The sequence below is a fragment of the Equus caballus genome, chromosome 4, assembly GCF_041296265.1.
Source record: "Equus caballus isolate H_3958 breed thoroughbred chromosome 4, TB-T2T, whole genome shotgun sequence".
In the NCBI taxonomy this organism is placed as follows: Eukaryota; Metazoa; Chordata; class Mammalia; order Perissodactyla; family Equidae; genus Equus; species Equus caballus.
In genome coordinates this window covers 14,435,088-14,699,729 of record NC_091687.1, presented here as the reverse complement: position 1 = coordinate 14,699,729, position 264,642 = coordinate 14,435,088, and the positions used below count along the sequence as shown (strand labels likewise).

Below are 264,642 nucleotides of genomic sequence, written 5' to 3'. Positions count from 1 at the left end.
GATTTCAGCTATTATTTCTTCAAATAAGTTCTCTGACCCTTTCTCTCTCTCTTCTCCTTTTGGGACACCTATAATGTGAATGTTAGTGCACTCGATGTTGTTCCAGAGGTCTCTTAGGCTGTTCTCATTCTTTTTAATTCCTTTATCTTTTTTCTGTTCAGCTTGCATGATTTCCTCTACTCTTTCATCCAGATCACTGATCCATTCTTCTGCATCATCTACTCTGCTGTTGATTTTCTTTAGTGAATTTTTCATTTCCATTATAATATTCCAATTGGTTCTTTTTTATATTTTCTAATTCTTCAGTGAAGTTTTCACTGTGTTCTTCTATTTGTCTCCCCAATTCAGTGAGCATCCTTATGACCATTAGTTTGTAGTCTTTAATAGGTGGATTGTTTCTATCTGTTTCATTTAGTTCTTTTTCTGAGGGTTTGTCCTGTTCTTCTATTTGGAACATATTCCTTTGTCTCCTCATTTTGCCTACTTCTCTGTGTTTATTTCTATGTATTAGGTAGATGAGCTATGTTTCCCGATCTTGGAAATGTGACCTTATGCAGGAGATATCTTATGGGGACCAGCAACATGCTCCCCTCTTGTCACCCATGCCAAATGCCACAGTAGTGTCCCCTGTGTGGGCTGCATGTGACCTTCTGTTGTGGCAGGGCTGCTATTGCTGTGGGTATATGGATAGGCTGGGATGGCCCCTGGGCTGGCTGGTTGTGAGACCTGGCTACATGCAGCTGCTACAGGCATGTTATTGGGTGGTGCAAGCCCCTGGCATGGCTTGTGTGAGGTCTAGTAGCACTCAGTTTCTGTGTTTTTGCTGGTAAGCAAGTCAGGCCCCCAGTGTGGCTGGCTGGTAGGCCCAGGGGCACGCAACTGCTGCTGGCCCCTGCTGTGGCTGGCTGCACAGCCCTGCAGTGCTCAGCTGCCTTGGATGCATTGGTGGATGTGGCATGCTTCTGGTGAGGCTAGCTGTGCAGCACATGCTTGTTGCCAGCTCACTTTTGGGCAGAGCAGGCCTCTGGCTCAAACTGGCTACCTGGCGCATCCTATGGTACACAGCTGCCTTAAGTGCACTGACCGGAAGGGCAGGCCCTAGGCACAGCAATGGGCAACCATATTAGGCGTTCGTAGGTGGGCAGATCCCCTGTGTGGCTGTTTGTGAGGTTCAGCAGTGCAAGGCTGTTGTAGGCTTGCTCATGGGCAGGGCTAGTCCCTGGAGCGGGCTGCCTGCTACCTGCCTGCACTCAACTGCCTTGCGTGCTCTAGTGGGCAGGGTAGAGCCCTGTGCTAACAGGCTAGAGAGAGATTCCAATGGCACCTGCCACTGTCTGTGTCAGCACAGCTGAACTAGGTCATAATAATGGCTGCCACCAGTGTCTCAGTCCCTGATGGTGGGCTCAGCTGCCTCCTGCCTCTCTGGGATGCTCTCTGAGCTTAGTAACTGAGTTTCTTTCACCAATGGACTATGCACCTCTCTCTCTGGTGTTTTTGTGCTGGTTTCTGGATCGAGTGAGTCTGTGTGTGGGCCCTTTAACAGCAGGTTTTCCTTTCCCTGAAGTCCTGTAGTTTTCCTAGGTGTACTCCCCATTGGGTTTCAAAGCCAGGTATCTGGGGATCTCATCTCTCTTATGCTGGTAGTTGTATGTTTGTTGTGTCTGTGGGAGGAGGCGAGTTCAAGATCTGTATACACCGCCATCTTCCAAACTCTCTCCTAACGCTGTTTCTGAAGCAAGAAATTTCAAATATTTTTGCCTTCTTTTGTTCAGTGATTCTTTAAATTATTCATTTAACAAATATTTACTGAACATATTGCAGTGCCAAGCACTATGGCAGCTAATGGGCAAGGTGGATGATATACCGTTAACCAGGGCCTGGCATAATTGAACTAGGAAGAAACTATAAACTTTGTCTCTATGAATGGGGAAATTTTTTAAAAGTTGCCATGAACAAAGAAAATATGATCAGGTCAAATCTTCACATTTTCAACATGTCAGGCTAAGCACATGAGCATTATTAAGCAGTCATGTAAGTCAGTTTAATATCAAATAACCTCACTTTACCTGGGACTTAACCACAACTCTGTTCTTGGTTCAAACTTGAAATACTGGATTGCTTCTTGGTGGAAACAGAGGAAAGAAAGAGATGCTCATGCCCCCGTTAAGGACAGAGTGAGGCTGAATCTGCTTGAGCGGGAAGGGAAGGGAAGAAGAGTCCAGCTGAGGCAAGTACCAAATGGAAATCTGGGTTGAACAGAGAGACAGAGTCTGAGTTTCTAGATTAAAAAGTCTAACGGAGAGCAACACGAATATAAGGGATGCCACTCTGCTCATTTCAAACTATTCTAATGGCTCTGAGTAACATGTATGTTATAACGGTTTATGTATGTATGAATGTGTGTATAAAACATTCATCATAAATTCAGTGCCCCAAAGTAGTTAATTAATCTATTTATTCAATCATTAACTACCCATTGAGTATCTACTATTTCTAAATATGATGGATTGGCAAAGAGTGGCCTTGACCTGAAGCCTAGCTGGGGAGATGAGGCATGCATCTAAAAATACTAACTATAAGGGCCAGCCCGGTGGCTCAGCAGTTAAGTTCACACCTTCCGCTTCAGCAGCCCGGGGTTCACGGGTTCAGAACCCAGGTGCGGACATGGCACTGCTTGTCAAGCCATGCTGTGGTAGGCGTCCCACATATAAAGTGGAGGAAGATGGGCATGGATGTTAGCTCAGAGCCAGTCTTCCTTAGCAAAAAAAGAGGAGGATTGGCAGGAGATGTTAGCTCAGGGCTAATCTTCCTCAAAAAAAAAAAAAAAAAAAACTAACTATACATGGCAGGAAGAGCTAGATGCCCTAAAGAGAGACAGATGGCTAGATGAAGAAAACAGTGTAACCCCACATATGCACACTTGCTCTTCTCCAATCCCTCAATGTGCTTTATATTCTTCACATTTCTTTTCATTCCCCATGAAAATATAAGCAGCAAGAGATCAAGGACTTTGTCTTGTTGCCGTTATAACTCTACAACCTAGAGTAGTGCCTGGCTCACAGAAGGCTTAATAATTACCTCTTCAATGAGTTATTGACGCCACAATAAAATTGTCACTTAAAAATAACTGATGAGAGTACAGAAATAAGCGCTTACACCTATAGTCAACTGATTGTCAACAAGAGCATCAAGACCATAAAATGGAAAAATAATAGTCTTTTCAACAATGATGCTGGGACAACTGGATATCTACATGCAAAAAAATGAAGCTGGGCCCCTTCCTGACACCATACATGAAAACCAGCTCAAAATGGATCATAAACCTAAACGTAAGGGCTGAAATTATAAAACTCTTAAAAGAAAATGGGAGTAACCTTCACAGGCTTGGATCAGGCAATGGTTTCTTAGATACAATCAAAGACACAAGTGACAAAAGAAAAAATTGATAGGTTGAATTTCATGAAAATTAAAAATACTTGTACTAAAAAAGATACCATATAGAAAGTGAAAACCACCAATAAAATGGGAAAAGAAATATGCAAATCATATTTGGCAGTGGAATTGTATCTAGAATATATAAGGAACTCTTATAACTGAATAAGAAGAAGACAAGTAACCTGGGCCGGCCCGTGGCAGAGCGGGTAAATTCATGCGTTCCAGCTTCAGTGGCCTGGGGTTTGCCAATTTGGATCCTGGGCATGGACCTACGCACGGCTTATCCAGCCATGCTGTGCCAGGCATCTCACATATAAAGTAGAGGAAGACGGGCACAGATGTTAGCTCTGGGCCAATCTTCCTCAGCAAAAAGAGAATTGGCAGTGGATGTTAGCTTAGGACTAATCTTCCTCAAAATAAATAAGTAAATAAAATAAAAAGACAAATAACCCAATTTAAAAATAGGCAAAGAACTTGAACAGACATTTCTCCAAAGAAGATGGATAAATGGCCAATAAACACATGAAAATATGCTCAACATCATTAACCATAAGGTAAAGTAAAACCAAAACTACAATGACATAGCACTTCATGTCCACAAGGATGCCTATACTCAAAAGACAGATCAGGGAGTGACCTCAGCATCATGGCAGCATATCCTGTTTCTCTTTTCTCTCCCCCCTTTTTTTAAACAACTAATTAGACATCCACAACCACATAAAAGTGCCTCTGCACCCTACACCAAGGGACCTGGGAGGACGGTTGCCCACCTGTGCATCGGAAAACAACCAAGACCTAGGAAATAGCAGTGGATCCAAGGGAAATGGCAAACCTGCCCTACCCCCTCTACCACGATCAGACAAAAACCCTGGAGATTGCCAACCCAGACAGATACCCGTGAGTGAGAGAGAATTTGTAGCAATCCAGCCTTCCTGAGGGGAGATTCCATCACACCACTGAGCAGGATGGAGACAAGTTTAGATGCAGCGGAGAGGGGAGAAATTTGTCAGAGCCGCCTGCGCCACAGCCAGGGGCTGAGATGTTTGCCGGCAGCAGCAAGGGTCTCTCCCGCAGTAGAGGGGGAGGGCAGCAACCTCTTCCACAGTGGAAATGGAAAGCGAAAGCAGCGAGGAACTACCCAGCTACCCTAGTTGTGTGGGTTGTGGCTGGAGTAACCTGGTTTTCTCCAGTGCCACCCAAATTTCTGAGGACAACATCCCTAACTAGGGGGAGGAGGAAGAAAGAGAAGGAAGCAGATAAAATTTAAAACGGAATTAAAGAAATATGGTTCCTGCTGTCTTGTTCAGGACTTCAGCAGCAAGTCTGCCCACAAGCCTCTGGGAGCACCCAATTTGAGGATCTCCCCACCAGTGCACAGGCACCCACAAAGCTCCAGGGGCTAAACCCACACCTCGGCCGGCTCTGTTTCTGGCTCCTTGCGTGAGCGCCCGCGTACATCCACAAGAGCAAGCTTTGGCGGAAAGGCAGCACACTCAGGAAACAGGCCGTCATGGTTGGTGGGCAAGGGAGAAACCACGAACGTGAGCTATAGCGCCACCTTCTGGAATACAAAAGAAAGGTTTCTAATAGCCAGATTGGTAAAGTGCAGGAACATAAAAGCTCAGTTAAGGCGTCTACCTCAAACGAGAAAGCAGAAGCGCATAGTTACACACAATATAAGAAATCAAGGAAAGATGATATCACAAAAAGAAAATGATAATTCTCCAGCAACTGAACTCAAAGGCATAAATCATTGTGATCTGACAAAGAATTCAAAATAGCTGTTATGAAGAAATTCAACAAGCTACAAGAGAATTCAGAAAGACAATTTAATGAAATCAGTAATATAATTAATAAACAGAAGAGTTCTTTGCCAAGGAGATTGAAATTACTTTTAAAAACCCAGAAATTCTGGAGCTGAAGGACTCAATGAATGAGACGAAGAATGCAATAGAAAGCATCTGTAGCAGAGCAGAGCAGATGGAAGAAAGAATAAATGACTTGAAGGCTAGGACTATAGGAATAATACAGTTAGAAGAGGAGAGGGAACTAAGATTTTAAAATAGTGAGGAAAGAGAGCTATTAGATTCAAAGAGAAAGGCAAATATTTGAATAATTAGGTTCCAGAAGGAGAAGATCTGTTTTGTGTCTTATTATATGGTCTATTCTGGAGACTGTTCCATGTGCACTTGAGAAAAATGTGTATTCTTCTGTTGGATGGAATGTCTTATAAATGTCTGTTAGGTTCATTTGGTCTAATGTGTGGTTCAAATGCACATTTTCAAGTCTGATTTTCTGTCTGGATGATATATCCATTGCTGAACGTGGGGCATTGAAGTACCCTACTATTATTGTATTGTTGTCTACTTCTCCCTTCAGACCTGTTAGTATTTGCTTAAAATATTTAGTTGTTCCAATCTTGGGTGTGTATGTATTTATGACTGTTCTATCTTCTTGATAAATTGACCACTTTATCATTATATAATGACTTACTTTGTCCTTTGTTACTGTTTGTTGGCTTAAAGTTTATTTTGTCTGATGTAAGTATGGCTACCCAGCTTTCTTTTGGTTTTTACTTGCATGGAATAACTTTTTCCATCCCTTTAGTCTGAGCCTATGTTGTCTTGAAGGTGAAGTGAATCTCTTGTAGGGAGTATATAGGTGGGTCTTACTTTTTTATCCATCCAGTCACTCTCTGCCTTTTGATTGGGGAAATCAATCCATTTACATTTTGAATATTATTGATATGTGAGGACACATCTATTAAATCCTTTTACTGAAAAAACACTGTTCTCAAAGAAGTGAGCAAGTAGCATCCTTATATATATCATTTTATCATATGTATAAAAACACTTCCCTACATGCATTTCAACGCAAGCAAGTAGCATCCTTACATTGCTTTTAACTTGTTCATGAACACTTTCTTACATGCAGTACAGAATGCTATCGCATCTATTCACTGAAAAAACATGGTTCTCAAATAGGTTTGCAAGTAGCATAGCTACAAACATCACCCTTACACGTTTATAATCAGTTCCCTACATGCATTATAGAATGTGTGTCACATGCATTCAGTGAAGGAACATTGTCCTCCAGGAAGTGAGCAAGTAGCATTCTATACTTTTTTTTAACACAAGATTTTATTAACTATTTTCTACATGCATTGCAAAATCCATATTATTCATTTACTGGAAAACTGTTCTCAAAGAAACAAGCAAGCATAATTCTGGCAAAGATCTTTTTTACATGAGTTTATAAACACTACTCTACATTTATACACAATGTCTTTCACATTTGTTCCAAAAACAACACTGTTCTCAGAAAGGTGAACAAGTAATATTCTCAGCAATATCTTCTTTACAATAGTTTATGAACACTTCTCAGTACGCGTTACAAAATATTTATCACTTCCCTTTACTGAAAGACACTCTTCTCAAAGAGAGCAATTCACATTCTTACAAACTCCATTTATAACAAGATTTTATACGCTTTCCTCTACACTCTTTAGAAGATGTCTGTTACATCCATTCACTGAAAAAACACTGTCCTTAAAGAAAGGAGCAAGTAGCAGTCTTACAGAAATTGTTTTTACATATGTTTATAAATATTTCTCTATGTGCAAGACAGAATACCTATTACCTCCATTCACTAAAGATCGTTATTCTCAAAGAGGTTTGTAAGTAGCATTCTTAGAAATGTCTTGTTTTATGAGTTGTTTATTTTCTACGTGCATTACAGAATCTGTATCACCCATTGAAAGAAAAACATTGTTCTCAAAGAAGCAAGTGGCATTTTTTAAAACATTGTTTTTAGTCATGTTTATAAACAGTTTCCTACTTGCAGGACAGAAAGTCGACCACACCCACTTGCTGAAATGATACTGTTCTCAAAGAGGGGTGCAGGTAATATTCTTACAAGCATCTCCTTAATGCATGATTATAAACACTTCTCGATGTGCATTACAGAATGTCTGTCCCATCTATTCACTGAAAGACACTGTTTTCAAAGAAGTGAGCAGGCAGCATTCTTTTTAAATGGAAATATAATTGACATATAACATTATATTTAGTTTCAAGTGTACAACGTTATGATTTAATATTTATATATATTATGGAATGATCACCATAATAAGTCTATTAACATCCATACCATGCATAGTTACAATTTTTTTTCTTGTAATGAGAACTTTTAAGATCTACTTTCTTACCAACTTTCAAATATCCACTATGGTATTATTAACTATAGTCACTACGCTGTAGTTTACATCCCCAAGACTTATTTATTTTATAACTGGAAGTTTTACCTCTTGGCTTCCTTCGCTTGTTTCATCCACCTCCCACACCCCTGCCGGCAAACACCAATGTGTTCCCTGTATCTGAGTTCGGGGTTTTTGTTTTCCGATTCCACGTATAAGTGAGATCATATGGTAATTGTTTTCCTCTGTCTGACTTATTTCACTTAGCGTAATGCCCTCAAGGTCCATCCATGTTGTCATAAATGGCAAGATTTCTTTCTTTTTTCATGGCTGAATAATATTTCATTGTGTATATGTACCACAATTCTTTATCCATTCATCTGTTGATGGACACTTAGGCTGCTTCCATAGCTTGGCTATTGTTAATAATGCTGCAATAAACATAGGAGTGCATATATCTCTTCAATACACTGTTTTCATTTTCTTAGGTATGTACCCAAAAGTGGAATTACTGGAGCATATGACAGGTCCATTTTTAATTTTTTGAGGATCCTCCATATTGTTTTCCATAGAGGCTAAACCAATTTACATGGACATTTTAACAATATTAGTTCTTCTAATCCAGGAACACGAGATGTCATTCCACATGGTGTGTCTTATTTGATTTCTTTTAAGAAAGTTTTATTTCCTCTGTGGATCTTTCACTTCTTTTGTTAAATTTATTCCTAGGCATTTTATCGCTTTGGGTGCTATTGTGAATGGGATAGTTTTCTTTATTCCTTTTTCGGTTGTTTCATTATTAGTGTATAGAAATGCAACTGATTTCTGTGTGGATTTTATATCCTCAACTTTACTGAATTTTTTTATTAGTTCCAACGGTTTTTTGTTTGAGTCTTGGGATATTTCATATACAAAATTATATCATCTGCAATAATGACAATTTTACTTCTTCTTTTCTGATTTGGATGCTTTTATTTCTTTGTCTTGCTTAATTGCTCTAGCTAGGAATTTGAGCACATATTGTATGAGTGGTGAGAGTCAACATCTGGTCTGGGTTCTGATCTTAGAGTGAAAGCTTTCAAGTTTTCACTGTTGAGTATAATGTTAGCTGTGGATTTGTCATATGTGGCCTTTATGATGTTGAGGTATATTCCTTATGTACTCAATCTATTGAGGGTTATTATCATAAAAGTAGTTTCTACTTTTTCGAATGCTTTTTCTGCATCTGCTGAGTTGATCATTTTTTAAAATCTTTCATTCTATTAATTTGATGTATTACATTTATTGATTCACATATATTGAGCCATCCTTGAACCCCAGGGGTAAATCCTACTTCGTCAGGTTTATAATCCTGTAATGTGCTCTTGAATTCAACTTGCTAATATTTTGTTGAGAATTTTTGCATCTTTATTCATTGGGGATATTGGTCTAAAGTTTTCTTGTAGTGTCTTTATCTGGTTCCATGTCAGGGTAATGCTGGCCTTGTAAAGTGAGTTTGGAAGTATGCCCTCTTCTTCAATTTTTAGAAGAGCTTGAGAAGGACTGACATAATTCTTATTTATTTATTTTTAAGATTTTATTTTTCCTTTTTCTCCCAAAGCCCCCTAGTACATAGTTGTGTATTTTCAGTTGTGGGTCCTTTTAGTTGTGGCATGTGGGACGCCGCCGCAGCATGGCCTGATGAGTGGTGCCATGTCCGCGCCCAGGATTTGAACCGGCAAAACTCTGGGCCGCCAAAGCAGAGCGCAAGAACTTAACCACTTGGCATGAGGCCAGCACCCCCCGCTTTTTTTTTAAGATTTTATTTTTGACATAATTCTTTAAATGTTTGCTAGAATTCACTGGCAAAGCCGTCTGGTCCTGGGGTTTTCTGTGTTGGGAGGTTTTCGATTACTGATTCAATCTCATTTCTCATTATTGGTCTGTTCAGAGTTTCTATTTCTCCTGGGTCAGTGTTGGTAGGTTGTGCATTTCTAGAAATTTACCCATTTTTCTAGATTATCTATTTGTTGGCATGTAATTGTTCATAGTAGTCTCTTATGATACTATGTGTTTCTGTAGTATCAGTCATAATGTCTCTTCTTACATTAATAAAATTGAGTCTTTTCTCTTTTTTTCTTAATCTCACTAGAAGTTTGTCAATTGTGTTTATCTTTTCAAAACTCAGCTCTTAGGTTTTTTGATCTTTTCTATTGTTTTTCTGATCTCTATTTCATTTATTTCTACTCTGATCTTTATTATTTCCTTCCTTCTGCCAACTTCTGCCTCAGTTTGTTCTTTTTTTAGTTTTTTGAAGTGTAAAGTTAGGGTGTTTATTTGAGATCTTTCTAATTTCCTAATATATGCACTTATCACAATAAACTCTCTTCTAAGAACTGCTTTCGCAGCATCCCATAGGTTTTGTTATTTTGTATTTCAATTTTCATTTGTTTTGAGATATTTTTTATATCCCTTTTGACTTCTTCCTTGACCCATTGATAATTCAGAAGTGCATTCATTTAATTTCAACATTTTTGTAGATTTTCCATCTTTCTTCATATTCCATATTGGTGCGATTTCAATCTTATTAAATTTGCTAAGATTTGTTTTGTGTCCTATCTTATGATCTACCTTGGAGAATGTTCTGTGTACACCTGAAAAGAATGCATAGTCTGCTGTTGTTGGATGGAATGTTCTATGTATGTCTGTTAACTTCCTTTGGTCTAAAGTATGGTTCACTTCCAATGTTTCCTTGTTGATTTTCTGACTAGTTGATATATCCATTGTTGAAAGTGGGGTATTGAAGTCCCCAACTCTTAATGTATTATTGTCTACTTCTCTCTTCTATTTGTTAGTATTTGCTTAATATATTTAGGTGCTGTGATGTTGGGTGCATATATATTTACGATTATTATATCTTATTAATATACTGAGCACTTTATCATTATGTAATGACCTTCCTTGTCTCTTGTTACCATTTTTGGCTTAAAGTATATTTTGTCTAAGTATAACTAATCTTGTTGGTTTTTTTTTGGTTTCCCCTTGCATGGAATGTCTTCTTCCATGCCTTCATTTTGGCCCTATATGTGTCTTTAAGTGAGTATTTTGCTGGCAGCATATATTTGGGTTTTGCTTTTTATCCATCTAGCCACTTTTTGCCTTTTGATTGGTGAATTCAATCCCTTCATATTTAGAGTGATTGTTGATATGTAGGAACTTACTGCCATCTTATTGATTACTTTCTGGTTGTTCTGTATTTCCATTTTCTCTTCTTCCCTCTGTCTCTGTCTACCATTGTAAATTGGTGGTTCTCTATGGTAGTATGCTGTTTTCCCTTTTTTATGTTTCATGGATCTACTCTAGATTTTTGTTTTGTAGTTTTAATGAAGCTGACATAAAACATCTCATAGATAAAACAGTCCATTTTATGCTGATAGCAACTTATCTTCATTCCCCATAAAGTCTACACAGTATTACTCCTCCCCTTTTATATTTTTGATGTCACATTCTACCTCTTTTTCTGCTGTGTATTTGTTAACAAATTATATTAGCTGTAGTTATTTTGGATACACTTTTCCTTTAACCTTTATGCTATAGTTAACTGGTTAATGAACCATTCCATTATAGAATGGAATTTTATAAATCTAACTAGACATTTTTCACTGTTACCAGTGTGTTGTATAGTTTAGTATGTTTTCATGCTGCTGATTAGCATCATTTCTTTACAGGCTGAAGAACTCCTTTCAGCATTTCTTGCATCACAGGTGTAGTGGTTAGAAAATCCCTCAGATTTTGTTTGGGAAAATCCTTTTTCTTTCTTATCTCAAGGATGGCTTTGCCAGATAGAGTGTTCTCGGCTGGCAATTTTTATCTTCAGCCCTTTGAATACATCATTCTACTCTCTCCTGGCCCGTGCTTCTGCTGAGAAATCTGCTGATAACCTACTGGGGGTTCCTTGGTAGGTTACATTCTTTTTCTCCCTGACTGGCTTTAGTATTTTTTCTTTATCTTTCATTTTTGACAGTTTCATTATTATGTATTTTGGGGAAGGTCTCTTGGCATTGAGATAATGGGGTGATCTGTTAGCCTCTTGAACTTGATGTCCAGTCTTTCCACAGGCTTGGGAAGTTTTAAGCTATTATATCTTCAACTAAACTTTCTTGCTGCACCCTTCTCTCTCTCCTCCTTCTGGATCCCCAATTATTCAAATATTTGCCCTTTTGACCAAGTCCCATAGATTAGGTAGGTTTTCTTCCCTCAATTTTATTCTTTCTCTTCGTTCTGTTGCAACTCTTTATTTCAGAATTTCTGTCTTCTAAGTTGCTCATTCTGTCTTCCATCTGCTCTACTCTACTACAGATGCTCTCTATTGTATTCTTCATCTCATTCAATAAATTCTTCAGCTCCCGCATTTCTGTTTTTTTATGGTTTCAATCTCTTTTATAAATTACTCATTTTGTTCATGTATCCTTTTCCTAATCTCATTGAGCTGTTTCTAGTTTTTCTCATAGCTTGTTGAGTTTCTTCAATATAACTATTTTGAATTCCTTATCAGCTAGACTGAGAATTCTGGGACGTTGGGCTCAGTTGTTGGAGAATTATTGATATCTTTTGGTGATTGTGTATTTCCTTGATTTTTAATGTTGTTTTTCTGTGTTGCTGCTTTAGCATTTGAAGTGTCTTTACTGGTTGTCTTTGATGAGATACTGTTCATTGGTGCTGCTTCTCTGGGGATCCTATGTTTATTATGGATGGAGCTGCTCCACTCTTCCTGTTCCCTCTTGCGGAAGAGTTATTAACGTTTGTGTTTTCTCTTGTTCTTATAACTCACCAGGCTGGCTGCAGGAAATCTCCCTTTCGTTTTCCAGAAGGTGGCACTGCAGCCCCAGTTTGTTGGTTCGCCCTTACCAAGGGAACCTGGTCCATTTTCTGGGAACACTCGGACTAGCTGTCTTTACTGCCACACTTGGGAGTGCACACAACGAGCCGGCTGCAGAGCGGGCGCAGGTGTGGGTTTAGCACTCAGGGTTTCGTGGGTGCCACTGGGCCCTGTGGGAAGATAGATCCTCGAGTGGGATACTACCAAAGGCTCTGGGCAGACTTCCTGCTGAAGTCTTGAAGCAGACAGCAGGAACTGTGTTCCTTTACAGCCCACTGATATTATCAAATACTTCCTTCCCTTCCTTCTCCTTTCCCCCAGTTGTCGAGGTCCCTCCTCAGAAATCTGGGTGCTGCTGGAGAAAAACAGGTTTCTCTAGCCACGACCTGCACAACAGGGGTAGCAGGGCGGTGCCTCATCCCTTTTGTTTTCCACCTCCTCTGCAGGAGAGGAAACCACCGCGGCTGCTACACAGATGGGCCCTGTGCAGGGCTGCCTGGGAAGGGGGCGGCTTTGTTGAGTTCCTCCTTCTCCTCTGCATCCGAACTCTGAAGGCATGCTGGAATTGCCCCACTGGCAGGCTGCACTTCTACAAATTCTCACTTGCCCTTGGCTATCTGTCCAGGTTTGCAATCTCCAGGGTTTATTTCCCACCCTGGTGAATGGGGATGGAGCAGGTTTGCCCACTCCCTAGGCGCTGCATTCCTCACTGAGGTCGTGTTTATTTTCAGATGCAGAGGCGGGAAAGTGTCCTCCTGGGTCCTCTGTCATAAGGTTGTTAAGGCACTTACATACATGCATTGGAGCATGGCTATAATTCCCATTCTCTGATGTAACACTGTTCTTAAGGCAGCAAGCAAGTAGTGTTCTTAGAAACATTTTTATTACAAGTGTTCTTAAAGCCTTCTGTACATGCAGTGTAAAATGGGTATAAATTCCATTCACTGAAATTACTTTTCTCAAAGTAGGCAGCATGTAGCATTCTTAGACACATCATCATTACAAGTGGTCTTAAACACTTCTCCATATGCTTTGCAGAATGGTTAGGACTTATATTCATTGCTATAACGCTGGTCTCATGATAGCAGCTAGAAGCATCCTTAGAAATAACTTATTACATGTTCTTTTTAAAAATTGTGATATATTTGACACACAACATTGTGTGTGTTTAAAGTATACAACATACTGATCAGATGCATTTATATTGCAATACGATTGCCATCGTAGCACTTGCTAACACCCTTTTTGCCTGACATAATTATCATTTCCTCAGTGTTGGGAACAATTAAGATCTAGTCTCTTAACAACTTTAATGTTTATAATATAGTTTTGTTGCTTATAATCACTGTTTATTAGTTCTCCAGGATATACTTGTCTACTAATAGCAAGTAAGAACCCTTATACACCTCTCTCATTCCTCCACCCCGCTCCCCAGCTCCTGGTAACCACTATTTTACTCTTTGTGTTTTTTTAGATTCTACATATACGAGATATACAGTATTTGCCTTTCTCTGTCTGACTTACCTTATTTTACTTAACAAAACAATCTAAATAATGAAAAGGCAACTTATGGAATGGGAGAAAATATTTGCAAACCAGGTATTGATTAGGGTCTAATATCCAAACTACATAAAGAACTCACACAACTCTATAACAACAAAAAATTACCCACACACACCCCCCAAATTGGCAGGATAACTAAACAGACATTTTCCCAAAGAAGACATACAGATGACTACAGGTACATGAAAAGATGCTCAATATCACTAATGATTAGGGAAATGCAAATCAAAACCACAATGAGATTCATCCTCACACCTATTAGAATGGCTGTCATCAAGAAGACAAGAGATAACAAGTGCTGGCAAAGATGTGGAGATAAAGGAACCTTTGTACACTGCTGGTAGGAATGTAAATCGCTGCAGCCACCAAGGAAAACCGTATGGAGGTTTCTCAAAAAAATTAAAAATAAAACTATCATATGACCCCACAGTTCCACTTTGCATATATATACAAAGGAACTGAAAACAGGAGTTTGAAAAGATACATGAACTCCCATGTTTATTGCAGCATTATTCATAATAGCCAAGATATGGAAACAACCCAAGTGCCTATCAACAGCTGAACAGATAAAGAAGTTGTGGGGGGTGTGTGTATAAAATGGAATATTATTCAGCCATGAGAAAGGACAGAAGGACATCCTGGCCATTTGCAATAACATGGATGGACCTTGAGTACATTATGCTAAGTGAGATGTCAGGCATAGAAAGACAAATATTGTATGATATCACTTATATGTGGAATCTCAAAAAGCCAAACTCAAAAACAAAGAATAGAATGGTGCTTACCAGAGGCTGGGGGTGTGGGAATTGGGGACATGTTGTTTATGGGTACAAAGTTGGAACTAGTAGACAAATAAGTCCTGGAGAGTGAATGCACAGTATTATGATTATAGTCATTAATAGAGTATTATAAACTTCAAAATTGCCAAGAGGCTAGATTTTAATTTTTCCATCACAAAAAAAGAAATTATAATTATGTAACATGAAGCATATTTAGCTAATGCTACAGTGGTAATCATATTGCAATATATAAATGTGTCAAATCAATATGTTGCACACCTTAAACTTACACAGTGTTATACGTCAAATATATTTTAATAAAAAAAGAACATATAGACCAAGTGGGTCTAATACACATTTAGAGACCATTCCATCAACAGTGGCAGTATACACATTCTTCTTAAGTGCACAGGGAAGATTTTCTAAAATAAATTGTATGTTGAATCACAAAACAAGTCTCAATAAATTCAAGAAGATAGAAGTTATATTAAGCATCTTTTCTGATGGCAAAGGTATAAAACTAGACATCAACATCAAGAGGAAAGCTGAAATATTCACAAACTTGTACAAATGAAACAATACACTCCTGAACAATCAATGGGCCAAGGAACTAGACGCCTCAAGGAACTAGTAAAAGAACAACAAATGAAGCCCAAAGTTAGCATGGGAAGGAAATAATAAAGATTAGAGCAGAAATAAATGAAATAGAGGAAAGGAAAAAAATGCAAAAGATTAACAAGACTAAGAGCTGGTTCTTTGAAAAGATAAACAAAATTGGCACACCTTTAACTAGACTAACCAAGAAAAAAAGGGAGAAGTCTCAAATAAATAAAAATTCAAATGAAAGAGGAGACATTACCACAGAATCAGATACCACAGAAATGCAAAGAATCATAAAGGAAAAACCTCCCAACACAGAAAAGCCCAGGGCCAGCCAGCTTCCTTGGTGAACTCTATCACACACTTAAGAATTAATGCCGATCCTTCTCAAATTCTTTCAAAAAATTGAAGAAGACGGAATACTATCAAACTCATTTTATGAGACCAGTATCACCTTGATATGAAAGCCAGACAAGGACACTACAAGAAAAGAAAATTACCAACCAATATCCTTGTTGACTATAGATGCAAAAATTCTCAGCAAAATATTAGCAAACTGTATTCAACAGCACATTAAAAGGATCATAAATCACGATCAAGTGGGATCATCCTTGGGATGCAAGAATGGTTCAACATAGGCAAATCAATAAATATAATCCATCACATTAATAGAATAAAGATAAAAATCATATGTTCATCACAATAGATGAAAAGATTTGACAAAATTTACCATCCTTTCATGATAAAAATTCTCAACACCTTGGGTATAGGAGAAGCATACTTCAATACAACAAAAGTCATATATGACAGACCCATAGCTAACATTATACTCAATGTGAATGGTTGAAAGCTTCCCCTCTAAGATCAGGAACAAGACAAGGATGCCCACTATCACCAGTACTATTCAACATAGTACTGGAAATCCTAGCCAGAGCAATCAGACAAGAAAAAGAAATAAGAAGTGTCCAAATTGGAAAGAGGTAAAATTGTCTCTGTTTGCAGATTATATGATCTTATAGATACAAAACCCTAAAAATTTCACAAAAAACTGTTAGAACTAATAAACCAATTCAGTAAAGCTGCAGGATACAAAATCCACATGCAAACATCACTTGCAGTTTTATACACTAACAACAAACTATCTGAAAAAGAAATAACGAAAACAGTTTTATGTACAGTGGCATCAAAAATAATGAAATACTTGGGAATATATTTAACCAAGAAGGTGAAACATTTGTACACTGAAACTACAAAATATTCATGAAACAAATTGAAGAAGACACAAATAAGTGAAATGATAGTCTGTGCTCATGGATTGGTACTATTGTTAAAATGCCCATACTACCAAAAGTCATCTACAGATTTAGTACAATCTCTACAATTACAATGGCATCTCTCACAGAAATAGAACAAACAATCCTAAAATGTTTATGGAACCACAAAAGACCTCAAATAGCCAAAGCAATCTTGAGAAAGAAGAACAAAGCTGGAGGCATCATGCTCCCTGATTTAAAGTTATATTACAAAGTTATAGTAACTAAAGCATTATGGTACTGGCATAAAAACAGACACACAGACTAATGGAACAGAAAAGAGAGCCCAGAAATAAACCCACACATATACAGTCGACTGATATTTGACAGGGGAGCCAAGAACACACAATAGGGAAAGATTGTCTCTTCAATCAATCGTGTTGGGAAAAGTGGATATTCACATGCAAAAGAATGAAACTAGACCCTATCTTACACCACTCACAAAATTAATTTGAAACAGATTAAAGACTTAAATGTAAGATGTAGAATCATAAAACTCCTGGAAAAAAATATAAGGAAAAAACTTCTTGACGTTGGTGTAGTCAATGATTTTTTGGATAAGACTCGAAAAGCACAGGCAACTAAAGTTAAAATAAATACGTGTGGGGCCAGCCACGTGGCCAACTGATTAAGTTTGTGTGCTCCACTTAGGTGTCCTAAGGTTTCACTGATTTGGATCCTGGGCGCGGACATGGCACCGCTCATCAAGCCATGCTGAGGCAGTGTTGCACACAGCACAACCAGAAGAATCTATAACTAGAATATAGAACTATGTACTGAGGGGCTTTGGGGAGAAGAAGAGGAAGAAGAAGAAAAAAAGAAGATTGGCAACAGATGTTAGCTCAGGTGCCAATCTTTAAAAAAATAAATAAATATGTGGGACTATATTGAATTAAAAAGCTTCTGCACAGCAAAAGAAACAATCAACAAATTGAAAAGGCAATATTTGCAAAGCAGACATGTGATACAGGGTTAATATCCAAAATATATAAGGAACTCATACAACTCAATAGCATAAAAGCAAATAACTAAATTTAGAAATGAGAAAATCTTCCAAATTCATTTTATGAGGCTACCCTTACCCTGATGCAAACACCAGAAAGGACACAACAGGAAAGAAAACAACAGGCCAATATCTGTGATGAATATAGATGCAAAAATTATCAATAAAATACTACCAAACCAAACTCAGCAGCACATTAAAAGGATCATTCACCAGGATCAAGTGGGATTTATCCCTGAGATGCAAGGAGGGTTCAACATACTCAAATCAATAAATGAGATACAACATATTAACAGAATGAAAGAAAAAAATAATATGATCTCAATAGACACAAAAAAGCATTTGACAAAGTTCAATATGCATTCATGATAAAAACTCTTAACAAATTAGGTATAGAAGGAATGTATCTCAACATAATAAAGACCAGGGGCTGGCCTGGTGGCGCAGTGGTTAAGTTCGTGCACTCTGCTTTGGCGGTCTGGGGTTTGCCAGTTTGGATCCTGGGCGTGGACCTACCCACCACTTATCAAGCCATGCTGTGGCAGGTGTCCCACATATAAAGTAGAGGAAGATGGGCACAGATGTTAGCTCAGGGCCAATCTTCCTCAGCAAAAAGAGGAGGATTGGCAGCAGATGTTAGCTCAGGGCTAATCTTCCTCAAAAAAAACAAAAACAAAAACAAAAAAACCCTAAACAACAACAAAAACATAATAAAGTCCATTTATGGCAAGCCTACAGCTAACATTATGCTAATGGTGAAAAGTTGAAAGCTTTTCCTCTAAGATCCTGAACAAGACAAGAGTGGCCACTCTCACCACTCCTACACATCATATTACTGGAAGTCCTAGCCAGAGTAATCAGGCAAGAAAAAGAAATAAAGGCATCAAAAATGGAAAGGAGGAAGCCAAACTGTCTCTGTGCAGATGACATGATTTTATATATAGAAAATTCTAAAGACTCCACCAAAAAAAGCTAGATCTAATCGACAAATTCAGTAAAGCTGTAGGACACAAAACTGCCATACAAAAATCACTAGCATCCCTATACACTAACAACAAAGTATCTAAAAAAAATAACGAAAATGACTCCATTTACAATAGTATCAAAAACAACAAAATACTTAGGAACAAATTTAACCAAGGAGGTTAAATATCTCTACACTGAAAACTACAAACCGTTGACGAAAGAAATCAAAGAGTGACAAATAAATGGAAAAGTATCCCACGTTCACAGATCGGAAGAAATACTATCATTAAAAAGTCCATACTAACCAAGCCATCTATAGATTCCAGGCAATCTCTAACAAGATTCCAATGGAATTTTTTACAGAAGTAGAAAAAACAATCCTAAAATTTTTATGGAACCACAAAAGACCCTAAATAGCCAAAGCAATCCTGAGAATGAAGAACAACGTAGGAAGCATCACACTTCCTGATTTCGAGCTACAATAATCAAAACACAACGGTACTGGCATAAAAACAGACACACAGACCAATGGAACAAATGGAGAACAGAGATATAAATCTATGCATATATGATCAACTAATATTTGACAATGGAGGCGAGAATACTCAATGGAGAAAAGACAGTCTTTTCTATAAATAGTGCCGGAAAAATTGGATATTTACATGTAAAAGAAAGAAACTAGACCCCTATCTTACACCATTCAAAAAAATTAACTCAAAATGGATTAAAGACTTAAATGTAAGACTTGAAACCATAAAAATCCTAGAAGAAAACATAAGAAAAAAGCTCCTTGACATGGGTTTTGGCAACAACTTTTTGGATAAGACACCTAAGGCACAAGCAACAAAATAAAAAATAAACACATCAACAAAACCAAACAAAACACTGCATCAAACTAAAAACCTTCTGCACAACAAAAGAATGATCAACGAAATGAAAAGACAACATATGGAATGAAAGAAAATATTTGCAAATCATATATCTGATAAGGGATTAATGTCCAAAATATACAAAGAGTTCATACAAGTCTATAGCAACAGAACATATAGCCAACTTAAAAGTGGGCAAAAGACCTGAAGAGATATTTTTCCAAAGATATACAAAAGGCCAACACATACATGAAAATGTGCTCAACATAACTAATCATTAGGAAATGCAAATTAAAATCACAAAGAGATATCACTTTATACCTGTTTAAATGGCTATTATCAAAAAGACAAGAGACAACAAATGTGGCAAGGATGTGGAGAAAACAGAATGCTTGTGCACTGTTGGTGGGAATGTAACTTGGTGCAGCGACTAAAAACAGCATGGAGCTTCCTCAAAAAATTAAAAATAGAACTATCATATGAGCCAGCACTCCACTTCTGGGTACATATCTGAAGGAAATGAAAGCACCATGTGAAAGAGATATCTGCAACCCCCTGATCATTGCAGCCTTGTTCACAGTAGCCAAGACATGGGAACAACTTAAGCATTCATCAACAGATGAACGGATAAAGGAAATGTGGTGTATATACATATACAACGGAATACTATTTAGCCATAAAAAGAAGGAAATCTTTCACTTGCAACAACATGGATGGACCTTGAGGGCATTATGCTAAGAGAAATAAGTCAGAGGTAGACAAATACTGCATGATTTCACTTATATGTGGAAGCTAAAAAAAAAACACAACAAAAAAAAAACAACTCATAGGAAAAGAGGTCAGATTTTTAGTTACCAGAGGCAGGGGGTCGGGTGGAGAATTGGATAAAGGTGACCCGAAGGTACAAACTTTCACTTATAAGTAAGTACTAGGGATGTAATGTACAACGATGACTATAGTTAACACTTCTGTATGATATATTTAAAAGTTGCTAAGAGAGTAGATCCTAAAAGTTCTCATCACAAGGAAAAAACCATTTTTTTCCTTTTTCTTTGTCACTATAAGAGATGATGGATATTAACTAAATTTATTGTGGCAATCATTTCATAATGTATGTAAGTCAAGTCATTATGGACACCTTAAACTTATATAGTGCTGTATGTCAATTATATCTCAATAAAACCGAAATAAAAAAATATAAAAATAAAAATGGGAAAAGGACCTTAACAGACATTTTTCCAAGAAGACATACAAATGGCCAATAGGTATATGAAAATGCACTCAACATCATTAATCATCAGGAAAATGCAAATCAAAACCACAATGTGATATCACCTCACACTTGTTAGGATGGCTATTGTCAAAAGGACATGAGATAGCAAATATTAAAGAGGAAGTAGAGAGTAGGGAACTCTGTGCACTGTTAATGGAAATGTAAATTGGTGCAGCCATTATGGAAAACAGTAAGGAGGTTCCTCAAAAAGTTAAAAGTAGAACTAACCATATGATTTAGCAATCCCATTCTGGGTATATATCCAAAGGAAACTAAATCAGCATCTCAAAGAAATGTCTGCACTCTCATGATCATTGCAGCATCATGCACAATGGCCAAGATACGGGAACAACCTAAATGTCCATCGACAGATCAATGGATAAAGAAAATGTGGTATTTATAGATACATATATCTATCCATCGATATTGATAGAGTAGACAGATATACACACACATTGGAATGTTAAAGGGTGCATATTTTCCATTATATGATGAATACTTCTGGAGACCTGATGTACAGCATGGTGACTACAGTTAATATATTGTATACTTGAAATTTGCTAAGAGAGTAGATCTCAAATGTTGGTAACAATGCAAGGTGATGGATATGTTAATTAGCTTGAGTGTGGTAATCATTTTACAATGTATACATGTATCAAACATCATGTTACACACCTAAAATATATACAATTTTTATTTATCATTCATACCTCATAATGTTGGGGAAAAAAGAATTTTTTAAAAAAGGAATTGCTTTCCTATGTACTTGCAATTAACAAGTGGAATGTGAAATTTTACACACGATACCATTTACATTAACGCCCCCCAAAATGAAATACTTAGTTATAGAACTAACAAAATATGTATAAAACCCAAATAAGGAATATAAAAAAATTCTGATGAATGAAATCAAAGAAGAACTAAATACATGGAGGGATATTCTATGTTCGTGGATAGGACGATTCAATAAGGTCAAGACGTTAGTTCTTTCCAGCTTGATCTATAGATTCAGCACAATCTCAATCAAAATCCCAGCAAGTTATTTTGTGGGTATTGACAAACCGATTCTAAAGTTTACATGGAGAGGTAAAAGACTCTGAATGGCCAGCACAATATTGAAGAAAAACAAAGTTGGAGGACTGACTTTACCTGACTTCAAGACTTACTATAAATGTACAGTAATCAAGACAGTGTGGTACTGGCAAAAGAACAGACAACTAGATCAATGGAATGGAACATGAAGCCCAGAAATAGATTCACACAGAGTTAGTCAACTGATCTTTGACAAATGAGCAAAGGCAATACAAGGAGCAAAGATAATCTTTTCCACAAATGGTGCTGGAACTGCTGGACATCCGCACACACAAAAAATCTAGATCCAAACCTTATACTTCACAAAAATGAACCCCAAATGGACCACAGACCTAGGTATAAAATGCAAAACTATAAAACTCATAGAACATAACTTGGGAGAAAACCTAGATGACCCTGGGTATATGATAATGACATTTTAGATACAATACCAATGGCACGAGCCATGAGAGAAATAATGGATAACCTGGACTTCATTCAAATTAAAAATTTCTGCTCTGGGAAAGGCAATGTCAAGAGAATGAGAAAACAAGCCACAGACTAGGAGAAAATATTTGTAAAGAACACATCAGATAAAGGACTGTTATCCAAAGTATACAAAGAATTCAAACTCAACAATAGCAGATAACTCAGTTTAAAAATGGGTCCAAGACCTTAACAGATACCTCACCAAAGAAGATATACAGGTGGCAAATATGCATAGGAAAAGATGCTCCACTTCATATGTTACCAGAGAAATGCAAATTAAAACAACAATGAGATAACTATTAGAATACCCAAAATCCGGAACATTGACAACACCAAATGCTGGCAAGGACGTGGAACACCAGGAACTCTCATTCACTGCTAGTAGGAATATGAAACTGTATGGCCACTTTGGAAGGTAGTTCGGCAGTTTCTTACAAAGCTAACCACACTCTTACCAGAGGATCCAGCAATCAAGCTTCTTGGTATCTACCCAAAGGAGTTGAAACCTTCCGTCCACACAGAAACCTGCACACACACAGCAGCTTTACTCATAATTGCCAAAACTTGGAAACAACCAAGACGCCCTTCAGTAGGTGAATGGACAAATAAACTATGGTCCATCCAGACAATGGCATATTATTCAGTGCTAATAAGAAAAGAGCTCTCAAACCGTAAAAAGACATGGAGGAAACTTAATTGCATGTTACTACGTGAAAGAAGCAATCTGAAAAGGCTACATACTGTATGATTCCAACATGGACATGAACCTAAAACTGCTCTAAAAAAATTACGTCTATTAAAAAAAAAGTATACTGCCAAAAAATATAAGAAAAAAATTTATAGAAATATCTCAGAAAGTTACTTAATAAAAACAGTATGTTATTTTTCTAGATTTTCTGATAGTGTGAAAATTTTCAAAAATCATAAATTGGGTTTTTTTTAATCATTTTTAATAGATATTCACTTTTATACCTAATTTTTCAAGCATAAGTTTGTATTCCTTTCCTTAAAGAGCCAACTTCCACAAAATAAATAAGCTTTAGGTTCCCCAAAATCCATCCCTTGGGCTTCAAATTTATTTTTTGTTTGAGGAACATCAACCCTGAGCTAACATCTGCAGCCAATCCTCCTCTTTTTGCTGAGGAAGACTGGCCCTGAGCTAACATCCACGTCCATCTTCCTCTACTTTATTTGTGGGATGCCTGCCACAGCATGGCTTGCCAAGCGGTGCCATGTCCGCAGCCAGGATCTGAACCAGTGAACCCTGGGCTGCCAAAGTGGAACGTGTGCACTTAACCGCTGCACCACCAGGCTGGCCCTTGGGCTTCAAATTTAACCACCCTTTAGAAATACAACCTTTCCTCAGTTTGTCCCCTGACACTCCTATAAAAACCTTCTGGCAATATCAACCAACAGGCATTGCAAACATACTCTCTTATATTACTTTCATTTACAGTCTACGTTGCTTTCCACTCTAGCTAGCCTGCATGCCCCATTACGGCACTCGTTTATTCAGTCACTTATGGAGTGAAGAAACATGCCTTGGGTCTGTGATCTTACACTCCTTCATCGTCCCAGATAGCCTCAGATTTCCAGAGTCCAAGGTCGCTGGTTGCCTAGGAGATGCCTGCTATTTGATAATAATGGTGACCATACGCAACCTGGGCTTGAAAGAAAGGTCCCCCCAAAATCACTTCTGATGTCTCAAACTCTTCTCTAGGGCCTCAGCTCAGAACTGAGTGACCATCTCTGTCTTCCCGCACCTGCTGGAAGGTTCTAAAGATTAGTGAAATTGGTCTATAAAATGTGTTGAAATCAAGAAACTGTTGCTAAGGAACTGTGAGTCAGAGCGAAAAATTGTTTCTTCATTTGGAATCTTCTACTACTCGAAATAAACTGTTCTTTCAACACGGAAGAACCCAAAGTACTGTTTTTTTTCCCTCTATTTTCTGAGTCTTGGGAGGCCAGTAAAGGCCGCTACAAGCTCTCAGCTCCAGGCACGCTCAGGGTGAGCTGGAGCCCCGTATGACACAGCATGAACCCGAGGAGGCCTCGGGCCGCAGCTGTGCCTCAGTGGGCAGTGGGACAATCAAATGACAGCCTAACCCAGTCAGAGAGGGAGCAGGGTGCTTCACGCAAGCAGCCCCGTAATGACTAACAAAGGAGCTCAGAATCCTCTCCAGCTGGAAGCGCTTGCCATTCTGGGACACGAAGCCACCACACAGGATTCTGAAATAGGAGAGCCAGCCCCTGTCAAAAAGAACCCCCAAACAATTTCTAAGACAGTGTAGATAGTATGCTACCATTTATATGTATTTTTTTAAAAAAAAGAGACAGAAGGACAATATATGCCAGAATTCACCGTCGCTTGAATGTGGCGGGACACATAAGAAATTAATCTAAACATTATGCTCCTTGAAAGATGCCAGACACAAAAGGCCACATATCGTATGATTTCATTCATATGCAATGTCAAGAGTAGGCAAATTCATGGAGAAAAAGAGAGTAGCGGTTGCCAGGGGTCAGGGAGGGGAGAAATGGGGAGTGACTGCTTAATAGGCATGGAGTTTCTTTTTGGGGCGATGAAGATGTTTTGGAACTGGATAATGGTGACAGTTGCACAAACTGCAAATATACTTAATGCCACTGAACTCTACATCTTAAAGTGGTTCAAATGGTCAGAAGAAAGAAAGAGAAAGAAACTAATTTAAACATCAGTTTCTTGCAAGACATGCAGGAAAAAATGGGTGGATGGGGACAGGGAAGGAAGCGAGATTTTTGTACTTTTGGTTTCTGAACTTAAACAAACAAAAACAACCCATCCTTCTTAGCCTGCGTGAATGTCACATTTAGGAGGCGGTTTCAATGTTTTGATGTAATATTTAAACAGGAGTATAGCTTTTTTTGTAACCCCAGAAAAACGATTCATGTTCTGGAAGCCTGGAGAAGCAGCATAGTCTGCAGACAAGAAGTAACAGAAAAATGATGCCTGTGCAGGTGAATTAATTAGCATAAAATTGCCCTGTGCCGAGGCAGGGGAAGACCCCAGTGAGCCAAGTGGAACTGCCCTGCCACGCTACTTCCCCAGCCCTCCCTCGGAACACAAAAGCAGGGAGTGGGGACACCACTGTCTTTGTGCCAACGCAGATTTCATCATTGGAACTCTGTGGCTTTCTCTTTTTTCAACTGTCAGACTGAAAGGAGGCCAACCTCTCTTGCCTCCTCCTTCCTCGGGGATCAGCTCCTTACCAAGCAGCCTCGCCTCCCTCCACTCCTGCCTCCTTGCCAAGTGTTTCATTAGTTGCTTGTGATTAATTCCAGCTTGTTCTACATCGGTTTTTAATGCATATGCAAGGTAGCGAGCCCAGGATGTCTGCTCTTGAGTTGCTTACACCCCTGCCCACTTCCTCCAACCCTGGGCCCAGGCTCCATGTGGAGGCACGTCCACAGGTGGGGGCCACCACGTGCATGCAGCCAGTGGTGGCCGCCTTCCCTGTCCTTTGCTCACCCTGGGCTTTGAGGAGTCTGTCCATTCAACTTGGTTCTCTCCGGTCTTTCCTTTGAAGCCAAAGGCTCCTGCGTAGAACATTTTCTCTCCTCCTTTTTCTCAAGGATGAGGTTTCCCGCTCCCTAATCCAGACAGACATTTCAGCTGGCAGTTCTAGTCTCCCCTGGATATCAGATAAAAAGACTCAAGCTCCCTGCTGTGAACAGGAGGCCAGGTCCCTGGAGAGCCTAGAAGCCTGTAACATCATCCCTTACTCTGTGAGCTGCTGAGAGCTAGCTCTCTGCCCCATGGCAGCATAGACACTGATTTAAAAAAGTGACAGCAGTAGTCAGGGAGCAGCAAACCGCAGGTGGTGGGGGTGGGTAGCCCTGGTTTGGGTCTTCAGGAAAGCCTCCAGTGCCCCCAGCCAGAAAGAACGTGTCTTGGCTCCAACTCTTGTCTTTGGCTGCAGTTCCCATACAGAGAACAGCTGGGCACTGCCATGAGAGCATCTCCATGCGTGTGAAGAAGTCTGCCATAGGTCGGCGGGGGGGGAGGTGGCTGCCCCCTGCCTGGGCTCCTGTGACTTTGGTACAAGGCTTGGGCAGTGAACGGCCTCTTTCAGACATGCTTCCTTTTCTGTGGCTGCATCCTCATTTGCGGTGACTCTGCATTCTCGCCTCAACTTCTCTCCTACCTCACTCCTAGTCCAAGCTTTCTGGATCCCACAGTGAAAAAGAAAAAATCTTTACTTCCTGGGCCCAAGCTGCAGCCTCTTGACATCTGATCAACACTGTTTCTCCTTAAAGCTGAATAAACTCTCATTCTTTCAGTGGCCCCTATATGGCCCCATGGAAACTCCCCAAGTAGCGTTTCCATAAAGGTCAGTTCCCTTGACCAAGAATCATCAAGGAAGAGTTGTCTGAAGTCTCTTCCACAGAGAGGAGGAAACCCCATTTTATGGTCTGGTGTCTTGGTCCTGTGTCTCTGCAATAACCCAGCTGTGGGTAAAGGCTGCTTTCTCTCAAAGGCATAGCCCTCTTTCAGTCACCTGCCTGGGGAGAAAGACATGGGCCCGGACCTCCTTTTCTCCAGGGCCCATCATCCTGAGAAGCAGCTCTACTCATGATACCCTCTCGCTCAAAATCCTCCTGAAAGGACTCTACAGATTATCTGGTCCTACCCCTTCTTTTAAGAGGAAACAGAACCCCAGAGACATCAGATGATTTTAGCGAGGTCACAGTCCAGTTTAGCAGTGTTAGTGGGGCTGCAGCCAGTCTCCTGAGGTCCCACCTCTGTGTCCCTGGAGTCCTCCAGCTCTAGCCCCTTCCTGCCTCTCAGCTACATCTCCTACCTGGCTCCTCTGTGCTGTCAAATTGCATCATTCTCTTCTTTTCTGAAAATATTCCTGTTTTCCTACTTCTTCCCTGTTTGGCTCGACCCAGATGCCACTTCCTCCCAGAAGTCTCATGCAGAAGTGCCCCCTCCCCCTCTGGGGTCCCCTGGCTTCAGGCTGTGCCTCTCCGAGGACACCACACGCTCCAGCTGGTGTGAGCCATTCCTCAGTAAGCTGTCAGCATCCTGAGGCAGGGGCCGCGTCACACTCCCTTCAGCCTCCCTGGAGCCCAGCACAGCCAGCACGCACACATCGTAGGTCTTCATCCAATGTTAGTTGAACACAAAAGAATGAATAAATGACGCATACCAAAACCAGAAACAGTTAACAATGAAACTTGGAAAGCGTGTTCCAAGCACCCCTTGCAGTTTCCAGACTTTACATTTTGGTGTTTACGACATGACAGTGTCTATACCTTTTACCTTGACGTGAGTTGGGGCATGAATACTGAAAGGAAAACCGCAGCCAGAGAGGTCTGAGCTCAGCTCTGGGCTCCTCTCCCTGGAACAGGGGCTGGCCATCATCTTCTGTAAAGGGCCAGACGGTAAATATTTTAGACTTGGGCCTACAGTCTTGGTCACAACAACTCCACAATGCTGTTAAAGCATGAAAGCGGTTGTACACAACACGTAAATGAATGAGCGTGCCTGTGTTCCGATAAAACTTTACACAAACAGGCAGTGGCCACCAGTTCTGGCCTGCAGGCTATACTCTGCCATCTCCTGACTTATGTGAGAGAAACTGGCCACGTGGCTTAAATTCCGAGTCTCAGTTTCAACCATTTGTTTAAAAAGATGAATGAAAAGTGCTTATTGCATATGGCCTTATATGGGCGTTATTAAGGGTAAATGGAATAGAGTATGTAAAACTCTTAGCACCAGGCCTGGAGCAGACTGTTTGCTGAATAAGTGGTAATTAGCATAATTTTTTAGTCAGCAAAAAAGACTTTCCAACGTTCGTTAGTAGCTCATTCACATTTCACAATTTCAAAGAAATGGCTAGGTTTAGGAAAGCCAACTGGAATTCACCAAAAGGCATTTCACGTGCCCGTAGATCCAGGGGCAGTGTTGGCCTCAGACACGGCTGGACACAGGGGTCTTGCACTTTTGTTCCTTCCGCCTGGAATGCCCGCCCCATCTCCCGCCTGCCTGCATCTGCTGAAAGTCTTTCTCAACCTTCAGGTTTCAGCACGTTCTTTGGCGACTTCTTGCCCGGAGAAAACTCTCGTTGGCAGAAGCCTTTCAAATCCTCTTTGTAGCTTTTTCCTAGTTGAGCTTTAACATTTATTATTTAAATAACATTTTTCTTCCTTACTAGTCCATGAGCTCCATGAGATTTTGCTATGCACATGAATCACCCTGAGATCTTATTAAAATGTAGATTCATACTCTGCAGGTCTGAGGTGGGCCTGAGAATTTGCGTTTCCAATGTGCTCCCAGGCCAGCCAATGCGCAGGCTGCTGGTAGCACACCACCCACGTTGACTATTGAGGGCCTAGCTCTCTCGGACTTATTCTCTTCTCCTTTCCCATTTAGGCTCCCTTCACAGAGAGGTTTGCCTATTTATGTCTTTCCCCTCAATCTCCCAACCCAGGTCTCCGAGGCTTTCCCTGACCTCACAACTCTTCTCTCATCCCCTCCATCTCCATCACCACTGCTTATCAAAGAATTTTCCAAAAATAGGCTCTCTCCTGAGGAACTCTAGCGTCACTGACTAAAATATTCACCCTTTTTTTTCCACTTGATTTTTCAGGCAAAGGACCACAAGGAGATAACATACGGTTGAAATTCAAGGGGCCAGCAAGGAAGATTCCTTTTTCTCCTTCCCAATTTTAGGGACCAATTAAGCTCGACGTAGGGGAGAGATGAAGCATTTCACAAAGACTCAGTTCTATGATGATAAAGCTGATTGGGAACGTGGCTGGCATCTACAGCCAGGTAGCTGTGCTAATCCGCCCTCTGATGGAGTAACGTAAGTCTTCAAAGCTGCAGGCGACTCCATCATCGCAGAGGAAGAGGCTGCCCCAGTCACCCACCACGTGGACAAGCAGAGAACTCAGGGGAATCGAGAGGGTGGCTGGCTCGCATGCTTTATCACTTTCTCAGCTTCACCTGTTGGGCAGGTTACTCCTGCCAAAGGAGGAGTGGGTGAGGGCAGAGAGGGGTCCCTGGAGACAGTCAAGGGCACTGCAGAGTAAGTTACTTTCCTCCGAGAGGACCCCTTAACACTTACAGGTGTGAGTACAGTAAAAGGGATAGAAGACTTTTCCCTTCAAGTTGGACAGAGAGCCTAATTTGTTCTCAAATCTCAGACCTCAAGTCCCCCTTTTCTCACTAGACTTTCCAAGGAGTCAAGACAGCCTAAAGGCAAGGGAGAAAAGGGAGGTCACTATTTTGGGTACTATGAACAAACGGCTGAGGGATACTTGTGGCTCCTCTACTCTGTGATACTCTGGAAGAGAAGCTGTGTGTGGGGGGGAGGTCTTCAGGGGAAAGCGTATTTGGGAACGCTGCAGTGGGTGTAGCCAGGATGGCTGCAGAGCCCCCAAGGAAGACGAGGGCAGTGTAAACAGAACTGTAAGAAGACCGCTGCTCCATCACCATCTCTCCAGGTTCGGTTCTGTCCCATCTCCTCGTCGTCCTCCTCTGCAATTCCTACCAACTAGTAAAATTAATGGATGTCTCCATTTTGAGTCTCTTGACGACAGATGAAACAAGCTTGAGATGAATAGTTATCAATACCAGTCAGTAATCACACAGCCCATGACAAAGACGCTCTCCTTGACCAAACTTTAGTCAGGCTCCTCTGAGCCCTCTTCTCCACTAGGCCTCGACCTTTGGACTTCCATGTCCGTCTTGCATCGCCCAATTTCAACAAAAATCCTACTCAGTTTAATAAGAATCCCTACCCTCAATATCTGATCAAATTCCTCATCTCTCACCCTTGGTATCTGACCTCCCTGGCCTCCCTTCAGCAAGAACCTGTCAAGTTGGTTCAGCTAGAATTATGCTTCCTCTGAGTAACCTTCCATTCACTGACCCCCACCCTGCCCCTTGGGTATAACCCTCCCTTGCCCTCGCTGTATTCGGGATGGAGCTCAGTTCTATACGGGGGTCTCTGCCTCTATTGCAATAGTCCTGGATAAAATCTGCTTATACCACTTTACAGTCCTGCTCTGGTTTTCTTTGACACCCACCCCCACTTCCAATATCAAACAGGAGCCAGTGTTTTTGAAACAGCAGAGTCCTCAAGCCCAAACGGGAGAGGCTAGTGCACAGCATTTTAAACATCAGATATTTCATATTTACCTCATGCTGGACGCTGCACAGCACACAAAATATGTACAACACTTCCTGGCCAAGGGACATTTGATGTGGATAATGAAAGAGAACCAACTGACCAATATTTTTTACAAATTATTTTATACGGCAAATAAAAGAATAACCTAGAGAATTTTTTCTTTAGATTTAAGTTAGTATCTTTGCCTGCTTTACCTTGAGGCGCTATGGTGATAAAATAATAGAAACAGAGTTTGCCTCCACCAGTGACCTCACAGCTTTTGAACTGGTTAAACCTCACAATGGCAAGTGGGGAGCAGGCAAAAACCAAGAGGGAGACACTTACAGAAGCAAGAAATCTAACACAAACTTGAAGAAAATGCAACAGGACACAGAGCAGCTTCCTGGACTCAGCTCTGCCACAGGGTCAGCAGAGTCTGACTCAACATGAGCGACAAGTCCAGACAGCCCACGGGCTGCAAGAGCGAACACACTTGTTGGTCTCAATGGGGGCCTCCTCCTCCTCGGTCTCAAGTCTCCCCTCCTCCTGGCAGCCTTCTGAGTGCTTCCCCTAAACTGGAAACCTCACCACGCCACTCCCATCAGATAACAGCCTTCAGCCTCTACCCTGCCTAGTAACAGTGTCCCAGCTCCTTCACCTGGCTTACAGGGCCCCCCACGGCCAGAAGGTCTCTCCGGGACTCCCTCCCCAGCCCCGAGGTCCCAGCAACACTGTTCCCAGGGCACATAGCAAGCTGCTTATCACTTCCTTCTCCTTGCTCACGCCAGTCCTCTGCCGGGAGAGCCGTCCTCGGACCCTTGCACAGCTAACCTACTCATCATCAAGGGCTGGCTGAGAGTTTTCCCTGAACCCTTCTCCAGATGGCCAGGGGTGTATCGCTTTTATTGGACCAACGACTACATTACAATGCCCGGTTTGTGTGACTGGTTCCCTTTGGACGCTGAGTCACTGAGGCAGTGGCTATGTCTTATTCATTTCTAGAATCCCCAGGACCTAGCACAGTCACCCAGCCAAAGTTTGTGGGGGAAAATAAAATTCCTTAAAGAGGGTTCAAGGCCCTATTGTGTACTGGTTCAATGCAGGAGTGGGGTTTAAAGGCTGGTTCTGCCATTGAGTATCCGAGTGGCCTCAAAGAGAATTTCCCAAAACACTAACGAAAACAAGCCTGGTAACACCCACCTGACCGGGCTGCCGGGCAGAGTAAATGAAACCAGGCAGGCAAAGCATTTAGCGAGGCTCAGCCACGGCGAGCTCCCGCCTCATTCCCACCGCACGTGCCCTGTCCCCAAACATCAGTCCCAACACGGGGGGTGACAATAAGCAAATCCTGTTTACCCAGGACATGTTTAATTGTAAGAAGAGAGAGAACGGTCAACTCTCCATAAAAATCAGACTCCGGTCGGTCTCGCTAGCGCCTGCTGCCACCCACTTTTACTCCTTTGAGTAGCAGTGTTTCTGGATTTCCTCCGCCAGCCACAGGCAGTGCAGGATGCGCTTCTTTTCAGCAGCCAGTTCCTTTTCTGAGAACTGGCCCAAGAGTTTCTGGACAAATATATTTTGATCTTTCAGGAAAATATTCTTATTGACGCCTACATTTGGCATATTCTCCAGGGACCCAGATTTGAAGTGGAAGCTTAAATGTCTGTTCCGTTTGAGACCAGGTGCCTTCTCTTCAATCCACGTGAGCGGACTGCGGAGACAAAGAAGCAGATGTTAGAGATGACAAATGGACGCTGCTGGCACCTGAGCAACCGCTAACAAGTCCTCTGGCACCCACAGTCCGCAGCTGCTGCTTTAGGCGGTGACGCAGGCGGCATTCCGACCTCCAGCAGCCTCACAAGGGCCGCGGATGACTGTTTCCAACTTCACTGCCAGATGGTCCTTTATATAAATTTACCATCAGGCCGGGGAATTCATCCAATGATTTTGTGTGGACACCAGTCTGTTGCTCAGGAGCTCTTACCCTGAGTCTCGTGGTCCCTGTTAGGGGATCCAGACAGGGGCTACAGGCAATCCATGAACCACTGGAGATGGGCCAAACTGTTGTCTCCACGGATATGTGCATTTGTGTGGGAAAGAGTTCTTTCATTACATTCTCAAACAAGTCTACGAGCCCAAGCACACGCCGGAAAATACCAGATTCTCGCTGCAGATTAACAAAGCCTCTGTGTCCACGCCACATCTGTGCCCCAGGCTGATGCCAGCACTCGAAGAAACCTAAAACCCAAACAGAGTGGACTCCACCCCTCTGAAGTCTCTCCTTTCTCTGGCTTTATCTTTTCTGTCCTGACAGTAGCTAAGAGCTGTTATCTGCCCAACGAAAAACGGAGAAACGTCCTAAGTAGACACTGACCTACAGTAAGAAGCTTCATTGAATAATATTCCAGGAAAAACAGAAAATCAGCTTTTAAAAATATATTCTAAAAACAATACAGCATTGATTTAAGGACTTTTTACATAAAAAGAAAATCCATAATTCTTTCAACTAAATAAAAGTATCTTTAGTTTGAGGCAATCATTTCAAATATTTGTCTATATGCATGTAACATGGAAATCATCAAGTATAAATAATTTTTGATTATGCTTCTTTTACTTATTTTAAAATATTCTTATGATCCTAGAAATACTGCTATGATGATTATTTTTGGCTGCATAGCATGCACAATTGATTACATAACTTATTTAATATTTTATTGTTGCCAAACATTTAACCTCTTTCCAATCTTAAATTAATCTGGATACCCTGCATTCAACATCTTCACACAGATACACATATACAGTGTTCCCTCCTCCTTTTCCTTAGAACGGAGTCCCAGGAACGCGATGACTAGGTGTTGGTCTCTGGCTGCTTCTCGCTGCTTTCTCCTCCCCTTTCTTTCTCAGGGATGCGTCAGGGTCAAGGGCGAGGGAATTGTGTTGGGCTGTCGCGCTAAGCGATGGAGTTTTCAGTGTAAACAGGGAAAGTGCTAGATCCTGACCAGCATGGGGGTCTCTGCCTTCTCCTCTCTCCCGCCACCACCGCTCAGACTTCCCCTCCTCTCCCACTGGGCCGCAGAAGGGAGGCCTGGCAGGGCCGGGTTAGACCAGCGTTGCTAAGGATGAAAGGAAAGTACCTTTGATTGTTTGTTTCTTCTCCGCCTCTAGAGTGATGGGCCAGGATAAGGCTTAAGACGTAGGTGTGGGGTTACAGGGAAAAGGGCCAAGCAGGTCACTAGATTGTACGGGGCTGTAAGGCCAACCTGGCTTACCAAGAGCTACTCTATAGAGTGTGGAGTGAGTGGTTAAGAGGAAAAGATCTGAAGGACATCAACGAGGAGCCACGCCAACACCCACACGTGCAGGAGACATCAGGAGAGAGTTGAAACAATAACGTCCTCGTTTTGTGGTCACTGACAAGTCACGCTGTTTCCTAATCCTGTACTGAAGTGAGGCCACAGGCTGCAGGCACTTCACTGCCACCTGGGTGGAGCAGAGAGGAGGACAGGACCTGGTCCCCTTGTGCCCTGGGCCTGGACGGCACTCAGCTCCAGACACCCCAACCAAAAGCACCAGCTTGAATTCACAGACAGCTCCTCTGCTGCTCCTCTCTGTGAGAACCTTCACTTGCAAATACCTGCATTCACTAACCCGGGCACTGACTACCTGCAAAACGCTTCTTACTTCTCAGCTTCTACAGGAAGATGTTCAAACACATGCACATCCTCAGCGTCCGCAGGTGTCTGCAAGCACCGCGGAGGTGGCGCCTCCTGGTGGCGCTCCTCCCCCAGCCCTGAAGGACGGGCAGGCAGCAGCTGCATGGCGTTGGCACCACTCCCACAAACTGGCTTCAACAGGAGAGTTGAAGCGTGCACCTCTTCTCTGTACTGGCTATCCACAAAAGATCTGGGTTGAAAAAGCATTCTAATGCTTATTTTTACAAAGTTTGAAAACTGCTGGTAAAATGAAAAGAACACGGGCTTGGGAATAAGTTGCACTAAGGCTGCCCAGCTGACTCTGGGATCTGAGGCTAATGATAACTGCTTCACCGAGAGGACAAGGCCTGGTGGGGTTTCCATGATACCCCTTTCTCGTGCCCTTCCTGTGCACTCCTGGGGAGAAGGCGTGACAACCTGAGAACCGGAGACAGGCTGCCTAAGTGTGATTCTCACACCATCACTTACAGCTCTGTGTTCTTGGCAAGTTTCTCAACCTCTCTGAGCCTCAGTTTCCTAGGTGATAAGAATAACACCCATTTCAGAGCTGGCATAAAGATTATATGAGAAAATCCCTGTAAAAGGGCTCAGCCCAGGCCCAGCACGTAGTGAGCACCCAATAAACAGTAGCTGGTACTCACACTTGTACAACAGGGATCAAGTAATGAGCCCCGTCCTGCTCGTCCTTTTATTGTGACCTTTCAAGATCACGCCTCCCCACCTCCCCAGCCCCTGCTGTGGTTCCACTCCATCCCACAGCGTGGTCTGAAGGTAGCTAGAACTTAACACACTGTGTTTGGGAACAACTGGCAGTGGCTTCTAATGTGTCATGACAAGCCCTGCAAAGACATTGACCCACCCCTGAAACAAACTGTGGCTGCAGACTGCGATGAGCTAGGGACAGAGGGAAAAGAGGCCCACAGAGCCCAAAGCATCTTCCCCAGGGGAGTCAGAAGCCAGGGCTGCGTCCACAGGAGGAGATGGCCTTTCTCTGTCACACAGCGCACTGGACCCCGGGCACGGAACCCGGGCAGCGACCAGTCTGCTTTGAAGATCTGCAGTCAAGCAAGTTTTCTATTCTGGAAGTCACTAAAATGACTTGTGTGTGAATCAATGCTAGCTTATAAATCAAAAATTCATACTCAGGTCAGGCAAAGAATCTAGGAAGCAGCAGTTAAATTAGTAAACTAGTAAAACTAGGTGTTCAGTCTAGCAACTAAAATATTTGGTTATGATTTAAATTTTAAAAAATAAATGATTGCTACAGGGGCTGGCCCCATGGCCGAGTAGTTAAAAGTTTTGTGCACTCCACTTTGGCAGCCTGGGGTTCGCCAGTTTCGGATCCCGGGTGTGGACCGACTCCACTCAACAGCCATACTGTGGAGGCATCCCACGTACAAAGTAGGGGAAGACTGGCTACAAAGTGGGGAAAGAAGACTGGCACAGATGTTAGCTCACGGCTAATCTTCCTCAAGCAAAAAAAAAAGAAAAAAGAGGAAGATTGCAACGGATGTTAACTCAGGGCCAATCTTCCTCACACAAATAAATAAATAAATAAATAGATAAATGACTATTACAAACTCTATCAAAAAGCTGGTCTAACTTCTTCTAAAAGATTAATTCCCATGGCTAGTTTTTTGTTTGTCAGCTTGTTTTCTTTTGTGGTGAGGAAGATTGGCCCTGAGCTAACCATCTGTGCCAATCTTCCTCTATTTTGTATAGGGGATGCTGCCAGAGCATGGCCTGATGAGCAGTGTGTAGGTCATGCCTGGGATCTGAACCCATGAACCCTAGGCCGCCGAAGTAGAGTGCATGAACTTAACCACTGCCACCAGGCTGGCCTGTTTGCTTGTTTTTTTGAGGTATGTTGACATGCAACATGTTAGTTTCAGGCCATGGCTAGATTTTTTTGTTTGTTTGTTGTTTTTTTTTTTTTTTGCTGAGGAAGATTAGCTGTGAGCTAACATCTGTGCCAATCTTCCTCCACTTTATATGAGGGTGGCTGCCACAGCATGGCTGAAGAGTGGTGTATGTCCACACCTGGGATCCAAACCCGTGAACCCAGGCAGCCAAAGTGGAGCGCGCCGAACTTAACCACTACAGCACAGGGCTGGATCCACCCATGGCTCGTTTTAAAAGCTCATGGTACAGACTTTACAAACATCCCAGAATGTGATGACAAAGATTAATATTAATGCTCCTTATTTATTGCTTTAATACCAGATAAAAATAAATTTGAGATATTCCAAACATTCTGATCCATCTAAGGAAACTTCTCATGTCCTTCATTCTAACACGGAGTCTGAGGGTTCGAGGGAATGCAAAAGGTTAGGATGTTTCCTCCGCTTCAGTTTCCCAAGCAGTAAAAATAAGTCATGATAATAAGAACACGGCTTTACCTTTGGTGGTGGTGGTGTGAGGTTACAAAGCAGTCTGTGAAGTGGAAAGTACTAGATGAACTTAAGAAGTTGTTATAATTGGGATTTGCCATCTGTCCCAGCCCCTCACCCAGAGCGTGCCTCCCCCTGCAGTGACGGGTCAGCCTCTGCTTCCCTCAAGTCTCGTTTCCTGTCTGACTCCTCCTCAGACGTCAAGCCTTCCCCTCTGAGAAGTGGGATCTGACCCCTCCAGCCCCGTTCCCTGTGCTCCTGAGCACCCTGAGCTGCCTTCAGCTCTGAACACAGGGGACCGCACCTGTCATGGCTGCAATTCTAACACCCCACAGCCGGCGTCACAGTCAGCGGCCCCACGCCATCTCTCCACATGCAGCACTTCCCAGCTCTGCACGCTTTCCCTGCACCTGTGACCTCTGCCCCCGCCCCTCGGCAAAGGGGAACCTCCTGGAAAGGGACACAGATCAGCTTCATTCGGGAACTCAAATACTTCTCTCTTTGTAACTACCCGATGGTCTGTTTCTTTTACTACCAAGACACCCACCTATCTGGAAACAGATATAGAAACACTCTAAAACTCTGGCTGTTTGAAACATTTTACACAGTGCAAATGCTTTTCAAGGAAAATTATGAATATGCTTTTGTTTAAAAAGACTTGGCGTGAGAAATAAAGAATCAGAACATTTCGGGAATAGAACGACAGCATGACGTGATGGTACAGCTGACTAAGTTGTGGTCACACTGAGGAACAAAGGTCTGGACGTGTGATAAGCAGGCACGGTAAAATGCTGATGGCAGGATCCGGGTGGGAGTTGTACGGATGTTCAGTAAAATTCTTTCAGCGTCACCCTCTGAAACTTTCCTAAGAAAACGTTGGAAAGAATGCAGGGCACAGAGGTAACTGGATTTCTGCCTCTGCATCTGCTACTGCTCACTTGTGTGGCGTAGGCAACCTGCTCAAACTCTACCAGCCTCTGCTTACTGCAAAGGGGATCCTGTTGGTCTTGTTTACCTTCCAGGGCTGCAGTGAGGATGAAATGAGGGAAGAGAAGCGCAACCCCAGCATCTGCTCCGTCTGCAGAAGCAGACAGCCCTTCTGGAGTGGGGGCGGGGTGGAGGCCTGCTGGGCTACCTCCAGATTCACCCTCGGGAACACACGAGGACGTCCTTAAGCTCCCTCCTCCTCACGGGGTCTCGTGACCTACCGTTTGTTCTCCGTCTCCAAGCACACAGTCATTTTCATATACTGATCTTCCTTTCGCTGTTCCAAAGTGGCGGACACGAGAGAAAGCTCCCCAAAGAGGGAGACCAGCCAGGTGAGGCGAGAAATGCCACTGAACGCGGGGAAGCCAAACCGCTCTTGTTCCAGCGGGCCAGCTGCGGGGAAGCACAAACACGTGGGGACCGGGACCGGGAAGCGAGGGCCTGCCAGCTGGAGAGCAGGCGGGCCGTGGGGGCAGGTACGACAGAGGGTGAACAGACGTGGCGAGGTGATCGGGACAAGGCAACCCTGCCTGAGGGTGTGGGTGTGCAAGATCACCAACAGTACTGATGAGACTCAGGTGCCTGACTGCAACCATCGTACAAGCACCTCCTTTTTTTCTTGCTTTTAGTAAAAAAAACATTTTATTGGAAACAGCAGTCCGTCTAGCACACAGGATAATAAAGATGTTTCAGGCTTCTTACATATATGTGTGTGTGTATGTATGTAAACATACGTATACTTATACACACATATATACATACATATCTATCCTCTTCTGTTAGTGATTTAAAAAGTCTTCTAAAAAAAAAAAGAAGAATCAGGTATTTTAGCCCCTCAAACCTATATTTCCATACACACCATGTAACTGTCTGTGTAACACATATATACATACATATCTATCCTCTTCTGTTAGTGATTTAAAAAGTCTTCTAAAAAAAAAGAAGAATCAGGTATTTTAGCCCCTCAAACCTATATTTCCATACACACCATGTAACTGTCTGTGTAATGGCAACAGGGTGAAAGCATCATGATAGCCATAAAGCAAGCAGTAATACTTATAAACTACGTCAATATCAAGAAACTGATACAGTGTTAAGTGTTTTCTTAAGTCTTCATAATCTCGTGTACAAAAGTACATTCAGAACGATCCCTGTGGGAGAAATCCATCTGGCCAAGATACTGCTGCCCACTGTCCCCAGGACAAATTTTAAGCATAACCTAAATTTATAAGACTTCATATCTATTACGTTGCTCTATAAGCCAAAGATTTCTTGTAACTTTGATATTAGCTTAAAGCAATTCATGATTATGAATATGTTCTAAAAAAGGTTAAGTTATAAATAAAAGCAAACAAAAATTATGTTTCGTAGACAACATGGTTTGAAATCACTGAGACCTAAGCGTCAAACTTAAAAAAGAAAGGCACCTCCCTCTGGGCTGGTGAGTGCCTGCTCTTGATCTTTGGAGAGGACCGAGAGGCAATCGAAAGTCTGAGCCATGAAGTCAGAGGCCTGAGCGCCAATCTGGCTCAGCCAGTCAACTGTTTAGTCAACTTTGTGAGCGCTCCCCTCTCCGAGCTGCATTTTTTTCACCTGTATAATGGGGGTAATAAATACCCACTTTATAGGATTATCATACGAATTAACACAAACTAATGCATGTCACATACTTAGCATAGTTCCTTGTACAGATCAATGGTTATTATTATTTGTCCCACAACTCTCATTACATCACCATTTTAAAGGATGAAGATGGATTTTGCAATGAGGTTCCATTGCATTTTCTGGAAACTCATGAAGAGATGAATAGTTTTACCATTTAACTATTCCAGACCATGTCAGGCTTTTCTTTCTGTAAGAAAAGCCCTCAGAAGGGTGGCCCAGACACCCTTGGGTGTAACCAAATAAGGAGTCCATCCAAAGGTGATTTAAAAAGCATGAGGCTCCAGGACGCTCCTGTCCTATTGCTAATGTAGCCCCCTAAAGAATGACAAACCCAAAGTAAATAAGCAAATATATGGCAGACCAAATATTTTGGCCGCAGCCAAGGTCCTTGTAACCTGCTGGAGGAAGAAGGGGCTATGCATATTTTATTTGCTCCACAAAGAGAAGTGTAAAAATGTTCTCTTGTCCAAGAATGCGTCTCTGAGTCCTTTTTTAAAAAAGAGGTTTCATTTTCAACCTCCTGTGGAAAAATAATCTCCAATTTGTTAAGATTTCATGAGGGGAAATTCTACCTAACAAACTGACCCAGAAGCGTAAATATGCTTGAGACTGTAACATATGTTTTACCCAAGCCCCACCAAGCAATTCCATCTCATTTGAGGAAAGAAGCAAAGTAGATATTTTTGTTTGTGGAAGCATGGGGAGATTAAATTAAATTGGTCCTCAGTCAGAGAGTCTTTAGGAAAAATGAATCCAAGCGCACATCTAGAGAGCTAGGCAAGCAGCCCAGTAGCCACTGGCCTCACCAGTTACGCACGACCTGGGATCCCACCTAAAACTGACCTGTGAAGAGAAGAGAGCCTTTCAGCAGGTCTTTCCCCACCACTTCCTTCTTCAGGAATGCAAACTCCTCCATCAAGAGTTCAACATGCTCCTCGTGCAAGACTCTCCCTGTCAGGACACAAATGGAGGAAAAAAGGCGGTCATCACCCACTGTGTGTGCTTGTGCATCCCAGAGCCTAGGTCTGTCTTCCTCCAGCGCAGAAGGACACACAGACCTCAGAACTGCCCCGAGCACCGCTACACCTGCACACTCAGGTAAAGGCGGCACCAGCTCTACGCTTACAACAGAAAAGAAAATCTGAGAAAGCAACATGGTGTCCACCCGCCCCAGAGCAAGATGAGACCAGGGACGCGTCTGAGAGTCAGCCGAGTGTTAGCTTCTGTTTGGGACAGAAGGGGCGGCGTGGCAGAGAAACCTCAGAAACACGGAGAAGCAAAGGGATTGGGACTGAAGAAAAGAGAAGAGATTGTTGGGGCTAAAGGAGATGAGCTAAAATTAGACTCTTTATTTCATAGAGTGGGAAGCATCAGATGACTTTTTAAAATTATCAGGCTGGAGGGAGGATAAAACCTTAACATTCATAACTAAAATTTTGGATTCTAAAAGAAAGCTGTTAAAAACTGTTGCTCTGCTGGCTTTTTTACATCTAGGCCAGGAGTTTCATAAAATACAGAACTATTTTTTTTCTCCTCAATAGCTCTTCATTTTCAACCCTTCTCACGTGCCTATTTTTTCCATATATTTTATCCCATATTACCAACCTCTCTAGGTTGACAGAACAAAAAAAAAAAACCTAAGGAAAATTTAAAGAATAATAAAGCCCTTTTATTCAAGTACGTTTTATTTTCCCCTTTTATTATTTATTTATTTAGAAACTTTGTATCTTTCAACTGCATCTAAATAAGCTCTAAGGCTTATTTACTACTCTTTGCAAGTTTGTGCCCTTAAACGCCACCACTCTCATTCTCACCACCCTGCCATCCCCTGGTAACCACCATTTTACTCTGTTCTTTACAGATTTATTTTAGATTCCACATAAAAGTGACATCATACGGTACTTGTTTTTCTCTGTCTGACTTATCTCCTTATCTCATCTAGCGTAATGTGCTCAAAGTGCATCCGTGTTGTTGTAAACGGGAGGATATCCTCCTTGCTCAAGGCTGAATAACGTCCCACTGTGTACACATATCACATCTTTTTCATCCATTCATTTGTTGCTGGGCAATTGAATCGTTTCCACATCTTCGCTACTGTGAATAATGCTGCAATGAACACGGGAGTGCAGATATCTTGTCAAAACCCTGTTTCCACTTCCTTTGGGTTTATACCTGGAAGTGCAAGTGCTGGATCATATGGCAGTTCTACCCCTAATTTTTTGAGGACCCTCCATAGTGTTTCCCATAGTGGTTGGACCAATTTACATTCCCACCAACAATGTATAAGGGTTCCCTTTTTACCACTCCTCGCCAGCACCTGCTGTCTCCTGTCTTCTTGATGACAGCCATCCTAAAGGTGTGAGGTGATATCTCATTGTGGTTGGTTTTGATTTGAATTTCCCTGATGATTAGTGAGGCTGAGCATCTTTTCATGTGTCTGTTGGCCATTTTGATGTCCTCTTTGGAAAAATGTCTATTTAAGAACCATTTTGTGATTAAGTGTAAAGTGTGGTTATGATCTACAGTTTCACTGAAACACAGAGAGAAATCTGGGCAAGTGGGAGATTCTCCTGGGACATTGGCCGTTGCTTAACTCAGCTTCACAGAAAACACTGCAGAATGTGCTGGGCTGGTTTCTGCACCTCAGGAGTGGGCAGCCATGCTGCCTGTCTCCAGACGGTTAAGTGTGTGGGAGAGTGAGATCCCTTCCATCCTCTCCCTAGACCATGAAGAAGGCAAAGAAAGCTTCTTACGAAAAGTTGAACCTTATTTCCTGTGGGTGGCTTTGCCCACATCTGCAGGCCTATAAAGGGACGCTGGGCATCTGGGAAGTTGGACCATGTTTTAGAGGATGCTGTGTTTTCTCTAGCACGATGTCCATATCCATGGTCATCAAAGAAACTGTATCTTTGCTTGTTTTTCTATCATTCACTCAATGCTCTACTGTGATAAACATGTGTGGCAACCACAGTGTATACGCACACACACACACAGAAATTCATATACATATATTCCTAGATCTCTTCCTTGAAAGAACTTAGAAGCAGAGATACTTCAAAAGCAATGAGTACACCTGGTGCTCTTAACATCAATATACCATTTACTGCACTGTTGGTGGGAATGTAAATTGGTGCAGCCACTATGGAAAACAGTATGGAGGTTCCTCAAAAAATTAAAAGTAGAACTACCATATGATCCAGAAATTCTACTTCTGAGTATTTATCTGAAGAAAACGAAAACACTAACTCAAAATTTCATCTGCACCCCCATGTTTATTGCAGCATTATTTACAACAGCCAAGACATGGAAACAACCTAAGTGTCCACCAATGGATGAATGGATAAAGATGTGGTATATATACACAATGGAATATTATTCAGCCATAAAAAAGAGGATAATCTTGCCATTTGTGACATTATGGGGACCTTGAGGGCATTATGCTAAGTGAAATCAGACAGACAGAGAAAGAGAAATATTGTATGGTCTCACTTATATATGGAACCTTACAAAAACACCTCATAGATACAGAGAACAGATTGATGGCTGTCATAGGTGGGGTAGGGAGTGGGCAAAATAGGTGACGGTGGTCAAAAGGTACAAACTTCCAGTCATAAAATAAATAAGTCCTGGGGACGTAACGCACAGCAGGGTGACTATGGTTAGTACTGTATCATATATTTGAAAGTTGCTAAGACAGTAGACCTTAAAAGTTCTTATCACAAGAAAAACATTTATAACTGTGTTATAACCACACACATAGTTAACTAATGGTGATGTGTGTTAACTAAACTTATTGTGGTGATCATTTTGCAATATATACAAATATTGAATCACTATGTCGTATACCTGAAACTAATATAATGTTGTATATCAACTATATCTCAATAAAAACAATTTTTTAAAATACCATTCATCACTAAAAGAACTAGGGCTCCTTAAAGAAATGGCTAATTGCAGGGCTGAGGCAGAGAAAGCAAACAATGAACACAAATGATTTTATTCCAGAAAGCAAGGAATCGTCCAAAGAATAACGGAAATATAAGAAAATGACATGAGAGCCAGCATGAAGAGATCCCACTGACCGAATATGAAAACAACTTGAACATCAAAATTAGTAGTAAAAATAGATTATAATCCATTGAATTAAAAAAAAAGCCACGAATCCATACTGCTATAAATTAGTAAATGAATAATCAGAAAGTCTGATAAATAGCGGATATTCACCAAGTTTCAAACTATTTCGCCAAAAATAATCACTAATTACAAAAGGGAAAAAGTAACTTTCAGTGGAGAAATCTGGCAGACACCACCTTGACCAAATGATATTAGTAATGGATGAACTGAATTGGATGCCGCTTATTTCATTTAGAAGAACACAGCATCAGTTCTATGACATTCCTATGAAAGAGGCATGCCCTGAATCTAACCATGAAGAAACATCAGGCAAACCTAAATTTAGGAACACTACAGGCCAGGAAAATAAGTGGCCTGTAATCTTCCTAAGGACCAAGGAATGAATGAGGAACTGTTCAGAGTAGAGACTAAAAGTGACATGCCAACTGAAGACAATATGTGATTCTAAACTAAATCATTTTGCTATAAAGAATGTTATTAGGGGGGCCGGCCCAGTGGCACAGCAGTTAAGTTTGCACGTTCTGCTTCTCGGAGGCCCGGGGTGCGCTGGTTTGGATCCCGGGTGCGGACATGGCACCGCTTGGCAAGCCATGCTGTGGTAGGCGCCCCACATATAAAGTAGAGGAAGATGGGCATGGATGTTAGCTCAGGGCCAGCCTTCCTCAGCAAAAAGAGGAGGATTGGCATTAGTTAGCTCAGGGCTAATCTTTCTCAAAAAAAAAAGAAAAGAAAGAATGTTATTAGGAAAAGTGGGAAATCTGAATGCAGTCTGAGGATTAGATTGTAGTATGTATCAATGTTAATTTCCTCATATTTATTTCACTTTTTAAAATTGAGGAATAATTAACAAATATAATTGTACATATTTAAGTGTACAATGTGTTAATTTGATATACACATACATTGTGGAATAATTACCAAGAACAAGATACTTAAAACATCCATCACCTCAGACAGTTAACTCTGTGTATATGTGATGAGAATGCTTAGGATCTACTCTCAGGAACTTTCAAGTATACAATGCCACATCATTAACTATTATCACCATGCTGTACATCAGAGCCTCCCAACTTATTCTCCTCAGAACTGAAAATTTGTACCCTTAGAACACTGCCCTATTTCCTCTTTCCCTCAACTCCAGGCAACCACCATTCTAATCTCTGTTTCTATGAAATTGGCTGTTTATTTTAATTTTTTTAGATTCCACATATAAGTGAAACCACACAGTATTTCTCTCTGTCTGGCTTATTTCACATAGCATAATGTGCTCCAGGTCCACTATGTAGTTGCAAAAGGCAGGATTTCCCTCTTTTTTATGGCTGAATAACATTCCATTGTGTGCAGGCATGTATGTGTGTGTGTACATGCATACCACATTCTCTTTCTCCTTTCACCTGATGAAGGACACTTAGGTTGGTTCCATGTCTTGGCTATTGTGAATAATGCTATAAGAAACATGAGTGTGCAGAGATTTCTTTGCTATATTGATTTCAATTTCTTCGGATACACACCCAGGAGTGGGATTGCTGGATCACATGGTAGTGCTATTTTTAACTTTCTGAAGACCCACCATCCTGTTTTCCACTTTGGCTGTACCAATTTACATTCCCTTCTCCCCATGCTTCCCTTCTCCCCACACCCTCACCAACACTTGTTATTTTTTGATAACAGCCATCCTAAGAGGTGTGAGGTGATATCTCACTGCGGTTTTGATCTGCATTTCCCTGATGACTAGCAATGTTGAGCACCTTTTCATACACCTGTTGACATACCTGTTGTATGTCTTCTTTGAGAATATGTCTATTCAGGTCATCTGCTCATTTTATAATTGGATTATTTGCTTTTTTGCTATTAGTTGCATGAGTTTTTTATATTTTGGATATTAACCCCTTATCAGACAGATAGTTTGCAAATATTTTTTCCGACACTGCAGGTTGCCATTTCAATTTATTGTTTCCTTTGCTGTGCAGAATCTCTTTAGTTTGATGTACATCTATCTGTTTATTTTTAGCTTTCGCTGTCCACGCACTTGGTGTCTTACCCAGGAAAACAATGTTTCCTTCAAGGAATTTTACAGTTTCAGGTCATTCTTCTTTTATTGCTTCATTTGTCTTTGATACATTTCAAGATAACGTTTGTGAGCAGTGTAAGACAGGGCTCAGTTTCATTCTTTTGCATGTAGATGTTCAGTTTTCCCAACACTACTGATTGGAGAAACTATCCTTCTCCCATTGTGTGTTTTCGGTGCCCTTGTCAAAAATTAGTTGACCATATACACCTGGGTTTACATCTGGGCTCTCTATTCTGTTCCACTGATCTATATGCCTGTTTTTATGGCAGTACCACACTGTTTGATTCCTATAGCTTTGTACTATAGGTTGTAATCAGGAAGTGTGATGTCTCCAATTTGTTCTTCATTCTCAGGACTGCTTTTGCTATTTGGGGTCTTACGGGTTTCATACCAAATTTCAGGATAGTTTTTTCTCTTTCTGTGAAAAACACCATTGCAATTTTGATAGACATTGCACTGAATCTCTAGATTGCTTTGGATAGTACGGACATTTTAACAATCCTTCCAATCCAAGATCATGGCATATCTTTCCGTTTATTTGTGTCTTTAATCCCTTTTATGAATGTCTTATAGTTTTCAGTGTACATCTTTCACCTCCTTGGTTAAATTTATTACTAAGTATTTTATTGTTTTTGATGGTACTGTAAATGGGATTGCTTTCTAAATTTCTCTCTCAGAGAGTTGTTAGTGTATAGAAACACAACTGATTTCTGAACGTTGATTTTGTATTCTACAACTTTACTGAACCCATTTATTAGCGCTAACAGTCCTCGGTGGAGTATTTAGTGTTCTCTACATAAAATCAAGTCATCTGCAAACAAAGACAATTTTAATTCTTCCTTCTTGATTTGGATGCCTGTTATTTCTTCTTCTTGCCTAATTACTCTGCCTTCAACTTCTAGTACTGTTAAACAGAACGTAGAGAGAGTGGACATCCTTGTCTTGTTCCTGATCTTAGAGGAAAGGCTTTTAATTTTTCACCAACAAACATGTTGTTAGCTATGGGTTTCTCACTATCACCTTTACTATATTGAGGAACATTCCTTCTATACCTAGTTTGTTGAGAGTTTTTTTTTTTAAGATTTTATTTTTTCCTTTTTCTCCCCAAAGCCCCCCAGTACATAGTTGTATATTCTTCGTTGTGGGTCCTTCTAGTTGTGGCATATGGGACGCTGCCTCAGCATGGTTTGATGAGCAGTGCCATGTCCGCGCCCAGGATTCGAACCAACGAAACACTGGGCCGCCTGCAGCGGAGCGCGCGAACTTAACCACTCGGCCACAGGGCCAGCCCCTGTTGAGAGTTTTTATCATGAAAGGATACTGAATTTTGTCAAATGCAGTTTCTGCATCTATTGAGAAGATCATATAATACCCTTCATTCCATTAATGCGGTGTATCAGATTTATTGATTTACGTATGTTGAACCATCCTTGCATCCCAGCAATGAATCCCACTAGATCAGGGTGTATGATCCTTTTAATGTGCTCTTGAATTCAGTGCTAGTATTTGGATGAAGATTTTTGCATCTATGTTCATCATGGATAGCGGCCTGTAATTTTCTTTTCTTTTAGTGTCTTTGTCTACTTTATTAGAGTAATGCTAGCCTCGTAAAATGAGTTAAGCAGCATTCCTCCCTCTCCAATTTTTTGGAAGAGTTTGAGAAGGACTGGTATTAATTCTTCTTTAAATGTTTTGTAGAATTCACCTATGAAGCCATCTTGTCTTAAGCTTTTTAGATGTTGGCAGGTTTTTGATTACTTATCCAATCTTCTTGCTCATTATTGGTCTGTTCAGTTTTTCTATACTTCATGATTCAGTCTTGGTAAGTTGTATGTTCCTAGGAATTCATCCATTTCCTTCTAAGTTACTTAATTTGTTGATGTATAATTGTTCATAGTGGTCTTTTATGATCTTTTGTATTTCTGTGCTATCAGTTACAATGTCTCCTCCCTCATTTATAATTTTATTAATTTGAATTGTCTTTTTTGGGGGGGTAAGTCTAGCAAAAGGTTTGTTAATTTTGTTTAATTTCTTAAAAAATCAACTCTTAGTTTCATTGATCTTTTCTATTGTCTTTATTAGTCTCTATTTCATTTATTTCTGCTCTCATCTTTATTGTTTCCCTCCTTCCTGCTAAGTTTGTTCTTCCTTTTCCACTTCCTTGAGATGTAAAGTTAAGTTGTTTATTTGAGATCTTTATTTTTTCTTAATGTAGGTGTTTATCACTATAAACTCTTCTCTTAGAAATGGTTTTGTTGAATCTGATGAGTTTTGGTATTTGTATTTCCATTTTCATTCATCAAGATTTTTTTTTATTTCTTCTTTGTCCCATTGGTTTTTCAGAAGCATGTTGTTTAATCCATGTATTTGTAACTTTTCCAGCTTTCCTCCTTGTTACTGACTTCTACCTTTATACCATGTGGTCAGAAAAGATACCTGATAAGATTTCAATCTCATTACATTTGTTAAGACTTGTTTTGTGACCAAACATATAATCTATCCCGAAGAATGTTCCATGTGCACTTGAGGAGAATGTGTATTCCGTTGTTGGCTGAAATGCTCTGTAAATGTCTGTTAGGTCCATTTGGTCTAAAGTGTAGCTCAAATCCATTATTTCCATGTTGTCTGGATGATCTATCCATTGTTGAAAGTGGGTATTAAAGTCTTCTACCATTATTGCATTGCTGTCTATTTTTGCCTTCAGATTTGTAAATAATTGTTTAATATAGCTAGGTGCTCTAATATTGAGTGCACATATATTTACAATTGTTATATCCTCTTCATGAACTGATCCATTTATCATTACATAATGACCTTCTTTCCCTCTTGCTACAGCTTTTGAGTTAAAGTCTATTTTGTCTGATGTAAGTATATGCTCTAGTTTGGTTTCCATGTGCATAAAATATTTTTACATTTATTCACTTTTGACTTACGAATGTTCTTAAAGCGTAAGTGAGTCTCTTGCAGGCAGCATATCGTTGGGTCTTCTTTTTTTATCTATTGAGTCACTCTGTTTTTAATTGGGGAATTTAGGCCATTTACATTTGGAGTAATTACTGACAGGTAAGCCATTTTGTTAATTGCTTTCCGACTATTTTATAGCTCCTTTCTTCATTTTTTCATCTCCTGCTGTCTTTCTTTGTGAATTAATGACTTCTTGTAGTGGTATGCTTTGATTCTTTTCTCTTTATCATTTGTGTATAGATTATAGGTTTTTCTTTGTTATGATGATGAGGTTTTCATAATACATATTATAGTTATAACAGTCTATTTTAAGCTGATAACTTAATTTCAATTGCATAACAAAATTATACACATTTATTCCCCCCCCCACACAAATTATGCTGTTGCTATCTCAATTTACATTTTTTATCTTGTGAATGCATTAATAAAATATTGTAGCTGTAGTTATTTTAACACTTTTGTCTTTTAACCTATACGCTAGAGTTCAGAATGATTTACACACCACTATTGCAGCATTATTTTGAATTTGACTATATACTTATCTTTACCAGTGAATTTTATACTTTTATATATTTTCTTGCTACTACTTAGCACTCTTTCATTTCAGCGTGGAACTTCCTTCAGCATTTCTTCTAATGCTGATGATAAATTCCTTCAGTTTTTATTTGTCTGGGAAAGTCTTTATCTCTCCTTCATTTCTTATTTTTCCTTTTTTTTGAGGAAGATTAGCACTCAGCTAACATCTGCCCATCCTTCTCCTTTTGCTGAGGAAGACTGGCCCTGAGCTAACATCTTCCTCTACTTTATTTGTGGGATGCCTGCCACCGCATGGCCTGACAAGCAGTGTGTAGGTCTGCACCCAGGATCTGAACCGGTGAACCCTGGGCTGCCAAAGCAGAATGTGCGAACTTAACCGCTGTGCCACTGGGCCAGCCCCTCTCCTTCATTTCTGAGGACAATTTTCCTGGGTAAAGTGTTCTTGCTTGACAGTTCTTTTCTTTAAGCACTTTGAACATATCATCCCACTCTCTCCTGGCCTACAGTTTTCTGCTGATAGCCTTGTCAGGACTCCATTGCATGTGATGAGTCTTTTTTTCTCTTGCTGCTTTCAAAATTCAATTTGATTTTGAAGAGCTTGCCTATAATGTGTCTTGGTGAAGATCTCTTTGTGCTAAATCTTTTTAGGGATCCTTGAGTTTCATGTTCCTGGATGACCATCTCTCTCCTCAGATACAGGAAGTTTCAGCAATTATTTCTTTAAATAAGTTTTCTTTCTCTTTCATTCTCCCTTCTCTTTCTGGGACTCCCATAATGTGAATATTGCTTCAACTGATGCTGTGCCATGATTCATCTATGCTTTCTTCACTTTTACATTCTAATTTCTTTTTTCCTCTTGACTCAATAATATCAACAGATCTGTCTTCAAGCTCACAGATTCTTTCGTCTGCCTGATTGAGCCTGCTGTTGAAGCTCTCTATTGAATTTTTCATTTCATTCAATGTGTTCTTCAGCTCCAGAATTTGTTTCTTTTCTATGATTTCTATCTTCTCGTTTCCATCATGTACTGTTTTCCTGATTTCATTGTCTATCTGTATTCTCTTGAACCATGCTGAGTTTCCTTAAAATAATTTTGAATTCTTTTCCAGGTAACTTGTAGATCTCCACTTCTTTGGGGTGAGTTACTGGAAAACTGTTGTGTTCCTTTGATGGTGGTGTCTTCCTTTGGTTTTTCATGTTTCTCATGGCTTGGCATTGATATCTGTGCATCTGAGGGAGCAGCCACTTCTCCAGCCATTTTGGACTGGCTTCAGTGGGAAAGATTTTCACCTGATGATTGCTGCAAGGGCGCTGGCTGGGTGGGATGCAGTGCTTGGTTCCTGTAGGGTACAGTGGCATAGTCTCTGTGTAGATCTGTTAGCTGAGGTCAACATCAGTGTATACTGTGCGGGTCTTCTGTGGCCAAGGCTGTGGAGATGCTGGAGGCAGTTGCAGCCAGGGCTATTCCGGTCCTCAGAGGTGAAAGCTGCTGGGTCCTCCTGTTCTCCTTTGTGGCCCACTGGAGGAAGTTCCAGCCAAGGGGATCCCTCTTGGCACCTGGTCTGGCCAGCAGGCACTCAGAGCCATAGTGGAGCTAGAACCCTGGAATCAGGTGTATGCAGAACTATCACAGTACCTGGGTCTTGAGGCCTAATTTTAGTGCATTTGCAGCAGTGGTGCTGAGGTCTAAAGTGTGGACATGTGCAGATCCTCATGGACCCAGGGTGTGGGTCTCTGGACTTGCTGCAGTGACTCCAGTAGAGGAGGGGTGCAACAGTAGCACAGGCCCTGGGATGACAGACTGCAGTGGTGGCTTCGGCCCAGGAGGGCAGGGTGCTGTAGAAGCACAACCCCGGGTGGTGGGTCTAAGTCCTGACTCTGGTCCCAGGGGGCAGTCATGGAACAGCAGCAACATGTCTCCAGCAGTGGCTTGTTAAAGCCACATATGGGGACCCAGGGTGCAGGCTCAGAGTAGTAGCAGTGTGGCCCCAGCAACGGTCAGCCAGAGTTGTGGCCTGGGACCCAAGAGGTGGGGCTCAGAGCAGTGGCAGCCTGGCCCCGGCAATGCAGGTCAAAGCATGACCTGAGACACAGGGGTGCAGGTCTCAGAGCAGCTCCATTCTCATATATGACAAGCTGCTGTGCTGTCCCAATCCTAGAAAACAGTGCACAGTGACTGGGGCCCTGGGGCAGGTCTCACTGTAGCAACAGCTCCAGCTCCAGGGAGGAGATGCAAGCAGTGGGGACTCCAGGCAGCTCCACGCTTGGATCAACACTGGCAAAGACTGTGGGAGTCCTCAGAGCTGCTTTTGTAGAAGAAACAAGACTTACTTCTTAGAAATTCTTGTGTCATAGGATTCTAGCTTTATAACTAGTTTGACCATTGATACAGGTGCTAGAAAAAGTTGCCCATTTATTGAAATTTGTCAAGCTCGGCAAGTTATCCCATCTGACTGGTGGAGTGACAGATGGGACTTGAGAAACACGCATTCTGAGAAGAATTCTGAGAAGCAGAGGGAGAGGAGGTCACGCACCATCCTGAGCCACTAACAGTGATTCATTTTATGTGCGTCCATGAAAAGAAAAATAGGACTTCCCATTCCATTTGTGATATTTAAAATGCAAAAAGTACCCTTAACTAGGCAGTAGTCAACTATACGATACCCAATACTGAGCCTGTTTTCTGTGGCAACCTGGGTAAACATGCCAGTGTCACACATTCTTAGAAAATTCTTTCTTACATGAATTTGAGATTTCCATCTCTGTAATTCTGCCCTCTACGGACTGAAGCAATGCAACATAAATCTATTTTCTCTTTCTGTGGAGAGCTTTTATACATCTTAAGATTTTTCTTCTTTACATTAAATATTTAAACTTCTCTAGGTATTTATCCAAATTATGTGTAACTTTTTAAAATTTGTTTTTATTTTGGGGGATTATACTGTGTGGATAATTTGGTAACTTAATAATTCTTAATATATTGTTTTATATCATATTACTAAAGCAAGTTATGCTTATTACAGAAAACATGAAAAATATGAAGAAAACAGAATCACCCAAAATGCCACTACCAAGAAATAACCACTATTAAACAAACTGTCTATACATCTATATTTGTCTTAAAATAATACTATAGTTTTATAACCTGCATTTTCTATTTAGCCATGTATAATGTACCTTTTCTTATGACAATAAGAATCTTCATGATTTTTAGAGCCTGCATTCTATCAGATGAATTATAAATATTAACCATTCTCTTACTATTGAATACCAAATGTGTTTGCTATTTTTTGCTCTTATAATGTTGGCGTGAACACTCGTATACAAAGTTTTTTACATATTTCTGTAAAATAAGGTTTACAAAGGATTTGAATCTTTTAATTTGATACATATTTTGACTTGCCAGATTGCTAAGTTAATAGTGTTGCATCTGGAGCCTTATAATTATCATGCATCAGCATTCCACATGAGGTCAAATCCTATTTCTTCAACTTTGACTGCCTCACTCTTCTAAGTGTATTTAGAGTTTTTCTTTGTATTTCTTTTAAATTTTATTTTATGGAAGTCATAATAGTTTATAACATTGTGAAATTTCAGTTGTACATTATTATTTATCAGTCACCATACAAATGTACCCTTTACCCCTCATGCCCACCCTCCAACCCCCTTCCTCTCTGGTAATCACTAAACTGTTCTCTTTGTCCATGTGTTAGTTTACCTTCCACATGTGAGTGAAATCATACGGTGTTGTCTTTCTCTGTCTGACTTATTTCACTTAACATAATACCCTCAAAGTCCATCCATGTGGTTGCGAATGGGACAATTTTGTCTCTTTTTTATGACTGAGTAGTATTCCATTGTATATATATACCACATCTTCTTCATCCATTCATCGGTCAATGGGCACTTGAGTTGTTTCCACATCTTGGCTATTGTGAATAATGCTGCAATGAACATAGGGGTGTGTAAATCTCTTTAAATTGTTGATTTCAAGTTCTTAGGATACTGAGTAGTGTGATAGCTGGGTTGTATATTTCTATTTTTAATTTTCTGAAGAAATCTCCATACTGTTTTCCATAGTGGGTGCACCAATTTGCATTCCCACCAGCAGTGTATGAAGGTTCTCTTTTCTCCACATCATCTCCAACATTTGTTATTATTTGTCTTGGTGATTACAGCCATTCTAACTGGCGTAAGGTGATATGTTAGCGTAGTTTTGATTTGCATTTCCCTGATGATTAGTGATGTTGAATATCTTTTCATGTGCCTATTGCCCATCTGTGTATCTTCTTTGGAAAAAGGTCTGTTCATAACCTCTGCCCTGTTTTGTTTTGCTTTTTTTAGGAATATTCGCCCTGAGCTAACATCTACTTTCAATCTTTCTCCTTTTTGTTTTTTTGTTTTTCCCTCCCCAAAGCCCCAGCACATAGCTGCACATCCTAGTCATAAGTCCTTCTATGTGGGATGCTGCCAGAGCATGGCTTGACAAGTGGTGTGCAGGTCTGCGCCCAGGATCTGAACTAGCAAACCCTGGGCCGCTGAAGCAGAGCGTGTGAACTTAACCACTGTGCCACTGAGTCTGCCCTCCTCTGCCCATTTTTTGATCGGGTTGTTCGCCTTTTTGTTGTTCAGTTGTGTGAGTTCTTTATATATTTTGGAGATTAATCCCTTGTCAGATATATGATTTGCAAATATTTTCTCCCCGTTGGTGGGCTTTTTGTTTTGTTCCTGGTTTCTTTTGCCTTGCAGAAGCTCTTTAGTTTGATGAAGTCCCACTTCTTTATTTTTTCTTTTGTTTCCCTTGCCTGAGTAGTATCAGAAAAGATCCTTCTCAGACAGATGTCAAAGAGTATACTGCCTATATTTTCTTCCAGGAGTTTTATGGTTTCAGGTCTAACCTTCGTGTCTTTGATCCAGTTTGGTTAATTTTTGTGTATGGCTTAAGATAATGGTCTACTTTCATTCTTCTGCATGTGGCTGTCCAGTTTTCCCACCACAATTTATTAAAGAGACTTTCCTTTCTCCATGTATGTTCTTAGCTCCTTTGTTGAAGATTAGCTGTACGTTGATGTGTTTTATTTTTGGGCTTTTGATTCTGTTCCATTGATCTGTGTGTCTGTTTTTGTACTGGTACCATGCTATTTTGATTACCATAGCTGTGCAGTACAGTTTGAAGTCAGGGATTGTGATGCCTCCAGCTTTGTTCTTTTTTCTCAGGATTGCTTTAGCTATTTCGGGTCTTTTTTTGTCCCATATCAATTTTAGGATTCTTTGTTCTATTTCAATGAAGAATGTCTTTGGGATTCTGATTCGGATTGCACGGAATCTGTAGATTGCTTTAGATAGTATGGACATTTTAACTATGTTTATTCTTCTAATCCATGCACATGGAATATCTTTTCATTTCTTTATGTCATCATTTATTTCTTTCAATAATGTTTTACAGTTGTCATTCTATAGGTCTTTCACCTCCTTGTTTAAACTTATTCCTAGATGTTTTATTCTTTTTGTTGCAATCATAAATCAGATTGTATTCTTGAATTCTCTTTCTATAAGTATGTTATTAAAATGCCACTGATTTTTCTAAGTTGATTTGGTACCCTGCAACTTTGCTATAATTGTTGATTATTTCTAACAGTTTTCTGATACATTCTTTAAGTTTTCCTATATATAAAATCATGTCATCTGCAAACAGGGAGAGTTTCACTTCTTCATTGCCTATTTGGATTCCTTTTACTTCTTTTCTTTTCTTCTTCTTTTTTTTTTAAAGATTGGCACCTGTGCTAACATCTGTTGCCAATCTTTTTTTTTCCTTCTTCTTCTTCTTCCTAAAGCCCCCTGGTACATAGGTGTATATTCTAGTTGTGAGTGCCTCTGGTTGTGCTATATGGGACACTGCCTCAGCATGGCCTGATGAGTGGTGCCATGTCCACGCCCAGGATCCAAACCAGTGAAACCTCGGCCTGTCGAAGCAGAACGCGTGAACTTAACGACTTGGCCATGGGGCCAGTCCCTCCTTTTATTTCTTTTTCTTGCCTAATTGCTCTGGCCAAAACACCCAGTACTATGTTGAATAAGCGGCAAGAGTGGGCATCTTTGTCTTGTTCCTGTTCTCAGAAGGAAGGCTTTCAGTTTTTCCTTATTGAGTGTGATGTTGGCTGTGGGTTTTTCATATATGGCCTTTATTATGTTGAGGTATTTTCTTTCTATACCCATTTTACTGAGAGTTTTTATCATAAATGGATGTTGGATCTTGTCAAATGCTTTCTCTGAGTCTATTATGATGATCACGTGGTTTTTATTCCTCATTTTGTTAATGTGGTGTATCACAGTGATTTGCAGAGGATGAACCATCTCTGTGTCCCTGGTATAAATACTACTTGATCACGGTGTATGATCTTTGTAATGTGTTACTGTATTCGGTTTGCCAATATTTTGCTGAAGATTTTTGCATTTATGTTCATCAACAATACTGACCTGTAATTTTCCTTCCTTGTGTTGTCCTTGTGTGGCTTTGGGATCAGGGTGATGTTGGCCTTGTAAAATGTGTTAGGAAATGTTCTGTCTTCTTCACCTTTTTGGAATGGCTTGAGGACTTTTGAGAAGGATAGGTATTAAACCTCTGAATGTTTGGTAGAATTCTCCAGAGAAGCCATCTGGGCCTGCATTTTCATTTGGGGGGAAGGATTTTGATTACTATTTCAATCTCTTTACTTGCGATTCGTCTATTCACATTCTGCATTTCTTCTTCATTCAGTTTTGGGAGGTTTGTATGAGTCTAAGAATTTATGCATTTCTTCTAGATTGTCCAATTTGTTGGCATGTAGTTTTTCATAGTATTCTCTTATCTTTTGTATTTCTGTGGTATCTGTTGTAATTTCTCCTCTTTCATTTCTAATTTTATTTATATGAGTCTTCTTTCTCTTTTTCTTAGTGAGTCTGGCTAAGGGTTTGTCAGTTTTGTTTATCTTCTCAAAGAACCAGCTCTCTGTTTCACTGATCATTTCTACTGTTTTTTGTTTTCAATTTCATTTATTTCTGCTCTAGGTTTTATAAATTTAGTTTAAAAAAATTGTAGTAAAAAACACAATATAAAATTTACCATATTAACCATTTTTAAGTACACAGTCCACTAGTGTTAACGATATTCATGCTATTGTGCAAAAGATCTCTAAAACTTTTTCATCTTGCAAAACCAAACTTTACACTCGCTGAATAAGAACGCATATCACCCTCCACTTCTCTCGTTTCTTTCTAGTTAATCTAGGTAAGAGTTTGTCAATTTTGTTCATCTTTTCAAAAAGCAACTGTTAGTTTCTTTGATTTTTTTCTATTGTTTTTCTATTCTCTACTTCCTTTATTTCTATTCTAATTTCTATTATTTCCTTTTTCTTTTGATTTCTAAACTTTTGATTTAGTTTGGTCTTCTTCTAGTTCCTTGAGGTGAAAAGTTAGGTTGTTGACTTGAGATCTTTTTCCTTATTTTAAGCTAAGTGTTTACCACCATAAACTTCCTTCTTAGTACTGCTTTCCCTACATCCCATAAAGTTTGGTCTGTTCTATTTTCGTTTTCTCAATTGATTTTCTAATTTCTCTAGTAAGTTTTTCCTTCATCCACTGGCTATTTAAGAGTGTGTTGTTTAATTTTCACACATTTGTGGATTTTTCAGTTTTCCTTCTGCTGTTGAGTTCTAGTTTCATTCCATTGTGTTCTGAAAAGATAATTAGTATGATTTCAATCTTCTTAAATTTAAGACTTATTGCGGCCTCCATGTGGTCTATCCTGGAGAATGATCCATGTGTGCTTGGGAAGAATGTATATTCTGCTATTATTAGATGGAGTGGTCTGTTTATGTCTGTTAGGTTTAACTGGTCTACAGTGTTGTTCAATCTTCTGTTTCCCACATTGATCTTCTGTCTGGTTTACCTCTCCATTACTGAAAGTGGAGCACTGAAGTCTACTGCTATTGTGTCCCTTCCATCTGTCAATGTTTGCTTCATATATTTGGCAGCTCTGACGTTAGGTGAATTGACCGTTTTATCATTATACAATGTCCTTCTTCATCTCTTATGACTTTTTTTTTTTGATGAGGAAGATTCATCCTGAGCTAACATCTGTTGCCAATCTTCGTTTTTCTTCCTTGAGGAAGATTAGCCCTGAGCTAACATCTGTGCCAATCTTCCTCTATTTTGTATGTGGGTCACCACCATACCATAGATGATGAGTGATGCAGGTCTACGCCTGGGATCCGAACCCCTGAACTCTGGGCTGCTGAAGAAGAGCACATGAACTTAACCACTATGCCACGGGGCCGGACCCTCTTACAACGCATTTTGACTTAAAGCCTATTTTGTTTGACACAAGTATAGCCTTTGCTCTTTTGGTTACCATTTGCATGGAATGTATTTTTTCCATCCTTGACTCTTAGTGTGTCTCTAGATCAAAGTCTGTTGTAGACAGCAAATACTTGGACCTTGTTTTTTTAATCCATTGAGCCAGTCTATGTCTTCTGATTAGGCAGTTTAATCACTTACATTTGAAGTAATTACTGGTAGGAAAGACTTACTAATGCCATTTTGTTAAGTGTTATCTGTATATTCTTGCCGCTATTTTGTCCCTTGTTGCCTCTCTTACTGCCTTCTTTTGTGTTTTGCTGATTTTTTTGTGGTGGCATGCTTTGACTCCTTTCTCATTTTCTTTTGTGTGTCTTCTATAGGTATTTTTATGTGGTTACTATGGGGATAATAGAAAACATCTTAAAGTTATAATAATCTAATTTAAACTGATAACAACTTAAATTCAATTGCACACAAAAATTCTATTCCTTTACACATTTCCAACCTCCCACTTTATGTTACTCATGTCACAAATTACATCTTTTTATATCCATTAACATAGATTTAGTCATTTTTTATGCTTTGTCTTTTCAATTCTACACAGAATTAAAAATTATTTATACACCAACAAAATACTACAAGATTCCATATTTGTCTAGAACTTTTTATTTTCATATGCTTTTTTGTTGTTGTTTAGCACCCTTTTGTTTCAATTTGAAGGACTTCCCTTAGCATTTCTTACAGGGTAGGTCCAGTGGTGATTAACTCCCTCAGCTTTTACTTATCTAGGAAAGTCTTAATTTCACCTTCATTTCTGAGGGACAGTTTTGCTGGATACAGAATTCTTGGTTGTCATTTTTCTCTCAACACTTTGAATACATCATCTCTACTCCTCCTGGCCTGCAAAGCGTCTGCTGAGAACTCTGTAATAAACTTACAGAAGCTCCTCTGTATATGATGAGTCACTTTTCTCTTGCTTTTTCCAAGATTCTGCCTTTATCTGTGACTTCTGACAGTGTGATTATAATGTGTCTTGGGGCGTATGGGTCCTTGGATTTATTCTAATTGGGTTTATTAAGCATCTTGAATTTATATTCCATTTCCTTTCTCAAATTTGGGATGTTTTCAGCCACTATTTCTTCAAATAAGCTCTCTGCTCCTTTCTCTCTCTCTCTTGTCCTTCTGGGAACTCACATAATGCATATATTGATCTGCCTGATGGTGTCACCTAAGTCCCTTAAGCTTTCTTCACTTTTTGCCACTTTTTTTTTGTTCGACTAAAATTTCAAATGACCCATCTTCAAGTTTGCCGATTCTTTCCTCTGCTTTATCAAGTTTGTTGTTGAACCCTTCTTGCGATTTTTTCAACTCAGTTATTTTATTCTTTATCTCCAGAATTTGTTTGGTTCTTTTTTATAGTCTACATCTCTTTGTTGTACATTTTTGTTTTGTTCACACATTGTTTTCCTGATTTTGTTTACTTGTCTGTGTTTTTTAGCTGACTAAGCATCTTTTAGAGTTATTTTGAATTCTTTGTCAGGTAATTCATAGATCTACATTTATTTAGGGCTGGTTTCTGGAGATTTATGTTGTTCCTTAGAGTGGGCTATGTTTCCTTGTTTCTTTGTATTCCTTGTGATCATTTGTTGAGATGTGAATATCTGAAAAAACAGTCACCCTTCCCAATCTTTACAGTCTGGCTTTGTACAGGGGATGACCTTCACCAATCAGCCAGCTAGAAATTCTGGGGGCCTCCCAGACATTTTCAGGGCAGGCGGGTGTAATTTCCAAGTTAAAGAGGTTTGCCCCTATTCTCAAGAGCCTGTAACCTCTTGCTCCCCCTGGTGTCTGCCTCCGGTACAGCAGTGTGCCTCTGGTGCTATAACAAGCCACAGCGCTCTCGGTGTTCTTAGTGGTCCCCCACCTGGCATCCAAAGTATGCTACCATTTCCAGCAGCGCTGAGTTAGGAGAGACAGAAAACAGTCCCTCAAGCAGCGCGTGAAAAACCAGAATGTCGGACACACATTCTACTCTTCCCTTTCCCCCAAAGGCAGAAGCTAAGAGTTGGGAGTTTTCTCCCGACCACTATGCTGTGCCCGGGAAGGGCTATGGTGAGCAAATGCAATGAACCTTCTCACCTGCTTCAATGCAGCTCTTCTTGGTTCTGTGCAAGCCTGGGGTACGGCAACCACTTACTGGTATCTGGAGTTCTCAGAAAGGCAATTTGGTCCATATATTGTTGATAAGTTAGTGTCTCCACTGAGGAATGAGGTCCTGGGGCTTCCTATTCTACCATCTTGCTGACATTACTCCCAAATTGTCCATAACTTTTGCCATCCAAAAATGACATAACATTTAGGTATGCCGAGTTGAATAAGATTATTACTTCCCAGGCTACAATGTAAATGTTATAGTTACCTTTTTAATTCACCTTCACCAGGTAAATTCACATTGCTAGTTGTGAACATCTGGCAATGTGGGTTCTTCTAGGGCAAGGGTCATCCTCTTGTTATCCCTATCATCAAGCCCAGTATCTCCCACATAATGATAACTATCATGTAGAAGCTGCTTAATGAACGTTCTAGTATGAGTTCTGAATACTTGCCCAGAAAACAAAGGTCACTTTCATCGTTAAGGACTGTTTTCTTTTTTAAAGCCATTCATGATCTGTACATATCCACTTAGATTCTGCCTGCTTAAGTGGCTAATACCAAGGCTCCAATATAACACTGATTCTTAGTATTTTTTTCCTCATTTAAAAAAAAATTAACTTAGGTACATATTTTATTCAGATTTCCTTAGTTTTTACCTAATGTGCTTCTTCTGTTTTAGGATACTACATTACATTTAGTCATTATGCCTCTATAAGCTCTTCTTGGGTTGGAAAATTTCTCAAACTTTCCTTATTTTTTTAATGACCTTCACAGTCTTGAAGAGCAGTGGTCAGCTATTTTGTAGAACGTTCCTCAACTAAGATTTTTCTGATGTTCTCCTCATAATTAGACTGGGGTTATGTTTTGGGGAGGAAAACTACACAGCTAACGGGCCATTCGCATCACACCATATCAAGGGTACATGCTATTAACATGACTTACCGCTGTTGATGTCGACCTTGATCACCTGGTTGAGGCAATGTTTGTCTGGTTTCTCCAGCGTAAAGTTATACTCTTTTTCCCTACTTTCCATGTATACTCTTTGCAAGGAAGTCACTATGTGCAGGACACTATCCTTCTGAAAAAACTTAGCCTGTTATTTTGTAGAGCATTCCACGTTTTGGTCTGTTCAATTTTTAAAAGTGTCATCTAATTTGTTCCTTATCCCTGTATTTCCTGTAAATCTCAATTATACGGTTGATGATGTGTACATCACACCAGATGGCTTGTGATGTCAGATTGACCCATATTAGCAATCATTTGGTTAGGAAGGTAACAGCAGAGCTCTTCACTGTAAAAGGACATTTTTTCTTTGCAATTAGCAAGAAATGTATCGGGCATACTTTGGCATCTTGGTCTTCGTCCATGGACATCGATGCCATGAGAAATGATATACAAAGGGGCTGGCTCCAAAGCTCCTGAATCCTCTGGTTCCCATCAGTACTCATTCACCCAGCTGTGCGTTCAACAAACATCTACCGTAGGCCTACTAAGTTCTAGGCAGTATTTAGCTGCTGGGGCTACAGAGGGGAAAGCTGGGCTCTGTCCTCCAGGCGCACAGCCCAGTGCTACAGAAAGGTGATCAAGATAAATGTGATCAGTCTACACTGGTGAGAAGCACACGGTGCTTTCTTTGGTGATTGCCACTATAATTGTTCACCACACTTTGCTCACATACTCAAGATTTTCATTAGTTAGTGTTGAAACAAAGAGAGTTTATGATTTAAACTTCAGTTAACTAGGTCCTTTAATCTGCAAACATTCTAGTTAGTTCTAGTTGCCTCTATACAAAGACTTGTCTAGTTATTATAAAAACATAAAAATCTAAAAATCTCCGGAGGGCAGCATGGCTTAGAGGAACGAATGTAGACTTCAGAGCCCAAAAGGATTGAAGCCAAAGCTCCATCTTTCATTTTGTAGTCGTGTTACTGGCTTTGTGATCTGGCACAAATTATTTAACTTCTCTGAGCCATGGATTCCTATACACAAGCTAGAGGAAGTAGCTACCTCCAAGAGTTTTTAGGACAATTAAGCAAAATAAGATATGAAGTGCTTAGAAGAGCTCCCAAGTTCCTAGAATATAGTAAATATTTAATAAATGGTATTCCTCTTGAGAAATAGCAAAAACTATAAAGTATGCATATAAGACAATCAAGTACTCTGATTTGCGCATTTTTCCTTTAGCAGTATAAATATCACAGGAATAAAGCCAAAATAATATCATGACAGTAGCACAGGTGGAAGCTGATTCCTATTTTTCGTTAGAGTAAAAGAAGCTGGTGAGTCTCAAACCAAAGTTTGCAGATTCCCACCATCCCCCCACCCTGCAGGCCCTCCATACGCCCCCCTTATTTGTGCCTACAGTATGGGGCGTGGTCAGGGGGGTTGGGAGTCCATAGAACAATAATATATGATATGGGGTAAAGTTTTAAAGGCATAAAGATGATAGCATAGAAATCTTAGAGGCAGGAACTCTTAGCAATAGGGTCTGTGCTCCAGACAGAACATACGTCACCTTTCTGCTCAGCCAGATCCCACAGGTCCCGAGCTGCTGCCCAAGACAGTGTCATGGGGTATTCCACAAGGACATGCTTGCCAGCATTAAGAAACTGCCTTTGGAAAAAAGAGGGAGAGAGAGAGAAAATCACTTCAAATAAGCTTCACTAAAATGCCCTGCATGACAGAGAACAGAATGTTACACATGCACAAAGTCTCTGTGTGTCCACGTGCCATGAAGGATGCGGGAGACAGTCAGGGCCAGAGGATAAGGAGGACGAACTGTACCTCACGTTAGTTTCTACTATGCTGCACGAGAGTGTCTTCCTAGTTACGGGCTAATTTGAACATTCATCCATTCATCCAGTTACAGATTCAACTAGGTACTACTTACCAGTTATTTCGGAGAAGAAATAGAGACATGTTAACAGGTAAAGAGCCTGTTACCAACAACAGCTATGAACAAAGACTACAAATCCCAGGGCAGGTAGCTCTGCCTGAGGCAGCCCAAAGGGGTTTCACTAATGACATCTGAACTGGGCCTTGAAGGACAAAAGCCCTCTTCCAGGTGTAACAGGACAAGGGTATTTCCCTTTGAGCAGCATGGGCAGGGGCTGGGGCGTTTGACAGGGCTCTGGCCATTGGGATAATGGTGTGAATTTCAGCACGGCTGGGGCATGGGCTACAGGAGGAAGAGGGAAACAAAGTCCTAAAAGGAGCTGGGAGTCTGACAGTGAAGGGGCTAGAAGGCTGGGCTCAGAACATGGAATTTGATTCTCTAGATATTTTAGGGTACAAGCATGGGAATTACACGATCCCTTTCTTAAGGAAATACACTCTGGTGCCAAAGAAGGTTAAGGGGAGCCAAGGAAAGGTGTGTCTTTCCACACTAGAACTGGAGTGATGAAGAGGGAGCAGCTTACTCCTGGGGGACAGCAGGGTGGCAGCAGCTGTGGCTGAATGTCGGAACCTAGAGGGGAAGCTGAGACTCAGGGAGGCGGCCGGCACTGCCGAGGGAGCTGCCAGGTCCCGGGTGGGGCTCCTCCTTCCCAGGCTCAGTCCCACCAAAAGCTCGAAGGGCTCTCAGCTTCGCATTCAAAGGTGGGGCAGCGGGACACGCCGCTTCCCTTCTTGCTCTATAAACAATGTCATCTCCCCTCTTTGATGCCACCACTACTTCCTTACACTTTTATCCCATGGCAAAAACGCTTTATACTAAAGGAGCTCTCAGAGATAGCAAATGATGTGGAAAGGGTAAACGATCAAATACTGGAAGCTGATCCACACTTAGAAAGGACCATGACAGTTTGCTGAGGCACAGAAAAGACGCGGGCTCCGTATCCTGAGTTATAGGATGAGAAAAACGCAAGCACTGTTCAAACTACTCTCAAGAAATTCTTTACAAAGAAATAAGACACTTTAATTCTTAATGTTTCTAATGTTTTAAATTACAGTGTACTACGTAAATATTAGTTTTACTACATTTTTCATTTCCTTACACATTTATAACCAATATTGAGAATTTTTATTGTTTTGACGACAATTTTTAAAGATCATGGATCCACAGTAATCCTTCCGTTGATTACTAAGACCCCTTTGCAAGATTTCGGCTTGCCCAGTCATTCTCACAGCCCTGCACGACTGCGCAAGGCAACGATAGCCTGCGTTCAACACTCACCTGATGTAGTCCTCATGGCTGGAATTCTCACTGCAGATATAAGCAACCTCGACCTCTTGGCTGGAGAGAGCATCTTCCAAAGAAATCTGGGGCACTCCTTCAACACTCCCGAGTTCTCGTCTGTTTGAGAGTAACAGGGAAACGGAACTCAAAAGTAGGCAGAATATCGAATAAATGAGAGCCATCTCTCTCCCCTCCTCCCAACAACGTCCTGATGATCAGCTTTTGGAAATCAAGAAACGAATTTCCTCCCTCCCACTTCCAGGGCACTTTCCACCATGGAGGGAGAAAAACAGCCCCAGGGGTGAAGTCAGGGCACCAGGCATTGAGTGCCGACACTACAACTAACAGCCTGTGTGACGTGGGAGTCTCTGAATTACTTCACTTCTAAAGTAAAAAGAACTGGTCTCCTTTTATCTCATGAGAAGTGATCTCTGTGGTCACTGCCAGCTCCGAGCACTTGGCCAAACACTGTGTGTCTCAAACCGAATCCAAATCCGATACACTAACCCCTTTAAAGTGCAAACGGCTGAGTGCATTCAAGCTTCTTCACATACATCACGGCTTCCTGATGGTCAAGTACAAGGCAAGTGTCATTGCCTCCTTGATAGCTGAGCTCACAAAGCCCAGAGAGGCAGTGGCTGCCACGGCTGACCAGCAGCAGAAGCAGGACAGGAACCCTAAGCCTTCTGGCCCTTTGCAGGAAGGAGCTTCTGCTCTAGAAGAGCCGAGCACCCGGCTATCTGCACAGGCCCCAGGGCGGGGGCTGGCGCAGTCCTCCAACGGCAGCCCCCACAGAGGAAACGGGCAGAGCAGGAGGCCTTGGCCGGCTCAGAGCTCCACCCAAGCTGCAGCAGGCAGAGGGCAGTTAGGAAAGTTCAGCTGCCAAAGGGTATTATGGGAGGTTTCCTCCTACGGGTGCCACCCAATCCATACGGCTTAATTTGGCCAATACTTATTGTTTGCCTGCTGTGTGTTGGGCACTGCAGGGAAGACGTAGAGAATGAATTAAAAGTCCTCAGCTTCCAGTGAGCTCACAGGCTGGTAGCGGGAGGAAGACACACATACAGATACACAGCAACACAAGACTAACATGAGAAATGTGCCGGGGGTACAGGGAGGAGGCTGAGAGAAGGCAAGGAAAGCCTAGTTTAGAGTTTCAGAAAAGGCCTCCTGGGGAGGTGACGGACTCAGCAGGTCGGCCATGAAGAACAGGGTATTTGAGAAGGGGAACAGTGCGACAATGGCAGGGTGCCGCAGAGCAGCAGGTATGAGCTGGCCATCTTCGCACACGACCTGGGTAGTTCAGGAGCTCCCGCTGCATCCGTCACGGCAGCCAGCTGGCAGAGGACTGGGGATTACGGGAAAAGGAGAGGCCCTGCTTCAGCCTTGAGCCAGTGCTGTGCTCGATCCAGCTTCAGGTGGGGGCACACTGGGAGCCACAATGCTGGCTAACAACAACGTCGATCTCCCATTTGTGCGCAGCTCCCTTCAAGTCTTACTGGGAGAGGAAGACAGACCAAGGACAGATTCCTGGCACTTCTGGGTCTCCCTAGCGCCCAGAAGTCCACTTTAAATCCTTAAAGGAAGGGCCAGGTTTTGAGACAGGTAAACTGCAAGAAAGTAGGTCCCATAAACTAAAATATGAAAAATCTCCAGCACAGACCATCACGATGGTTACTTCTGCCTTGCGTAAGTATTTATCTGATTTCTCCAAAGCACTAGAAAGTAGAGACACGCCCAACTTGCGCACCGCACATCTCAGCCCGCAAAGTGCCTACATCTAGTTCACCGCTCATATCGATGAACGAGGTTGCACAGCGGGACTTTGGTGAGTAGTGTGTGCAAGTGGAGCAAGGAGCTGAGTGTGGGGCAGGGAAGAAGAAACACGGGTGTAAGTTCAGTTTTGGTTGAGTTATGGGAGATAAACAAATCCCTAAAGAAAAGCGGGGCTCAAAATGATCAAAGGGAAAGGAACACATGGTGTTTAAAAGATGGGCTTTGAATCAAACAGACCTGTGTCCAAATCCAGTTCTTACACTTCCTAGCTGTGTGACCTCAGGCAAATTACCTAACTCCTCTGTGGCTCAGCTTCTTTATCTGTAAAGTGGGCTTGGTGATCAAATCTACATCAAATAGTGGGTAAGCCTGGTAAAGCCCAGGGCCACTGCATGGATGGCTGTTATGATGACTAATGTACACCTTAAGCCTTCTTTCAGGCCACCCCATCACATGTTCGCTGTGCCCCTTCTGTAACTGTCAGACCCCTCTGGGCTGACTCGTTGAACATCCCAGCTGCAGGGCCAGCACTCTTCAGCTCCCAGCCCCATTCACACCGGAGATCTTGTGAGGCTGACCCCCAACACAGTTCTCTGAGTGACCCTGGGGCCGGCTCTCTCTCTCCTGGGTCTGGAGAATCTCCATGTCCCGAGGCCTAGTCCATCTCTCTGAGCTTCCCACGAATTACAAAGCACAAAGCAAATGCGAGCCACCTGGACACGAAGCCAATCAGGTTCAGGAACGCCGATGAAGGATGTGGATTCCGCAGGTCCCTTATCCGCACGGAGCCGGCTCTGCCAACGCCAACCACCACGACGCCAAACTTCCTCTCGGGCTGAAACACAAGGGACCAACGTGGAGTTTGCAAACGGTCCAGGCATCTGGCAGGGAACAGCAAAACAAAGACGCGTGGGCAGAACCAGTCTGGGTCCGACCAGCAAGGAAGGGAGCCAACCCAGAACCCACCAGAAGCCACGGCACGTAAGGGTTAAGAAAGTCCCTGAAACGCGGCTCTGAGAGAAGTCACCTCCACCCAAGACATATTTCTACGGGTGCTCTGGCCAGTGTCATCCACGGAGAAGGCTCCCACATGTGGCTCTCCATTTCTACTGCCACCTCTCCAAGGGTGGGAGATTTTCCTCTTTAAGCCATTCCTAGCCCACGTTCTGGTCCCTCTGTCCTCCCTGGATCCCTCCTCCAGGGGACACGCGACTCTCATACAGCTGCGAGTCTTCAGAGGCCTCAGCTGCTCAGTGAGCTGCTGGCGGAAGGGCAAATAGGCAAACCACGATCTGTCACCTACTCAGACTCCTCACTATGGCTTTCTGGGTTCCAACCAACTTCCCTCCCACTCTGCCATGGTAGCTTGCGTATCATTTAGGTATCCTGCTGGCGGCTGTATGCAAATCGTATTAGAGTGAAAAATCAAGTCGACTTTTGAAAGTTACCCAGCAACTCAATAGAATACAAACTGATACAATTATCTCTACACATCCCTTAACGGAGATCCTGGATGTGTCTGAGCACAGACTCGCCCCCTTCCTTCACCTCTACTGTCTGGTTGTCGCCATTTCCTGCTGATTCTGCCCCTCTCCCTGTGTCTCCCGCTCTCGTCTTGGCCCAGGCCTTCCTTGCCTCCTTACTGACAATGTAATAAATAACCAACTAGTCTCACTGCTTCTAATCTCACCCTTCCCACGGCCATCCACAGGCCTCCCAGAGCAGGCGCTTATGATGAAACTAAGTCCCTCCCCTGATAAGGCCCGTCATTTCCCCAACTGCTATGCACTGAGTGTTTGTGTCCCCCCAAAATTCACATTGAATGAAGATTGTAACCCTTTCCTGCAATATGATGGGATTAGGAGGTGGGGCCTTTGGGAGGTAATTAGGGTTAGGTGAAGTCACGAGGTAGGCGCACTCATGAGTGGCGTCAGTGTCCTTACGAGTCACGAGTCACGAGAGCTTGCTTCCTCTCTCTGGCCTCCGCCCACATGAGGACACACTGAGAAGTCGGCTGTCTGCAACCCAGAAGAGGGCTCTCACCAGACCCTGGCCATGCTGGCAGCCCGATCTCAGACTGCCGGACTCCAGAGCTGTGAGAAATCAATTTCTGAGGCTTATAAGCCACCTGGTCTGCAGTACTTTATTACAGCAGCCCAAACTGACTGAGATTCCAACCAAAGAGCGAAAAACAGCCAAGAGCAAGTTCTTTACCAAACATAGGGGACCTTCCACAGCTTGGCTCCTGCCTGCTTCTCCAGCATCACTGAGGGGTTGCCTGGAAGCCAAGAAGTCTGGAAAGCGTCTGCAGCCTGCAGCTTGGGAGGGAGTGTTCACAGGAGCTTGACAGCCTGCTAAGCCACACAGCAGCCTTGACGGACACATGAGACTGCAACTGTGCCCTGTGAACAACAGTCTCTTTCTTCAGTCTCCCAGGACTCCCAAGACTGCCTCTAACCGGCTGACTTCACACGGAGAGAGCTCTGGACAGTGTAGTTTCAGGCTGCTTTCTTTGAGTCAGGGGGGAGCATGAGAAGGAGCGGCCACAACGCCCAACTGACAACAGGCAATTGAGCCCAGTTAGTACCTTTTCAGTTACAAGTCTAGTTTTTTATTTTTATTTTTTGACAGTCTCACGTACCAAAAAGCAGTAAGGTAATCATTAGAGAAATCTGTACAGCCCAACACACACCCCGATCAAATATTTGTTTCTTCTTTAACTGAGAAAAGGAGACGAGCAATCTCACTAGGTTAAATATTTACTGCATTTCTAAGATTAACTATTGAACAGTCATATTCCAGATAACAACCAGGAACATAAGTTTCTAGCTTCAAAAGAGCCGCTAGATTAAGAAACAGCTCCATTATCTGTAATAAGCCAAATTGCTTTTTTCATTTTAGTGATGATACAAACTTGCAAACAAAACCCGGCTTGCCCAGCGTCAGACTGAATGACGAAATGTTTTACAGTTTGGTTTGGACAACATTTTCTTGCACAACTGAGACAGAGGGACAAAATAGGCGTGAAAATATTGATATTTTAAGAGTTGAGTTCCTCCTTGGGAAAGAACTTTATTTTTGAGGAAAATGAATTGCTAGGCCATTTTTCCTGAGTGTCTGCATTTTACATGAGACCTCTTCAGCATTTTCTGACAGGAAACTGCAAATCAAAGAGATGAGGGCTTCTGGTTTCTCATTCCACACGTAAGGAGCCATCCTAACAACAAGAGACAAGCTAAACAGACTGAAAAATCAACAACTCTTCCAGGATCCATAATAGAGGGGAGGACATGGGGCAAAGTGCTGCCCCAAGACTGGACAGACAGACAGGCAAATGCAGAGAACAACTTTCTGGAGCAGAGACTCAGGAGCAAAAAGCGCCTCAAGGACCAGCGCTGCGGGGGAGAGCCTGGACTGTACCTGACAAACTGCTGGACGCTCAGTGAGGACAACTCTGAGAGTTAAACACGCCAGGGACCCAGCCTTGGGGAGGGGGCCCCACAATTTGGTGAGATTTACCTCCAGGAGCTTGACCAGTTCCGCTAGCAAATATTGCAGAAATTTCCCCTCTTGCTTCCAGCAGGGAACGAGATAAAGAACCCTTTTGAAATATGCCAGAAATGTTCTTGACAAGGCCTGCCCTCAAGGGAAACTAGTTAACCAGAGCCTAACCTGCTGGGGTATTATCAGAGCCTAACTGACCTCAGGGAAGGGAAACACCCACCTCCAGGCCCCTCAGGCCATCCTGTCCCACCTAAGCAGGGAGGAAAAAAACAAGAAACAGTGTGAAGTTCATAATTCAGAGGCACAGGCTTAACAAGAGACTGAGACCTAATCCCTGGACTACAGAACGCCTCCCCTCCCCCACACCTCACCACCACGTCACTAAAGGCCTATTTACAGCTATTTCTCTCACACAGTACCTCATATCTGGCTATCAAGGAAAAATGACAACACATACCAAAAGGCAAAAATCACAATTCGAAGAGACAGAGGAAGCATCAGAACCAGACACGGCAGGGATGTTGGAATTATGAGACTGGGAATTTAAAACAACTATGATTAACACGCTAAGGTCTAATGGATAAAGCAGACAGAATGCAAGAACAGATGGGCAATGTAAGCTGAGGGATGAAATCCTGAGAAACAACCAAAAAGAAGTGCTAGAGATCAGAAACATGGAACAGAAATGAAGCAAACCTCTCATGGGCTTATTAGTGACTGGACACAGCTGAGGAAAGAGACTCAGAGCTTGACAATATCTCAGTGGTAACCTTCAAACTGAAAAGCAAAGAGAACAAAGACTGAAAAAAACAAAACAGAATATCCAAGGACTGTGGGACAACTACAAAAAGTATAATGTATGTAATGGGAAAGCCAGAAGGAGAAGAGAGAGAGAAAGGATCAGAAGAAATATTTGAAACAATAACTACTGAGAATTTCCCCAAATTAATGTCAGACACCAAACCACAGGTCCAGGAAGTTCAGGGAACACCAAGCAGAATAAACGTCCCCAAACAACGATGCTCAGGCCCATGATTTTCAAATTACAGAAAATTAAAGATAAAAGGGAACATCCAGAAGGAAGTCAGAGGAAAAAACACCCATACAGAGGAACCAAAATAAGAATTATATCTTACTTCTCCTCAGAAACCATGCAAGCAAGAAGAGAAATGTGAAACGAGTTGACAACAGTGCCTCCATTTTGCACCCTGGACTCCATCTTGTTAAAAATATGAAACTGTGCTGACCTTGCTGACTTGCCAAAAGGGAGCTATTTGCTGAGAAAGGACTTTCCAAAGGGCTGTGCAAAAATATACTTTTTGTGGAAGCAACAGGATGTCCTTGGGTAACCAATGAACTGTAACAAATTGATCCTTCCTAACAAACAACTGGGGTAACAGTTCTGGGCTCTCCTTTTTGCTATGAGCACTCCTGACCTTCAGCCCTCAGAGGTACACTTCTCTGGCTGCTGCTGAAGCCTGTCTTCCCCGAATTGCAATTCCAAGACCCCCAAATAAAGACTCTCCTTTAGTTTTGCAGTCGCCTCTTTTTTCTAAGTTGACAGAGAGAAGTGAAATATTTGAGTGTTGAGGGAAAAAACCCGCCAACCTAAAATTCTGTATCCTGGGGCCGGCCCCGTGGCCGAGTGGTTAAGTTTGTGCGCTCCGCTGCGGCAGCCCAGGGTTCGGATCCTGGGCGCGGACATGGCACCGCTCGTCAGGTCACGTTGAGGCGGCGTCCTACATACCACAACTAGAAGGACCCACAACTAAGATATACAACTATGTACGGGGGTGTTTGGGGAGATAAAGCAGGAAAAAAAAAAAGATTGGCAACAGTTGTTAGCTCAGGTGCCAATCTTTAAGAAAAATAAATAAATAAATAAAATAAAATTCTGTATCCTGTGAAATCATCCTTCAAAAGTGAAGGAGAAATAAAAAGTTCTCAGACAAAAACTTGAGGGAATCTGTTCCCAGTAGACCTGCCTTGCAAGAAATGTTAAAATAATTTCTACAGGGAGTGGGAAAATAATATAAGTTGGAAAATCACATCTATATAAAGAAAGGAAGAGCATCAAGGAAGGATGAAGTGAGGATAACACAAAAACTTTATTTTTCTTATACTTAGTTGATCTAACACAACAATTTGTTGGAAATCAAACAGCAACAAAGTAATCAATTACGTATGCTTATGTATATGTCTTACAAATGTATTTAGATACCTCCAGATGCTTATAAGTGGAATAAATGGAGCAATGACACAAAGGACAAGAGGAAGGAACTGGATCCTTCTGTTATTTCATGAGACCCACACGACCTGTGGAGCAGCATCGTGTTATTTGAAAGTGGACTTGGATTAGCTGTAAATGTATATTGCAAACTCTAGGGCAACCACTAAAAAAATTAAAAAAAAAAAAAAACCAATATGCTAAGAAAAGAGAGAAAATGGAATCAAAATGCTCAATTAAAACCACAAAAGGGAGAAAAAGAGTGGAAGACAAAAACAGGAACAAAGAACAAGGGCAACAAATAGAAAATAGTAACACACATTACTCCAACTACATCAATAATCACTTTGAACATTAATGGTCTAAATGCATCAATTAAAAGGTAGAGATTGTCAGAGTGGATCAAAAAACAAGACCCAACCATATGTCGTTTACAAAAAACCCACTTTAAATATAAAGACACACATAGACTAAAAGTAAATGGATGGAGATAAGTGTACCATGCTACAACTAACCAAAAGAAAGCAGGAGTAGCTATATTAATTTCAGGAAGGGCGTTACATAACAATAATGGGGTCCAAGAAGACATCATAATCCTTAACATGTATACCTAACAACCAAACTACATGAGGGAAAAACCCAGCAGAACTGCAAAGAGAAAGAGATGGATCCATTATCATAGTTAGAGACTTCAACACCCCTCTATCAGAAATGGACAGATGCAGCAGGCAGAAAATCAGTGAGGACACAGTTGACCTCAACACCACCATCAATTAACTGGATATAATTGACATGTCTAGACGACTTCATCCAACAACAGCATTCTTCTCAAGCTCACATGGAACACTCACAGCACATTCTGAGCCCTAAAATATACCTTAACAAATTTAAAAGAACAGAAATCAGACAGCGTCTGCTGAGGCCATAATGGAATTAAACTAGAAATCAATAACAGAAAGATAACCAGAAAATCCCAAAATATAAGGGGACTAAGTAAATCAAAGAGATGGCTAAACTGCTCTGTAGTGGTGGCTAAAACTTTGGGGTGGGAACCAGCCAACAGCAGGGGAAAGGGGAAGAAAGATGAATAGACAGGGGAAAATGCGTGCAGATTATGAAGAGGCTGAAGTACGTGGAGAAAGGAGCCAGTGAGACATGCCCAGTGGAGGGCGGACAATGGAATTCCAGAAACGAGAGTGACTAAAATTCCATTTTCAGTTGCTTGCTGTGCTCTGCCGTCTTGAACTTTTGGTAAAATGCCACTATACATACAGCCCTGCAGAGATATAAAAGGACAGGAGCAGTTACAAGATAGCAAAAAAGGGACACATACAAGGAATAGCAAAGTGACTCAAAAACTAATTCAGGACCAAATCTTAGTCACAGAGGAAGCTTGTTCCCCCTCTTGGACTCAGAGAAGCTGGTGTCTGGAGCTCCAGATCTGAAAATGACATTCAGAGAAAGTTAGGATTAAGAGAAGATGCTCTGCCAATTTAGAAAAAAATTGTTCTCAGATGAAGAGGGTAGAAAATAATGTCAAATCGCTGCAGAAGAACAAGGTGTGAGGCATGAGTGCAGGTGCTAGACTACCACTCTGGGAAGGGAAAAGGAGATTCCAAACAGTCAGGAAGAACAATCTAATGTTTTTCACCCATTGTTTACAAGGATCAAAAAGTTGACAACACATTGTTTGGCACGGGCAAACAGGCAACCTTTCGAGAGCAACTTGGAAATGTTTATCCAACAATACTCTTTGCTCCAGTAAATCCATTTCTAAGAAGGTAGCCTATGGAGCTACACAGGTGATATGACTTAGGTTTATTGCAGCCTTGCTTGTAATAGCAAAAGATTGAAAGTAACATATATGTTGTCAATAGCAGGCTGGTTATATAAGTTATGGTATACCCCTAAAATGGAATGTTATGCAGCTACAAAAAAGAACAAGGAAGTTCTTTATGTATTGAAAGGGACTGATCTCCAAGATACATTGTTGGGTGAGAAAAGTAAAATACAGAGCAGTGTAAGTTGTATGCTATAGTTTGTGTCAAAAAAGGAGGGGGCAGCTAAAAGAAAAAAATATTTGTCATAGACGTTTAGAAATCTCTCTGAACGGATAGCCAAGAAACCAGTAACACTGGTTGCCAGGGAGCATGAAAAACAGAATAGCTGGGAGGGAAGAGGACTTCTCAGGGTAAATCTTTTTCTCCCCCTAAATCCTTTCAAATTTTGAATCATGTGGATATATTCGTTATCCAAAATACAAACACTTAACATAGATACCAATGTCTGAGGGCCCCTCAGAGCAGACGAGAACTCTGCAGCATGGAGAGCCTTACCCTTACTCCCATCTGCCCTCCTGGAGCTCCCTCTACAGGGTCTGGCATTCTTGGCTGCCCCACCTCCTGGCCCTTTGCCCCTGACCATGCCCTGTCCAAAGCCCCCCAAATCCTCAACTCCTCACACCGCAGGCAACAACTGCTGCCTCCACTCACCCTTTCTGGCCGAAGCGCAATCTGGTTCTCACCACTGCGCCTCTCTGCTTTACCTCAGGCCACCTAGGACCTTCTCGTTGCCATATTCAAGGGCTTTTCCTCAGCTGCATTCTCCTGGACCTCAGGCATATCTGAAACTTAACTGGACCCTCTTTAAATTCACTCCTGCCTTGTCTTCCCCCACCTCATGCTGAGGTTTTCTTTTCACATTTCACCACTTTTCTTCTTCATCCTGCCCCCTCGACGTGCATACGTCCCAATGCTCAATGCTTGTCCCTCTGTTCTTCTCTCTTCCCCATATTCCCTCATTCCTAAGATTTCCATGACCACCTTTATGCTGAAGACTCAGCATCTGGAGCTGTGAGCCATCCTGTCCTCCACGCTCCAGTCCCCAGAAGAAATGTGAGCTGGGCATTTTCGCCTGGGCTGTCTCCCCTGACCTGGACCATTACGCTCTGTGCCAGACTCCAACCGTCCATCCCACCTGACTGGCTGTGGTCTGGACTTCTGGGCAAAGGCCAGTGACTCCACGAGTTCTAACAGGCACCCCGCTTGAAATGCATTCAGCAAACATCCTCTGAGATCAAAGGGCTGGTTGCGGCTCATGATCTTTCTCCACCTTTCCCCTCCAGCCAGCCTGAGTCACAGTACGCTTTCCTTGAAAAACTTCTGTCATGTGACTTCCTTCTTCTACATTTTCAGTGACCCACCCCCGCTCTGGACTGCATTACAAGATTATTAAACAGTCTCTGGATCATCCTATCATTTAGTCAACTGACATTTAGTGAGGACAAACTATGTATGTGGCATCATGACAGACACCGTGGGGACACTAAGATGAATGTGGCTCACAGACGGCTACACTCGAAGTCAGAGAATGGAAGGTGACAAAAAAAGAGATAAATAAAGGGCAATGGGAATTCACAGAGGGAGGTATCACTTCCAGAGAGAAAGCTCTGAGAAGCCTTCCATGTAGCAGAAATGACATCTGAACCAGATGGACAGGATTAGCTGACTACAGGAAAGAAGAAAAGCATTCATGGGCCAGAAACAGCAGGGCTTGAATCTGGGTTCTGCCTTTAATACCCTGTGGCTTAGAGCAATTTGCTTAACCCTCCTTTTCCTCATCTACAAAGCAGAGGTAATAAGAGCATCTTCCTCACAGGCATTTTGTTAGCATCAAACGGATGTGCATCACGGGAGCTATGCAGCAGATTAACTATATGTTATATCTTGAAAACACAGTGCTGAGTGGACAGAATAAGAAAGAGAACAAGCCATAAACTGTAACAAAATACAATTATTTGAATTAAATGTACATCACACAATGGTTCCCAGGAGTTAGGGGTGGGAGAGGCTGTGACAACAAAAGGGCAACAGAAGGAAATGTTTGGGAGTGAGGGTCTGAATCCTGACTGTGGTGATGGTTCCCTCAATCGATGCCTTAATTCACAGGACTGTACACCCCCCAAAAAATCAATTTTATAGTATGTAAATGTAAAAGGCATTTGTACAAAAAGAATACCATATTTTCATGAATACACGCAAACAGAAAGGTAAACATTTGGTACATGAGAACCGCTGTCTTTGGAAGGGTGAGAATGCGGATGGAGACAAAAAGGAATAAGAAGATACATACAAGAGAGGGGCCTGGCACAGACCAACCAAGACAACGTGCCATGAACTGGGGCTGAGGAGTACCCTCTGTGCCTGAGGTCTCCTCCTCTGTCCCCAAAAAGGGAAAGACAATGACCGAGGGGAGGGTAAGTAAAGCGAAGGAGAGTAAGTGCAGAATTAGGAAAGAGAGGAAGAGATGAGGAGGTGGAGAGTAAAGTAAGAGACAGATTGCAAAGTTACTATGGTCTCACTTATCAGTAAGTTCTATAAGCATAAATACCATGTCTATGTTTTTTAGCATTAGAGCTGTAAGGCCAGGTCTGGAGTCTGGCACAATGTGCTGCTGCATAAATTCTGGTGACTGATTAAGTCAAAGAAGTAACATGGAGTGTGGAAAAGGAATGAGAGGACGTCAGGCTTCTGAGCCAGGAGAACAGATGGCAGGGGTACCATTAGGGGGCCCACGAGGAGAAGCATATTTGAAGTGGGTAAAAGACAGCAAGTCTGGCTTGGGTTACAATGAGCTGGCGTGCCTGTGGAACCTCTAAATGAAGATGAGCAGTCCAGGCTTCTGGATGTACGGGTTCGAGTTGAGGAGAAAGACCTGGTTGAACAGAACCATTTGGGACACTCCTAAGCATGTAACTGATAAATAAAAGCCGTGGGATCAGAGGAGGTCCCCAGGACAGTAAGTAGGGCAAGAAGTGTCCTGGAAAACACAAACTTTTAAGGAGCAAGGAGAAGAGGAGCCTAAGAAAGAGTCTGTGAAGTCACTAGAGAGACAGGGAGAAACCCAGGGGTGTGACGGGGACACTTTAAGAACATGGTCAATAATGGCAAATGCTTCAAGGAAAATGTTTCCACCAAATCTGGCAATATGGAGGCCACTGGTGACCTTCACCTGAGAAGTTTTTAGTGGAACAGTGAAAACCAAGTCAGCCAGCAATGGGATTAGATATAAAAGGGGAGTAAGAAGGTGGTCACAGACAACAAATGATGGGTGGTGAAGGCAGAAGAGAAGGGGGACAGTCGGAGGGGGACCCTGGGCCTGGCAATGTTTTTCAAAGGTTGAAAGGAAAAAGCGATCAACAAAGGAAAGATCAAAATTATAGGACATAAGGAGAACTTAGATGGATGGAACTGTTACTGGGCCAGGTTGTATAAGCTTAATATCAATGCAAAGGTTCTACTCTTTCTTCAGACCTTCCAAAGCTATGGAAATTAGAGTGAGTCATGGCCTTCAGATCAGAGGCACCAGAAAGTGGGTAACAGAAGTCAGACCTACCATTGACTATTCACCATTCTGCAGCTTTTGAGTTTTGTACTGTGTGTATTTACATTAAGAAAATAAATTATCAAAAAATTATTATTTAAGGTGAATTTCAGTATAATGGCAGGGAAAGAAGCCAGACTGCAGCAGGTTGAGAATGATTCAGAGAGATGAGAAAATGGAGAAATTACTTGCAGACATCTTTTTCAAGAAGGATCCCTCTATGGGGCCGGCCCAGTGGCGTGGTGTTTCTGTTTGTATGCTCGGCTTTGGCAGCCCGGGGCCCGCTGGTTCAGATCCTGGGTGCAGACCTACATGCCACTCATCAAGCCATGCCGTGGCACAGTCCCACATAAAACAGAGGAAGACTGGCAACAGATGTTAGCCCAGGGCCAATCTCCCTCACCAAAAACAAACAAACAGAAGCATCCCTCTGAAGGAGATGAGAAAAATAGGATTATAATAGTTTGACAAGATATCATGTGCTGTTCTGAAGAAAGTCAAAACTAAAGCATTTTGAATATTAATGAGAAGGAGCGAGTAGAAGTGAGGTTAACAATGCAGCTGGTAAAGGGTAACGAGGGAGGCAGCACAAGGTCTGAAGAGGCAGGAGAGTTCGCAATTCAGAGTATGGAGAGGGTACATTTTCACCAGAAATGCCTTGCACTGGATGTGACGGATCCTTTCCCCACGTGCATCCCCCTTTCTTCCTATATCCAGCCCAGGAGTAGAGGAGGAAGCTCTCCAGGCTGGGCCTCAACAGTCTAAGCCAATTGGCAAAATCCTGACTCCTCTGACACAGTAATTGGTCCAGGAATGGGCATGTGACCTGATGCTGGCTGATAAGACCTAAGGACACATGCAGTGGGGCTTCAAGAAGAGGTTCTCACTCTTCTGGGAGGACAGCAGGAAGCCAGCCATCTCTTTGTCCTGCTCAAAATGAATGAGGACGCATGTGGCCCCAAGTGCTGCTGGCAGCCGTCCTGTCACCACAGGCGAACTACCTCCAGGATGAAGCCAACACTTGGATGAAGAGCAGAGATGAAGAGATCCTGGATTCTTGATGAGATCTCTGAGCCACTGGGTCAACCAGCCCTGAAGCCTGCCCTCCGTTTGGACTTCTAGGATAAAAATTACATTAAGCTGGGTTGTCCTATACTCGTACCCTGTAGCTCTCTCACTATGAAACATCCCTTCCACTGTGACAAGAGGAATAGACAAACAGGGAAGCAGGAATTGAGAGAATCATGCCTGATGGTTCCAGTTTTTCTCTGTAAAGTAAAAGGTGATCTAGATGCTAAGAGTGAGGAGGAAGCTGGGAGGAGTGATGACGACTGGAGCTGGCTGTTCAGGGGAATGCGAAAGAGAGCTGCCCGGGGCTACGTGGAGGGTGTGGCAGGCAGTGCTGAGCGCCCACAGGAGGGTTTTGAGACATTTCCCCGCTGCGAACAGCAGGAAGCTGTGCCACTCACCCAAGACCACCATCCTGTGGGGACAGCTTCTGGGTTCGCCCTAGTGGATCAACAGGACAAGAGGAAAAGGAGTTGAGGCGTCAGCACAATAGCAGGTAAGGAGGTCGACTCCAGGGTCTAGGCCTGACTTGGAAGGGAGTGAGAGGAGGAAGGGGCTGTCAGTCAGGAAAAAACAAAAGGACAGACAGACCAGATAACTCATCGGATCAAAGAACAGGTACAGAGGAAGTGAGAGCACCAAGGAGATAATGCCGACAAAGGTCCTAGTGAGCAGCATTAATTGTCCTGAGAACAACACAGAGCAGTGCTCTGGGCCCAGCACCGCCCTCGCCTTGCTGCCTGCTCCACCCCTAGCCCTTGAGTGTTGTTCCAAGATTAACTGGAGTAGATAAATCCTCATCTCACTGAAGCTGGACAGACACAGATAAGAACTCAGGCCTAACTTTCCGACATCACCCAAGCCACATGCACATGGCAGCTTGGAGGGGAAATGCTTTCCAGGTCATGCCGATGTTTCTGAAAGCTCTGTAGGGAAAGAAGACACTCTGTGAAGGAGAAATGAGGGACAGTGCAAGACAAGCATTCTTTAAACTGGTCCTTTTAAAGAACTCACCTCTGCATTCATCTTGGTCTCTTCCTCCAGCGGCTGTGAAGACAAAAGCAGAGGTTCAGGACTCTGGTGGCACCCGCCCCAAAATCCATGCAGACACTCCCCTTTGCCACCCCACTTCCTCCCCAACCACTTTGTCCCATTGGCCCCATCTTCCCCAAATGCCTCCACCACATTGTGCTGTCCAGTAAGGGTACACAGGCCAGTGTCTGATTCTGAGGGTGGTGGTGGCTGATTCCCCTGGGATGACAGGCCAGTACTGTTTTTCTAAAGAAGGACATTTCTAACCCCCAAGGTCCATCTCTTTTACAGGGAGAGTAGTTGTAAACACGATGCCTCCATGTACTTAAAAGAATGATGCACTTCCCAAAGTGGGTGCTCAGAGAGGACAGCTCATATCTGCCTTTCTTTTACGGGGACAAGAAAGGCAGTAAAAATATGCACGTCTTTTTTTTCCTCCTAGCTGAGTTTCCAAAGGACTTCAATGTATGACGTTAAAAGAACAGTTCAACAGGCGAGTCTGAACCATTAGCATTGAGGAGGAGGAAGGAGGGAGCAAACAGGCGAGCATGAGTCAGAAGGAATGAGAAAAGAGAAGGGGAAGATAAGGGGAAGCAGGAGAGAGAAGGAAAAGAAATAAGGAACTAGTGCGGACTAACAGTGGTTCCCAAGCTTAACGAACTCCTAGTAGTGCTTTCTGAAAAAGCGTACTTCTGGGTTCCACCCTAGAGATTCTGATTCAGGAAGTCTACAGGGGAGGCGAGGCTAAGAATCTGCATTTTCAACAGGCATCCAGGAGATGGTGTACAGTCAGTCAGAGAGCCACACTTGGAGAAACACTAGCATTGAGAGTAGAACACAGAGGCCCATAAGGATAAACTTTCTCATTCATTTTTCAGAGCTGTTAGAATTGCCACTTGATTTTAACAAAGACCTGAGCAGGCAATGGCAGGGTGAGTGGGTAACCAGAGGTGATGGAGAAAGGACTAAAGATGCCTCCCCAGTTCTTCCACCTGAGTGGGATGTCCAGGAAGCCAACGCAAGTGACCGCCCCAAGTTCCAGGAGAGGAAGGAGGGCCCTCCAAGGCCTCGGGGAAGGAAAGGCTCTGGCAGCCCCTGTCCTTGGACCCAACCCTGCATTTGATCTTATTCTCTTTCAAAATATAGGAAGGATTAAGCATAGTGATGATAACCATGAGTGATAAAACTGAAATAATAACACCCGTTAAAAAAAAATCTGGACTCCTGGCAGTCCTACGAACACCTGGGATGATCATCTGGTCTGCGTGTCGAAAATACTGTTCTCAGTAACTGCCCTCCCTTCTCTCTTCCTCTCCTCCTTCTTGCTTTCAGAGTGGGTCTCGTGAGCCACCCTCCCAGCATACATGCTGTCTTTCCTTTTGCAATCTGGAGTCTTTTCATGTTTACTGGAAAATCTGAAAAAGGGAACTTGCTAGAAGACAAATCGTAAAAAGCAGAGAGTGACAAAATGGGTAAGCATTCTTCGCAGATTCTGAGAAGCTGATACCAGCTCAGCACAAGGTTGACATAAGGGAAGTCATATTGTAGAAAAGAAACCATATTATAACTTTGAATGACCTCTGATTAACTAACCCAGACATGCTCTGTAGATTTTAGGGACACTCCCAGCTGCTATAAGTTTCTAACTCTGCTGTTTTGAGTTCCTTAGGAATGTGATTGATGCGGGGTCGGTGAACCGAGGAGTCAAAGAAAGATTTTCTTGGACTCTCAAGGTCTGGCAGTAGTGCTCTTTTATTTAGAGAATAGTGTGGAATAGCATGGGGACAGGACCCATGGGCAGTCAGAGCTGTTGCGTGGGGACAGGACCCATGGGCAATAAGAGCTGCTGCTGCTGCTGCTGCTGCTGCAGCAAACATGGGCTGAGGGTAGGGCTAAATTTAAGGCACAGGTATGTGAGTTCTCTCTTTACAAGACAAAGGAAAGAATATGCAAAAAGAGTTGTTAAAATGGTATCAGTGCCAGTGGGGTCTGGTTATTGGGTGGTCCTATAACTTTTAGATAAGAATCAGACTGGATTAAGTAAATGGCAGAAGCCACTACCTTAAATATTATTTTCAGCTAAAGACAAAGGAGGATGTTGGTGGTGGGGGGAGTCATCTACATGAGGTTACCAGACAAACATAATAAACAAGACTTAAGTCCTTGCTGTCCCCATTAAGTTTCTAGAGATAAGGTCATCCCCCCTTCCTCCTGGTGCAGAGAGGGAGACACCCCCCACAGATGGAGATTTCCTTCACAAACGCAAATGTCTCTCATCAAAGGGCAAGCAAATTCTACTCCTCAGAGCCTCCTTCTCATCTGCAGTTTTTAACAGTAGCCAGCCTAAAATAATCTTCATCATGATGACGCCCAGGCAGAGAGTCGGTGCTGAGGGCCATCATCAATGACAAGTGAAAGATCAGGGTATAGGATGTTGTTCTGGTCTCTGATGCAAATCCAGTAAAACAAAGGACTATCAGGAACTGAGACCAGATGTCTGTCCCACCTGGAGATCAGATGGAGGCCCCACTGGGATTGGTCTCTTTTTTGGGGACTGTTAAAATTGGGTCATCTATACTTCCTACTCTTCTGGTTGGACACTTGATTACAAAATGTGCCTTTAATGTTGTTTGAAAACTGTTGAGCAAGGTACAAAATTCTAATAATGCAAAATGGCAACCTGAAGCTGGGAACAAGAGAATATTTCCAAACGAGTGCTAAACAGTTTCATTCCTCTAACCGGGATCTAAGCCCCAATTCAACAGGAAGTAGCTACATTAGTTGTCACCCCGAATCCCTCAAGACTGAGGAATGACCAAAGAATAGGAGGAATTGAAACCGGCAGAGAGTTAGCCATTGATTATTAAGTAGCTAGTAACTAAAGGTTTTTTTCCTTTTTGCAATTACTGATTATAGCTTTTAGCTGTTTGACCCACCCATTGTTAACTGTGCTGTTTAGGCAAGATGCTATCTGACTCCCACTAGGTTCTCATAGATAATGTCTCCCTGGAGCCTGGGTCACCATGGTAATGGGTGTGTGAGCTGTTTTTCAGGAATTAGAACTCCTTGTCCACTTCAGGCTGGTTGAGACCACCAACTCATCAACTGGGCCCATGCAGATGTCCGACAGGCAACATTTTGCCATCAAGAGGCTAAAAACTCCATCCTCAGATCATGCTCCACCATTTTGTGAACACGCGTCCTGTGAAGAGGCATGAAGTCTGACTACACTTGTGCAGATTATCAATTACCTCACCTCTCCTCACCTCCAATCATCTGCCTCCACTTTTCAGACCACCTTGCTTCCTACCCCATAAATATCTCTGAGTCCCTATTTCAGGGAAGCAGATTTAAGACTCATTCTCTTGCTTCCTCACCTGGCTGCCTAATGATTAAACTCTCTCTCTGCTGCAATCTTGTTGTCTTGGTGTTTGGCTTTCTGGGTGATGGGTAAAAACGAACCCGGTGCAGTAACAGAGTTAGTAGGAGTGTGATGTCTTCTTATGCATAAAATATCTCAGAAGGATATGCAAAACCAGGGGGAAAAGTCAGAAGTAAGCCAAGGAAGAGGACTGGGCAACAGTCTGGACTGCAGGGGCTCTCCAGAGAAGGAGCCCTTCCCTACATAGATGCCCTCCCCAGCACTCTACTGTGTTTTACTTATATTTCTAATAACTTTAGTTTAAGTTTCCCATGGAGTTCACATGTGAATGGGGAAGTCAGATAACAAAATGCACAAATACAAGGAGGATGATAACAGTTTTGAGCCCACTTGTGTCAGCTACTTTATATGCACGAACCCTAATGCCTGAAACCTTGGCAAAAAAGCTAATATTCAGTCCATTTTACAGACGAGGTACCTGAAGTTCAGGGTGGTTAAAGCACTTGGTCTCTTAGTCAAGGCCTTGTGGGATGGCACTGTAATTTTCAGAGTTTCTGTTTCTAGAGCCAAACCCAGAATACCCCAGAGACCAGCTCCTGCCTTACACTCACCCAGAGGGCTTGTACGATAAATAGGAGACCTGGTGTTTGGTCCTGCTTTAGACCTGGACTAGCCAAGTGACCATGGTGAAAAAGGTTCCTCATCTGTAGGCTGAACAGTCAGACGTCATCTCTAAAGTTCTGTTCCAGCTCTAAAATGCCCCGATTCCCAGAAAAGGAAATACAGGTGACTCTTAAAAGAAGTAGAACAATGTTCAACCTCAGTCATGATCACAGAATGCAAATTGCGATTTCACCCAGATGCTCTATCAGACTGACAGAGATCCAAATGTTTGCCACAGTGTGTTGGTCAAAGCATGGGGAAGAACACTCTGACAATATTGCAGAACTACAGATAGGTAGTATCTCTATGGAGGGCAGTTTAGAAACATCTATTAAAATTCCAAGGGCCAGCCCCAGGGGCCTAGTGGTTAAGTTCAGCGCACTCTGCTTCGGCAGCCTGGATTTGGTTCCCAGGCGTGGACCTACATCACTCGTCTGTTAGTGGCCATGCTGTGGTGGCAATTCACACATAAAAGGAGGAAGATGAGCAGCAGATGTTAGCTCAGGGTCACTCTTCCTCAGCAAAAAACAAAAAACAAAAAAATGAAATTACAAAATGTACACGACCTCTGACCTAGCAATTCCACTGCTTCCTATTTCTGTCTCCAGCCCCTAAACCACATTCAGGACAAACTGTTAAATTGCCCTGAGTCCTCTTGTAGGAATGTTACTAGCACTTATCCTCCCTTTCTAATGAGCACTTCCAGGAAAGCTTTCCTATAAAAATAGTCTATAAAACATTATTTACAAATTTTGCTGCTTTCCCACAGAATCTGGGGAAAGCAAAATAAAAGAAAATTAAAAAAACAATCTGGAGAGATGTATGTGCACGAGAAAGAATGCCACCTAGAAATCCTACTGCATCAGGCATCAGCGATCTACTTCCTAGGATAAACTGCATTGTCATTTATAAAGCACGTTCAACTGGGGTATCCTGGCCAGAGCCTCTCCACGCTCTTTCCCCATCAGTTTTCAACTCTCTTATAATAAAATGGCACTGTCGGGAGAGGCAGCAACTCCAGGCCAGGTGAGATCTGGGTCCACCTTTCAACACCGTCCCTGCCCCCAGCACACATCTTTCCCATCTTCCCCACTATACTGTCAAGACCAGTTAAAGTTTCAACAGAACCCAGGGAGAGCTTTCTTCTTTATTTTAATATAGTCTAAAAGATCTAAGACCTAATCCTATAACAAGAAGATTTAGGTTGGTCTGTTTTATTTAAAAGGTTTAATATTTAAACGGTCAAACACTAAAAGGCTTTAAGTTGCTGACTTTTAGTGATACACTTAGAAAGATTTATAGACTTCTTTTTTAGATTTTTGACTTTTTTTTCTTTATTTGCATTTTCATTTTTTAATCAATCTAAACTGTATTTTGGTAATATGGCATAAGACCCTGACTGTACTTCTCCCCAAATAGTTGAGTTGTTCCCACATCTTTCATTGAATATTTCATCCTTTCCCTCAATGACTCATACTTAACTTCTTATGAATATGGTTATTCTTTTTTTCACTATCTCTGCTGTGTCATCGACCTCTACGCTCATGCCCATGATACACCGTTCACACGATTACGGCCTTACAATACAGTCATGTGTTGCTTAATGAGGGGGATGTGTTCTGAGAAATGCATCATGAGGTGATTTTGTCATTGGGCGACCATGATAGGGTGTCCTTGCACAAACCTAGAAGGTACAGGCCACTACACACCTAGGCCCCATGGAACCACTGTCAGCTGCGTGCTCCGTCAATTGACTGGGACATCGTTATGTGGTGCATGACTATACGTTTTGGCATCTGGTAGTTCAAGTTTTCTCATGAACGTGTTCAGGATTCTTACCTACTCTTGCTTGTTCAGATCTCCAGATTAATTTTAGAACATCTCTGTCAAGTTAAAAAAAAATTCCACTGGGACTGTGCCTATGATTGCATCGAATTTATAAATTAAATTAGGGTTAATGAATAAGCCTTCCCATCCAGAAATATATGGTGTGACTCTCTAGGAGCAGACACTTAAAAAGACACGACAAGAAGAAGAAGACTCTTGAGTTAGTTCCTGAGTTATTGCAAAATGACAAATAACGGCTCAGGCTGTTAAAGAAAAAAGTCATTGCTTTTGCATAAATAAGCTGCTTACAGCGATTTAAAGTAGGCTTCTCCTTCCCCCATACCTACCGCAGCAGCTCTACTACACACTGCTGGAGTCTGAGCTTTGACCCCAAAACATGATGCACGCAGGTGCACACAGACATGTTCTCTCTCTGGGGGATAAAGAGCCCGCCTGTGACTCAAGAGGCTGGAATTCTAGAATCCTAAACACGACACTCACAAGCTGTGTGACCAAGCCTGGGGCATGTGGTCTCCCAGTGCCTTGGTTTCTGCAGCTTGGTAAGTGGGGGAGCGGGGGGCAGTGCAGATGAACCTAGATAAAGTTAGATGACCCCGACACTCTCAGTGCTGACACACTATAATTCTAACCCACTTTACTTCTATTTTTTTATTCTCCTTTGGTTTAGCTTCCTTGGTGTGTGGATCGGTTTACTGGAGGTCATCAGCTTCTCTTCTAGTTATCTCAGAGGCAGACACAGGTAAACTAGGACAAGACTCAGGTCATCAGAGCTGGTGAAGCTGCTACCACTGAGGCCCCAGGCACAAAAGTGCCAACTAGGTGAGGCTCTCCTTGGCACTCTCCCGAACATAAGCCTCTGTCTTCCCCACCCTGCCTTTCTAGCCCCTCCCACCTGCTCCAGTCCCTCCTACTCCTCCTCATGCCACTTCTAAACCTTCTTCCTTTTATTGAAATTGATCTGGATATAACAGGAGAGAAATGAGATAGTAGGAGTCAAATTACTCTTACTAAAGAATACACGTCTAGTATATTTAAACTTGTGAGTTTAAATGTTTTTCACCAGGTTTAAAAAGAGCAGCTTAGTAACAAAATAATTGCAGAACAACGTGCAACTCAATTTCAAAGCTGGGTTGAGATCAGGAGACATTCTGGGGCCCTGCACATATTGTTAGGCATTGATCCCTCAGAAGGTCCAGGTCATAACCTTGGTCCCCTATTGCTGAAAGACTGGTTCTTTCTGGCCAAGTGCCATAAGAAACTATGAACCGCGAGAACAGCTGAGCACAGCACAACTGACAAGACGGGGGCGGCAGGGCAAAGGAACACAAATCTTCCACAGAAGCAAAACATATGTAGGTTTAACTCTTCTTTTTAACATTTTAAAAGTCAAAAGCTCAATAATGCTTTTAAAGATATTTAGAGAGAAACACGTTTTCTTTCCTTAGCAGACCAATCAGGACTTTTACAGGCAAGATTTCACAACCTGTTGTGACCTTAATATCATTTACATAAATCACCTTATTCTCTACACTGAGCACATCATATTCTTTCTCTGTTTGAGTTTCCTATGCAGTTTTTTTCCAGCTTTATTGAGATGTAACTGACATATAACATTGTATAAATTTAAGATATAAAGTGATGATTTGATACAGGTATATATTTCCTATGCAGTCTTTTTGAGAGGCTGCAAATCCTCAGATTTCAGATGGGAAACTTTAAGGCCCTTTTAAACTCTGAGGTTCTATGATGTAGTTTCTGTAAGGATAAAGGAAAAAAGGGAAACAAAGTACAAGAAAAATTATCCTGTACAAGTGCAAGGTATGTATAAAATATCCAACTATTTATTCAAACACCAGCACACATATGTCTTAGTACACCAAACAGCACAATTGAGTTGAAATACGGAGGATTAAAAAATTTAAAGAGGGCCAGCCCCGATGGCCTAGTGGTTAAGTTCAGCATGCTCTGCTTCAGTGGCCCGGGTTTGGTTCCTGGGCACAGACCTACACCACTTGTCAGTGGCCATGCTGTGGCAGCAGCTCACATATGAAATACAGGAAGACTGGCAACAGATTTTTAGCTGAGGGCAAATCTTCCTCAGCAAAAAAACCCACACAAAACACAAACTTAAAGAAATCTTGCAGTAAAGTTGATCAAGATGGCAACACAAGAGGCCCCTGTGCTCCCTTCCTCCCAAAGCTGCATAGAAGGCACAGTTACACACAGAGAAATTCCCTCTGAAAAAGATCCAAAAACTAGCTCCCTTGCGAATGAGAAAAACTCACACCAAAACAGGTGGGAAAGGTTGAGACACACTCTTGCCATAAACCAAACCCCTGGTGTAACGCCGTACAATCAGGAAGGAACCTCCAACTCCCAGCTTCTCCCTGAGATGTAAAGGGTCTGGACCTCAAATCTAACACCACAACTTTTAAGACTCAAACCCTAGAGATGGGCCCCCAAAACACCTAGCTCTGAAAGCCAGTGGGGCTTGCATCCATAAAACCACAAGAGCACAGCAAACAAAAAAGGAGTTCCCAACAGGTGCATGAGCACTTGCCACAGCTATCATGGCAGGACTCAGCACAGAAGAAGCAGGAAAAATGCCCATTTGCCAGTCTTTCCCTTAAAGGGGTTTATCTGCATTGTTTACAAGCTGCTGCTTGAGAGTCAGGCTCTAACGTAAGCACAGGTCTAGGGCCTGCCTGGAATGCTCCTCAGAGACGGAGGAAGCCAGTGTACACCTACCCGACCTTCCTCCTCCAGCCCACACCAATAACAAAACCAAGTTGCCTGTATCTCCCTGGAAGGGTCTCGCACACATGTCCGGTGCCCCAGTTTTTGTGGCAAATGCCTGAGAGATGGGCTCCCAGATCGCAAGACTCTGTTAGCAATGAGGCTTACATTCACGAATCCCACAGGACTGTAGCAACTAATGAAACAGTTCTTATCTGGCACAGGAGCACCGTTCCCAACCCAGCTCTGCGACTATACACCTGGGCCTAGCACAGAGGGAGCAGGCAAAAACACCTCCCTGCCAGTTTCTCCCTGGAAGGGGCTTAACCACATACTTTTCCAGATGCTGCCTGAGGGTCCACCTTCTAATAAGCCTGCATCTCAGTGCTGACTGCAATCCTCCCCTTCGGGACACTGAGGGGTCCTGGCACACTCTCAACTACTGGGAGCCACTATGGAAAAACGGTAACTTCAACAGCTGCAAAGGTATGAGAGACAACCAGGAGCTCAGGCCAGGCTGGTTGATGAGGTCCATCTCCTACATGAGACCACTCTCTAAAGACTGAAAGATGTGGCGGTTTTATCTAATTCACAGAAACCAACATAGACAGTCAAAGAAAACGAAAAAATAGAGAAATATGTTCCAAACAAAAGAACAAGATAAATCTCCAGAAACAGATCTTAATGAAACAGTGATAAGTCATTTACCCAACAGAGTTCAAAATAATGAACATAAGGATGTTCACTAAGGTCAGGAGAGCAATGCACGAACAAAGTGAGAATTTCAACAAAGAGATAGGAAATATAAAACAGTACTAAACGAAAATCACAGAGATGAAAAATACTATAATCAAACTAAAAAATTCAATACCAGGATTCAACAGCAGACTAGATAAACAAAAGAAAGGATCAGCAGACTGGAAGACAGGGCAGTGGAATTAATAAAATCAGAGAAACAAAAAGAAAAAAAGTATGAAAAGAGTGAAGATAATTTAAGGGATTTATGGGACACCAACAAGCAGATCAAATCCACATTATAGGGGTCCAAGGAGGAGAGAGAAAAATGGGGAGAAATCTTATTCAAAGAAATAATGGCTGAAAAAACTTCCATTACCTGGAGGAAGAAACAGACATTCAGATCCAGGAAGCCCAAAAAGGACCAAAGAAGACAAATCCAAAGAGACCCATGACAGGACACGTTATAATTATATTGTCAAAAGTTAAAGACAAGGAAAGAATCTTAAAAGCAGTGAGCTAAAAACTTGTTAAATACAAGGGAATCCCCCATAAGACTATCAGCATATTTGTCAGCAGAACTTTGCAGGCCAGAAAGGAATGGGATGATATATTTAAAGTGCTGAAAGAAAAAAACTATCAACCAAGAATACTCTACCTGGCAAAGCTGTCATTCAGAATTGAAGGAGAGATAAAGAGTTTTCCAGACAACAAAAGCTGAAGGAGTTCATCACCATATATCAGCCTTAGAAGAAATGTTAAAGGGAGTTCTTCAAGCTGGAACAAAAGGATGCTAATTAGTAACAGTCACACATGAAAACCTCACTGGTAAAGGTAAGTATACAGCTAAGTTCAGAATACTCCAATGTTATAATGGTTATAGGTAAATCACTTATAAATAGTATGAACGTTAAAAGACGAACTATTAAAAATAGCTATAACCACAACAATTTGTTAACAGATACGCAAAGTAAAAAGATGTAAATTGTGACATCAAAACATAAAATGTGGGAGAGAGAGTATATAACAGTAGAGCTTTAGTATGCATTTGAAGGTAAGTTGTTAGCTTAAAGTAGACTCTTATTAATATGTTTTATGCAAGCCTCATAGCAACCAGAAAGCAAAAGCCTATAGTAGACACATGAAGGAGAAAGAAAAAGAATAAAGCGTACCACTATAGAAAATCATCTAATCACAAAGGAAGATGGCAAGAGAGGAAAAAAGGAACAAAGGAATTACAAAACAACCAGAAAACAATGAACAAAATGGCAACAGTAAGTCCCTTACTATCGATAATTACTTTAAATGTAAATTGACCACATACAATCAAAACACACAGAGTAGCTGAGAGATTAAAACTAAAACAGAACAAGACTCAACTACATGCTTCCTACAGAGACTCACTTAAGCTTAAAGGACCCACACAGACTGAAAGTGAAGGGATGGAAAAAGATATGCCACACAAATTGAACCGAAAAAGCCAGGGGTAGCTATACACATCACACAAAACTGATTTTACCAAAGACTATAAAAACAGACAAAGAAGGTCATTATATAAATGATAAAGGGATCAATTAATCAAGAGGATATAATATTTGTAAATATTTATGCACCCAACATGGGAGCACCTAAATACAGAGAGGAAATATTAACAGATCTGAAGAGACAGCAACACAATAATATCATGGGACTTCAATATCCCACTTTCAATGGATATATCATCTAGACAGAAAATCAATAAAGAAACATTGGACTTAAACTATACATTAGAACAGATGGACCAAACAGACATAGAACTTTCCATCCAAAAGCAACAGAATACATATTCTTCTCAGGCGCACATGGAACATTTCCAGGATAGCTCATACATTAGGCCACAAAATAAGTCTTAAAAATGTAAGAACACTGAAATTATAACAAGCATCTTTTCCAACCATCATGGTATGAAATTATAAATCAATCACAAAAAAATCTGGAAAACTCACAAATATGTGAACATGCTGCTGAACAACCAATGGGTCAAAGAAGAAATCAAAAGAGAAATAAAAAAAATATCTTGAGAGAAAGAAAATGGAAACACAATAGACAAAAACAGGGGATGTAACAAAAGCAGTTCTGAGAAGTTTATAGCAATAAATGCCTAAATTACTAAAAAAGAAAAATCTCAAATAACAACCTAACTTTATACCTTAAGGAACTAGCACAGAGTTAGTAGAAAGAAGAAAATAACAAAGATGAGGGCAGAAATAAATGAAACAGAGATGAAAAAGCTAATAGAAAAGATCAATGAAACTAAGAGCTAATTTTTTGAAAGACAAATAAAACGTAACACTTTTAAAAGTTTTGACAAAACTTAAGCTAGACCACCAAGAAAAAAAGAGAGAGAACTCAACTAAATAAAATCAGAAATTAAAGAGGAGACATTACAACTGATACCACAGAAATACAAAGGATCATAAGAGACTACTATGAACACATATTCATCAACAAATTGGACAACCTAGAAGAAATGGATAAACATACAACTTACCAAGACTGAGTCATGAAGACATAGAAAATCTGAACAGATCAATTACTAGTAAGGAGACTGAATCAGTAATCAAAAACCTCCCATCAAAGAAAAGTCCAGGATCAGATGGCTTCAATGGTGAATTCCACAAAACATTTAAACAAGAATTAATGCCGATCCCTCCCAACCTCTTCCAAAAAACTGAAGAGCAGGAAAAACTTCCAATCTCATATTACAAGGCCAGCATGACCCTGATACCAAAGCCAGACAAGTACACTACAGAAAAGTAACTACAGGCCAATATCCCTGATGAACACAGGTGCAAAAATCCTCAACAAAGTATTAGCAAACCAAATTCAACAACACATTAAAAAGATCATATACCATGATCACACGGGATTTATTCCAGAGATCCAAGGATGGTTCAATGCTGCAAATCACTAAATGTGATACACCACATTAACGAAATGAAGTATAAAAATCACACGATCATCTCTACAGATGGAGAAAAAGCATTTGACAAAATTTAACATCGTTTCATGACAAAAACTCAACTAACTGGGGATAGAGGGAACAAACCTCATCAAAATAAAGGCCATATACACAAGGCCCCAAACTAAGATCATACTCAATGGTGAAAAGCTGGAAGCATTTCCTCTAAAATTAGGAACAAGACAAGAATGGCCACTCTCGCCACTTTCAGTCATCATAGTATTGGAAGTCCTGGCCAGAACAATTAGGCAAGAAAAAGAAATAAAAGACATCCAAATTGGAAAGGAAGAATCAAAATTGTCTTTATTTGCAGATGACATGGTATTATATACAGGAAACCCCAAAGACTCCACCAAATAACTGTTAGAACTAATCAATGAATTCAGTAAAGTTGAAGGATAAAAATTAATATATAAAAATCAGTTGCATTTCTATACAACAACAATGAAATAACAGAAAGGAAAATTAAGAAAACAATCCCATGCACAATAGCATCAAAGAGAAATAAATACTTAGGAATAAATTTAACCTAGGAAGTGAAGGACCTGTACACTGAAAACTATGACACTGATGAAAGAAATTGAAGACAAAAATAAATGGAAAGATACTCTGTGCTCATGGACTGGAAGAATTTATATTATTAAAATGTCCATATTACCCAAAGCAATTTACATATCCAACGCAATCCCTATCAAAATTCCAGTGGTATTCTTCACAGAAACAGAAAAAACAACCCTAAAATTTGTATGGAATCACAAAAGACCTGAATAACCAAAGCAAGAAGGACAAAGCCGGACGCATCACACTTTCTGATTTCAAACTGTATTACAAAGCTATAGTAATCAAAACAGTATGGTACTGGCATAAAAACAGACACACTGATATGAGACAGCACAGAGATCCCAGAAATAAGCCCACGCATATATGGTCAAATAATTTTTGACAAAAGAGCCAAGAATACACAATGCAGAGGGGGCAGTCTCCTCAATAAATGGTGTTTGGAAAACTGGAGAGCCACATGCAAAAGAAACTGGACCAGTGTCTTACATCAGACACAAAAATCAACCGAAAATGCATTAAAGACTTGAATGTAAGATCTGAAATCATAAATCTACTAGGTGAATATGAAAAGGGTAAGCTCCTAGATATTGGTCTTGGCAATGATTTTTTTGGATTTGACACCAAAAGCAAAGGCAACAAAAGCAAAAATAAACAAGTGGGAGTACATCCTTCTGCACAGCAAAGGAAGCCATCAACAAAACGAAAAGGCAACCTAGGGAATGGGAGAAAATATTTGCAAACCACATATCTGGTAAGGGGTTAATACCCAAAATACATAAGGAACGCATACAACTCAACAGCAAAAAACCCAAATGTTCCCATTTAAAAATAGGCAGAGAAATTGAACAGACATTTTTCCAAAAAAGACATACAAATGGCCAAAAAGTACAGGAAAAGATGCTCAACATCAATAATCACCAGGGAAATGGCAAACAAAACGATAATGAGAAATCATCTCACACGTTAGGATGGCTATTATAAAAAAGACAAGAGAGAACAAGTGCTGGTGAGGATTGGAGAAAAGGAACCCTTCTGCACTGTTGATGGGAATGTAAACTGGTACAGCCACTGTGAAAAACAACATGGAGTTTCCTTACAAAATTAAAAACAGAACTACCGTATGACCTAGCAATCCCACTTCTGGGTATTTATCCAAAGGAAACAAAATAATTATCTCAGAGAGATATGTATGTACTCCCATGTTCACTGCAGCGCTGTTTACAAAAGCCAAGACAGGGAAAAAAGCAAAGTGTTGGTCAATGAATGAAAGGATAAGGAAAAAAAAAAATATATATATATATATATATACACACACACACACAATGAAAGTTTATTCAGCCTTAAAAAAGGAGAACCGGTTATTTGTGACAACATGGATGAACCCAGATGGCATTATGCTAAGTGAAATAAGCCAGACAGAGAAAGACGACTACTGTGTGGTATACTTACATGTGGAATCTAAAACGGGGAAAAAAAAAGTCATATTCACAAAAACAGAGGGTAGAAAAGTGATTCCCAGGAGGTGGGGTGTGGAGAAAACAGGAAGAGGTTGGTAAAAGGGTACAAACTTTCAGGTGTAAGATGAAAGGACGAATAAGGTCTGAGGACCTACTGTATTACATGGTGACCACAATTAACGACACTGTATTGTGTAATTGAAAGTTACTAAGAGAGTAAAACTTAAACATTTTGACACACATATATAAAAGGTAAATGTACGTGAGGAGATGGATGTGTTCACTTACTCAGTGGGGAGAATTCTTTCATGATGCATCTGTATATCACATCATCACATCGTACACTTTAAGTATCTTAGAATTTTTTGGTCAATTATGCCTCAATAAAGCTGAAAAAAAAATCCTGCAGTAGCTAAAACAGTACAACTTGACATTACTGCATGAAACAGAGCCAGAGGTCAAAAGCAGCAATGGCCTACATGTATGTGTGCTTTATTTTTCAAAAACATTTTTTGTCTATCTTCTTTTACTCCCACAGTATCCCTTAAGAAGTGGAGCCCCCAAACCCTCATTCTGCAGAGGCAGGAAGACAGCAGATCACCTGTTGAAGGTGGTTCTCCATCCGACCCCCTCCCACCCCCCCAGAAGGCTGGCTGACCTCCCCAGGCTGCATCACCAGGGCTCCTTCACCCTGCAGCTTCCACTTGGCTTTGGCCAGAGGAGGGGATCAGCGGTTAGAGGAGGGGAAAGAGAGAGGCCAGTGTGCTTATTCCCCACCTGCCCGTCTTGCTGGACTGCTGCTCTGGCAGTGGCTGCATTCTGCCACGGCCACAGCAGCCCTGGAGAGCGGCCCCTCCTCCACGATTCCAACCACTCACCTCCCCCGAGCTCTGGTACCACAGTCCCTTCCTGCCCCATCAGACCAGGGTGGGGATGGCCCTCTACCAAGGCTCTTCTCTGGGTGCTTCATCATCCCTTTTTGGTTCCCCGAATCCTACCAACTCTTCTCTAAAGAATCCCCTCAAAAATTCCTTTCATTTTTGTGATTTTTCCTGTTGCGATCCCAAATGATAAATCTGTCTGCCAAAATCTCACAGTAAATTAACGATACAGCCAGGACTAAGCTTCCTTAGCTTAGCTTAGCTTAGCTTAGTTTATGCCTCTCTTTCCATCTCAGTCTCTCCCACAGGCAAACTGGAATATGAACCTCTCCAAGCAAGATGGCAATAATTTAGTGATTTCCATTACCTCACTGGCTCTCAACCAACATTTCTGATTGACATGATGGGGAGAAGGGGGAGAATGCCAGGAATCCTGCTAAACATCCTATAGTGTACAGGACAGGCCCCCACAACAAAGAGTTCTTCAGCCCCAAATATCAATAGTGTCAAGGCTGAGAAACTCTGGATTACTCATCATGCAGAATGAACCACAGCTGTGACCTTCCTCCCTTTTTTCTCCTCTCTGAAATGCTCTCTCAGATACCTGTAATCATTGCCCCAAAGCCAGGCCACTGGCAGAAGCATGGGGAAGATTTAGGGAGAGGGGGACCTTCTCAGATGGGGTCAGGTGCTGGCCTGAGAGGTCCAAGGGTAAAGGTAACAGCAACCCTCCCCCTCAAGACTGGATTTCCCTTCCACGGAGGGCACTGGATACTTCGGGGCCTATCAGGGAAAATAAAATGGCAACATGGGACAAAAGTCTGGAAATAAACACATCAAAATATTAACAGTAATTACATCTTTGAGTGGTGGAATTTTTAGTGATTTAGTTTCTTTTTGCTTATCTATATATTTTAAATTTTGCTATAAAGGTTAGTTAACATTTGTATAAATATTCAAAACTCTTTAAAAAGTTATAAATTATGCCATATTTACCGACTCCATCTCTCCCAGCCCCAATTCCTCAACTGAATAGCCTTCCCACGGCACTATGTCAGGGTGCTCTAATAATGAAACCCACAGAAAACTGTCCTTATAGCTGATTATCAGGAAAGGCTCCGCTTCCTCCAAGGCCGTTAATATCTGACGGATGAATGAATGAAGTCGCTAGTATACTTTACTTTCAAATAAGAACGATGTAACTGACCAAGTTGACCTTCCTAGAGACAAATTTGAGACTCAACTACAAAAACAATTGATCTGCACTGTCCTATAAGGTAGTCATTAGACACACGTGGTTATTTAACTAAGTTAATTAAATACAGAATATTTCCATTATCACCGAAAGTTCTTTTTCCTCTTGGGATTTTTCTCTGTTCTTAACGTTGTCTCTGCTCCCAATATCTGGTTATATTTTTTTATATCCATTTGTTACTGTTGTATGTGATTTTGCTGTAAACTATCTTAATTCCTTTGTGAAACAATCAGGGTATCTGTACCTTGAAATATCCGTGTATATATGACTCTGTTGCTGGGAGCTCAGCGTTAGTTTTCTTTTTTTTTTTGGAATGCACTTAACTCATGTAACCCAATATGTAATATTTTTAGTTTCCAAGGAGGAAAGTGCGGCCGGGAGAGGCGAAGGGACGTGCGCCCGACGCGCCCCGGGGCGCAGCGGCCCAGCCCCGCACGCCCGGCTGCCCGGGCCTAGCTGTCTCCCCGCGCCGGAGATGCCGCGACAGGACCATCGCGCAGCCCCGGCCGCCCGGACGACGCCTGCACCTACGCAGCATCAGCCGACTTCTGTCGACAAAAAAAACCGAAACCAGAAGCATTTTTTAAATGAAATACAGATTTAACTTTTTAAATAGTCTGTCTTGGTTTATCTGAGAAGCTCCTCCCGGGGCAGCACGGCGCGATCCCCGACCGCCGCCTCCCCGCCGGGCCCACGCGGGGCGAGGCGGGCGGAGAGGCTGCGCGGGTGCTCGGCGCCGCGGGCCTGGGCCCCAGGGCGGCCGCCCGCCTCCCGCTGGCATCGGCTTTCCAGCGCCCGCCCCGGAGTTTTATAGCAGCAGCCCGCGACCCCACGCCCCTGCGCGCACCTTACCTGCTGCTGGGCACAAAGCTCGAGCTCGGGGCGCAGCCTCTGGGCTCCCCGCGGCCCGCCCTGCGAACGGGGGCGGGAGCCCGGCGCGGATTGGCCGCCCGGCCGGAGGATGCGGGGACGCGCGGGGGAGGCGGGGGCGGGAGGAGAGCGCTGCCGGGCTGTGAGAACCCGGGGCCGGGTCTCATGCCCCTTCCTGGGAGGGCCCAGAGCTAGCGCTGTGCCCGGGTACGGGACCGCGGAACTGGCTGTGAGCGTGCCCGGGCTCTTGGCTGCAGCCCTGCTCCTGCCCTGTTCCCTGCGCTCCGCTTGGCAGCGCGAGTGGGCAGTGGGCGCCTGCCGACGGGAGGGGTCCCTGGGCCAGTGGAGGCGGCCTGGCTGTGCCGGTGTGTTCTGCCCACACGTGGTGGGGGGCATCGCAGCCATCTCCTACGCCCTACTCCCACCACGTGGAACCTGCTAGGTCCTTTTTGAATCAGAGTGAGTAGACAGCCAAGCTTTTTTTTTTTCTTTTTGGCAGTAAAATACACATAACATAAAATTTACCGTCTTAACCATGTTTAAGTGTACAGTTCAGTGGTATCAAATACATTCACGTTGTTGTGCAACCATTGCCACCATCCATCCTCCTAACTCTTGCCATCTTGTAAAACAAACCCTATACCCATTAAACAATAATTTCCCATTATCTCTTGCCCCCAGCCGCTGGCAACCACCATTATTCTTTCTGTCTCTATGATTTGACTACTCTTAAGTACCTCATAAAAGTGGAATCTTACAATATTTGTCTTTTTTGTAACTGGCTTATTTCATTTAGCATAATGTCCTCGAGGTTCATCCATGTAACGTATTACAGAATTTCCTTCTTTTTAAAGACGGAACAATATTCCATTATACATATATACCGCATTTTGCTTACCCATTCATGCGTTGCTGGACACTTGAGTGGCTTCCATGGTTTAGCTATTGTGAATAACGCTACTACAAACACGGGTGTACAAATACCTCTTTGAGACTCTGCTTTCGATTCTTTTGGGTATGTACCCAGAAGTGGAATTGCTGGATAATTTGGTGGTTATATTTTTAATTATTTGAGGAGCCACTACGCTATTTTCCGTAGTGATTATACCACTTTACATTCCCACAAGGGTTCCAGTTTCGCCACATCCTTGCTAACACTTTTCTGTTTTCTTGATAATAGCCATCCCAATGAGTGTGAGGTGGTATCTCACTGTAGTTTTGATTTGCATTTGCCTAATAATTGGTGCTTGTTGGCCATTCGTATCTCTTCTTTGGAGAAATATCTATTCAAGCCCTTTGTCTATTTTTTAATCAGGCTGTTTGGTGTTTTGTTATTGAGTTTTAGGAGTTCTCTATAGATTCTGGATATCAATATTTTATCAGATATATGATTTACAAATATTTTCTCCTATGCCACGGGTTGCCTTTTTATTCTCTTGATAGTGTCTTTGATGCACAAATTTTAAAATTTTCACGAAGTCCAATTTGTCTATTTTTACTTTTGTTACCTATGCCTGTGGTGTCATCTCCAAAAAATTATTGCCAAATCCAATGTCATGAAGGTTTTTTCCTATGTTTTCTTCTAGGAGTTTTATTGTTCTAGGTCTTACCTTTAGGTCCTTGATCCATTTTGAGTTAATTTTTGTCTATGGTGTTAGGTAAGGATCCAACTTCACTCTTTTGCACGTGGAGATCCAGTTTTCCCAGCACCATCTGTTGAATAGACTGTCTTTCCCCATTGAATGGTCTTGGCACCCTTGTCAAAAATCATTTGACCATATATGCAAGGATTTATTTCTGGGCTCTCTATTCTATTCCACTGGTTGTTATGTCTGTCTTTATGCCAGTACCATCCTGTTTTGATTACTTTAACTTTTTGATAAGTCTTGAGAAAGTGTGAGTCCTCCATTTTTGTTCTTTTTCAAGATTGTTTTGGCATTTTGGGGTCGCTTGAGATTCCATATAAATTTTAGAATATATATTTTTTTAATTTCTGGGGAAGAAAAACACCATTGGGATTTTTGTAGGGTTTGCATTGAATCTGTAGATTACTTTGGGAGGTATTGAAATTTTAACAATATTCAGTCCTCCAGTCCATGAACATGAGATGTGTTTTCATTTATTTATGTCTTTAATTTCTTTCAGCAATATTTTTTAGTTTGGTTATACAAGTCTTTCACCTCCTTGGTTAAGTTAATTCCTAAGTATTTTATTCTTCTTGATGCTGTTATGAGTGGAATTGTTTTTGTAATTTCCTTTTCGGGTTGTTCATTGTTGGTGTATGGAAATGCGACTGATTTTTGTGTGTTGACTTTGTATCCTGCTACTTTGCTGAATTCATTTATTGGTTCTAATAGTTTCTGTGGAATCTCTAGGGTTTTCTACATATTAGATCACATCACCTGTGATCCGAACTGACGAACCCCGGGCTGCTGAAGCGGAACATGCGCACTTTACCTCTGTGCCACTGGGCCGCCCCGCCTTCTTCTTAACATTAAAGGAAAAGCCTTCGGTTTTTCACCATTGTGTATGATGTTCACTGTGAGTTTTTCATATATGGCTTTTATTATGATGAGGTAGTTTCCTTCTATTCCTACTTTGTTGAGTGTTTTTATCATGAAAGAGTGCTGAACTTTGCCAAGTGCTTTTCCTGCATCACTTGAGGTGATCATGTATTTTTTTGTCCTTCATTCTGTTGATGTGGCACATTACATTGATCAGTTTTCATATGTTGATTCATCCCACTTGGTCATGGTGTATAATCCTTTTAATATGCTGCTGAATTCTGTTTCCCAGTATTTTGGTGAGTGTTTTTGCATCAATCTTCATAAGGAATATTGATCTGTAGTTTTTTTATAATGTCTTTGTCTGACTTTGGTATCAAGGTAATACTGGCCTCATAGAAAGACTTAGGAAGTGTTCCCTCCTCTTTAATTATTTTGGAAAATTTGAGAAGGATTGGTATTAGTTCTTCTTTAAATGTTTGGTAGAATTCGCCAGCGCAGCTATCCAGTCCAGGGTTTTTCTTTGTGGGGAGATTTTTGATTACTGATTCAATCTCCTTACTAGTTATAGGTCTATTCAGATTTTCTATATTTTCATGATTTAGTCTTGGTAGGTTTTGTGTTTCTAGGAATTTGTCCATTTCATCTAGGTTATCTGATTTCTTGGCAAACAGTTTTTCACAGTACTTTCTGTTAATCCTTTTAGAAATAAAATCAGTAGTAACATCCCTACTATCTTTTCTGATTTTAGTAATTTGTCTTCTCTCTTTTTTTCATTGTCCATTTAGCTAAAGGTTTGTCAGTTTTGCTGATTTTTTCAAAGAACCAACTTTTGGTGTCATTGACTTTTCCTATTGTTTTTCTATTCTCTATTTTGTTTATCTCTGTTCTAATCTTTATTTCATTTCTCTTCTAGCTTTGAGTTTAGTTTGTTCTTTTGTTTCCAGTTCTTAGGTTGTAAAGTTAGGTTGTTGATTTAAGACCTTTCTTGTTTTCTAACGTAAGCATTTATAGCTATAAATTTCCCCCTTAGCACCACTTTTGCTGCATCCCATAAGTTATGAAATGTTGGCTTTTTGCTTTCATTCATCTCTAAGTATTTTCTAATTCCCTTTGTATTTCCTTCTTTGATCCAATGGGTGTTTAAACGTGCATTGCTTAATTTCTACAATTTTGTGAATTTTCCTGTTTTCTTTTCGTTGTTGATTTCTAATTTCATCCCATTGTGGTCAGGGAAGATACTTTGTATGATATATCTATTATTTTAATCTATAATAATAGATTAAATAGATTTAATAATAATCTATAATTGAGACTTAATCTGTGGCCTAACATATAGTCTATCCTAAAAAATGTCCAATTGAGGAGAATGTGTACTCTGCTGTTGCTGAGTAGAGCGTTCTGTGTATGTATATTAGATCTAGTTGGTTTATTGTGTTGTGTAAGTCCGCTGTTTCCTTACTTATATTCTGCCTGGTTGTTCAACCCATTACTGTAAGTGGGATATTGAAGTCTTCAATTATTACAGTAGAACTATTTCTCCCTTCGATTCTGTCAGTTTTTGCTTCATATATTTTAATGGTCTGTCACTTGATGCATAAGTGTTTATAATTATTATATCTTCTTGCTGTGTTGAACCTTTTATTAATATATAATGTCCTTCTTTGTCTCTTATAAACTCTTTTCATTTAAAGTCTATTTTCTTTGATATTGTTATAATCACCACTGCTCTCTTTTGGTTACTGTTTTCATGGAATATCTTTTTCTATCCTTTCAGTTTCAACCTGTTTGTGTCTTTGGATCTCAGATAAGTCTGTTGTAGATAGCATGTAGTTGGATCATGTGTTTTTATCCATTCTGTCAATTTCTGTCTTTTGATTGGAAAGTTTAATCCATTTACATTTAAAGTAATTACTGATAAAGAGGGACTTACTTCCGTCATTGTGCTGTTTGTTTTCTATATGCCTTACAGCTTTCTTTGTCCCTCATTTCTTGCATTACTGTCTTTTTTCTTTAGTTGACTTTTTGTAGTGAAATGTTTAAATTCCTTTCTCATTTCCTTTGTGTATATTCTATAGCTATTTTCTTTGTGGTTACCATGGAGATTACATTTAACATCCTATAATTATAACACTCTAATTTGAATTTACACCAGCTTAACTTCAATAAGATACAAAAACTATGCTCCTTGACAGACCTTTCCTCACCTCTTTCATTTGTCGATGTTACAAAATTCTATCTTTCTACACCATGTGCTCCAAAACACAAACTAATAATCTTTTTAAATTATGTAGAAAATAAGATTTGGAGTTACAAACCAAAAGTTACAGTAATAGCAGCTTTTACACTAATAATAATTTTTTCCTAAAATATGTTAGTCTCTTAAATCATGTAGAAAACAAAAAGTGCAATTACAAACCATTGTTATAACAACTTTTATAATTTCCTATATTTACCTTTATTGAGATTTTTTTTTTTAAAGATTGGCACCTGAGCTAACATGTTGCCAATCTCCTCTTTTTTTTTTAAGACTTTATTTTTTTCCTTTTTCTCCCCAAAGCCCCCTGGTACATAGTTGTATATTCTTAGTTGTGGGTCCTTCTAGTTGTGGCATGTGGGATGCCGCCTCAGCGTGGCTTGATGAGCGGTGCCATGTCCGTGCCCAGGATTCCAACTGATGAAACACTGGGCCGCCTGCAGCGGAGCACACAAAATTAACCACTTGGCCACGGGGCTGGCCCCTATTGAGATCTTTATATGCAGGGTCACTTTCTAATTTTCCTCATATATGCAGTTGTTTTTATGTTCTAGTCTTTAGTCTGGCTCCTAAAAGGGGAAAAAGCAAAAAACAAAAGAGGGGGAAGGGCATTGGCCCTCTAAATCCCCTGGAAGTCACTTGAGTTAAGGAGGAGGGGGTTGCAACAATGAGAGGTGCAATGACAATGGCTGCCCAATTCTTTGTCTGCACCTCTGTGATCATAAGCAGCAATCAGTGATCAGTGCACAGATCCCTGAGGAGAGGCTCCTGCAAGGAACACATGTGCAGCTGCCTGCTGTGAGCTGGGGATGGGGGATGGGAAGTTGCTACTGTCCTAAGAGCTGAAATTGACTGAAATTAATGGCAATTTACCAATCAAGTCTTCTTCCTGGAAGTTGCAAGCTTTCAACAGACTCCAGAATTCCAAAATAGTTACTTCAGACAGATTCTGCCAGTGCAATGGTTGTCCAGGTGGGGAGACAGATTTCTGGTGCTTCCTACTCCACCATCTTTCCAGAATCAGGGCTCTGACCTGTAAGGTTGACTGGCATTTCCCTCAACAGAGTTCTCACCCTTTATCCTATGACCTGACAAGCCTGCTTAACGAAGGGAGATTGTTGGGTGTGGAGAGAGAAAGCAAGTCCTTTTTTTTTTTTTTTTTGCTGAAAAAGATTTTCCCTGAGCTAACACCTGTTGTCAATCTTCCTCTCTCTTTTTTTTTCCCTCCCCAAAGCCCCAGTAATTGGATATTCTAGTTGTAAGTCCTTCTGGTTCTTCTGTGTGAACTACAGCCACAGCATGGTTACCGACAGATGAGTGGTGTGGTTCCACACCTGGGAACTGAACCCAGGCCACCAAAGTGCAGTACGCTGAACTTTGATCACTAGACAATCAGGGCTGGCTCAAAAGCAAGTCTTTTTATCTTGGCTTTAAATTTTAATCCCCAGCCCATACCTGTCTCCTGAATTCCATACTCCTTTATTCAGCTGTCTGCTTAATATCTCCTCTTGGATATCTGCAATACATGTCAGTATTCACAGGTTCACATCTATGCCCCTGATCTTTTCCCCAAAACTTATAATTCTCATACCATTGGCAACTCCATCCTTCCAGTTGTTTATGCCAAAAACCTTGGTGTTATCCTTGACTCATTTTTCTCTCACATCCCACATCCATGAGTCAGGAAATTCTGTTGGCTGGACCTTCCTAGAATTTCTAGAGTCTGATTACTTCTTACCCATACCTCCATCATCTCTCGCCTGAGTCACTGAAGCAGTCTCCTCCCTGGTCTTCCTGCTGTTTATCCCCATGCAGTAGCCAGAGTGACTTCGAAAAAATTGAAAGATCGTGTGCCTGCTCTGCTCAAACCTTCCTATAGTTTCCATTTAATTCAGAGTAAAATTCAAAGCCCTTACAAGGCCCTTCATGATCTGCTCTTCCAATACTCCCGCAACCTCATCTATTACTATTCTCCCCTTGGCTCACTCTGGTCCCGTCACTCTGGCCTTCTTGCTATTCCTCAAACAATGCAGGAAGTCTTCTCCTGTAGGGCCTTTGCACTGGCTGGTCCCTCTCTGGAATGCATGTCTAATTTCCACTCTTCCTGATCTTTGCTCAAATTCCACGTCAATGAGAACTACCCTGACCACTCCATTCAAAATTACCACCTGCCCTGCTCCTGACTTCCTTAGTTTGCTCTATTTCTTTCCATAGCACTTGTCACCTTCTAATACACTCTATTATTTATTTATTTATTATGCTTGTTGTTGATAATCTGTCTCTTCCATCCACCTGCCCCTACCCCTCCCTACTCCTGCCTCTTGGGCCATGAGATCGCCTTTCTTGAAAAAATAACTGCCGCAAAAGGGATGTCATATTTTCACTGGCAAGGCCTCAACCACAATTCAAACCCTTGGGTCTAAATGTGAGATCACTTCAAACAAACCACATGGAGAAGAGGTAATTCCCCGAAATGAAATGCTGGATTCTTTTACTAGGAGAAGAGATGCTGGCTAGGCAAGACCCACAGATGTTCACTTGCTGAATCAGACTAGCATACCCAGAGGAACTTTGGGAAAGCCTGTGAGCGGGGCCACACATGTCCTTGAGTGTAGAGTGTAAGGATGGAGCTGCCAACACTCTAACTTTCTTGTAATGATGTGTTATGAATGTGTTAGTTTATATATCTTAATCCTTGTGAAGACTGATTTTATGCTCAGTTTCCACTCCTTTTTTGTGTAAGATCTTCCCGTTGTACAAAGTAGTAACTCTCTCTAAACCAAAGGACTTTGTGGTAGGTTGAGGGGCAGTCACAGGCTGCCTTAGGCCACAAGTAACAGAAAACCCCCACTCAAACAGCATTAAACAATAAGGAAGTATGCTAGGCTCCAGCTCCATGTCTCTGTCATTCTCTTTGCTCTTTTTTTTTAGATCTCCAAGGATATAAGAAGGCATCACAGTAGAGACAGGATTTGGTGACGAAATCTTTGATGAATTCTTGCTGTGCTGTGAGTTCTTCTCCTCCCCATCGGAGTGAAGCTCCAGCCTATTTCCCTCATGTCATGCCTACAGGCTTCCAGAAGACTAGTTGAGGAACTTGGTAAGAGTCAGTACACTTGGGAGACTCTCTGGGCTGTCATCTGCCTCCCACCTGGGAGAGACAGGCTGCAGACAGCTAGGGTGGCAGAGCCAGCAGCGTGCTGCTGTGCTGGAGGCGGTCAGCACACAATGAAGGAGGAGTCACAGGACGCATTTGTGTTTCCAATGGATCAGGTGATGCATTTGTGTTTCCAATGGATCAGGTGTAGGCCATGCAGGAGAGAGAGTCCCCTTGGGTCCAGTCCATAAAGCTGCCTGGGAGGGCAGAGGAATCCCCTCAGCAAGAAGCTGGAGGTTAATGTCAGATTTGCAGGGGCTGCGGAAGGGGTCACAGTACGTCTGCTCAGGGCAGGAGAATTGCTGGAGAGAGGTCCTCAGTGATGGTCATCTCCAAAGAGTTTATGAAAATCCCAGTCAAAAATTAAGATAATGTATGTACATGTCGAAATGTTATAATAGGAACTGTTCAATTAGGCTCCATTTACTACCCCTTGCCAGATGGAACCCTTTCAGGATCACCCTCTTTCCCAGAATCAGCAAGTTGCCTATAAATTCATTTTGCTCCATTGCAGATAGTTTGCAAGTGAGAGGTATTTTTTTATTTGCATTTTATTCCATCCTAATGTCAAAATCTGTATGATTTTAAAACTCAGAGATGCTGAAGCCTACTTCTGGTCCCTTACTGGAAATGCAGAATCACTGAGCTGATTGGAGCTGTTAAAGATTTGGGAAACCTCTATTTAAACCACTGAGTTTTCTATTTCCCTATGCCTTTCCCAATACAAAGGTTCCTATAGCCTTAGCCTCACCTGTGATAAGTTCATTTTAGAGCCGATCAAAGCATGTTCAGTTACCTCATTTGTATAAAACTGGTATAATAATACCTATGACACACAAATATTGTGAAATTAAATGATATATTGTATGTAAAGTGTCTAGCAGTATTACATAGTTTTCTGTTGAAAGTGGGAGAAAACTCCATCTACCATGGCTTAAAACAAAAAGGGCATGTATTGGCTTGTGACAATAACAAAATTCTAAAGGTAGTATTTTAGCATTGGTTCCAGGAACAGCTGGACTCACATCTGCAAATTAAGTTCCAGAACCTGGTTTCTCTGTCTACCTCTGTCAGCTAGTCCTTGTTGGCTCAGTCCCTGGACAGAATCTCTCTGATGGCCACAAGAGGCATTTTTTCATATCCTCTCAAGTTCAAGACCAGTGGTAAACAGTATCTTGCTTTACTCTCAGAGCCCCATAAAGTCCTTGATTCTAAGTAGATTACACACCCTTCTCCGGGTCCGTCACAAACGCAGAGGATTGCCGTGATTTGATCTGGGAGGACTAGGACCTATGCTCCAGACAAAGCATGTGGACTGAGTAGGAGGAGGCAGTTGTCTTGAGAGATACTGGAACAGTATCAAGAGGAGGAGGAGTGGATCGGGGGTAGGTAGAAACACTAAATGTTCATGCACCAGCTCTGAGGACAACGCCTGCTAAGCAATCAGTATTAGCTACCTCCTTTCAGTGTCTTGTACCTCCAACCCCTAACTCGGACTTCCTTTTGGCTCTAGTGAGAGTGCTGACTTCATTAGGGCAGATGCTCCTGGCATCCGCCAGCTCTACTCTTCCCTCTACTTTTAAATTCTTGGCTATGAACCCAACCAATCTGCCAGACCCGTGTGTGGCAAATCTCTGCTGGCCCAGTTCTTCTGCTCTCCAACTACCTGGCAATATGCTTAGTCATTAAGATCGTCATCAGTTTGTCACTCTCAGCCAGTTCACTCCTCCTTCAAGTTTCAAGGTTGCCCCCTCAATTCTGGGACCTCAGGACGTGGTAAAGTATTAACCTCTTCGTGATTTTCATGACTTTGTACATTTAGGCTTGTCCTTACTCGTTGTCTTTCCAAATTCAAATCTTAATTGTGATTTAAGCCATGTATGGAAATGTATCCATCTCCTATCACTTGCATTGGAAAACTGGACTTTACTACTTTTTTTCTTTTTTCTTTTATTTTTGGTGAGGAAGATTGGCCCTGAGCTAACATCTGTGCCAGTCTTCCTCTATTTTGTATGTGGGACGCCGCCACAGCATGGCCTGATGAGCAGCGTGTAAGTCTGTGCCTGGGATCCAAACCTGCAAACCCTGGGCTGTGGAAGCAGAATGTGTGAACTTAACCACTATAGTGGGCTGGCCCCTGCATCTCATTTTCTTGTTGTGAAAAAACTGGTTCCCCACAACACCAACGTACTTACTTATTTGATTTTATTCTAAAACACACACATAGACATTAAATATTATATATATAAATTATTGTAATAGCTTCAAAATAGCAATATTAGTACAAATACAAAGCTACTGAATCCAGTGTAGGACTTCTTTGCAGGTAATTTTTGTCTTCAGATGTACAGTCAAAATATAGTGCTTTAAAGTCATGATAATTTTTCTCAAAGTGGTTATACCACTAATTTTGTACAGTTAGGTTCATTTGTTGAATTTTTGCTTTGAATGAGTTTTCTTTTTAAAATTTAATTTTGATTTTTCATTATGTATAATATATGCTTGTTTCCAAAATAAAAACTATAAAATCTGGTATACTACAACTAGAAGGACCCACAACTGAAAAAAATATATATACAACTATATACTGGGGGAATTTGGGGAGAAAAAGCAGAAAGAAAAAAAAAGAAGAAAATTGGCAACAGTTGTTAGCTCAGGTGCCAATCTTTACAATAAACAAATAAATAAATAAACAAATAAAATCTGGTGTATTCAGATGCCTAGCTTTCATCCTTGTTTCCTTTCCTCTGTTCCTTCCCGACTTGCTTTAAAATGATTAGATTTTATCTATCTTTTCCCAAAATACATATTCATCTCTCTCTCCCCCTCCCCCATTTCCTATACAAAATTGACACTACATCCTGGAGATCACCCCATGGCCCAATGAAGAGATCTTCATTATTTCTTTTTACAGCTGCACAGAACTCCATTGAATAGATGTATCATAATTTATTTGACTAGTCTCCAGTTAATAAGATATTTGAGTAAGACCCAGTCTTCCACTAATACAAATAGTGCTAAAATAAGTAGCTTTGTGCATATTTCATTTCATATTTTTAAATTTTTTAATGGCAGTGTCATCTTCTGTCAAGGATATGCTAGGTCAACAATTATTTTTTTACTGTTGGATATTTTGACAATTTTCTAGTTCTTATTATAAAGAATGCGACAGTCAACATCTCTATGCATAATTTTATCTCACTCTCTCTGATTATTTCTCTTTTAATCTATAGATTATATAAACCATTTTATTATCATGATGAACATCGAAAATATTATGCTAAGTGAAAGAAGCCAGTCACAAAGATCACATGTTGTATGATTCTGGTATGAAATGGCTGGAATAGACACATCTACAGAGACAGAAAGTAGATTATTGGTTGCCTAGGGCTGGGAGAGTGGCTGGGGATATTGGGAAGTCACAGCCGAGGAGTGTGGGGTTTCTTTTCGGGGTGATGAAAATGTTGTAAAATTGATTGTGGTCATGGTTGAACAATTCTGTGGATATACTAAAAGCCATTGAATTGTACATCTAAGTGGGTGAATTATAGTTAATTACATTTCAATAAAGCTGTTAAAAATAGGATTTTATTAATTATGCCTGCTGCTTTTCTATTCTCTACCTCATTCATTTCTGCTTTTATCTTCATTATTTCCTTCTTTTGCTTTCTTTTGGTTTGCTTTATTGTTTTCTTTTTTTAAGGAAGATTAGCCCTAAGCTAACATCTACTGCCAATCCTCCTCTTTTTGCTGAGGAAGATTGGCTCTGGGCTAACATCTGCGCCCATCTTCCTCTATTTTATACATGGGACGCATACCACAGCATGGCTTGATTAGTGGTGCATAGGTCTGGGCCTGAGATCCCAACCGGCAAACCCCAGGGTGCCAAAGTGGAGTGCGTGAACTTAACCTCTGTGCCACTGGGCCGGCCCCCGCTTTATTGTTTTTTTTCTTATTTTTTATCTGGGAATTTAATTCATTTATTTTAATTTTGATTAATAATAGTGTTTAGTGCAATGAATTTTCTTCTGATCCCTGCTTTACATGCATCCGTAGATTTCAGTATGCAGTGATTTCATTGCCATTTAAAAAAAATTCTATAAATTCAGTTTGTATTTCCTTTCAAAAGTGTTTCATAGGAAGTTTAAAATATGAATCTAAAGTGCCCGGTTAGGCAGCACATATACTAAAATATGAATCTAGAATTGTAGGTTGACGGTTTCTTCCCTTTCACCACATTAGAGATGTTTCATTTTCTTCTGGCCTCCATTGTTTATGAAGAGAAACCTGCCCTCCTTCTTACACTTGTGTCCTTTTCTTCATCTCTCCGCTTTTAAGATTTTTTCTCTTTGGGTTTTTAGCCCTTCTATTATAACGTGCCTAAGTGTGGTTTTCGGAAGGTTCTGGGGGATTGCTGAGCTTCCTGTATCTGTACGTTACTGCTTTTGCTATTGTTTTTAATCAGATTCGGAAGGTTTTGGCTAATATTTCATTTTTTGGCTAATTTTGGAATATGAGATGTTTCTATCTATTTGTGGGCATGTCTTTTTAGTGTGCCTTCATTGTCTAGAGGGACGTTATTCTGCTCCTTACTCTCTTCTTCTCATAGTAACTTTGGGTGAGATTCAATTGTGCAATATATTTGCTTGCTCATGTTTCAGTGAGGCATTTCCCTACTAGTGGAGGAGATAAGGTACGCACTGTCCTCACTCCTCAGTTCTAGAGCTCCCTCTCCTGGTGTTTTCATAAAGTACTCCTCCTCCCGCTGTGATCGTACCTTGTTTCCTCACTGTTCCTGACCTGCTCAATTGGCTCTGCTCAATTCTCCTTCCAGCAGTTTCTCCTTATTGTGGGCTTTGTCCTCTAAGAAACCTTTGGTCCCCTAGAACTGAGAGTTCACAGGCTCAGACCACTCCAGCCCTCCTGCTCTTACTTGCGACTTGGAGTCTGCAAAGCTCCACTCAGTTTTGGCTGTTCTCAGATGGGCCTTGTGAGCATTTCCGAGAATACCTACGGTAATGGGGGCTCTTGAGCTCCCACGGCTATCAGAAGACCCTCTGTCTCTTCTCTGCTCCCTCCTGCACAGCTGCTGACACGAGTGAGCTTTGTTACTGTTGACGTTTGATGCCTACCCACTCAAAATTGAGACTTTGCGGGAATACCCTGTCAACCTACTTTGTTGTTGATGTTGTCTGTAGGTTTTTGACTTTCCTACCCTATTTCCTGTTTGTTTTTATGGGAGGCTTTAGAGAGATTAAAAAAATATGGTACCGCTATCATTTTCCCAGAAGATATAAAGAGAAAAAACATATTATGAAAGTTTTTTAGAGTTGTCTTCATACTTGAAATATGGTTAAGAGAGAGGTTTAGAGCATCAACTTTACTCACTCTTGAATTGAAACCCCAGTTCTGCTGTTTATGATGTGACCTTGTGCAGCTGATTTATCCTTAGTCTGCTTTGTTCTCTGTAGGGATGATGTCCAAAATTCTTAATAACTGATATAGTCCAGGTGCTGACTGAGCACAACAAATGCTATGAACAATCAAAACAGATGGCTTTGAATAACTGGTTCAGCTGGACCACTGTGAATTGGCTGAAGATCAACACTGCTCATCCCTAAAACGGACTTATAAATAAATATGGCTTGAAGTTTTGTGAGGAATAAATGCACTAAATATGTGTAAAAGGTATTTGTCACAGAGCTTATGACATAGTAAGCACTTAATAAACACCATTTATTACTATTTATCAAAAGTTGAGAAGCACCAATATACTCTGTAAACTTTTTCTGGATGCTCTCTTGTCTCTCTTCGTCCTATCGGCTGTTGTCAATGAGCACTGCATTCTCTGAGATCTTGTAACACTGTGTTTAGATCACCAATACAGCATTTTATCACATTTTATGGTGTTTAGTGGTAGAGGATGGAGCGATGTTTTGAAATATCATGACAGCTTCTGTTGCTGGATCATAGGGATGGATGTTTGGTGGGTCTCAGAGATGGAACCTGGTTGTGCCTAAGGTGGTGGTTGTGGGGTTGCAGCCGCAGGGTCTTATGGCATCACCTATTTATCAACTAGTACAGAAGTATTTTGATATCTGGCAACCAATAGGGCTGCACTGGTGTGCTCTTGCTGAATTTAAGCTCTTAGCATAGGTTGCATCTTGCTTGCTTGGATAAGACTCCTTTGTGGCTAGGAACTTAGTCTGACCTGGATATGCAATCAATATTGATTTGTAATAAGGTTAAAAATATGCACACACATAAAAGCAGCAGTTAAAAGGGGCAGCAGTGGTGCAGGGGCAGATAACAATCTTAGAGAAGGAAGGAATACAGTATTTTCAGAAAAAGTTTCCACAATAAGGGGCCAGCCCCATGCCTGAGTGGTTAAGTTCGCGTGCTCCACTTTGGCAGCCCAGGGGTTTGCTGGTTTGGATCCTGGGTGCAGACCTAGCACTGCTCATCAAGCCATGTTGAGGTGGCGTCCCACATAGTACAACCAGAAGTTTCTACAACTAGAATATACAACTATGTACTGGGGGGGCTTTGGGGTGAGAGAGGAGAAGAAGGGGGAAGAGCAGGGGAAATGAGGGGAGGGGGAGCAGGAGGAGTAGAAGAAGAAGAAAAGATTGGCAATAGATGTTAGTTCAGGTGCCAATCTTTACGGAAAAAAAAGAAAAAGAAAAAGTTTCCACAATAAATACCAGAGATGAGGAAGAATACCTGTGCCTTAGCAGTGGAAGAAAGGATCAACAAAGATACACTGAAAGTAAGTTTTTAAAGCAAAGACAAAAACCACTCCCACCTGATGGTCACAGTTGCTTTGTAAAGTGTTTGACAAAATCATCTTCCAGAGTAAGAGGGAAGAAGAATTGGACAATAGAAATTTAAAGACAGTTGGTTTGTAATTAACTTGGTATAAATTGTCTTGGAAAATCTGACTACTAAATGAAAAGATTCATGAGAAATTTTAAAAGTCCAAGCTGAAGATGATACTAAGTTTCTCACAAAATAACACTGGGTATGATTAAAGCTATATATTTAAGGGAAAAGACAGCATGCTTGCCACAAAATTATAGAGATGGAGAAGAGATTAGTGGTCGACAGGGGTTACAGAGAGGGTAGGGGGCAGGAAAGACAGGAATGACCCTGGCTGTGAAAGGGGAGCACCAGGGATCCTCGTGATGCAATTGTCCTGTATCCTGACTGGGGTGGTGGTTACATGAATCTAACCATGTGATGAAATTGGACAGAACTTCATACATGCACACGAACACACACACACAAATGAGTGCATGGAAAACTGGTGAAATCTGCATAAGCTTGGTGGATTATGCCAAGGTAAATTTCCTACTTTGATATTGTAGTATAGTTACAAAAAATGTTACCATTGGAGAAAACTGGGTGAAGGGATGCAGGACCTCCCTTTTTCAAACTTTCTGTGAATTTATAATTATTTCAAAATGAAAGTTTTAAAAAGACAGCATACTTGCAAATCCATGTAAAGTTTATATAATTTTAGAAATTAGCTGCTCCTTTTTTTTTTTTTTAGATTGGCACCTGAAATAACAACTATTGCCAATCTTTTTTTTCTTTCTGTTTTTCTTCCCCAATCCCTCCAGTACACAGTTGCACATATTTTAGTTGTGCATCCTTCTAGTTGTGGCATGTGAGATGCTGCCTCTGCATGGCCTGATGAGTGGTGCCATGTCCGTGCCCAGGATATCAACCAGCGAAACCCTGAACCGCCAAAGCGGAGCTCATGAAATTAACCACTCGGCCACGGGCCGGCCCCTGCTCCTTTTCTTAACTCTGCTTTGCCTCACAGTATTTCTTCAGGTGGAAATGTCCTCTCTTCTTTTGTCTAAATCCTGTCTTTTTAGCACATCTTCCAGGAAGCTTTACCTAATTTACTTTTTCCTTGTTCTTTTGTTGAGCAACTTGATAAATCTTATATATAACCTGACTCTCTCCAAATTTGTTTCTCTTCCCCTCCTAAGTGGACGGTGGTTGTTGGGTCACACAACCTGGAATGATGAAATCATTACTCCACCTGCCAGCAGCTCCCTTCAGCAACGGCCTCAGTTGGAGAGCGTGGTCTCACCCAGGGTCATGTTCTTTTGCTGGAGTGGCCCACATCCCATGACTGACCTCTGGCCTCATCTCAGGATATCTTGGAAAGTTCATCCCATCTTCAGAATTTTTAATGTTTGTACGATCTGTAGTAATGACTCTTCTTTCATTGCTGATATTGTTAATTCATGTTTTCTTTATTTCTTGATCAGTCTAGCTAGCAATTTATGGATTTTGTTGATATGTCAAAGATCTAGTCTTTGGTTTTGTAAATTTACTGTCTTTTATTTCATTGACTTCTGCTGTTATCTTTATTATATCCTTCCTTCTACTTTCCTTGCCTTTACTTGCTCTACTGTTTCTAGCTTCTTGAGGTGGAAATTTAGATCATGATTTACAACTTTCTTCTTTTTTAAAACAAGTATTTAAAGCTCTAAATTACCCCTTAAATACAACCAAATATTTAGAGGTTTTCCAGATATTTTTCTGTTATTTATTTATTTTTATTGAGGAAAATTAGCCCTGAGCTAACATCTGCTGCCAATCCTCCTCTTTTTGCTGAGGAAGACTGGTCCTGAGCCAACATCCATGCCCACCTTCCTCTACTTTATATGTGGGATGCTTACCACAGCACGGCCTGCCAAGTGTTGCCACGTCTGCACCCGGGCTCCGAGCTGGCGGACCCCAGGCCACTGAAGCAGAACATGCGCACTCAACCAATGTGCCACCAGGCCAGCCCCTGTTATTTATTTCTAATTTAATTCCATTATTGTTAGAAAACATAATGCATGATATCAATCTTTTTTTTAAAGATTGGCACCTGAGCTAACAACTGTTGCCAATCTTCTTTTTTTTTTCTGCTTTTTCCTCTCAAAATACCCCCAGTACATAGCTGTATATTTTAGTTGTGGGTCCTTCTAGTTGTGCCATGTGGCACGCTGCCTCAACATGGCCTGATGAGCGGTGCCATGTCCGTGCCCAGGATCCGAACCGGCGAAACCCTGGGCTGCTGAAGCAGTGTGAGAACTTAGCCACTTGGCCACGGGGCTGGCCCTCTGATTTCAGTCTTTTAAAAGATTGAGACTTGTTTCCTACCCTGACGTATGGTCTATCTTGGTGAACAAATCATGTACATTTAAAAAGAATGTGTATTTTACAGGAGTTGAATGCAGTATTCTGTAAAATACCAATTAGGTCAAGGTGCTTGATAATGTTATTCAGATCTTTTATGACTTTACTAAATTTTTATGTAGAGCTTCTACTAATTGCCAAGAGGGGAGTGTTGAAAGATCCAATTATAATTGTGAATCTGTCTATTTCTCTTTTCAGATCTGCCAGTCTTGCCTGTGGTGGGCAGCACCTGATGTCTCTGCAGTTTTGCAGCCTTAGAGAGTTCAAAAGACCTGCTCCATATGTGTGCGTTTCAGGTGTCAGCCAGAAATATGGCAGTTTATACACAGAATTTGGTCTTCTTCCTCTCTAACTTCTCTCCTTTTGGGGATTTCCTTTCTTGGATTTTCTCCCACTTTCCAGCTATTCTAGTTGTCCCAAACTCTGTCTTCTGCTTTTTCAACCCAGTAAGTCTCAGGGCAACAACAGGGGCCCGCCCTCAAGCAAAACGCCATAAAAGTGGGAAACTCACTGAATCCCATTTCTTTCTCACGAGCACTAACACCTCTCTAGTAAATGGCTTCTTTTGGTGTTCTCCCGTCTCTTCAGATATTTTTTCTATTTGGTCCAGAGTTTGCAGTTTTTCCCTGTAGGAGGGTTGGTCCAAAAGGAAATACCTGGTTATTGCTGGAAGCAGAACCCCTTATTTAACCCCTTATTGGTGTCCCCCCACCTCTTTTTGATTGATCAGTTTAGCTAGAGATTTACCAATTTTATTAATCTTTTAAAAGAACAGCTTTTCTATTCATTTGATTTCCAAAATTATCTTTCTTTCCTTTTCTACTACTTTTGTTTTTCCCAATAATTTCTTAAAGTGGAAACTTAAATAATTTAGACTTTTCTTCCTTTCTAATATGAACACGTAAGGCTATAATTTTTCCCTCTAAGCACTGCTTTAACTGCATTCCACACCTTTCAATATGTGTTTTTATTTTTATTTAGTTCAAAATATTTTCAATTTCCCTTGCAATTTCTTCTTTGACCTGTGGGTTATTTAGAAATGTGTTATTTAATTTCAAAATATTTAGAATTTTCCCAGATAGCTTTCTGTTACTTATTTCTAATTTAATTATATTGTGATAAGATAACATATTGTGTATGATTTCAACCTATTTAAATGTATTGAGATTCCTTTTGTGAACCAGCATAAAGCTGAATATTCTGTACACTTAAAAAAGGTACATTTTGCTTTTTACAGTGTGTTCTGTAAATATCGATAGGTCAAGTTGGTTGATAATGTTGTTCCAATCTTCTAACCACTTACTGATGTTTTTGTCTAGTTGTTCTAACAACTGCTGAGATGAATGTTAAAATCACCCACTACAATTGCTGAATTTTCTAATTCTCCTTTCAGTTTTTGTTTCATGTATATTGAACCTCTGCTATAAGTTGCATACAAATTTAGGATGGTTATATCTTCTTGATGACCTAACCTCTTTATCATTATAACTGTCCCTATTTTTTACAACCAGCATATTTGAACAGATACAATTCCCTATAACAAAACTATAGTAGATCCATGAAATTTCCTATGACAAACATAGAGCAAGCATAGACTTTGGATTAAAGATGACATTTTGTAAAAGATAATAAAAAGCATTCCCAGGGTAAAAAATCAGGATATCACAGAGGACTTTCTTGTAAACAAACTAGTCAGGACTCAATTTCATGATGATAGTATATAAGATAAGTAAGAAAGAACATTCACCCCAACCTAGTTAATTTTATTAGTGTCCTTGAGGCAAATATTGTCTGGTTTGCGTTTACTTTTATGACAAGATGTAATGGCATGCTCAATGCTTTGTTTTCTTAAAGGCTCTGTGTTTAATTCTTCCCTATTCTCTCAATAGCTGGCTACGTCCTTAACATGATGATAGATATCTACCTCAGTCCCCTAAAGTAGCAGCATGCTTAATGGGAAAATTCTAGAGATATTCCATTAAAGACAGGAATAAGACAAGGAAGCCCACTGTCTTCACAATTATTAAATATTTTTACTGAAAATACTAGAAATGCAATTAGATATGAGAAATTAGAGGTAAAGTCATGCAACGTATAATGAGGTTTTGGTCAACGACGGACTGCATATGTGACGGGGGGCCCATAAGATTGATGCCATATAGCCTAGGTGTGTAGTAGGCTATACTGTTTGGGTTTGTGTAAGTACACTCTATGATGTCCGCACAACGACGAAATTGCTTAACGACGCATTTCTCAGAATGTATACCTGTCGGTAAGCGATCTATGACTGTATAAAATTTGGAAAGGATTAGGTAAAACTCTCACTGTTTCAATGATATGATTGCAATCCTAGAAAATATAAAAGAATAAACTCCAAACAATAGGGCAACTTAGTAAGGTGGCAGAGTAAAATATTACTATGCAGAAAATGATATGCCCATGTACATAAAAAACTACCATGTATAGTAACTCCATTCAGATTTGATAGTTCCACGCTGCTGCCAAAAGACTGGATATGCTGGATTGGCTCCTGCTGTTACTGAGTGCATTTCTCAAAGTGACCATCTCACCACTTACTAGTACCCCTCATAGACAGCGTTATAGCCAACCCTCCTCCACTTTCCACCTCCTACCCTTGCCCTGGCTCCTTAGAAGTTAAGAGGGAGGTAGAGAAATAGATTCTTTCCTTAAATATACAGAAAAGAGAGTATGAATCAGACAGGATATTCTTGGCTATAAGAAATAGAATCGTTGTCTCAAGATTACTTAACAATAATAACTAACATTTTTGAGTACTTAAAACATTACCTGCACTATTTTAACTCATTTCATCTTACTATCTCTATCAGAAAACAATAAGGAGACACTACATATCCCTACAAGAATTTCACAAAGAGGTTGAGCTCCAGGCTTAGGATAATATTTCTATCACTTTGTTCAGTTGTCCTCAGCATCAGCTTTATTCCCTTGTGGTAGGGAAGACAGCTGCAGTAGCAGTGTAGGCTAGATGTTTCCATGTCAAGAGGAGAATGTGTTAGAAACTTTCTCCTAAGCATGAAATGGAAGTCCTTCTCCTTCATTCTGATTGAGCCAACTAGCACCACTTGCTCATCCCTTAACCAATAACTATTCCTAAAGGAATTCTGTATGGTGATTGGTTTAGATTTAATCAGTATCATTTTCTAGTGTTGGGAATAGGGTGGCTATCTGAACAAAATGTGAGTTTTGTTACAAAGGAGTAAGAGGGGAATAAATATCGAATACATACCAACATTATTCACTATAGAGTATTAAACCATATTAAAACCATATTTAAAATTTAGATCAAAACTTTAGTGGATCTAAGTCCAGTGATAGAAACGTAAAATTCTGAGTTTTCAAGCAAATGGTCAAAGTCTATTTGATGCTTTCTTTTTACAAAGTAAACACGTTTCTCTTTCTGGTATGGTATAGGAGCTAAGTGATCCAGGGTTCATTTTGAATATTGTATGAAACACATATACACAAAACCTCATTAGCTTTTTGTTACTTGATTTATTCTATGAAATCTCCAGCTTGGTGTAAGACATTGCAATCAGTCTCTTTATTTGGATTTTAAGAAGTCAATAATCAATGTCAGATCAATGAAGATTACTTAATGGATGCCTATTTTTTTTTTCTTTTTTTGACGAAGATTAGCCCTGAGCTAACATCTGCTACCAATTCTCCTCTTTTTGCTGAGGAAGACTGATCCTGAGCTAACATCCATGCCCATCTTCCTCCACTTTATATGTGGGACGCATACCACAGCATGGCTTGCCAAGTGGTGCCATGTCTGCTCCTGGGATCTGAACCAGAGAACCGTGGGCAGCCGCAGCGGAACGTGGGGAACTTAACCGCTGCGCCACCAGGCCAGCCCCTGGGTGCCTATTTTATTTCTTAATTTCCTCTGATGTAAGAAACCATCCAAATAGTCCTTCTAGTTCAAGCACCTCAACATCTGATTAGTTTCTATTCATTCTTTATAAAAGAGCTATTCTGGGGATCCATAATTTAATGACAGGCCGCTTTGATAATGTGCTGTTTTAGCCAGTCGACTCCAAAGTGATGGAATGTATGCATGGCAACCTATTTGTTGCATGGGTAGAAAATAATAGAACTTCTATTAATATTTTTATTTCACCTTTTTGAAGTTCTATTTCTTGCGAAAACCTTACAGTATGCATAATATATATCGATATCATACATAGTACACGTATATAATCTTCTTTTCTCATAGGGATGTGTGATCAAGAGTTTGAAGACCACTGCCTTGTATTAAACCTGATTAGTCTGGTTATGGAGCACATCAAATTTAGGTAAGCCAGCAATCGTGTGACTCATTGCTTTGTGGAAGAAAGGTACTTGGACTTTGTTTAACATTAAAAATGTAAATGATGATGATAATAGTGGTGATGATGGCAATGGAATTAGCAAGATGAAAATAACAGCTAACGCTTATTGAATACTTACAAAGTGCCAGACTATTCTAAATGCTTTACATTCTCGTGACAAATCTGTGAGGTAAATACTATTATTATCCATCTTACCACTAAGCTCCATAAAAACAGAGACCATTAGTTTTTTCCTACCCCTGCATTCCCTGGAGCACAGCAGGCATTTCATAACTACTTGGTGAATAAAATAAAATTTAGTGTTTCCAAACTTCTCAGCCGAATAGGGCAAGATGGACTTCAGTGCCAGAACGGGGCTCAGATGGACCATGGTTTCCCGTCCTTGGAGGTTGGCCGAACCGTCAGATACTTGCGAGGAGCAATAAGCCAGCGGGTTAAACTTCCTCAGCAAGCCCTCCCGGACTGAATGTATATGTTGGGGGCTAACGGGACGCATAAACACAAAACGTGGGGATTTGAGGAGACGAACTCCTTCCCAAGGCGAGTCCGAACGTCCCGGAACCTGAAGCCAGGCCGCCCAGGCGATCTCAGCCTGGGACCAGCCGCTCGCAGACCCTCGCTCGGCCCTCCGCCATCAGCTGGAGCGTTCCGACGCTCTAGCCCGCGAGGCGAAGACACCGGAAGTCTCGACTGCTCCGCGCTGGGCGGGCCCGCCGCGGGCTTTTCCCACGCACTCGCCACGTCCGGAAGGAACCGTCACGCCTTCTGCAGCGTGGGGCTTCTGTCCCTGACAGGTTAGATTTCCCCCGCTGGCCCCCGGAGACTGAGCCCCGTTTCTCCTATCACCAGAAGCGCTTGTTCCCGCACTCCGGGCGGTCGCGTTTGTGCGCCGGGTGAGCGGCTGCGAGGGGAGTCCCCTCAGGGGTCACCTCCCGGCGGCTCGCGACCTCCCTCCGCTGCATGGTTGGCGCCTGCGGCCGGTGGTGGGCTCCGCGCCAGGGGAGGCTACAAGGTGCCCCTTGACCCCGGAGTTAGGAGGCCGTGTGTAGCTGACGGTGCCCGCGCCCTGCAGTCCCTCCTGAGCGTTCACAGCAGCCCATTTATGAAGAGTTGGGTCCTCCCGCAGAGGTGAAACTGGCACTTTGTTGGTACCAGGTCCTGAATTACAACGCTAAGGAGGACCCTGCCCAGAGGGTTGTACAAAAGAAGTTTTTGGCTCAGTGGTCATTATAATTTTTGTCTCCACACCTGAGCTCCATACAGGCTGATTCTTTATTTTCAGTGTGGGGCGCGGGGCGCGTGTCTGTGTGTGTATGAGTGTCAGTCTTTGTGTGTGTGTGCGCGCGCGCCCCGTGCTGTGTGTAATTTTAAAAATCCAAAAAGATTCTTACATTTTGTTATTTGCGTCTCCTCATATCTCCCCCCAACTCCTCCCCGTTCTCACCTGTGGACAGAATAGCAACACTACTTACGCTTTGCACATTGAAAACGCAGATCTGATTGTGTTATTCTCAGAATCTCACTGGTCTTCCCATTGATTCAGGATAATACAAATTCCTTAGTCTGGCATCAAGAGCCTTCAAGATCTTGCTTCTGCTGACTTTTTCTGTCTCATCTCCTTTTATGAGAAACACACCCATACATACACCCTGTATGCTCCCGCCGTGCCAGCCTGCAGCAATTTCATCACTTTGACTATGATAAAGTTTTATAATGGTTTACCCACGTTTTGAAATTTATTTTTCCATTCAGTCAGAATTTATTGAATTCCTAATATTGCTAGGCACTGTTTTAGGAGCTGGGGATATAGTCTAAGAAAAGATGCAATCTACAGACCTTTTAAAAAGTAGCTTAATTGAGATGTAGTTCACATACCATAGAATTTACTCATTTAAAATACAGATTGATTTTTAGTTATTCACAAAGTTGTACAGCCATCACCACAATCAATTTTAAAACACTTTCGTCACCCCCAAAGCAAGCCCTGTGCCCGTTAGCAATCTGTTCTTATTTCCCCCATCCCACCCTACTTCTAGCCCCATGCAAGTAGTGTACTAATCTACTGTCTATATATTTGCATATTCTGGACAATTCACATCAATGAAATCATACAATATATGGTCTTCTTTGTTGGTTTTCTTTCGCTTAACCTTCATGTTCATTCATTTTGTAGTATTACTACTTCATTCCTTTTTTTTTGCTAGGTAGTATTTCATTATATGGACATACCACCATTTATTTATCTGTTGGTCAGTTGATGGACATTTGGGTTGTTTTGGCTACTATGAATAATGCTGCTATGAGCATTCATATACAAGTTTTTGCACAAACATCGTTTTCATTTCTTTCTTTTTTTTTTAAATGATTTTCTTTTTTTTTTTTTAAAGATTTTATTTTTTCCTTTTTCTCCCCAAAATGCCCCAGTACATAGTTGTATATTCTTCGTTGTGGGTCCTTCTAGTTGTAGCATGTGGGACGCTGCCTCAGCGTGGTTTGATGCGCAGTGCCATGTCCGTGCCAAGGATTCGAATCAACGAAACAAGGGCTGCCTGCAGCGGAGCGCACAGACTTAACCACTCACTCGGCCACGGGGCCGGCCCCATTTTCATTTCTTTTGAGTATGTACCTGAGAGTAGACTTGCTGGGTCATCTGATAACTCTGTGTTGAACATTTTGAGGAACTATCAGACTGTTTTCTAAAGCAGCTACACCATTTTATATTCCCGTCAACAGTATATGAAGGTTCTGATTTCTTCAAATCCTCGTCAACACTTATTATCTGTCTTTTTAAATTCTGGCCATCCTAATGGGTGTGAAGTTTGTCTCATTGTGGTTTTGATTTGCATTTCCCTGATGGCTAATGCTATTGAGCATCTTTTCATGTGCTATTAGCCATTTGTATATCTTCTTTGGAGAAATGTCTATTCATATCCTTTGCCAATTTTTAAATTAGGTTATCTGTCTTTTCACTGTTGAGTTATGTGTTCTTTATATATTCTAGATACAAGTCCCCTATCAGATATGTGACAGTCTTGTAGATTATGCTGTAGTTCCTTTCAATGAAAAGCACGTGAGGTTAGTATTTACTCTTCCTGGAGACCATATTATAGGTCTTTGAGGGTAATTCAGAGACTGAGTTGAATACAACTTCTATCTCTGGAAGACCGGGCCCAGGAAAAAATGCTGTGAAGAACTTGTGAGCAGCACTTTAAGATTTGAAAAGTGAAGCAGGGGGAAATAGTTTATAGTCTATTCCCTATTGAGTTTTGTCTTTTCTTTATTGATCTGTAGGAGTTCTTTGTGTAGAGATATTAACCCATTGACTGTTACGTATGTGGCAGATATTTTCAGCCTATTTGCCTGTTAACTTTGTTTTATATCTTTTACTATACTAATGTTTTGAATTTTTATGTAGTCAGGACTGATCGTATTTTCCTTTAAAAGACTTCTGGGTGGTAGTTTGGGGTATTAGGGTAAGATACTGGATATCTTAAATTGCAGGAATTACAGAAATTGACACAGTAGTTCCCTGGTTAGTATGATGTCTGAGTCCCTGGTACCATATTTAACTTTATAGCGTTCATTATTTCAGACACTGGTGGCTTCCTCTCTGCCTTGAAAAATATGCTATAACCTGCCTCGGCTTTGTTGGTTCATTTAATTTTCTATGTCAAACAGACTCCTAGAAGTTATTCCCTTATTCATCTTTAGTATAGTGCATTAGATTTGTGAGAGCCATACTGGATAGTGGTCATCAAGTAGTAGGCACTTATTTCATGCTAACAGAAGATTATTGGAAGATTTTGTGTGTACAGAGCTTGAATATAACTGTACTGGTTCTATATTGATTGGGGCAAGCTTGGAATACTAGTTTTATAAAATCCTATTAACGTTATCTTGCTATTTGTTTTTCTCATTTCATTGGTTTAATGGTAGTAGTAATTCAGATGTTTTTAGGATCTCTGAACATTTTGAGAAACTGAGGAAAGCTATACCATAGCTCTCTAGAAAAAGTTCCATCTCTAGGTACAATGTGCGAGGCTTCATTATTTCCTTATGGCCTGATTTGTTAGGAAGACCCTGTTTCTTGCTTCAATATTTGTTTAAATTGTGGTAAAATATAGGCTGGCCCGGTGGCTCAGTGGTTAAGTTCGGACATTCCGCTTCGGTGGCCTGGGGTTCGCTGGTTTGGATACCGGGTGCAGACATGGCACTGCTTGGCAAAAGCCATGCTGTGGTAGGCATCCCACATATAAAGTAGAGGAAGATGGGCACGGCTGTTAGCTCAGGGCCAGTCTTCCTCAGCAAAAAGAGGAGGATTGGCAGCAGATGTTAGCTCAGGGCTAATCTTCCTCAAAAAAAAAAAAAGAGAAAATAGTGGTAAAATATATATAACGTGAAATTTAGCATTCTAACTATTTTCAAGTGTACACTTCAGTGACATTAAGTACCTTCATGTTGTTGTGCAACTATCACCACCATTTTCTTCAGAACCTTCCTCTTCCCAAACTGAAACTCTGTACCCGTTAAATAATATCTCCACATTCCCCCCACCCCCGCCCCAGCCCCTGGCAACCACCATTAAATTTTTTGTCTCTGAGTTTGGCTATTCTAGATACCTCATATAAATGGAATCATACACTATTTGTCCTTTCATATCTGATTTATTTCACTTAGCATAATGTCTTTAAGGTTCATCCATGCTGTAGCATATTGCAGAATTTCCTTCCTTGTTAAGGCTGAATAATATTCCATTGTATGGATATATAACATTTTGCTTTTCCATTCATTAGTTGATAGACATTTGAGTTGTTTCTATCTTGTGGCTGTTGTGAACCGTGCTGCTATGAACACTGGTACACATATCTGTTTGAGTTCTTGTGGGCGTACATCCAGAAGTAGAATTGCTGGATCATAGGATAATTCTGTTTAATTTTTGAGGAACTGCCCATATGCTTCAGTGTTTTTTGACATTCACATAAAATATGAGATTTAAAAGAACTGTGTAATTTAGGCATGTATTGTCACATTTACTTTTCTGAAAATATAAATTCAGAGAGCCATCTCCTAACTGAAGGGATGTAGAGGTTTTTGTCTTAGGACTTGGAGATCTTTGAGTTCTAAAATTATTAGAATTCACACTAAATAAAAGGTTTACCTGGATCGTTTACCAAACCCTAAACTTCTTTATGATTCAAGCTCTTGGTTTTTTTGTTTGTTTTTTCTTAATTCTCCCTATGTTTTTAGTCTGTTTGGGCAAATTACCCGTGATGGCAGAGGGGATTTTGCACACTTGTGTAGTTCCAAAGGTTGGGATTGCTCTGTATCATTCTGCTGCTCTAGTTGGATACTTTGGCAGTTACTCTGGTTTTCTGTGAATACTGCTGCTTCTGATAGGCAAATTCCACCCCCACCCTCCACCCCCCGCCGTGCAAAGATAGCCATCTTATTAATTAGTGAACAATGGGAAATGACCAACATTATTCTTTTTTATTACTGTACCATTACTTCTCAACTATGTCTGATGTTGGAACTCTTAAGTTGTGGTACTGGGATCCTTCTCAACTGTGGCCTTCTTGAGGTCAGTGGGGAAATGCAGAAAACAGACAACAGTATGGCTCAACCAAATCTTAGAAAACTGACATCTCATGCTGCCTGCCAGACTCTCCGTACCCACCCCTCGACCCCTCCAATTGCAACGTCTTTCATAAACTCCCTGTTTAATATTCCCTCTTCACTGTTACAGCCCATGCCCCATAGTACACAGCAAGTCAGCAAGTGTGTTACCAGGAGAGATGGGAGGAACAAGTGTGGTTAATGTGACTTTTGCTCTCAGTTTGGGTCCATTTGTCATCTGTGCTCTCACCTGGTCATCTCTCTTCTTGTGGACTCTTGGCACCTTATGGCATTTGGCATCTACAGATGGACTAGTAACCTCCCTAGAAGGATTTGGATGCTCCAGACTCTTGGAACTTCAATATAGCTTATGTTTATATGTTACTTCCCCAGCATCCAGCAAATACCAAGATTACATAGATGCTGAGCACCCAGCTTAGCCTGTTCATGCCTCAGCTTTTTGAGGGAGACAAAACACAATCACATAAAAATAACTTTACAAAACTTCTTTGGAGGTTACCAGAGTTGGAGATGAATATTGATTCCTAGTTTTTGGTAATAAATTACCTTTCATCAGACCTGTCAATGCTAGAGACAAAGTGATTTACGTCTAGTGTACATTGGTAGCCTTTAGAAACACTTCCAGGTCCATATGTAAATATTTCAACATGCTTGTGTCAGATTTGGACCTTTCTCATTTTATTTGGGCCTCAGACTTTGGGTTATAAATGGCAAAACTGTTGAATTTTATGTGAATACTTTTGCATTCTAACTTTTTATGATTTTTCTCCTTTCTATAAACAGGTGGCACTATCTTTATCCTCTTATTCTGTAATAGTCTTTAAAAAATTATCATATAGTAAAATTGACTGTTTTGCCTTTTGGTTTACTGTTCTATGAATTTCAACACATGTATAGATTGTGTAACCACCACTATAATACACCTCAAAAACTCTCTTATTCTGTCTCTTCTTCATCACACCTTTCTCTCATCGAAGTGACCACAACCGAAAAGTAAATGTCATTTGTGCTTTTTATTGTGGGAAGCAGAATGGTTGCATCCCTGCCTTTTCTCTTTGTTAATGGTTTTTTATCCAAGTGTGATAGACTAGAAAAGATAAAATCAATATAGTCCCTTTTCGTTTTCTTTCAGAAACTCACAAACTTTCTCACCAACTTGGTTGGGAATAAAAACGTTTTGCTAGTGATGTCTTCCAGCAGGTGGCAGTGTTGTGCTATAGTAGGACATATTAATAAAGATTGTGATGCTTCTTAGCTGGAAAATAATTGCTTTAAGTTTTTAATTCAGAACAACATTAATTAAGAATTAACATTTAACTCTCGAATCTATTTTCTTGAATCTATTCCAAAATCTGTCTTACTCTTGTAATGTTCCTAACAAAGCAATCTGTGGATAAAAGTATCCCGTCCTTAATACTTTCACGTGTGTTTTCCAATGGTCTTAGATGTTTGCACAGTTAGAAGTTTAGCTCTTTCCTTATGGTTAACCTTTGTGGCAAGAATAACTCCAGTGTTACGGATGAATCTGTGAGTCAGAGAATCTTATCAGAGAGACTTGAGGTGTTTTCTATTCCAGTCTTCTCTAGCATTTGTAGAAACCCCAACTATAGCATCCTTCACAATTGGTGGTGTTAATTCATCAGCAAATGGAGCAGATGCAGAAGAAAGATACAGATTTTGATTGCCAGCATCCTGAGTTTGAGGCTTTAATAGAGATACTCAGTGAGAAATGATGACGTGGAGCTTGTGAGGCGTTCACACTTAGATGATTCATGTGTTTTCAAACCTAACCCACCCAAAAAGTGATTCCCTTTTTCCTTATATTTCTAGCAACTTACATCTGGCACTGTGTACTTTCCTGGGACCTGGGACCACCGTTTATCGAGAAGCTCGTGCAAGATATCTGGGATCGTCTTTAAGGCCTCTCAGCATTCTCTTGATTCTACCTTTTAGGTAGAATTTCTCAAATGTGGTCACTTCATCTCTACCTCTATCGTCCTAGTCCAAACAACAGTTATCTCTCACTTGGGTACTGCTTCCTAATTGGTCTACCAAAGTGTGTTAATGCCTCCATTTTATTTTTCACACAAAAGCCATTTAAAAAAATATAAAATCTGATCATGTCCATCTCCTGCTTGATTCTTTTCTATTATTTACCATTATACTTAAAATAAACCTGAAATGTTTAACTTGACCCACAATGTTCCTCCCTCCCATTCCCACCCTGGGATCTGCCCTCTGATCACTGCTACGACTTCCTGTCATGCCACTTTTCCCTTGTTCAGCGTGCTCCATCCTCTCTGGTGTCCTCTTTGTTCCTTGATTGGAGGAGGTGAGGAGAATAGAGGCAGGGAAACGTGTTTTTAAGCCAACATGCATTTGAAGTAAAGAAAAAATGCTTACTAATATATTAAAGTTTATGGCTTATAGGAACATTTTCATAACAATCGGGAACCCATCACTGGTCACTTTTCAAGTTCTCAAATTAAATCTAGGGATAAATGCACATCTGAGTGCACATTCTGTATGGGGAAAATATATATATTCTAACTGAGAAAAGGAAATTTGGGACAAGGGAGCCATTACCTGTTATATTCCAAGTGTGGATAATCCTTTACATTTGGTAGCTTTCATTCAGTGCGCCTAAAATGACTTTATTGTTGTAATTTCATCTTTCTAGCATTTAATTATGCATTAACTTGGCTTTTCATGTGGGTTAACCTTGCCTCAGCAACCATTTGGACCACACAACCATCTAGGGCTTAAATGCTCTTAGTGGCATCCCCAGGAAGTGATAGTTGTGCAGCCTGTTCTTGAGTTTCTTATTTCCGGAGGCGGTTCATACCTTCTTGGGAGAGTTTTGTCTGTTGAGGAATTCTTCTCTATCTCGTGCCCAATCTCTGGCCTGCAGTTTTTCCATACTGGTTCTAGTATTCCTCGGAGGCATAGGGAACAAGCCTCACTTCCCTTCCCCCAAGCCTAACTTCTTTTCTAATGCCCGTTAGCTACTGAAGTAGCTGTTGTAGCTCCCAGAGTATTCTTCTTGACAAATATCCTCACCCTCAACTATTTCTATTTGTATTCCCTATTCTGGGCACTTTTCTACTGATTGTCCTCTAGTCCAGTGTTTGAAAGTGTGATTTTGGGGCTACCTACATTGGAATCAACTAAGACACTTGTTAAAAATGAAGATTCCTGTGGGATTAAGATAGTGAACTGACTCTTCTAATTTTGCTCCCTGTGGAAGCCCACTAAAACTATAATAAAGATCCAAAGGACAAGAACATCAGGAAAGGAGACCATACAATTTGGAAAACTGAAAGCCTAAGAATGAATGGAAATTAACTTAGATATCCAAGACTCATGAATCTTAAATTGGCAGAGGGAAAAACTGAAACGAATCATATTTACCCTGTAAATCCTCAAAACCTCAAGAACTGGCATTACCAATATCTCTGGAAATTGGGATACAAGGGAGTTAAAATAAGAAAGATTGGAATATTGCCGGGGAGTAACTCTCCCAATGGGTCCTCTTCACCTTGGGTCAAATTCTGGAGGTTCAAAGCAGATGATCTCTGGATAAAGTATCATTTCCACATAGGCAGGCATTCCTAACGTTTCTTAGGAAATTTATATGTTTATTCAAATCCCAAGTCCTGAGTAAAGTCATTACAAAGTATATAATACAGTATATAATACAGTGTTGTTAACTATAGTTACTATTCTGTACATGAGATCCCCACAATTTATTCCCCTTAAAACTGGAAATTTGTACCCCTTGACCAACATCTCCCCATTCCCCCCATTTCCCACCCCTTAGCAAACACCATTCTACTCTCTGTTTCTGTGAGTTTGGCTTTTTTAGATTCCACGTATAAGTAATATCATACAGTCAATGTTTTCCTCTAACTCTTTTCACTTCATATTGCTCTCATGGTCCATTGGTATTGTCCCAAATAGCAGGATTTCCCTTCTTTTTTAATGACCAAATAATATTCTTCCGTGTGTGTCTGTGTGTGTGTGTGTGTTTGTGTGTGTGTGTATGTATGTGTGTGTGTATCACATTTTCCTTATCCATTCATCCATCAGTGGACACTTAGGTTATTTCCATGTCTTGGCTATTGTGAATAATGCTGTAATGAAAATAGGAGTGTGGGTATCTCTTCGATGTAGTGATTTCATTTCTTTTTGATGTACACCCAGGACTGTGTAATAGTGATAATTATGATAACTATAATTATTGATATTTAGTGATATTACTGATAATTAGTGATGTTGAGTATCTTTTCATGTACCTTTTGGCCATTAGTATATCTTTTTTGGAAAAATGTCTCTTCAGATCCTCTGGCCATTTTTTAATCAGATTATTTGATTTTTGCTATTGAGTTGTATGAGTTCTTTATATATTTTGGATATTGGCCCTTATCAGATATATGGTTTACAAATATTTTCTCCTGTTCTATAGATTGCCTTTTCATTTTGTTGATTATTTCTTTTGCTCTGCAGAAGCTTTTTACTTTGATGATGTCCCATTTGTTGCTTTTTCCTTTTGTTGCTTGTGCTTTTGGTGTCATATCTAAAAAATCATTGCCAAGACTAATGTCAGATGTCAAGGAGCTTTTCCTTTATGTTTTCTTCTAGGAGTTTTGTGGTTTAAGGTCTTATATTTAAGTCTTTAATCTATTTCTAAATTAATTTTTGTGAGTAGTATAAGATAGGGTTTCAATTTCATTCTTTTGCGTGTGAATATTCAAGTTTTCCCAACATTTATTGAAGAGTCTTTTCCTCACTGAGAATTTTGGCTCCTTGTCAAATATTTGTTGACTGTATATGCATGGGTTTATTTCTGGCTCTCTCTTATGCTCCATTGGTCTGTGTGTCTGTTTTTGTGCCAGTACCATATTGTTTTGGTTACTATAGCTTTGAATATAGTTAGAAATCAGGAAGTGTTTTGCCTCCAGATTTGCTCTTCTTTCTCAGGATTGCTTTGGCTCTTCAGGTCTTTTGTGGTTCCATGTGAATTTTAGAATTTTATTTCTTTTTCTGTAAAAAAATGCCATTGGAATTTTCATTGGGATTGCATTAAATCTATAGATGGCTTTGGGTGGTATGGCCATTTTAACAATAATAAGTCTTCCAATTCATGAACATGGGATGTATTTCCATTTATTTGTATTTTCAATTTCTTTCATTACAATTTCACTTATTTCAGTTTTCATTACAAAAACTGTAAGACACTATTATAGTTTTTTCAGAGTAAAGATGTTTTACCTCCTTAGTTAAATATATTCTTAAGTACTTTATTGTTTTGGGTGCTATTATAAAGGGGATTGTTTTCTTTGTTTCTTTTTCAGATATTTCATTGTGAGTATACAGAAACACAATTGATTTCTGTATGTTGATTTTGTATCCTGTAACTTTACTGAATTCATTGATTAGTTTTAACAGTTTTTTGGTGTAGTCTTTAGGATTTCCTATATATAAGATCATGTCATCTGCAAAAAGAAACAATTTTCTTCTTCCTTTCTGATTTGGATGCCTGTTATTTCTTTTTCTTGCCTGATTGCTCTGGCTGGGACTACCAGTACTATGTTAAGTAGGAGTGGTGAGAGTGGGCATCCTTGTCTTGTTCCTGATCTGAGAGGAAAAGCTTTCAGCATTTCAGGTTGAGTATGATATTAGCTGTTGTCTGCTCATATATGGCCTTTATTATGTTGATGTACATTTCTTCTATACTGTATTTGTTGAGAGTTTTTATCATGAAAGGATGTAGAATTTTTGTCAAATGCTTTTTCTGTATCTGTTGAGATGATCATATGATTTTAAACTTTCATTCTGTTAAATCACATTTATCAATTTGCAGATGTTGAACCAACCTTGGCTAGGGCTAAAATCCTACTTGATTGTAGTATATGACCTTTTAATGTGCTGTTGAATTGGCTTTGCTAGTATTTTCTTGAGAATTTTTGCATACATGTTCATCAGTTACATTGGTCTGTAGTTTTCTTGTAGTGTCTTATCTGGCTTTGGTATCAGGATAATGCAGGCCTCATAAAATGAGTTTGTATGTGTTCCTTCCTCTTCAACTGTTTGCAAGAATTTAAGAAGGATTAGTGTTAATTCTTTTTCAAATGTTTGGTGGAATTCCCTAATGCAGTTAACTGGTCCTGGTTTTTGTTGTTGTTAGGAGTTTTTTGATTACTGATTTAATCTCCTTACTTGTTATTGGGCTCTTCAGATTTTCTGTTTCTTTTTTTTTCTTTTTCTTTTTTAAAGATTGACACCTGAGGGGGCCGGCCCTGTGGCCGAGCGGTTAAGTTCATGTGCTCTGCTGCAGCGGCCCAGGGTTTCGCCAGTTCAGATCCTGGGCACAGACATGGCACTGCTCATCAGGACACATTGAGGTGGCATCCCCCATGCCACAACTAGAAGGACCTGCAACTAGGATATACAGCTACGTCTGGGGGGGATTTTGGGAGATAAAGCAGAAAAAAAAAAAGGGAATTTGGCACCTGAGCTAATAACTGTTGCCAATTCTTTTTTTTTCCTGCTTTTTCTCCCCCAATCCCCCCAGTTCATAGTTGAATATTTTCTAGTTGTGGCATGTGGGACGTTGCCTCAGCATGGCCTGATGAGCGGTGCCATGTCCGCCCCCACGATCTGGACCAGCGAAACCCTGAGCCGCTGAAGCAGAGTGCGCAAACTTAACCACTTGGCCCTGGTGCTGGCCCCAGATTTTCTGTTTCTTCATGATTCAGTCTTGGTAGATTGTATGTTTCTAGGAATTTGTCCATTTCATGTAGGTTATCCGATTTGTTGGTGTATGATTGTTTATAGTAGTCTCTTCTGATCATTTGTGTTTGTATGGTATCTGATTAATGTCTCCTCTTTTATTTCTGATTTTATTTGCCTCTTTTCTCTTTTTTTCTTAGTCTGGCTAAAGGATTATGAATTTTGTTTATCTAAAATCAGCTCTTAGTTTTGTTGATCTTTCTGTTTTTCTGGCCTCAATTTCATTTATTTCTGTTCTCATCTTTGTTATTTCTTTCCTTCTCCTAACTTTGGGCTTAGTTTGATCTTCTCTTTCTAATTCCTTGAGGTATAAAGTTAGGCTGTTTATTTGAGATCTTTCTTTTTTCTTATGTAAGCATTTATTGCTATAAACCTCCATCTTAAAACTGCGTTTGTTGCATCCCATGAATTTTGCTATGTTGTACTTCCTTTTTCTTTTGTGTCACGATTTTTAAAAAATTTCCCTTTTGATTTTTTCTTTGGCCCATTGGTTGTTCAGGAATGTGTTGTTTCATTTCCACATATTTGTGAATTTTCCAGTTTTCCTCCTGTTACTGATTACTTGTTCCATACCATTTTGGTCAGAAAAGGTACTTGCTATGATTTTATTCTTCTTAAATTTGCTAAGACTTGTTTTGTGACCAAACATATGATCTGTCTTGGAGTATGTTTTGTGTGTGTTTGAGAAGAATGTATATCCTCCTGCTTTGGATGGAATGTTCTGTGTATGTCTCTTAGGTTCATTTGGTCCAATATATAGTTCAAGTCCAAGGTTTTCTTATTGATTTTTTGTCTGAGTGACCTATCCATTGTTGAAAGTGGGGTATTGAAGTCCCTTACTATTATTGTATTGTTGTCTATTTTGCCCTTCATATCTATTAGTATTTGCTTAGTATATACAGGTGCTTTATTGTTGGGTGCATAGATATTTATGATCAATATATCCTTTTGGTGAATTAATCCCTTTATCGTTATAAAATAACCTTCTTTGTCTCTTGTTTCATCTTTTGAGTTAAAACCTATCTTCTCTGAAATAAATATAGCTATTTGTCCTCTCTTTTGGTTTTCATTTTCATGAACTATCTTTTCTATCCCTCATTTTGAGCCTTTATGTGTACCTAAAGCAGAAGTTTGGCTGTTGTATACATGACATAGTTGGGTCTTGTTTTTTAACCAAGCAGTCACTCTGTGCCTTATGATTGGAGAATTTAATCCATTTACATTTAAAGTAATAATTATTGATAGATAAGGACTTATTAATGCCATCTAATTAATTGTTTTCTGGCTGTTTTGTGGTTTCCTCATTCCTGTCTTCTTCTCCTGCTGTCTTCCTTTGTGAATTGATGAATTTCTGTAGCTTTGATTCCCTTCTCTTTATCTTTTATCAAATGCAAGTTTTTGCTTCTTAGTTACCATGAGGCATCCATAAAATGTCTTGTAGATATGAGTCTATTTTATGCTGATAACAATTTAACTTCCAATGCATACAAAAACTCTACTGTTTCATCCACCCCACCATTTTTTTTTTTAAGATTTTATTTTTCCTTTTTCTCCCAAAGCCCCCCAGTACAAAGTTGTGTATTTTTAGTTGTGGGTCCTTCTAGTTGTGGCACGTAGGATGCCGCCTCAGCATGGCTTGATGAGCAGTGCCATGTCCGCACATAGGATGCAAACCAGTGAAACTCTGGGCTGCCAAAGCAGAGTGCGTGAACTCAACCACTCGGCCATGGGGCTGGCCCCCCATTTTTGTTTTTTTATGTCACAATTTATAAGTAATTTACAAATTATTATAGCTATAGTTATTTTTCATACTTTTGTCCTTTAACTTTTATATTGGAGTTAAGTTGTTAATACACCAACATATTACAGTATTAGAGTATTCTAAATTTGACTGTATACTTACCTTTACCTGTGTGTTGTACGCTTTCATGTTGCTAATTGGCATCTTTTCATTTCAGCTGGTAGAACTCCTTTCAGCATTTCTTGTAAGGCAAGTATGGCGGTGATGAACTCTCTCAGCTTTTGGTTGTCTGGGAACATCTTTATCTCTCTTCATTTCTGAAGGTCAACTTTGTTGGGTAACGTATTCTAATTGGAAATTTTTTTCTTTTAGCACTTTGGATATATCATACTGTTCTTTCCTGGCCTATATGGTTTCTGCTGAGAAATCTGCTGATGGCCTTATGTGGGTTCCCTTGTAAGTCAGGATTTTTTTCCTCTTACTCCTTTTAAAATTCTCTCTTTGTCTTTGATGTTAGACAGTTTTGTTTTAATGTGTCTTGGAGAAGGTCATTTAGGATTAAATCTCTTTGGGGAACTGTGAGCTTCATGAACTTGGATGTCTAACCCTCTTCCCAGATATGGGAAATTCTCAGTTACTTTTTAAATAAGCTTTCTGCCCTGTCTCCCTTTCTTCTGGGACTGTAATAATACGTAGATTATTTTTCTTAATGGGGTCCCATAATTCACATAGGCTTTCTTCATGTTTTTCCATTCTTTTTTTCTTTGGTCTCCTCTGACGGGGTAATTTCAGAAGTCCTGCTTTCTACTTCACAGATTCTTTCTTCTGCTTGATCCATTCTCCTATTGATGTGTTCTATTGTATTTTTCATTTCATTCATTGTATTCTTCAACCCTTGAATTTCTGTATGGTTCTTTTGTGTGATTTCTCTCTGTTAAACGTCTCATTTTTTTTGTCTGTTGTTTTCTGATTTCATGGAATTGTCTATGTTTTCTTGTAGCTCACTTAGTTTCCTTAAAACAACTATTTTGAATTCCTTACTGGGTAAATTACTGATCTCCATTCTTTGGGTTTAGTTACTGGAAAATTATTGTATTCCTTTTGTGTTGTTATATTTCCTTAATTTTTCATGTTCCTTGATGTCTTGCATTGCTGTCTTCACATTTGAAGAAGCAGTCACCTCCTCCAGTCTTTACTGACTAGCTTTGGGAGAGAAATACCTTCTGTCAGCCCTGTTAGGGATTCTGAGGCTTTCTTAGACCTCTTCTATGGGTACGCTTTCTCCACACTTCTTGCTTCCTCTTGTGGCAGAATTCTTAAGCTTGTATGCCTTCTCTCAGTCCTGCAAAGCTAGACTGGGTGTGACAGCCTCCCTTTTGCTTTCCCTAGTGCAGTGCCAAATATTCAAGATTGTAGTTTCTCCTGGACTGGCTTTCTAGTCACGCTCACTAGCCATCTGCAAAATCTTGCTGTCACGGCCATGGGGGGCACACGGAGCTGTCCACGGGTGGTGGTGTGTGTGGGTGAGGCATGCAGAGTGCTGAGGGTGCCCATGGGCCAGTTGTGGGAATCTGCAGGTGAGGCATACGCAGTTGCTCATGGGCAGGACCCTTGATGGAATCCATGTAGTAGTTAGTAGGATCTGTGTCCCTTTGATATGTTCCTGGCTGTTTTTCCCTTAGCCACTTACTGCCCCCGTTGTGCAGCTCACAGCTCAGTATTCTGGATGGGGCCCAAGAAATGAGCCTCTTTGGCAGCATCCAGCACAGCCAGGGAGGCTGAGTGCTAATTCACACACACTCACTTTCCCCGGCAGGAGAAATCACTGGCAAGTAAGGGTTTTCTTGGTACTGCGCTGTGTCCTCTTGTGGGAGGGGTGACGCATTAAGTCAGACATTTCCTCTTACTCTCTTCAATGCGTGCAATCTTGGACTTTTTGTTTCAACGATTTCTGGAATTTCTTTGCTGGACTCCTGGACTTCCACAAAGGCGCTCTTGTCTGTGAGGGGTTATCATAATTGGTGTTCTTTGGGGAGATGACAGTCAAAAACTCTATTCTGCCATTTTGATGATTTCACTCTCTCCTAAAACTTTTTATCATCAAACTATAATCAAAGTTTCTTTTTACAGAAAACTCTTGAAACTTTTATGATAACTGTATCACAGAAAAATGATTCACTGTATATTTTTATGGTCGCTCATTATTATTTAAGAATCCGTAAGTGAAGTCTTATGAAAGGTACAGAATAACTTGTGATTTGGGAAATTCCAGTTTCTTGTTCCCAAATCTCAATTATTAATGTCTGTCTGGAATTTGGAAATAACATTGGGAAATATAATCATTACCATACTGAAAAGAGAAGAATACATGATTTTACACATACTGAATCTGAGAGCAGAGTTACCTCACCCCTACCCCCGCCCCCCATTTCTCCTCTAGGTTCACCTAATGCTGGTAGCCAGATATGAGGCTGAAGTTTTAGTGTCAGGGCTTTCTGAGTAGCCCTAGAGAAAAAACCTGACACGGGTTTCCTTGAAGATCTAGGTCATAAGCCCCACCCACAAGTTCAGGATAAACATTTTAGTCCCCTACTGTTAATCATAAGCAAACACCCTAGTATTACTAGTTATTTGAGGAAAGCCTCTTACGTTGAAGGTGGGAGATGGGAACTAAAACAAATAAACAGAGAAAAGCCACTTGGATGAGACTTTGCAAAGAGAAAAAAACTACCAACAATTCTCTGCCCCCAATTATTAATATATTAAGAGAGACAAGCGATGAGGGTGAAATAAAAACCGTATTCTATAAAGACATAATTAGAAAACAAAAAAAGAATTTAAAACATGATGGTAGAAATGAAACCTTAGGAGGATTGTAAGGGGAAATTGCCCAGAAAGTAGAGCAAAAAGACACGTAGAAAATAAAAGAGAGAACACTTAGCAGACTCTTCTGGAATTTAAGTGTCCATATGATTAAGTTCCAGATAGAGTGGCCCGCCCTGTGGCCAAGTGGTTAAGTTTGTGTACTCCTCTTTGGTGGCCTGGGGTTCACTGGTTCAGATCCTGGGCACGGACCTACACACCGCTCATCAAGCCATGCTGTGGAGGCATCCCACATAGAAGAGCTAGAATGACTTACAACTGGGATATACAACTGTGTTCTCGGGCTTTGGGGAGGAAAAAAAAGAGGAAGATTGGCAACAGATGTTAACTCAGGGCCAGTCTTCCTCAAAAAAAAAAAAAAAGTTCCAGATAGAGAAAAAAGGGGGACATGAAAAGGAGAAAATAATAAATAACTCAAGAAAGTGACCCGTAATTGAAGGTTAGACTTTTCAGATTGAAGGTACCCACTGAGAGCCCAACCTAATAGATGAAAATGTACCTGTGCTAAGGCACATCATTAGGAAATTTCAAAATAATGGGAAGCAAAGAGATGAGTCTAGGGTGCAAAAAACAGGTCACGTATATAGAATCAGGAATCAAAATGGCTTTGGATTTCTCTGCAGCAACCTGGAAATGAGAAAACAGTGGAGCAGTGCCTTCAAAATTCTGAGGGAAAATGATTTTGAACTTTGAAGTACAGTCATGCACCGCATAATGACATTTTGGTCAACCACATATACGACCGACCACATATACGACAGTGGTCCTGTAAGATTATAATGGAGCTGAAAAATTCTTATCACCCACTGACATTGTAGCTGTTGTAATGGCATAGCCCAGTGCATTACTTATGTGTTTGTGGTGATGCTGATGTGGACAAACCTACTGCTCTGCCAGTCACGTGAAAGTATAGCACATACAATTATGCATAGCACATAATACTTGATAGCGATAAATGACTGTTACTGTTTTATGTATTTACTATACTGTTTATTGTTATTTTAGAGTGTACTCTTTCCACTTATAAAAACAAGTTGATTGTGAAACAGTATGCTATGTTGCACTAGCAGCAGCCTCATACATCTCACATTTACCGCATCTTTAGATCGCATCATTTTCTCCTGTGCTTGATTTACTCTCATGTTGTTTTGTTCATCGTGGCCCCTGAGAATACAAAATCCACTGCTAACGTCACCAGTAAGAGGCCACATCAAGTGATTGACATGGAAGCAAAATTAAAAGTGATGAAGGACTGCAAAGGTAAAAAGTCAGTGATAGTTATTGCTCGCCAGTCAGGGGTGTCCCACTCCATCATAGCTACGATCTTGACGAACGAGAGCCAAAGGATGGAAGCTGTTAAAGGATCTGCTTCATTAAAGACAATGAGACTCACAAAAAAATTCAAGAAAGGCCTATATCAGACATGAAGAAACTTCTAATGACCTGGATTGAGGGCTGGACACGGAAGCATGTCCTTCTCAGCACCATGACGATCACAGCCAAAGCAAAAAGTTTGTTTGCGATGTTGAAAGAAAAGGCTGGTTGAGTTTACTGCTAGCTCTGGGTGATTTAAATGATTCAAAAATTGTTATTCATTACATAACGTGAAAGTGAGTGGTGAGTCTGAGCGCTGATGTGAAGGCAGCTGAAGGATTTTTGGAAACTCTAGGTAAGCTGATTGTGGAGGAAAATTACTTGCCGGGGCAAATATTTAATATGAATTAAACCTTCCTGTTCTGGAAACAGATGCCTGAAAGGACTTTTATCCATAAGGAGGCAAGTCAATGCCAGGTTTTAAAGCTTTTAAGGACAGGATAAAAGTCTTGCTTGGGGGCAGTATTGCAGGCTACAAATTGAAACTCTTTGTGATCTGGCACAATGAGAATCCTAGGGCCTTCAAGAATGTCAGTAAGCATGCATTGCCTGTGAACTACAGGAGCAATAAGAGGTCCTGGATGACCTAGTTTGTCTTCCAAGACACCCTCCTGAATAGCTCGCCAGTGAAATGGAGAAGTACTGTTTGGATACTAACATACCTCTCAAGACTGCTTATTGTTGATAATGCTCTGGACATCCTCCTTATTTTGGTGATCTTCGTCCCAATATCAAAGTCATGTTTCTCCCTCCAAACACCACCTCTTTGATCCAGCCAGTGGATCAAGGAGTTATAGCAGATTTTAAGGCCTAATGCCTGAGGAGGACCTTTGTGCAGGCTGTTGCTGCAAATGAGGAAGATGCTGAGAAGACACTGATGCAATTCTGGAAGGATTACAACATCTCTGACTGCATCAAGAACTTTACTTGGGCTTGGGGTGATGTCACCAAGGAGTGTAGGAATGGCACCTGGAAGAAGACATGCAAGAGCTTCGTCCCTGACAGCAAGGATGAAAAGGTTGCAAAAATCAACAAGCCTGTGGTTGAGATGGCAAGTAACTGTAACCTGGTTGTGGGTACGGATGACACCGAGGAGCTCCCAGAGGTGGTTCCTGAGGAATTGACTAATGAGGAGTTGTTGGAACTAGAAGAGGAACCCATGGCTGAAGAAGCAGCAAGAGCAAAAGGAACTGCAGGAGAAGAAAAAGAACCCCCAAGGAAGTTCACAGTTGAAGAGTTTAGCAGAAGCTTTTGCAGACCTCAGCGAGCTCCTTAAAAAGTTTGAAAACATGGATCCCAATATTGAAAGGTTTTCATTAATAGAGAGGAACGTTTATGGTGCTCTATCTGCTTACAAGCAAATCTATGATAAAAAAAAAATAAACCAAGGAAACCACCACGGACATATTTCTGAAGAGAGTAATACCTCCTCAAGAAGAGCCTCAGGCAGGCCCTTCAGGACGCATTCCAGAAGAAGCATTGTTATCATAGAAGATGACGGCTCCATGTGTGTCATTGCCCTTGAAGACTTTCCAATGAGACAAGATGTGGAGATAGAAGACAGTGACATTGATGATCCTCATGATTGAGGTCAAGGCTGATGTGTGTGTTTGTGTCTTAGTTTCTAACAAAAAAGTTTAAAATAAAAAATTTTAAAAATAGAAAAAAGTTTATGGGATAAGCATATAAAGTAAAAATATTTTTGTACAGCTGTACTTGTTGTTTGTGTTTTAAGCTAAGTGTTACTACAAAAGAGTCAAAAAGTTAAAAAGTTTATAAAGTAAAAAAGTTACAGTAAGCTAAGGTTAATTTATTATTGAAGAAATAAAATATTCTTTAATAAATTAACTGTAGCCTAAGTGTCCAGTGTTTGTAACGTCTATAGTAGTGTCCAGTGTTTGTAACGTCTATAGTAGTGTCCCCTGTTTGTAACGTCTATAGTAGTGTCCAGTGTTTGTAACGTCTACAGTACTGTCCAGGAAAGGCCTTGGCCTTCACGTTCACTCACCACTCAGTCACTGACTCACCCAGAGCAATTTGCGGTCCTGCAAGCTTGATTCTTGGTAAGTGCCCTATATAGGTGTACCCTTTTTGATCTTTTATACCCTATCTTTACCTTTTCTATGTTTAGTTATGTCTAGATACCCAATACTTACCAGGGTGTTACAGTTTCTTACAGTATTCAGTACAGTAACATGCTGTACGGGTGTGTAGCTTAGGAGCAATAAACTATACCATATAGACTAGGTGTGTAATAGGCTATACCATCTGGGCTTGTGTGAGTACACTGTGATGTTCACACAGTGATGAAATCACCTACTAGTGCATTTCTCAGAATGTATCCCATTGTTAAGCAATGCATGACTGTATGTACTCCGCCAAATTATGGCCAGTTGGAATAAAGCTATTGTCAGACAGGCAGTGTCTCAAAATAGTTACCTCCCTTGTCCCCTTCATTAAAAATTATTGGAGGATGAGGAACACCAAATCGAGAGTAAACTAAGAAAAAGGAAGACTTGGGATATAGGAAACAAGAGATTCAACAAAGAAGGGAGATGAGCGGAATCCCCAGAATGATGACTAGGCGATTGCAAGGTGCCAGCTGTGTGTTATATGTAGAGGTCACCCACTCTAGTTTGGAGGGCTGTGAATCAAGACAGAAATGTTAAGACAGTAATTACCAAGATGCTTGCTGTCACTGGTAGACCTTTTAAACCCGAGCACAGAATTCCCTGGTGAGCTTGACCCAGGTTTGTCTGTTCTTAGCTTGTTTTGACCATGTGCTACAGAAGTTCTTGCTCTCCCCTCATGCCCTGCCGCCCGGCTCAGCTGAGGATGCTTGTTTCACCTCTCAGATGTATTTGCTTTGACCTACTGCTAGGTCCTGGTGGATAGCCGTGGTGAGCTTAGAAACAATGATGCGCAGGAGCCTGCTCTCTCGCCTGTGTTCTTGCTGTAAGTTCAGTACTAACCTACACTACCCTGGTAGAAGCCTTGACTGAGCTTGACCTTTGTGTTTTTCAGGATTCATTTCTTTGCCTGCTAACTTTTCCAGAGAGGAATTCTGTTAACTTTTTGGACAACTGAAACTGGACAGTGATGCAGAGACTGTTCAGTTTATCTTTCCCTATCCTTCTTTACTTACCTTCGTTTTTAAGGACACCGTGCTCTTGTGTATCTGGGTTTATGATTTCTCATCAGGTTTTCAAAACTGAAAATACATTGTTCAGAGGAATATGTATTCGTATGTATTAGGGGTAAAACTAATCAGAAAAGCAAGGGAATGATTAACAGAGAATCGGGATAATGGTTCCCTTCGGGGAGGGAAGGAGGTGGGATCAGGGGGCTTCTAAAGTCTTGTTGAAGATCTTTTTAAAACAGGGCAGTGGATCTATGGGGGTTTGTTGAATTAATTTCTCTTCATATGCATGTATATTTCGTATATTCTTATATGGTTGAAGCACATCAAAATATCTTTTTATTGAGATATGATTGACATAATATTGTTACTTTAATTTATTTATTTTTATGTTACTTTTAGGTACACAACATAATGATTCAATATTTATATATATTTTGAAATGATTACCACAGTAAGTCTAGTTACAACTGTCGCCATATGTAAATTTTTTTTCTTATGAGAACTTTTTATTTTTAATTTATATATGTTCCTGGTTTTTTTTTTAAAGATTTTATTTTTTTCCTTTTTACTTCCCAAAGCCCCCCGGTACATAGTTGTATATTCTTCGTTGTGGGTCCTTCTAGTTGTGGCATGTGGGACGCTGCCTCAGCATGGTCTGATGAGCAGTGCCATGTCCGTGCCCAGGATTCGAACCAACGAAACACTGGGCTGCCTGCAGCAGAGCACACGAACTTAACCACTCGGCCACGGGGCCAGCCCCTTGTTATGAGAACTTTTAACTCTCTTAGCAACTTTCAAACATGCAGTACCGTATTGCTAACTGTAGTCCCCATGCTGTACATTACATCCCCATGACTTATTTATTTTATAACTGGAATTTTGTATCTTTTGACCCCCTTCACCTATTCCGCCTACCCCCACCCTCTGCCCCTGGCAACCACCAATCTGTTCTCTCTGTCTATGAGCTCAGGTTTCTTTTTTCAGATTCCCTATGTAAATGAGATCATATGATATTTGTCTTTTTCTGACTTATTTCATTTAGCACATTGCCCTCAAGGTCCATCCATGTTATCACAAATGGCAAGATTTCCTTCTTTTTTGTGGTTGAATAATATTCCCTTGTATATATACACCACCTTTTCTCTATGCATTTGTTCATTGATGGACATTTAGGTTGTTTCCATATCTTGGCTTTCGTAAATAATGCTGCACTGAACATAGTGGTGCATGTATCTTTTCAAGTTAGTGTTTTTGTTATCATTTAATAAATACCCAGAAGTGGAATTACTGGATCATATGGTAGTCTATTTTACCACCTATGTTTTTTTCTAGGAACTTTATGATTTCAGATCTTACTTTGAAGTGTGTAATCCATTTTGGTTCATTTTTGTGTATGGTGTAGGATAGTGGTTTGGTTTCATTCTTTTGTATTTAACTCTCTGATTTCCCAGCACCATTTGTTGAAGAGACTATCCTGTCACCATAGTATATTCTTGCCTCCCTTGCTGTAAATTAATTGACCGTATATGCATGGGTTTATTTGTGGGCTGTCTATTCAGTTCCGCTGATGTCTTTGTCTGTTTTTATGCAATACCATACTGTTTTGATTACTATAGCTTTGTAATATGATTTGAAATCAGGGAGCATGATGCCTCCAACTTTGTTCTTCTTTCTCAAAATTGCTTGCCTATTTGGGGTCTTGTGTGGTTCCATACGAATTTTTGGCTTGTTTGTTCTAGTTCTATGAAAAATGCCATTAGAATTTTGGTAGGGATTACATTGAATCTGTAGATTGCTTTGGGTAGTATGGCCATTTTAACAATATTAATTATTCCAGTTCATGAGCATGGAATGTCTTTCCATTTATTTGTGTCTTCTTCTGTTTCTTTCATCAATGTCTTATAGTTTTCAGTGTATAGGTATTTCACCTCCTTGGTTAATTTATCCTTAGGTATTTTATTCTTTTTGATGGAATTGTAAATGGGATTTTTTCCTGAATTTTCCTGTCTTTAGTTCCTTATGTGTGTATAGAAACTCAAGAGATTTTTGTATATTGATTTTGTATCCTGCAGCTTTACTGAATTAGTTGATTAGTTCTAACAGTTTTTTGGCAGAGTCTTTAGGGTTTTTTATATATAAGATCATGTTATCTTCAAATAGTGACAGTTTTACTACTTCCCTTTTTTATTTGAATACATTTATTTCTTTTTTTTTTGCCTAATTGCTCTGGCTAGAACTTCCAATACTATGTTGAATAAAAGTGGGGAGAGTGAGCATCTTTGTCTTGTTTCTGATCTTAGAGGAAAAGCTTTCAGCATTTCACCATTGACTGTGATGTCAGCTGTGAGCTTGTCATCAATGGCCTTTATTATGTTGAGGTACATTTTCTCTATACCCACTTCATTGAAAGTTTTTATCATAAATGGATATTGAATTTTGTCAGATGCTTTTTGTGCATCTGTTGAGATGATCATATGATTTTTATCCTTCATTTTGTTAATGTGGTACATCACATTGATTCATTTGCAGAGTTGAACTATTCTTGCATCTCTGGAGTAAATCCCACATGATTCTTTAAATGTATTGTTGAATTCAGTTTGCTAATATTTTGTTGAGGATTTTTGCATTTAATTTGCAAAATATAGATAGTGCATCTATAAGGGAAATTGGCCTGTTACTTTCTTTTCTTGTGGCATGCTTGTCTGGTTTTGGTATCTGGGTGATTCTGGCTTGGAATAAAAGGGTTTGGAAGTGGTCTCTCCTCTTCTGTTTTTTGGAAGAATTTGAGAAGAATTGGTATTAATTCTTCTTAAATGTTTTGTAGAATTTACCAGTGAAGCCTTCTGGTCCTGTACTTTCATTTCTTGGGAGTTTTTAAATTATGGATTCAATTTCCTTAGTAGTTATTGGTCTGTTCAGATTTCCTATTTCTTTATGATTCAGTTGGTAGGTTGTATCTTTCTAGGAATTTATCCATTTTTTCTAGGTTGTCCAGTTTGTTGGCATATAATTGTTCATTGTGGTATCTTATGATCCTCTGTATTTCTATGCTATCAATTGTAATGTCTCTTATTTCATTTCTGATTTTGTTTGAGTCCCCTCTCTCTCTCTTTTTTGTTTTTTGATGAGTCTAGCATAAGGTTTATCAATTTTGTTTGTCTTTTCAAAAAATCAGCTCTTAGTTTCATTGATCTTTTATTGTCTTTTTAGTCTCTGTTTGATTTATTTCCACTCTGATCTTTGTTATTTCCTTCATTCTACTAACTGAGCTTCATTTGTTCTTTGTTTTTTTAGTTCCTTGAGGTGTAAAGTTAGGTTGTATATTTGAGATTTTCCCTGTTTCTTAGTGTAAGCGTTTATCACTATGAACTTCTCTCTTAGAACTACTTTTGCTGCAACCCATATGTTTTGGTATGTTGTATTTCCATTTTCGTTTGTCGCAGGTATTTTTTTAATTCTCTTTGATTTCTTCTTTGACCTATAGGTTGTTCAGTAGCATGTTGTTTGTGAATTTTCCAGTTGTCTTCTTGTAATTGATTTCTAGTTTCATAACATAGTGGTTGGAAAAGATGCTGATATGATTTCAATTTTCTTAAAGTTATTAAAACTTGTTTTGTGGGCTAATATTTCTATCCTGGAAAATGTCCCATGTGTACTTGAGTAGAATGTGTATTCTGTTGCTTTTGAATGGAATATTCTGTATATGTCTGTTAACTCCATATGGTCAGTGTGTCATTTAAGTCCAATGTTTCCTTATTGATCTTCTGTCTGGATGATCTGTCCATTGTTGAAAGTGCAATATTAATTATTATTATCATATTGCTGTCTGTTTCTCGCTTTAGGTCTGTTAATGGTTGCTTTATATATTTAGCTGCTGCTATGTTGGGTGCATAAATATCAATGTTATGTCCTCTTGTTGGATTGATCCTTTTATCATTATGTAATGACCTTGTCTCTTATTATAGTCTTTGTCTTAATGCCTATATTGTTTGATTTAAGTATTCCCAGCTACCTCAGCTTTCTTTTGGTTTCTTTTGTCAACAAACTGGACAACCTAGAAAAAATGGATAAATTCCTAGAAAGATACAACCTACCAACTGAATCATAAAGAAATAGGAAATCTGAACAGAATAGAATATCTTTTTCCATCCCTTCACTTTCAGTCTGTATCCTTACATCTGAAGTGAGTCTTTTGTAGGCAGCATATAGATAGGTCTTTTTAAAATCTATTCAGCTGCTCTGTGTCTTTTGATTGGAGAATTTAGTCCATTTACATTTAAAGTAATTATTGATAGGTATGTCATTATTCCCATTTTGTTAATTGTTTTCTGGGTGTTTTGTAGAAACTTTTTAAAAAGTAGATTCCGAGGCCTCACCTTCAGACCCATTGAATCAGAAACTCTCTAAATACTTTCCAGGAATCTGCATTGTAAATTTTACTGTTGGGTAAGAATTATTACTCTGGTTGATCTGTTGTCCTTATTAAGCGTGTTGCCCAGTATTACTGATGTGGTCTGAAGAGTACAGATTGAAGTGGGGCCATTTCTTTCCTACATGTAGTTCCTATGCTGTCATGTATATGAGGAAGTTGTTCCCTTCCATCCACTTACACCAAGGTCTATCATAGGGATCCCTTATCTTTTCATGAGCCTGTATTACCTCATTTTAATTTATGTTAGAATATGTTAAAAACCAAATTACAAGATTTCTGCTGTCACTGCAGTGGGGTTGTAAAAAGTGTAGAGTGAGATATTACATGGTCTCTAATGTGTATTAAAGATGTAAACTTTTTTTTAAGTTTAAGGTGCCAAAGTTTTTTTTAAAAGGAAAGAAATAAAAACCCAAACAAACAAACGCAGTATTGTTTTCAAAGGTGACTTTGCTAGGGGCAGTAATGTCAAAAGGCTCCCATGTGACTTACTACATTTGGACACAGTGAAACCCTGACAGCTGCCTGGCTGTTGTTTTTGTGTTACTTGTATATTTCCTGGTGGAAAATCTAGTCTTTCAGGTCAGTTGTGAAACAGATATCACATGGATATTAGCAGTTTGCTGTGGTGGAAAGGGCTTAGCAACTGAATATTTCATTTAAGATCTGATATCCAGTGCTTTCTTTCTCATCCTATTTTTTTTCGTTTGTAATTTGGGGCAGCAATAATACCTGCTCAGTTGGGAAACTTGGGAGAATGAAATGACATAATTTATGTCAAGCAGTTACCACACTGCCTAGAAGAAATATTAGTTCATAAATATTAGTTCTGTGGGCACCCTTTGCTCAAGCCAGACATCTGGAATTGTCCATGAATTTTTTCAGTCCTTCACCTATCAAAAATCTATCCATTTCATCTCCTTAATAGCTCCAGAATGGGAGTGAGGCATGACCCACATTTTATAACAATTGGGCTTTAAGCTGGCAGTAACTAAACCAATCCTTCAGGACACCAAGTTCCCTTGCACTTTTATTAGTAGTAGTAACTATTAGTTTTCTAAAACTCTAAAAGGATTGTTGTGATTTTCACTTCTACTGGCAAAATTGGTATTGTTAGTACCAATTTCATTATAAATTTGCCAGCATTGTCAGAATTAATTATCTTAAAGTTACCCATGATATGTTGAACAGGTATTAAAATAATACCTTTTTTTTTTTTAAACATCGGCACCTGAGCTAACAACCATTGCCAATCTTCTTTTTTTTTTTTCTGCTTTATCTCCCCAAACCCCCCTGTACATAGTTGTATATCTTAGTTGCAGGTCCTTCTAGTTGTGGGATGTGGGACGCCACCTCAGCGTGGTCTGACGAGTGGTGCCATGTCCGCGCCCAGGATCCGAACCCTGGGCCGCTGCAGCAGAGCGCTCAAACTTAACCACTCGGCCACGGAGCTGGCCCCTAAAATAATACTTGATTGTTATTGTTACTTGTGGGTCTTTTTACATTTAAGGTTAACATTTTCACATGTGAATTTATAGGCATGCAGGATATTGTAGTGTAAAAAGTGTACGCTTTGCACAAAGACACTCCCAGGTTCAAATCTAGCCTCTATGGTTTTATGACCTTAGGCAAGTTATATACTTTTTCTAGACTTCCTTTATTACATTTTTAAAGTAGATTAATAAGATTTGGTTACATACAGGGTTGTCACAATCATTAAAAGAGATAAATTTATATGAAAATGCAAAAGACTAAAAAGAAGAGCCAAGATGCTTTTCAAGTACAGAGTAGAACAATTTGTTTGATCAGATGTCAGGATTTTTAATGAAACTAGATTAATAAAGACAGTGTTGTATTGGTGCAAGGTTGCACAGTATTCTTGGTTCAGTAGATGAATGGAACAGAATAAAGAATGCACAAAAAACCACATGCATATGTAGACATGATTTATTGGAAAGGTGGCATGCAGAACAGCAGAAATATGATGTTTCAGTAAGTGGTGCTGAGACGTCATGTATGTTCATATGGAACAAAGTGAATCAAGACCCTGCCGCACCACACCCATAATAAATTCCCTGTGGATTGTGGACCTACTTGTGGAAGGCAAAACAATAAATATTTTGGGAGACAGTACAGGAAAATATCTAGGTGAACTTTTATGAAAATTTTTCTTGAATAGGACACAAAAAGCATTAACCAGAAAGGAAAAAAAACGATAAATTGGATTTTATGAAGAGTAAGAACTTCTGTTCATCAAAAATCACCTTCAAGAGAGTGCAAGGCAAGCCATGGAGTAGAAGATATTTGCAGTACTGTGACAAAGGGCTCATGGATAGGATATAGGTGGAACTACAGATCTGTGAGAAAAAGACATCCTAATAGAGAAATGGGTGAGAGACTTGAACAGACAGTTCAACAAAAGGATATCGAAACGTCCAGTAAAAATAAGAAAAGGTGCTCAAAACCACAAGTCTTTAGAAATGCAGATTAAAACCATAATGGCATACAACTACTACACACTCACCAGAACATTAAAATGGATTAACGATAGAGAGTTTGTGGGAATATGGAGCAAAGAAATTCTCATACACTGTTGGTGGAATATATGTTGGTACAAACACTTTGGTAAATTGGTTGGCAGTGTAGAAGCTGAATATATGCATATTCTGTGAACCTGCAGTTCCACTCCCCACAGAAATGGTGTGCATGTGTGCAACCAAGTGGTGTGTGTATGAATGTTTATAGCAGCGTTATTTGTTCTAGCTCCATAATGAGTTGGGGGATTGTGCATCAACAGTATAGTAGGTGAATAAATTGTTGTGTGTTCCTACCTTGGAATACTATACTGTAATGAAAACGAACAAACTGACCTCATACAACAACATGGATGTATCTCAAAAACAGTGTTGAGCAAAAGAACCCACACGTAAAAGAATAGTTGCTGTATGATTCCGGTGTTTAGAAGTCGTGATAGTTACCCTTGGAGGGGGAAGGCTTAGTGATTGGGAGGGGACAGGAAGGGACTGCCAGCTACTGGCAGTGCTCCATGGTAGTTACATGGGTGCTTGCTGTGTTATAATTTATTGAGCTGAACATATATGTTTTTGTGCTTTTCTTTGTGTGTTAAACTTCAATAGAAAAATAAGAACCACCCAGCTTTATAACACCGAGTAAATATTCAATACAAGATTTTCCTTCTTACCTCTCCATCTAATTTGTGAGCATTTGTGTATGTCCTTTGATTAATTATTAATTTGGGGCTTGATATTATAAATTTGAACCCCTTAAAGATTAGATAGGGACAGTTTTAGCCAGCACACGTACAGAAAGTAACTTTGCCCTTGAAAATTCAGAGCTCCAGCTTTTTGTGTGACCCACAAACAGTATAATTTTTTTGAATATGACAGAGGTGTAATGAGACTCTCTTATGACACATTTGTTGTTTCTTTAAATTTTCATTGTAGAAAAGTCTTAATTGTAAGTAGTTGAAACTGTCACTTTTTTGGGTACTTTTTTCTATTGTTCCAAACCTTATTTTTGACCCAAGAGTTCTGTGGCTTTATAAATGTTACATACGTTCCCTGTTAAATTTAAAAGTTTTTACATATATATATTTTTCTAGTTACAAATGGAATATTGTTTTGAAATTTATATGTTCTAATTGTTGAGTATTTACAAGAACATTGTTGGTTTTTATGGGTGTCGTTTACGTCACGCTTGATTAAACTCATCGATTCTATGGTAATGGTTTTGAGTTGTTCCTTTGTATTGTCTTCCGATACAGTCATATAATTTATATCAACCAGTATTAATAATGGAGATTTTTTAAAACTTTAAAAAAAATATCCTGTTGCACATCAGTATTCTTAATACAGTAAATGGTAATTGAAGTCAGCTTTATTTAGTCCTATCTCTCTCCCTTTTTTAAATAAGTAAAATTTCTCTGTATTTTCTCCACTAAATTTAAGTGGCGTTCTTTTCTAGATTATGCATTCACTCCTGAATACCTAGGAAGGCTCATGGAGTAAATCAGGGGCTCAAACCAGAATTGAAACAGGTTCCAGGCCTAAACCAGGAAGGAGGATCACCGGAGATCCTCAGAGTGCAGACAGTTTTTGCTTTTGACTCAAAATACTCTAAGCATTCGTGTAAAAGAGGTTTTCTTTTCGGTAATGTAAAAGACAAATTCTTTTCTCTACTTTTATTTGTTACTGAAAGAGTTTTATACTTTATTCTTTTTTTTTTTTTTTTAAAGATTTTATTTTTTCCTTTTTCTCCCCAAAGCCCCCCGGTGCATAGTTGTGTATTCTTCGTTGTGGGTTCTTCTAGTTGTGGCATGTGGGACGCTGCCTCAGCGTGGTCTGATGAGCAGTGCCATGTCCGCGCCCAGGATTCGAACTAACGAAACACTGGGCCGCCTGCAGCGGAGCGCGCGAACTTAACCACTCGGCCACGGGGCCAGCCCCTATACTTTATTCTTTAAAAATAATTTAGTAGTAAAGAAGTGTCTTAACTTATGAAAGAGATTCTTTAAAGTAATATATTGCTCTAAGTCTGCATAAACTTGTCGGGTTTTGTAGCTTGCTTTGCTTTGTAGGAATGAAAACAGGTAAGATAGGCAGGATATATCAGCATAGACTCATTAGTGCTGCTGACAGAATGTTATGTTAGTCCATACTATAATTTCTGCGAGGCAAGGGACCCCTTTGAGCCTCCAACGGCCTGAGAAGTTCTTACTTCTTTACAGAGCACCTAGGAGAGAGGTGTGTGTGTTCTGGGTGCGGAGGCCAGCGTTGCTATGGGTTCATTTTCTTAACTCTCTACATTTGTAAACTGTGAAGAATATTTACCATTCCATTTTTTTTTTAATGAAACTGTTGTGATAAAATGCAGTAAGGTCAGTGTGAACATTGAGAATTAAACTATAAATTTAAGGTTTTTTCCCCTCATAAATGTACAGGGATCTTCCTACAGTTTTAGAAAGCTGATCAGGGTTTTTCTACCAGTTTTTTGTCTGTCATGTTACCAGAAATTGTATTTGCAGTCTGAGTCCAGAATGAATTAGAATGTGGGTCTGAAGAAAGTTTCCATGACACAAATCAGGCTGCTTTCAGAGGCTTGCGGTTTTTGCTCTTTTATTATGGGAAATTTCACACATACACAAAATTAAAGAGCATGGGATAACTACACCCACGTATCTATGATCCAAGTTGAACAATTACCTAAAGCTTTAATTTGCACTGATGTTGGAATATTATTATTGATTTGAGGGTTTACATTACTTGTTGTGGTCTATGCTTTTTTCTCCAATTTAAAGAATAAATTTGCCATCAGATGATGCTAAATATTTAGAGCCTAATTTGGACAAGATCCAGCAGAAATCATGGAGCATCCTGAGTTTGCTGGGGCAGGTTTGCTTTTTGTTTAGTGGAGGACGCTAAAGAGGTAGAAGTTACCCTTAAAGTGCTTACAAAGTGATGTAAGTATACAAATATACTTAAGTATACTTACATACTTAACATAGATCTACCAGATGAAGAGGCGAAAGGCAGACCAAAAATCTGTCTAAAATGGCCCCTAGTTCTGGCATTTGTATACTGTCATGCGTGGCTTAACAATAGGCATATGTTCTGATAAATGTGTCATTAGGTGATTTTGTCATTATGTGAACATCATAGAGTGTACTAATATGGAACAAAATTTGCCACCCCAAAATGTGTCTCTGTAACATGAAGATTATTTTAGGCTGGTTATTTATTTTTTTTGAGGAAGATTAGCCCTGAGCTAACATCTGCTGCCAATCCTCCTCTCTTTGCTGAGGAAGACTGTCTCTGAGCTAACATCCATGCCCATCTTACTATACTTTCTATGTGGGACATCTACCACAGCATGGCTTGCCAAGCAGCACCGTGTCCACACCTGGGATCTGAACCTGCAAACCCTGGGCTGCCAAAGTAGAACGTGTGCACTTAACCGCTGCGCCACTGGGCCAGCCCCTAGGCTGGTTATTTTTAAGAAACAAAAGACTCAGAAGGGCCAGCCAGGTGGTGTAGTGGTTAAGGTTGCACGCTCTGCTTTGGTGGACCAGGGTTCGAGGGTTCAGATCCCAAGTGTGGACCTATACATTGCTCATCAAGCCAGGCTATGGTGGAGACTCACATAGAAAATAGAGGAAGATTGGCACAGATGTTAGCTCAGGGACAATCATCCTCACCCCAAAAAAAAAAAGACTCAGAAGGTTTTTCCTGTTACCTTTTCCTTAACTGCCTAAAAGAATTCAGATTCAAAAACTTTTCTCAGGAAGGGAGCTCTCACCTCAGCATACCATGAACTAGGTGGTAGACAAGGAGGAACCTCGAAAAGGCTGTTTGTTGGGCTCCTCTCTGTGTTCTTCTGTTTCTTTGTGCCCAAACACTTGTTTTACAAATGTTTGCTCCTTTTCACCTACCTGTGAATTGCCTTCCTTCCCTTTGAGGCCCCTGACTCTCCCCACCCCCAACATCTTCTTTTGTCTTTAGCTCAGGATGGTTTTTAATGTGAGGGCTTCAGCCATTTTGGCCAGTTACTTGGTTTTCCTGGGTTTCTTCCCTGTATAGGTGTTACTAAACTTTAGCTTTTCTCCTGTTAATCTTCTCATCTCAATTTAATTCTTACATCAGCCAGAAGAACCTAGAAGGGTAGAGGAAAATTTCTTTCTCACCTACAGTACTTACACAAACCTAGATAGTATAGCTTTCTACATATCTAGCTTATATGGTACTCATCTTATGGGGCCATTGTCGTATACTTGGTCCATTATTGTCCGAAACTTCATTGTGCAGCCCATTACTGTATTTGAAAAGTTAGGCTGACTCTAATCATGCCTCAAGGATTCCCCACCTCCTCCTAATTTCTGTTTCAATATATTTGTCAAATGCCTCTGGCCATAATTTCTAAGATAGATCTCGTTCTGCAATGATAGTGTCTATGATATGCTAATTAGATGTTGGGATGTTAACAACATCCTAAATATGCGTGGTATTACTTGTAAGACATCAGTAAACTCTATCTAGGACGTATTGAATCAATTGAAACATTCCCTAACAGAATTGTTTCATATTTCCTTTTTGTGGCTGTGTGACAGTGGTGCTGTCTGTGGTAAACAGAGTCAAGTGGAAATCTAGGCAGTCTTTCTAGACTCGAAACTGTGTTAGGAGCAAATATGAAACACTCTCATGCTAATTAGTACTTAGAGGAAAAAACCTTCACTTTTTTTTTTCTTTACAAATAATAAGTTTACTCTGCAAGTCCCACAGTTCACTTTAAACAGATATAATTAACTCTGTAATTAATAAAGTGAATAAGAACTTTAATTAAATCATAATAACTACCTTGGGTGCAGCCAGAAAGGTGCATGAATTTCTCCTTTCAGGGACCTATGAACTATGCGCCCCTCATTGTTGTATTTCCTGTGAAACTCACCAAGTGAGGGGGTAGATATGACTTTTTTCTGCATTTGATCCTAGTGTATCAGAGTGTAACATTTGCCTTTAAGGGTTGTTCTTTTATGAGTATCTCAATTAATGTCTTTACCTCCCACTCCTCTAATTGGATGAGAGCAGTCAAGGTATAATTGTAGCTCTCCTAACCCACCCTGTTCTGAGTTTTCCCAGGCCCTAGATGTCTCTTCAGTGCTAAAATAAAGACCTGGGGAATTTGAAACTTTCTGGCTGACAATTGCAAGAACGTTTATGCTAACATAAGGTAGACCACTTATGCTGGTCTTTCAAATGTGGTGGTGACTTTCAAATGTGCAGGCGCTTTTCAGAATGGATGTATCAGGCCTTATGCAGATGGATCCTTTGTGTGGTGGAAAAGTGTGTGCTTGGTGTGTCCTCCAAGCAATATCTAATTGTAAAGGTTAGTTATTTAATCAGTAACAACTGATAATGGGCTTTTAAAGCACATTGTAGCTTAGATTACTGTCCTTGGAATTAAGTACTCAAGATCATGTGCAAGTATGGCAAGCTACTGATGATTCACACCTCAGCCACTAACACAATTTATACAAATCATTAGCCTAATAGAGTTGTTCTCCTGCTAACTGGCTGTCGTCATTTTTGACTCATGGCTGCCTGGTGCATCAACTCTAAACCTTCACTATGGTTGTAAAGCAGGTTTCGCATTGCCTTTTGTCCTGCGATTCTCAGAGCTTCTGTATAAATAATAGTGGGTGGCAAGTATTCAGTGTCTTTACAGTGCAAAGAAACCACGGACTTGAGAGGTGTGTTATTTAACCGGTCAGCTGGCTTTATGCCTCTGCATCTGTGAACTGTGTAGCAGTTTTCAATGTTCAAGATTTTTAAAAACAATCTTATAAAAGTTGGTTGTATTGGTGTCACTGAAATTTAACCTGTCTGATTTATCTATGGGCTAAAATTTGTTTTTCGTGTTGTATGTGATTCCATAACTTTTGTTTTGATCTTGCAAAAGTCAGTCTTCCTGAAGATTATACTTTAGTGTTCTTGGAGTTTCATCCTGCATTAATTTAATTAATAAGTGATTGTAAGGGGAATTTTTCTACTGAGTTCAAGTTACACGGACACTTTCTGGATTGGGTACGAGATCTGAGAAGACAGAAGAGATATCACTGGTCCTGCTGTATGTGGTTCAGAAACTAAATGAAAGAGCAGTTGTCTACCTTTGCATTAGTCATTTTACCAACTGATGATTTCAGCAGCTCACGGGAGTCTTGGGGCCTTTTGCTATGTCTGCTTCAAATTGCATTTCCACTTCACAGCCCTCACCTAGGGCAGTGTATTTATGTGGTAGTGTTTACAGATGATTAATATTTAAATAGAAATGTGCCGCTTAAAGATCTTTTTAAAGAAGGGAAGCTGAGGTGGAATAGTGAGTGGGATGACAGTCAGCCCTCTTCTTCTGGGATTCCAGAATTTTCAGAAAAGCCCTGGCTGTCTTGCCACTCATTTCAATTAGAAGAGGCTTGCCATTGTTATTTATGAGGTTTGGAAAGTGTAACATTTTAATCATCTAAGTTTCTTAGAATGTAATATGCTTGATTAAAATTAAGAATATTTTAAACGTAAGAAGAATTTAGAGGGGCTGGCCTAGTGGCGCAGTGGTTGAGTTCGCACGTTCCGCTTCTGCGGCCCGGGGTTTGCCGGTTCCGATCCCTGGTGCGGACATGGTACTGCTTGGCAAGCCATGCTGTGGTAGGTGTCCCACATATAGGGTAGGGGAGGATGGGCATGGATGTTAGCTCAGGGCCAGTCTTCTTTAGCAAAAAGAGGAAGATTGGCGGCAGATGTTAGCTCAGGGCTAATCTGCTTCAATCAATCAATCAATCAATAAAAATTTAAAAAGTTAAAAATTTTAAAAAAAGAAGAATTTAGAGAATAACATAACAAATACCCATGTATGTGTGATCTACTTCTATCAAATCTTGTTATTTTCTCATACTTGCCAGGCTTTTTCTTTTTTTTAAGAAATAAAACCAAATGGTTACAGTTGTAACACCCTGCCTAATCCTCCCTGAATCTCTTTTTCTCTGTTCTTTCTCAGAAGTAACCACTGTCCTGATACATATTATTATATATAAATGTAGCTGTACACAACATAACTTCATTTTCCATGTTTTCAATAATGTATATACATAGCATCATACTTTAATACATATCATTTTGCAGCTTGCTTTTCATTAATTCAGCATGGTGGTTTTTAACTGCAGACATGTTGATATTTGCAGGTTGGTCATTCATTTTAGTGTTATATAGCATTCCATTAAATGTATCCATTATAATGGGTACATTTCCTGTTGGTAGGTATTTAGGTTTTTGGTTGGTTTGCTTTAACAAAGAATGTGGCAGTGAGTATTCTTGCTGGGGTCTCTTTGTCTACTTGTGAGAGTTGCTCTAGGCCCTAGAGTCTAGGACATATATGCAGAAGTGCACTTGCTAGGCTGAAGTGTATATGCATCTTCAGCTTTACTAGATATTGCCAGATTGTTCTCTAAAGTATTTGCATTAATTTATACTCCCACCAGTAGTGTAAAAAGTTTCTGTTCCATATTCTGATCATTCTTGGTTTTATCAGGCTTAAATTTTTGGCATATGATTGGTATGTAATGGCTTTTCATATTGCTCTAATTTGCATTTCCCTAATTATTAATGAGCATAAGCACCATTCATTCTTTCAGTGGATGAATTGATACTGCTAAATGACAGGCAAAGTCCCATGTGCTTATGTTCTAGTAATGGGAGATGAGAAATGAATAAACAAGAAAATGCATAGCATTGTTAACCTTAAAAATAAAACAGCCAATTATTTTACCAGCAAAAGGAGTTTATTCAGAAATAGCCAAAGAATTGCCGTTTGGGTTGTGTGTGCTATGGTGGACCATAGGCAAATCCAACAAACAAGGGAGAAGAACGTAATTTTTATAGAGGAAAAAGGAGGAAATTGGAAGAGGTGGTTTTGAACAAACATCCGTTGGAGAAAAGCAAGACTTCAGAGTGGTGATGGTTTCTCATTGGCTGACTTGCTGGCGTAGTCACTTTCTGTTTGGGATGCAATATACATTTCTTCCAGTAATTGACAATTCTTTCCTGTTGAGACTTCTTTCTCTGGGGTCTGTAATTGACTATCTTTCCTATAATTGAGCTCAGTGGTACTACATGGGAGCTCCTCCTTCAGGCCTCCTGACTCCATTTTTAAATAGGGTTTCCCTTTATTAATTTTCACAGTATCTTAGATGGCAATAAGTGCTATGAAGAGAGAGAGAGAAGAGAGCAAATACCATGTGGAAAACTGAAGGAAGAACATTCCAGACAGAGGGAATAACAAATGGGAAGGCCCTCATGTGTAACATGTTCACAGAACTACAAGGAGGCCAGGGCAGCTGGAGTAGAGTAAGTAAAAAGGATAGAAGGAAATGAGGTGAGAGAATTAATAGGGAGCCTTATAGACTATTGTAAAGACTTTGTCTTTTACCTTGAGTGTGATGATTACGATGTGTTATTTGAGGGTTTTGAAAAGAGGGGTGACATAATTTCATTTAGGCTTTAACAAGATAACTCTAGTTGCTTTGTTAAGGGGACACTGTAAGAGAGGCTAAAGGAGGAAATAAGGAGACTAATTAAGAGACTGTGGTTATAATCCAGGCAAGAGATGATGGTGATTTAGGCCTGAGTGGAGATGAAGGTGGTGAAGTGTTCACAGTCTGGATGTGTTTTGAAAGTAGTGTCCATGAGATGTGCTGATGTGAAAGAAAAAGTACAAAGACTTTGGTCTGAACAACTGGAAGCCTAGAGTTGCCATTCATTGAAAGGGATCTGTGGGAGAAACAAATTTGAGGAGGAGAAAGAAATCAGGAGTGTGATTTTGAACAAGCAAGTTCTAGATGCCTCCTCAGTATTGAGATTACGATGTTGACCCCGCAGGTAAATACATGAGTCTGCAATACAAAGAGGCTGAACTAGAGGTTTGGATGTCAACATAGAGGAGTGGTTTAAAGCCATGAGACTGGGTGAAGGAATGAGTGTAGAGATAGAAAAGAAGTCTAAGAAGAGCCCTGGGCCAATCCAGTGATTAGAGGTCGGGAGGACAAGGCTTACCAACAAGAGAGACTGAAAACGAGTGCTTAACAAGGAGAAGGAGAACCAGGAGCAAATAGTGTCCTAGAAGCTTAATCTAGAAACTGTTTCAAAGGAGTGGTTGGTGGTATCGAATAAGCTCTGATGGATCAAGTACGATGGGTGCTGAGATTTGACCTTTGGTTTTAGCAATATGGATGCCTTTGAAGACTTTCACAGGAGCATTTCCGTCGAGTAGTGAGGAGACAAAGGCTGGGTTGGTGTTCCCTCAAGAGAGAATGGGGACACAGGAATTGGAGACAGCAAAAATAGATATCTCTTTTGAGGAATTTCTCTCAGAAAGGGAGTAGAGAAATGGGACTGTTGCTGGAATAAGATATGGGATTAAGAGAATTTTTTTCAAAGATAGGAGCTATTATAGTGTGTTTGATGCTGATATGAATAATACAGTAAAGAGGGGAGACTTGCTGGAATGAGCTTGAGTAAAGGAAAGGAGATGGAGGGATTGGTTTTAGTGGGAGCACAGACTGTGCATCCACAGTGGCAAAGGGAAGGCAAGAGGACTTTGGCACAAATACGGGTAAACTGATAGATTCTCATTGCTTTTATTTTCTCAGTGAATTAGGAAGCAAGATCACCTGCTGAGCCTGAGGAGGGGGAAGGAGATACAAAGTGAGAAGAGAGGAGAAAGTGTGACCTACTCATCCAGGAACCTAGAGAAATGGCCTGTGATTACAAGTGTGATTACACTTGCAGTCAGTGGTCATAGGTATATAGTGAGGTCGGTCAGCAGAGTTTTCCTTCAGCCAGATTCACCTGTGCAGATAAGGTAGAGAGTAGGATTGACCTAGGATTTATCTGTGATTGGGGTTTGCCTGGTGATAATGATAGAGGAAGAGGGGGCAAGATAGTTGAAGGGGTGTTCAAAGGAGGGGGATTATAATGATGGACCATGGACTCTAAACTGGGTGAAGGACAGTGAAAATGGATTCTGGAACTGGGGATTAAAAGTATTGGAGTAAAAATATTTGAGGAGGTGAGTTGAAAAGATAGGGGGTGGCTGGAGAGTGGGATGCTAAAAATTGAGACTGTGGAGGGGTTCAAGTTATTGGTAATGACAAGTTCTAGGGTATGACTGGGAAAGAGTAGCTGTGGTCAAGTGAAGGACTGGATTCTGAGAAGAGAGGAGGATGTCAAGGATCATCTTTGCAGATATTTAAATCATTACACATTTCGTTTCTAGGAATTTATCCATTTCTTCCAGCTTGTCAAATTTGTTGGCATATAATTGTTTATAGTGGTCTCTTCTGATGCTTTGTATTTCTTTGGTATCAGTTGTGATGTGTCCTCTTTCAATTCTGATTTTATTTATTGAGTCCTCTTTTCCTTGGTGAGTGTAGCTAAAGATCTGTCAATTTTGCTTATCTTTTCAAAGAATCAGCTCTTAATTTCATTGATCTCTCCTGTTGTCTTTAGTTTTCTATTTAATTTATTTCTACTATGGTCTTTCTTATTTCCTTCCTTCTGTGAACTTTGAGCTTCATTTGTTCTTTTTCCTAGTTCCTTGAGGTATAATTTTAGGTTGTTTGTTTGAGATTTTTCTTTTTTCTTGATGTGGGCATTTATCTCTATGAACTTCCCTCTTAGAACTGCTTTTGCTGCAGTCCAAAACTTTTGGTATGGTGTATTTTCATTTTCATCTGTCTCAGCTATTTTTTTTGATTTTTAAAATCATTATGCATTTTGATAAGAACAGTGTTGGAGAGAGTATCATGGCCAGGAGCTAAAATCTTTAAGGAATGAGGTTGGAGGTGTCATGTTAATGACTGCCACAAGGAGAGTTAGGGATTGTGTGGTCTGATAATGTGAGATTGAAAGATGCAATTTTAGAGAGGTAGGTGAGACCATAGTTTGGAAGTGGCAACAAGAAATGAGAACACCTACTCTGTCTCCAGGCCTGATGGAAGGAGGAGTGAGAATGAAGACAGCCAGGACTGAAGAGGGCTGCAGAGAGAGCCAGGTTTCAGTTGGCAGTGGCTTTCAACCTTGGCTGCACGTTAAAATCACCAGAGAGGCCTTGTAAACATACCATTTCCTGGGTCCCTGCACCCTCTGAGATTCTGACTCAGATAGTCTGGGGTGGGGCTCAGGCTTAGGTAATTTTTTTAACTCCAAGGTGATTGAGTGTGCCGCCAGGGTTGTGTCCCAAGCAGGAATGTTCTGAGAGAAGGCTGAGTAATTGGGGATGATAGGATGTGTTTCTGAGGGCCTAGAGAAAGGGTTCTGGAGTTTGAGATGGGTGGGGCATCTTTTCAAAGTTTACTGGCCCTTCAAATTTCTGTGAATTGCCTATTCATTGCATGACTCTTTTTTTCTATTGGTAAATATTTGATTTTTTTTTTTTTTTGGTTTGAGCTTTTTATTGAAGTATTACATGGATATTGAAGTACACCTGCACACATCGTGTAATGAGCACCCAAATCAACAAACAGAATATTACTCTTATCAATTTCACCTCACTCCAGCGGGACTCCCACCCACACTTGGAGGAGCACTGAGGAGGGGCCCACGGGTGGCCTCCTACCCACAATCCATCTCTTTTTCAGAGGGTTCTTTCCTGTTCTGTGTCTCGAATTTGAAACAAAACCGAATCTGAGCCTTCTACAGTGCAAGCTTTATTCAATGGCCAGAGAATGGAGAAGTGGGAACTTAAGTTCACAAATCAACTTCTCAGCTCCTGGGGTGATTAAGCAATTGTTGTAAGGGGTCTCAGTAATGAAGGGGAGGAATATTCATAGTTATTTGGGGAAATGGGCAGGCTTTTCAGGGGAACAAGGGTGCCACCTCTTTTCTTTTTTTATTTGGTTATATCCTGCTGTTGCCATGGCAGCTGTAAATTATAGCACCTGTGGGTGTGTTGTGTAGCATGGTAATATATGACAATGAGCGTATGATAAGCTGTAGGGTCTATGTCAGGTCAAGTCAGGCTGCCATGTTGCCTTCAGCTGGTTTTAACTGGTTTCAACTATATGTCTCAGTCATCTCCTTCCTCTCTTTGTGGTTTCCTGTAAGCTGAAGAGAATGTGTTAGGCTTGTTCTGAGCAGGGCTGTGGTTAAAGTCTTATGGGGTTGGTGGGCTGGGTAACATTACTAGCACCCAGAAGCCACACTTGCACCGCCCCCCCCCCCCCCCCCACTTCTATTTACTATCCCCTCTACTTGGGAAAATTTGATTTTTAAAAAGGATCTTATGCTGCCTACCTTGAACAACAAGATAGATTTTGTATCAAACTGTACTGGCCTTAGGTTATATGGTAAACCATATATATTTCTCTTTTGCTGTTAAGGTACATAGGATACATACAAAAGGGCTTGAAAAAATTTAAGATAATGTTTTTTTCATCTGAAAACTTGCCTCTTGGCAGTGCAGTGGAGTTGGAGACACATAAGAGACCCTGTCCTTTTCTGCCTGGTCTTTCATTAGCTCTACCCCTGCCTGATCGGAATGAGCTAAAAGTTCTGGCAGGTGGAAATGTGCTCTGAGTGGTAGGGCCTCACCCAGTTGGCCAGGACAGTTTGGGTCTTCCACGCCTGCCTGACTGTGGTTCTGAGTCTAGGGTTAGGGCTTGCAGAACAACTGTAAGCCACGTTTGAGTCAGAGAAGAGCTCTGAGGAATAGTTACCGCCGTTTTTAACTATGAAATATATTGAATAAATGTAAATTGTCAGATTCTGCTTTTGGCATTGGTACCTATTAATTTCCAGTATTTTGACCACGCTGTTAAAAAAAAAAAGCTAGATTTTTTTTTTTTGATTTGTGATGCAGCTTTTTTTCTCCCCAAATCCCCCCAGTACACAGTTGTATATTTTACTTGTGAGTCCTTCTAGTTGTGGCATGTGGGATGCTGCCTCAACATGGCCTGATGAGCACTGCCATGTCCGTGCCCAGGATCCGAACTGGCCAAACCCTGGGCTGCCGAAGCAGAGCGCGCGAACTTAACCACTCGGCCACGGGGCTGGCCCCCAAAAGCTAGATTTTTGATCTGTAAAATGACCAACACAATGAACTTAATTTTTCATTTCTTGACAGAAAGCTGGGAAGCAAAAGCTGGTAGGCCATTATGATGAAGACTTTTTGCTACTGTCAGGAGCAGGAAATAAGTTTCTTTTATTTTAGCTATACCTTTAGCATCTGCTGAAGAATAAACCTGATTGAAAATAACACTGTAAATATTAAAGACAATTGGAAAAAATGGTAAGGACAAAAATACTGCTTGCTTGCTTTTAAATAGTCACTTTGTACCACATTCTCTACAATTCTTTGAAGTTTAGATGAGTACGATATCAGAATATTGTTATAAATAAATGTATCAATAACTTATCAAGTTTCTTGAGTGAAGTATTTTCATCTTCATGTCCGTCTCCTTACCTGTTATAATAGTGACATAGCTCCGGTGCTTTGTGAGGTTGTATGATAGTGAGTAAAGACAGCTTAGTATGTTAAATGGTCACATACCAAGTCTTCCGAGGTCTGGTGCAGGATGTGGATAGTGGGGGAGGCTGTGTATCTGTGTGTGGGGCGAGGGGCAGGGAACATGCGGGAGCTCTCTGTACGTGCTGCTCAATTTCTCTGTGAACCTAAAACTGCTCTAAAGATAAAGTTTACTATTAAACAAACGAAAAAGTAATTTTCAGCCTTTGTTGATGGAATGTTGTAATCTTTAACAATACTTTGTAACATAAAGTTATTTCCTTATCCATCATAAGGCTTTCATTTGACAGTATACGGCTGTTTCTTAATATTTGCTGTCAGTGAATATGAAAAATAACTAGCCGTCATCCTCTCAGATATTCGAATCTTGTTATTTTACAGGTGAGCAAACCTAGGCCTTTAGAGATTGTGGGGACTAGGGCTCAGGTTTCCGAAGTTTTAATTCATTGTCACCAGAACCACGAATTTCATTCCAGGATCCTTCCGTAAATACTCTATTACTAAATCTAGCTGATGTCCTTAAAAATGTTGCCTCCATATAGTTTTCTTTTGTACATGCACTTTTTAGAACAGGCAATCATTTATAAAAAAATAAAACTGTAGCTGTCTTCTCTCTGTGTAAGTTACCTGGGTAAATTTATTTCTCAATTTTCAAAGACTACCTTACTAATATTTATATATGTTAATTGAGGCCAAAAAGTGGACATCTGGATTATTATATTGGAGGGGATTTCCCTTTACTTTTAGGTTGGCTGTAATTCTCCCTACTTTTTAGTGTTCCTCTGGTAAATTTGGGTAGGATGTTAATAACCATAATCAGTTCTTTCCAGGAAAAAGAGCCTAGGTAGTGTTTCTAGGGGTTTAGTTGTATTGAATACCTGAGAATTGCTACAGTCAGTAAGTATTTACATATCATGGATAATGTTCTTGTGTAATAGGGATTAACTACATAATATATTTCAATACTTTACTTTTAAAAATTAATATTCTGAGATCATGTAGAATGGCCATTCATTTGATTAATTTTTCCTTTTAAGGTTGTGTTCTAGGTGTTTATTAATCTGCTGGTTAGCAGTTTCATAACTCATAAATTATTCATCCTGAATGATACTTTCTACTCCCTGGGAACTGGTTCTTTCACCTTTCCCAGTCCTTCCTCCTGAACGCAAAGATTGGTTAACCTTCTAAAATTTTATTTCTTTTCTAATAGTACAATATCATCATTTTATATATTTTAATTATTGGAATCATCAAATATGTCATCTATTGGCTGTTTTTTACTTAAATGGATTAATTTGAAAATTGAAGTGATGAAGATGCTATAGTCCGATGTTTCCACACACTTACTGTTTTCAAGGTATTATTTGTTTGGCTTCAAAATTAAAAAGTCTATTTTTCTGTTCTTCATTGCCCTGGGAGGATGAAATGCTGAGCCCTGGTTTCAAATATAAGGAAAGTAAACTTCTGGTCTCTCTTTCTTTCTCCTCTGTATTACATCATGGCATTTTGACTTGGAAGAGACTTTCAAGGATGATTTGGATCAACTTTTTCAATTTAAAATGAGGAAAGTAAGACCCAGAAGTTAGGTGACTTGCTTGAGTAAGACCTTATTGCTGGTCTCAGATCTTGGACTCTGGTATCAAACCCTGACCCTCACCCCCTTTTTTTGCCTTTTGTGGCCCTGATGTTTCCCAGCCACTCTATTCTGGGCCAGTCTAATTTGCAGTACTGTTGTTGTTTTCTTGGGAGCCTTGTCCACACTTCTTCCTGAAGACCTATAAAAGCATAGACTTGGAACCACAGTGGTTACCCATATTTCCCCCAATCTGTGCTGTTTTCCCCCTATATACAACATTGCTTTATCCATGCCAACCAGCGGAGAAAGCCCTATGGAAGCTGCTAGGGGCACTGTGGTGCCCCCTCCACCCTTTCCTCTGCCCCACCAAGATGTTCACATCCTCATCCTTGGAACCTCTGAATGTTTTAGGATACATGGCAAATAAGGTTGCTAGTCAGCTGGCCTTAAAATATGGATGTTATCCTGGATTAATGTAGTGATCCCAGTGTAATCACAGAGTCCCTAAAAGTGGTGGAGGGAATTGGAAGACAGAACCAGAGAGATAGCAGCATGAGAAGGACTAGGCCTGCTAGCTTTGAAGATGAAGGAAGGGGCTACGAGTTAGGGAAAGTGATGACCTGTACAAGCTGGAAAAGACAGAAAAACAGATTTTCCCATAGGGCCCCCAGAAAAGAATGAATCCTACTGACACCTTGATCTTGGCCCAGTGAGATCTGTTAGACTTCTGATTAACAGAACTGTAAGATGATAAATTTGTGTTGTTTTAAGCCACTAAATTTGTGGTGATTTGTTAAAGTAGCCATAGAAAACTAATACAAGCACTTATACTGCTCCTCAGAAAAAGTCACCCACTTTGCTTCTCCCCCTTCCCTTATCATCTGGTGGTTTCCTTGGCTACCTTGATTTCCCTTACATATCCTGGCTCCATGTTTCTCATCTAGATGCTTGGATAAAACAACCCACTGTAAGACTGTTGACTCTAAATGAGCTGTGACTGTCCTTAGGACACCTCAGTATTCGCTCATTGACTTTACAAAACATAACCAATGTTAAGAGGATACATAAAATTTCAAAACTGTTCTGCTGTTGGCTGCCACTTTCCAGGAATTCAAGGTCAGATACTGATCCATACTCCTAATTGCCCTGCCCTAATCCTCAAGAAATTATTTTTGTCATCTTGTGATGTTTATCAGGGAAACTACCTGTTTGGTTACAAATGCAGCTGCTCATGGCGTTGTTATTCATGATGGAGACTGAGCGAGACACGTATCTTGTTTCTTACCTGACAGAGGGAGAAAATGCTGGGCCGTTCCCTGGTTACCTATTTTATTGGGCTGACTTGCTCAGCAGGCTAAAGTGCATGTTTGACAGCTCAACTTGCCCAATGTGGCCAACACTTCTATTAGCTCCTGCAAATGATATGTTCCTTGACTTGATGCAGCACCAAGTTTTTTCTCATTGCCCAATGGCTGTTGTTGAGTTAATTGGTTTTGGTGGCTCAATTTTTAGAAGCCTCAGTGGGTCAGTGTGGATGAAATAGGTCAACTGACTTTCCCATCCCTTTTCAAACGAATGTAGTTCTTTCTGTGGCTGAAGGCTTGAATTCACCCAAAGTTTCTGTCTTCTCAGCAGATTCTATGTTAGGGCTACCAGAAAGGCAGAATCCATAATTCTGAGTTTCTGCTCTTGCTTACTTCCTGGCAGGGAAATTTTTTTTAATTGATGTCATAATAGTTTATAACATTGTGAAATTTCAGTTGTACGTTATTATTTGTCTGTCACCATATGTATGTGCCCCTTTACCCCTTATGCCCACCTCCTAACTCCCAACCTCCTTTCCCTCTGGTAACTACTAATCTGTTTTCTCTGTCCATGTATTTGTTTATCTTCCACGTATGAGTGAAATCATACGGTGTTTGTCTTTCTCTGTCTGGCTCTATCTCAATTAACATGATACCCTCAAGTTCCATCCATGTTGTTGCAAATGGGATGATTTTGTCTTTTTTTATGGCTGAGTAGTATTCCATTGTATATATATACACACATCACTTTTTCTTTATTCATTCATCCGTTGCTTCCACGTCTTGGCTGTTGTGAATAATGCTGTAGTGAACATAGGGGTGTGTAAATCTCTTTGAATGGTTGATTTCAAGTTCTTTGGATAAATACCCAATAGTGGAATGACTGGGTGCTATGGTATTTCTATTTTCAACTTTTTGAGAAATCTCCATACTCTTTTCCACAGTGGCTGCACCAATTTGCGTTCCCACCAGCAGCGTATGAGGGTTCCCTTTTCTCCATATCCTCTCCAACGTTGTTTTTCGTCTTGGTAATTATAGCCATTCTAACAGCTGTAAGGTGATATCTCATTGTAGTGTTGATTTGCATTTCTCTAATGATTAGTGATGTTGAACATCTTTTCATGTGGTTGTTGGCTATCTGTATATCTTCTTTGGAAAAACATCTATCCTCTGTCCATTTTTTTATCGGGTTGGTTGTTCTTTTGTTGAGTTGTATGAGTTCTTTATATAGTTTGGAAATTAACCCCTTGTTGGAAATATGATTTGCAAATATTTTCTCTCAGTTGGTGGGTCTTTTTGGTTTGTCTGTGGTTTCCTTTGCCTTGCAGAAGCTCTTTAGTCTGGTGAAGTCCCATTTGTTTGTTTTTTCTTTCATTTCCCTTGCCTGAGTAGACATGGTATTCAAAAAGATCCTTCTAAGACCAATGTCAAAGAGTGTACTGCCTGTATTTTCTTCTAGGAGTTTTATGGTTTCAGGTCTTACCTTCAAGCATTAATCCATTTTGAGTTAATTTTTGTGTATGGCAAAAGATAATGGTCTACTTTCATTCTTTGCGTGTCACTGTCTAGTTATCCCAGCACCATTTATTGAAGACACTTTCCTTTCTTCCATTGTATGTTCTTAGCTCCTATGTCAATTAGCTGTCCATGTGCGTGTGGTTTTATTTCTGGCCTTTCACTTCTGTCCCATTGATCTGTGTGTCTGTTTTTGTACCGGTAACATGCTGGTTTGTTTTTTTGGGTTTTTTTTTTTGAGGAAGATTAGCCCTGAGCTAACACCCCCCCCCCCCCAGTCCTCTTTTTTCTGAGGAAGATTGGCCCTGAACTAACATCTGTGCCCATCTTCCTCTATTTTTATGTGGGATGCCTGCCACAGCATGGCTTGATAAGTGATGTGTAGGTCTGTACCTGGGATCTGAACCAGTGAACCGCAAGCCACTGAAGTGGAGCACTCGAACTTAATAGCTACACCACTGGGCTGGCCCACTGTGCTGTTTTGATTACTGTAGCTTTGTAGTACATTTGAAGTCAGGGATTGTGATGCCTCCAGCTTTGTTCTTTTTTATCAGGATTGCTTTAGCTATTTGGGGTCTTCTGTTGCCTCATGAATTTTAGGATTCTTTGTTCTGTTTCTGTGAAGAATGTCATTGAGATTCTAATTGGGGTTGCACTGAATCTGTAGATTGCTTTAGTTATAATGGACATTTTAACTATATTTATTTTTCCAATCCATGTGCATAGAATATCTTTCCATTTCTTTATGTCATCATCAATTTCTTTCAATAATGTCTTAGAGTTTTCATTGTATAGGTCTTTCAGGTCCTTGGTTAAATTTATTCCTAGATATTTTATTCTTTTTGTTGCAGTTGCAAATGGGATTGTATTCTTGAATTCTCTTTCTGTTAGTTTGTTATTAAAGTATAGAAGTACCACTGATTTTTGCAAGTTGATTTCGTACCCTGCAACTTTACTGTAGTTGTTGATTATTTCTAATAGTTTTCCGATGGCTTCTTTAGGGTTTTCTATATATAAAATCGTGTCACCTGCAAACAGCAAGAGTTTCACTTCTTTCTGGCAGGGAAATTTTTTATTGATGAAAAATTTCTTGGTCGACTGTGAAGTGAGGACCTTGCTGGGCCCTCCTTCCTGCACTATCCAGGAATTTCCCAGTTAAAGGGAAGAGGCTATTCCATATCTTTGTAGACCTGAGGGACGCTAGTCAGTGTCACAAACCAATGAATTCACAGAGACAGTGTGTCGTTGAGTCCTGCTTTTTCCTTTTATCCATTATGATAATCTCTGTCCTTTAATCATAGTGTTTAGACAACTTACATTTAATTATCCGTATGATCAAGTTTGAGTTTGCCATCTTGTTCTTTGTTTTCTGTGTGTCTTATCCGTCTTTGTTCCCCTTTTTTTCATGTTTTCCTGCTTTCTTTTGGATTAATAGAGTATTGTTTTGTGATTCCATTTTTTTTTTTTTTAAAGATTTTATTTATTTCGTTTTTTCTCAGCAAAGCTCCCTGGTACATAGTTGTGTATTTTTGGTTGTGGGTCCCTCTAGTTGTGGCACGTGGGATGCCGCCTCAGCGTGGCCTGACGATTGCACCATGTCCGAGCCCAGGATCTCAACCAGAGAAACCCTGGGCCGCCGAAGCGGAGCCTGTGAACTTAGCCACTCGGCCCCTTGTGGTTCCGTTTTATCTCCATTATTGGCTTATTAGCTATACCTTTGTTTATTTTTTAATGGTTATTCTAGGGTTTATAATATATATCTAACTTTATGAGTTTACCTTTAAGTAATATTCCCTTTCCTTTAAGTAACATACCATTTCACACCAGAACCTTACAACAATATACTACCATTATATTCCTCCTTTGTGCTATTTTTGTCCTATTTTACTTCTACATGTTATAAACCCATATACTTTGTTATTAAGTTTGATTTAAACAATTAACTTTTTTTCCTGCTTTATTGAGGTATGGTGGAAAATATAATTCATTCATTAACTGTTAAAGAACCTTTATCAGGTATTTTGAATTTTCATGTCACAATTATTGTTGAGCACACCTAGGGAAAATTAAATTCAATTTACATTTTTGGCTTTATTTATTATAAAACTTTCAAGTGATAGTAATTTTGGAGTATAGATTTCAACTGGCTTTTTTATTCTTCAAGCTATTCAAAGAATTTTTAGGATGCCGGTATATTTTTAATCTATTTTCTCTCTCTGATCTTTCTCCCTCAGGACAAGTATGATGGATTTGTGGTTGTAGTTTTAAGTTTGAAGCCATCAAGGAAGCATTTAAAATGTCTTTAGGCAAGCTTGTTTTCCCTGTCTTCTTGTCTGGTAGTGATGAAAGCTAAGTGTCTCTTTTTATGCCTTTTTTAAAAATATGTCTTCTCTAGATGCTGGCAAACAAGTTGGAATTTGAATGACCTGTGAAATCTTTCACGACAGTGACTGCAATGAGGGAAAAGGAAATGCTAGGGCAGATTCTGAGCTAGAGCCTATGTAATGCATCCCTGGGAGGCAGTGCTGGAACTCAGTTAGCTTTGAGCAGGTGAGTTAATAGCAGAGGGTATTTACGAGAAACAAGTGTGGATAACAGAAGAAAAGAAATGGAAACAGTAAGACCATTGATAATAAAATACAGGCAGGAGTAGGATTTGGGGCCTCTGTGGAAATCTTTAGAGGCCAAAGACTCTAAAAGCCAAGACTGCTTCATTTTTCTTTTGATGTAACAGTCATTAAAAAATAATAATAAAGCTCAGGCCTGTATCAAAATGGAAACTCACCTATATTATATCAATGTTGTTTTTTAATCTTTGTATTATAGCATAGAGCAGCGTCATATACACAAGGCCTTGTGCATTTCATTGAAAACAAAGGCAGGCATACTTGGAACTGAATCGACCGTTGTGGCTGTGAAGATAAATATAGCACTTTTCAGGTAGTGAACTCATGAATAATCAATGATCCAGCAGAGGACAAAAAGTGACATATGGCAGCCTGGTGTGGATTAAGTGTGATTGTCACATTCCCCTCCCCACCTTTTCCCTTCTCTAATTTACTGAAAGAAACAAAGCCAGCCTCACACAGCCAGAACACAGAACCTCTGGAAAATCTACTTAGGGAAAGTGTTAACAGAGGAGTTTATTCATTAAATATCTCCTCTACTGTTTGGTTGTTTTAACAGTCCAGCCCGTTGTTTGTGTTAATTGAAATTTTATTCAAAATGAAAATTTGACTTGAATTCTTCAAATAAAGTTAAACTGGTAAAGTAGTTTTTTTTTTTTAATTACCACTACATCAGTATCTCCAAATACATAACACTCAACCAGTTTGCTAATTTTGTTGAATGGTTCTCTGTAAATAAACCACAAATGCATTGTAGCTGTGTATAAACAAAAATAGAAGGCCGCCTTGATTTTTCCCTTTGTGTCAACCAACACTTCCTTGAAGATACTGATTTTATTATTTTTCACAAAAAATAACCAGATTTAATGGAAATTCCTTGGTAACACTGATGTTTTTAGAACAGTGTTCTGAGGAGCGGTTAATGGGGAGGTGTTTGTTCACAGCCCAGACAGTAACTCTGCCGCTTTAAAACATCAGTCTGCCGTGGTGGCTACTGAAGGCTCGAGTGTTTAGTTCAATAAGTCAGTTCCCACCTTGGATTTGCCTGGCTTTGTACCACGGATTTGATTCTGAAAGATTTAACGTTGGAGAGTCTCTAAATAGCCCAATTCTCCAGTTCTCTAAATTCCACTCTAGTCTTTCCAAACCCTTGGAAATTGGCAGAGGAATTAACAGTAAGTTTTGATTATGTACATGTGATATGAAGTCATATAAAGAATTACTTTTTGTTCTGAATGGCTCCTCCGACTCTCCCACAACCCCAAACAAGGTTCAGGAAACTCGCTGTTAGAATTGCAGATTCCCATCTGAATGTGAAATATTTGTTGATTTGTTTGTAAATAATGTGTATCTTATGTTGCGGAAGTTTTAATGAGAACTCAGAAATGAAGGTCTGATTTGGGTTAGAGCTGTAATACTGGACACCAGGTGATGGTGAGTGGGCCAGAAGTCAAGTCTGTGAGAGTAGGATGTCCATGGCGCATCTCTGTCCCTCTTTCAGAAGCACTTAGACAGTGATTTCTGTGATACAGTTGGCCACCACTGGGAGCTGCCATAGTGGAGAGATTACTAGAGACACGCTTTTTGTTTTTCTTGGTGGCTTAGAGAATCCTCTGACTGTCTTCACTGATGGCTTCCAGAGGGAGTAAACATGAAGGGAATATAGTCTAAAGTTTCTTCAGAACTCATTCTCCCCTTGGTCCTTTTGCCCATTCCAGATGCTGAATGGTGTTGCAGGCTACACTAAAGCTTTTGGATTAGATCAAGAGCATGGTCATTAGCACTAGAAAGAGTGCCACTTTTTGAGCTAGTAGTCGGGTATGATAGTTAAGGACATGCACTGTGAATCTCTGCTGAAAGATGGTGGTGATATATTGTATTTTTCAAAGATGGCTGCACTTCTAACCGCCTGCTCTTTATAGTCTGTCACCTTGGCACTGCTCCATTGAGAGGAGGGGGTCTCTGTCCTCTCCTCTTGAATCTCTACAGGCTTGTGATTTGCTTACGACTAATAGAATGTGGCAAAAGTGCTCATGATGTCCGGGGCTAGGTCAGAAGAGGCAATTCAGCCTCCACCTTGTTTTCTGGGGCACTTGCATTTGGATCCCTGTGCTGCCATGTAAGGTGTCCTGCTATTTCTGAAATTGCCATGCTGTGACAAAAGCCCAGGCCACAAGAGAGGCCATATGTAGGTGCTCCAGTTGACAGCTCCCGTGGAGATTCTAGCTGATGGTAGCATTAATAATCATACATGTAAGTGAAGATTTCCCCAGTTGATTCCAACCCCCAGCCATCGAGTCATCCCTAGCTGTTCAGTCTTCTTAATTGTAGCCTCAGACGTCGTGTGGTACCTTTGTGCCCTGTCCACATTCCTGACCCACAGAATTTGTGTGTGCTAAAATTGTTTCTCAAACCACTATATTTTGCTATAATTTGTTATACAGCAATAGTAACTGGAATAAAAACCTTGGCAAATTACTTGACTTCTTTGTCCCTTAACTTCCTGTCTTTAAAGGCTGATGATAATAATAGCATTCCCTCAGAGAAATGAGTTAATACACGTAAAGCACTTATAAAAGTAACTGGAACGTAGTGAGGATTTATTAAATCTTAGCTATTAACTAAGAGAAATCCAGTAGATTACTAAATGTTTTGGGGAGACTAGTCATGTTAGAAATAGTGATTCAGCTTGACTTTATTAATGAAATGTTCATTATGATATGTAAAAAGGAAAAAAATGACGTAATTTTTCTTAATTTGGAATCTTTTCCATCCATTGAGGAGATGGGGTTCTGGTAATTGTCCTTAAGAATATCAACGGGTATGGTTTGGATGTGTCCTCAAAATAGCCATGGCTTTCCTTAATTGTCTATTTAGAGATACCATCTGTGAATTAAACTGAATGCTTTTGAAACCTCTTTGTATCATTGCCTTTGATCACATTCTGGAATAACAAATTCTCTATGTTTACTGGGTAGAGTGGTTAGAGTAGAACTTTAAAAAATCATCCTAAAATGATCTCTTTCAAATTTTAAAGTGATATGGAGAAGAAATGTGTTTACATCACCATGTATAAAATCATTATCGTAAGCCATTTTAAATGTGTACGGTCATTACAGTAAGTCCTGATCTTCATCTTTCTGGTGTGAAAGAATTCTAATTATTTCACTCTGTGTGTCACTTCCTGTCACCATGACATTTTGGTTGACTATCTTTTTAAACATGGAGAATAAAATATCAGTTTCTTTGTTTAAAAAAACTGTACTTCATGGGGATGGCCCAGTGGCGTAGTGGTTGGGTTTGCATGCTCTGCTTCAGCAGTCTGGGGTTCATGGGTTTGGATCCTGGGTGCAGACCTACACACCGCTCATCAAGCCATGCTGTGGTGGTGTCCCACTAGAAAATAGAGGAAGATTGGCACAGATGTTAGCTCAGGGCCAATCTTCCTCACCAAAAAACAAAAAAAAACCCCAAAAACTGTACTTTAAAAAATATTTACTTTTAGCTATCTATGTGTGGTATGCCTTCTTCCATCTTCCCATTAGAATACTCATATAGTCCTGTAATGGCACTGAAGAGTAAAGTAGCAGTCAGCCATTTCTTAGTTTTAGAGGCATTTCCACTAACTACTTGCTATGTTGAATTTGGAGCAGATTGAGAAGGCCTTAGTGGTCTGTTGATGCTTTGACTTCTAAAACAGGATAATAAAATTAGATGGGAAGATCAAAGAGGCTTTGATCTATTTCCGTTGTTTATTTATACCTTTGAGACACAGGTTAGCATGAATGAGCATTGGAAACCTGTACTATTTCCTTCATATTATGTATTTCATGATATATCACAGGTTAATTAACCTGACTAGAGATTCCTCTGTCTAACCCCCACTTCCCCACTCCCAACCCCTCCCAACCCCTCCCAACCCACCTTCAACACCATGCTTCATACATCCATTCATAGACTAAATTGCCAGTATGCAGTATGGAAGAGAATGAAAAGAAACTGTTAGAATATTGCGTTCCAGGGCTGTGATGCAGCTGTAGAGGTGTTCAGAGGAACCCTGAGAGAGTTGTGTTCTTAGGATTTCGTATTAGCATTTATTTTTTCTGTTAAAAGACAAATTACAGCATATTCCTAATAATATAGGAATGAATTCTCCTCATAATATGAGAAGAGGGAGTGATAGAAGATCCCAAATCAGTCCAGCACGATTGTGCTGTCTGCACTGTGCTGTTTGTACTGTAAATTCAGCCATGGCCTGTGTACATCAGGCTGTACACATTAAACTTGATCAAATTAAAATGTGAGGAAAATTTCACCATCCTATAGATAGTGATGAGAATCAAGGGTAGTCTGCATACTGTGCCATTTTAAACATTGTATATTTTCTTTTTGCAAAGATAATAATCTTCATGGAGATTAAGAAAGAAATATGTAGCACAAAAGAAGAGAACCATTACCAAAAGATGAGGAAAGACTTAAAAGTAATTCTGAATATGTTTTATGGTATACAGAAGATATTTATGGAAAATCTCAGGTTTTATTCTTAGCAACAGAGCAAAAAATATGACCTCCAGGAAACCAAAATGGAAAGGCATAAGGAAAAATCAGAATGAGATTTTAGGAGTCAGAATGAAGAACAACAAAGTAAAGTGAAAATGCAATAGCAAAATAAAAATCTGCAATGACAATTGTAAATAGCAGGGCTGATCCTGCAGAAAATGGGATCAATCCTATATAGAGTGTTTGAGATTGTCTAGAATGAAGGAGAAAATGGTGACAGGGAAATGAAGCGATGACGGTGAAGGTAACAGATACTGAGGACAGAGAGAGAACCTACTGATGAGTAATAAGGTGTTCCTAAAGGGGAAGTCAGAGTGAGTGTAAGAGAGGCAAAGAATAAAAGCAGAAGAAAACTTTCTGAAACTGAAAAGATTCTGAATCTGCAGGTCCGAAGTGTAGGCTTCATTGTATTCTAGGCAAAATGAATGAAGATAAATCCCAGTCTTTCTGAATTCTGGTAACATTTATAATTCTTAAAGAAAAAAACTCAAAGATTCAGAAACAAATAGATTACTCTAATGGTATAGAAGTCAGTCTTACTTTACAGAAGATTTTTATTTATTCTTTAATGGATTCATTGGGCTTCTGAAATCTATGATTTGGTGATTTCATTAGTTCTAGAAAAACTTTAGCCATTATCTCATCAAATGTTTCTTACTTTTGCCATTCTGTCTTTCTTCAATTTGTTTTGAAACTCCTATTAAATGTATTTTGGACCTTCTCACGTATCCTGTGCATTTTTTATCCTCTCTTCTGCATTTATCATCTTTTTGTCCACCTGTCCTGAATCTTGTATGGTTACTTCCAGTGATATGCTGATAAACTGGCTCACCAGAGAAAAATAAGCCCAAATTTGTGGCATTTGTTGATTTCCGTAGTGTAAATATTCTCAAGGGCAGTTTCAGGCAGCCAAATGACTTCACTGAGGCAGAGTCAGAAGGAGCCACATAACTGGCCCTCACAGTGTGGCTCACGCAGGGCTCCAGCGTACCTCTAGGCTTTTCTCCTGTCCTCCTGTCATTAAGTATCTCTCAAACTGCATCAAATCTGCTTTTAAACCTCTCCATTCAGTTCTTAATTTGGGTTATTATATTTTATTTTTAGTTCTAGAGTTTCTAGGGTTTTTTTTTCTTTTTTCAAATGTGTCACTACTTATAGTTTTCAGTTCTCTGCTAAAAATTACAACTTTTATTTATCCTGTCATAGAAAACACAGTTGTTTTTTAGTCTGCATCTAATAATTCCAGTTTCTAAGGTTTTTTCCTGATCCTTTTTTCCTGCCTGCTGTTTCTGCTTTTTTTTCATTCTTGTTTAGTTTCCTTGTGTACTCCATTATCCTTGACTGGGGTCTGGATATTGCATTTGAAAAATTATTTATGAATATTTTTAGGCCCACAGGGTAGGTATTTAGACAATTTGCATTTGCTTCCGATAAACACTTGGGAGTATTCCAGTCCAGACGGGTTATAAACCAAGTTCAAAGTATGGTAAAAGCAATCTGCTCCTAGGCTGTAATCTTCTTCCGGTTATTCTCACCCTAAGGATGTAGCCCTTTGGGATTCCAGCTTATTGTGAGGAGGGTCTTAGGTTAGATGTCCCTCAGCTTTATTTCTATATTGATCACCCCTGAGAGTTAGTGAAAGCAAAGGTTCTAATTTTTCAAGATCAGCAAAGACCTCTTAGAGGAAATATGGCTTCAGAACTTGCTTTCCATGCTGAATTTTCATTCCTCTTTCACTTTTTTTTGATTGTGGTAAAATATACATAACATAAAATTTACCATTTTAACTGTTTTTAAGTATACAGTTCAGTTGCCTTAAGTGCATTCAAACTGTTGTGCAAACATCATCACTCTCCATCTCCACAACTTTTTCGTCATCCCAGACTGAAATGTACCATTAAACAATACTCCCCTTTTCCCCCTCCCCCCGGTAATCACTTTTTCTACTTTCTGTATGAATTTGACTGTTCTAGGTGCCTCATATTAGTAGAATCGTGTATTATCTTTTTATGTCTGGCTTATTTCGCTTAGCATAATGTCTTCAAGATTCATCTATGTTGTAACATGTATAAAAATTTCACTCCTTTTTAAGGCTGAATAATATTCCTCTGTGTGTGTATGTGTGTGTGTATAAATATATATACCATATTTTGTTTATCCACTCTTCAGTTGATTAGGCACTTGAGTCGCTTCTATCCTTTGGCTATTGTTTATAATGCTGCTGTGAACATGAGTGTACAAATAGCTGTTCCAGTCCCTGCTTTCATTTCTTTTGGGTACATACCATGAGTGGAAGTGCTGGATCATGTAGTAATTCTATTTTTAGTTTTTTCAGGAACCACCATACTGTTTTGCACAGCAGCTGCACCATTTTACATTTCTACTAGTAATGCACAAGGGTTCCAATTTCTTCACATCTTCATCAACATTTGTTATTTTCTGTTTTGTTTTTTTTAATAATAACCATTTTAGTGGGTGTGAAGTGATATCTCATTGTGGTTTTGATTTGCATTTCCCCAGTGATTAGTGATGTTGAACATCTTTTCATTGGCCATTTGTGTATCTTCTTTGGAGAAATGTCTATTCATGTCCTTAGCCCATTTTTGAATTTGCACATTTTTGTTGTTGTTGAGTATTAGGAGTTCTTTATATATTCTGGATATTAATTCCTTATCAGATATGCGATTTGCAAATATCTCCAATTCTATGGTTTGCCTTTTTACTCTGTTGTTAGTGTTCTTTCGTGCACAAAAGTTTTAAATTTTGAGATAGCCCAGTATATCTATTTTTTTTTTCTTTTGTTGGCTTTGTTTTTAGTGTCACATACAAGAAATTATTGCCAAATCCAGTGTCATAAACCTTCCCCCTATGTTTTCTTTGGAGAGTTTTGTAGTTTTAGCTCTTCTGTTTAGGCCTTGGATCCATTTTGAGTTAATTTTTGTATATGGTATAGGATAAGGGTCCAACCTCCTTCCTTTGCATGGAGATATTTCGTTTCCCAGCACCACTTGTTGAAATCCCCTTTTACTTTTGACTTGATAATTTCTTAATATCTTGTTGTTTTTTGGTGCTTTTGAAAAGATGTTTTTAAACAATTTATACTGATTATTAAGTTGTTTTCAACGGGAAGGTGATGTGTAAAACCTAGGCCACTATTATTGGTAATAGGAAATTGCAGTAATGTTTTAAATCAACTTGAATGAGAGCACAAGTGATGACCTAAGTCCTATGAAATCTGTGGAGGGATATAGCTCCTATCCTTAGCTTTTAAATACTGTTTGGTTGCAATTTTGCAATTTTCATGGAAAAAAGATACAGCTCATCGGCATAATTTTTTTTTGTATAATAACCAAGTAATTCAGTAGTCTAAATCGCATCTTCTTAGGTTGTAAATGTCATTAAGAATTAAGTTACTAGTGAGAGAAACAAAGATGTAATTTTCTACCAAAAATATGGGAATCATGAAAGCATTCCCATCCCTTTTTAGTGGCTGTGTTTTTCCCCAATAGTAAATCAATAAGGATTAGGTCTCAAATTTAAAATGTCACCTATTTAATCATGTTTAATTAGGTGGATGGAGGGGCAACCTCCCTATTTTAAAATTTTCGGTGACAAAGTGTGTACTAATCGTGCTGTCTGCAAATGATATGTGGTAATGTTTCATTTTATTTCTGTTAGAAATTTCTTCTTTGACTATCAGTTACCACTTTGTTCAGGAGTCGGCAAGGAAGGGATTCCCAAAAGCTGAGGGTTGGAAGCAGCCAGTATTGATGAATAGTGATTTTTAGAAATCCGTTGAGGGGCCCTTCATGTTAAAGGAGTCAGCAGAGCAGTACATTAATTGTTTTATTCAGATGCTACAAGTGAACTCCTGTGTAACATCTGGCTTTGTTCAAAGTTCAACAATCCAAATTATAGGATTCTTTGATAAGATTTTTCATGTAAATTCTCTTGAACTGTGTACCAGTAGCACTTTTTTCCCCTGAAAATGTAATCCGACTTTCTCAGTGTGACATTATCCTCCTATAATTCAGAATAATGAACGGTCATGAGGAATATAGCAGGTAATTTGTTACATTTAAGAAATGAATTTGTGTGTAATTAATTTACTTATACCATATAAATTAGAGTGGATTTGCACTTAATCTTGTAATAGTTTTTGACTTATTTCCTTGCGCAGAGGAGAAAGAGATGATGTTACAATGAATACACTTATTTATTCTATAGCCTGGCAGGGTATTTGTGTGTGTAAATGTCATGTATCATGTGTGTTGGGGAAGAAAAAAACATGAAGGGCTATTCTTGTTTAGGGATTATCTAAGAAAAATACAAAGTGTAATATCTGTGGAAAAATAAACTTGGCCAATGACCTTTAACCTTTAAAATTACCTTCAACCAAGCAATTCTATCACTTTATCAGCAGTTTTGGAAATACCTAATACTTATGCCATGGTTCAGCTATGGAGAGCACAGACTGGGTTGGAATGAGAGTGGTCATGGGAAGTCTGCCCTTTGAAGTCCCGAACAGAAGCCCTGATACTGAGTTGTGCATATTTACTCCCTCTGTGACTAATTCAATAAAGTCTATTCATCAAGGAAATCTTGTCCTTGACTCAGGTCCATTTGTCACAAATCACACTCTCTAACTTTAGGATTACATCAGGCTGAAGTTATGGAGAAAAGCATGTTGCTATGTTGATTCTTTTATAACACAAGGTGTGGCTTATTACAAAGTCCCTATAGTAATATCACCAGCAGTTTCATATGGTTAGGGTAGTTTCTCCAGCTCTTCTTCAAAGCTATGGAGCTTTATAAAGCTCTTTCACTTTTGAAACAAGAAAGAAATAATCTTTGTTGTGTATTAAATGCTTACCATTTGCCAAACATTCTATTATATTGAACCCAAGACAAGTAACACAATTTCTACTTCCAGGTAAACGTAGAGTCTTGTTAGGAAGATAGAACACATGAAACATAAGAAAAGTTTACTTAGAGCTGAATTTTAAGAATAATTTTGATTTTTATCAAAGACCGTCTTAGTTCATTGAAGATTTATAATCTATAAACAGAAGTGTTAGAGCTATTATTGGGTGGGGGAGGAGTAAGGCATACTTAAAAATTCTATTTAAGAAGCTATTATTGAGCTCCTTTTTTATTTCAGAAACTGTCATAGTTACTGGAGTTACAAAGAGCTGATTATGCCCCCAAGATATTCACAGCATAGGAGGATAAGAGCAACTCACAACTGCCTTGCTCTTTACAGACTACAAAATTGCTTCCATGGTATTATCTCTGTCAGTCTTTGTAACAGTACTGTTTGGGGTTTACAGCTGGAATAATAAGGCCCAGAGAGATTAAATAAAGAATGGACTAAATATTTAGCCTCACTCCTGTGTTTCTGCAGTCTTTGTGAAATGCTAACTGAATGGTGAGTTAGATAATCTATCCAGAGTAGCCCAAGAACTGTGTGTAACCTTTAGAATATATCCTGTATTGGTCTTTGAGTCACTTTGCTAGGATAAAATGGCAAAGAAAGCCATTTAGTAGTTTGATAATATGGTAGAAATGAGATATTTACATTTCTTTATTATTGTGACAGGTATTTTTTAAGTGCATAATATGCGTCAGGTGTTATACTCATTGACCATTCCATTTGGTAGGGCTGTCACTCTTAGTAGTTTAAGCATGCTTAATGCAGAAGATTTGTAAGTACAGGGAAGTATGAAGATCCAGAAAAAATTAATTTACTCTGCCTCTCATCCCCCAGAGGTAGTCGTTGTTAGCATTTTGGTCTATTTCCTCAAATTCTTTTTTATTCTTTAAAAATAAGTCCCATTTTATTGAGAACATGCAGCTTATACTTGATTGAATTCTATTCTTTTATGTAAGTGCTTACTCCTCACAATAAAAATAGTTAACCTTTCTTGAGCATCTACTATATGTTTGGCACAGAGCTAATGTATTATTATTTTATATTTTTAAAATTTTTTTATATTTAACAAATATGTACTATTTAATACATGCAAAAGACTCTATGTATCACATATATAAGTTATGGCTTTCTGTGAACCGGTTGCTCAATGTAAGAACAATTTGAGAATCAATACTCTTGAAGAGTGGCAGAACACGCCACCTCAAAATATGCCACTTTGGCATAAGGATTACTTTGAGCTAAGGCACTTGAAAAACAGAAGGTGCAAGAAGGATGCTCTGACCTCCTGTTTTTTTCTGAAAGCAAGAGATAAAACTCCCATGTGAAAGATGCCCTCCCTATACCAGGAGGAAAGAAACATTCTTATCACCAGACACAGGAGTTGAGACTGAGTATTCTGTACAAACAGACCTTGTTAAAATAACGCCTATCTTTCTTTTTTGGTCTTGCCATATATTTGAGTTACTTTCCCACAATTGCCTCTCCTTGTTCAACCTGATATATAAGCACTTAGGTTTTGCCCATTCTTTGAGTCTTCATTTTCTTGTGGAGACTTCCATGTGCGTGTAAAAATAAAATTTGTGCCCGTTTCACCTGTTAATCTTTCTTAAGTCAATTTAATTCTCAGGCCCAGCTGAAGAGCGTGGGGGCCACTATTTGTCTACCTGTGTGTTCCTTCCTGTCCTCCCCTCTAACCTTCCTATCAGAAACACTGCTATCCTCAGTTTTGTTTATCATTTCCTTGCCTTTTTAAAATCACAAACTTAAGTATCCCTAAGCAATATATAGTTTAGTTTTGCTTATTTTTGAAGTTTTACAAAAATGTTATGTATTCTTGCTATTTTTTTTTAATACTCATGTTGTGTTTCTATATGTTGTTGCCTTTAGTGGTAGTTCATTCATTTTTGTTGCTGGTATTCCTTTGTGTAAATACATCACCATATATTTATTTGTAAGCATTTGAATTGTTTCCAGTTTTTTTGCTATTTTGAGCAATGCTACTATAAACAATATTTTGTACGTTTCCTCCTGCATATGTACCCAAATATATGCCCTCTGGGGCCTATATCTAGGAGTGGAATTATTGGGTTTTAGGATATGTGAATGCTAAATTTCACAAGATATCCAAAATTGGGATTCACAGTGGTTGTACCAGTTTCTATTCGATCAGCGGTGTATGAGTATTCCCAGTGATCTGCATCTTTGCCGACATTTGGCATTGTCATATTTCTTAATTTTTGCCATTCTGATGGATATACAGTTATTCTATGGTCTTAAGTTACATTTTCCTGAACATTAATGAGATTAAACACTTTTTTGTTTTTAAAAGATTAAACACCTTTTTTTCACGTTTACTGACATAAGTCTTCTGTTAAATGTCTGTTTGTGTTTCTTGCTCTTTTTGTCTTTTGGGTTGTTTATTCTTATTGGTTTGTAGGACTTACTTATATGTTCTGGATACTGTTTCTTGGGTGGTTATAGGTATAAGAATTATTTTCTCCCAGTTTGAAAATTCTTGTGTAAGTTTTGTTTGAACATCTGTTTTCAGGTCTTTTTGGTATATACCTATGAGTATAGTTGCTGAGTCATATTTTAAAATCTTTATGTTGAACATTTGAAGGAACTTCAAAACTGTTTTGGGATGCGAGGGCAATCTGGCTGCAACATCTGTCACCTCATTGATTGTCAGGGTGGATTCAGCTGATCTGGCTGGCTAGGAAGGTGTCCCCTTCCTCCCTCACCACTCCATAGGTGTCCCTCCCGAAGCTCTGCGCTCAGTCGAAGAGGATGACTTTCCCCGATAGAGGAGGACCGTACCTCGGTCAAGGGTATATGGTAGCTATGCTTCCCTGCTACAACCTGCCAACAAACTACCAAGGTCCATTTGTAGGAGAAGGTACGGAGTCAAGCTTCTCAGACTCCAGGCACATCCAAATGAGGCACGGCATATGGCTCTCTGCCTTTCTTTTAAAAAAAAGTGCAATAAACTGTTTTCCACAGCAGCTTTACCATTTTACCTTCCCACCATCAATGTAGAAGAGTTTGTTTCTCCACATTCTTACCAACACTTGTCGTTATCTGTCTTTTTTTGTTTATTGAAATATACATGTAACATTCTGTAAATTTAAGGTGTACAACATGTTGATTTGATACATTTATATATTATAATATGATTGCCATTGTAGCAATGATTAGCACCTCTGTCACATCACATAATTATCCTTTCTTTATGTGGTTGGAATAATTAAGATCTAATGTCTTACCAGGTTTGTGGTTATGAGACAACATTGTTGTCTATAGTCACCATACTGTGCATTAGATCTCTAGGACTCATTTGCTACTCGTTGGGAGTTCGTACCCTTAAGCAACATCTGTCCTGTTCCCCCACCCTCCGTCCCCTGGTAATCACAAGTTACTCTCTGTTTTTATGAGTTTGGCTTTTTTAGATTCCATAAATTCCAAAAAGATTTATATCTTTTTTAGGTATAAGTGATATCATACAGTATTTATCTTTCTCTGTCTGACTTATCTCACTTAGCATAATGTCCTCAAGGTTCATCCATGTTGTTGCAAATGGCAGGTTGTCCTTATTTCTCATGGCTGAATAATATTCATTGTGTATAAATGTGTATATATGTGTGTGTATATATATATACACACACCATGTCTTCTTTATCCATTCATCCATTGATGAGCACTTGGGTTGTTTCCATATCTTGGCTATAATGAATAGTGCTGCAATAAACATGGAAGTGTAGATATTTCTTCAATAACCTGTTTTCATTTCCTTTGGGTATATACCCAGAAGTGGCATTTTTGGATCTTATGGTAGTTCTAATTTTAATTTTTTGAGGAACTTCTATATTTTTTCCGTAGTGGCTAAAGCAATTTACGTTTCTACCAACGGTGTACAAGGGTTCCCATTTTTCCACATTCTCACTAACATGTGTTATCTCTTGTCTTCTCGATGATAGCCATTCTAAGAGATGTAAGGTAATATCTCATTGTGGTTTTGATTTGCATTTCTCTGATTGTTAGTGATGTTGAACATCTTTTTATGTACCTCTTGGCCATTTGCATGTCTTCTTTGGAAAAATGTCTAGTTCCTCTGCCCATTTTTTAATCAGATTTTTTTTGTTTTTGAATTGTACAAGTTTGTTATATATTTTGACTATTAACCCTTTATCTGATATGTGTTTGCAAAAATTTTCTCCCATTCTGCAGGTTACCTTTTCATTTTGTTGAGGATTTCTTTTGTTGTATAGAAGCTTTTAAGTTTGGTGTAGTCCCACTTATTGAGTTTTGGTTTTGTTGTTGTGCTTTTGGTATCATATCCAAAAACTCATTGCCAAGACTCATGTTGAGGAGCTTCTTCCCTATGTTTTCGTCTAGGAGTTTTATGGTAGCAGGTCTTGTGTTTAAGTCTTTGAAAATCCATTTTGAGTTAATTTTTGTGAGTGGTATAATATAGGGGTCCAATTTCATTGTTCTGTATGTATTTATGCAGTTTTCCAGCACCATTTGTTAAAGAGAGTATTCTTTCCCCACTGGGTGTTCTTGGCTCCCTTATTGAATATTAATTGACTCTATATGTTGGAGTTTAATTCTGGGCTCTCTGTTCTGTTCGACTGGTATATGTGTCTATTTTTATGCCAAACCATACTGTTTTAATTGCTTCGATTTGTGGTATAGTTTTAAATCAGGAAGTGTGATGCCTCTGGCCTTGTTCTTCTCTCTCAGGATTGCTTTGGCTATTCAAGGTCTTTTGTGTTTGCCCAAAATTTTAGGATTGTTTTTTCTATTTCTGTGAAGAATACCAGGTAGATTTTGGTAGAAATTGCGTTGAACATATAGATGGCTTTGGGTAGTATGGACATTTAACAAGATTAATTCTTCTGATCCACGAACACGGGATGTCTTTCCATTTGTTTGTTTCTTCTCCAACTTCTTTCAGCAAAGTCTTGTAGTTTTTCTTGTACAGATCTTTCACTTGCTTGGTTATTAAATTTATTCCTAGGTATTTTATTGTTTTTGATTCTGTTGGGAATGGGATAGTTTCCTTTGTTTCTTTTTCAGATGTTTTATTATTAGTATATAGAAATGCAGCTGATTTTGTATGTTAATTTTATACCCTGCAACTTTATTGAATTCATTGATTAGTTCCAGCAGTCTTTGGGTTGAGTCTTTGGGATTTCTATATAAAAAATCATATCGTCTGCAAACAACAACAATTTTACTTCTTCCTTTTTTTTTTTTTTTTTTTTGGAGGAAGATTAGCCCTCAGCTAACTACTGCCAGTCCTCCTCTTTTTGCTGAGGAAGCCTGGCTCTGAGCTAACATCCGTGCCCATCTTCCTCTAGTTTATACGTGGGACGCCTACCACAGCATGGCTGCCAAGCAGTGCCATGTCCGCACCCGGGATCCGAACCAGCGAACCCCGGGCCGCCGAGAAGCGGAACGTGCGAACTTAACCGCTGCGCCACCGGGTCGGCCCCTCTTCCTTTTTGATTTGAATGCCTTTTTATTTCTTTTTCTTGCCTAATTGGTCTGGCTGGGTCTCCCAGTACAATGTGGAATAGGACTGGTAAGAGTGGACATCCTTGTCTTGTTCTTAATCTTAGAGGAAAAGCTTTCAGGTTTTCACTGTTGAGTACGATGTTAGCTGTGAGTTTATTGTATATGGCCTTTATTATGTTGAGGTATGTTTCTTCTATACCCAATCTGTTGAGGATTTTTATCATGAAAGGATATTGTATTTTGTCAAATGCTTTTTTTGCATCTGTTGAGGTGATCCTGTGATTTTTTTATCTTTCATCTTTTAATGTGATATATTACACTTATTGATGTGCTTATGGTGAACCATCCTTGCACCCCAGGGATAAATCCCACTTGGTCATGGTGTATAATCCTTTTAATGTGTTCTTAAATGCATTTTGTTAATATTTTGTTGATTTTTGCATCTATATTCATCAGAGATATTGATCTATAGTTTTCTTTTTTTGTAGTCTTATCTGGCTTTGGAATCAAGGTAGTGCAGGCCTCATAGAATGAATTTTGAAGTGTTCTCTCTTCTTGAATTTTTTGAAGAGTTTGAGCAGTATTAGTGTTAATTTTCCTTTAAATGTTTGGTAGAATTCACCAGTGAAGCTGTCTGATCCTGAGGTTTTCTGTGTTGGGAGGTTTTTGATTACCAGTTCAAGCTCTTAACTCATTATGCATCTGTTTGGGATTTTCTATTTCTTCCTATTCATTCTTGGTAGATTGTGTGTTTCTAGGAAATTTTATTTCTTCTAGGTTATCTAATTTTTTTACATATAATTGTTCATAGTAGTCTTCATGATCCTATGTACTTCTGTAGTGTCAATTGTAATGTCTCTTTCATTTCTAATTTTATTTATTTGAGTCATCTCTCTTCTTAGTCTAGCTAAAGGTTTGTCAATTTTATCTTTTCAAGAAACTTGTTCTTAGTTTCACTGAGCCTTTCTATTGTTTTTCTGATCTCACTTTTATTTATTTCTTCTCTGGTTTTTGTTATTTCTTTCCTTCTGCTAACGTTGGGCTTAGTGTGTTCTTTTTGTAATTCCTTAAGGTATAAAGTTAGGTTTTTTTTTGAGATCTTTATTTTTTTTTAATATTGGCATTTGTCATTATAAATCTCCTGTTAGAACTGCTTTTGCTACATCCTATAAATTTGGTATGTTATGTTTCCTTTTTTGTTTGTGTCAAGATAATTTTTTATTTCTTTTTTGACCTGTTGGTTGTGTAGGAGTGTGTTGTTTAATTTTCATGTATTCATGAATTTTCCAGTTTTCCTCCTTTTATTGACTTCTAGTTTCATAGCATTGTAGTCAGATTGGTATGACTTCAGTCTTTTTAAATATAGTAAGACTTGTTTTTTGACCTGTCATTTGACAGAACATATAATCTGTCCTTGAGCATGTTTTGTGCATACATGAGAAGAAGGTGTATTCTGCTGCTTTTGAATGGGATGTTCTGTATATGTCTGTTAGGTCCATTTTGGTCTGAAGCATATTTCAAGTCCCATGTTTCCAAATTAATTTACTGTTTGGATCATCTATCCATTGTAAAGTGGGACAATACAGTCCCCTGCTGTTATTGTATTGTTATCTACTTACTCCTTTGTTGCTTTGTATACTGGATGCTCCAATGTTGGGTGCAATATATTTACAATTGTTATGTTCTCTTGATTAAATGGCCCTTTTATCATTATATAATGATCTTCTTTGTTTCTTATTACAATTTTGATTTAAAGTCTATTTTGTGTGATATAAGTATAGCTATCTTTATTCTCTTTTGGTCTCCATTTGTGTGAAATATCTTTTTACATTCCTTCTCATTGAACCTATATGTATTCTTAAAGCTTAAGTGAGTCTCTTGTAGGCAGCAGATAGTTGGGTCTTGTTTTTTTTAATGCATACAGCCACTCTGTTCCTTTGGTTGGAGAATTTAATCCATTTACATTTAAAGTAATTATTTGTAGGTAATTACTTATTAATGCTTTCTTATTAGTTTTTTTTTTTTTTTTGGCTGTTTTGTAGTTCCTTTGTTCTTTTCTTCCTCTCATACTGCCTTCCTTTCTGAATTGATAATTTTCCATAGTGGTATGCTTTGGCTCCTTTTTTGTGTGTGTGTGTGTGATATGTGTGTAGGTTTTTGCCCTGTGGTTTCCATGAGGCATTGATAATATATCTTATAAGTGTAACAGTCTGTTTTAAACTTATTGCAACTTAACTTCAATCACATACAGAAATCTCTTACTCTCCGTATATTTCATGTTTCTGTTGTCACAATTTATATCTTTTCACGTTGTATATCCATTAACAAATTATTATAGCTATAGTTCTTTTTAATAATTCTATCCTTTAACCTTTATGCTAGAGTTAAGTGATTAACACACCACTATATTGAAGTATTTGTGTTTTCTGAATTTGAATACTTAACGTTACCAGTGTGTTTCATACTTTCATGTTACTACTTAGCATCCTTACTTTTTAGGTTAACGATATTCTTTCAACATTTTTGGTAAGGCAGGTCTAGTGATAACGAACTCTCTGAGCTTTTTTTGGTGTTGGGACATGTTACCTCTTTTTTATTCTGAAGGACAGCTTTGCCAGATAAAGTATTCTTGGTTGGTAGGTTTTTTCTTTCAGCATTTTGAATATATCATACTCTCTCCCAGCCTGTAAAGTTTCTGCTTAGAAATCCACTGATAGCCTTTGGGGGTTCCCTTGTAAGTGAAAAGAAAAGCTTCTTTTCTCTTGCTGCTCTTGAGATTCTCTTTGTCTCCTAATTTTGAAAGTTTTATTATAATGTATCTTGGAGAAGATATCTTTGGATTGAATTGTTTAGAGATCTCTGAGCTTCAAGAACTTACATGTCCAAATCCCTCCTCATTTTGGAAAGTTCTCAGCCACCATATCTTTAAAAAATCTTTCTGCCCTTCCTCTCTCTCTTCTTCCTCTTCTGGGACTCCCATAATACGTCATTTGTTTCTTTTAATGGTGTCCCAGAAGTTCCATGGGCTTTCATCATTTCTTTTTTTCTTTTTTCCTTTTGTTCCTCTGAGTGGATAGTTTCAAATGTCCTGTCTTTGAGTTCACTGATTATTTCTTCTGTTTGATTGAGTCTGCTGTTGAAGCTTTCTATTAACTTCTTCAATTCTGTGATTGTATTCTTCATCTCCAAAATTTATGTTTGGTTCTTTTTTTATGATTTCTGTCCCTTTGTGTATGTCTCATTTTGTTCCTGTATTGTTTTCCTGATTTTGTTAAATTGTTTATCAGTGTTCTCTTACAGCTCTCTGATCATCTTTATAACGATTTTTAAAAATTCTGTGTCAGGCAATTCATGTATCTCCATGTTTAGGGGGTTGGTTACTGAAAGCTTACTGTGATTCTTTTGTGATGTCATTTTTTCTTGTTTCTTTGTGATCACTATAGTCTTGCATAGGTATCTGTGTATTTGAAGAAGTGATCTCTTCTTCCAGGCTTTACAGACTGACTTCAGTAAGGAAAGACCTTCACCTGCAGGTGGGGGCACACTGGAGTGTTCTGTGAACCTGGGTCTCATGGTGCAGAGGTGCCAAGTGCAGGGGCGTGGGGCAGCTCTGGGCCTCGGGGTACATGGTGTCTTGTCAGCTCAAGCAGCAGGAGTCTACTACATTGACAACTCTTTGATCCTTGGGGAGGGCTGGAGAGGGTCCACAGTGGCTGCAAGCCTGTTGAAGTCTTCAGTGGTGCTTCTAGGTCCAGTGGCTAGGTACCAGGGCAGGCAGTGGTAGAGGCTGGAGTTGGTGGTATGGACACAGTTGGCTGCAGGGGCCAGCTGCAGGTGCCTGTGTGGGCAGGGTCAGCTGCAGTTACATGTGCAGTGGTGAGACCAGGGCTTCAGCAGCAGAGTCTCAGGCCAACTCTAGGAGACTTGGCTGTTGGCGTTTATTTGTGAGTCCGCGGGAGCTAGCCACAGGGCCTTGTATGGTTTGGGAGCTGGTATTGGGAATCAAGGCAGGTGGGTGTAGGGATGTGGCTGCTGGGGCTATCTTGGGCACATGTGGTGGTACAGGCCAGTGACAGGAGTTGGGGCCTGCTCTGGATGCCCAAGCAGCTGTGGGGACCTGGGCTGTCACCATACACTTGTGTGGCTTCAGGGGCTTGCTGCAGGCATGCACATGACATTGCAGGCCTGTGATGGGAGTCAGAGCCAGCAGTCTAAAGGTGCACTGTAGGGCCTAGGTCCTGGTGTGCACAGCTTTGCAGGCCAGTGACGGGGGTCAGAGCCTTATCCGGGCCCAGTAGCAGCTGTGGGGGCCTTAGCTATTGGTGTGCATGTGTGTGGCTGCAAGGGCTAGCCACAGGTGAACGCACGGCGGTGAGGGTTGGCCACAGGAGTCTAGGCTGGTGTCTTGCTTGTGTGCCGCTACAGGAGCCCAGAGCTGGCTGCTGGTGTGGATCCTAAGCTCTAGTGGGAAGGAGGGGAGGGAGTGGGAGGGACTTAGGCAGCTGTTGTCTGTGAACATGAAAACCTGTGGCTGAAAATTTCAGTAGTGAAATCTGCAGGGGGTCCGTAGCAGCTGTGCTGGCTGTTGGTTTCCTGAGTGGTGAAAGCTGCTGGGGTCCTCTGTGGAGCAGTCTGCTTGGGTCTACAGTGAGGTCCTCGGTGATGAAAGCTGCTGATATCTGCAGTGTCCACAAGGCTTGTTGTTGTCCTCAGCGGTGAAGGCTGCTGGGGTCCTCTGAGGAACAGGCCCAGGCCCCTGGGAACCGTGTTACTCCTGCCGCGTGGCTGATATTGGTAGCCCTGCCCTTCCTTCTTGTTCCTAGGTCTCTCTATACATGTCAGCTTTGTTGGTATCTGGGTGGGGTGACATCGGAGCAGGTCCTCTATGCAGTGCCCTGAAAGGCTGGCAAAGCTAGTCTCTCACCCTGCTTTCCTTTTCCTGCAAGGAGAACTCTGTTCCCCTGGGGAATTCCCTCTTGATGCTAAGATGGGCTGATGCAGGCAAAATGAAACTTTCTTCTTACCGTTTTTATTTGGTGAGGAAGATTGGCCCTGAGCTAACATCTGTTGCCAAGCTTCCTCTATTTTGTATGTGGGATGCTGCCACAGCATGGCTTGATGAGCAGTGTGTAGGTCTGCAGTGGGGATCCGAACTCTGGGCTGCCAAAGTGGAGCGCACAAACTTAGCCACTATGCCACTGGGCCAGCCCCTCCTCTTCCCCTTTTTGTGCAGTTATTTTCAGGCTTTTTTGTCTTCTGTGTTGCTGAAGCTTCCTAGATGGACTCCTGAGGTCTCCCAGGCTCCTTTTGTTCATGAAAAACTGTCTAATTGGTATTCTTTGCTGGGGGACGGAGGCTGGGGTCTCTCACTTTTGCCCTCTTGGTGATAGCACTCTATGTTATGTGTTTTTTACCACAATTAAAAAAAAGAGAGACAACTTTGGAGAGGAAAAAATTTTATGTATGGAAAATTATTCACTGTGCAATATTTGGGATCCAGACTTCTCTTGCCCAGTATTGTGTTTCTGAGGTTTCCTCTCACTTGTTCATTTTCATTGCTGTATTTTGTGCCATTGTATGAATATATGACAGTTGTTTTTGTTGTCCATTCTGTCATTTTCATTTGGGGCCTATTATAAATAACACGGCTATTAACATTCTTGTGTGTGCTTTTTGATGCATGTATGTTTTTCTCTTATACAAATATCTTGGGGTGGGATTGCTGGGTGATTGGATATGTGCGTGAGCTTTAATAGATACTGTCAAACAATTTCCATGGTCCTTTTACTAACTTCCACTCCACCAGCAGTATCTGAGAGTTCTAGTTGTTTTGAGAAGATGCATATAAAGCTTGTACATGTTTAGCAAATATATGGTAGCTATTTTTGTTTTTATGAAGATGACTCCTGGGTATCTTACTTAGGCAGCTGGGTTGGTTCCATCCACCACAGGAAGGAGTGCAGGAAGGGGAGAGCGGGCATGGGGTAGAGGAGAGTAGAGGAAGGAGCTACCCTGCGGACATGTGTAAGTGTTTATTCGAGACTCAGTTTAAAGCGCAGAAGGGATGCCTTGCCTAGATACAGAGATTGGGGAATCATCTTAGTAGACTGAAGCTAAGTCATCGAATAAGATCTTAGCCGAAGGTTGGGCTGGGGACGGAAGGAGGGGCAGAAGAGGGTACACAGAGTACATTAGTTTGTCAGGGCTGTCATAACAAAATACAACAGACTGGGTGGCTTAAACAACAAATTTATTCCTCACAGTTCTGGAGAGTGGAAGCCCACGATCAAGGTGTTGTCAGGTTTGGTTCCATCTGAGACCTGTCTGCTTGCAGGTGGCCGCCTTCTCCCTTGGTGTTCACATGGTCCCTCAGTTCACCTGCATGTCTCTGTCCAGATTTCCTCTAATAAGGACACCGGTTGTAATTGGATTAGGGCCTGCCCTAAAGACCTTATTTTAACTTAATTAGCTCTTTAAAGACCTTATCTCCAAATACAGTTACATTCTGAGGTACTGGGCATTAGGGCCTCAACATAAGAATTTTGTGGCAGGTGAGGGGACACAGTGCAGCCCATGACACAGGATGAGGGAGAAATGGAACGGACCGAGGAGTGGAGATTGCAGGGAGCAGCGTAGGAGGACTGGCCTGAGGGGAAGGACAGCAGGTTGGAGAGCTGTCTGTGAGAATAAAGGAGGGTTTCAGGGAGGGTAGGGTCAACCACAAACCTCCCAGATTCCGCTTCTAATCACTGATAACAAATCATTTTATTTTTCTAAATACTTTTTCTAAAATGGAGGCTTTTAATAGAAATGCTGAAGTAAATGTTTAATAGGGTTTGCCTTACTCATACTCACTTGCAAAATGGTTATGAATCAGAGTCGCTTACATGAAATTTTGATTCATAGCCATTTTGCAAGTGACTATGAGTAAGGCAAACCCTTTCTGAATATTGTACAAATGCTGAATATCTTCCTACTATGTTTTCAAGTCTATAAGAGAATGGCCTTGAAATATATTTTGTTCAAACAGATGAGACATCGTGAGTAATCAGATTTAAAAATTGCGGTTTACTATTTAAAGCTTTCTACCAAGACTGTATCATTTCTATTCTAACTGGATGGTAGTTTTGAATGCTCAAAATATTTGCAAGCAGGTTTAAGGATAATAATGATAAACTTTGTGAAGTCACTCTGCCAGGGCCTTGTCCTTCACCCTTCCTCCAATATCCAATTCATCAGCAAATCCTGGTAGTTCTGCTTCATATGGCACGTTTGTTCACTTTTTTGCCTCTCCACCGCTGCCAGCTACTCCAGCTGCCATCATCTTTGGTGTGGAATACCACAGCAGCCTTCTAACTGGACTTCCTGCTTTTATTCTTGCCCCTTCTAGAGAAATCTTTAAGAAAAAAAAAAACAAAGCCAGACTATGTCATCCTCTGATTAAACCTTCAGCAGCTTTTTATTACATTTGGAATAAAATCCAAACTCCCTACCACACCCTAAAAAGATCTGCCTGATAAGACGCTGCCCACCTGCCCGCCCTCATCTGCCGCACTGGCCTCCTTTCTGCTGCTTGATACCAAGCTAATGGCCGCCTCAGCCTTAGCCTTAGCCTACCTTCCTGCCCCTCCCCTTGTTTTCAAGTTACTCCTTCAATCTCAACTCAAATGTCACCTTGGCAGAAAGGCCTTCCCTCACACCACAGCTAAAATTGCTCTTTCCTCTTTTTGTATTCTAGCGTGTCACATTTATTTACTTATTATCTATGTATTTATTTAGGTAGGTAGGTTAGCTTTGTAAGCAGCTGTCAGACTGTCTAACAAGTGCATGTACCATTTTGCGCTCGCACCAGCAGTGGTTGCTCCACATCCAGCATTTGGTGTTGTCAGTGTTTTGGATTTTAGCGGTTCTAATGGGTGCATAATGGTATCTCATTGTTTTAATTTGCAATTCTCTAATGACATATTTCACTGAGTATCTTTTCATATGCTTTGATGCCATCAGTATATCTTCTTTGGTGAGATGTTCAGATTTTTGTCCATTTTTGAATTAGGTTGTTCATTTTCTTATTGTTGAGTTTTATGAGTTCTTTGTATATTTTGGCTAACAGTCCTTTATCAGATGTCTTTTGTAAATATTTTCTCCCAGTCTGTGGCTTGTCTTCTTATTCTCTTGACACTGTTATTTTTTCCAGAGTATTTATCGCTAACTAAAATAATCTTATTGTTTATTGTTTGTCTCCTTCCACTACAGTGTAAGGTCCACAGACAACCCGTCTGTTTTGTTCTTTGCCGTATTCCCAGTGCATAGCATGGTGCCTGGTATTTTGGATGCACTTGACAAATATTTCTTTATTGAGTGAATGGATAACAACTGTTAACATTTTTAGTTTGTTGTATTTTTATTGAAAATTGCATTCAGCTGACTTAAGTTCTTCAGTCTTCTTATTTAAAACTCAAGTTCAAATTTTTGCCATTTTAATCTTCAAAATTAGGGATAATAGCCACTCGCGATAGTGTGAGATGAGTTTCCACTCTGGTTCAGGTGCATTGGTTTAAGATGTCATTGCTGAGCTGCACTTGCTCTGCCCTCTCAAGAGTCGTACAGATTTCTTCTCCAGGAAGTCGTTTCAGGACTGGGCAGCGGGAGCAGGAGGACTTCTCTGTCAGTCCCACAAAGGCTCATGGGATAAGTGCCACCTGCTAGACACTGGAGAGTCTCAGTGTGTTCAAAGATGTGTCCACAGATAAACACACGCACACACATACACACACTGAGCCTTGCAAGGTAAAAAATTATTCAAATTCTCTGTTCTTGATTGCTTTTTTGTTATTGGATTTGTTAAAGATGGAAAATGACATGTTAGTCTCCTACTATAGTTTTCCTTTTTTAAAAAAATATCTTTAGTAGTCTTTGGCTTTATATATTTGTGTTATGTTGTTTGCTACTAGTGTTCATAAGTATTATATTTTTGTCTATCTTTGTCCCAATTAAATGCTTTTTGCCTTGAATTCTACTCTTTGAAGGTGTCTGCCCTGCTTTGTTTTTGTTTGGGTATGCCAAGTCTTCTATTTTTAAGTCTTAAAAATAACCTCTATAAGAGATTTTTAAAAATTCAAGTCTTCTATTTTAAGCCTTAAAAGTAACATATGTAAGAGATTTTTAAAAATCCTTTCAGAAAAGCTTTTAAAAGATGTTTTGGTTTTCTATTGCTTCGTAACAAACCATCTCAAAACTTAGTGGCTTCAAACTAGAACCATTTTATTCTCTCCCGTGATTCATGGCTGGATGGTTCTTCTGCTCCATGGATATTCTGCTGGTCCCGCGGTCATCTAGTGGCTCACCTAGACTAGCACGTGCACGATGGCTCATTCACATGGCTAGTGCCTTGGTGGAGATGGCTGGGCTCAAGTGGGATGTTGACAGCGTAGCATCCATATCTATTGAACTCTCTATCTACCTATCTTGCTGTCTGCTGTTCTAATCTCAGCCGTCTCCCTCGCCAAGTGGCCTCTTCACATGATCTTTTTATGTGGTCCCTCCAGCAGGGTGACCATACTTCTTATATGGCAGTTTAGGGCTCTCAAGTGTGTTGAGGTTGAAGCTGTCAGGCCTCCTTAAAGCTGAGGCATGGAACTCCCACAGTGTCACTTCTGCCTCATTCTGTTGGTTGAAGACAGTCATAGAGCCAGCCCAGATTCATGTAAATACAAGGAGGTGTGGTCCATTGAGGGCCATCTTTGGAGGCTACCTCGCACAAAATGAGAATCTAAACCCTTCACATTTATTATTTTAATTGATGTGAATATTGTCCCTACGGTTGAGGCTTGTTCGCTTTTATTTCCTTTGGTGAATTTGCCTCGTGCTTTTAATTCTATTCATTTCTCTATCAACATCAAGACAAAAGACAGTGCTTTTACTTCAATTATGATAACGGAGGCCTTCAGCATGATTTTACTCACATTTTATATTTAGTTATTATCTGGAATTTTAGGCCATAATTTAAATTTAAATATTGTATATATTCTTTTTAAAAAGTACTACATGTTTTCATTCATTTTATAACTATATAAATAATTATTTCGATTTAATTGGTTTCAGTGCATGCTGTCAGTCCTAATATACCATTATTTCTAGGGAACTTGGATTTATTTTTTGGTAAGATGTAATATATCTTCAACTCATGTTTCAGGAATCCGATGTAGATTAGATAATATCTGATTTCTTTCCAAATTTATCATGCCTTCCTCTTCATCCTGTTGGGTTGGTTATAGAGTTCTTGGATCACACTCTTTGCTTCTCAGGAATTTATTGTTATTGTTCCATTGTCTTTGGGAATTCATTGTCCTTTATAGGTTCTTCTTTTTGGGGAACTGGATTCTTTTTTTCTCCCCTGTAATATAAAATTTTTGCCACTAAGTGTTGGTGAATGAAACTGGAACATGGTGTGCATTTTTGTCTTTTTTTCAACTCTGTCAGGTTTTCTTCTAGTATAATTTTTGTTTTATCTCATCGTCCATTTAACTGCAAGTATAATGATTTGTTTGATAGAGCTTAGTTCTGAAAGCTACATTTGTCATCTCACTCTGCATTTTCATATTTTTGGTCGTTCTACATTATGGGAAAACTTCTTGAATGTAACTTCCTCATTATGAATTCAGCTTTTCTGCCATGTTAGTTCTGCTATTTTTCTCCCTTGCTAATGTTAGTTCTGCTGTTGCATTTTCGTTTCCTTGAAATCTATCCTAATCTGAGTTTCTTCCATTTCCTTCTCTGCATAATGCCTCTTTATTCCCACTACGCTTGGTTCTTAGAGGCAGTGCCAGCCCCGCCTCTACTTACTGCGGGGTGGTACTTACTAGGACTGGAGTCTCTGAATGGATATAGGAAAAGAGCTGCTGGGTGGGAAAGGGAGAGTGGCTGTCAGACTCACCCAGTGTGGGCTGGCCAGCCTGTTTCCTGATTGCTACAAACCCAGAAATTGTGCTAGTGGTGGAGAGAGGTGAAGGGCTGAACCCTCTTTGCGTGTCCTTGCTTGCAGCTGTGCTGTTCCCCTTCAGAGGCAAGGGTGCAGCCTGCGTGGATGTTTCTCTGTCTTCATTCACACTAGAGTTAGTGAAAATTTCTCCCAGACTTTACCAAGTTGTTATTGTTCAAGGCACACTCTACTTTCTGCCTTTTCTTTTTTTTTTTAAAGATTGGCACCTAGGCTAACAACTGTTGCCAATCTTCCTTTTTTTTTTTAAGGATTGACACCTGGGCTAACAACTGTTGCCAATCATTTTTTTTTAAACCCCCACTCCCCCGCCCCGCCCCGTACATAGTTGTATATCTTAGTTGCAGGTCCTTCTAGTTGTGGGATGTGGGACGCCGCCTCAACATGGCCTGACGAGAAGTGCTGTGTCCGCGCCCAGGATCTGAACCCTGGGCCGCCGCAGTGGAACGTGCGAACTTAACCACTCGGCCGCAGAGCCGGCCGCCTGCCTTTTCTTATGTGTATCTTTATAGGTGTTTTAAATGGGATTTGTAAATTCCATCAGTAGGTGGTAGCCTGGTGCCCTCTTAAACTAGATGTTGTCTTTTTTTATCTTACATTTTATTAATCTTTAAGAAATGTTAATTCTTTTTATTGGCACCGGGACCCTCTCTCCAGGTAGTCATGGTCTCCCTGGGATCACTAACAGATACTTTTGATAAAAAGAACATTGGACAACCCTTTATTAACCTTCTTAACTCAGCTTAACCAAGGGGGGGGAGTCGCTCGTGCCAGGTGCTGGCCTCATGATTAGCCTGAGTTAAGAGGAAAAGGTCACACGAAGTTTCTCCTCTAGGAGTATTCAGTTATGTTAAGACTCCAGAGCCAAAACTCGGTTAAAAAGCTGGCACTAACGTTTTTATGCTTAATATTTAAACTGCTTGACTTCTTAGTCTTTTAGTTGTTTGGGTGCAGGGGGCGGTGTGCTTAAACAACAGCGATTTACTTGCTCCCAGTTCTGGAGGCTGGAAGTTCAAGATCGAGGTGTGGGCAGGTTTGCTTTCTTCTGAGGCCTCTCTCCTTGGCTTGTTGATGGTCTCCCTGTTGCTGCCTCTTCTCATGGTTTTCTCTGTGCAGCCCTGGTGTCTCATCTCATAAGGACCCCAGTCATACTGGATTAGAGCTTCACCCTGACGGCCTCATTTTAACATAATCACCTTTTTTTTTCATTTTTATCCAAGTATAATTGACAAATAAAATTGTAAGATATTTGAAATGTACACTGTGATGATTTGATATACATACATACTGTGAAAGGATTCCTCCCGTCTAGTTCATTAACAAATCCAGCACCTCACATGTTTGTTTATTTTATTGTGTTTGGTGAGAACATTTAAGTTCTTTAAATTCTTTCTTAATCTTTTATCATGTTTACTTACGTGCTTTTATCTTTTTGTTTTTTGGTGTTAGCCTTTTTGACTCCCTTATCTCAAATATAATGCATTTCATTCTTTTAAAGTTTAGCCCTCTTTTATTTCTTTACTTTGCTATTCTTTTTTTCTTAAATTCTGAGTTTTTCCTCTATTTTTGGTCCTTTTGGTTTTTATGTTCCTTATCATTCTTTCATTCTAATTTTAATTCTGACTGCCTTAACTTTTTCATGTCTGTGTTCTTAAGCACTCCCTCTCCTCCCCGTCCTGGTTAGATTTTTTAAAGGCCGGAAGGATGTATAGTCAGTCCTCAGCAGGTAGTAGCAGTGGGCAGTGTCAGTCGACAACCAGGGGAGACCGCTTCTCTCCTTCTCCCCCTAGTAGTCGCTAAGTAGATTTTATATCTCTTTGTTTTGTCTTGACCCCTGAAATTATAACTTGGGGATATACTGATTAAAACAATTTCACAGAGCAGTGGAGATGTGCTCCCGGCAGATGGCTCCTGTGAACTTTTGGCGTGGCTTTGGACAGCACATACCACCTGTATGAGGCGCTGATTGTTCTGAAATCCGTGGTCTGTAACGTGGGTTTTGTCACTCGGTGGAAAGACTGAGTCAGACAGGTGCATTTAAGCTCTGCTGTGGAATAGCTGCGTGACCATGAGCAAGTTTCAGATCCTTTCTTGAGGCTTTCTGCCTAGCTCTAAAAAGGCAAAAATAATATCTACCTTTCAGTTATTGTAAGAAATAGTAGTAGTGCCTATAGAATACCCTGCATTGTCCCTGGCCCATAGTCGTCACTCAAATGTGGGACAAGCCAGGCCAGCCATATGTCACCCGGAGGAAATGAAGCGAGTGGGTAGATTATGCCTGGAGTGGGTCTGCCCTAGCAAAGCTCAGAATGAGAGAGAACCATGGGATGTTAACAGGCCTGCTGGGAGGTCACTGGTCCTGGGGTCATGGATAGGCTTCTGGCCTTGCTCCTACTTCAGCTTCTTATAATGCCCACTTCTAGCATATTAAGATGAACCTCAGTTTTACCAATTTGGATGTGGGAGTGTAGAGGAAAGAGTCACTTTAATAAATAGTCTCAGCTTGTAAGACATATCCCAATTTCAAAAATATTACAGTGTGAGAAAAATGCCTCTTAAAAATCAAGGATTTTTGTCTGTAGTTTGGTCCATCTTTCTCAGCTGGGCTTTGGGATGATTGTCTTGCTGTGACAGTCTCCTGAGCCCACCTCTTATTAAGCTCAGGGATTTTATCTTGAGGCTTGGCAGATCTCTACTTGAGGCTCCCACCATCTCACCTGGCCCGAGGGTAGTCTGTCTCCTGTCCAGTACTGGAATCCCTGGGAAGAGGAGTCTGTTCCGTTTATTGCCACAGGCTCTGTATGTCTCAAGATGCGGTGGGGAGGTAGTGTGTGTGGCGTGGATAGAGCAATAGCTGTTTCTATTCTCTAACTTCCCAGGAGCCCCTAAAGGATCACCTGACCTGCCTTCGAAACTCAGGCCGTGTGCTGACTCTCTGTGCTTTGCTCCCGTAGACTGCTGGTTCCTAAGCTTGGCTGCATGTTAGGATCACCTGAGGAGGTTAAAAAACACGATTGCCTGGATCCCACCCCCAGTCTATTTTAATCTATCTGGGGTCTGGCCTGGACATCTGGTTTCTTTCTTAAACTCTAATGTGCAGCGAAGTTGAGATTGTACCACCTGACTCCTTTCACCCTTCCCTGGTCAGCTGCTGCCTGTGGCTGGAACCCTTTGGCTGCCCAGAGCATCTGTCTGACAGATTGCACTTTGGCTCCAGAAAGAGGTTCTGTACTTCAAAAAAATTTTGTTAACCATTGGCCTTTGAGAGCCTAAGTCACCCTTTGTGTGTCTGAGCAGAGCTACAGGACTGCTTTCTGGAGAGACGCTGCCTGGACTTCGTTCCCCCACTTCCGTGGTTAACCAGCCCCTTAATTTTCAAAGCAGGTCTCAACCCTTTCCCCTTGGTTGACTGTAAAGCAAAAAGATCTTCCCTTAATTGGCTGCCTAGTAGACTGAGTTTGAGTTTCTTGCAGATTTTCACATCAAATTTTAAATATTTCAATTCTTATAGGAAGCTTAGATCTAAAACGTTCCTGGAGGTGGCCTAAAATCTTTCTAGTTGTCTTTTTTATTTTGTGTGTGTGTGTGAGGTTAGGGGTCTACTGAACACTCTCTTCGAAAAGACAGCTGACGGTGCGGGTGAACTGCAGCTGGTTAGGAAGGGGCCGGGGCTGAGCCCCTGTTCTGCCTTCTGCTCCCAAAGCCCTCACCCCTCTGATGCACAGAGCGGCTCCCTGGAGACCAGATTGATTGTCACTGCCTTCTCTCTCCACTGAACCAAGGTGGCCCCTCAGAGTCCCAGAGTCCTCACTGTTATGGCCACTTGTGAAATTCTGTTTATGTTTTTTCTTGGATTGTGATTGTGGCTTTCATTATGGGATGTTATAAAAATAGTCATTTGAAAATTGTGAACTTAAAAAAAAGACTAGGGATGTTGTGTGCAACACCAGCCGCTTCAGAGAATCCCTTTCTGAGCATGCATGGGAGAGAGCTTTCCCGGGCTTCTTGTGCTATTAGGAAATGTTGTTTTCCTCCTTGGCTGCTGATTCATGTGACCCCATGGACACCCTGGGCCCTGTAGCTGCTCAGGCTTCCCTTTCTCCTGAGCAGGTTGGCAGCTCAGTGTCAAGTCTGTGGCTGCCTTGAGGAAGTACCTGTTGCATCAGAGTGTGGTTTTGTGCACTAACTTTACCCCAGCTGTATTTCTCTTTTTAAAATTATTTTCCATTTGTCTTCATTTCCTCATCCATTTATTTCCTTCTCTTCTGAAGTGTGTATCCTTGTTAGCCCCATCATCCTTTTTCGAATGAGCTGGTGTACAAATTAGCACATAAATAAGAATTATTCTAAATATTTTAAGAAATCATCCTTTTGATCCACTCTGGCTACTTCGGTCTTAGCTCTTGGTTCTGCTGTCTGCCGCAAGGGTCTCTTGGCTGTCCTGCTCTATCCCTTCTCCTCCCCATCTGCCCACCTCTGTGTCCCAGAGATCTTTCTGCAGCCCCTCAGCAGCAGAGTGGAGCCCAGCAGCCCAGGGTAGATGGCCTTTCTTAGCAGTAACTCCCTCCATTTCCAGACCGATTTCCTGTGGCTCCCCACCGGCTCTCCATACTTTTGCACCTCTTGTTTCTGCCTCTCTGCCACTGCTTGCCATTTCCACTGATCTGAAGCCCTTCTCCCACTTATTCCCCTTTCTCTTTTCAGAGTCAGTTTCCTCTGTGAAACCTCTGCTGATCCCCTCCGGGCAGGGCTGACCACTTCCCGGATGTTGCTTCCTCTCCTGGTGCCCACACCTGGGTCTGGTGGCACTAACCAGGCTGCTGCTCGCCCACAGGTGCCTTTGTGCAAATTTGAAAAAGACCGCTCCCCCTCAGCTTTTTTGAGACACTTTATAGAACTTCCAACTGTTGGAAAACGGTCTTAATGTATGAGTCTAGGATATTTACCCTGTGAGTGGCGCCCTGCTAGGGCTGTGCTGTGCCCAACCGCACAGCTGTACTCTATGGCTCTAATTATTGTGAATTGTCTGTATTCTCTGCAGCACTGTCTGTCTGAGCAGCGCAGGCCCTCAACAACCATTTGCTAAGTGAAAGAAAGAAGGTACAAATACATGCCATGCTCTTGTCTGGAGAAATAGTAGGGAAGGCATACCTGACAAGGCCTGTTGCACCAAACGTTATGAATATATTGTAATTCAGAGACATTTGCTTTTCACATTTCAGTATTTATGAAGTCAGCAGAAATCTTAAAGTTGGTGTATCACAGAGGTTGAGAGCACAGACCCCAGAGCTAGACTGCCTGGGTCTGAATCCCAGTTCTGTCACTTATGTACTTCTTTGTGTGACTTCAGGCACCTTTCCTAACCCCTGTGTGCCTCAGTTTGCTCATCTGTAAAATGGGGATGATAGCAATAGTTCCTCCTTCATGGGGTTGTTGTGAGAATTAAATGAATTATTATATGTACAGTCCTTGGAATAGTACCAGGCACATCATAGTAAGAGATGATGTGTTCTCTGTTATCATCAGTATTATTAAAGGCTATGTCTACATTTAGTATACCACTGTTTCTGTTTAACCTTGAGAAGCTGTTTTAATCCATGGTATACATCTTGTATTGAGAGCATCTTGTGTGGGCGGGTGCTGACTGGCCCCTGATTGTGTGCGCTGCAGTCACACACCTGCGCCGCCCCCGCCCACACGATTTTCTGGTTGCTGCAACGAAAGATACACTGCATAGACAGGAAACCAAGAGGCTGTGTTTTTCTTCTTAATATGGCCAAAGAGAAAGGGGAGAAAACAAGGGCCTTTTACAGACAAGGCTAGTTTTAGACTTTAAACTTAACTTCTTGCTCCTGTTCTGAAGCTTGGATTAATAATACATCTTGGCTGTATAAAAGTAGAAACCAGAGAGAATTGCGTTTGAAAAAGTGATTTTAATGTAAAATCTTTATCTGATTGCAGGACAACTTTCCTTTGATTTTCAAGAAAGCTGTGCTACGAAGTAGCAAAAGGTAATGAATGTTCCCAAACCAAGTGCCCCATTAGAACCCACGAGGGTGTCCTCAAGTTGAACAGTAGGTGACAGTTGCTCTCTGACTGGTGGTGGGTTTCTCCTGGCCTTCGGTGGCACTTGTGGCTGTGACATCACATGAGGGCTGGGGGCTGTTCTTTGCGTTGTTCAGGATGCTTCTTCCCTTGCATCTCAACGCTGCCTTTGGAAACTACAGCCTGTGGGAGGCTCTGCGTAACTCGCGCTCACTGCCCCACCCTGCTGAGCTCCCCTTCACATTAAGCAAGATCTGACTAATGCATTCTTTGCAGATGCTCTGACCCTTTTCATTGTGAGACTAAAATGGCTTTTCCCAGATCACATTATTGTAATTGACTTTACACTCCACTCTGATAAATACTCTTATGTACTATACAGCAGCGGCCGAAACTTTCACAGCAGATGCAGTACGTTTGTCTGGGGTTTCAGCAGCCTTTTCTTAGTTGAGCAAAACAGTATATATAAGTAAATAAGACAAAAATGATCTAAAACTTCACCTCCCTAGTTAGATAAGTTGATCAAAACCCTTTATATACATAAATCTGGATTCAGTATTATTCTGGTCAACTTTAGCCCTATCCAAGGACGTGTTTAATTATCAGTTCTTAGAAAGAATAATCCACGTGAAGAGCTTTCTCCAACAGGCTTTCTTATGGATTCATTTGCCTCAGGTTTCAGAAATGATAGGTAGACAGTTGTTGTTACCCTCCGTATTCTAGAAGGTGGCGAAGCGGATAGTGAGAGTGTTTATCTGGACTCACAGGTCTGGCTGGTGGAGGAACTAGCTTTCTACCCAGTTCTTTTGCACAGCAATGCCTCAGACCCCTTTAGGTCACATTAAAGCCTTTATTTTCTAAAGAAGCACATAAAATCTAAGGTTAAATCTTTAAATGGGGACATAAACACTTATAGTCATCTTTTCCTTTACTAAAGGTGAAATTTCCGTCTCTGCCCCAAATCTCATTTCTTTTTGGAGAAATGGCTTCAAAGACAGACAAAGAGGAATTTACCTAAATCTCACCTCGGGTGAGGACGCCCTGATGCAGCTTGGGTGGTCACAGCAGACTGGAAGTCCTCAGGAAGACTGACTCACAAATGTATTTTGTTAGGTTTTTTTTGTTTTTAATTGGGGCGGTTGTCAACATTTAGAACTCGGGCAATTTCACATAAAAGACCTCTTGAAAAACTGGAAGATCCTTCCAGACTTGGCCCACATGGCCGCAGTTAGCTGGAGCCGGGTGAAGCTGCCCCTTGGCTGGGCTGTGTGTGCCTCACTTTTCAAGGTCAGCTCTCATTGATGTGACTTGTCTGGCCCTTTGGGCATTTGACTTGTGACCCCCGATCCCAGCCACTGTCCTACTCTGTTTTATGGCCGAGTATCTTATAGCCTTCCAGAGAGGCCCAGGCCGGGAGTGAGCAGTGGTTAAATGGCCACCAGGAAGGAGGATAATTGGCTCCATCGAGGCCCACATGCTGCTCCTAGCCCCACCCGGGCTTTCAGGGGCCAGGAGTTAAGGCCAGGGTGGTATGGGTGTGCTGAATTTGCTGAGCTGGCTCCTCTCCATCTCTTCATTCAGCCTGAAAGTCATGACCACAGTTTCCTCATCCAGGGGGTGGGACATCTTTCAAAATATGAAAGAAAGCAGCCAGTGACCACTCTGGCCCATTCGTAGGCTTACAAGACCAGCTATTGCAGCAAAAGGATAAGCTTCCTGTTTACCAGCCGGCCTGAGACAAAGTGGTTGTGCTTCCTGGCAGTGAGGGACTTGGCACACAGGCTGGGTTCTGTCTGTCAGGACGGCAGGGCTGAATGCTTGCTCTGTGCTCGGCCGTCACCCCCATGGCCTGGGTCCTGGATGCAGGCCACCCTCGGGAGGGCACTTTTGCTTTGGCTCCAGAACCGGCCCTGGTGTTCTGCAAGGAAGCAAATGAGGGAAGGTGGCCTCACCTCCTTGCTCACTTCCTCCTTAGCTTTCCTTTCCCTGTGGGGCCCAATCCAGGCACAAACCTGAATCTAACGAGAAATTCGCCTCTTTTTTTTTAAGTCTCCAGGAAGCAGGATGTCAATGCCTCTGCAGAAACTGGTCCTTTTTGGCAGCGTGGTGGCTGGTGGGAGCTGCACCCTGATATATTACCTTATACAGAGTGAGTGTCCAGTGAGCCGCCTGAGGCGTGGCTGCCTCCTGGTTCTCCTGTCCCTGTTTCTCCATCAAAGGAAATGCTTCCGATGCTTTAAGCAGATCAGAGAAAGGAGGGGAGGGCTGTATTTAGAAGCTGGTACACCATTCCATTGGCTATAGCTTCCCCCTTATTCTGTAATCCCAGTTTTTCCAGGAGCCCCAGATGCAGATAAAAGACCAGGATTCATTTGTGTAAGAAGTCTTGCAAAAAGCAAGGAGATCTGTCAAGATTTCCAAGATTACACGAAGAAGAGAGGGAAGGGGCAGACCAGATGGTTCCCAGGTGGAGAACACTGGCTGTTTCTCAAGTGTCGTCAGCCTGTTTGCCCTCCCATTCTCTGCTGCTGATTGAGTAGAGGAGGAGACCTTGAGCAAGGGACCCTGGCGAAAGCACAAAATAAAAGCCGTCCAGGATGGCAAAACCCTGACAGATGCTGCTTCTAGCCCCACTGTACCCAAATTTGAATTTGTAAAGACAGGCCACAATCATTGTGAGCAGCCAAGACATTTAAGGTCATTTCAATGCTACTGGTTGCGAAGCAGCCAGCAGTTTTTCTAGACTGACTTCTTTGAAGCTCCTTTCTGCCCGCCCAGCTTGGCTTCTCACGCTGACTCTGCAGCGTTTTCACTTCCTGCCAGGGTGTTTCACCAGCAGACAGGCAAACAGAGCGCTGTGTCCTCTCCGCACCTTCCTTCAGAGTTGGCCCAGAGGGCCCTGGGTCTAGAGGTGGCCCAGGAGGAGCATTCCCAGGGATAATGCAGACTGGGATAGCTCAGCCTCCGCTCCCCTCTGCCAAAGGGACAGAGGCAGGACACGAAAGGAATGGGCGCATTTCATGGGCAGGGGACTGACAGCCTTTTCCCCTTAGGAGGCTGGAGTCGGCTCTGCAGCCTCTACCTGCATTGAGTCCCAGCTCCAGCTCTTGACAAGCTATGTGGCCTTGTCGGGGAGTCCATCACCTTCCTGGGCCTCGGTCAGCTTATCTGTGCGATGAGGGATAATATTAGTGCCTATGCAGAAAGTTGCGAAAATTAAATCTCACAACCTGTGAGATATTGAGAATTGTGAGGTATATGAAATACTGAGAACCATGTCCAGCCTTGGAAATCACTCAGTGAAGGTTAGCTGTCTGGACCCAGCGCCTGCTTCTCCTTTGCCTGTCATGGCTGGCACCTCATTTACACCCGCAGCATCCGCTGCTACCTGCCCCATTCCCGGGAAGCCGCACAGGATGGCCTTCTCCCTGTCCTCTCCAGGCTCAAGCCCTTTCCCTTCCATAGCTATGACTGGGCCGTGGAGGGGAGCTCCTCTTGTTGCCGAACCAAAAACTCTACTTGGGAAGCCTGCTTTTGCTCTCTCCCTGGGGCAGCTGGTCATACCTTACACGTCAGGGAGGTGCTTCCTGGAGTTCCTAGATGCCATCGGGCCAGGAGCGTTCCTGAAACTGAGAGTAGTTTATTAGCTTTATCTACATAAATGTTGGCTTAAATCTATAAACTTGACAAATTACCATCTTTATGTCCTGTTTCTTGGCCCATGGGTTTTGTTGTTATTGATATTGTGGTCTATTTTATGCTGGTTTATCAGGACCGTCATCTTAGTGGAAGGAGCAGTGTTTAGAAGTCAAGAGTCATAGATGCAGGCCCCAGCTCTGCCGTGGACTACCTGTATCACTTTGAGCAAGTCATGGAATTGTGGACCTTAAATAGCCAGTTATTTCTCCAGAAAAATTGAGTTTATTCAGGATCAGCAAAGAATTGCAATTAAGGGTCTGCAACCATAGCAAACCACATGCAAGTCCTGAGCAGCAAGGGGAAGAGAAACTTTTCAAGATGGGAAGAGGAAGTTGGGAGGGCTATTGTAAGCAGAGTGCCTTGGAGGAGACTGAGAGTTCCAAGTGTAGTGGCCTTTCATTGGCTGAGTTGTGACCATCTCTCATTGGCCGAGCTTCTTGCCAATCAAGAAGAGGAAGTCTTTCTTCTTCCTGTTGGTCTCTGCTACCAACTTAGGGCAGGAAAGCTCTCCCTTTTCCCTTTCGACCTCAGTTTAATGAGGTTTCTGTTTATTAATTTCCACAGGATCATAGGACTTTAGAACTGTAAGCAAAGTTAGAGAAGATCTGATAGACCCCTCAGATGAAGAAATGAGGCAGTGAAGAAGGCGAGGAAGTGAGGGATGGAGAAGTTGAGGCACAGACGGGTCAAGGACCTTGCCCAGGATCATCTGCCACATCCCCACAGACACTGACTTTCCAGACTTTGGTTTTGAGTCTCAAAAATGGCCAGTTTAGAGTAGATGGTTCCTAATTGTTCTCCCACCCATAAACTGCACATCAGTTTGTTTCCACGCTGTACCTGAATTGTATCGTTTAACTTTCTGCAGAGAGTCCACCTGACCAAGTTCAATAAAGAAAAGTAAATGAACAACTGTCTTTCCCCCAGAAGCTTTTTCCAGGGCTTCCTATTACCAGTCAGCGCTGGAGCAGCTGCACAGCCGCCCCGAGGCTCTGGAAGCTCTGGGCCCTCCCCTCAGCGTGCACTATCTCCACCTCACCGACAGGTACAACTTCGTGGACATTGCCGATGCCCAGGTAACGTTCTCCCTGGGAACTGCAGGCCGGGGTCCTGCGGAAGTCGAGGGTGGGAAAATCCACTTTGTAAACTGCCACTAGGTATTACGTAGCACCTTTTTCAAAAGCACTGTGAATTAATTTATTTTCATACATTTTTCCTCCTTTCCGGGGAGTGGATGTGGAGGGAATGCAGTGTTTGTGCTCATGTCCCCGTCCTGAACCGACGGTCATGGAGGAGTGACCAGTGGTACTTTGCCTTTGCTTCCACTTTGAACTTGAAGTACATCCACAGCCAGTCAACACTCATTCCAACATAAGCAGCTCTCTACACTCCAGTTTTAAAGCTTAGTTATTGACATTGCTTCCATGGAGTGCCAGTCCATTTTATCAGCTGTAGCTTACCGTCTTTTATAGTTCAGCTGATAAAGCTCACCTGAATGTAAAATGCATTAGTTCTGTGTAACAAGTGTGTGGAGCACGTGCTGCGGTAGAGAGAGGATTCCAGGCTGGATGGGGCGTGCAGGGACGTGGAGGCTGTCAGGGAGTTCACAGTTTAGAACTCCGGAATAAGAGAGGCTGACACGACCGCTGTGGTGGAGGCCCAGAGGCCGGGAGCACTGGGAGATTGCTGTGGAGAAGAGGCAGGCCAGGCTGAGCAGCAGCATGCACGCGAAGGCACGTCGCTGTGCTCCCTGCCAGGGCACCTCAGCCGAGGTGCAGGCTGCCGAGGGTGTGGGCAGGTGGGATGGGCTGGGGCATCTCGAGGCCATGACATCATTCTGTGAGGCGAGCGTGCTTGAGTCAGTGGCCAGCAGAAGCCCTGGAGTATTTTGAGGATAAGAGTGAGATGATCTGACCTAGTTTATATTTTGCTATTATTGTTTTTATTATTTTTAATGGCAATAGTTTTATTGGGATTTTTTTCTAACTGCAAAAGCAATTCATGCTCAAGTATTGTGATAAAAATATTTGATCTGGTTTTAAAGAAGGAAAATTGAGGCAGATTAGCAGTGTGCAGGGACTGGATTCAGGGAACCACCTTTGGGAGAGCACTGTGGCCAGGAGGTATGCAGTGGTGAGAGCGTGAGCCAGTGCTGTGCCCTGGAGAAACGAGAAATGGCTGAGGAGGCTGTCCTGGTGGCCCGGTGACAACTGTGGCCAGGTGCTGGGACTGGTAACAGTTTTGTATCAGCAGAGGGATGAGGCAAAGGCGATGCTCTGATGTTCAACGTGAGTGAGTGGGAAGATGGCAGTGCCGCTGAGTGAGACAGGAACCCAGGAGGGAAAAGGGAAGGGGGGATATGTGTTTAGTGCCCGCCCTGTGCCAGATGGCCTTATGTGCTTTGTCACCAAATCCCTCACAGTGTGGTGTGGCTCCTCTGTACTTCCCCATTTCTGGTCACCTGGCTGGATCCTTGCAAGCATGAGAACTCGGAAGGCCAGGGTTTGGGTCCAGTTGTTCACTGTCTCTCAGCACAGAGCACAGGGCCCGGCTTAGGTGCTCAGGAAGCCTGATGGTGCCTTTGCTAAGGGCAGGTTGATGCAGGATCAGTTCCATGATCCAGTGCCCCCTTGCGTGGTTGACGCCATGGTGGTTTTGATGGGGAACCTCCTCTGGTCAGATCCGGCTTTCCCTTTGGCCCAGTCTTCTAGCACATTCCAGCTGTGTGGAGAGGGCTTCTCCCTGGGCTTCCCTGCAGCCCAGGGCCCTTGGCAGCACCAGGATGGTATTGGCTGTGGTGCTGGGTCTGGGCCTCTGCTGCTGCCAAACACTGTGACTCCATGGTGGCAGGAGTTTGCGGTCTGCTGCCCCAGCCTTTGCTCTTCCAGTATATAGAGTATGGTTGACATTCTCTCAGGTTTTTCACTTCCTTCCTTCACAATCAGCTGTTTGTAAGGATGCCTGTATACAGCGCATGCTGTCTTATCCCAAAGTCCACTATTTGTAGTTCCTGTATTTTGTCCAGGGTGAGAAGATTTGGTTGTTCATGAGGTAGTTGTCATGTGGAAGGATTTTTTCCCAAGCGTATATGTGAAATGGTCACTCTTCACGAACACTTTGGTGGCAGACACTCCTGCTTACTCTTTGGCACCATCTGGCCTGTGACGTGCCTTGTCCACTCGCAGAGATGCGCTGCCCAAAGTTCAGATGTTGACCCCTCAGTGTTTGCTGTTCTTCAAAATCCGACTTACTTGTGCCCTTTTCTTTCCCTTTGTTTTTGGTTTTCCTTTAGCATGCAGAGATGCTCAGGGTGTGCTCTGTTGCTTCATTTTATAACCCCCTGAGAAGAGCTACAGCTTGATTCCAAAAGTGGAACCCTGAAGAGTCGTTTGAGTGTGACTAGGTGACTGTGGAGCCACCATCCCAAAGCCTGTGTCTTCTTTAGAATGTGTTTAAATAAGTGAAAGAGAGAATTTTGGAAAACACAAATGTGTGTGTACCAAAGCAGTTTTTTCTCTAGGTGGCATGTTGGAATGGGTGAAATATGCCAGCTCAGCCCATGGAAGTTCCTTTGGCCGTCACCTGTGGCACAGGAGGGCCCTGGGAGGCGCCCGAGGACAGGCTTCCTGATTACCACATTGTGGCCCGTTCTCAAGGCTCAAACCATCTTTAGTTTTCACTCAGAAACCAAAAATACTACATTCAGTGTTTTTCTAAATAGGAGCATTAGCAAGCAGCGGCTCACTCTGAGGCCCCGGGCCCACTCCCCTGGCTCAGGGCGTGGTGGCGTCTGCGCCGCGTCACCAGAGGGATGAGTGCCATCCACGCTGGCTGGGGACACAGACCTAACCCAGAACTCCTTGTCGTCTCTCCCAAATGAGCCTTCACGTACTTTCCGGAGAGCCTGTTCCTTGTTGTCCAGACCAAAGTGTGTACCAATTTGCTGGTAATAGTTTCCCCTTTTAAACAGTGGACTTTTTTTTTTTTTCCTGTTTTATTATGAAAAGTTTCAAACATACAGAAAAGAGGAAAGAATTTATGCTGTGGTGCCCATATATCTGCTCCCTGGATCCTACAGTTAGTATTTTGCTCAGTTTACTTTATTCCACACCTCTTCTTCTAGCCATATCTCTGTTTGTCCATGAACCCATCTCATTTTCAAACACCCTTATGCTCATGAATTTTAACGAATGTATCCACCTGTGTAACTGAAGCCCCTGTCTAGATGGAGACTATTCCCCTCACCCTGGAGGCCCCTCCTGCTCTTCCCAGTTGGTCCCCTCAATCCCCAGCCCCTCCAAAGGCAGTCGCTCTTCTGACATTTTTTTCCAGCGTAGTTTAGCCTGTTCTAGAACATGGAATCATGCATTATATACTCTTGGGTAAGGCTCTTTCACTCAGCGTGTTTTTGATAATTTGTGTTGTTGCATGTATCAGTAGTTTGTTCTATTTTAACAGTGGATTTTTGAATAATTGTTGTAAGTACTAAGAGCATTGAGTTTTGTGCATAAGTCCTCATTGCCAGACAGGAGGCCCTCCTCAATGGCGATCAGTGGTCGATGGCAGTCCTGCCATTGACCTCCTCAAACCATCCAAAGAGGGGGGGACATTTGGAAGGAGACAGAAGGAAAAATCAGGTGAATTCTCCAGCAAGGCTCAAGTTAGAAAACAACCAGATTCTGTGGATAATCACTGGATTTTATAGGGTTAGCTCTAGAAAGCATCAGTTTGTCATCTCTTGAGAGGACAACACCATATCCAATTATATCTCTCCTTTTACACCCCCAGTTGAAGATTCCTGTGTCTGGATCCAAGTCAGAGGGCCATCTCTATGTCAGCTCGTCCAGAGATGCCCCCTTTAAGAGGTATTATGGGAAGGTGGGTGGGAATGGAGAACAGGAGGAGAACCTTCTGATAGAAACAATCTTGATTCCCATTTTCGTTTGTAATTATATGATTACAGTAATGAGAATTAGTTTTTCAAAGACTGCAAAGTTTCATGGCCTGGGCACCAAGCCCGGGCTTTGGCTCCTGGCTCCGTCCTGACATTTCATCCAGGACAGTCTTCTGACGCGTCCTCTCCTGCTGCTGCTCAGTTTGAAGAACTTTACAGCTACGGTGGTCCAGGTCGACAATAATTTGATGCCATGTTACAGCTTCTGACACTGCTGCCTCAGTCGTTACCAGTGAATGAAGGCATGGGTTTCTGTTCCAGAATTATTCATCACATTCTTTGTATAAGCTCTCCACCCTGTTAATTGGCCTTTCTTGTCTGGTTGCCAATAGCTGCATTCACTCACTTCCCCCGGGAAGCCTCGCTCAGAGATGTTTGCTGTTTAGCCAGGATGTGTTTTAATTCCCGAGGACAAAAGGAGCAGGCAGCTCTTAGGCAGCCCCCACCTGGCTTCCCCTGGGCTCCTTGACCCCTGAGCCTGGGCTTAGTGGAGGAGCTGGCCAAGTTCCAGCCAAGAGTGAAAGGTCGACGTGCATTCTGAGACGGGGACTAAACTGCTCCTTCTCTTTCCTGCCGGCCTTTCCATTGACCGGCGCTCATTCATTGTTGAACTTGCTTGACAGTGATGCTGGTTAAGTAACAAGAGCCCGTAATAAAATCTTAAAATGTTAAGGCAGCTCTAACATAAAATACTATTTAAAACATTTTAAGACATTATTCCAAACAACTGCTTCTTTTCCTTTTTGAGCATGTCTTTTGCCTCAGTGTTCCATTGATTAGAGACTATACATTTTTTTTTTTACTGATTTGAATAATTTTAAATATATTTTTTTTTCTTGGTCAGTCTGGCTAATGGTTTGTTAATTTGTAAACAACTTTTGGTTTCGTTGATTGCATGTATTCTCTCTCACTTATTTCTGTTCCAAACTATATTATTTCCTTCCTGCTTCTTGCTTTGACTGCATTTGTTAGTTTTAGTATCTTGTGTTTTCATTTGCATTCATCATCAAATATTTAAAACTTTTCCTTGTAAGTTTTTCTTTGATTCATTGGTTGTTTGGAAGAATATTGTTTGTTACAATTATTTGTTAATTTCCCAAATCTCCTTCTTTTTTAAAAAAATATTTTGTTTATTTAAACTAAAAAAAAAGCTGACATTTCTCCCACTCCGCCTCTGGCACCCACCCATCTGTTCTGTGTGTCTCTGAGCTTGGTTTTGGTTTCTATCCTTTTGATTTCTTTCCGTCAGGTGGCACCTTCAGGAGGTCTTCTTACAGCTCAAGGATGGTCAGCAGATTCCTGTGTTCAAGCGCAGTGCGGAGAATGGTGATGAAGGGAAAGAGGACTGAAGGTGATCAGAAAGACCCGGCTTTCTCCAAGCGTGGCCTTCCCTCATCACCATGTACCCTCCAGGGCCGCCAGCCAGTTTTCCAGCCACCAGGGGCATGATTGTGTGTGCTGGCATATGGTGATTCTGCTGTAATTCTAATTTGACCACAATGAACACTATTGTGGTTTTTTTATTTAATCAGAAAGAAACTCACTCTGTTTATAAGAATTTATTTGAAAGTTCTGTGTATAAAAGCAAAGCACAGAATAAAAGGAATCAGTGTGAATAATAAAATGCTTGTTGACTTTTGCTAGTTCTCATCTTTCTTTTCTTTTCCTCTCCCCACACCCTCCCCATCGTTTTCAGCCCCATCAATGAGAAGACCCGAGGTTTGCTAGCAGTGAAGAGGTTTTTAATTGTTCACATTAGAATGCTGAGGAGGAACTCTACCCTGAATTCATGTTGTTAAGTAGCTTGTGGACATTCTCAGTCATTTTGGAATATTGTTTTTGCTTCATTGTTGTTTTATCTTCTTATTTCTGTTTTAGTCACCAACTGCCTGCCCAGTTGAAGATTTGCGAAATAACTCCTTTAATCCAAACATTTTGAAACCTTAAAATATTCTCTGTGTACGTGAGCACGTGTAAACTAACAGAGGAAAGTCAGTTTAAGGCTGACAGGTCCTTATCCTCCTGCTTTCCAAACGACTGTGCCACGTACTCGAGATTCACCCCTGTGGGTTTCACTCATCCTCTAAGGGGACAGTATTGTGGAGCCAGAAATCGTCCCTGCCTCTGAGCACCAGAGCCTACAAAACCCAGAAATCTGGTACCTTTGCTTTGACAAGGCCAGTGTCACCCTCAGAATTGCCTGCAATCCAGGACGTTCATGAGCTCTTTTCCTACATTCTTAATATTCATTGGAGAGAAGCCTCTTGGAAAATATTAAGCTTAAACACGCTGGTAGAGTACGAGACCTTCAATTGTTGGAAGTTATTTCTATTCTGGAATTTGCTTCTTTAAAAATATATCTTTTTTGAATAGATTATACAGTGAAAACTCTCTTTCCCTGAAGCCCTTTCGCCCGTGTGTTTACTGATAAGTATCGCAGGCTCTACAGTCTTGTAAAATAAATAGTAGATCACTGTAGACAGTTTGGTGCTGCTTTATTCTTTAACAGTTATGTGCTGCTCTGCTGTGTGGCAGTCTCTGCATTGCTTCCTGTCTGACTGTTCTCTGACAACTATCACTTCCTTTCAGTCTTGGCCAGTTTTCTTCTTGCTATGGCCAAATCATAGAAAGCCAGGGCCTGGCTGGGCCCTCTGTTCTGAAGTAAAAGTAAGTAACAATTTTTGTTTGTGTAGAATTTGAATGAACTAAGAGGCTTTTCTAACCCAGCTAACAGGAAACAGTATTATGTAGTGAAAAGATCCTTGATTTCTATTTCAAAGTCACCATCTTGGGTATTTTTTCCAGTTAAGTTTACTTCATGTGTGTACATATTAATGCCTTCATGGGTGACTGTGAACAGGCCAGAGCCTGGTCATCGCAGTCGACGTTGTCTTTCCTTTTCTTCAAGTGCAGCAATGACGTGTATTTGCAGCCCACTACTTCCTGTATCTCCGGTAATCACTTTGACTCAGCTGTTGCCTCCCATTGAAGACATCCTGGATAATGCAGTGTCATCAGAGGAAAAGGCGACTTTTCACCATGAGCAGAGCCGGAGCAAGTGCCCCTGGCACACCCCATAATAGAGACAGGACAGCCCAGTGACTGGAGAAAGGGCTTCACTAGAATTGTAAGAATTATAGATTTATAAAGACTGCGCAAGAGAGATCACAGCTGACAAATGGTAATCTGAGTCCCATGTGCCTCCACTATAACGATGGGCATGGCCACCACTCACAAGTTGTTTACCAGATGGTGTGCTGAGAGGATGGGGAGGGGCTGGTCAGTAACAGTGTGTTATTCCACTGTTCCAAGAGTTTCGAGCAATGGTGCTAAAATGGTGCAGAAGAGAGAGAAAGCTATTAGGAGAAATCCAAGAGGCTGCATGGAGAGTGCCTTGCAAGTAGGAAGAACATGAAACAAGGCTGCAGCAGGGGGAAATGTGAGCTCTCTCCCAGAAATAAGATCCAATTTGGCCAATATATTGTTTAGTTGAAGATAGAGTAAAAGAAAGCTCTGGAAGGGTAAGTTGGCCATAGTGTCAAAGCCAGCGTTAGCATTTTGCATGTAGCTTGTGGCCATCATAGATTTTGAAGTAAGTATATAATTCTACTGTTCAAAGAGGTCTAAGAGCCTGTGCTGAATGTGTACTGACAAGACCTTTATGACTTTCAAGTAAATCACAAATTTCACTGTCATTTATTCCATTTTTCTAGAACTGGCTTCCTCCTACCTCTCTTCTCTCCAGCCATCCACATTCACCAGTCCAGGGATTTAATAATACCTGAGAAGACAAGGTTTTATTACTCCCAGTTTTGGTAAAGTTGCCTACAGCAAGATGAAGCTGAAATAAATTACATACACAAGAAACAGCCAGAACTTGACAGATAGTGGCCTCTGTCCTCTGCATAGTGGAAAGGTCCGGGAAATGCTCAATAGACAGCAGCTCTCGAGCGTTTTCTGAAGGCAAGCAGCCTTAGGCCACTTGACTATTTGCTGTTTTCAGTTTTCCCATATGAAAAATATGAGTAAATATTGACCGGTCGCCTGTTTTACAGGTGAGGCAATGTTTATACTGCTCGTTGGGATGCTTGGGCAAAAGACGTCGTACACACAGGCGGCCTGATGACTGGGAGGGTCAAGAACGAGGTGGAGGGTGATAGGAAAACCTCCAGGCTCCACCCACAGGAAGATTCTTGTCTCCTTAGTAACCAGTTCATAGTCCAGGCTTGTCTTTCGGCTGACTTCAGCAGCGTTGCTCAGTTGAAAGTATTGTCAGGAATGTGTACAGAAAAACTGTGGCATTTTATGATCCAGGGTAGAAAAGTAGGAGATGAAAGTATTAAAAACATGGCGCTCTGGGGCCAGCCCGTGGCACAGTGGTTAAGTTCCGCGCTTTGCTTCCGCAGTCCGGGTTTGCAGGTTTGGTTCCCAGGCATGGACCAGTATATTAAAGGCCTTTTATTATCAAATAATAAGTCTTCAAGGCAGGGATTATTTTTCTTCCATATAACAATAATGCTTATCTTTTAAATTTAGCTACCATGTTACTGTCAGTCACCTTCCAGTCTTAATAAGAAAGTAATTTTTTACTTCCCAATTATTTTTATAAAGTGAGAAAGAAACTGTAGACCAATCTCTCTTATGAATGTTGTTGCAAAGTACTAAATATTAGCAAACTGAATCCAATGACATATAGTAAGTGGTATACTGTATTATTTTTCACAGAATATTTTGGTACCTCTCCCTGGCGGTGCTGTTCTCTACGGGGAGATTATATATTCCTGCCTGTTGAACTTAGGTGGGACCGTGTGAACTGAGTGGAAGTGATAGGCAAGACATCTGAGTAAAAGTTTGAAGTGCCAGCCCTTGGTTCACCACGTTCTCTCTTCTCTCTTCCCTAAGGTCAGTACTGTTCCAGGTGGCGGCTACTCCAAGGACTTGGGTTCTGGAATGGAGATGATGTGTAGCAGAGCTATAGCCAACCCACAATGGGACATGTGGCATGAGTGAGAAATAAGCCCTTATAAGCCCCTAAGATTGGCAGCCATTTGTTACTCCAGCTTATTCTGGCCTACCCTATTAACAATGACTCAGAGAAGTTATTCCAGGAATGCAAGGGTGGTTCAATATTAGGAAATCCTCTATATAGTTCATCATATTAATAGAACTAAGGAGGAAAAATTATATGATAGTTTTTGTGGATACTGAAAGGCATTTGACAAAAATTCATTAAATATCCATATTAAACACAATCAAATGAGAATGGATAATTCTTCTCAAAAGGTGTGTGTGTGTGTATACATACATACATGTATTCCCAAAGCCAGCATCATACTCAATTGGGAAACTACTAGAGGTTTTTCCATTCAAGTCAAAAACAAGATAAGGATGTACTTCAGTCATGTGTCACATAATGTTTTGGTCAATGATGGACCACGTATATGATGGTGGTCCCATTAGATTAGTACCGTACAGCCTAAGTGTCTGTAGGCTGTACCTTCTAGGTTTGTGTAAGTACACTCTATGATGTTCGCACAACGAAATCGCCTAATGACGTATTTCTCAGAGTATCCCTGTTGTTAAGCGATGTATGACTGTATATCCACTATTATTTAACATTGTATTGTATACGACACAATTAGGCAAAAAGTAAAAAATGATAAAAGCAAGAGGCCTAAAAATTAAAAAGGATGAGTAAAGCAATTACTATTTAGTTAGGTGATGTGATTATATATCTGCAAATCCCAAAAGAATCTGTGGAAAGCTAGAGTATTTAGTAAAGTAGAGGACATGGATTAATATATAGACATAATATTTTTCATATGTACAAATAATAACCGATTAGAAGAAGTAATAGAGAACAGATTCTATTTACAAGCTGAAAACAAACCAAAACAGAAACTACTTAGGAAAAAACTGAGCAAGAAATCTGCAAAACTTATATAAGTGCTAAAATACAACAGAAAGCTATAAAAGTAGAACTAGACCAATGGAAGGACATACCATGTTCTTGCACAGCAAGATTTTTCATCATAAAGATGTCAGTTCTGCCCGAGGTACATTTAATGCAATACCAATAAAAATGTCATTTGGGATTTTTTAAAGTTAGACAAACTAATTAATTATAAATTCATTTGAAAAAATAAATAAGCAAAGGTAGCCAGGAAACCCCTGCAAAGGAAGAGGAGGAGGCAGGGCTGGTTTTACCAGAATAAAACAATGAATACTGGCACCTGAAGAGTCCAATGCCACAGGATGGAAAACACAGAAGTATACCCAAGTGCACGTGGACATTTGGTTATGATAAAGGCAGCATCTAAATCGGGGAGGGAGGGGAAGACATTTGAAAATCATGTTGGAACAACTTGATAGCTAAATGCAAAAAGATAAAATTGGATCCACTGCTCACCATACGAATTCCAAATGGATCAAAGATCTAAATGTAAAAATGAAACCATCTCAGTACTGGCAGAAAATTATGGGTGAATTCTTTTATGACCCGGAAGAGGAGAAACCTTCCTAACCATGATTCATTATGTAGAATAAATAAGGGAAATTGATAAAATTGTATAAGAACAAATTTCTGCGTGTCTAAAGATGCCAAAAGCAAATGATAAACTGGGGAAAATATTTACAATTTCAATCACCAAAGTTAATATCCCTAATTTGTAAAGAGCAAAAATTGAGAAAAACAATAAGCCAATAGAAAAATGGACAAAAGAGACTAATGAATTCACAGAAAAGAAATGCAAGTGACTCTTAAACAGTTAAAAATGCTCAACTTCACTCTTAAAAAGAATGCAAATTAAAACTACAGGGAGACTCCATTTTTCTTCTTCAAATTGGCAGTAATTCCTACATTTGGGAACCTATTTTCTTGGCAGGCTCTGGGGAAACAGGCACTCTTAAATTGCTGGTGGGAACACAAAATAATAGAATTCCTGCGGGGGGGAATTTGACAATATCTAGAAGAATTTCATGAACATTTACCATTAGACCCAGCAGTCCCACATCTCAGACTCTACTGCAAAGATACGCTGGCAAAAATATAAAATGCATTTACATAAGATTATTCAATGCAAAATATTTGTAATAGCAAGAACCTGGAAACAACCCAAATATAACCCAATTGTCCATCAATAGAGAACTGGTTGAATACACTTTGATACCTCTGCACAATTGAGGAGTCTGTACTTGTGAAAAGGAATTTTACATATACGTAAATATATATCTATGTATACACATGTGAACATTAGCTTGTCTTTTCAAAAAGAAATAATGGAAGAACAACTAAAATCAGTAAAAGTACAGTTATGTGTTGCTTAATGACTGGGATACATTCTGAGAAATGCGATGTCAGATGAGTTTGTCGTATGAATATCAAAGCGTGTCTCACCCAAACCTAGAGGGCGTAGCCTACTACACACCAAGGCTGCATGGCGCTAGTTTTATGGGGCCACTGTTGTATATACGGTTCGTCCTTGACAGAAACGTTGTTATGTGACGCTTGACTGTAGTTACCTTAGAGGAAGCAGACAGACAGCAAGAGGATACAGGGCGGGAATGGTGATGGAAGCAGCAGTTCCCTGATGTCCCTTATTTTACAGTTTTGACTTTGAAACCATGCTGTTTTGTTTTTCCATAATTTAAAAATAAAATCACTGAAAAATCTTTAAAGTATTTTTTAAAATATTGAAACAAATGAAACATACAGAGAAGAAATATTTCAGGTTTCTCAACATCCTCGCTGAGATCTTGCCTGAGGGCAAAAAGAAACCCCAGGAAATCTTAAACTACAGTAAGTGGCCTAGGTTAGCACACAACACACACACACACACACACACACACACACACACACACACACACACACAGACATTCAGGACTTCCTGCACACAACACACACACACACACACACACACACACACACACACACACACACAGACATTCAGGACTTCCTCCTGTCCGCAATTGTAACTCCCTTCACCAGAGAGAAACTTGGCGCTCATTATTTTAGGTATATTTACCAATTTGCTCAAGTCTAGAATATTACTAAAGGGAGTTCTGGAATTGTTAATGGTATAAAGAAAAAACTAACTAGAGTTCAAGTTTTTTTTACATTTTTGAAGGTAAATTTTACTACAGTGAGATGCACAGATCTTAAAGTGTACAATTCCATGTATTTTTACAAATGTTTGTACCCATGTAATCGGTACTCTATTAAGATAGCGATCATTTCCATCGGCCCAGAAAATTCCCTCGGGCTCCTCTAGTCAAGTGTCTGATCCTGCTCTGCCCCAGAGGGAACCATGTATTGATTTTTTTCACCATAAATTTATTTTTGGTGCTTGAGATTTGCTTTAAAATACTCTACACATTGATGAATCTACATGACAAAACTGTAATGTTGAAACTGGTTGATGGGTACATGGAGGTGTATCTTACTGTTTTCTCTTCTTCTGTGAAGTTTTGAAATTGTTTATTTTCTATGATAAGTAATTTTTCGGTGTTAGTTCAGGCGTAGTCTACTGAGTAAGGCCACCAGAACTCTCTTTACCTTCCTTTGTGAATTGTTATCAGAGACCTTGAGTTTTTTCAAAGTAAGAGAGAAATTAGACAAGTACCAGGGCATCTCAGGCAAAAGCTCTTTCTCCCCAAAATCCACACCGCCTCCCCCTCCCCAGACTTTTCTCAGAAAGCAAGTGATTTCATCGAAGTCAGGGAGGAAACTGTGGCAGGGATTTGCTTTAATGTGGTGTCTTGACAAAATAGTTGAGAAATTACATCAGCAAGATTTACTCAACAGCTCAAAGAAGGCGGCTTTTAATATTAAGCATTTTTAATATACAATTAATAATAAATGCAAACTACTTGTCACAAAAGTCTCCACTTGTTTACCCAATAATCCTTTATCAAGGTGGGTGGTAGATTACTTACATAGGATGGTTTATTCTTCCCAGTTTCAGCTGGGTGATTTAAATGAGGATAAGATAGCATCAGGAAGGATACTTTTAAAAGAAAACGTCTAAGGGAATTTATGCGACTCACTGACAAGATACTTAAAGGCCGCGAGCATCTCACAGGGAGAGACAGTGTTGCTCTCTGCTTCCCTGAAGCACGGGATGAGGGCGACAGCTCAGTGCACCGCAAAATGACAAGAGCCCCAAAAAGGGACAGGGAATAAAGCACGGCGAATTTGGGAGTCACTGAAACGTTAAAGTTGAAGATGATCCTACTGCGTGTTGGGTTTCTTTGTCTATAAAACAGAGAGAATTCCCTGCCTGTGGGGAAACTGAGCCAGGAGCTAAAGCTCTGCGAATGCATCCGGGTTCCGTGTTCTGGACGCTTGTCCCAGGCAGTCCGGGGGCCTCACTTGGAGACTCACCTGGAGAGGCCCAGTTGTTGATGACCTCACCCAGGGCTGGGTTCAGACCACCCTGGTGGTAAAAGTCTTGTGGAATGACTATTAGAATTTGTATTTTTTTAAAACCAGTAAAAAAGCATTTAAAAACGTTAAATCATTTGATTTCTTTTTCATTGCTGTATCAATTGGCATAAAAGTTCTCTTACTTATCTGTCACCTAAACCATTCACCATGTGAAACTAGGAACTGAGATGTCATCCCCAAAAGACATTCATGTAGATTCCACTATTTAATACAGAGAAGCAGAAAAGAAGAAAAATGCCAGATTGTTTGTTCATTACCCTCCAACTGGAAAGAAAATAATGCACTCTTTAATATAATACATTTAATGCAGTTTTTGCTAATTTATATCCCAGTTTGTGTGGTCCCCACTGATTTAGTTTTTCTATAGCCCAGTTAGCTTCTGTCTTTGCCACTGTACCGATTATACCAGTAAGCCATCTCTCAAATTCTACCATCTTGCAAACGTAAATTTTGGCTACGAGAGCATGGTGGTATCAAGATCAGCACAAATTAATCACCACTGCTGTGAAACATCTGCTTTATTCATGGTACTTCAACAGCGTCACCTTTCCACAGACATCAAGAATTATGACTGTATGGGGTCCAGCCCCGTAGCTGAGTGGTTCAAGTTCCCTGTCCTCTGTTTCGGCAGCCTGGATTCATGGGTTTGGATCCTGGGCATGGACCTACTCCACTCACCAACCATGCTGTGGAGCTGTCCCACGTACAAAAAATAGAGGAGGATGTGCATAGATGCTAAATCAGGGCTAATCTTCCTCAAGCAAAAAAAAGAGGAGGACAGTGGATGCTAGCTCAGGGCAAATCTTCCTCAGCAAAAAAATTTTAAAAAATGACTGTATGATAAAATTGCTCTTGTTCAGTGCAGGAGTTAATAGATTAGCTTAAAAGATAAGATTAATTCCTAGTCCTGACATTGAATTTAGTATCTGACGGTCTCTATATTTGCTCAGGTAAAAACTATTAAAAATTTAGCTGAATTATTGTAACTATCATTGCAAAATTTTAGCCAACAGATATTTTTGTGTAACTTAAAAGGTTAGAGATTTTTAAAACTTTGATTTTACTTTTGTCTTGATTTAAGGTACCTGTCATTCCAGGTTCCAGCAGTCCAATGACTCTGTACTCTGATACTGTTACCGCATACTGTGGGTGGGGTGGGAGAAGAGAACACACTTAGTGGTTTGCCTGAACTCGAAAGGAGGGTTATGAAGGTTCACCTGTGGTAAACAATACTTAAAACTGCTTCCATTTTACAAACTAAATGCAAATTAAGCCACTTTCCAGGACCACGTTTTCAGAAAATTCACTATTCAAAACAAAGTAGGAGGGACAAGATGGAGTAGACACACTTCTCCCCATTCTTCCCACTAAGTACAGCTACAAACCCTGGACATACATAAACATAAGACAACTGAAAATGAAGAGAAGGGAGATTGGCTAAGGACCTCTGGACCCAAGTAATAACACAACAGTGAGTTCTCTGGATTTTCCTTTGCCTCATATTTCTCAGACTGGGTGCTGGCGAAACCAGCAACCCAGAAACACCAACGGGAGCAGAGAACAAAAGCCAAGAAAAGCCCGCTCTCGCAAGCCAGAGGACCAGGAAAGAGACAGCCTAGAAAGGCAAACAACTTTTACCCAGTAATTGCCCCACTCTAGCCAGACACCATGGACAAACACATGGCCCCAACCCACTTGGTCAGCAAAGGCCAAGTGGAGCACCCAGACTTCCCCCCTTACTTGGCTGTAATGAGGCCTCCCCCAGGTCCCTGCTGGGGTGGTGGCAGAGAAGGCCTGGGGGGAGCTGGAACTTTCATCCCTGCCTGATGGCACAGCCACCCTGTCGTGTCAGTGGAGGCCACATGGGGAGCCTACACTTCCACCCCCATCCAGTAGGAATGAGCCCTCCCAGCCCCATGGTATCAATGGAGCCCACGTTCTCCTGGGGGAAGCAGTAATGAGGTCCCCCTTGCTCTGCCTGGGTGTCAAAGGAGGCTGAGGGATGAGCCTGAACCTTCACCCCCACCTGGCAGTAGTGAAGAAGCACCGTACAGACCCCACTTCGCCCGCCAGCATGATGTCAGATGCGGCCTGCTAAAGTAGAAGGTGTGAGTAAGACCCAGCGTCTCGTAACAGAAAACGTCCAGTATGTGACGGAAAGTCATGCTTTCATACCAAGAACCAGGGAAATCTCCACCTGAGTGAGAAAGGACGATCAACGGACACGGATGTCGGAATTATCTGACAAGGATTTTAAAGCAGCCATCATGAAAATTTTTAAAAAGCTTCAGTGAGCAATTATGAGCATGCTTGAAACAAATGAAAAAATAGAAAGTCTCAGCAAAGAAACAGGAGATAGAAGAATCAAATGGAAATTTTAGAACTGAAAAATATTACAAATGAAATAAAAATCTCACTGGATGGGCTGAACAGCAGTGTGGAGAATAAGGAACTTGAAGATAAAATAGAAATGACCCTGAACAGAGACAAAACAGACCAAAAATAGTGCTTGTGGGTCTACAACAAAGAGGTCTAACATTCCCAGAAATAGAAGAGAGAGAAAGTGGAGATGAAATCGTATTTGAAAAAAATAATGGCTGAAAAGTTTCCAAATTTGGCAAAAGACATAAACTAATATATTCAAGCTGAGTGAACCCCAACAGCATAAACCCAAAGAAAACGATGATAAGACAAACTTCTGAAAACTGGACAAAGAAAAAAGCTTGAAAGCAGTGAGACAGAAACCACACCTTACTACCCAAGGGAAAAAGATAATTCAGATGATAGGTTTCTCCTCGGAAAGCACGCAGGCCAGAGAAGTGGCACAAACTTTTTCAAAAAGTGCTAAAGGAAGTGTCAACTCTGACTTCTGTACCTGGTGCAATTAACCTTCAGGAATGCAGGGGAAATAAAGACCTTCTCAGACAACGGGAAACTAAGAGAAGTTATTGCTTAAATAGACCTACCCTAAAGGAATGACTAAAGGAAGTTCTTGAAACAGAAAGGAAACGTTTAATGAACAAGAAAGGAGTCTTGGAACATGAGGAAGGAAGAAACAATGGAAACGCAAAAATACGGGTGAATGTAATAGACTTCCCTCGAGTTTTCTGAATCGTTTGATGGTGGAAACAAAATGTATAACATTGTCTGATGTAATACTTTACTCAAACTGGTAAAATGCTGACATCAACTGATCTTGGCTGCGCTGAAACAGCCCCGTATCTTAATTGTGGTGGTTACAGGAATCAACACGTGATAAAATGGCAGAGAACTACGCACACGCGTTGTCCTAATGTCAACTTCCTCGTTGTGATACGGCACTACAGTTACGTAAGACCTATCTGACCTATCTTCCCAACTCCCTGTAAGTCTGTAATTATTTCAAAATACAAAGTTTCAAAGCTGTAGGACAAGATATGAAGGTGCTGCTTTCAAAGGGGCAGGGATGGGGGACAGTCCCCGGCATGAATGTTCCCAGCTCTCTCAGGATTCAACATCTCTCTTCCCAAATATCTTGATTTATTTTCTTCTAGGTACATTTCCCTCACAATTTATTAGAAAGTTATCATTTTAATAATAGACATAACTAAAGAGAGACTAATTTTCATGAAAACTCATCGTCTGTTGAAACTGAGAGAACGTTTTTATGTAAAAAGGTTATGCTACTAGTAACATAATTAGTAAAAATAGTTTAATTTTAGAAAATAAATCCCTTGCTTATTTTAATAAAAACTGTAAGGAACGCAATCAAAGTTGTAAGATTATTGTGCCATGTAAACTGCTCCCCGAAGAACTGTGTCAATATTGGTTTTAAATAGGAAACATCTCCTAAATATTTCAAATATGTTTAGATTACAGGAGCCTGGGTGTTGGCAAGCTTTTTCTGCAAAGGGCCAGATGGTGACTATTTTAGGCTGTACAGGCCCGAAGACCTCTGTTGCACTGACGGAAGCCTGCAGTTTTAGTTTGAAGCAGCCATGGGCAGAAGTCAATGAGTGGGCATAGCTGTGTTCCAGTAAACTCTCATCTACCAAACAGGCAACGAGGGCCAGCATGTGCTGATCTCTGCACTAGCCTAACCTGACGTTACTTATCCTCCAGTGATTAAAAAAAAAAAAATCCACCCAAAATCGTTACACAAAAATAACTTAAAAATTATCGTTACGGAAATTAACTAAAATACAGCCACAGGTAGAGCCAGTGAGGTGAAAGCCCTTCCTAGCAGTGAGGAAAGCTCAACGATCCTGTGCTTTGCTCTGCCGGCAGCTGTAGGATCTCGGGCAAATCGCGCACTCCTCCTGAGACGCGTGCCCTCACCTCTGCTTGCAGAGAACCAGAGCAGAGTGTGCGCTATTCCTCCCCAACTCTGTAACCAGGACTGTGAGTTCAGCAGACTTCCTCTCACTCTTAACAGAACTTGAGACTAAGGCTTTAAATGAAGTTTCAAAAGAAAGGTAGACTAGTGTTTTTCTAAATAATTTATGACGTAGGTCTGATTAAGCACAACGAGCTAAAAATGACCACTGGAAGATTTGCAGTATCCGAAAACAAAACTGAAGTACCAAGACTACACAAAACAGTAGCATCAAATAACAAGATACATAGGGATCAAGTGAACGAAGGATGAGCAAGGCCTCTCTCCACTGAAAAACAGAAAACAGCGCTGAGAAAAAGTTACCATGAAATACATGGAAACAATGTGTTTATGGACTGGAAGACACATTAAGATGTCAAATTAATCCACAGATTCAATGAATCTCAATCACAATCTCTTGAAGCATTTCCAGGGGGTAAATTTGGTAGAAATTGACAAGCCAACTCTCAAATTTATTTGGAAATGCAAAGAACCTAGAACAGACAACATAATCTTGAAAAAGAAGGAACTGAAAGTCCTATTTTACTTGACATCAAGACTTTTAAAGTTCTGACAAAAGGCTAAGCAAATATACTATTGGAACAGAAGAGTGTCCAGAAGGAGACCCACAGATATACGGTCAAATGACTTGAGACAAGGACACCAAAACAATTCAACTGGGAAAGGAAAATCTCTTTGACAAATGGTGCTGGAACAACTGAATATTCATATGGAAACCAAAGATACTTGACCCCTACCTAACACCAAAAACCCCCCAAACACATTTAACTCAAAGGGGATCACAGACCGAAACACAAAAGCTAAAACTATAAAGCTAAGAAAAGAGAAAATATCTTCAGGACGTGGGACAGGTAAGGACTTCTTAAAGAGAATACAGAAAGTATTCACGAAATAGAAACTGATAAAGTAGACTTCATCAAAATTTAAACAACCTTCTCCTCAAATGATACTGTTGAGAAAATATGTAGAAAAGCCACAGAGTGGGGAAAAAATGTTTATAACACATAAATCTGACAAAGGACTTGTATTCAGAATACAGAAGGCCTAGCACAACTCACTATCCAATTAAAAAGAAAAAAAGGACAGAAGAATAGTTCAACAAGCACATGAAACAGTCATCAGGGAAAATGCAAATTAAACCACCATGAGACACCACCACATACCCAACAAGGGATAAAATGAAAAAGATGTTTCCTTCTAAACGTTGGCAAGAATGTGAAGCAAGCAGAACTCTCATATATGAGGGTGACAGGAATGGAAAATGCTACAATCCCTTTGGAAAATTTGTTAGGCAGTTTCTTAAAAAGTTAGATACACATCTATCCTATGATCTCACAATTCTACTCCTATTTAAGAGAAATGAAAATGTGTCCACAAAAAAAACCCTGGCCAATAATATCTATTCCAGCTTTATTCCTAGCAGCCCAAACCTGAAACAGCCCAGGGGTCCGGGAACAGAAATGTGGATACACAGAACACAGCATAATCAAACAGAACTGACACAGCAATGAAAGAAACAAAGCACTGATGCCGGCGCCAACGTGCATGGGCTCTACAAGCAGCACGCTGAGGGGACACGCCGTGTGATTCCATCCACGTCAGTTTAATCAGGGAAACTAATGCAGACAGAAGTAGGGAAGGAGTGTGTGCATTTGTCACTCTTGATACCGTCTAATATGGACTTAGACCTGTATATTTCATTGTTTGTAAATTATACCTCCCCTCCCCCAACAAAGTAGTTGGAGATTAAGGCTCTTGAGGTTAAGATTCAGATTTTCACTCTAGTTCTTTTAATTCTGCAACAAACTGAAGGTACTAGGTGGCAAGTGATCTTGAACAATTTTGACTTTTATTTTTATCATTCTAATTCAAATTTCTACAAATGTGACCTTAAAATGTATTTGGGATTAGTCTGTGATACCGTGGCTCATCACTTTCCCCCTACATAAAATGACCTATGCTGGTGTCCAAGGGTCAGCGTTGCTCAGGCCTCCTCCATGCACGGAGCCACGCGCCACCCCATGACATGTTAGGGCTGTAATTCACCTCTTGTCCAATGTTCTCTAAGCCACCTTTATAACCTTTTCTGTAGTCAATTTTCTTCCAAACTGAGGTCAGTTGGAAAAGTTTGAGATACCACAATTAGTATCTGATCTTCCTCTGTAACTACAGACAAAGGGATTTTTTTCCTACTTTTCACATGAAAACAACAAACAACATTAAAACAATTTCCCAATGGGCTAAAACCACATAAATTTCGCACATTTCATAAACAACTTCTCATCAAGCTGAAATATTATGTTGAATTTTATTATAATTAAAACTGGATGTATAAACTGTATGAATAAATTCAATAGCACGGTTCAGTCCCTGTAAACTTGGTAAAAGAAAAAATTAACACAGCTTTAGGTAAGTGTAGAGCTAGTGGGTAAGTCATTAATGGAAAAGTGAAGGCTCTTCATGCTCTATTTATGTTATACAAACCAAAAACAATATACCTTTACAAGTATAAGTGCTTCTAAAAAAGCACTGTACCACTCTGAATTCAGGGTACGAAAGCAGCTGAGGATACTGCACACTGCAAACAGCCAAGTGCCCAGCTAAAAGAGAACATATCTTTTTTAAAGATTTTTTAATTTTTTTTTATTTTTTCCTTTTTCTCCCCAAAGCCCCCCAGTACATAGTTGCCTATTCTTCTTTGTGGGTCCTTCTAGTTGTGGCATGTGGGACGCTGCCTCAGCGTGGTTTGATGAGCGGTGCCATGTCCGTGCCCAGATTTGAACCAACGAAACACTGGGCCGCCTGCAGCGGAGCGCGCGAACTCAACCACTTGGCCATGGGGCCGGCCCCAGAAAACTATCTTTTTTAAACTTTATAAATGCAGCAATTATATTTAGTGTATTTATTATGAACATAATATAAAATGGTTTGGAAAAAGTCTAAATGTTGTCCAAATGATTCGGATTTTAAATCTGGACAAACCATCAAGTATAAAAATGCGTCATTCATCAGTGAACATTTTTTTTCTCACCTCCCTGCTATTTTTGTCAGGGAGATTCAGAAAAATTTGCCTAAAATGGCTTTACCTGTTTCAAGACTTCCCTGAGGCTTCACATTTGTGGCCAGGGGTTTCAGTGAAAACTCTGCCATTGTAGCAGAAGTTTTTCCTTCCGCTGTCTACAGCTTGTTTAGAAATGCTAGTCCAAGAAACTAGAAATAAAGCCGATTGAGTGAGAAAACAGTACAACCTGGTCCTTCAAAATGCCTATTAAATTTCAGGTGATGGAGCGCGAACCTCCCAGGGCTCCGACACGCACACAGCGGGCTGGCTGCCATTACAGATGGTGCGTGAAATGTCTAGCACAGCACACTGCACAAACTTTAAAATGGGTGGCTGGGTGCTGTCGTGGTCGTGATTCTGACATCTCAGAAGTTGCGCTAGGATGAGAGCACTGGGCGATGCCGCAAGCAGACTGCCAAGGGATGGGTGTGAGCTGCTCACAACACAGAGCACACGCAGGGGCGTGGCGCGTGGACACAGTACACAGGTGACAGACAGGCTGCACTCACAAACATCTAACACCTTGAGCCTAATAAAAGATAAATAAGGACTCTCAGACGTTTTTGAGTGAGAAGGATATTTAGTTGCTTTCAGTTATACAGAACACATTTCACATTTCCATTTCTTTAACAGGCATTTACTGCTCGCTGTGGGGCCTAGAGACAACTGAAGTGTTCAATCCTAATCAAATTAAATTCCAGTGAGTAGATTCTTATGTGTCTTTTTGGGACAAGGATACCCCCTAATGACAAAGTATTCAAAGTCAAATTTTTTATGAACAAAGTAAAGGTTTATAAATATTTTGGCATTGTATAACTTTTCCTGGCATAGCTTGAGGGCTAATAAGAAACTCGACGGAAGTAAAGGCTTGGTGGCCATGAGCGTGTGGCACATCTCTTCTCCCGTGCCGAGGCATTTTACTAACAAAACCAAGGGAACAGCGCCTTGTCACTGACCAAGGCAATCAGCGTGTTGATCACATCACACGGACACTTGCAAGTGACCAAAATTAAGTGACAAGCAAGTGAGGAGGTGGCAGGGGTGGAGCCTGTCAAAGAGAGCAGACAAGTAAGGGGTGATGAGGGCGAGGGCTGGGACGCCGACACCGGGTTCATAGTCAGGATTACTTAACCTCGACCTAGAAAACCAGAATAATTTCAGGGGTAAAAAGTCACCACCACTCTTGATAGTGATGTTGAAGAGAAAAAAAAATTAGCCAGGGTTTTTCACTGATGGGTTATAAGCGTTAGGCAAAAAGAGAGAGAACAGAAACCAAATCAAGTCCATATAAAGCAGTAATAAAATATAAAAATAAGATATTATTAAACCATAGTAGATGTTATTCTAGGTCTCAAAAATTTAGAACGTAACTATTTAAATTAAAATCTTATTCCCCTCAAAAAATCCAAAGTGAAAAAGTATCAATTTTAGTAAAGATATCAACACACATATATGCAGATATAGATACACATATGAATAATGCAAAATAGATTTACAAAAATGTTAATTTTGGCACTTTTACTTGGATTTTTAAAGAAAGTCAACACAGACATCTTTGCATACAAATTCTCACTCTGGAGGAACAGGATGCAGAAGTAAAAGGTTCAAACATCCCCTTTCTTGAAAGTAACATTGAAACAGAACTTTACCCACTAGACCTCCTGGTTGGCAACTTTATAAATCTGGCTTGATGGATCTCACTCCACAAGTCTGACAAAGTTCTTTTCGTTTATATCATGGACACCTGGTGATCCACTTTCAGTACATGTACCATTTGGCCATAAATAACATTAACGTTCTCACTGTAGAAATCCTGAAGTTCTACTGTTCAGTAGATAAATTCTCCTGGAATTTCCTGTAGCAAGGGTTCCTCAAATTTAAATCGTTTGGAAATGGCCTTTTGCTCCATTTTCTCTTTCTCAGACTGTCTGCATTGTCCTAAAGTATATGAAGTGACCACGATTAACTCCTCTGCTGCAACGGCCTCCTCAGCGTCTGGTGTCTGAGTGTCTGAACTAATTTCCGGCAGAGAATCACCTTCCGGGAGGGCACCTGCTGCTTCTTCTGCCCCTTTCACCTTGACGGAAGGATCCTGACTGCTGCTCGGGGTCAACCACGGGTGGTTTAGACACTCTTCAGCGGTGGCTCGGTCTCTGTGTAAAGACACACGTTTTATACTTAAGATAGTTTAAAACTTTAATTATAGATTAGAGTACAAAGCATTACATTTATTGTATTACATTTTGGGAAGTATAAAGGGTTGGCAAAAATCTTATTGTGATTCCTGAATAAAATAGAAGTTTTGGCATTTGCAAATGCCATTCCATACAATGCTGAAAAATAATTATTTTTTTAATTAAAGATTTTATGTTACCTTTTTCTCCCCAAAGCCCCCCAGTACATAGTTGTGTATTTTTAGTTGTGGGTCCCTCTAGTTGTGGCATGTGGGACGCTGCCTCAGCATGGCCTGATGAGTGGTGCCATGTCCGCGCCCAGGACTCAAACCTGTGAAACCCTGGGCTGCCAAAGTGGAGGGCGCGAACCCAACCATTCGGCCACAGGGCCGGCCCGGAAAAATAATATTTTAAGTAAGGTATCTCTGAAAAGCCCTCCTGTTAAGACCAAGAACAGCCAGAAAATATCTGTTATCCTGTGGGGCAGTTCCTATTTTCTAACAACATTTTCATTTTTGCCACTTTTCCTTTCAACAGATAGAATCAGCCAAAGGTTTCATCATTTTCTGTCTACATTTCCACATCTTCACTTTGGTGTTTCAGTTGTTAAACCGCTTCTGCTCAGAGCAGATGACTCAAGAATGACAAAGATCAATATGAACTCATACTCACTCAGGTTTCTTAACTAAAAGTGTCTTGATGAAGTCAACAGCTGACTCAGACACAGCATCGAATTCTTCCTCAGAGTAACTTAAGTTCATCTGTGAGATGTTTAGGAACGTTTCTTGTTTATTATCACCTAAGAAAGGCGATATTCCTGTCAGCATGACGTACGTTAACACTCCAATGCTCCTAAATCAGAACGAAAGGTAAGCAGCATCAGCATCGTGTTCATCTCTCGACACTAATCTGGTTAATTTCTCAAAAATAACTCTTACCACATATCTGTCGCCATGCTGATGGGATCATAACTAAGAATTTCAGGAGCTAATATCAGAAACAGAAGAAAACATTTAGTTTTGTGGAAAAAACATCTTAATATGCTCTTAGAGATAAACAAAATTTTAAATATTCATCAGAAACTATAAGACACTAAACAAGGTTTGGGCTAAAATGAAATAAGTTAACATTAGAAATCAAATTTATATGCATTGCTGTAAAGTCTAACTAGATGTCTGCAATGAACTTGTTTGCTTTTCACTCAACCCTCCATCGTTAGGGCCTAGTATTTGAAAAGTGTTTGAACGCATAACTATTGCAATAGAAACTGACAACTTGTACACCTCCTCTTCCCACGCCCTCCAGCTAACCAAGCATCGTAGCAACAGATCACTGCTTTTAAGTCCTTCTCCACGCCATCCACGACTCTTCTTCCTCACTGCCCCCACTGCAGCCCATGGCCCTCTCCCCTCTGACCCCCAGTCAGTCCACCCCCCTCATCCATTCTCCATGTTGCAGCTAGAGTGAGCGTTAAAAATATCCACCCATGAACAAAAAGTCAGTCAACAAGGTTAAAACAAATTGGCAGCCTCGGATGACACGCATCACACTCCCAGCCAAGGAAGCTGCATGTCTAGAGCTGAGAAAAGTGTGCTTTGATAACTGCACTGCTGTCACACGGAAAGGCAACAGAAAAACCTTCTCAAGTGTGCAAGGACTTAGGAGAAAGTCACGAAAATCCTCCCTGAAAAGAAAAACCTACTCACTGATACAATTCAGTCAACCAAAAGATGATTTTTTCCAAAAGTATACAATTAGGAAGGACAGGCGAGACGGACTGAATCCATTTCCAAACAGATCCAAGACTAAAAACTGTGGTAAGTGCAATTAAAAAAGGGGGATGAAAATGTTCTAAAGCTAGGAAAACACTCCAAGTTGCATATCCATTTACTGGTTGGGGACAAATCCCCCAGAATATGAGGGAGGAAGACAAGGTTGGGAGGAAATGTTAGGAATGCTAATTCCTCAACTGAATATCTGAAATTGTTGAGAAACAGAGGTTATGAATATTATTTAAAAGTTTTAAAAGAAACTATTAGGAAATTTAAAATCAAATGCATAGCATCCAAACTCCTGGAAAGGAAAACAGAGACCAGAGAGCAAAAGATGGTGGAAGAGGGGTAGAAAGTGACAAGAGCTTAGTTTTCTGATGTAAAAGTGTTTATTACGTGCTGAACTCTGACGTAAGAGCTTGATGGAGCAAACCCAGGGAGGCAGTGCTGTTATAAACCCTGTCTCCTGGGCAGAGGACCGTGAGCTCCAGAAAGACGTGGGGACTGAGGTCACAGAGCCAGCCAGCACGGAGCAGAACACAGCCAGGCATTGGTCCTGTGCTACAGCGCGGGGGGAGGCTGGAACCCACCTTTACAAGGCAGGCCGGGGAAAGAAAGAGAGGAGAGCCCCTCTGTTTTTCTGTATTATATACTTCTGAATTATTTTCAGGTTTTTTGGATTGGGCTTGTCCTACTTTAATAAAATAAAGAAGACAGTGCCGCTTTTTGGAGGGGAAAAAAAGGTGTTGGCAGAAAATTTAGAATTTACCAAAGAACAGAAAGCATTGGGGAAAAAACAAGAAATCTCATTCAGGGCGATCACCGCTACTGCAGCCTCAGCTCCCAGCTCTTCACCCTGCTGTCTCCTCTATGTCTTTAGTTTGCGATGCTACCCACCAAAACCCGGCCCCCACACTGGGCTGCTGCTGTGCCCGAACACTCGCTGTTAAGCCACACTCCGAACACCTGCCTAGCGGTCACGAGGACTATCAGCCAGTGTACTGAAGATTAAGTATTTTAGTCCACAAAAATACACATAAAAATTCTGAAGGTTGTTTTTCTGGCTGCGATATTCTTTTATTAATAAAAGATCTGTTTCAAATTGCAGAACTTTAAAAAATTATTTTAAGACTTCAAATTATTCTTTGTACTCTCCTTGCCAAACAGCTTTGTTTTCCTCAGCCCCATCTGTCCTGGCCTCTGCGTGCTCTGGAGTCCTTTCTCCCTCGGAAATCAATCCCCACCATGCTCAGCCCCTTCAAGGACCACGCCGTCCAGCCTCTTCTCCGCAGGCCTGGGCCCTCCAGAATGGAGACTGCCTGTCTGCCAGCTTCACACTGCCTCCCTTCAGGCCCAGGACAGCCTTCTCTCCTCCTGCTTATGTGGCTGTCATCTACAGACACCAAAGCCATCTTCCTGCCCAAGGCTGGCCATCCCGGGCACCTTCCACACGGATGTCCCTGACCACACAGCCTGGCACCCACGCCTCCTGACTTCCGGGTCTAAAGAGCTGCCCTTCCAGACCTACGTTCAAAGCTTTACAATTGCAAAGAGCTCTTTTATCTCTGAAATTTTAAATGTCAATATTGTAACACAACCTCTGATTACAACCTTTAAATTATTTCACTGCACTGCTCTACTACAGAAATCTTTTTTTTCAACCTCATTCAAATCACTAATCTTTCTGTGTCCTATTTTTCCTCCAGTCTATCAAAAGAAGTCATAGTTTACTTCCTTTTCTATGAAACCTAGAAGCCTTGGATCTGCTCTCCTGCTAGTTCCTTCCAGGTTTAAGCTCTTTTTCTTTCTGACTTTACATCAGGAGGACGCCCTCTGTTCCGCACACCCGCGCCATCGCAGGGCTTGCAGTCGCTTTAACAGTGTTTGTTACCAACTTGAAGCTCTCCAAAGGTTCTTGTTAAATATCCTCCCACCCTCAGACAGCCTGATATCCTACACTTAGTAAAGAAAAGCCTCTCCTATTCCTTGTAGAACCAATCCCTTCAAATTCTCTCAGCCTTCCAGGGAAAGGATCACCAATTTGGTACTTCACACACTTTAAAGTTTTCCATTTTTTAATTTAATACAAAGGAAGGAATCTGATGGTAGAATTCCAAGACAGCAGATGGCGGCCCTCTGTTAATCACACCACATGTGACTTCCCTAACGAAGGTGAGGCCTGGCCCCAGATACAAAGCAAATCTCACTCTTAAGAATACTTACCCACATACTCAGGAGTACCCATGATTTCTCGGAGCTCTTCACTGTTCTTCATTATTCTTGAAAGACCAAAATCAACTATCTTAATGTCACCCAGTGGAGATTCACTTGTCAGCAGAATATTCTGAGGCTAAAAAATAACATACCCCCCAAATTAATAAAAACATGACTGAGTACAAAGACCATGTAGCTTGTTAAAACATACAAATTTCACCTGTGAAATTGAGACTGCGGAATCTACGGTAAGCAGTCACGCGTTAAATACTTTTACAGTATGCTCACTGTGTAAGGCAGCAAGCCTTGCACACTCTCTGCCCTTATCCTGGCTCCTCCTCAGCACATAAACATGCATCTACCCCTATCTTAAAAACAAAACCAAACCACTTTTATAAAACAGACTGCCCAGGACTCTGCATCTCTTTCTGGCCAAGACACTCACTCCCTGCTATTCCCTCAAAGCTCAGCTTCTTGAAAGCACGGTCACGTACAGTCACTGTCACTTCTCATCCAGCTCAATCTGGATTTTGCCTCCACGACTCAATCTGGCCTCACTAAGGTCACAAAATCTTGAATACTCAAAGACCTACTAAATCCACTGGCTGTCTTTCAGGCACTACTTTGCATGCCCTGATTGTGGTGTAATTTGGCACTGTCCATCACTCTTGTATTCTCTCTTGGAACTATTCCTCCTTCTACAGACCCCTCACCACTTTCTCAGGATTGTTTTCTTCTGCCCTCCTTTTAAATATTGGTCTTGCCCAAGATCTCTGGCTGGCTAGCCCTCTTCTCCCAACATACTGCATTCTATTTTTGGGCAACTTCATCTACTATCAAAGCTTCAGTCGCCACTTAGATGCTGATACAGACTCACAGATCCAATTAAAGTCATATACTTTTATTTGGCTGAAATGCACCACACCTTCAGCTCTTCACTGCGAGGTAAGGCCTTCCGTTCAGTAAGCACCTCGGGCAGCGGCTCCTCCTCAACCCCAACAAACCCATTCCTCTGTCCGTATTCCAGTCTCAATGCCCACAGTCGACACTTTGGGTTCATCCTACAGTACTCCGTCTCCTTCATTTTCAGCTCTTTTCCACATCTGGTGAAGTCACTAGTCATGCCAATTCTATTTCCCAAATCTCAATTTCCTCACTGCTTTAAAGTTCGGGCTTTCATTAGTTCTCAACTGGACCACGACCCTACTCTCTCCTGTCTCTCCCACCTTCAAGCCAGCCTCCCTTGCACAATAATCTTCCCATGCTGCAAGTCTGCTCAGGTTACTCCCCCTGTGGTGGTATGGCTGCTAGTCATCACCAACAGACACACTCCCAAGTGGGGGTGGGCATGGCGTGGATGGATACAGTGATGGGCAAAAGTTGCCCAAGGCCACGGAATCAACAAGGTTCATGTTCCTGGTGTCATTTTTACCCAACTGAAAATAACTTACGACACGGGTACAGAAGAAGTCAAGCAAATATATTATGGACTAGAATGCAAAATTCATTAGATTTTTAAAAAATAAAATATGAGACTTCAAAGAAAAGTTTATTTTGCTTCAGAAAGTCTGCACTTATTGTCTTCTGCCATTAAGAATATTTCCAAAGATAAATTGAGAAGCAGTGGTATCAATAAAGTATAAATATCTCAATACAGCACCCAGAGTGTTTTATGACCCATCCCCTGCCTCCTTTTTAAGACTAATCTCCCATCACCATTGCACAGGGACAGGCAAGACACACTCCCACGTCTCACGCCTTTGCTCACGTACTGCCTTGGCCCAGGAAGCCCACTCCCCTTCTCCGCCTGACAAATTTATTTTCATCATTCACTCCACGCGTGGTGGGTCCCAGCAAAGCCCCGTTCCTCTAGAAAGCCTTCTCCGACCACCCCGCCCTCCCTGCAGGGAGGGTCTGCCGCCTGCTCCCTCTCTACCGCACAGCATCTTATACATGGCAAACTTATCCCATTGTTTGGTTTACTGTATTTTTCTGGCTGCCCCATCACACTGAGGTTCTCCAGAGGTTTACAATGAACGTTCACACTTCCTTTCCTTCCACTCATACTCAACCACTCCACCCACTTCTGCCTTCTCATGCCACTACAACAGGTCACTAAAATCCAACAACATTTTTCGATGCTTTCTTCTGGACCAACATCTTAGCAGAGCCTGACACTGCTGCCACTCCTTCTTTGGCTTCCAGAACAAAACACTGTCCTGCTTTTCCTCCTAACTCTCTGGCTGCTGCTTCTGTCTCCTTTTTTGGGCTCATCTTCCTTTACCTGGCCCATTAACTGCTGGGTTTCTCAGAGCTTGATCTTGAGGCTCTTTCCTCTTCTCACTCCCCACTCTCACCTTGCACGATCTATCTGCACTCAAGGCTTAATTATCACCTATACCTATGAGTTGCAAATTTTTACCTTTGGCTCAGACCTCTTCTCAGGGCTCTAGAACTCTTCAACCTACTGCTTACCTAATCTCTCTGCCTTTGATGTCTCAAAGGCACCTCAAATTCAACACCCAAACCAGACTCAGCCAGCCCTGGTGGTCTAGTGATTAAGATCTGGTGCTCTCACCGCTGAGGCCCAGGGTTCATTTCCTGGTCAGGGAGCCACACCACCCATCTGTCGGCTGATGTTGAAAACTGTGCCACTAGTAGGACAGGTTTCAGCGGAGCTTCCAGACTAAGACAGACTAAGAAGAAGGACCTGGCCACCTATCTCCAAAAAGACTGGCCATAAACGGCAGCAGAGCATTGTCTGATATATGCCAGAAGGTGAGGATGGTGCAAAAAGACCAGGCAGGGTTCCGCTCTGCTGGACACACGGTGGCTAGGAGTCGGAATCGACTTAATGGCACTAACAAAAAAACCCAGACTCCTATTTTCCTTCCCAAATCAGATGATCTTGATGCCAATGACAGGCATCTCTGTGAAGGCTACTCTCCCCCAGTGGGACAGGGGAGAATACTAAGAATCAACTTCCTCATTCCTCTCTTCCCCCTTCCTCCTCCGTTTAGCTAACGTGTCAATATATCCTACTGATTTTAAATCATAAATTTAAGCATTTCTAGACTTTGTCTACTTCTTTCCAACTATAGAACACTGACTCAAGCTACCACCATCGTTTGCTCAATTCCAACAGCCTCTAAGGGTGTGCGTCGATCTGTTCTGCCCATACTGCAGCCAGATCTTTTGTTCTGAGTGAATCTGAGCTGCTAACCCCCTGACTAAACCCTTTGGTAGCTTCCTATTGCTCTTACGATAACCTCCAAACTGCTTAATGTGGCTTACAAAACCTGCGGGCCGAGCTCCTGGCCAGCTTTCCAGACTCATCGTGCCCCTGCTCCCCTCGGCTCAGGGCAATGGCGCCTCGCTGGACTGTGTTCGGTCTCTCATACGTGCCATGCTCTCTCAGGACAGTATCTTTATCTCTGGTGTTCCCTCTACCTAGGAGACCTTTCTTTCTGTTCTTCTTTGTCGAGAGCCAACTTGGCGAGAAGACTCAAATTGGTGAGTGAGGCAGACTACAAGAATTTTCAACAATGCGAAGGGCTGCAACATGAGACAGGGAACTGAGCGCACGGACGGCCCCCTCTTTAAGTACATCAACCCATCATCTACCCTTCCCCTTCCTATTAGGAAAATGCTTGTAGATTTATCAAAGTTTCGATTCAGAAGCAGAATGGGAAGAATCTACAGCTCCATGAGAACAGGAGCTGCAGTCCTGGTCATTGTGGCATTACCAGGAGGGCCTGGCACACAGTAGGCGCACGTTATTTGCTGAGTGAATGAAAGGAAGAAACGTGACTAACAACAAAAAAGTTTTTAAGGGTGTCTATTTTGTGTCAGGAATGGTGGTACCATAAATATGAGTAGTGACGAGTCCCCACCCGTCAGAGCTCATAATGAGAAGAGAAAACAAACGGGCCTCTCAGGCTCAGCGAACTCTGCTGGGCAGTGACAAGACCAAGTGCTCAGGTGATAAATAAATAAGAGGGAATAATTCTGCCTTAGATAATTACAGAGGAGACAAGTGAGCAGACCCTTTAGGAGAAAAAGGATTTCATCATTTATTCAACAAATTTCTACTGACTGCCTGCTGAGCTGTGATCTGGGGAAGTAACAGACAAGACACGAGTCCCCTCTTCTTTTGGGGCCTTATTTCCTACTAGGGACAAATAAGCACAATAAATAACATAACCTCAGGTCATTTCAAGCACTATGGAGAACTCAGAGCAGGGTAACAGAAGAGAGAGTGCCTGCTGGGGGCGTGTGCACGCAGATGCTATTTTCAGGGTGGTCAGGGAAGGCTTCTCTGCGAAGGCAATATTTGAGGAGAGAACAATGTTAAGGAGGAGCCAATCATGGCAGAGTACCTTCAAGGTGAGGCAGGCAGAGGGCATTCCAGGCAGAGGGAAGAGCACGTATAAAGGCCCTGAAACAAGGACAAGCTATCAGTGGAGCAAGTGCCAGCTGGAGAACAGCACAAGGCGTGTGGTGGTGGCATGAGGCTGGAAAGCAAATGGGGGAGGGGACAGGAATCACAGGGCTCTGTAGGCCATTCTGGAATAACTGGCAGAAGGCAGACCAGAAGGGAGAAAAAGAGGATATTCTAGGAAAAGAAAAGGCCACATGTCAAAGTACACAGGTGAGCTGATGTGTAATACGATGTGTGCACGGCCTTATCACAGAATGTGGCTGGAAATATCCTCTGAAGAACGTGCCTTTACCCTTTCTTGAAAAGTCTCAAGATGAAGGGAGAGACAGAGTGGGGGAGATATGATGAAACATGGAAATGAAAACAAAAAGCAGAAGAAATTTTACACATTACAGCAGCAAAATCCATAGCTCACTGTGACTGATGACACGCAGGAGCAGGAAGAATGCGGCGCTCCTGTCATCCACCAACTGACAGAATCAGGTCAGTAAGAGAGGACAAGTAGTTCCATTTTTTTTTTAACTTTTTATTGAGATTATGGTAGTTTACAACCTTGTGAAATTTCAGTTGTACATTATTGTTTGTCAGTCGTGTTGTAGGTGCACCACTTCACCCTTTGTGCCCACCCCCCACCCAAGTAGCTCCATTTTGATTCTCAGACCCAGAATCTGAGGTGCCTCCCAGGTACAGATGTCCAAGAAGAGCTGGAAATTCAGTCTGGAGAGAACACGAGGCTGACGATACAGCTTTAGAGGTCAACAGCACATAGGCAAGACTAAAAACCATGGAAGGAAATGAAAGGAAGAATACATGGCAAGAAGAGAAGGGGGCCCAAGATGAATTCTGGCTGGTAACTACACTGAAGGGTAAGCAACAAGGGTTACAAAGATGAGAAATGGTGCTCTGAGAGTGAGGTTCTTAGCCCGGATTCTTAATCCAAGCAAAATATTACAGTAAGAAAGTCAGGAAGAAGAGGGATGTCAAACAGGACGAGGGGAAGAATAAGGACCAGGAAGAAGCCACTAACTACAGCAAATACTCAAGCTATCAAAGCCCTTTGAGAAAGTAATGTGCAGTAAAATGGTGGGAGAAAAAGCTACATTACAACAGGCTGAAAAATAAATTGAAAGCTAAGTGATCTTTATATTACAGGTCATTTTGGCTTTAGTATCTCTGATACCCTCTAAACCAGTGCTGCCTACAGAAAGATACTGCAAGTCACATGATTTAAAATTTTCTAGTAGCCACATTACAAAAAGTAAAACGAAACAGGTGAAATCAATGTTAATATATTTATTTAACTCAATCCATCTAAAATATTATCCCTTTAACATGTAATTAATATGTAAAATTACTGAGATAGTTTACTTTTTTTCATCCTAACTCTTTGAAATCTGGTATGCATTTCACACTTTGAGCACATGTCAGTTCAGATGAGCCACTTTTCAAGCGCTCAGCAGCCACAGGTGGCTAGTGGTACTGAACAGTGAACCTACCAACTCTTTAAGGAAAAAAAGATCCAAGTAGCATCCTGAGAAATGATGAGGGAATTCTTAGCACCTCTTACACAATGTCCTAATTTATTACCATTATGCAATTATGAAGAGATAGTTCCTCCTGAAAACATATTCATAACAATAACTAAGATTTCTCTGTCCATAGTGAAAACAACCATGCTGTTGCTCAGTGTAATGTGTAATTTTGTTTAAAGATCTCTCTTTTTAATCATAGAAAGTTTTGGGTACAGTAAAAATTTAAAACTGAACATAAAACAAAAACAAACTGCTGTCACTGTGGCAGTCTGGACTGCAGAGGCATGCTAGTTGTCACAAATAACCAAGCCAGGGAAAGCACGCCCCCACCCAAAAGCACTGAGAACGCTCAACTGATCAGTGTTAGGATCAAATTCTCTTTGCAAGATAAAATAACTAGAGGTTTTGGTAACAAAAACTTCATTATAAAGTCACATTGTCTTCGTTAATTAGCTTTTAGCTATTTCTTCAGAAAAAAACCTACGGAGCACCATGATTATGAGTCCCCAGACTTCTTAAGGCAATTTTAGTTTTATTACATTAATGAAATGCTACAGTACAATAAGACGTCATAATTCAGGCAAATTAGATGAGAGGCGCTTGGCTCTGTGAAACATATTCATCATTTAACATGTTTTGCCCTTCCCAGTACATACAAAATACCAAGAGAAACATTGCTAAGTGGAAATCTTCACCAGATCTTTGTGAGATTTATTTGCGATGAATAAAACATGCACACTCTGTAAATGTTCTTGGACACCACTGTTTCCCTAAAATAGCTTAAATGTTTCCCCTTACACTTTGCTTCCATTTTACACTCCCCAGGAAATGATTTCGTAAATTACCATGCAAAAGCCACTTGGTCTGGTGGTAATGCAGTAAATTCTAAATTAGTGTGATCAAATTATTAAACCATTACTGTATTTGAAATCTAGGCCCAGTGACAGGCGTCCATGATATCCCAAAGTGAGAGACATTAAACAGCTGAAAGAGAGATTGCTAGAAGAAACATGTCTCATAAATCAGCAGTTTCATGGAATTTCACAGTTGATGTTTACTATATAGTCTCTATCAACTGTGCCCTGGTTTGCCCACAAGTACCTTTTAAAAACAGACCTTACTTCTCTAAACAAACTGTAAGTACAATTACAGGACTATAATCTCTATCAGTCTTTGACGGTGAAATACACCCACTTCTAGTAAGTGAAATCTATGTGCTGAAAACAAAGATAAGTACCTGAGCATTTACAGCTTAGTTAGACCTTCTTTCTAGGGAATCCAGTTCACGATAAAGGCCTTATGGCTCACAATACCTGATTCTATTTAAGACCCACGAATCCCAGGTGGTACGAGAGAAAAAACACCAAGGTCAATGGAGAAGTAATGACAGTGGAATAAACAGCAAACATACAAGACAATGGCAGCAGGGAGATCTTTCTAAAATCTTATTTCTCTGCCTGTGGGGAATCCTTTTATTTATCTCGGTATTTTCACCTTTGTCCATCATCCATTTAACATGACTGAAAATCACCGTGGGAAGAGAGCTTGTACCGTGGAGGCTAACCTGCTTAATACGGCCTAAGGTATCACGGACAAGGTTTTACGGGACATATTATCAGGCAAAGAAAGTTCAAATAAATTGACTTTTTATTTATTAAAACCCAAGTCAGAGTAGAGAAATAGGTTAATAACCCTTCTAAATTAATTTGGGGGAATGTTTAGAAATGTTACATGTTACCTCTCCTTCGAGTAACACATTGACGCTTAAACTATCAGTGATCAGTTGAAATCTCACGTGGCAAAGCTGCGGCTTCTATTCCTAGTCTGCTCGTCCACCTCCCATCATGGAAATAACAGGGGGACGAGCCTACGATCGAATACCTAGCACAGAACTGCTCAGAGACCTAACCAGCAGAAGACCACTCAAACACACAGAGCACGGGATGTGAAGACTCGATTTCTCTGCGCCCTTTCGGTCAAGCGCTCCCGAGTGAAGCGAAAGCAGGCCACTATGCTGACCACGAATTCACCGAGTTGCTGAGATTATTTTGAGACTTTTAGCCTTGTCCTGACTCTGGTAAAGCTGCTTCTCAGACTTGTTAGTCCTGCCATGATTTATATGTGAACGAATGGGCTTTCCCTTAATCACAGATTAGTGTCTTTTCTATTTTTGTAGATTTATAAACACTCCAAAATCTGCATCTGCTACTCCTCAGAGAATTTTCCATGTTCAGTTTCAGATATTTGGCTGAGAGTCTTCAGAGAATCAGTCTTTTGGCAAACTGACCATTCGGGGTCTGCTTCCCATCCTGTCAATTATTTCTCTTATGGGGCAACTACAACAGTTTCTCTACCTTCTAAGTAATTTCTGTCTCTGGGACAAAAATTTCCCATTTTAACCATAATGGGGAGTAAATAGTCTACTAACCCAAAGTTACCATATATATTGGGATTATCAATTTTTACAGAATTATAACACAAAGGTAATATATTTAGCTTTGTAGCTTAGTCTTTCAAGATCTTATAGAGACAGAGAGAGTCAACATTATAAGCATAAATTGTCACTGGGCAGACGGCTGTTAAAAGGTGTAGGACAGTGGCCTCTCTTTGTCCAGACCCACAAAGGCACAGAAGTCACCCAGAGATGGCCTTCTGGTAGAAGTCATTCCCATCCGCACGGCTGCCGCACCAACCCGCCTCCGACCTTCGCCTTCAGCAGATCACTTGGAGGCAAGTGTGAGTGCAGAAGTGAAGAGAGTGAGGGCAGAAGAAAGGCTGAGACTCCACCAGGCCACCTTGTCTTCTAGTTCCTCTGGGTCTAGGAAACACGGAGAGTCCAGTTTCCAACATCAAAGGCCCATCATCAAAGCCTCTATTAAATCTGGAAAGAATTCTACACCAAGTGTACTGGGGAGAAAGGAATATGATTTATACTGAGTGTATTGGGGAGAAAGGGATATAATTTCCTTGTGTAAATACACAGTTGAACCTGGTATTCAAGAACTTAATATTCACCTTTACCTGCTTTCAAATAACATCTAAGATCCATGACACACAGTGGTGGCAACTTGTCTGACTGGCTACTTAATTAGTTCCTGACTAATAGTCAAAGGTTGAGCTGTCACAAATTGAAAGTTCATTTCCTATAGGTGCAAAGCTATTTAAATTGGGGTTCTGTTCCTGGAAGTTCTTTTCATACCATAAAACGAGCAAAACATCATAAAAATAAATACGTAATTTTACAATGTGATGTGTGAAAACCAAACATGAAAAAAGGCACAGCACAAAGATTACATCTAGGAATTCTGCACGGCTGATACCAGCTGAGGCTCCTGAAAGTATGAGTCCACTGAAGCCCGGAGCGCAGACAAGAGTTCTTCCTGCCAAGCCTTCTCGAGGGGGCAGGGGTGGCATTTTTTGCAGCAAGGATCTCTGAATTTCTAACGCCCACAACAGACTGAAGGGAAAAAATGAAGCCCAGTGCCCTCACCCTGCTATGAGGGTCTTACCTGGGTGATCTCTAGGCCACTTCAGCATTAACATCCTGGGACTATGTGTCCGTACACACATGTCCATACCTGCCTTCAAAAAAGGCCACTGTCTCTACTATGTTGTAACTGCCCATTTTAGCCACTGTACTAAAATATTAGTATCCTTGAGAAAAATAACTGCTCACAAACTGAATTTAAATTGTCATCTTTCAGAAAACAAGAAAATTTCCAAATTGTCTCCTTCCTCCTGTATTTTTCCATAAGAAACTAGTATTTGAAAGAATACCTATTACCCTTCCACCTTATTTCAAATGGAATTTTATCAAGCTTACTTCAGAAGTCAACCTCCAGATTACACACTGTACACTCTTACTGGAGAGTATTCCTTCGTGCAATGACAATTAAACGCTGTTATTTATACAGTATGGCAGATATCAGGTGTTACAGAGTGGGCCAAAGAGCAGCAGGCCTCAAAATGGCCCCTGCACCCACCGTATCAGCATCACCTGGCCCTACCCTGAATCAGAAACTCCGGAGCTGGTACCAAGCAATGTTTTAACAAGCCTTCCCAGGTGATCCTGATCTGTGTCAAAGCTGCAGACCCACTGCCATAAGCACCGACTTTCTGTTGGAGGGCACCCGACAGATCGGCAGACGGCAGGAGTGCAATGTGGCTGCACAAGTTCAGGACTGGAAAGCCTTTTATGGGGTGCAGGGCTTTCAGCCTTCTCAGCTGACCTTCCTCCCTGACCCCATCTCCTCTGGCTGATGAGGAAGTGGAATCACTGTGGGGAGTTCTGTTTGAGGACTGTTTCATTTCCCCACAGCCACACCTGGACTCGATCTGGAAGCAACCATCAGAAAATCAACAAGGATCCTACACTTTTCTACCCCAGATGCCTGAAGGAAGGTACTAAGCATACTTGTAGTGGACATTTACTCTGTGTGTCCTGAGCACTCGTTCTCTATTCTTTCAGAAACAGAATCCAGCCCTTCCCCACTCAGTCCACATAAAAGTCAGGACCCAGGAATTATTAGTTCCGGGTTGGTCTACGTTGCTTTGATGAGTGAGTCTGAGAACTTCTGCAAGAGCTGTGAACAGAGACTGGCTCTTTACTGCTGAGCCTCTGGACACTTGTGAGGGAAAAATGGCAGCATCTGACTTACTACCATCAAATTGCCATCTTGAGAAGGCAGAGCCGAGGGCTGAAGAAAAACCAAGTCCCGGCAATATCTGAGTTAGTGAATAGTGCCACAACAGAAGTTAGGATTATCCCTGGACTTTTTGGCCAAGACAGTTTCTTTTTTTGCTTACCTTACTTTCATCTGGTGTTTTGATTACTTGAAAGCATAACAACTGATAAATTGTCCTTTGTGTATTCTTTCCTCCCTTCCCCCTTCCTTCTTCTACCTGCCTCCAATCTCTTTATTTCTCTAATTCATTTTATTTACTGCTGTCTACCTAATTTTTCACAATACTCCTTTCAGATATTCCTGCTCAAAAATCATCTACCTCTTCATGACATTTGAAACTCCTGGAATCTGGCTCTTCCTCAACTTTCAATATCTCCGATTTCATCTCTCAATTCCAGCGATAGTACTCCATTTATTTCTTTTTTTTGTTTGTTTGTTTTTTTTTTTAATTTTATTTTATTTTTTATTAATGTTATGATAGATTACAACCTTGTGAGATTTCAGTTGTACATTTTTGTTAGTCATGTTGTGGGTACACCACTTCCCCCTCCGTACCCTCCCCCCACCCCCCCTTTTCCCTGGTAACCACCGATCAGATCTCCTTCTCAATATACTAATTTCCACCTATGAGTGGAGTCATATAGAGTTCGTCTTTCTCTGACTGACTTATTTCGCTTAACATAATGCCCTCGAGGTTCATCCACATTGTTGTGAATGGGCCAATTTCGTCTTTTTTTATGGCTGAGTAGTATTCCATTGTGTATATATACCACATCTTCTTTATCCAATCATCAATTTCTGGGCATGTAGGCTGGTTCCACGTCTTGGCTATTGTAAATAATGCTGCGATGAACATAGGGGTGCAACGGACTCTTGAGATATCTGATATCAGGTTCTTAGGATAGATACCCAGTAATGGGATGGCTGGGTCATAGGGTATTTCTATTTTTAACTTTTTGAGAAATCTCCATACTGTTTTCCATAGTGGCTGTACCAGTTTGCATTCCCACCAACAGTGTATGAGGGTTCCTCTTTCTCCACAACCTCTCCAACATTTGTCGTTCTTGGTTTTGGATGTTTTTGCCAATCTAACGGGGGTAAGGTGATATCTTAGTGTAGTTTTGATTTGCATTTCCCTGATGATTAGCGATGATGAACATCTTTTCATGTGTCTATTGGCCATATTCATATCTTCTTTTGAGTACTCCATTTATTTCTGCCCAAACATATCACAAGTATTCCGAACTCTCGTGAGTTAACTTTCTCCTGTTCTTCTCCACCCATCTAAATCCTGACATTTTTAAAGGCCTGGCTCAAGCCCTGTCTCTACAGGGGGTCTTCACCCACCCCAGCAATATCCTATCAACTCCATTTTTTGGGCAATGTATTATTATTTGTCTTTCTCTGGACACTCATGCACATTATCTCCTTGATAAAACTAACTGGCTAGAGAATAAGAGTAACGACTCAACTCTCACATCCCTGTTGCCTAATAAAACACACAAACTTGATAAATCTTTGAATATATCACTGTGAAATATTTTACATCTGGAGTGTCACTCTCCAGGAATCTCAAAATTGTAAAGTCATTCAGATCTTACCTTCAAATCAAGATGAACTACGTCATGAGCGTGTAAAAAGCTAACGCCTTCTAAAATCTGCCTCATGAGTCTTTGAACATCTTTTTCTTTAAAGGCTTCTTCTCTGTCTGCAACACACTGGTCAAAGATTTCACCCCCAGCGGCACTGGAGAAGGGAGAAGCATATTTTAATTATAAAGGAAAAGGACTCAAAAATATTTAGACTTTTTGTTTAGTATTTATACACAGTATCTTCATTTAGATAAACTATAATTTGAGTGTGTGTAAACTTTTGTCCATCTACAAGCCTATATTTATTTTTTCTTTTTTTAAATAAAAATGTGAAGTCTCTAATATGAGCTAAGATGAGCAATTCCAAAGCTGAACAAAAACATCACTTTAAGAACGTCAAGAATTAAACTTTGATTGTAAACATATTACCACACTTTCAAGTAAAAATTTCTCAAGAATTTTTGGTTACAGAATACATAGAAATATTATTTTTGTAAAAAATGCAAATAATGAAAATAAAGAAATGCCTCCCATTGAAGACCCTTTCCCTAATCCTAGAGCCACATTCAGAGGTAAGCCCTGTTACCACTTTGGTGTACTATATCCTTCCAGAGGTTTTAAAAACATATTTAAATGTATATAAAAATACTAGTTTTGTGGATTTAAAAAACCCGTAAATGGCAACATAGGACACATTCTATTGATACTGTTATACAACTTTTTTCTTAAACATGTCTTAAGAGTCTTTCCATGGTGGTTTTATAGTTATCTATCTCATAATTTCTAACTCTTGCATCCATGTGAATAGATAAACCATAGTTTACTTAACCATTCCCCTTTCCAGGACACTTAGTTTTTTCTAATTATTCACTATTATAAAGAATGCTGTGAGGAGAAGGCGCATTAAAGGTTCTGTCTGCTCATGTGCAGTAGTTCTCAGGGGGAGATGCCGGGCCTCAAGGGCTGGAGTGAAGGGGACGTGCATTCACGATTTTACAGCTACAGCCCGCGCTCACCAAAAGAGCAGCACTGATTTAAACTTTCTTCCACCTTCTGGCCAAAGCACCTCAGATTTTCTCCCCTCCAAATAATTTTGCCAATAAGGGAAAACTCAACATTAAAAAATTTTTATTTCTCTTCAGAAATTCCATATTTAAACAATTCATTCTTACCCTAAATGACAGCTCATATCATATCTCAAAATTTTCTTTATGTGTTAAAAAAACACTGGAATGCTTCCCTGAAGTTGCTATTAAATCAACATGAAATATATAACTTCAAACAGCCACGCTGCTGTCAAACAAGAGGTACTTATTCATTTCCCTTTCATAAGATAATACAGTTCCTTCCTTCCTTCTTTTTTATTAAGGTAAGCTACTTTCCAAATTCTGTCCATGTAAGGAAACACAATTTTTCACCAAAATCGGTAAGATCATATTTAAGTTTAGCTGAAAAGTTGCAGGTGATGAAAGTGAAAGAAAATAATTCACTGGGTGATGAGATTTTCATTTTGGTTAAACATACACAACCGACTTATCATATTTTGATTACAGTCTGAAAAAACCATATATGAAAATATCAAAACAATTTTTACACAATTAACCATAAAGTGGTCATCACATATTCATGGAAAGTTAAAGTAATGTATAACTCATAAGAGAGGAAATGGTGAAAGTTTAAAACCAAACTAAAGAGTAAGTTCATTATAGCCTAGCAGTACTGCATATGGTTAATAGAAATTTGATGACCTGAAGCAAAATTCCAGTTGAGCTGAGTCAACTCAGGCCCAAGCAGCTAGAGACGCACCACGAGGTAATTAACACACAGTCCACAGAGCTCTGCGCACAAAGGCCACAATTTACAGTGACACTCAGAACTGTCTACGTTCCTCAACTGAAACAAGGAACTGCATCTTGGTTGAAAAAGTTTCTCAATCACAATTTATTGTCCTCTGGGTCTCTCAGTTCCTCATTACCATCCACAATAAAATTCAACAGAGGTCCATTTACATAAATACAAAGATTTCTTTATCTAAAATTTAAGAGCAATTTATTACTAGTCCTTTCCACTATAATTTACCCATTCTTGCTTTAACAAAAGGGTTTCCTCTCTTTTCCCAACAATTTAAGTAATCTACATAAGCACAAAATGTGAAGTGCAAAACTACAGTCTTCTGAAAATGTTCAAGGATGTACTTTAAATGCAGACTATTACACAAAGGTGTACCAGTTAGCCTGGAACGATCAGGAAGACCTACATATCCTCTCGATACAACGCGCAATCATCACACTGTCCCCTGCTCAGATGTAAGCTTGACCCATGAACTAACTGTCATATTAACTAATGGAACTAAGTGAAATTTTACGAAGAACAATTTGAGATGTTAAAAGCATCTGTCAAGTATGGTAACAGAAAATATAAGAATATTAAAAACTACTTCACATAAAGTACCTTCCTTCACAAAGAAGCTAGAGAAGCACTAAGAATTTTGCTGTGCCTGTCTTTTAACTAAAGCGAGATTCCCACAGTTATATGACGATACACTTACTCTAGGAGTGCTAATTTTTCACTAATTCAAAGTTACTCAGAAACTAAATTAATTCGGATAACTCTTCATCAAAAATTTTTTATAAAAAAACTAATTCAAAAACTTTTCATAAATTCTACACAAAAATTATTTTTACAAAACATATTGAGAACTTTTAATTTCAACTTTCTAGTGGTCCTTAGAGAGTCAGGGGTTAAGCATCTCTTGACCAACATTAAGCAAAGCCACGTAAACGATGTTTAGAGGCTGAGGGTAACTCAGCTTCCCTGGGTGCCTGCACCTTGGCTAGATCATAGCTCCCAACCTCAGACACCACACACTCCTTTTTCTATCTAACTAGCATTTCCATTTCTATCCTGATTAGAGGTCCAGTCTGGATCTTTACTCTCTCACTATTCACATTCAACAAACACCAACCAAATATGTCAGGCCCAGTGCTATATGCTAGGGATAGAAAGAGAAATTATAAATAAGTATGTCTGAAACTTCATGTACTGATAGGGGAGAGAAAAATGAAAGATAATTTTAAGAATATATATGCATAAATATATATGGGTGTGAAATTATATATCAAGTGATTTGATAATTTAGCAACCGAGCAATTAATTAGAAAGGAAGGAGAAAAAAATCTTAGACAGATGACATTCTGAGCCTTGAAGAATGAATAGGAATCCGCTAGATGAAATGGTAGGAGCGCATCCGACGCAGAGGGAACACACGTATAAGGGCATGCTGGTGTGAAAAATACATGGTTCATTCACAAAAGGATAAATAGCTACTTCCTTTTTCAGCCAAGTTGTATGAACTTGCCCTCTAACCATAAACAACTAGAAAATGAGCAAAGTATATGAACCAACTATTTTCAGACATTAGAACAACAGGCAGTTAGGATCACGATCCCTGAGAGGAGAGAGACAAACAAGCTGAGCCCTACTCTCTCTCTGTCTTCTTACCTGGAGGTAAATTATGGACGTAGTACAGGGTCAGGGACAGGCCCAAGAAGAATACGGCAGCCTTGCTAAACTGAGGAGACAGACCGGGAGTTTGGCAGGGCTAAGGCAGCTGGGTTTCATAGCAGCAGAGAAGAAGGAGCTACATGGAAAGCTCTCCAGACATCTGCTTAGTTATATCCTGGAGTCTTAGACAAAATACTAATAGGCGCATGCATAGGGTGAGACCTGCAAGATCAGGCAAAAAAGTGCTGGGAATTTATAAGGTGAACAATTCCCAGTGTTCACAGAGGACAGAATGAGCTATTTGAATCTTGTCCAGTTGGAGTAGGAAAATCATAGCAACCATGGGGCAATCAGCAAACTCCCCCTCGAAGGGCTACATCTTAGTGATAAGGCCAAAGTAGCCCTTGATTTGCCCTAGAACACCTGATCCACAAGTAATTTAACTGCCTGCCAAAACAAATGTCACCGTTCTTTAATGGAAGATCATAAAATCCACTCAACACTGTGATGTTCTGAAGGTATGTCATCCTTCCAAAAATTACCAGACCTCTGAGAATGCCACAAATTACAACCCACAACTAACAGGAAAGCAATAGAAACAGACCCAGAAGTGACAGAGGTGATGGAACTGGCAGATAAGGTATTATAAATATGCTCAAGCATGTAGAGTAAAATATGATCAAACAAAGGAGACAGATGAAAGGTATGAAAAGAACCAAATGGAACTTCTAGCAATGAAAGATAAAGTATCTAAAATGGAAATTTCACTGGATGGGCTTTAAGGCAGATCAGACACTGCAGAAGAATCAATGAATTTTAAGACAAAGCAATAGAAACCATCCAATCTAAAGTACAGAGAGAGGGAAAAAAAGACTGAATAAAGTAAACAGAACCCCAGGGACCTGGGCAACAATATCAAGCAGTTTAACACACCATAATTGAAGGAACGAGAGAAGAGAGATGGAGCAAAAAAAAATTAAAAAAAAAAAACAGCTGAAAATTTCCCAAATCTGATAAAAACTATAACCCCAAAGGTCCAAGTAGCTCAATGAATCCCAAGTAGGATAAACACAAAGAAAGTTAAGGAACATTATGCTCAAAATGCTGAAAACCAAATTGCTCAAAGAGAAAAATCTTTAAAAAGACATTTTTATAGAGGAACCAAAAATCAACACAGATGTCTTGTCATAAACAATGCCAAGGGCACCCCTAAGCACTACGACAAGAAAGGTATGCCTAGAACACAGGGTGAAGTCAGAGAAGGACTAGTGGGAGATGAGGGAGACTAGAAACCAAGAGAAAAATATGGGATGAGGTCAAAACAAGGTGAAAAGTCCTGAGTGAGGCAATGATGGGCTAGCGTATCTGTAATGCTGAAGCGCTCCAGTCTCCCAGGCAGAGCGAAGTGGCACAACATATGGCTGAAAGCTTTTGAATCACACACTCCTGGACTGAGTCTTGGCTCCACTTGCGGTGTGACCTTAGGTTGATTATTTCTGTGAGTTTTTCCCTCATATATAAAATCTTGTTCTAAAATTTATAAATAAAACGAATTCAGTAAAATTTCAGGATACAGAATCAAGATACCAAAATCAGTGCATTTTTATACACTAACAATGAATTATCAGAAAGAGAAATGAAGAAAATCTCATTTTCAATAGCATCAAAAAAAAAAAAATACTTAGGAATAAATTTAACCAACAAAACTAACAGTACACTGAAAACTATCATTGAAAGTATCTTATACTGATGAATGAAATTGAAGAAGACACAAATAAATGGAAAGATATTCTATGCTCATGAATCTGAAGAATTAATACTGTTAAAAGGCCCACACTACCCAAAGCAATCTACACATTCAATGCAATTCCTATCAAAATTCCAATGGCATTTTCACCAAGGTAGAAAAAACAATCCTAAAATTTGTATGGATAGCCAAAGCAATCTTAAGAAAGAACAACAAATCAGGAAGCATCCCATTTCCTGATTTCAAAATATATTACAAAACTATGGTAATCAAACCAGTATGGAATTAGCATGAAACAAACACATGCACCAATGCAACAGAACAGAGAGCCCAGAAACAAAATCATCCACATACGGTCAATTATTTCAAAACAAAGGAGCCAAGAATATAAAATGGAGAAAGGATAGTCTCTTTAATAAATGATGTTTGAAAAGTGGACAACCACATGCAAAAGAATGAAATTGGACCCCTACCTCACATCATAAACAAAAGTGACTTGAAATGAATTAAAACTTGAATTTAAGACCTGAAACCTTAAAACTCTGGGAAAAAAGAATAGGAGGTAAGTTCCTTGACATCTGTCTTGGCAATTATTTTGAATTTGACAACAAAAGCAAAAATAAACAAGTGGGACTACATCAAATTAAAAAGCTTCTGCACAGCAAAAGAAACTATCAACAAAATGAAAAGGCAACCTACTGAATGGGAGAAATCATGTATCTGATAAGGTGTTAATATCCAAAATACATAAAGAACTCATACAACTCAAAACAAAAAACCAAATAATCCCATTGAAAAATGAGCAGAGGAACTAAATAGACAATTTTCCAAAAAAGACATACAAGTGGCCAATAGGTATATGAAAAGGTGCTCAACATCACTAATCATCAGGGAAATGCAAATCAAACCCACAATGAGATAGCACCTCACACCTGAAGGATGGCTATCATCAAAAGCTAGAGACAAGTGTTGGCACGGCTGTGGAGAAAAGGGAACTCTTGTGCACTGTTGGTGAGAATGTAAATTGGTGCAGCCACTATGGAAAACAGCATGGAGGTTCTTCAAAAAATTAAAAATAGAACTGCCATATATCCAGCAATCTCACTTCTGGGTATAAATACTAAAGACATGAAAACAGATCTTGAAGAGATATCTACATTCCCATATTCACTGAAGCGTCAATCGTAATATACAAGATATGGAAATAACCTAAACGTCTGTCCACGGATGGAGGGACAAGGAAGATGTGGCATATATATAATGGAATCTTATTCAGCCATGAGAATGAAGGACATTCTGCCAAGTTTGCAACAACATGGATGGACCTTCAGGGCATTATGTTAACTGATATAAGTCAGACAGAGAAAGACAAATACTGTATGATATCACTTAGATGTGGAATTTAAAAAAGCCAAACTCAAACAAAGAGACTGGAATGCAGGTTTACCAGGGGCTGGGAGGTGGGGAGAAAGGGGAGATGTTGGACAGAGGGTACAAACTTCCATTTATAAGATGAATAAGTTCTGGAGATCTAATGTATAGCATAGTGATTACAGTAAATAATACTGTATTATATACTTGAAAGTTGTTAAGAGAGTGGATCTTAAATGTTCTCACCACAAAAAAGAAATGGTAATTATGGGACGTGATGCAGGTGTTAGCTAATACTATGGCGGTAATGATTTTGCAACAGATGTCTATCAAAGTAACACCGTCCACCTCAAACTCACAAAATGTTTGTCAATTTTATTTCAATAAAGCCAGAAAAAATTTTTTTAAATAATATATATAAATAATGCATATAAAGCTGGCTGAAAGACTTAGCACAGTGCCTGGCACATAGTAAATTCTTAACCCTTTCTGACTATTATACTTTGTCTACGTTCCCGCAGCAACTAACAAGAATTTCTAGTCAAACGCCACCACTGCTGCAATCGTTTACACCTCCTTCACTAAGCAAGCATCTGGAGGGCAGGGGCTTTGTGATTTTCACTTTTATATTACCAGCACCTACTAGTTTCTAGTGCACGTGACAGGTGCTTAAGTCTATATGAAATAAGTCTCTGATACAGTGATCATAAACCTGCCTGTTTCTCTAACAACCATCTATTGACATGGCTGAGAATTTTGACATCTCAAAGTTCAAAGTGCATTTCTAAGACTTCCCCTTTAAACAAAAGTAGAACACAAAAATTTCTGACCAAATCATACTGATTTGTGATTCTAAAAACAGGATCACTGAAACAAGAGAAGCAACCAAAAGTCTCCAGGCAAGGGAATAATATCGCCACATCTACGTTTTAGTTACCTAACAGCAGCCTGAGAGACGTGCTAGGATTGAAGCCAGGGTGATCCACTAAGAAGCTACTGTGATAGTCAACTGGAGGGACAATGAGGACCGGATACAGAGGAGGAACAGCAAGAACAAAGAAAAAGGGACCAACAGGGGAGAGGCTTAAGTGGAAGACTTGGTAATACATCGTACACGAGTGTTAAAGGCAGTAAAGCAATCAAGGATAGATTCAAGGTTCCTAGATTGACCAATGAAATAAAAGCAGATACCAGTGGAAACGGGCAACAAGACTCATTAGAAGGGCAATGCAGGAGTGCACGCATATTGATCCTGAATTGATAATGAGGCTGGTTGGGTACGGGGATATGCAGTGGGCAGCTGGAGCTTAGCAGAAGGTCTGAGGATGGAGACAAAGATTTGAAAATAATCAGCACGTAAATAATAGCAGACGCCACAAAAAACACACTGTTACTATTCAGGGTAAATGTACAGAATATAAATGGATGATAACAGTAACACCAATGAACTCTGGGAGCGTTTGTATTTCTACAGTGGAAGGGTAAAAGGCTCTGAGAGGAAGAGAAGATTTAAAAAAAAAAAAATAGGGTCATGAAAGCCAAGGAAGAACATATTTTCAAGAAAGAAGGTGTAATATCAAATGTTTAAAGAAAGTAAGAAGTAGAACGAATACTAAAATGAGGAGATTGATTTTGGCAAACAGGGCGGATGACCTCATGACAGTTTTAGAAGCGCAGACAGTGTTAGATGGAAAGGTAATGGAGTGTTGGCACATGCACAGATGAATGGATCAATAAGGTGGAACACAACTGACTGGAAGGTGAGGACAGCTGTAAATTCAGACTATTCCTTTAAGGACTACAGCAGTAAAGAAAAGAGAAAGGCAGGACAACAGTTCAAGCAGAGTCAAAGCTGAGGAAAGGAATTTCAGGACAGAAGAGACTGAAACACCAGAAGACGGAGGGAAAAGAACCACAGCAGGAGGAGGGACTGAAACTCTAAGAGAGGTCAGACGACTAACTAAAAAACAAAACACAGCTCGTAGAAAAGGAAGGAAGAGAATTAAGGGACGTAAGTAAAGGTTTTAGCCTTGGAGTGAAGTAGTGGAATCTCTGCCTTCAAACAGAACGGAGGCGGGTGACCGTGGTACAGAAGGATGCTGAAGGTGTCTGCGGGCCTTTACTTTATCCACAAAGGGGAGAAAGGCTAGGTGTCTAACACAAGATGGGAGTGGGCGACACGGTATGTGTGTTAAAGGTTTTGCTGAGCTCCTGGGGGGATGCTAATGAGAGATTAGGTAAAGAATTACCAAACCATACCAAGAGCCCAGCTGAGGATGGAACTCGTGTAATAAGCAGATCAAAGACGACCCAAGTCCTCCCAAGAACGTGCACGAGGAGGCGGGACACACAGCATGGGTCCCAGTTTTCAAACTGGTGAAACGAGTTGCAGAGGAAGACCAAGAGGAAGAAGGAAATAATGTGAGGTGCTGGTGAGAGATTAGTTGAAATAACTGCTAAAGAAGAGAAGGGAATAAAAGGAAAGAAAAAAGTCAGGAGCTGGCTCAAAGACTGGAAGAACGGAGACGAGTCAAAGATTAAAGGCTGCAGGGCAGGGTTTGTGAGAACAGGACAGCAACAAGGAGATTTTGGTCAGAGGATAGTACACTTCAAAGGGTCTTTTCTAGATCAATTCCCAATTCTGCCTGGATCCTCTCCAAAACAAACTGGAAACCGAAAATCTAGGTAAGCAGGGGGCTTATATATGAGATTCCTAAACGAACCTTTTTTTAAATTAAAAAACAACTTTGAGAAAAAATTCACATATACATTTATTAACCATTCCATCATTTTTGGATATTTCTATTACAATTAAAGATACACTGTGGAAAACACTTTTGTGCTTCTCACTGTTCACATTTTATTTCTTTAGAAACGATTCTTACAAGTGAAATTTGTGAACTAAAATAAATGGACACAATGCTCTTGAATTATATTATCAAGAGGAAGGCACTATTTTAGCCATCCAGACTTTTCCCTCTATAAACTTTTAAATAAAAACAAGATAATACTGGATACATTATTTTGTAACATGTTTTTTTCTTTTTAACAATATTTTAAAAAATCTTTGTCAATAGATTTACATCTACCGTATCTTTTTAAATGACTCACTAGTAATCCATTTTATGACATCACTTATTTAACCAACTCCTTTCTATTAAACATTTAGATTATTTCTTTTTTGTTATATAAATAATGCTACACTGAAGATTTTTGTAATACATCTTTGAACAAGTGCCTGATTATTTTCTTGTGAAAAAGCTTATATAACCGAAATTGCTGGGTTTAAGAGCATACATTTTTTAAGGCTTTTGATACATACTCCAGATTGTCCTCCAGAAAAGTTGCTCCAATTATTCTCCCACCTGTAGTATAAATCAGATGGGTAAACCCACGAACAACACTTTTCTTTATAATCTTTGCCAATCTTACTGGGTGAAATCGACAACTTATTTTTTGATTTACATAGTAAAAATTAGAAGAATCAATATTTTTCACGTATGCATAGACCATTTACATATTATGCGTCTGTGTGGAATTTCTCTTCATATCCTTTGTCCATTTTTTTTAAAATAGGAGGTTTGCACATTTGTGTATATTTGTAAGATCTAATTACATATTAAAGAAATTTAATCATTTTGGGTGAACACATATTAGAACTATTTTTCTCTGAGTTTGCCTTCTCATTTTTTGTTTACTGATGCATTAAGGCTTTTTTTTTTTTTTTTTTTTTTTAAAGATTTTATTATTTCCTTTTTCTCCCCAAAGCCCCCTGGTACATAGCTGTATATTCTTCGTTGTGGGTTCCTCTAGTTGTGGCATGTGGGACGCTGCCTCAGCGTGGTCCGATGAGCAGTGCCATGTCCGCGCCCAGGACTCGAACCAACGAAACACTGGGCCGCCTGCAGCGGAGCGCGCGAACTTAACCGCTCGGCCACGGGGCCAGCCCCTGATGCATTAAGGCTTTTAAAGTATTCAAATCTATCAATCTTTTCCTCTGGCAGGAGAAACAGAGAGGAAAACAGGATTTCTTAAGAAGAAAAAACTGTCCTTCATTTTCCAAAGCTGTTTTCTCTGCTGTCCCTACTTACTTAAACTGAAAACATGGTATGAATCAAAACAACTGTTTCTGAAAGAAAGGAGATTAACTTAGACTACACGAACATGTGAGGGATTGTAAAATGACTTTTATTTTAATATTATCTTGGTATCACTTACCTTCTTAAGAATGCTTTTAATAAGAACATAAGAGACCTTTAATATGAGAAGAATTTTATTAAAGAAGGAAAATGAAAAATCTAACATACATGCATCTTTGCAAATTTGGAACATGTCAAATTAATGAGAGGAACATATGAAACAGTTCTGAAGAATCTTCAGGTTTCCAGAGAACCAGGCCCTGCCACATTATCACAGAGAGCGGCATCCTGTAAAGGAAGTATGGAATATCAAACAAACTCAATCTAAGGAAGACAATACTTACTATTCCAGAACTAAGATCATTTCTGACGGAGTTTCATAGACTTCATGTAAATTAATGACCCACGGATTGTCCTGTGCTAGTTCAAGTACGGCAATCTCATGAATTATTTCCATCCGACAATCCTGGCCTTTTCTTCTTTTTCTCATGAACTTTGCTGCAAATTCTTTTCCAGAATCTTTCTCTATACATTTCCTCACCACTGCAAATTTGCCCCTAGAAGTAAACAAAAACATTCACTGTTAAAGAGCTGACAACTTTCCAGAGATGGTAAATTATAATAAAATTTCCAAATACTCATCAGTGGATATTCAAATCTAGGTCACATTCAATCACAAAAGTAGCAGCATCACCTAGGAATTTAATAGGATGTATCTATAATCAAACAAAATGTAATTTGTAAACCTGCAAAATTCATTCTTCTAAATAGAGAATAATCAAATACTAAAGTTAATATATTTTGCAATTACACATAAAAATAATTTTTTTGCAAATTTATACATAAAAATGATTTAAATCTTAAAAAAAAAGCCATCTGATTTTTTAAGAGAAACTGGTTATGAGAATTCCTAAAATGATAAATTTCATCATCACTAGTTGACTCTAAAAGAACAGTGTCACTTTCCAAAATTATGAAAGTTCAGGATCTCATTTACATGATAGCATTTCAACTACAGCCATCAGCTGGAAATGTGTAGTTTTCCTACAGAGATTAGATACAAAAAGCATCATTTTGATACGCTACACTACCAACTCCTATTAGAGAAATAAGCAAGTCGCACAGGGGAATGAGTATAGTGTACTGACGAAGGGTACGAGGCTCTGGAATCAGACAGATATGGGCTTGAATCCAGTAAATGGCTCGGTCACTTACTTGACACGTAATCCTGGGCAACTTATTTAACCTTTTAAAGTCTCATTTCCCTTATCTGTAAAAGATGACACAAACAGAATCTACTTCATAGGGTTGTTGTGAGAATTAAAGTATATAATACATGTCAACTGCTTAGCATAGCACTTGCTACATAGTAAGTGCTCAATAAAATATTATTAATCAAACAAATCATTAAGTTGTGACAGTCATCACCCATAAATATCCAATCCTTCAGTGAGAAGACAACTTAGAAATCACATAGTTTTTTACCTAATGCCAATGCCAATGCCTTCTTTCAAACTGTGTGACAGTCTCTTCCACTCTAGGGCCCATGTATTTTAATAAGGTTTTCATTACAGGCCTAAACCTGACTTCAAGTGAAGGGCTGTGGTCTGGGTCTTTGGCCAAGCGGTACAGAAAGATATTGACACAGCTAACACGACCTGCTACACAAAGATCCATTCTCTCTTCCCCAGGACCGTCTAGCACATATTGACACAGCTAACAGGATCTGTTAACTGCCACTCCCTTTTCCAATTTCCAATCATTCCTCATCCCCGTAAGGTTTTCAGACCTCCTCACATTACTGTTCGTCAGAACTGCTGATAACATGTGCCAACCAAATCTGAAGCAACTACTCCAACCATAATCTGACCAAAGTGTTCCATGATTCTTATTTTGTTGATCTTGGCACAACACAACCTAATACTGTGTTTTAAAACAACTTGACAGGTTTTTCATATTTCAAATTGGGCTGATAAATAAACTACCTAGACCTTTTTTCCACTTGAAATTTTTCAAGCCAGTGTCCTCATACTATATTTTAAAAATGTTTAAAAAAAATTAAATTCTAATTGCTAAGTTTTGGCCCAGCATTCTAGACTACTGACATAATTTTGAGTACTAATTCTTCCTTCCTAGCTACTGTTAACCACAAATATGATTTTCATGCTCTCTATATTTTTGTTATCATCAGTAATAAAAATGTTAAGTGACAATCCTTAGGGATCACCCTACAGCTGCTCAATTAGGCAACAATCTACCTAACAGCACCCTTATTCAGATTAAAGTTCTTTTTTGTTGACAGAAATGTAAAAGACTTCTACAGATACTGGAGAGATTAAACCACACACACCACACACATATTCATCACAGACCAATTCCTCCTTTTATTTTACCCCACAAAGTCATTAGGCTAACATCTCTATCAAGTTTCAAAAGGCTCCTAAAGACCTTTGGATTCTTTTAAGAAAGAGAACAAAAGTCATTAATAATTTGATTTTTTTTCATACCTGTATGTCAGAAGTTTCAAAAGAAGAGAAAAAAAGAGAAAGTTTAATTTGTAAAAAGTTGACCAAAATATAATTGACAGCAAGCATGTTCCCGGTAAATTAGACAGGACTCAGGTGAACTGCCTTCAAAGTGCTCCCACATCAAACATACAAATGTTTATTGTTAGCACACCTAAAATTCGAGGCAATACAGTACTGTGCAGAAAGTAAAACACTACTTAGCATCTGGCCTGAATGTGTATTTTTGAAGACCAGACAGGAAGACAAGGGACTCAACATAGAAATGGATTCACACCGCTAACCTACAAACTCTGGGAACCCTTGTTATAGAAGAGACACTGTTAAATTCAGGGACCAGAGGCAAATATAGGGAAGAGACCTATACTTACTCCACGTCTGCAGCCCTGCATCCATTTCTCTGGGTCACCAGAGTAATTCCCACTGCTTTCCTCTCACACCAGTGACTACTCTGGACCCCACCTCTGTTTCCGTGGAAGGATTCCTCACAGCTTTAGGTTTACTCTTTTCTTCCCACTCTGTCTGGCACTACACTGGGAGTTGGCCAACTTTTCTGTAAAGGGCCAGATAGCAAATATTTTCGACTCTGCTGGCCAGATGGTCTCTGTCACTACTGAAGTCTGCTGTTGCAGAGGGAAAGGAGCTGTACACAACAGGCAAACGAATGAGTGTGGCTGGGTTTCAAAAAACACTTTACAGACAACGAAACTTGGATTTCAATATAACTTCCATGTCATTAAATATTACTCTTTTGATTTTTTCCAACCATTTAAAAATATAAAAGTCATTCCACATAGCTTGTGAGCCTTATAAAAAGCAGCAGTGTGCCACCCACACTATCTCACACTGAAGAACACCCTTCCGTCATTCTGCTCCTGCACATCAACAAGCCCGACAGCAGACCCGCACGTCACACAGGTTTGAGGGAACATGCACTGCCTTCATCCCTAGACGATTAGTGCAAGGGAGGAAACCGAACACTCTTCACGGATGAGTGAGAAGTAGATAAAAAGAGATTTCCGGGTCTGCTCACACAGGACAGAGAATGTGAGCTTCAGCATTAAAGGAGAAGAGTTCTAGAACACACTAAGAATTATGCTGTCACAGTGTCCCTAAATTCCACACCCCAAAAAGGCTCTAAAATACATGCTTTACCATCACTTCATTGTAAAAATTGTGACTGTGTCTCAACCCTTAACTTCAGGTTATTAAGGCCTCTACAAAGCATAAAATAAACATATTTCTCTGACACTAAGGGCCACAGTTATGTACAGAGACCTGAGGCTGATGAGGTTCAAAGGGCATAAGATGTCTGTTGCACATCTACTTTGTTGACTAAGCCAAAATTCTTCCTGGACTACACAGTCATTATAATTTTCAGAGATCTGCATTCATTTCACAAATCTATAGTTCACTACCACACGCTAAACTGAGAACTCAGGTTCTCTCATTAAACAATTTTTGGGGGGAATTCAGAAATGAACACATTTCAGAACTACTCAACGGTGGTAACATATTCCAGGATGGTGGGAAAGGGAAGATACATACACAATTATAACAAGAGGAGGTGACATCTGCGTGAGACCCACCGGTCTAAGCTTCTTAAGAACAAGGACTAGGTTTTACTTACTTCTGCATTACCAGCGCCTAACTGGTAATGCTTAAGAAGGCATGGTGAGCATCTTTAGGTAGGAATGACATAAGGAGTTTGAGCTTTATCAAGGTAAAATAGACACCTACTAGAATTTTTAAAATAAGATAATTGTTTTAAAAAGATAATTCTGATAGTGTTGTAAAGAGAGTATTGCCAAGTATTAACTAGAAACTAGGGAAGCCAATAAAATAATTCAAGATAGTGGGTCTGAACTAAAGTAGCAGCAGTGGAAGCTGGGAAGAGAGAACGCATTTACAAGACACTCAAGGTCAAGATTCATTAGCATTCCCTGACAGCCAGACTGAGCTGCAGGCAGAGCTGAGAGCAGGGCAAGGTGGAAGTGGAGGATGACTCGTAGACTTTGAGCGTGGGTGCTGGGTAAATGTGGTAACATCGAATGAGAGATGAATATGAAAGGTTTCGGTGGGAGATAAGGGGTTAGCTTTGGATGGGAGGAGTCTAAGGTGCCTTTCTCTGTAAAGAGAATTCTACTTACTGGATAGATTCAAAACAAAAGTTCCAGTGTTGGGTTGCAGTCAAAGGTGAACAGATAATAGAATATATACGGTTCAGGTAAAGATAAAAAACTGTAGATGCTAATTTGAGTGGTATACAGAGGAAGCAAAATAAATGTGATCTCTGAGGTTCTAGGTTTGATCGTAGATGACTAGAATGTGCTTTGTTTCTACCTGTATTTTATTATTTAAATCGGTCTGACATATTACAATCTGTTGCACGATGACTGTCTCCCTAGCTGGACTATGAGTTCCAGGGACCTCACTTATCATTCATCTTTGTATCTCCCCAGTACCCTGCACATGGCGGGTGCTCAAATATGATATCAGATAGCATCCTGAATACATATACTCTTCTTGTTATGATGTTAAATGAAAGTTCTATGGCAACTTAACCTCATTTACTAAACTACAGTTTAGCCACACTGGACTACTTGCCATTCTCTCTCTCACTGAACTTTTCTGTCACTTGCTTATTTGTTTTATTGCCAATGGCTGGAGTATCTGTCATCACTACTACTGAAATTCCATCTATTCTGTAAGGCTCAGCTCAAATGTTATTTTCCCCAGAAGATTTTCCCATGTGGCACGTCATCTTGTCTATGAAGGGAACAGTGACTGATCTGTTACATTTAGGAATAACTTCCACAACCTAGCAAAGTGCCTGATGTGCTTAATATATAAGGACAATATTTGCTTAACAGCATTGGGGTGATGCCTTACATGTAAAGAAGTTCTATTCAAGAAAGACTTAGAATAGATTCTGTGTTCCTTACCTCTGAAAGGAAAACAACAGAAAACATAAAATATCTGTTGACCCTAAGTGTAAAAATCAGTGAGTCCATCAGATCAGACATCAGCATGAGTGACAAGAACAGGAAGGGCTTTAAAAGTCACACTCAGTTTTAAATTCCAGCTAGTAACTGTGTACTCTTGGGCGATTTCCTCATCTTTTCCGAGCCTCAGACTCCTCATCTGTAAAATGAGGTTGGTGGTACTCACCTTGTAGGGTAGTAAAGACTAAACAAAATTATATCTCTAAAGTGCGTGGCATTCAGCAAATGATCAGTAATCAGTAAACAGTAGCCATTTTCTTGTTTTGGGCACTAATTTCAGACCTATGATAACGATAACAATTTGTATTATTACAAATTATTGTAATAGAGGAGTATTGTAATTAGAGGACTTTTGGAGGTGATCTAATTTGAACTCTCTACTTGATGCATAAATTCCCTCAACAAATCTAGTTCCTTCTTCCTTACCGAATAGGTGAATCAATGACTATAGTTTCCTGATGCATTTGGTTCAATAAGCAGATTTTATATAATTTTGTTACTTCAAGTTTTGTAAAGAGGCTGAAATTCATTAAATCCTTAACTTTATATATTTCAAATTAAGATTTTAATTTTAACATTCTAAGCCCCAACTTTTAAAAATTAACAGTTGACTGAATGAAGTATCTGCCTTAGAGCAGAAGCCATACTTCCTAAGTACCGTCTGCTGCTGAACCACAAAGAGCCAAGCTTTTTATCCATCCAAAAGCATCAGATTACCCAACACTGTTTATAAATATTCTTCAAACTAACGACTAGCTGCCAAGTAATCTTAAATAATATTTGTCCTAAAACAAGGCAGTTTCTACATGGATAATATTATTTAAGAAATTATAACTTACAATTTATGACACATGCTTAAGTAGTCATAAGGCACAAAACCTGAAGCCATTACCTGCAGCCATGAATCTACGTAAAGAACACACGATTCCTGAAATACGCCCACCCCTGCATCCTTGAATTCTTCTCTTTCTCTGACAAAAAATCCTTCCTTCTTCCTGTCACTTCCAATTGCTCAGAGCTGAATGAGCTAGGACATCCCTATCTACCACAAGGCCCAACTAGGGAGGGAACTAGATGACACTGAAGCTTGGTAAGGTTTATTTCAATTACGAACTTATTAATGTGTCTTCACATAAAAACTATGGAAATTGCTTTACCTACAAGATAGACTACAGATTATTCTTTGAGAAACATCTGTGGCACAATGAAAGTGATTTCAAAGTTAAGAGTGCCAGGTCAGCCATCTCTCACAAGACAATCTATCTCCATCTCGGTTTTCTCATCTGAAAACTGGGACTTTCCAAACACACTTGTGATGAGAATTAAATGAGATAATGCAGGGGAAAGCACTTGTAAAACTGTAAAGTCCCAAACACTTATGATGTACCCCTTCCAGCAGAGAACTCATATTTATATCTTTTTTTCCCCATAGGAAAATTCAACTATGAGTATGTAATAACATAGATAATAAAAGATGTTCTTCTGGCTTTAAAAATTTTTTTCTTAAGACGAAATTTGTGAATAGATCAAAAAATGTTAAAGTTGAAGAGAATGAAAACACATGTAAGACATCATTTTGATGTGACATTAGTATAAATTTTCAGAAACATCTTTCTGTTCCTACACTATCAATAAGCTCAAGGGAAATCAACATCGTGAAAAAATTCTGAGAACACAAGGTCATGTCTTCTGTGCCTTGCAGTCATTAATGCGGTTTACATTGGCACACATCCTGACTCAAAGAAAGGTAACAAGCCTTAGGAGTAACAAGTCAAGCTTCAAGCAATAAAAAAGATTTTACATCATATATTTACCCACATTTAGGTTGCTATGGGCTCTGCTGGAGACGTGAAAGAATGCGACATCTCTTAAAATACTCAACATCACATCCCGTCATCACTATGGAATCAATATTGACCATGTAAAAAATTCTCTTCAAACAACCATTTCACTGAAAGCTTTATATTTCTGTGAGATAAAATAATGGCAACTCCTGAAAGAACTCAATTTCTGTGTTTGAACAGTTGGCTCTTCACCCCTCTTCAACATTTTCAACTAAATGAGAAGCCACAGAATAAAAAGAGATGATTTTTTGGTACTGCATGAAGTAAGTAAGTAGTATTCCTACAATGCAGTAGGAAAAATGATGGCTCTCCCACCACATCATTAAAATATAACATGGGCAATTCCGTAAGTCGTAAATCAGCCTGAGATCAATTAGTTATATGCCAAATGCAGCCAGAGTTAACAGTTGGAAAAAGAGGCAACTTTCCTATTTTACTACAGAAAGGAGTGTACATAAACACATTCAATTATGTCAAAACCGTAATATACAGGGCAAATTTATAAACCTTAAACAAAGCCTGCTTATAACACAAAACAGAACTTTTACTTCCTGAGACTTCTAAACAGTTCCTGTGTCTGTTGCAATGAGACTTCATTACTTTTGCCAGAGACAGAAGCATATTTTGAGGTCGCGCAGGTTTTCTTATTTTTGCTTTCTGGTTACACGTAAAATAACGTTCATTGAATTACACAAGTGATTACACATATTGAACGCTCCCTCTAACCTAAGCGCAGCCTTAATGCTACAGATGGGTTTTATTTAATTCTCTCAACAACTCCACGAGGCAACCAATGATGGAGTAACCTACTCAAGTACACAGAGCTGGCAAGTAAAGAGCGACGATTCAACCAGACGGACTCCCAAGACCATGTTCTTAACCACGCATTAAACTTCTCCATGATGAAAAAGAAAACCAGACAGAAAGAAATGCATAAATTTTATTTTTCAGTTTAGGTTCTTATATCAAGTGTCTAACTGCATTGCTCACTGCTTCAAGACATTACTTTCGTAAAGAAATTTATGTAAAAAAGATGCAGAAGATGTCACAACCTTAAACCGCAACCCCCCCCCCCCCACAGGCAAGCTAACTTTATGAGAGGTGTTAAAACAAAAGTTGAAAGAAACATTCCTGGAGGAATTAGAATCACAACACCTGGTAGGGTGCAAATCAGTTTTTTACATTTGTTACAAAGTCTGCAAGACAGCGCTTGCCGCCTGAAGACGTTTCAATTTTGTAATGCCAGTTTTCCCTTCGTGGAATGAAGCCAGACAACTCAACTAAATAATAGAAAGTCTTAGTTTTCCTTTTTCAAGAAATTAAGGTTAGTTCAGAATGTCTGGAATTTCAACGAATTAGAATCGCTCGCTGAGTGAGTAGCTCTGTCTTCTTTTGTCACACTTGAAGTGTGCACAGATCCAGTTAATTAGTCCCTAGCACAGCGCAGTAAATCTTGTTCCTCAGACGTTTTCCCTTTTGATAGCATTTGGAATACGGAAGGCATTTTTAAAGTAGGTTCTCCTCCAGAAAAAACGACTTCTAAAAGCTACCTTAGTATCTGTAAAGAAGTGCATCTCTAACGCTGTTTGTAAGCAATGCTACAAGTCCCTCCTTTTCCAAGACGCTTCCAGATGAAGGCTGTCACGACCGCCAGGCCCTTTCCTCGGTACAACACGGCGCTCCTTCGCAATCCTGACAAAGGTCTGCGACAGCACCGAGCACTACTGAACGCCCTGTGCCGGGCCAGGGCGCGCGCGGCGGCTTCACGACCCCCGGGAGGGCGGGCGGCGGTGACACTGACTTCACGGGGGACAAGTGTGCGGCCGGGCATTCTGAGTCACCCCCAAACGCGCGCGCTGCAAGCAGGGCAGGGCTGTGAGCTCGGGGCTGACCCCAAGGCCAGTGCTTCTGATGTCTTCTCCAAACTGTTCTCAGGGAAAAGGGAGTCAGGCCCCAAACTTATCACTGCATCAGCCGCTTCAACATAAAAACGTCAGGCAGCCCAGCGGACGCCGCCTTTTACAACTTTAAAGAGACCAAGTTGTAAGCTCTCTCTATTCCTACAAAACCCGAGAGGGGTGGGGAGGAGGGCGCCAGGGCCGGCTCACGGCAGAGCAGAAAGGGGGGACAAGAGCTGAGAGCCTATGAATGAAACCGATCTGAACTTAGGGCACAGGGACCCGAACGTTTTAGAACTAAACTAGCACAAAACCAAGAAACCGAAATCGCAGGCAGCAGGCGGCAGCTGCCGTCAGGCCGCACAGCTCCGGGCAACGGAAGCCGTCACGCCCGATGCTCTCTTTCGGTCCCGCCGCAGAAGGAGCCGGCGACAGCCGCAAGGGCTTACGGGCAAAGCAAGCCGCCGCGGCAGCGACTGCACCCTCGCCCCCCGGGCTGACGTCGCCGGCGCGGTCCCACGCCCCCTCGGCCAGCGACCGCGGATGCGGCGAGCGCCCGAGCGCAGGAAGGGCTCCGGGTTCTGGTCACCTGTCGTCGGGGGCTTCCCCACCCCCGCCGCCGCGCAAACCTGACGCTCGCGGGGCGCCGCCGGCTCCGCGGAGGGTGGCCCCGCGCCCCGGCCGCCCTATCGCCGCCCGCACCCGAGCGTGGGCGCCGCCCCCGCGCGCTATCGGCCCCCGCGCCGCCCGCACTTATCGCCGCCCGCCCGGCCGCCTCACCTGCCCAGCTCCCGGCCCGGGCTCAGGCTGTAGCGCTCCTGGAAGGACTCGGTGCGCACGGCGGCGCGGATCTCCGTCAGCAGCCCGCGGGGCTGGGGCGGCGGGGGCGGCGGCCGGCGCGGCGCGCTCAGACCCCGGCTGGCCCGGCCCGAGCCTGAGGCGGCGGCCGGCGAGGAAACGCCGCTGCCCGGCTTCTCCAGCGGGATCATGGTGCTCGGGCGCGCTTCCTTGCCCGGCGCCCGGCGCCCTCCTCGCTGCCGGCGGGTAACGGCCCGGCTTCCAGGTGCCCTGCGTGCCTCTGAGGCAGCCCCGGCCACCGCTCGCCCCCACGCCGCGCTCAGACTGCGGCTGGCCGGCTCCCGGCAGTCCCGCCCCGCGTTCGGCCCCGCCCCGGCCCTTGGCCCCGCCCCCGCCCCGCCCCGCCCCCCGCGGAGCGCCCGCCAGGTCCCGAGCGCCGGGCGCCTTGCGCGCGCCCTCTGCAGCCCAGGGGGAGAAGGTGCAGCCTGGGGGTGGCCCCGGCGACCCGGAGACGACGAACAGCACAACCCTTCTGCCCAAGGGCCGGCTGTGTCACCCGGTTACTCACCTGTTGAGCATCTGAGAGTTCCCAAATCTGAGCCCTCTCTTAATGAGAGGCATACGAGCTGCCTGCTGGAGCTCACGATCCACTTTCCCTTGGGCGTTTGGGGAGGGGTTCTGAGACTCTGATCCGGGTTGCTGTACAGCACGCTGGGCCTGGGAGTTGCCCCGGGACCCCGGTTCCTTCGTACCCCTGGGAGGGGGATCTGGAGGCAGGAGTTGGATAAATATTATTAAGCCCTCTCATCAGCCCTATGAAATAGGCACTATTGTACTGTTTGTAGTCTTCTTCTCTGCATTTAACTTTCAAGGTGAGAGTATATTTAACTTTCAAGATAAGAATCCAGTCTTAAGACTAATTCCATCCATATGCTCAGGACCAGAAACTTTATGTCTCCGGCTCCCAGCCATTCCTTGAACTTCAGGGGGTCTCCAGTTAGCTGTCAAATCAGCATCTCAAACCTAACGTACACAAAAGTAAGTTCCGGATCGTCCTTCGCAAGTGCACCTCTACCCAGTTTTCCCCATCTTAGTAAATGGGAGCTCCATCTTTTCAGTCTTTCAGGCCAAAAAA

At 40.7% G+C, this 264,642-nt stretch overlaps 3 protein-coding genes and 1 long non-coding RNA gene across 26 annotated transcripts; 2 read left to right on the top strand and 2 right to left on the bottom strand.

The window, feature by feature from the left end:
* Positions 1-31,908: 31,908 nt before the first annotated feature.
* Positions 31,909-96,385, bottom strand: BLVRA (biliverdin reductase A). 7 transcript variants are annotated; one of them, XM_070264259.1, is made up of 9 exons: positions 96,066-96,385; positions 88,717-88,835; positions 78,677-78,709; positions 66,195-66,316; positions 63,703-63,822; positions 62,044-62,141; positions 40,175-40,282; positions 37,888-38,059; positions 31,909-32,287 (listed from the first exon to the last, which is right to left on the bottom strand). In XM_070264259.1, exons 3-9 carry the CDS (start codon positions 78,686-78,688, stop codon positions 32,029-32,031), a joined length of 891 nt encoding a protein of 296 aa, XP_070120360.1. In that variant the 5' UTR covers positions 78,689-78,709; positions 88,717-88,835; positions 96,066-96,385; the 3' UTR covers positions 31,909-32,028. The 7 variants fall into 7 exon arrangements, with proteins under 7 accessions (XP_070120360.1, XP_070120359.1, XP_070120361.1 ...); XM_070264258.1 differs by having other exon boundaries at positions 66,195-66,362; positions 96,066-96,369; XM_070264260.1 differs by lacking the exon at positions 96,066-96,385 and adding an exon at positions 93,366-93,491.
* LOC138923884 (uncharacterized) lies at positions 77,444-82,108 on the top strand. Its single transcript, XR_011438113.1, has 3 exons — positions 77,444-78,158; positions 80,027-80,166; positions 81,748-82,108. It is a non-coding gene; the product is annotated as an uncharacterized lncRNA (long non-coding RNA).
* Positions 96,386-96,405: 20 nt separating the features above from the next.
* Positions 96,406-209,024, top strand: COA1 (cytochrome c oxidase assembly factor 1). 17 transcript variants are annotated; one of them, XM_070265512.1, is made up of 11 exons: positions 96,406-96,542; positions 103,776-103,944; positions 112,002-112,213; positions 113,404-113,490; positions 117,464-117,542; positions 117,897-118,372; positions 198,649-198,698; positions 200,782-200,881; positions 203,359-203,507; positions 207,220-207,296; positions 208,635-209,024. In XM_070265512.1, the coding sequence occupies exons 8-11, from the start codon at positions 200,797-200,799 to the stop codon at positions 208,732-208,734; spliced, it is 411 nt and encodes a 136-aa protein (XP_070121613.1). In that variant the 5' UTR covers positions 96,406-96,542; positions 103,776-103,944; positions 112,002-112,213; positions 113,404-113,490; positions 117,464-117,542; positions 117,897-118,372; positions 198,649-198,698; positions 200,782-200,796; the 3' UTR covers positions 208,735-209,024. The 17 variants fall into 17 exon arrangements, with proteins under 17 accessions (XP_070121613.1, XP_070121612.1, XP_070121611.1 ...); XM_070265522.1 differs by lacking the exons at positions 96,406-96,542; positions 103,776-103,944; positions 112,002-112,213; positions 113,404-113,490; positions 117,464-117,542 and adding exons at positions 131,966-132,085; positions 197,729-197,787 and having other exon boundaries at positions 118,266-118,372; positions 203,362-203,507; XM_070265513.1 differs by lacking the exons at positions 96,406-96,542; positions 103,776-103,944; positions 112,002-112,213; positions 113,404-113,490; positions 117,464-117,542 and adding an exon at positions 131,966-131,997 and having other exon boundaries at positions 118,143-118,372.
* Positions 209,025-224,826: 15,802 nt separating this feature from the next.
* Positions 224,827-263,875, bottom strand: STK17A (serine/threonine kinase 17a). Its single transcript, XM_023638972.2, has 7 exons — positions 263,490-263,875; positions 253,782-253,994; positions 242,686-242,830; positions 230,436-230,562; positions 227,379-227,427; positions 227,113-227,292; positions 224,827-226,419 (listed from the first exon to the last, which is right to left on the bottom strand). The coding sequence occupies exons 1-7, from the start codon at positions 263,696-263,698 to the stop codon at positions 226,095-226,097; spliced, it is 1,248 nt and encodes a 415-aa protein (XP_023494740.1). The 5' UTR covers positions 263,699-263,875; the 3' UTR covers positions 224,827-226,094.
* Positions 263,876-264,642: the final 767 nt, after the last annotated feature.

Excerpts from the sequence above, each read along its gene's own strand:
- COA1 (XM_070265510.1), top strand. The coding sequence starts at position 118,045 with ATGTATATGTTGGGGGCTAACGGGACGCATAAACACAAAACGTGGGGA. Across the intron at positions 198,699-203,358 it reads GTGCTACGAAGTAGCAAAAG|AAGCTTTTTCCAGGGCTTCC; the intron begins GTAATGAATGTT and ends TCTTTCCCCCAG. Across the intron at positions 203,508-207,219 it reads TGGACATTGCCGATGCCCAG|TTGAAGATTCCTGTGTCTGG; the intron begins GTAACGTTCTCC and ends TTACACCCCCAG.
- STK17A (XM_023638972.2), bottom strand. The coding sequence starts at position 263,698 with ATGATCCCGCTGGAGAAGCCGGGCAGCGGCGTTTCCTCGCCGGCCGCC. Across the intron at positions 242,831-253,781 it reads ATGATCTTAGTTCTGGAATA|TGCCGCTGGGGGTGAAATCT; the intron begins GTAAGTATTGTC and ends TCCCTTCTCCAG. Across the intron at positions 226,420-227,112 it reads CTTTTAGTTAAGAAACCTGA|AGACCGAGCCACCGCTGAAG; the intron begins GTGAGTATGAGT and ends GTCTTTACACAG.
- BLVRA (XM_014738889.3), bottom strand. The coding sequence starts at position 67,866 with ATGTGTCCGTCAAGGCTGCTGTGTGGCTTAGCAGGCTGTCAAGCTCCT. Across the intron at positions 66,317-67,695 it reads TGGAAGGTCCCCTATGTTTG|CCCGAGAGGAAGTTTGGCGT; the intron begins GTAAAGAACTTG and ends CTTGTGTTTCAG. Across the intron at positions 38,060-40,174 it reads AGGCTCTCTTCTCTTCACAG|CTGGCCCGCTGGAACAAGAG; the intron begins GTCAGTTTTAGG and ends GCTTCCCCGCAG.